We start from the raw sequence: 288,358 nt of genomic DNA on the forward strand, positions 1-288,358 counted from the left end.
TGGATTCTTTAAAGTGGACTAAAAGGGATAAGGGTCTAAATGTTTACATTATCCTGATTTTTTTTTCTTTTTTCTCTTCCTAAATTTACCATTTCCATGTTCATTGCATTCTATGACCATAACATTCATTACAAAAATATACCATCTACTGGTATCATCCCCTTTGCTAACATACCATGCCCTCTACTGATAAAAATATACCATTGCTAGCAAAAATGTTTAATAATATGCCAGTAGAATAGATTATTATAATTTATGCATCAAATAAATGATAATAGAACATTGATATTTATTTATTTTTAAAAGATTTTATTTATGCATGAGAGACACAGACAGAGGCAGAGACACAGGCAGAGGGACCTTATAGGGAGCCTGATGTGGGACTTGATCCCAGGACCCCAGGATCATAATCTGAGCCAAAGGAAGATGCTCAACCACTGAGCCACCCAGGTGCCCTAGGGGATTGATATTTAAGTGATAAATAAAATATTTAAAATGTTGATGAAATAAAAATAATAAAAGAGCACACAGTCATTTTAGGAAATGTTTGAACTCAGAAATATAACTGGAATGTGGAATAAATTTATGTCTTGAGGAATTTGGAAAAATACACATTAGTTCTTAGGTTTCAAAGAATCAGAGGGTATCCCAAGGCCCCCACAGATTGGGGACTCTTAGAGGGGATTTTGGACATATTAAGCTAGAACTTTCCAAAAAAATTCCTTTCCTTCAGATTAAGGATCAAGTAGAAGTAAATCTGTCATCCTTTTTTCCAGACCAAAGGAATTGTATAATAACAGTTTCCTTTGATATTCAGCAAATTAGAAGGAATTAAAAAGAAAGTAAAACAAGGTCCTTGAGATATTATGGCCATAAATGTATTCACTATAGATTTGCATTCTGCCTATGCAAAGCCTGGTAGGCTACAGAACCTTAGCTGAACTTAGTGTAAAACTGTTCTCTAATGGTAGTGCCTCTCCAGTCTCCCAACAGAGAGACTGTTGCATTTTGCAAATGCAAACAAAGCCCCTGGAGGAAGGTCCATTCATTTTAGGCCATGGAGAACTCCTGCAGGTATTTTACCAAGGACAATGACCAGCAAGCAATCAAAGTTAATAAGACATACAAGAAAGCATGCCAACATGAGCTGAAAAACAAGCATCAGAGGCAGATCGCCACTGATTTCTGGTAGTAAAATTATCAGATACAGTTTATAAAATAACCATGTTTACTTACCATATTTAAAGGGAAAAAAAGGAGCAAGAATGAGAGAGAGATAACAATGAAAAGTATATTTGTAGAGAACAGGAAGTTCTAAAAAGAGAAAAGAAGATTTCAATGAAAAGAATACTCTAAATTGAAAAATAAGAAAAAAAAGTTATCGTTTCATCTTTCCCAAAATATTTTTAAGAAACAAGGATTAAATTATGTCTTCATTTTTAATTCACACCTGGAACTCCAACTTGGAAAGAAAAACAAAATATATGCACCCTGGAAAAATACTGATCAACCTAATAATAAATGGCTAACAATTTTGTTAAGTGCTATACATTTGAACTTTTAGAGACCTAGCAAATTAGTTTTTAAAAAATATTCACAAAGCTTAGCTCTCCTATTTACCAATGCTAGCTATTATTGTTTAAAACTCTTTATTTCATATTCCTGATGTTTTGGAGACTATTGGGAAAGAACTATATTTTGTCTTAGTAATTTTCAAATACACATGGACTCAAAGCTCAATCCAAAATATGGTTAGCATTGGACACCTGTTATTTCTTGATTCCTTTCTGAAACAAACATTAGGAATCCCTACTATGATGATGGTGTATTTTGTATACTTCTGGAATAAATAATGTACAGGAATCATTCAAATGCATATTCAGTGGGAAGCCATCTGGCTCTATGTGAATTTATGAATATTTTAGCTTGCTCAGCTAGTCAAAAGTAAAATCTGGCACTTGGGATTATCATGTAGATTTGTGACATATATTATAAAAAATTTGCTTCTATAAATAAATGATTGACACATTTACTAAAGCATAGTTTCTTTCTTTCATCATGGATTGAGTCCACTCAAACTATGTATGATATTGCATGCTTGGAAGTTTGGAAGTCATCATAATTCAACTTGAATTAGAACATGAAATGTTTTATTAAAATAGTTGCATATAAAAAGCAAATCTTGGCACTGGATTAGACTTCATAGTTTATTGTAGTGAACACTATGATGTGGCACCCAAATTTTTTTCCAATAAAGGGCTTTTTACCCCAGCTACTGGGAATGCTGTCAGGAGAGAGCTTTCAGCTGTCAGCACCATTCACAGATTGCCTCAGCCACAGAGAGCTATCTTGCCCAAGATATTCCTTTCCAAGATGCCCATATCCAATCATGATTGATGTGCAGTATAAATTGTGGCTACTCAGGGCCAAATTAGGATAGCACTAAAGTGTCATTCTAGCACCAGAACTCCTCTTGGGATCAGCCTGTCAAGACTGTCACTAAGCCTGTATCACAACTTCACTTCTCCCTTCTGCTCAATTGTGCTCTGTTTTTGTACAATTATTAGCCCCAAACTCACTTAAGACACATATTGCACTCTAAATTCCATCTCAGATCCTGCTTTCCAAGAAACTCGATCAGCTATCATTATTTAATCCTATCCTTACACTTACCAAAACTTCTTGGAAAAACTCTTGGTAAATTGTCTTCTAGTCTCTTTTCCTTAAACACTTCTGGTATCAGGCATCTTATTTTCTCAGAAGGCAACCAACTGTATTATTGGACAAAGTTATTTCTAACATTGTATAAACATTTTCTTCTCTGTAACATCTAGAACAATATAAAATCTACTTAATCAGTCTGCTGATTTACTCATTAATAGATTAAATGACATTCTGATGTATGTTCACAACTTATAGAATTGTATTTTTACATTTTTGGAAATTATACTTCAATAATTAGAAATATAGATTTGAGAGTTGATAGAACATAGATGATAGGAGAATGGATGATATCCCAAAAGAGTATATGTGGATGGAGAAAACTAAACACAAAGACTTGTGCCTTTCAGTTGTATGAGGTAAGAATGATGATAAAGAATGACATAAGGAGATTTGAAGAAAAGTGACAAATAAGTTAGGAAAAATAAACAGTAGTGTGGAGTTCCTGGAAGTCAAAGAATGCATTTCAAAGAAGGAATGATCAATTGAGACAAATGTTGCTAAAGGGGAATGAAGATGAGAACTATGAGGTGTATTGGATTTATCAAAATGGAGAGCACTGCAAATTCTCAGAAGGACAAGTTCTGTGAAGTGGGAATAGGGGGATAAAGACTAACTGAACTGAATTGAAGATTGAATGGGAGAAAAGACATTAGAGAATGGACAATTTATTGTAAAATTTTTATTGTATAGGGGAATGAAGAAATGAATAGCTGAAGGAACTAGAGTTGAGAAATAATTTTTTTAAAGGTCTTATTAATCTATTCATGAGAGACACAGAGAGAGGCAGAGACCTAGGCAGAGGGAGAAGCAGGCTCCTCGCAGGGAGCCCGATGTGGGACTCGATCCCTGAACCCCGAGATCACGACCTGAGCCAAAGGCAGACGCTCAACCACTGAGCCACCCAGGCATCCTGATAAAAAAGACATCTTTAATTAGAAAAATAACAGTATATTTGTGTGCTGATGAAAATAATCCAAAAGAGAAGGAAACTTGTTGAAACTAGAGAGAGAAGAGATAATTACTGGAGTAGTATCCTGTTCATAAGAATGAAATGTTACAAAGAAATCATCACATTTCAGTGTGGTTTGCTAAACTAAATGCTGGTGTTTTTAGAAACAAAATATATGCTCATATGAGAGTAGGAAACTTTAGAAATAACACAGTGTACTCACAGAACCCATTTCAAAGGTTGTAGCTTCCCCGGAGTATTGCAGCAAGGACAGAGACAAGATTACAGAGCCTTATAGAGGAGCGTGCTGGCATCATGAGTAGGCAGTAAAACTGCTTCAATGAGCTCATTGATAAGAGTAAGCCACCTTAGTTTCTACAAAAACTCTTCAGACTCTGTTCAGTGTTAAGTCCAGCCTCCTCACATACCACGGGAATTGTCACCCAGTAATACTCAGCAGAGGCTCTTACGGAGAAAAGGATTATAGTAATGATATGTGGCCAGTCACTAATGGTAGGGATACTTTTGGATGTACTAGTTTCCTTTATGCCCAAATTTCAAAGTTAAAGAAAGCATCTGTACAGGGAGAAGTATATATTTATATCTGTAAAGTTCTAATGAAAGTGGATCTTGGTTACAAAAGGCCCTCAGGTTCTGTGGAGTTTCTTGATGTGTCTAGCTATGTAAACATAAGCCTAGGGTTGGAAATATGGTCTGGTGTTCTTAAACCATGTTATTTCTGAAGTTGCTTACCCTCAAATGAGCATGTTTTGTTTTCAAAAACACCATCATTTAGCAGAACTGAGCAGGCTCTCAAAATGAGATACTCTAGGAGACTTATGTATATACATAGTGAAGGACATGGGGGAGGGAGGGTTGTCAGACATAATTCTAGATTCAATAACATAACCAGTGAAGAAATTCTTGGTAATGAGGTTGCTAAAGGATGTCTATGAACAAGAGTACTTATTATTTAATTTGTTCTTTTCATTGGTTTAATATATATCTTTCTTTCTCTCACTACCATTGCTGTAATTATTCAGAGAAATTTGTGTGAGAAGGGATTTTTTTTTTCTTGGAGTGTTATGAAGTGGTTGGTATAGGAAAAGATGAAAAGTCTGAGACTCACAATGATTCCAATAGTGAAAAACAGTCAGTTAACTCATCAAATTGTGAGAAAATCAGATGCAAGCCGAAACAGAACTAAATCACCCGAAGTTGAAGCTTAAAGCCAAAAGTGATTGGAAAAATATACGCTTCCCAGGAATTCATAGGTATTTGGGAGATTTTTAGACTTCTATGGGGCTTAGAATGGAGGTTGAGTTAATGTTGCCTATATCTAATGGGGTAGAAATTCCAGCTGATACTTAGTTACATATAGTAAATATGGAAATGGTAAAAAAAAAAAAAAAAAAAAAAAAAAAAAAAAAGCGTGTGGTGATGTGCCTGCAGACCATCACCCTGCAAAACTCCACAGAAAAAGAAATGCAGAATGTTAAGAAGTAGCATGATTTGCCATCCTAAACAGCAATCTTCAGGAAAGCAAGGTGGGATGTAAATACAGATCACGTCAGTGAAGCAATGTGGACATGGTCATAGTATTCCTTTTCCTCTCAATGCCCAGTATAACTAAATGCCAATCTTTATCTTTTAAAATCTTTTTTTTTTTTACAGTCTCTCTGCACCTTCACCTTTATGTACAATTATAAAAGTCAGATGATAGTTTCTGATTATTGCACATGGAAAGGTGTTGTACTGCATTAGCCTAGGTTAATAGGAGATGGTGGTCTGCAGAAGGGCTGGGAGAGGCGGATGCATTTTGGTTATGTTTCCAATGTGTAGACTTCACGTAATGAAGAACTCGAAAAGGATGAAGGGAAGTATTTGAGGAGCCATGGATGACTTCTAGGTTTTTGCCTTGAGCAATTTGGTGGATGACTAGAACATTTATCTAAATGGAAAAGACCACCAGGATTGACAGAGGAAGACAACTCTCTAAACAGAGATGCCTATTGGATTGTTTTCAGTGAGAGAGAAGAGAGGAGGAGGCAGGTATGTATACAAATCTAGAAAACTCAGTGTTGGGTATATTATCATGGCCAGTAGAGACAAATTTAAACATACAAAATAGACTGTATCCTGATAAAATGATATGGCTAAAATAAGTTTACTTTGTTGTTGCTTATTTCTTTATTTTTATGTTTTGGGAAATTACAGTATGTTTGTAGTCTAGAGATATGGAGAGAAATAGATGGCAGATACAGGAAGCACAGATAATTTTGTAAATTGCTCCTTCTCTACTGAATTCCTGGTAAATGTTTTTATTGTATTTAAACATCAGCAGTTGTAACAACTAAAAGAGAATTTCTATAAAACTCTATACTTTCTTCCACCTTCTCATAAGATAGCTTCCATAGAAAGCTTTTGATTTGACTGGATAATAGTTAATTAGAAACTCTATTAACTTTAACCAATTATAATGAGTGATGATCTTTCTTATTAAATTTCATTAAAAATTGATTCAAGTGATATATAAGCAGTGAATTTTATACGTTAATTTATGACCTTGTCAATGTGCTTGCACATTTGAAATGTGCGTTTGAACCACTTGTTATATCATAATTATTTCTTTGTATAGTAGAAGTTTTCCAGTTCTAGATTTTATTAAAAACCTTTGAAACTTTTCTGAAGAACAGGATATTGGTGGATATAATTTACTTTCTCAAACCCCAAGGCTAAAAATAATAGGAAAGAAACCAATCATGTAAAACTTCATTGAGTAGTTACAACATTTCTCAACCTGCAAATGAAATGAACACTTACTTGATTTCCAGAGTTGTGTTTTAAAAGATTTTTGCCTCCAGATGTAAATGCTTTAATTCTTTTCTGGGCAATGTGATACTCTCCTACAGTGAAGTGGTAAATGAAAACTAACTTGAACCATCTGAATGTTCTGCAGAGAGAGGAAAAAAAAAAGGATACTAGTGAGAAAAAAAGTGATTTTTAAAATCATTCATATTACCACAAAGTGTTGGTTGGAGCAAAGATTTTAAGAGCCTTCAAGGAGGTTGAAGATTCAACAAGCAGATCAGTAACACACCATAAAACAGTGCCTAGATATAGACATTAGATTGTTTTAGCAGTGCATTTAAGCACAATTGAAGGAATATTATTTAGGCACAGAGAGCTGGTAAATGACAGTAGCAGATGGATTGTACCCATCTGCAGTGATCAGAGATGAATTGCTCTGTTTGAATAGTTGAATTTTATACTTTGGAAGCCTACTAGGTTCCTGCAGCCAGAGGCTTCAAAAGATGGACTATTTTGTCCTAACCAGCCCAGAAGGAAATATTAAGTCTGTTAGTGTCAATCATTTACTTGCATGGACAATAATGCCCTTGGGATGAACATCTTTAGACACAAAAGTCAATAATCAAGCTGCTTTACAGGTAGATGATAACAGTGACTAACTTACAGGCATTTTTCCCCTTCACTTCCTGTTCTTGAAAATATCAGTGTGGCTGGGAATTGGCAAGTTTTATTATCCTCTTACTCCATTTTTGGGGCATTTTTGGTACTGAGGCATCACTGACATATTAGTTTCAGGTATACAACAAGATAATTTTAGATTTGTATATATTACAAAATATCACCATGATAAGTCTAGTTAACCTGTTACCATACAGAGTTACAGAATTTGTGTGTAATGAGAACTTTAAGATCTACTATCTTACCAATTTTCAAGTATATAATACAGTACTATTAACTAGAGTTGCCATGCTGCCCATTACATCCCCATGACTTATTTATTTTATAATAGGAAGCTTGTGCTTTTTGAATCCCTTCACCCATTTGGCTCACACTCTACCCCCCATCTCTGGCAACTATCAATTTGTTCCTGTTCTCTGTATCTATGAGGGGTTTTTTGGTTTTGTCTTTAAGATTCCATACATAAGTGAGATCACAATTTAGTCTTTCTCACACACACACACACACATTTGAGTTAGTGTTTGCATTTTCTTTAGATAAATACCTAAAAGTAGAATTGCTGAATCATATTATGTGTTTTGTTTTTTTTTTTAACTTTTTCAGGAAACTTCATAGTGTTTTCCATGTGGTTGCACTAATTGACATCTCCACAAACAATGGCCAAGGGCTGTATTTTCTCTATATCCTTGCTAATGCTTGTTATTTTCTTTTTGATTACAGCCATTCTAATGGGTGTGAGCTGATACTGCATTGTGGTTTTGATTTGCATTTCATTGATAATTACTGATGAGCATCTTTAAATGAATCTGTTGACCATAGTATGTCTTCTTTGGAAAAATATCTATTCAAATCCTCTTTGCTCATTTTTAAATTGGATTGTTTTTCTGGGTTTGTATGAGTTCTCTATGTATTTTGGATAGGGCACCTGGTTGGCTGAATTGGTAGATCATATGACTCTTTATCTTGGGGTTGTGAATTCGAGCCCCACATTGGGTGTAGAGATTACTTAAAAAAATTAAAAATCTTCAAAAACCTGAAGGGAAGTTATATATTTTGTATATAAGTGTCTTACTAAATATATGATTGGCAAGTATTTTCTCTCATTTAGTAGGCTGTCTTTTCATGTTGTCAAGAGTTTCCTTTACTATGCAGAAGCTTTATATTTTATTATAGTCCTACTTTTTATTCTGTTGCTTTTCCTTTAGGTGTCAGATTAAAAAATCACTACTATTTATTATCTATGTTTTCTTCGAGGATTTTTATGGTTTTAGATTTTAGGTTCAATTCTTTAATCTATTTTGAGTTAATTTTCATGTAAGATAGTGGTCCAGTTTTCCAACATCATTTATTGAAGAGACTATTCTTTCCCCATTGTATCTTCTTGGCTCCTTTGTCATAAATTAATTGACCAAATATGCATGATTATATTTCGGGGCTCTCTATTCTGTTGCATTGACTATGTGTTTGCTCTTATACCAATATCATATGGTTTTGATTACTACAGTTTGATATCAGGAAGCATGATGCCTCCAACTTTCTACTTTCTCCAGATTGCTTTAGTTACTCAGGGTCCTCTGCGGTTCTACACAAATTTTAGGATTATTTATCATTTTTCTGTAAAAACTGCCATTGGAATTTTGAGTTGCACTGGATATGTAGATTGCTTTGGGTAGTATGGGCATTTAACAATGTTCATTCTTACTATCCACAAAGATAGCTTTCCATTTATTTATGTCTTCTTAGATTTTTTTTTCCAGTGTCTTACAATTTTCAATACACAAGTCTTTCACCTCCTTGGTTAAATTCATTCCTAGGTATTTTATCCTTTTTGATGGAATTGTAAATGGGATTGCTTTCTTAATTACCCTTTCTGATCATCTGTTATCAATGTATAGAAACATAAAAAGATTTTTTGTATATTGACCTTGTATCCTGCAACTTTACTGAATTCATTTATTAGTTCTAACATTTTTTTCTTTTGGGATTTTCCATAGATAGTATTGTGTCCTCTACAAATAGTGGCAGTTTTATTTCTTCCATTCCAATTTGTAAGCCCTTTTTTCTTTCTTTCTCTTTTTTCTCTTTCTTTCTTTCTTTCTTTCTTTCTTTCTTTCTTTCTTTCTTTCTTCTTCTCTTTCTTTTTCTCTTTCCTTTTTCTTTCTTTCTTCTTTTTCTCTTTTCTTTCTTTTTCTTTCTTCTTTTTTTTTTTTTTTTTTCCCGAATTGCTCTGTCTAGGACTTCTAATACTATGTTAAATAAAAGTGACAAGAGTGGATATACTTTTCCTGTTCCTGATTTTAGAGGAAAAGCTTTCAGCTGTTTACCATTGAGTATGATGTTAGCTCTGGTCATAAATGGCCTTTATTATGTGCTAAGGTACATTCTCTCACTACCTCAATCACTGTCCACAAATCCTGAGATTGTATTATGAAGTGATACTGAATTTTGTCAAAAACATTTTCTATGGCTCCTGAGATAATCATAGGATTTTTATCCTTCATTTTGATATGATGTACTAGTTATTTTTATTGCTTTTGTCTATTAAGCTTCAAACTAGCTTTATAAGTGATTAGTCCACTATCTTTACTATATATTTACCATCCCAGTGAAATTTATTCTTTCATGTGTTGTTAATAACTAGGACCTTTTTCAGTTTAAGGAAGTCCCTTCACCATTTCTTGTAAGGCCAATTCAATGGTGATGATCTCCTTTAGTTTTTGTTTATCTAGAAAACTCTTTCTCCTTCAATTCTGAGTGATAACTTTGCTGGGTAGAGTATTTTTGGTTGGATTTTTTTTTTCTTTTAGCACTTTAAATATATTGTGCCACTGACTTCTGGCATGTAAAGGTTCTGTTGAAAAATATGCTTATAGTCTTATGGGGGTTCTCTTGTATGTAACAAATTATTTTTTTCCTGCTACTTTTCAAATTCTTTCCTATTTTTAACTTTTGACATTTTAATTATAATATCTCTTGGCATGGATCTCTTTTGGTTCATCTTATTTGGAACTCTCTAGGCTTCCTGGATCTGGATGTCTGTTTTTTCTCCAGCTTAGGAAAATTTTCAGCCATTTTCTTCAAATAACATTTCTCCCCCTTTCCCTTACTCTTCTCCTTCTGAGAGCCCTATAAAGTGAATGTTAGTCCATTTGGTACTGTTCTGTAAGTCCCTTAATCTATCTTCATTTTTCCCCATTCTTTTTGTTGTTCTGATTGTGTTCCATTGCACTGTCTTTCCATTAACTGGTGCTCTCTCCTGCTTCATCTAGTCTGCTGTTGAACCCTTCTGGTTCATTTTTCAGTTATTCTTCTTCAGTTCTGTGACTTCTGTTTGATACTTTCTTATACTTTCCATCTCTCTTTTGAACTTTCCACTGTGTTCACCTATTCTTCCCTCTAGTTCAGTGAGCAAGCTATCTTTATGACCATTATTTTGAACTCTTTATCCAGTAAGTTACTCATCTCTGTTTCATTATTCCTATCCCCAAAATTCTATATTGTTCTTTCATTTGGAACAGATCTATCTCTTCATTTTGTTGACTGTGTTGATTTTTGTGCAGTAGAAGAAACAAACACCTTTTAGTCTTAAAGAAATGGCCTAATGTAGGATATGAAGCATGCTGTTCTCAACCGTGCCTCAGCTCGTTTTTTTCTCAACCTTTTGTGCTTGTCCAAGTAGCCTATTATATTTTTAATAACTCCTAGTAGTTAAGGATGTGCCTATCCTGTCAGTGTCCCAAAAGGGAGAATCTAAATGCCTAGATTCATGCTGATTAGAAGCCACTCTCAGGCTGCAGCTTTTAATAGTATGCAAATGTATAGGCCTTTTGGACTCCAGCATAAACTCCACAGCCAGCAGAGCCAGGAAATCTGGAGGTGTCCCTTGGGTATGAATTGCAAGACTGGGACTCCAGACAAGTTTATAAGCTCTTTTCTGTGAGATATTGGTGAGGTGGAGCAAGGCAGGCAGGGGATGTCAAGATGGCATCTATACTTTACATTCCTTGAGAGCAGGTTGGTGGGCCACTAGATGTGTACCAAACTTGAAGCCTGCCCCTGAGACTGAAGATTCAGGAGAAGAAAAGAAATATGTTTATTCAGACTCTTTGCCATTTTTAATGGATTTTATTCATTGAGAGCGAGAGAGAGCACAAGCAGAGGGGAGCAGCAGAGAGAGAGGTGGGGGAAAATCTCAAGCAGACTCTGTGTTGAGCATGGAGCATGAGGAAGGGCTTGATCTCAAGACACTGAGAGCATGACCTGAGCTGAAACCAAGAGCCAGATGTTCAACCAACTGAGCCATCCTGGCACGTGTTTTCAATTTTTTTTACTTCAGTTTTTAACCTGACTCAAAATTTTGACCTACCTGACTGTAGCCAACTGGCAGGTTGAATGATGTGCCAAGTTTGGCTTGTTATGGCTCATGTAGATAGCTCTGCTAAGGGCAGGAACTGGTTCTTTCTGAGATGAGACTGATGTTTTGTCCCTCACTAAAAACAAAGTCAGAAATTTCTGTAAATTTCAACAAATAAGAGCATGTAACTATGTTATATAGTGTATTGCACATTGGTATTGGCGGGAAGAATAATATGTAATAACCTCTAACAAAGTTCAATACAAGAAGGAATACAATTTTACTAAGTATAAACATATAAAAGTTGTGTTGAAAATTAATAAAAATTATTATTGTCCAAACAAAATTTTAGACACTCAGATTTGTTTAACTAATCAGTTAAATTAATTCAATCTTTTCTTTTGTACCAAGTGAATTTAGGAAAGTAAAATTTATCTTTCAAGTAAATTTATAAAGGTCTTTTCTTCAATAATTTAGTTCTTGATATAGCCGAAAACTTGTTTTATATATTTAAAAAGCAAAGAAAGCATCTGAAATCCTTTAGAGTTTTGAGAAAATTAAAAATATTTTTAAACCTTTTTCTTTCCATCTTAATTCTGCTAGACTACATCAAAATGCCTAAACTCTGGGCCTTTCTAGTTTCTCAAGTCCAAAGGACATCACAGTGTATGTAAATGGGATCCCTATTTTGTGTAGCAAACCAGTTATTAACTATCTGTGACAGTCCTATATCCATTCTGGAACAGGCATTTTTATCATCACTGGTTATGGGAATTCTGGATTAATACTATCAAATTTTTGCGATTTTCAGCATATCATTTGGATATTGGAAGCTTTACTTCAACTTCATATACAATGATGCTTTATTTTTGTTTTGCTTAGTTTGTAGAAAAAAATAACTGAAGTTGATTCCAAATGTTGGATATTTTCCCCCCATGCCCTCCTTGATCTTTTTGTTCATTATTAACTCCATTAAGTTTATGGACTCTATTTAGTTATAAATAACAGCCATCCTTTATAAACCTTGAGAGTAAATGAAATTTAAAGCTTGTGATTTTGTAAAATAAAAATAAGTCAAGAGGAAATGTTCAACTTTTTTACTTTTGTATGCATGAGACTATCAATTTGGTCGAGTTAGGTATCCTGTTCATGGAATATGTGTGGTACTACACCCCAAGTGATGCATCTGAAAGCAAGACAAAATGCCAAATTCTTTAGAATAGATAACATTCCAAAGCAACTAGAATCCATACGTTGTGCAGAATTATGATTAAAATAGTGACCACCAATCTGTCAGAAACCTCCCATTGACTTTGAATAGAACCCACCTATCTTCCACAGATGTGATTATACTGAGGCAAAAATAACACTGAATTTTATGAAATAGTAAATCATCAAATCAAAACTTATAGGACAGATATCTGATGTTGAGTTTTGAGTAAATCCAGACAGCAGTGTGGTGGTGGCACTCTAAGGACATCCAGCTTTACCAAGACAAAGGTTTTGGACAGAAGATGGTACTGAGTGGGAGCACATGGATATCAACAACTCCTGAACTGAAAAGTGTTTCAGAAAAGTTTGATCCTGAATGAAAGAAAGCATTGTGTCATATTTCATTGTAGTGTTTTCTTTCTAGTGGAACATAATTCTTAATAATTGATGGCATTTAGGTGAAATACAGTATTAAATATTTAACCAGTAACACACATAACATCTTCTGAAAGCTCGGCAAGTAAATCAGTCAATGCTAAACAACAGCTACCACATATTTTTATTTTTTCCTTGGAAAGAACCTTAAAAGGAACAAACAACGAAACAAAACACATAAATAGCCTCATTGAAGTTTGTAGACAAGCCACTTCTGGTTTACCAATTATTTTTATATTGATGTTAATGTATACATAAAGACATTTCACATCCATGTGTACAGAAAAATAGTAATATATAACTTGAGATTTCAGCAAATTTTTATTTTCTTGAGGCTGTTCACCATATTTAAATTTTCTCATTTTCTCTTCTTCTGGCTCCTTCCTGCTGCCTATCTTTGGTCAATTATTGCTTCTCAGTACCATCACCAAGGACAAAAAAAAAAAAAAAAAATGAAATAGTAAAATCAGTCCATCTAGTAATTTAAGTCTATTAAAGGGATTAATAAAAAGGATCTAAGTAATGTCAAAATGAATTTATAGGATTATCAATGAATCCCAATTATTTCTACCATCTTCCCCACACAGGTATTTGAGTTTTGTGTATGCTTTTGTATGGAATGGAACTTTAGGGGAAAATTTTAAGATACAGAAACATATATTCAAGTTTATATGGTAAAATAATACATATACACTTTTAGCTTCATTTTGGTAATAAATGGGATGCATTTTTATCTTCAATTTCAGAGCTGTTTGTAATTATTTATTAATTAATCACAATATTTTAAGCATTGATTTCATCTAAATTTGTGATTGATTGATTTCTTTCCAAAAAAAGTATTCCCACAGTATTCTTACAGTGCTGAAGACCTTGTAGCATGCCATTTTTATTAGTTCATCAGAATGGGACTACTGTGCTCAGAGACTTAGAACTGTACTGAAACCAAAGCCCCAAAATAAGATGGAAAAATTCTAAAGGTATGTTTAGAAAATTATTTAAAATTACTATAGTACCATATGAGCACAATGCTCTACAAATCCATCTTTAATAAAAAGGAAAATTAAAAGTGTTAAATATCAAAAAGTCCCTTTTCTGAACTTACATAGCTTTGAAATAACCTTTCATTACAAATGGATTACTTGTATTTATGTTTTAATATTATGCTATAGCAATTATGTTAATATTAATTTTCATTAATTCACTTCAGTGAAACAAACAAAAGTCTACAGAAAACTCTATTTACAATCTTGCTCGATCAAGAAAGGCAAAGTATATGATATTTAAGATGTCTTTACATCCAACTGTTTTCTATTTAAAGTAATTTCTTGAAAAATTTGCTCCCTATAAGTTATCATGTCTTCTACATCTTTGTAGACAAGCATTTCTTCAATGGACAACAGTTGATAGTTATTCAGGCTGAATGCTGACTTGTTCTGTATACCATTCAACATTTTTAGGGATGTTGTAACTGAATCACTCAAAGAAGAACACACTGGGAAAATACGAGCGTTCCACAAACTCAAACATGTCTTGTTCCCAGAGAACAGTTCTTCTGTAACTTTCAGATTCCAAATATCCAAGCATGACAGGAAAGAGACTCCAAAGAACTGAAGTAATTTTATATCTGACAAGGTTTTAACGTTCTTTTTCAAGTTGTCTTGCACTCCAAATGCCATAGTTGAATACTTTAAGTATCCATTCATCTTCAAACTTAAGGAACACACAAAAGAATATGCAGGCAGGACAGCTGCTGTTATGATAGAACAACCACTAATGATGCAGTTTTCCCCAACTGAAACATCAGGCCCCAGTCTGGAATATTCCACAACTGAGCCAGTTGCCACAGAGCATCCTGAATCCAGTATACTTTGAATGACACAAGATGTGTTACCATGGCATTTTGGTATTCCAGAAAAGATGCTAAACGCTATGGACTGTAAGCCAAGCTCTGACTTTAAATTGCTATCTGAAGTAAAATGAAACAAATATTCTTCAGTTGTTCCAATGTGATAAAATTTGGAATTATTAAGAACAACAACATTTAATGAGGTTCCTTTAAGAAGATGAAATATTCTCTGCCTAATGTCTACCAACTCTGCATCTTCTTTAGTGACATTTGATGTATTTCTGGTGTATTCCACAGTTGCTCCAGGTCCCAAAGCCTGCAGAAAGTCTCCATAGGCATCTATTTCACACTTCAATGTGCCTATTTCTTCATAAAAAGCAAGTAACTTTTTTGCTGATTTATGATCCATATAAAACAAGCTGTCCGTGTAGACATACTCAGAGTCTAATTTAAGAGAAGGAGTGTCACCCTTAGCAAATTCTTGTTGAGAAAAATTGCCAGGTCTGTACACAGCATCAAATTGATGCATCTTTTCTATGCTGGGCTTATGAAGGAAACGATGGCAACACTTGTATTCAAGGTCTCTGTATTCTAAAGCACTAAAAGGTTCTAAGACAAATACTCCATGTGTGGTACCAACAGTCAAACTGGAAGGATGAGCTAAAGCAGTAAAGCCAGGTTTGTCAAATCTAATAAACTCACATTCTCCAATGCTATAAAGTTCAATATCATCTGCACAGGTAACCAGAATCCCAGGATTCATGTGTGAGGGGAAATCAATATACATGGCTAGTTTTAATTCTAACATCTGATAAATGGGGTTACCAAAAGGTAATGCAGTGAAAATTTTGCCCAGAGCACTTGCATTTGGAAGGCGTTGGCTGTAACCACCTATATAAAATTAAACAAAATAACAGTTTTAAAATGTTTACAAGACTGTAAGATTTTAAAAACCCAGGGGCATCAGTTACAACTCAAAATATCTCTGAAGATATTTAATATAGATATAATACATTACTGTAACTCAGGAAAGAATAGTAAATTCTAGGTTACAAATTCAAAGAGCAATTCTCCTGTAGTGAATTGATATAATGCAATGTTACATTAGGAAAGAATTCCATTATATTTTAGAGGCTGTGAATTGTTTTGAATAAATTGTACACTTTGTAAAAAGGACCATAGGGCTAAAACATGATCTTATACCTATATTTTAAACAATAAATTGAAATCGCAACAATGTTTAAACTCTTACATTAAGAATCCACCTCATAGAGGGGAAAAAGTCACAAAAACCTAACATACCAATTCCGAGATATAATTATTAAAGAGTAATTTCCAGATGCAGTGTCTTTCCTCAAATTATTACATACACTCAGAGGAAGTAAAGGTGCATTTACTTGAAAGCATTTAAAACTTATTTTTAATTTAAACAAGCTTTTCCCTCTAGGATGAGTTTTACAACTTTTCAATTCCTTGAAAAGCATGCTCTCTTAACTACATTAAAAAGCTTACAACATTTTTATGTAACTGGTTAGAGTGAGAAGCAGCATTACATAGAAGAAAGGGTCAAACAAAAACAGGTTCAAACTCTGGTTCACCACTTTTTAGTTGTTTATTTTTGGATTTACTCCATATCAGCAAGTGTAGAATAATACTTGCTTTATCATGTTTTATGTAAAGCACCTGGCACACAGTATGTTGTTCAACAAATGAGAGTTAATACTTCCTGCTTTTCTCCTTTTCCAAAGACTAGCCAACTTAATTTAGCATTCTAAGAATTACCTCTTTCTAACTATGTATTTTCAAGTATCTAACTTTTTACTAATTTGGTAATAATACTGGTTCTGGAATAAACCTATAAAGTAAAATTTTGTTTCTATTTTTTTTAGAGTTAGTCTTAAAATTATAACTTGGATGCTTTTTAGATATCATCTTCACAAAAAACCATTGTTCTGTATATAAATCACAAGGAATAACAAGTGCCTTGAAAGCCATGTAGATGAGTAGTTCTGAAATACCTGTCCCTAGACTGGTACCAGTCCATAATGATGCTTTCATCAGCTCCCAGTACATACAGCAAAGTAACAGAGATTTTCATATAACCAAAATTTTCATACGACTAAGTTTATTGAATTTAAAAAAAACTCTTTTATTCTGAGATTCTTTCCTACTTTTCTGCTTTAAAGTGTCTTCTTTTGTGTGTAATTCTCCCTCTTAAAAACTTTCTTGTTCTCTTCATGTTTTGTTATCACCCTTTCTTTTGTTTTTAAGGATTTAGACTTTCATCACCAATAATCACATGAAAAAATGCATGATCGAGGGTTTTGGCAAAAATCTGGTAATCACATTGCTAAGCCAGCCTCTCCCCTACAACCATAATCCCTTTTAAAGCATTATCAAGAAATGTTCATATTTTGATGAGTTCTATCTTAGGAAAATAATTTTCTAGGAAAGTAATTTTCTATATACATACTAAAAATAATATCCCAGAAAAGTTGATCATGTATGTGATCTATAATTTTAAAGAAACATTTGTGAAAAAAAATCATGCTGCTTACAACTTTAAAATATCAAGAAAAACATGAAATGTTTTCAAAGCAGAATAACTTTAAAAAAGAAAATAAAAATAGGAGAGGAACGTATTTGCAAAGGTAGAAAAAAGTCCCTAAGATATCAAAGGTAAAATGTAAATTACTGAAAAGAAAATGTATAACTTTACCAGAATGAATTAATAGGATGACAAAGGAATTCCATTTATCTCCATATAGCTTTTCCAAACATCGAAGAGCACAAAGTGTGGATCCTCCATTTCCTTAAAAATTAAAGTTAAAAAACACAATTAATAGAAACCTACTGAAAATTTGTAATTATGGTAAAATTAGGTGTTTTAACTTTGAAGATATGGCCTTTGGCTACAATTAACTAGGCAGAGAGCAAAGGTACGGGCAAAAGTATCAAATTAAATACACATTTCACAGCAGTTATATAAATATTTAGCAATGAAACCTAGAGATCAGCACTTGATAATAAATGATGAACATTATTATCTCTGAAAATAGTAATAAGAATAAAGAAGAAATGATAAATTAGGCAATATGCAACACAAGAAGACTGTAAGTATACACATGTGGAATTACAAACTGAAAAACCCATTAAAATAATTCTCTCACATGACAAAACCAAATATTCAAGTTAAACATCCTTTCTAAAGTTTCTTAGAACCTGATGTTTTAAAAAAACATCTTAAACTATACTTAGTAGTTACCTTGGGCAAGTTATTTAACTCTCTGTGCTTCAGATTCTCATCTATAGGAATCATAAAAGTACTGACTGCACCATTATGAGGACTGAAACACTGGTTAATTAGTACAATGCCAATGTCAGATATAGGAACCCTGTCTGGTAGCAAGGGGCTTCAGCTTTAAGTCTCACATAGAAAATGGCCCCCAGAAAAATAGCACGTATTTTTATTTGCAATGGAAAGTCAAAGGCAAAGTTGACTTAAACTGGGTTTTTAAAGTTAGTATCTATGATACTTAGGCCATTAGGCTGTACTCTTTTGCTTTCTGCATTGTGGCTCCAAGAGGCCAAGTATATGTATGTATTTTTTTCCCCTGATTTGCAATCTTCATCTTCAAATTTCTGAATTCTGGAGTTGGGAGGGAACTTATGACTCTGTCGATAAAGTCCAAATGAATATTCACCGTCTAAGTAAATTTATTGGAATTAATGAATTCTCTTTTAAATAACATTCCTGCAACTTTTTCATGGTAAGTCAAATGTGTAAGAACGGTTGTCATGCCTTTTATCTTTCTCAAAAAATAGTAAATTACATTAAATTTTTAAAGTATGGAAAGACTATAGGTAGAAAGATACAGAGCTCATAAACTGTGAGCCATAGGAAAGCTTTTCTTCAGTGATCATTATGCCCAAAACCCACAATTTAAATCTGACCATATAGAGAGTACCTATTTTGGCTCCGGCAGGATCAACAAAAACATGGTATTGAACTCCAAGGGGTAACTCCTTTCTTTTCAGCTTTTCTGATAGCTGTTGCTTATAAGCAAGTTCCTGCTTTTCGTCAGCTGCTGTTATTGCAACGATGTCCCAGAATTCTCCAGGTGCCACAGGTTTGCCTGTATGGAAAAAGCAAGGACCTCCGTATCAGAAATCTCCAGCTGTTACAGATTTACCTATTTGGAAAGAAACAAAGATTATCTTCCTAAATCTGTCGTCGTCATCTTCGAATTAGAGAATAATTAGTGGCTAGGTAGTCTAATTCAAACTAGTTCTATTGAAGATTGTTCACAAATCTTGCAATTTTTTTTCCTCTTTGATATTACTGGCTCCTTTGATGGTTTCTAGTTCATTTATTTAAATATTCTGAAAGTTGTTATGTTTCTTAAGAGAAGTACTTTTGCCTTGCTAAAATCCACCTCCATTCAACCCAACGATCCATTCCTACGGGTGTTGCTCTTTATAAATTTAGGTACTTTGTTTTTTACTACCTTAAGGGGAGCCATGCAAGTTTACAAAGGCTTTGAAGTATGACCTAAAATTCTGGATAACAGAAAAGCTCCCAACTCCCTGATGAACACACTAAAAAAAAAAAAAAAAAAAAAAAAAGGATTTTTAAAATTTATTTTTTTTTAATTTTTGATAAGACAGTTGGAAGCTCTTATTGCTAAACAGGATGAATAAGGATTCTTATTAGTCAACAAACAGGATTTATCAGCCAAAATCTAACAGTCTTGAACATTTTACTGTCTTTCAAGTATTACTTCCTGTATTTCTAATGTAGTAATTTCATCAAAAGTACAACTGATTTTATCAGGATTTATCAGCCAAAAATCTAATAGTCCTGAACATTTTACTGTCTTTCAAGTATTATTTCCTGTATTTCTAAGGTAGTAATTTCATCAAAAGCACAACTGATTTTATCAGACAGCTGTACAAGGAATGACAAATGGCACAGTCTTTAATTCTTTTTTTCTTTTCTTTCCTTTTTTTTTTTTCTTTTGCTACAAACTTCCTCTTATGAGTTCTAACCCATAGTTCCTCCATGTGTTTTGCTTTTTACCCAGTATGCATTCACAGCAGGGAGCGAACCGGTAAAGTAGGTATGGGGGTTGGCTGGAAAGGGCTAAAATCGGATAAATCATGGTCAAAACATTACTTTAGCTCACTTTTGATTTACTTAAAGTAACTGTGAGTGAGCCAACCCATTGCATAAGTCGGATTAGTTGCACCCCCCGTTCGATCTACAGTTTCCTTCTTATTTTGACATCTTATGTTAGTAGGAATAAAGTCAAGGAAACAAAGTACCAACATAACCTATAGGAAGGACAGTGACAGAATTAAAAGAAGAAAAAAAAACAAAAACCCAACAACCCAGAGGAGGACGAGCTGCGGCTGGGTGCACCCTGAACCCCAGAGCGCGCAGCACCCCGGCGGCGGCAGCGCACAGCCTCCCGGGGCGCGGGCACCCGTTCCTCCGCCGGGCATCCGTGGGGCGCCCCGTCTGCTACCTCGCAGCTCGGAAAACCTCCGCAACTTCCGCTGGGCGGCTTCTCGCAGAGCCGCGCCGGCCCCCGCACCCGCGGCGGCCATAGCGACACCCCGCCGGGCCCAGGCGGCCGCCGAGCCTCCACCAACGCCGCGCAGCGCGCATGCGCCCCCGGCTCCGGGTCGCCTCGGCCCCGCCCCCTAACGCGCGTCCCGCACGTGACCACGTCCCCGAGCGAGTCCGGCGTCGTTTCCCTGGCAACGGCGTCGGCAGCCGATGGCCGCCGAGGGATTTGCCCGACGGGGCGGGGTCTGGGCCGCCTGTTCCCACCTCGAAAGGTTTGCAGCCCAGCTGACCCGGTGAGTGGCTCGGGTTGGGCGACGAATTGCCCGAAGCGACCCGCGGAGCGGACGACCCCACGGCCCAGCCCCCGGCTTCCCCTGGAAGGTGACTGCGTCCCTGCGGATGCGCGGCCCGCGGAGGCCTGCGGACCCTGAATCCCCCCGCCCTGGGGCGTCACCCGAAGAGATCTGGGCCACCAGCCCGCGTCCGGATGCACAGTCCGCGCACTCAAGATGTGGCCCCTCTCCGGGGGCCGTAGCTCTGCGGCGCCCGCCCTCAGTTTTGAGTTCAATTCATAGGGTTTTGTGAATTGTTATGTGATGCACCTGCCACCGGGCCCTAGGTCCCTAGGCGTCTGCGGTATTTGGTGTGTTCCCTGGCCTTTTCCGTAGGCGCAGACTGACCAGGAACTTTACGTGACCTTATTGGGCATAAGCCTTGTTAGATGTGGTTCTGGTAGATGTCTACAGGGACCTGTATTGGGTGGGTGTCTGTGAGTAGGAGTCCCAGCATCTACGGGTCTTTACATGTAAGAAAGTTACCGACCAGGTGATGACTTAGCGCCCAGGTTTGGGATGAGTCGCACCATCTACTCATCTTTACATGTAATAAAGTTGTGGACCAGGTGATGACTTAGTGCCCAGGTTTGGGATGAGTCACACCATCTACTCATCTTTACATGTAAGAAAGTTACAGACCAGGATGATGACTTAGTGTCCAGGTTTGGGATGAGTCGCACCATCTACTCATCTTACATGTAAGAAAATTGTGGACCAGATGATGACTTAGTGAGGGTCTCACAATCAGTAGTAGAGAAGTTCAAAGCTCCATTTTTTTCAATCCCAAACCCAGAAATCATCTACCAATTTATTTTAGAAATCTAGTCTTCATGAAACTCTTCATCAGTAACATAGACAGGCATTCAGAGCTCTACAAGTTCTTGCCATGAACTTAACTTGCCATCAACTTAGGGTCCTCCCCACCGCCAGAGCCCTGGCTTTGCATTTAATTGTGCATTTGTAGAGGAATAATTGGAGTGAAAAGGGAGATTAGGGCAGCCCCAGTGGCGCAGCGGTTTAGTGCCGCCTGCAGCCTAGGGCATGATCCTGGAGACCCTTGATCAAGTCCCATGTCAGGCTCTCTGATGGTGCCTGCTTCTCCCTCTGCTTGTGTCTCTGCCTCTCTCTCTGTGTGTGTGTGTCTCTATGAATTAATAAATAAAAAATCTTTTAAAAAAAGGGAGATTATTCTTCCATAGTTTTATGCTTTAACAGTTTTCTGTTATTGTTAATAAAAACAAAACATTAAGAACATTCAGAAAACACAGAAGTCTTGAGTGAGGTGAGAGGGAGCGAAAGGGAGTGAGCAATACAGATACAGATCTGAGAGGTGATGAAGCCTTACAGAAAGGTTTTTTGTTTGTTTGTTTGTTTTGTTTTGTTTTTCTCACTGAGTGAAACAAAGTGTTGCAGATTTTTGGTGCCACTTGCTCGTGTCTAAAAAGGTCAGTCCAGGGCAGCCCGGTGGCTCAGCAGTTTAGTGCTGCCTTCAGTCCAGGGCCTGATCTTGGAGACCAGGGATCGAGTCCTGCTTTTTCCATAATGTCATATAGTTGGAATTTTATATCCTACAGCCTTTTCAGATTGGTCTCTTTCACTTGGTAATATGCATTTAACGTACACCATGTCTTTTCGTGGCTTGATAACCAATTTCTTTTTAATGCTGAGTAATAGTCCATTGTCTAGATGTGCCACACTTTATTCACCTGCTGAAGGACATCTTGGTTGCTCCAAAATTTTGGCAATTATGATGAAAGTTGTAGTGAACATCCATGTGCAGATTCTTCTGTGGAAATAAGTATTCAACTCCTTTGGATAAACGCCAAGGAGTGCAATTACTGGATCTTATGATAAGAGTGTGTTTTGTTTTATAAGATATAGCCAAACCATCTTCCAAGCTTGCTGCACTATATTGCATTCCTACCAGCAATGAATGACAATTTCTGTGGCTCCACATCCTTGCCAGCAGTTGGTGGTGTCAGTGTTCAAGATTTCGGTCATTCTAGTAGGAATGTAATGATATCTCGTTTTAATATGACATCTGAATATCTTCTTTGGTGAAATCTTAATTAAGGTCTTTGACCCATTTTAAAATCTGGTTGTTCATTTTAAGTGTTTTAAGTGTTCTTTTGTATATTTTTGGATAAAAGTTATTTATTTAAACTTATTTATCATATCTGTCTTTTGTACATACTATCTCCCAGTCTGTGGCTTGCTTTCTCATTCATTTGACATTACCTTTTGCAAATTATATGTCTTTAATTTTAATGAAGTATAGGTTATAAAATATTTCTGTCATGGGTTATGATTTTTTATTATACCAAAGGTCATCTGGATTTTCTTCAAGGTTATCTTCTAGGAGTTTTATTTATAGTTTTCTGTTTTAGATTGGGGTCATAGATCCACTTTGAATGAATTTTTCTGAAGGTGTAAAATCTGTGTCTAGATTCTTTTGTTTTGTTTTGTTTTGTTTTTCATATGGATGCCCAGTTCTTTCAGCACCATTTGTTGAAAGTCTATCTTAGCTCCATTGTATTGACTTTGCTTCTTTGTCAGAGATTTTGAGTATATTTGTCTATTTCTGGACTCTGTTCTGTTCCATTGGTCTATATTTTTGTTATTTTGACAGTACTATGCTGTCTTGACAATTAATAGATTTATAGTAAGTCTTAAGGTCGGCGGTGTCATTCCTCCAACTTTGTTCTTCAATAGTGTGTTAGATATTGTGGGTTTTTGCCTTTTTAAAATAAACTTTAGAATTTAGTTTGTTGATACTGAGATTTTGAATGGAATTGCATTAAATTTATAGATCAAGCTGGGAAGAACTGGTATCTCAAAACTGAGTTTTCCTGTTCAAGCTATCAATGCACATGGAGTCTCTCTCCATTTATTTAGTTCTTTGATTTTGTTTATCAGCAAAATGGAACAGCAGTTTTCTGTTTCCTCCTATTTTGTTACATATATATCTAAATATTTCATTTTTTGGGGTGGTAATATAAACAGCATTGTGTTTTAACTTGTTCATTACTGGTATATTGGAGACTGATTGGCTTTTGTGTATGGACCTTATATCTGCAACCTGTTAAAATTTCTTATTTGCTCCAGGGTTTGGTGGGATTTTTATTTGTTTTCTGTTTTGTTTTGTTTTGTTGATTCTTTTGGATTTTTTTCTTTCCAAATAAAGATTTTGGATTTTTTTCCTTCCAAATTATCTTCTAAATAAAGATCTTATTTATTTATTTGAGAGAGAGAGAGAGCACGTGCATGATCATGAGTGGGAGAGAGGGGCAAAGGGAGAAGGAGAAGCAGACTCCTCACTGAGCAGGGAGCCCGATGCTGGGTTCATGACCTGAGCTGAAGGCAGATGCTTAATGAACTGAGCCACCTTGGCACCCCCTTTTGAATTTTCTACATAGGTGATCATGTCATTTGTGAACACACACAGTTTTGTTCCCTTCTTCCCAATCTGTATATTTTTTAATTTCCCTGATCTGTCTTACTGAATTAGCTAAGGCTTTCAGCACGATGTTAAAAAGCAGTGATGAATTGGGACATCCTTGCCTTGGACCTGATCTTAGCGGGGAAGCTTCTAATTTCTTACCATGAAGTATGATGTTAGCTGCAGAATTTTTATAGATATTTTTATCAAGTTTTGGAAGTTCTCTATCCCTGAGAAATATTTTCATGAAAAGGGTTGGATTTGATCAAATTATTTTTCTGTATCTATTGAAATGATCATATGATTTTTTTCCCTGTTAATGTGATTGATTACATTAATTGAATGTTTAACAGACTTGCATACCTGAGAAAAATCCCACTTAGTAGATTATTTTTATACATTGTTGGATTCAATTTACTAAAATTTTTTTCAAGATTTTTGCATCTGTTTTCAGGAGAAATATTGATCTGTTGTTTTCTATTCTTGTAATGTCTTCGGCAGTAGCATTAGGATAATGCTGGCCTCATAGAATGAGTTAGGTTTTGCTTCTGTCCTCTGAAAGGGATTGTAGAGAATTGGTATAATTTCTTCCTTAAATTTGGTAGCATTCCTCAGTGAACTCATATGGGTCTGATGCTTTCTGTTTTGAAAGACTATTAATTATTGATTCAATATATTTCATACATATCTGCCTACTCAAATTGTCTATTTGTTCTTGTGTGCACTTGGCAGATTGTGTCTTTCAAGTAATTGGTCCATTTTTATCTAGGATATCCAATTTTTGTGCATGGAACTATTCCTAGTAATTCTTTATTATACTTCCAATGTCCATGGAGTCTGTAGTAGTGTCCTCTCTTTAATTTCTGATATTAATAATTTGTGTTCACTCTCACTTTTTTCTTTGCCTGGTTTATCGATGTTGATTTTTCCAGAAAACCTGATTTGGCTTTTTGGATTTTCTCTATTGATTTTCTGTTTTCAATTGCATTGATTTCTCCTGTAATTTTTATTATTTCTTTACTTCTGCTTACTTTGGATTTGACTTGCTCTTTTTCTTTTTTCTAGTTTCCTAAGGTAGAGTTTAGATTATTGCTTTTGGATTTTTCTTCTTTTGTGATATATGCATTTATGGTAAATTTCCCTATAAGTACTGCTTTTGCTACATCCCATGAATTTTGGTAAGTTGTATTTTTATTTTCATTTAATTTAAAATATTTTCAAATTTCTCTTGAGATCTTCTTTGGCCCATGTGTTATTTAGAAATGCATTGTTTAATCTCCACATATTTGGAGATTTTCCAGCCATCTTTCTGTTATTGTTGTGTAGTTTAATTCCATTGTGATCTGGGGAAGACATTGTATAATTTCTATTCTTTTAAATTTGTTAAATTTTTTTAGGCCCAGAGTGTGGCCTATCTTGGTAAATGTTTATGTGGGCTTTTAATGAATATACATTCAATTGTTGTTGGATGAATTAGTCTGTAGATGTCAATTATATCCAGTTGATTGATGGTGTTGTTGTGTCTAACTATGTTCTTACTGATTTTCTGTCTGCTAGATCTATTCATTTCTGATAGTGGGGTTGAAGTTGCCAACTGTGATAGTGGATTCATCTGTTTCTTGCAATTCTATCAGTTTTGCTTCACTTTTGTTAGGTTCATAAACTTTATCAGTTGGTATGTCTTTTTAGAAAAATGACCCCATTATTATTATGTGATGCCATTCTTTATCCTGATAACTTCCCTAGCTTTGAAGAATGCTCTGTTTAAAGTTACTATAGTTACTCCTGCTTTCTTTGATTGATGTCTGCACGATATATCTTTATCACTTTATGTCTTTACCTTTAAAGTGGGTTTCTTGTGGACAGCATATACTTTTTTTAAAAGATTTCATTTATTTATTTATTCATGAGAGACACATACACACAGAGAGAGAGAGAGAGAGAGAGAGAGAGAGGTAGAGAGGGAGGGAGGCACAGACAAGGCAGAGGGAGAAGCAGGCTCCATGGAGGGAGCCTGATGTGGGACTCGATCCTGGGACTCCAGGATCATGCCCTGAGCCAATGGCAGGCACTAAACCACTGAGCCACCCAGGGATCCCCTTGTTTTGTTTTTTAATCTCATCTGATAATCTCTTTAACTTGGTTCATTGGACCTTTGACATTCATAATGAGTATTGACATATTTAGACTAATATATCCATTGTTGTTTTCTATTTGTTGCCATTACTCTTTGTTTTTATCATCTTTCACTCTTTTTATGGCTTTTGTGGTTTTAAATGAGCATTGTATATGATTCCATTTTCTCTCCTTTCATGCCATATTGGTTATAGTTCTTATTTTACCATTTTTAGTGGTTGCCCTGAACTTTGCAATCCATATTATTAACTAATTCAGTTCTATTTTCAAATAACATTGCCCCTTCCCAGGTAGTGTAAGTACCTTATAATTAGAAAATGAACCTAATATTCCTTTTCTCTAAAGAACTTCTTTTAACATTTGTTGTAAGATAGGTCTACTGGCAGCAGAGTTCCTCAATGTTTGTTTGTCTATGAAAGTTTTTGTTTCTCCTTCAGTTTGAAAGATAATTTCACAGGGTACAGAATTGTAGGTTTTTTTTTTTTTCCTTAATACTTTAAATATTTTACTTCATTCTTTCTTGCCCAATGATTTCTTAAGAGGTGTTGATTTCTATACAGATATTTTTCTAGATTTTTTTTATTAGCTTTTATTGTTTTATATCCATCTTCTGGCTCATCACCTTTTATAGAGTTTTTTCACGCTTATAGTTTTACAGTCTATAAGCAAGGAATAAAATAAAAGTTGAAAACTGGTGTTTTCACAAAAGCTTTTTTAAAATTTTTGAACAGAAATCTACAGCCCTCTTAATTTTAGAAAGCAAATACATTTAAAGGACAGAAAATAAGTTGTATTGATTATAAGCGCATCTTTGATTCATTTTTCCAGATGACTTTTTATGTCATTGGACACATGTGGAATATACCACAAAAATGCAATGTTTTAAGGAATCAATGTTCTTTATATAAACTTGCAAACCAACTAGATTCCATTTTCATTTGTCAGGAGATATTAAATTCTAGCTCTTCTGCTATAACTCCTCTCCTTAATTTTTAAAGTGCATTTTGCATGTGAGGTAAAATCATGGCAAGTCCTCATCAAAACAGTATTGACTCGATGAATTGTTTGGCCAAATAAAAAGTATTCATTAAAAAATAATTGCTATGTTTATGATGGGCCTAAATATACTGCAGACATTCTAAACTACAAGTAGTTTACAACCACAACAGATATAAAATATTACTAGTTCTATTTCTAACAGTTAGATTTTTGAAAAAAATAAACCTTTATTTTCCTCCCCTTTTCATTATTTTATTTTATTTGCAGAATCTTAGTAAATTTTATTGTAATTCTGGAGTCTAATGTCCAGAATTCAACTTATAATAATGTCATAACTACTGCTTAAAAAAATAAGTTACTGTAACATAGATCACCAAACTAATATTATGTTTTAATACACTCTTTACTTAAAATAGTAATGCATTTGTATACCTGTCATCTAAAATTCCAGTGACTGAGTGTGATGCCCAGAGGTCATTGACACAGCAAAACATTTTTTTTTAATTTCTTTAAAATATTTATTAAAATTTTCTTTAAAAGATTTATCCATTTGAAAAGGAGATAAACATACAGAATAAAGCATTTTTACCTTTCAATATTTAATTTAGATATTCATTTATTATAACCTCATATAGTTATTTTTCAATGTTTATTGCCAATTTTTTAAATGAAAAAGGAATAAAGAGACTTACAAATGATGTACATTTTATAAAGACATAGTTTTTACAGCGTGATTAAAAATGTATGATAATTTTTAAATTAGTGCTTTAGTTGATATAAACTAGGTTTACTGACAATGGTACTGATTTCTTTTTAACTACAGGACTTCTTTGAAACTGTAATTGGAGTCCTGATGCTTTCCATAATATGTTGCTACACTTAAATTTGCCTCTTGAGCATTATATTAATTGAACTTGATGTTACACACATTTATATGTGCATTTTACAAAGTAATTGTGAAATTATCAAAAATATAAAAGGAACACAAGTGCCTGGATTCCTCTTTAATTGTCATATTTAAAATTGGTAGTACTTCGTACACAGGCTTTTAAGTAGGTATAAGAGGAGTTCTCAATTGCAGTGGTTTTCAGCTTCCCTTGGTGGGCAGTATAATCATCTGGGTCCATAGATGCAGAGATAAGATTCAAGAGGTAGACTAATGGGGCCTGAGAATTTCTGTTATTTTAGTTATACTGATGTGCAATAAAGAATAAGAAATAAAATTAAATGTTCCATGAGAATCCTCACTTCTTCAAACTGATTGGGCTATGTGACAGACTATTTTATTGAATAGTCTGAATAACTGAAAAATGCCTTATACTCAATATAGAATGCTGGTTCTTAAAAAATGGAAATACAGAGGACTACATTTAATCTTATAATTTACTAATTTCATATTCTTTTCTTTGAATAGCATAACTTGATCTCATCCAATAATGTTCTATTCTAGAATTTTGTTTATATAAAGGTTGTTTATATGTTGGCAAATAAATACTATCAATAGAGATGAATAATGATGCAGTAGAAAACACAAATATAAATGATCCTGTATTTAAGATGATTTTAGAATTCATATTACCAACTAAAAAAATAGTTGAGAATGGCTTAAAAATTAAACTGTATAAAACAAAGATCAGTTAATAGGAACCAAAAATATGTTTACAAGCACTTGGGGTGAGATTCAGTATTTAAGAATTTCATTAACTTTGAATGACTGGCAGATAATGAAGAAATATCTTTGTAGGAACCACGGTATTTGGAGACACTTTTTTCCTGAGTTAAGATATGGAAAACAAGTAAAAAGTTGGTTGTTTTTCATTGTACAAGACCCTTCAGGGGACCCTGGGTGGATCAGTGTTGAGCTTCTCCCTTTGGCTCAGGTCATGATCTCAGGTTCCTGGGATCCAGTGCTGTGTTAGGCTGCTTCTCCCTCTGCATATGTCTCTGCCCCTCTCCGTGTCTCTCGTGAATAAATAGATAAAATCTTAAAAAAAAAAAAAAAAACCCTTCATATGATCTGGTTAAAGTTAACATTTCTAGAATTTCTAGAGACATATGGAATGAAATAATGACAAAATACTCCCATCCTCAAATATTTGAGAATATAATCAAGGATTATAATAATTTTTCATAGATATGTTTACTGAAAATATATTACTGATTTATTTTTCTTATGCTTACTTTGGATTTAATTTGCTCCTCTTTAGTTTCCTAAGGTGGAAACTGAAATGATTGATTTTAGATCTTCTTTTCTAATATGTAAATTCAATGCTATAAATTACTCTCTAAACGCTGCATTTATTGCATCCCACAAATTTTGATAAGGGGTATTTTCATTTAGTTCAAAATATTTAAAAAATTATCTTTGAGCCATATGTTGCTTAGAAATGCATTGTTTAATCTCAATGTATTTTGATATTTTCCAGCTATCTTTATTTTATTGATATCTAGTTTAATTCCACTATGTTCTGAGACAGATACACGCTTTCTGTTCTTTTAAATTTGTTGAGGTTTGTTTTGTGGCCCAGATTATGTTCTATCTATGGCTTAATTAATTAATTAATTTCAGTGTACAGGTCTTTTACTCATTGCTAAATTTATTCTTAGGTATTTTATTCTTTTTGATGTAACTGTAAATAGCATTGTATTCTTAAATTCTCTTTCTGATAGTTGATTATTGGTGTATAGGATCACAAAGATTTTGGTTGGTTTTGTTTCTTGCAGTTATACTGAATTCCTTTATTTAATGTGTTTTTTAGTGGAGTCTTTAAGGTTTTCTATGTACAATATGTTCTCTACAAATAGTGACAGTTTTACTTCCTCCTTTCCAACTTGGATGCTTTTTATTTCTTTTTGTTTCCTAATTGCTGTCTGGACTTCTAATACTATGTCGAATAAAAATGGTGAGAGTGGGCATCCTTGTCTTGTTCCTGATCATAAAGGAAAAGCTTTTAGCTGTTACTGTTGTGTATGATGTTATCTGTGGGTTTGTCATATATGGCCTTTATTGTGTTCCACCCATACCCTTTGTTGAAATACTCATCATAAATGGATGTTGAATTTTGTCAAGTGCTTCTCTGAAGCTGTCAAGATGATCATATGGTTTTTATCCTTCATTTTGTTAATGTGGTATATCATCACATGTATCCAATTGTGCATGCTGATCTATCCTTTCAACCCAGGCATAAATCCCACTGCATTAGGGTGTGTGATCCTTTTAATGCATTGTTGAGCTTGGTTTGCAAATACCTTGTTGAGGTGTTTGGTGTTTTTGTGTCTACATTCATCAGGAATTCTGGCTCATGACTCTCTCTTTTTTTCCATAAGGTCCTCTAGTTTTGGTACCAAGATAATGCTGAGCACATAAAATGAGTTTGGAAATGTTTTCTCCTCTCCTTTTTTAGAAGAATATGAGAAGACTTGGTATTAACTGTTTGAATGTTTGGTAGAATTAACCTCCATCACTTTAATTATTATATGTCTGTACATTTAAAGTATGATTCCCAGACAACATATAGTTGATGTGATTTTTTGATCTACTCTAACTTTGACCCATGATATCTTTATGTTAGTGCTTTGATCATTGATGTTTAAATAAATTATTTCTGTAGTTGGATTAATAGCTACTATATTTGTTACTGTTTTCTGTTTGTTACTCTTGCTTTTGTTCCAATTTTAGCCTTCAACTCTTTCCTGCCTTTTTGGCTTAATTGAGCACTGTATATGATTTCGTTTTCTATCTTATCTCAGCATAACTTATTTTTTTTAATTTTTTTTATTAGTTGCCTTTGAGATTGCAATAACAAGTACATTCTCAGATAACATATACTACTTCACATTGGTGTGAATACCTTTTAATAACATGATATTTCTATTTCTTCCCTCCTATTCTACATCATTGCTGCCATTCATTTTATTTATACATATGCATACATACATATAATATATATACATAGATAATAAAATACATCTTGCTATTAGTATTTGAGCAAATTTTTACCTGTTTCCCACTACTCTTCCTTTCTTTATGTAGATCTGAGTTTCTGAAGTATATTATTTTCTTTCTCTCTAACAAACTGCTTTTGACATTTCTTGCAAATCAATTCTATTGGTAACAAATTCCTTCAATTTTTGTTTGTCTGAGAGTCTTTATTTTTCATCTGCTTTCAAAAGACAATTTCACAGGGCATAGATTTTTATATTAATGAGTTATTTTTTTCTTGACAGTAAATATTTCACTCTATCCTCTCTGTGCTTGCATGGTTTCTTAGGAGAAGTTGGATATAATTCTGATTTTTGCTCCTCTATGGATAAGGTATCTCTCTCCCCATTGGTGTTTTGTTTATTTGTTTTGTTTTTATTTTGTTTTTGCCTTAACCCTGTTTGGTGTTTTCTGAGCTTCTTATATTGGTGGGTTGGTGTCTGACATTAACTTGCATAAATTCTCCCATCATTACTATTTCAAATATTTATTCTTTTTTTAAAATATCACTTTCTTCTCATTCTGGTATTCCTATTATGTATATGTTACACTTTTTGTAGTTGTTTCACAGTTCTGGAATATCCTGTTCAGCTTTTTTTCAGTGTTTTTTTTTTTTTTTTTCTCTTTGATTTTTGGTGTTGAAATTGCTATTGACATGTTCCCAAGCTCAAAGATTGTTTCCTTTAGGCATATCCAGTCAACTAAAGAGGCCATCAAAGATATTAATCACTTATGTTACAATGATTTGGATCTCTAACATTTCTTTTGATTATTTTTAAAATTTGTTATCTTTTTACACTGTCTCTTCTTGTTTGTTGTCTGTTTTTTCCTTTAGAGTCATTAGCATATTAGATATAGTTGTTTTAAAATCTCAGTCTGATCTTTCCAACATTCCTGTAGTATCTGAATCTGGTTCTTATGCTTGCTGTATGTTGTCTTTTAGTATGCCTTGTAATTTTTTTATTGAAAGCCAGACATCATTTACTGGTGAAAAGAATCCTAGTAAAATAGTGTGTGGTGTGGTGGTAGGTGTGGATAGGTCTCAGTCTAGTTAGGCTGTGCTTCCTAGGCTGTGAATTTCACACATGCTTCTCAGCCTTCCTACACCTTAGGGGGGGACGAGATGGCTACAGTGGGCTGGAATTGTGCACTTCCTTTCCCCCAAATGGAAGGCTTGACAGAGATATAGTTCGACATTTCCCTACTTGCATGTTAGTTAGGCTTTGGCAAGACCTCAGTTGTTTATTGTGTGTTAAATATTTTCTCTTGGGGGCAGGTCTTGTTAAGAAGAACAGGGTTGGTCTGGTATATTTCCGAATTATTCCTTTCCTCTCTCCTTGTCAGAAGCCTGAGCAAATTTTTCTCTAATATTCACTCCAAGGACTTGGTAGAGCTCCTGGATGTTAGTCTCACAAAAGGATGAGGGCTGGAGTTTCTAAATCTGAGTTGTCAACACCTAGCCTCTAGTTGCTTGTCAGTCATTGTTTCCTGCCCTGGCACTGGTTCCTACAGAAGTTTCTTGAGTTGTGTTCTGCTGGTGAGTTTCTATTCCAGTCACTTATGAATCTTTGAATCCACCTGTCTGTTTCTCTGATTTTTAATTCAGTGATTTTCATTGTAACTGCACTTTTCTGATTAAGAATTGCTGATTTTTCATTTTGTTTATCTTTTTATTTTTTAGACTGTTATGACAACTTCTAAGCTCCTTATATGCTGGACCAGAAACCAGAAGTGCCCTAATTACTTTTTGAAGACCACATTCTATGTTGAGTTGTTAATTGAGCCAGATTTATTTTAGTAACAATTATTTATAGTGCTAGTTATGTGCCAGACACTATCTAAAGTCTCTATGCCAACTCGTTTAGTCTTCATAACAATTCTATCCATTTAGTACTATTGTGATCCTGATTTTATAGGTGAGGAAATTGAGGCATATAACTTGGATACATTACAAACTGAGGGTGTATAACTTGTTTGAGGTCACCAAGCTCAGAGAAACTTATATTTGTTTCTTGTTTTTCTAACTTTATAAGCTTAAAAATAAGTTCAAAAATAACAATGGCTTCCTTTAACCAATAGAATGTGGTTGGGGTAGAGCTGTGCCAGTTGGGTTTACCCTTCAGAAAGCCCGACAGGGTCTACTTTTGTACTTTTTTGGTCCTGAGACAACAATGGAGAAAGTCTTGCTACCCTACTATGGAGACACACAAATAGACATGTGAAGTAATAACATAGCAAAGGCTGGTGTAGGTGGAGAGAACCTGGGACAGTATGGTGAGAGAGACCATACATCCTAGCACACTAGCTGAACCTACCCTCTAGTGTTCTTGCTAATGTATCACACATGTATATTAGCCATCTTGGAGGTGTCAGTTCAGATGAGCCCTACAAGACTGAATCTCTAATATCACTTGGAAAAAAAACTACCTGGTTGAATCAAGTCAACCTACAGATCCTGAGATATAAAAAATGGTAGTTTTAAACCAATAGATTTTGGGATACATGGTTATTTATGCAGAACAAAAATTTGGATATTGGTTGTAGAGAATTCAAAGGGAAAGATTTCACAATTAAGAACAGATCAAATCTGGGATCCCTGGGTGGCGCAGCGGTTTGGCGCCTGCCTTTGGCCCAGGGCGCGATCCTGGAGACCCGGGATCGAATCCCACGTTGGGCTCCCGGTGCATGGAACCTGCTTCTCCCTCTGCCTGTGTCTCTGCCTCTCTCTCTCTCTGTGACTATCATAAATAAATAAAAATTAAAAAAAAAAAAAAGAACAGATCAAATCTAAATCAGAGATACTTTGCCATTTGTACTTAAAAGTCTTTTTTTTTTTTTTTTTTTTTTTTTTTTTTTTTTTGTACTTAAAAGTCTTTTTTCAAGATTTATTGAGATATAACTGACATATAATATAGTGTAAGCTTCATGTGTACATTATGATGATTTGATACACATGTATATTGCAGAATGATAATCATGATAAGCTTAGTTAATACATATGTCACCTCATATAATTAATTAATTAATTAATTAATTAATGATGGGAATATTTAGGATATACTCCTCCCTTAGCAACTCTCAAGTATTTAATATACAATATAGTATTTAACTATAGTTACCATGTTGTATGTTCTATTGCTATATATATTAGCTGTTGACTTACCATTTATGGCCTTTGTTATGTTGAATTGTAATCCTTTTATACACCCTTTTTTTAGAGTTTTCATCATGTAAGAATTTGATCTATCAAATGCTTTTTCTACATCTGTTGAGATAATCTTATAATTTTTGTCTTTGTTCCATCAATGAGATATATTGCACTGATTGATTTGCGTTGTTGAATCATTCTTGCATTCCAGGGATAAATTCCAATCGATCATGGTGTATAATTTTTTTAATGCTGATTTTTGAATAATATTTCCAAGAATTTTGTTCAGGACTTTTGCATGTATATTCATTAGGGATATTGGCTTATAATTTTCTTTTCTTTAGTATCCTTATCTTGCTTTGGTATCAGGGTAATGATGATTTTGTAAAGTGAATTGGGAAGTGTTTTCTCCTGTTCACCTTTTTGGAAGAGTTTGAGAAGGATTGGCACTCATTCTTTAAATGTTTGACAGATTTTGCCAATTCAGTCCTCCACGGCTGAACTTTTCTTTGTTGAGAGGTTTTTGATATTGATTCATTCCCTTACTGGAGTTAGTCTGTGCAGATGTCCTATTTCTTCATGAATAAGTCTTAGTAGATTTTATGTTTCTAGGAATTATCCATTTCTCCTAGATTGTTCACTTTGTTGTATAATTATTCATAGTATTCTCATGATTCTTTATGTTTATTTGATATCAGTTACAATGTCTTCTCTTTTATTTTGACTTTATTTGAGTCTTCTCAGGTTTTTTTGTTGTTTTGTTGTTGTTATTGTTAAGTCTAGCAAAGCTGGCCAATTTTATTTATTCTTTCAAAACCCAACCCTTAGTTTTGTTAATCTTGTTTTATTTCATTTATTTCTGTTCTTTTTTATTTCCTTACTTCGGCTAACTTGGGTATAATTTGTTGTTTTTTCTTTAATTCTTAGAGGTAAGAAGTTAGCTTTTTTATTTGAGGTATTTTTTTAATGTATGCATTTATCACCATAAAATTCCCTATTAGAATTACTTTTACTGCATTCTGTAAATGTTATGTTGTGTTTCTATTTTTTTTTTTTTTAAGTTTTACTTTGATTTCTGAGGTCAAAGGACACCTGGGTGACTCAGCAGTTGAGTGTCTGCCTTAGGCTCAGGGTATGATCCCAGGGTCTGGGTATTGAGTCTCACATCAGGTTCCCTGTGAGGAGGAGCCTGCTTCTCCCTCTGCCTGTTTCTGCCTCCTCTCTCTCTCTCTCTCTCTCTCTCTCTGTGTCTCTCATGAATGAATAAACAAAATCTTAAAAAACATTTTTCTGAGATTGATAAAGGAAAGAGACAAAATTCTACTTTTGAATAATACCAGTGGTAGATTATTGACAATATGTTCAAGTGACATGTGAATTCTATTATTGCAGAAAAGCTTAAAATAAAAATCTTTCATTGATTGTGATAAGTTTATAGACAATCACTATACTTAGTAACAATATTTAGAATTCCTAAAAATAAATGCTAGGGAGATTATATCTTCTATAAGAAATAAACCACAAAAAAAAATAAAAAAAAAAAAAAAAAGAAATAAACCACAAAATAAACTATTAGAGATAGAATAATCTGTGTGAACAATGGATGTTTAAAATAATAGTTTATCTATGTATCTTTGTTTATAGATATACATACACACATGTGTACCAGTGCATTGAAAAAGATGTAAAGTCACCTTCAGCTTTATGTGAAGAAAAGGGATCTCTCTGCTCTTCCAAGTTGATGTGTTTTGTTTATCCAGAGATTTTGCTATGAGTTATAATCTAAAAAACTTTACCTTTAGTTAATAAGAATGCATTAAGATTGGATCATTGGGCAGCCCAGGTGGCTCAGCGGTTTAGCGCTGCCTTCAGTCTGGGGCGTGATTCCAGAGATCGGGGATCGAGTCCCACGTCCGGCTCCCTGCATGGAGCCTGCTTCTCCCTCTCCCTGTGTCTCTGCCCTCCCCCCTCCCTGTGTCTCTGCCCTCCCCCTCTGTCTCTATGAATAAATAAATAAATCTTTAAAAAATGGAAAAACAATTGGATCATTAATTGTAACCAATATACAACACTAATACAAGATACTAATAGGGGGAACTGACAATGAGGGTGTATATGTGATCTCTGTGTACCTAAAACAGCTCTAAAAAATAAAGTCTATTTAATACTTTTTAAAAAAATATCATTTGGCTAAAAAACAAAAGGAAAAAATTAGTTTGGTATATGATCCTCACTTTGCAGATTTCTTACAGAGTTGCTTTTGACTCAAAAATTGGATTCTATAGCTGAAACTGTTGAGCACCCCATTGTCTTGAAACGTCCTGATTTATGCCTGAGATATGGTCTCTCATAAATCCCAGTTATAAACTGGAGTTTGCCTGTATTAGGTCAAAATTAAAAAATGGGTTTTTGAAAAGAGAGTCTGAGGAAAGACTGAGAATTTTTTCTAAATAGGGAGTCCAAATGATGGGATATATTTTGTACATTGCCTTTCATTTCAGGACCTATGGAGCTTGATAAGTTTGTAAAGATTCATTCATATCTGTTTATTTTATATCAGGGTCTTTATATTTGGAGGACTGTTATACTTGTGGCTTAGGCTAGTGTTGCTCAAGGTGCCCATGACTTACCCAGGTGCATGTTCAATTACAGATTCCTTGGCTCTCAGCCCAGAGATATGTAGAAATGATATGGGGCCTAGGAATCTGCTTTCTGTTTAATTCCTTAGGTGGTACTTAAGACTTTGAGCATTACAGTTCATGGCCTTGGCTAGGATATAAGAAGTAGCTAATCTCTTGAAAGAGTGTGAGGTTTTATCTGGGTTTCCACATTTATTTTCATTTGGATTATGCTAACCTAGTTTATTTCCACATGGGAAAGATTCTTCCAATAGGGAAGGTAGTTAATCTTACTAAATGCTCTCAGGCCACTTGAGTTCAAATATTCTCTTCTAAACTATCGCTGGTGACTGTTTTGTGAAAGCTAAAATAACCCACAGTAAGGGAAATTTCAAATATATAAGAAATACTATGTAAAATTATATTAAAAAGCTTTGACCCAGATTTTACATGGACTTAAATTAGTCAGATTTTAAAACTGTTAGGATTCTAGATCTTAGTTACCTAGTTGAATTTAACATGGAAATAAATAATGTGATTGCAAATTGTATCTTTAAGAAGCTTATAACAGTTGAAACCCTATATTGCCTCTTTAGCTACATTTTTCAGCCTCTTACACAAAGGTTAGCACTATCCTGACTTGGAAGTTTATCATTCGATGCATTTCTTTATTTAGCAGAATATTTTAACTAAAATTATTATGCAAAGTATAGTAAGGTGTGATTTTCTTGTTTCAGTTTTCTTGCCTAGAAGTGATGATTTTCTCTCAACTGTTTCACCATGTTCCATGTTCTCTAAGTTCTAGGAAAAAGGAAATTTTTTTTTACCCTTTTACTGATTAGTTGATTTGTAAAGGCAGTGATAACATTTTTGGTTTCTAGTTATATAAATTTCCTACTTTTAAAATGTTTTGAATTAGAAGGTTTTATGGGAACTATTTTTTCCTGAAGTTTTTAAATTTGAATATAGTTGATACACAATGTTACATTAGTTTCAGTTATACAACTTAGTGATTTGACAATTTTATGCATTATGCTGTGTTCACCACATATGTAGCTACCATCTGTCCCATTACATCACTATTATAATATCATTGACTGTATTCTTTATGCGGTGCCTCTTATTCCTGTGACTTCTTCATTCTGTAACTGGAGGCCTGTATCTCCTTCTCCTTTCACCCATTTTGCCCAACTCCCTTTTGTCTGACAACTGTCAGTTCATTCTCTCCACGTATAGGTCTGATTCTGTTTTTTGATTCTTTTTTTAAGTTTTTAAAAATATTTTATTTATTCATGAGAGACACACACATACACAGAGAGAGAGAGGAGAGAGAGGCAGAGATATAGGCAGAGGGAGAAGCAGGCTCCCTGCAGGGAGCCCGATGTGAGACTTGATCCTGGGACTCCAGGATCATGCCCTGGGCCGAAGGCAGGTGCTCAACTGCTGAGCCACCCAGGTGTCCCTGCCTTTTTTTTTTTTTTTGATTCCACTTAAATTCTTTTACTATTATAGTCTCACTAGCTATTTGCAAATTATTTGTTTGTTTATTTTTTCAGATTTATTTTTGGAAGTCAAAAAACCATTTCTAAGCAATTCCCCATTTTTCCTAGATGTTTCATGGAACAATAACAGAAGAGCTAACCAGTCATGAAGAATGGAGTCACTATAATGAAAACATAATAGAAGATCAAAAAGATTTTGTTTATGTGAAGTTCAATGGCCTTCATTTAAAATCTATGGAGAATTTGCAATCCTGTATCTCTCTTAGAGTATGCATCTTATCAAACAATTTTATTACAGATATCCATCCACTTCAGAGTTGTATAAAATTAGTCAAACTTGATCTCCATGGAAATCAGGTAAGTAAAAGACACTTTAAATATTTGCATATAAATGAAGTTGATATTTAAAAACACTTATGCTATCTATCCCAATGTTTCCTACATTTTTTATATAAAATATAAACAAAAATTTAAAAGCAAGTAGAATACATATATAAATACAGAATTTAAAACTTAAGGGGTACCTGGCTGGCTTAGTCGGTAGAGCAAGTAACTCTTGATCTTTGGGTCATGAGTTTGAGCACCATGTTGGATGTAGAGGTCACTTTTAAAAAACTTTAAACAAAAATTTAAGGTAGAAATACATAAACACAGTAATTTGGTATATTTTACTTCTAATATATTTACTTCATAAATACAGTAATTTGGTATATTTTACTTCTTAAATTAATAGTCTAGATTAAAAATGCTCTGGAATTTTTAATATTTTTAATGACATAATTGACATATGACATTGTATTAAGTTCATCTGTACAACATGATGATTGGATATATGTATATGTCACATATTCTTTATCTGTTTATCTCCCAGGGGACCCTTAGACTGCTTCCAGGTCTTGGCTATTGTAAATAATGCTAGAATGAATATAGGGGGTCCATGTATCTTTTTGAGTTAGTGTTTTCCTTATCTTCAGATAGATACTGAGAAGTAGAATTGTTGGACCATATGGTAGTTGTATTTTTAATTTTGAGGAACCTCCCTGTTGTTTTCCACAGTGGTGGTACATCCCCATTAGCAGTGCATGAGGGCTCCCTTTTCTCCACGTCCTTGCTAACACTTGTTATTTCCTGTCCTTTGGACAATAGCCATTCTAGCAGTTGTGAAGTGATACTTCATTGTGGTTTTGATTTGTATTTCCCTGATGATTATTGATAGCGGCATCTCTTCATGTACCACGTTGGCCATCTGGATGTCTTCTTTAGGAAATCAGAGTCACTGCCCAGTTTTTAATTGGGTTTTATTTTCATATTGAGTTATATGAGTTCTTTATATATTTTGAGTATTATCCCCTTATTACATATGTGATTGATTTACAAATGTTTTCTTCTAATTGTTAGCTTGTCTTTTCGTTTTATTGATGGTTTCCTTTGCTGTGTGCAAGTGTCTTAGTTTGATGTATTTTTACCTGATGTATTTTTGCTTTTGTGTCCTTTGCTTCTTGTGTCAAAACCAATTATCATCACCAGTGCTGTTGTGAAGGAGTACACTGCTTATGTTTTCTTCTAGGAGTTTTAGGTCTTAAGTTCAAGTCTAATCTATTTTGAGTTAATTATATGTAGAGTAAAAGATAGTGGTCCAGTTTTATTCTTTGGATGTGGCTGTCCAGTTTTCCCAGTACTGTTTACTGAAGAGACTAACCCGTGCTTGCTTTGGCAGCATATATAATAAAAATGAATGATTCAGACTAGGTTAGCATTGTCACTGTTTAAGGCTCTTATGCAAGTTTGTGAAGAGACTGCCCTTTCCCCATTGTATATTTTTAACTCCATTAAATCAACTACCATCTATGCATAGGTTTATTTCTGGTCTCTGTTCTGTGACATTGATCTTTGTGTCTATTTTTATGCTAATACCACACTGTTTTGATTATGATAGGTTTGTAATATAGTTTAAAATCAGGATGCATGATGCCTCTAGCTTTATTCTTTTTCAAGATTGCTTTGGCTTTTCAGTGTCTTGCGCTTACACATATATTTTGGGATTCTTTTTTCTCTTTCTGTGAAAAATGCCTTTGGAATTTAGACAAAATTATACTGAATATATAGATTGTTTTGAGTAATAGTATTCTAACAACATTTATTATCTCAGTCCATAAGCATTTGTTTATCTCTTACTCAATTTCTTTCATCCATGTCTTATGATTTTCAGTGTGCAGATATTTCACCTCCTTGGTTAAATTAATTGTAGGTATTTTACTCTTTGATGCAATTATAAATGGGACTGTGTTCTTAATTTCTCTTATCACTTATTATTAGTATATAGAAATGCAACAAATATTTGTATATTGATTTTATATCCCACAACTTTACTGAATTGATTCATTAGTCATAAGAATTTTTTGGTGAAGTCTTTAGAATTTTCTGTATGTAATATGTCATCTAAAAATGCTGACAGTTTTGTTTCTTCCTTCCTGATTTGCATGCCTTTTTTTTCTTTTCCTTGATTAATTATTTTGGCTGGTACTTTTAATACTGTATTGAATAAAAGTTGCAAAAGTGGACATCCTTGCCTTGTTCCTGGTCATAAAGGAAAAGCTTTTAATTTTCACCATTGAATATGTTAGCTGTAGGCTTGTCGTATATGGCCTTTATAATGCTGAGGTACATTCCCTCTGTACGTATTTTGTTAAGAGTTTTTATCATGAATAAATATTGAATTTTGTCAAATGCTATTTATCTATTGAGATGATCATATAATTTTTATCCTCCATTTTTGTTAATATGGTGTTTCACATTGATTGATATGGTTCCTTAATTCTTTATGTTTAGAAAAGTTGAGAGTCTATTACAAAGAAATTTTTACTGAACAAAGTATATATTTCTATTCATTTAATTATACTAATAATGATAACCTATTCCAGATGAGCAGTGTCTCATGTTTTACTCCACTCACTATTGGATAGAGATTCTTTTTTGGTTTATTAATGAGAAATTTGCCATTTAGGAAAATATTGAAATTTAGAAGATGTTTAATGTTTTTGTATTTTCCATGCAATTCATAGAAAATTAATATTTGTATTTAGGATGTTATTATTAATAATAATTTCAGATAAAGAGTCTACCAGATACCAAATTTTGGAGTGGATTGAAGAAACTAAAACTCCTCTATCTTCATGACAATGGATTTGTAAAGTTAAAGAATATATGTATGTTATCTGCTTGTCCAAGTCTCATTGCGCTCACCATGTTCGATTGTCCAGTGAGCCTTAAAAAAGGATACAGACATGTTCTTGTCAACAGTATATGGCCTCTTAAAGCACTGGATTATCATGTGATTTCTGATGAAGAAATAATTCAGAACTGGCATCTTCCCGAAAGATTCAAAGCATATAATCACCGGCTTTTCTTCAACTTCTGCCCTGCTTTGAAAAAGGTAATTAGATTCATTAGAGTTCCATTTTAGATAAACGTGTTATATGAACTAATATATACTGTATCATTTATCTAAAATTTCATACACTAGTAAATACATTAGTAATACCTTATATCTGAGAATTTATAGACATTTATATGCCTACTGCATAGAAATTGCTGAGCCTAAACATATAAAATTGGAGAGAAACAAATATATTTTTGGTCTATATTATGTTTTAATTACTTTAACGAGATATAGCTTATATAAAATTCACTCATTTTTTATGTATGATTTAATAATTTTAGTAAATTTTAGTGCCGTATAACCATCTCCACATTTCAGTGTTAGAAATTTCCACTACTCCAAAAGTTTCCCTCTTTACCTTTATTCCCTCTTCCCTCTTTGCAATTATTCTCGACTCCCACCCACAGTCTTAAGTACTATTGGCCTGGTTTCTGTTTCTACAAATTTGCTTTCATAAACATTTTGTATGAATCAAATCATGCAACACACAGGCTTATGTGGCTGTGTGTGTTGTGTTTGAGGCTTATTTATGTTGTAGCATGTATCAAGAGTTAGTTACTTTTGATTGCTGAGTAATTTTCCATTACATGAATATACCACATTTTTTTTGCCTATTCATCAGTCGGTGGATATTTAGATTATTGTCAGTTTTTGCTATTATGAATGATGCTGTAAGAACACCTACTTACATGATTTTGTGTTGACATATGTTTTCAGTTTTCTTAGGTAGATTCTTAGGAGTACAATTGGTATGTATAGTAAGTTTGTGCTTAATTTTGAAAGAAACTAAATTGTTCTGTAAATAATAGAAACCACAAATGCATGAGGATTCTAGTTTCTGTATGTCCTTGCAAACACTTAGTATTTTTTCTGTTTTACACTATAGACATTCTAGTAGGTAGAGAGTGGTATTTTATTTTGGTTTTAACTTTATTTCCCTAATGAGTATGATGATAAGCATTTCTAATCTTCTTATTATGTATACGTGTATTTTTGTCAACTGTCTATATAAATTTTTTGCTTATTTTGAAAGTGGGTTATTGTCTTATTATTGACTTGTGAGAGTAGATATATGGATATAGTCTTTTAACAATACATGCATTGCAAATATTTTTTTCTCAACCTCTAACTTATCTTTTCACTTTCTTTATGGCCTCTTTTAGAGCAGGAAGATTTTGAGTTTTAAAGACATCCAGGTTATGAATTTTTTCTTTTATGGATCATGCTTTTTATATTGTTTCTAAGAACTCTGCCTAAGGTCAGAAGACTCTTTCTGTGTTTTTTCCCAGGAGATTCTTTCTGAGTTTTTTCCTAGGAGTTTCATAATTTTAGCTGAAATATAGACCTATGTTTTATTTTGAGTGAATTTTTATATGTGGTATGAAGTAAGGATCTAACCTCATTTTTTTTTGCAGTAGATATTCAATTATACCACCCCCATTTATTGAAAAGGTTATTCTTTCTCAGGTTAATTGTATGGGTATCTTTGTCAGAAATCAAGTTGCCATAAGATGTAATCTTAATTTCTGGACTCTCAGTTTTATTCCAGTGGTCTATATATTTATCCTGATGCCAGTAGCATGCAGTCTGATTATTGTAGGCAGCTTTGTAGTTAAGTTTTGAAATGGGGAAGTGTGAGTCTTTCAACTTTGCTCTTTTTTTTCAATATTGCTTTGGCTATTCAGATTCCCTTGCATTTACAAATGAATTTTAGGATCAGCTTGTAAATTTCTGCAATGATTCTTGCTGGGATAGTAATAAAGAATCCATTGAACTTATAAATCAGTTTGTGGAGATTGCCATCTTTACAATAGTTAATATTCTTATTCTTGAATTTGAACTGTCTCTGTATTTAGATATTCTTTAATTTTCTCAGCATTGTTTTATGGTTTTCTTCTTTTTTAAGATTTTATTTATTTATTTATGAGAGAAATAGAGAGAGAGAGGCAGGATTCATGCAGAAAGCCCGATGTGGGACTGGATCCTGGAACCCCAGGATCATACCCTGAGCCAAAGGCAGATGCTCAACCACTGAGTGTCCCTTTTTTTATGGTTTTTATCGTGCAAGTTTTGTACTTATTTGTTAAAATTTATTTCTGTGTATTTTATTCATTTTGATACTGTGAATGGAATTATTTTCTTAAATTCATTTTTGGATTCTTTGTTACTAATGTATAGAAATACAATTGATATTTTAATTTAATCTTCTATTCTTCCAACTTGCTATTTTCATTTTGTAGCTCTTGAAGTTTTTTGTTGATTCAAAATATTTGTTTTTTTAATAGATAGTGGATCTCTAAATGTTTTCAGATTTTCCATGTTTCAGGGATTCCATTGGGAAGTAGTTCAGTGCCTTAAAGGACAATTTAGAATATTAATTGAAGTGAATAAAGATATTAAATTATTAAATGATTAATTTGGTGATATGGCATGTTGAAATCATCATGTTGATTTTGTTGATTTTTTTAAATGCTGAAAGAAGTGATTGAGATCTAGTTGAATGTTATGAAAGACTTAAATGGATAGATAAAAATAAAAAAAATGCTTTATGACATGAGTTTTAGAGCAAATAAATGACATAAGAGTTTAAAAGAGGTGATGAGCTCTGCTGGTGTTAGAAAACTCCATTACAAGATATTGGAAGTAAAAAATGTATGTTGCAGAACAGTACTTATAATATTCTAAATATTTATAAATATATTTACATATTTTATATATGCATTGACATTGATGAAAAATTGAAAATCAGTTGAACAGTGATCATATTTGAAAGGATATATAAATATACACAGTGATTATGCATGGAGATTAGGAAGTTAGAAAACTTTATAGCTGCATACAATTACTTATAAAAAGTTATGAGCGCATTAGTAATTTTGAAATAATAGTTACCAATTTTAGAGAAATAAAAAAATGAAGTAGTATTTAATTCTGAATGTCTTAACCGGGGCCCTAAAACAAAAATTTCATTTACATATTCTACTTGGGTATTATGGTATGATCAAAAGTAGGAAGATCTTTGACTTTTTTTTTTTTTTAACATACTTGACTTTTTTAAGGACAATCAAAATGACTGATGTTCATTTAAGGAATTAATAGGAAGTTAGTGGGGGTATGAAAAGAAACTTAGATGACATACTAAGGAGTTTAGACTTCTTAATGAATGCAATGAAGATCTATTGTAGTTATTTGGGAAGGAAATTAGGGTGTTTCTATTATAGTTGGTGCTCTATGGATAAATTTTATTGACAAAGTTTTTTAAAGGAGATTAATCCAGTATTTTGCTAGCAAATTAAAAGGGGTTAGGAGACAGATTAGAGCAGAGAGATCAATTATCTGTAGGCCAGAATGATGCTATTAGAGCTGATACAGGCAGACCATAGTGGCAAAGAAGAAGACAGTGTAGAAGACAGTCAGAGTCATTGTGGTAGGCACTTTATGTATTTTATTCCTTCATTTCTTTACCATGTATGTATATTGGTCACCTAATCTGTGAACTAGATTATCCTGTACTCAGTGGTAAATAATACTGACAAAGGTTCTACTCTCTTAAAGTTCAGTGGGAAGGCACAGTAAGAAAACATGTAAGCAGAAAACAAAACAAAACAAAACAAAAAACCCCAGTCTAATGCCAGATTGTCTTAAATTCTAAAGAAAAGAAACTGAAGTAGTAACATATGACAAAAGAGATGAAGGCTTGGGCCAGATAGGGAAGGACTTTCTGACAAAATATGCCTTCTTCACCATGTTGTTTGATATAAAAAGATCTTATTTCACAGAAGAAAATAAAATATAGTAAGGTTGAAGATTTTACCCACTATCTGACATATAGTCAGTCATGAAGCTGGGATTTCAAGCCCACTTTGGTTTCACAGTCCTACAATCAACACTGTATCTCAAAGGACAAATGTTGCAGAGATTTGACAGGATTTTTTAACTGATCAGATATGAATAATTATGAATATGAAATATGAAAAAAAATAATATGTGAGAAAATACTCTTGGCATTTCGAACTTGGGGAACTGGAACAAAAAGTAGTTTAGCTTATGGAAATGGAAGCATTTGAAGAGTTTTGATAGAAAGTTAAATTTGATCATGTTTATTTGAGGCAGGGTATTGATATAGAGATATCAATCAAGTGTTGGAAATGAAGAGCTAAAATTCAGAAATAATGTTGTAGGTCTAAGATGTAAATTCAGTAGTTACTGGTCTGAGGTTATGGTTGAAGCCAAGCCGTCACAAGAATATATGGGAAATAGTATGAGACCTAAGGACAAAGCCTAAGAGCAGTTTAATTTTGGATAGAAAGCAGTGGGACCAATGAGGATAACAGAGAATTAATTCCAGGAGTAGAAGGAAAAACAGAGACAGCTTTGTATCACTTAGTTTAAGGGAAAATAATCGTTTAAAAAAAATGAAAGATGTATTTAAAAGTCAAGGACAATTATCATGGAAACAAAACTATTTTGAAAACTTCTGTTGGAGAGGTTGTTGTTTCTTTGGAATTTCAGTAAGTTTCAGGAACTATAGAGGGTTAATATGTAATTACCAAGTATAGAAACTTTCTGAGAAAATTTTGGACAGAGGAAAGACAATGCCTTGACTGCCAGAAATAAGATTAATGGATGATTTTTTTTTTTTTAAAGTGAGATGATATTAACTTCAGTATATTTTTAAGCCAAGAGAGATAAATTTTAATTTAAAATAAAAGGTTGAAAATAGAGACGCCTGGGTGGCTCAGCGGTTTGGTGCCTGCCTTCGGCCTAGGGTGTGATCCTGGAGACCCAGGTTCGAGACCCAAGTCAGGCTCCCTGGAAGGAGCCTGCTTCTCTCTCTCTGCCTCTCTCTCTGCCTGTGTTTCTGCCTCTCTATCTGTATCTCTCATGAATAAAAAAATAAAATCTTAAAAAAAAAGGTTGAAAATATCAGAAATAGGATAATTGAAGAAAAAAATTGTGTGAAAAATATGAATGGAAGGCATCACAGATGACGTAAGCCTTAAAGAGCTTTTGGCAAAATTTTGGTAGAATTTTGTGGCACAAATTAAAAAGAATCTATTTGAAAAATAATTTTTCAGCTTACTTATAAGTTTTTGGTTATTATTTCTGCTATAAATAATATTATTTTGGTTATTCTTTGATTATTGAAACATTTCATTTGTAGCATTAAACACTTGAATAAATGACAACATATAGGGATATAAATTTATTTAGTAATATTTGAAATATCTATTTCAAAAGATTTATTTACACTTAATATTGAGTGTAAGAATACTATGAAAATTGGGGAGGAAGAGTTAAGATGGCAGGGTAGTAGGGGAACCCTGGGCATCATCCCTTGAACACAGCTAGGTCAACATCAAATCATTTTGAACAACCTGGAAATCAATCTGGGATTAAGTAAACAATTTGCAGAATTGGAAGGAGAGAATGTGGCAGTTGTGAGATTCAGAGATGTAAACTGGGGGAGAGAAAAGCCAGATGCCGCAGATGGGAGGGAGCACTTTTCGTGGAAAAAAGTTAGGGAGAGAGGGAAAGTATGGGAGAGAAAGCAGCCTGTAGGGTTCCTGCAAGACCCTATGGTGTGGGGATCCCCTGGGTTGCTCTGGGAGAGAACGTTCCCCTTAGGCCCAAAGTATACTATATGGACAAGGGTATATTGACTTTTCAAGCTAAAAAGGCCCTCTGGGCACCATTGAGCGGCCATTCAACAGCAGGAGACAGAGAGGCTCACAGAGGGCAGATAACATGGTCACACTTTTTCTTCTGTGTACACGTGCATGGGTGCCCAGAGTCTCTGGTGAAGCACAGCACCATTCGTTAAAGAGCACCATTTTTTTTTTTTTTCCCATTGAATGTTCTTTCAGCTTTGTTGAAGATTAGTTGACCATACAGTTGTGGGTCCATTTCTGGATTTTTTATTCTATTCCACTCATCTATGTGTCTGTTTTTGTGCCAGTACCATATGTCTTGATCACTCCAGCTTTGTAATATTATCGGAAGTCTGAAATTGTGATTCTTCCAGCTTTGGCTTTCTTTTTCAAGATTGCTTTGGCTATTTGGAGTCTTTTGTGATTCTACACAAATTTTAGGATTGTTTGTTCTAGCTCTGTGAAAATGCTGTGTTATTTTGATAGGGATTGCATTAAATGTGTAGATTGCTTTGGGTAGTATAGACAATTTAGCAATATTTGTTTTTCCAATCCATGAGCATGGGATGTTTTTCCATTTCTTTGTGTCATCTTCAATGTCTTTCATAAGAGTTTCATAGTTTTCAGAGTACAAATCTTACCTCTTTGTCTAAGTTTATTCCTAGGTGTTTTATGGGTTTTGATGCAATTGTGAATGGGATTGATTCCTTGATTTCTCTTTCTGCTGCTTCATTATTGGTGTATAGAAATGAAACAGATTACTATATATTGACTTTATTGAATTTTATTGAATTTGAGTATCAGTTCTAGCAATTTTTTGGTGGAGTGTTTAAGATTTTCTAAATAGAGTACCATGTCGTCTGAATAATAGTGAAAGTTTGACTTCTTCCTTGCTGATTTGGATGACTTTTATTTCTTTTGTTGTCTGGTTGCTAAGGCTGAGACTTCCAATACTATGTTAAATAACAGTGGTGAGAGTGGACATCTTTGTCTTATTCCTGACTAGAGAGAAAAAGCTTTTGGTTTTTTCCCCATTGAGGATGATATTAGCTGTTGGTCTTTAAAGTATAGACTTTATGAGTTGAAATTTGTTTCTCTGTCCTTACTTTGTTGAGGGTTTCTATCAAGAATGGGTGCTGTGACTTGTCAAATGCTTTTTCTATGTCTGTTGAGAGGATCATATGGTTCTTATTCTTTCTTTTATTAATGTGGTGTTTCACATTGATAAAAATTCAAGTAGAAATAAATTCTACTTGATCATGGTGAATGATTCTTTTAATGTTCTGTTGGATTGAATTTGCTAGTATTTTGTTGAGAATTTCTATATCCATGTTCATCAGAGATTGGCCTGTAGTTCTCGTATTTATCCGTGTCTCTGGCTGAATTCAGAATCAAGATAATGATAATGAACAAGATAATGATAATGATAATGATAATTCGTAGAATGAGTTTGGAAGTTTTCCTTCCACTTCTTTTTTCTTTCTCTTTTTTTCTCTTTTCTTTTTTGGAAGAGTTTGAGAAGAATAGATATTAACTCTTTAAATGTTTGATAGAATTCCCCTGGGAAGCCATTCAGTCCTGGACTTTAGTTTTTCGGGAGATTTTTGATGACTGATTCAATATCTTTGCTGGTTATCAGTCTGTTAAAGTTTTCTACATCTTTCTCTTTTAATTAAACAAGTTTATATGCTAACAATAGATAAGAATTTATGTATTTCTTCCAGGTTGTCCAATTTGTTGGCATATAATTTTTTATAATATTCTTATGATTGTTTCTATTTCTGTGGTGTGATTTTGATTTCTTCTCTCTCATTAGTGATTTTGTTTATTTAAGTTCTTTCTCTTTTTGATAAGCATCGCTTGGGATTAATCAATTTTATCAATTCTTTCAAAGAATTATCCCCTGATTTCATAATATATTCTACTTTTTAATTTGTTTGTTTCTGTATCATTTTTCTACTCTAATGTTTTTGTTTCCCTTCTGTTGGCTTTAGGCTTCATTTGTTGTTCTTTTACTAGCTCTTTTAGGTGTAATGTTAGGTTGCATATTTGGGATTTTTCTTGCTTCCTTGAGTAGGCCTTTTGCTATATACTTCTCTCTTATGACTACTTTTGCTACATCCCAAAGGCTTTTAGATTCTTACATTTTCACTTTCATTTTTTTCCATGTATTTTTTAAGTTCTTTTTAAATCTCTTGATTGACTCATTCATTCTGCAGTAGGATATTCTTTAGCCTCCATGTATTTGTGGTCTTTCCAAATTTTTTGTGATTGACTTGAAGTTGTATAGTGTTGTGATCAGAAAGTATGCATGATGTGATCTTAATCTTTTTGTACTTGTTGAGGTCTTATTTTTGACCTAGTATGTCATCTTTTCTGGAGAATGTAACTATATGCACTTGAAAAGACTGCGTATTCCCTTGCTTTGGGTTGAAATGTTCTGAATATATCTGTGAAGTCCATTTGGTCCAGTGTGTCATTCAAAGCCACTGTTTCCTTGTTGATTTTCTGCTTAATTTGTCCATTGCTGTAAGTGGGATGTCAAAGTCCTCTATTACTATTGCATTTTTATCAGAGTTCCTTTTTGTTTGTTTTTTGTTGATTTATATATTTGGATGTTCCCAAATTGGTGCATAAATATTTATAATTGTTAGATGTTCTTTTTTTTTAAAGATTTTATTTATTTATTCATGAGAGACACACAGAGAGAGGCAGAGACATAGGCAGAAGGATGTGGAACTTGATCCCTGGACCCAGGATCACACCCTGAGCCAAAGGCAGACACTCAACCATTGAGCCACCCAGGCATCCCTACAGTTGTTAGAGGTTCTTATTGGATAGACTACTTTATTATGATATAGTGCCCTTCTTCATCTCTTGTTATAGTCTTTGGCTTAAAATCTAGTTTGTTTGAAATAAATATTGCTACTCCAGCTGTCTTTTAACATCCATTTGCATGGTAAATATTTCTCCATCCCCTCACTTTCAATAGGCACATTAAAAAAAAACAAAACTACAGGTGTCTTTAGATCTAAAATGAGTCTCTTATATGCAGCATATAGATGGTCCTTGTTTTTTTTTTTTCCCATTCTGATACCGTATGTCTTTTGATTGAAGCATTTAGTCCATTTACATTCAGAAAAATTATTGATAAATATGAATTTAGTGTCATCTTATTACTTGTTTTTTGTTTCTGGGGATTTTCTCTATTCCTTTCTAGTCCTTATCACTTTTTATCTGTCTTTCTTACTCAAAGAGTCCCCTTTACTATTTCTTGCAGGGCTAGTTTAGTGGTCACAAACTTTAGTTTTTGTTGTTTGGGAAACTCTGTCCTTCTCTTCTGAGTTATAGCCTGAAGCCTTGCTAGATAGTCTTCTTGGCTGTAGATTTTTTCCCATTCAGTGTTGATATATCATACTACTTTCTTCTGGTCTGCCAAGTTTCTGTGGAGAAATCTGCTGTTAACCTTATTTGTCTTCCTTTGTAAGTCAGGGACTTCACTTCTTGCTGCTTTTAGGATTTTTTCTTTATCTCTATATTTTGCAAATTTAGATATGATATGTCTTGATGTTAGCCTGCTTTTGTTAATTTTGATGGAAATTCTCTGTGTCTCCTCAATTTGGATCTGTTTCCTTCCCAGATTGAGGAAATTTTTAGCTATAAATTCCTCAAATAAATCTCTTCTCCCTTTCCTCTTCTTATTCTGGGACTCATATGATACAAATTTTATTACACTTTACGGAGTCACTGAGTTCCTTAAGTCTACATTTGTGATCCAATATTTTTCTTTCCCTCTTCTTTTAGCTTCATTATTTTCCATAATTTTATCTTCTGTATCACTTATTTGTTCCTTTGCTTCTTCCATCTTTGTGATCATTACATCTAGCTGTTGTACATTTCAGTTGTAGTTTTTTTTTTTTTATTCTTTAAGCAGCCTAATTTTTTAGATCTTTTATTTCTGCATTATGAGACTTGCTGGTATCTTCTATATTTTCCTAAAGCCTGGCTAGTATCATTATGATTGTTGCTTTAAATTCTGGATTAGGTGTTTAACTTACATCTTTTTAAATTAGATCCCTGGTCATGACCTTTTCTTGTTCTTTCTTTTGGGATGAATTGGTTGGTGTTGGTATTTTGTCTAGGTCTTTGTCTTCTTCTGTATGTTAGGAAAATCTATTATGTTTCATGCTCCTGAGAGTAATGGCTTTATATAGAAGAGGTCATATATGTCCAGGGCCTGATGCTTCAGGAAGTGTCTCTGGTATATGTTGTGTGCACTTTATTGCTGTGTTGTGGCTGCTATTTCCCTCAGGTCATCCCTCTGCAGTTTCCTCTTGCCTGAAGTGGGGAGTATTTAAACCTTGACCAGAGAATACGGTGAATTTTAACTATATATGCTCTGTTCTGCTTGTTAAAAGAGACCTGATGCTATTAAAAATTTATAATGATAATAATATAAGAGTATAGAAGTTTCAGAAAAGAAGAAAAGCACATACTAGAAAAAAAACTGTACTGAAATTTCTACCACTCATAATTATTACCATTTTTAAAATATTCATTTCCAAATACTTTCCCAACTCTGTAACTTATCTTTTCATTCACTGAACACGGTCTTTTCCAGAGAGATAAAATTTTTAATTTTGATGAAGTTCAACTTATCATTTTTTTTCTTTTAAAGGTTATGCTTTTGGTGTCAGGTCTAAGAATGTTTTTTCCTACTCCTACATCCCGAAAATTTCCTTCAATTTTTTTCTTTCTAAAAGTTTTATACTTTTAAGTTGTACATTTAACTTCCTGATCCATTTTGAGTTAATTTTTGTATGAGGTGTGAAACAGGTTCAGGCTCATTTGTGTGTGTATGTGTATGTCTGTGTCTGTGTATACCCAATTACTCCAGTAACATTTATAGAAAAGGCTATATTTTCTCCATCAAATTACTTACATCTTTATCAAAATTCAGTTGAACATATTGTAGGAACCCATTTTTAGGTTTTCTGGTCTGTTTCATTGATCTATGCTCACCAATATCACATAGTCGAAATTACTATAGCTATGTAAGTATCAAAATCAGGTAAACTGATTCCTATCACTTGTTTTTCAAAGTTGTTTTAGTCATTCTAATTCCTTTACCTTTCCATAAAAAGTTTAGAATGCTTTTTCTGCTTATACCTACAGAAAATTCTGCAAGATTCTGATAGGAATTGCATTAGCCCTCTATATTAATTTGGAGAGAACTGAAATGTTATTATGCTGAATATCCTAATTCATGAATGTGCTATGTCTTTCCATTTATTTCGATCTTTGATTTTTTTCATCAGTGTTTTACAGTATTCAGCATACAAGCTCTGTGCAAGTATTGTTAGACATACCTAATTATTTCATCTTTTTAAGTGATTAAAAATAGTATATTTTTAAATTTTGGTGTCCATGGGTTCACTGTGGTATATAGAAATTTGATTGATTTTTGCATGTTTATCTAACATACTATGGCCTTACTAACCTCACTTTTTACTTCTAAGAGATTTTTTTGTGGATTCTTTGGGATTGCCTACAGAGGTAAAATACAGAGTTTTATTTCTTATTTTTTCATCTATATGTCTTTTGTTTCCTTTTTTCACCTTATTGCACTAGCTACACTGCCCAGCACTACGTTGGCATGAAAAGAGATGGTGGGCATCCTTGTGTCATTCCCTCTCTTGGGGAGAAATTATTCAGTTTTTCACCATTAAGCATAAAGATAGCTGTTAGTTTTTATTTGATTTTCTTTATAAATAATGGAAGTTCTCTATGCCTATTTTGCTGAGGTGGTTTGTTTTGTTTTGTTTTGATCATGAATGGATGTTGAACTTGGCCAAACTTGGCCTAATATTTTTTCCCCATTAACTGATATATAATAGTTGATATATTTTTCTTTTGTCTTTTGATATGGTAAACTACATTAAATGATTTTCAAATATTGAGCAAGCCTTGTATCCCTGGAATAAGCACCATTTGCTCATGGTATATAGTTATTTTCACATACTGAATTCTATCTACTAACATTCTGTTAAGGATTATTATGCGTATATTCATGAGGGATACTGGTGGTCAGTTTTCTTTTTTGGTACTGTCTTTGCTTTTGGTATCAAGGTACTTTAACTTTATGAAATAAATGGGGAGGTGTTCCTTTTATTTTCTAGAAGAAACAATAAAATTGTAAATGTTTGGGAGAAGGAATGTTTCCTTCTTTCTGCTTACTTTAGGTTTATTTTGCTCTTGTTTTTCTTGGATCTTGAGAGGGGGAATCTCAGACTGTCGATTTGAGGATTTTCCTTTTTTCCTATATAAGCATTTAGTACTAAAAATTTCGCTCTCAGCATTGCTTTAGCTGTGTCCCACAAAATTTTGGTAGGTTCTACTTTTATTTTAATTCACTTTTTTCCCCCTTGATACTATATATCTTTGTAGATTTCCTAGAAGCTTGTTGCTTAGTTTTCAAGTTTTGGGGATTGTAGTCTTATTTTTCTGTAGTCAAAGAATATACCCTGTATGATTCAAATTGTTTTAAATTTGTTGAAATTTGTTCTATGAAACAGGAAATGACGTACATATGATTGGACATTTGAATGTCTATTCTGATGTTGCTGGTGGAGTTAGGTTCTGTTGGTTGATAGGGTTGTAGAGTTTTCCTTTGATTACTTTTGATATGATAATTCTTTGCCCATCCTTTTATTTTCAACGTGCCTATATCATTGTGTTTGAAGTTTCAGGTAGACAACATATACTTGGGCTATATTTTTAAATCCTCTTTGCCATATCTATCTTTCAATTGGTATATTTAAACCATCTAAGTTTAATATAAATTTTAATGTAATTACTGATAGAAAAGGACAACTGCCATTTTATATTATGTTTTCTATTTGTTTTCTCTGCTTTTTGTTTTCATATTCTTACTTTCCTACTACTTAAAGAATTTGAGAACTCCATTTATATTCTATAGTGTTTTTTGTGCATTCTATCTTTTAGAACTTTCTTACACACACATAGTCAAATGATGTCACCAATTTACTCATTAAAATGAAGTATAAAAAATAAATAAATAAAAAATAAAAAAATAAAATGAAGTGTAAAAGACTTACCTTTCTTTATAGCTCTGCCTTTTTAATAATTTTAAGTATTTTATACATATATTTAGATCAGTGTTATGATTTATCAGATATATTATTCACCAATATCTTCTGTAATTTTGTTAGCTGCCTTTCATTTTGTTGATAGTTTCCTTTGCTGCACAGAAGCTATTTAGTTTAATTAATATTTGCTTTACATACTTAAGGGCTTCTATGTCAAATGTATAAATATTTACAAATGCTACATACTCTTGCTGGATTGACCCTTTTATCATTATAATGACTTTTGACTTAAAGTCTATTTTTGTATATATATACCTACCCCATTTTTCTTTTGGTCTCTATTTGGATGAAATACCTGTTTCCATTTGCCTGGAATATCTATTCTTTTCATTTTTCAGTATATTTTCTGTTGTTCACATCAATTAATTTATATTATTCTATCTTCTCTTTTCCCTCATTCTTTAATCTTCATCCACCATTCTGCTGTTAAGTTCATCTACAGAGCTTCTTATTTTGGTTATTTTATCTTTCTCAAATGACCATGTTTCTTTTTCTCTATTACATAGTTGAAGCTTTCTATTTGTACATGTTTCAAGTATGTTTATAATTAATCATTGAAGCATTTTAATGATAGCTGCATCAAAAAAAAATTATCAGAAAGGGCAGCCCGGGTGGCTCAGTGGTTTAACACTGCCTTCAGCCCAGGGTGTGATCCTGGAGACCTGGGATCGAGTCCCACATCAGGCTCCCAGCATGGAGCCTGCTTCTCCCTCTGTTTGTGTCTCTGCATCTTTCTTTCTCTCTCTCATAAATAAATAAATTAAATATTTTTTAAAAAATGTGGTGAGGGGGCGCCTGGGTGGCTCAATCCAGTTAAGTGTGTGCCTTATTTTAAGCTATTCAGTGGTTCTTAGGTGAATTTTTTAAACTTGAAAATAGACTGTAGTGTTCCCAAAATGTTTACCAAGTAATCTTAAGAAATACTGATTTAAAATAATACAAAATCTTAATGTGGGGAATTTCACATAGATTTCTACGGTTTCATGTGATTATTAAGTGAGTAGGTCATTCATTAATGTGCTTTCTGATGGAATAAAAAGATAAAAACTGTGGGTTTGCTTTATTTGAAATAGATACTTATGGGGCTAGCACGATTTACATTTTTAAAATATGTTGGGAAAGTATATGCCAAATTAGGAAATTCTGATGGGAAAAGTCACAAATGGAATAGAAAAAGATAGACATTATGGACCAGATACATGTAGAAGAAATATAAACATGAGACTAGTGTAAAAAAAACAAATTTAGTATGACTAAAGTCATAAGTATGACTATATTAAGAATATTAAAATAATTGAGAATCTTTTTTACATAATTATATACACTTTGAATAGAATATAATTTTGGAATTTGTATTTCAAACTACTCTTACTGATAGAACACAAAGTACCCCTTTCCATGTTAGTTATAAAAGTCCTTGCTATTCTTTTGAAATAATTCATTATGTTTTATACCAGGGTTAGCAACAGCCACATTTTCATCCCGGGATTACAATAGCAAGCTATACAGTACAGATATTACAGTATTGTACCATCTGTTTTCTTGATTTTTGTAATTTTTTGCTTAAGCATATGTTGTTCATTGCCAAACGTTTACTGTAATACTTTAATTCCCTTTTGGACTGAAAATATTAGTACTAATTATCTTTCAGAGTTAATTTATTGATTTCATAATTTTGATTTGTGTTGGTGAATGAATTAGTAAATTCCTTTAGACTATTTTTTTGCATATCAAATAAGGTGTATAAAAATGCTTTGTAAACTCTAAAACTGTATCAGTGTTAAGTATGACTATAAAACTGTTGGCAAATAACATTGTTTGGATGCTTGAAATGTTTGAGCCTCTGTTCTAAGTGCTTTACAAATATTCCTTCACAACTCAATGAGAGTACCATTGTTATCTCTATTTTATAGATGATAAGCAGGGGACAGATAGGTTACTTACCCTGGGTTACAGAGCTAGTAAGTGCTAGAACTGGGATTTAAACCAGGAAATGCATTACTTTCCCTCACAAATAGGATATGTCCGTCTGTCCTCAGATACCAAATGGTTTATGGCATTTGTACAAGTTTGCAGAGATATCTTTATTGGCATTTTCCAAGGTAACTGTTTCAGGACATCAGAAAGCTTATTGTCTAGAGATTGCTTGTTCTCTGGCAAGGACACTAACCCTGCCCACAGCTGATGATTATTGTTTCTGTCTTTAAGGAGAAGAAATTCTTCATGCTTTGGTACAAAATGGGACTCTATGCTGTAAACTTAAGTATGAGCTTGATGTTCTCTGCTGGTGACTACTGTAGCATCTGACCAGGACCACCTTTAAGCCCAGTCATCTAAATTCCCTATTGTATTCTCCCCTCACTTCTTATCTATGCACTCAATCTACTGTGGTCCTGAGCTACTTACATAGGGGAGGAAAAATTATTTTCCCTCTACTGTCTCGAATTCTTGGCTGAGACCTTTGTAATAAAATGCAAATTAACAATAGACAAACAGAAGTAGACTAAAAAGTATATCTCTCATTTATACATGAGAGGTAGCCAGGGGGAAAATGAGGAACTCCCTGAGATATCTTAGGATACATGCTTAACTAGCTTTAATAGGGAAAGTAGAGGGAGAATGTAGACTTCTAATGAGAAAGGAAATGCGTTTTAGGGAAGATAAATGGGTCCTTAGAAGAATATGGGAATTTGTGACAAAGATCTTCTGGATGTGGTACCCACTCCTACTCTTCTTCTAACCTCTTTAGTGATAAAAGCTATCTCCTCTGATGTTGAAACACCTGGGGAATGGATTTATGGGAACTTAATGCCTTTTGAAGGATCTGTCTTTAGGTAGATAAAGGATGTTTGGCATAAGCCTCTCCCTGACTCTGCTATGTTTAAGTACCTACTGCTCAGAATAATCCATATACCACAGGGGCACATTTTGGGGAGGCACATCTTGAACTTTTACAGTGATATTTTGGTGGCATATTTTACTACCTTGAACACACACACACACCATGAGCCCAAATGCAATGAACAAAGAAACATAAAAATTAGAGGAAATCACATCTTTTCCAGAAACCAATAAAGGATAACATTTAAATAAAAGATTATTTCATAAAAGTGCTTTTAATCATAGTGAAGATTGTTTTTCAGGCACAGTGAAGATGGGACTGAGGCAAAGGCAGAAACTAGCTCTACCTGACTTAATGCCATTATTCCTGATATGTATAAGAAAATAGTAGGAACTAGAGGAGATTCTGCAAATCCTTTTATTTGTCAAGAGTAATAGTTGAACAGTGGCAGATAGAGTCCATTGTTAAAAGTCACAGAATAAGTTCCGTGGAAAGGCTTGTTAAAAAACAAAATTCAACTGAGTATATTTGAGAATATAATTGACTTTACATTATTCTTCAATCAGTCAGCATCCCATTTAACAAATAGACAGGAGCTCCAAGGAGGAGTTATACAAAATGGAAGGTTTTTATAGGAAATAGGGTGGAGCAAAGAAGTTCTTAGCAAAAAGAAAGAAAGAATTGTTCCAGGCCAGTTCACCTTTCCATAGGTAGAAGGGCAGGCAAGGGGTCTTACTAAGTAGATTTACCTCATCTTCCTCTGGAGTATGAAGAGGTCTCATGTGACAGATTACCTTATTGGTTCTGATTAGTAATTCCTGACTGGTTAATCTGCATTTCTGGGGGAGGTTGGAACTATAGGTTAGGTATTAAGTAAGTCCCAGTTTGGTGACTTGGCCTAGCAGAAGCAACTCCATCTTGGGTCTGTGATTTTCTTTTTAATGTGTACAGTATAGGCAGGATTACAATGAATAGCAAACTAGTATGAGACAGGACTTCTCTGTGATAGGACAGTCAGGAACTTCAGAAAGGAGCTTAGTGTCAGCCACATAGCTTAGCCAGAGTAGTTGAAAAGGTAATAGAAAACTCAAATGAGAAAGCTGGCCTTTGACAGAATGGCTTTAACAAATTGAGAATATACATGAAAATGATGAAGAAAAACATATAAAACATGGAAGTGAGTTCCAGGATATCTACCACACATGAATAGGAATTTTTTTAATAGAGAAAGCAAAGTCAGGAGAAACAATAAAGAAGTATATTTTTTCCAATGTTATGGATCTTAGTATAGAGCAAAATCTGTGAAAGAACTGAATATATTTTCCTTAAACATCTTTAAAGTTCAAGTCTCTGGTCATGGAAGAAGGAAAAAAGCAAAGTACATTTCAGATGAGATTTTTAAATATAAATCATTAGGCAAGGTGAGATGTTGGCGAGTGTATAGTATGTGAGGCAGAGTGAAGAACATTTGCAAAGGCACAGAGGTAATGCTAGAGCTTGGCGCAATCAACTGGCAACAAGTAATTTAGTGTTACAGTTTAGAAGACATGGTTGGGCATGTCAAATGATGCTGGAGACAAAAATAGGATTATTATGGCAAAGGGTATTATATGTGATACTAGGGAGATAGGGCTTTATCTTGCAAGATCTTGGGGAAATATTTAACAATTTACCATGATCCAATTTTCATACTAGAAAAATTATCATATATTCTGTAATTTTGGAGTGAAGGGAAATTTAAAGAAATCATGATGGGTGGGCTCTGGTTTATAACAACTGATTTGTAAACTGGTAGGGCATATAGATTATAGGGAACAGATTGAAGAGTTATGTATTTGATGGAAATCTGAATTTATTGGATGGTAAAGGGAAGGGGGAGAAGGAATGTGGGTTTATTACTTAGATGACAAGGTGAAGAATAGTGTTAATGACTGTGTATGTAATGCAGTATGAGGTATGGGTTGCAGATGTTTTCAAATGGGGGAGATAATTCAGTTTTATTTTTTAAATATTTTATTTATTTATTTTGAGAGAGAGCATGAGCATGGGGAGGGGCAACCAAAGAGGGAGTGAAGGAATATCAAGCAGACTTCACATTGAGTGTGGAGCCCAGTGCAGGGCTGGAATTCAGCCCTGAGATAAAGACCTGCCCTGAACCAAAAGTCAGAGGCTCAACCAACTGAACCACCCAGGCATTCCACCCCCACACCTTTTAAGATAAGATTTATTTACTTATTTTAGAGAGAGCATGGAGGGGAGGGGTAGAGGGAGTGAGAGCCTTAAACAGAGTCTGCAATGAGTATGGAGCCAGACTGCAGTGCTCAATCTCACAACCTGAACTGAAACCAAGTTCGTTTTAGTTAACCAGTTGGATGATTAACCAACTACACCACCCAGATGCCCCAATTATTTCAGTTTTTGACCTGTAGGTAGAGAAAGAGAATTGGAATTTTATTTTGTAGATTGTAATTTAAGAGGTAATTCCTAATAGGAGATACAGCTATGTGAATAAGCAGCATATGTGAGATAGTAAGATGTAGCTAAGAAGGTGATCATTTGAGCAGAAAGATGAAAAATAAAGCCTAAATTTTGCCGTTTATTTATGTAGTTTGAAGAAGAAAAAGAACCAGTAAAGCAGATCGAGAAATAAAAATTTAAAAGGTAGAAAAATTAAGAATATGATCTTAATGCCCCCAAGGAAGAGTTGAATTACAAAAATAGGTTGACGGTGCCAAATCAAGCTTGGAAACCAAATATGAAATGTATAAGTTACTATTATGAAATGTATAAGTTACTATTACTTAGTGATATAATAGTCAACTAAAAGTTGAATACCAGTTACAGGGAGTTGTCTATTTAGTCCTAGAGATATAGGATTAAAAAAAAAAAAAGATTAGTGAGTTTATGTTACAAGTGGGAAAGATAGACCAATAATTGTGTCATAGCAGAAACTTGTCAAATAAAAGACAAATGAAAACAGGAGAGATTTTTTTCAAAAGGATTATTAAAATGGAGGGAAAGGGGCTATTGAAATAGGGGGAATGCTCTAACTGATCAGTCATCTTCAAACATCTTTAAGATCAGTCTACAAAGGTTTTTTTCTCTTATTGGGAGGAGTAAATAAGACTGGAAAGAACTGGTGTGGGGAAGCAGGATGAAGGGGAGTGGCATGACTTGATCATAGATCAGAGAACGTTTTATTCTGGGAGTTGCTTATCTCGGAAAGTGCTGTTAAGGGAAGGTTATAAGGTGGCTCAGGCTGATGTTGGGCCAAAGTTCAGGGGCCTAGGGGAAGGAGAGGATCTTAACCAAAGTTTGGTTAACAAGCATTTTGTTCTGATCGATCAGTGGGACAAAGGAGTTTAATCGTTAAAAGGGCAAGTGGGAATTTAGAGGGTCTGTGTCTGGGCCTTGTCAGGTGAACTAGAGGGGCGTCCATAGGTATTATCTAAGTAATATAGCAGAGGGTGCTTCTTTGGATGATACCATTTTCTGAAACGAAGGGGTGAGGAGATTTCTTACCTTTCCTGTTTTCTAGGACCACAGGGTTCAGGTAAAACTCAAGATTGTCAAGTATGACAAATGAATGCTGCGCAGGATAATATTGTAGAGGAATATTGAACTCAGAACAATGTCCGGAAAGGCTTCTTGGAGGAAAGAATTGAATCTCCAAAAGACTAAGTAGTGAGATAAGTAATTGAGAAAGGCAGTCAAGAAACTGGAGTGGAATCTGTGGAAAGAATTGAGGTTTGATTATCAGATAATTTTCAGGGTTATAAGTGGTTGGATATTGCCATTGTGGAAGGTATCTTATGTAGGGTGAAGGGAGATGAGATGGAGGTAAAAAGTGACTAGATCAAGAATTTTGTGTGCCAAGTCAAAAAATGTGTATTTGATCTTTCAGTGACGTGCCTGTGAAATATAATAAGCAGGTGTATGCCATGTGATCAGATTTGCATATTGGGAAGTTCACTCTAGCAATAGTGCACATTATGCTTCGAAGGGAGTCGGGGAGTGGGGATGATTTCAGTTATCGGGACCATTTTTAGCAAATTAAGGAAGTGTTAAAGACATGCAGTAAAGCAATGGCAGAGATTAGAAGAAAAGGGAGAAGTCAGATATTGGGATGTTGAATATCCAGGATCTAGCAACATTTGGGTATAAAGAAGCATAAGAAAAAAGAGAGCTTAGGATTTCTGAGTCAGGTAATTATGGGCACTAGTATCATTTACTTACAGCATATGAGAAAGCAGTTTAAGATAGAAGATTCTTGTTTGGGAAAGTTGAATTTAACTGAATATCAGTGTGAGCACATTGTTCTTTAGTTCAATAGTGAGTTCAGGCTGAAAGCTAGAAATCTGAGAGTCATCAGCACATAGGTAAGTACTGAAGCTATGAATTAGATACAATAATCTGGAGAGCATATTCAAATCAAGAAGTGACAAATAGAGAAAAATCCTTTCCATGTGGCACTAGGCAGGGTATGGATAGGACTTTAAGAAGTCCAGAAGTAAACAAGAGTTATAGGAAAACTACAAGGAGTGGTTTACAGAACCCAAGGGAGGTATTTGAAGGAGGAATATCCAATGTAGAAGTATCTGATATGTTGGTAGGTGTAAAATCCAGTGGATTGAGATAAAGGAAAGGAGAAGGTAGGGACAGATATGAAATTCTGTCTCAGGAATTTGGGTTCTTAATAAAAGTTAAATAGAAAGGTTAGAGGGTTGGGTTAGATATGATTGTTTATATGGGTGTATTAATGGGTAGAGGAATAGTGACAGTAGAAGATAAGTAATAGTGAAACAGAGTGAAGTGGGACTTAATAGCAATGGAGTGCCTCTCTTGGACAGGAAGGGAAATACTTCTTGTTTTTAAGATAGAATAGAAGGCATTTCCTTTTTTTTTTTAAGATTTTATTTATTTATTATGAGACAGAGAGAGAAAGAGAGAGAGAGAGAGATAGGCAGAGGGAGAAGTAGGCTCCATGCAGGGTGCCCGATGCCGGACTCTATCCCGGGACTCTAGGATCACACCCATGATATGAGGCAGGAGGCAGATGCTTAACTGCTGAGCCCCCCAGACGTTCCTAGAAGGCATTTCTACTTAGAATAGAGAGGAATATAGTTAAATGGGAGTATAGTTAAATTTAGGGAATGGAAGAGAGTTAGTTGATGGAGTTCCTACTTGATGGCCCTGTTTCCTCCATGAAAAGATGTTTAGGGAGTTCTGGGGAAAAGGCTTAAAGAGTGTTGAGAACAGTACTGAACTGAATGTTTGCAATAGCTCCTGTTGGAAATGGAAGCAAGCCAGGGCCAAGTAAAGCATTTGCTAATTAGCAATGAATGTTTGTAAATATAAATCTGAAGTAGCACTAATTTGCAAGACTTTGTGATTTTTGTTTCCTGGCATTACTTAGCTGATTGAGTGTACAGGCAGAAAAGGGGACATGATATGATGGAGTTGGTAATTTTCAGGTAGATGCGTCACAAACAATATAAATTTTAAGTTCTTAATGTATCATCCTTACTTTCAAAACATAAGTAGGGTAGCTTTATTTCTAACCAGTCAGATGACCAGTGGACTAGAGAGAATCTATGATCCCAAATCTAAAATTTTGCAGGAACACAGGATCCCTGGATGGCTCAGTGGTTTAGCACCTGCCTTTGGCCCAGGGTGCGATCCTGCAGTCCCGGGATCGAGTCCCACGTCAGGCTCCCGGCATGGAGCCTGCTTCTCCCTCCTCCTGTGTCTCTGCCTCTCTCTCTCTCTCCCTCTATGTCTATCATAAATAAATAAATCTTTAAAAAAAATAAAAAAAAATAAAAATAAAATTTTGCAGGAACAGAGATCTTGGAGATAATTTCTTTAAAGGCACTATAGAATATTTTATTCCAGAGGAATGAGCTGTATCCTATAAAAGTGTCCAACATTTCTAGTTAAGCTACAACAAAATTTTGGACTACTATAAGTTATTCTGTGACCCAACATATGTCAGTTTCCTATGGTAACCCACAGGATACTTTTAGAGTTTTGTTGGATACCTATTCCTTCCACACTTTTTAAAGATCAACATGATTATGTTCAAAATTTTATATTTATGATACTAGACTGGGAAAAGAAGGTAAGAGGAAGAAATTTATCATCATTGGTCTTGAATTTTGTGTCGAAAATTGAAATTATTCTTTGCTACTAATTCTTGACACTATGATCTAATGAAATCAATGAGAATGTATTTATTATTTAACTATTATACCTACAAGATACTTGTAAGCATTTTAATAGTTTATTAGACTAGCAATTTTAAAATGTCCCTTGGAAATACTTTCATGAAAGATAAATGTTAACATATATTTTCTTTATACAGGGATCAACCTATGATGATGAAATTAATAATATCAAACATATTATTTCAAAAATTAATGAAATTCTGGCTCATAATTCACCAGTTTTGATTGTTCAAAGATGGATACGTGGTTTCTTAGTTAGGAAAAACATGAGGTATGTTTTCTTTTCTTTACTACTGTAATATTAAAATAAAATAAATCAGTGATGAAAAGGCAATTTTTCAATAATATACATTTTATATTCTCTATCAAAATGACATTTGACTATTTGAACTAGTTTTAAGGAAAATATCACATACTCTATGGCAATATAATATTTAGCATGATCTGAATTGATACTTTTATTTTTTATTTTAAATTCACCATAAAAATAGCTAGTTAATAAATTTATCATTATTTGAGTAATTCAGATAGTTTTCTTATATTAAACTTAAAAATATCAATGACAACATATTGAATTTCTCTCATATAATGGGATGTAATAGAAATTTAAGCTGTATGTTATGGGATACAATAGAAATATAAATCATGAATCATATGTGAAGATTTCACAGTTTGGGGGGATGTGAAGATAATTTTGCTGAAATATCTGTTACCACATCAATCTAGTCATCCTTTGGTTAGTGGTCTTTTCCTCCCTCCATTTCCTGTATTCCTTTCCAATGGCTGGCATTTGTAAATAGAAGAAGACTTTTCTTGCAAGAATCGCTCAACATTGTAATGTGGGAGATAAGACAGGACACTCTGCAATCAACCTCTTTGTATTAGGTGTGCCAAACATCAAACATATGAAATGAGTAAATGAACATTCTTGTATAGTTTAATCTCCAGATGCTAAATGGCAGAGTTCAGACGATAAAAAATGAGATTCAGCCCTGAAATACAGGTAGAATTAAATAGATCTAAAGTTGGGCAATGGGCATTCCTGAGAAAGTAAGATTAGGAAGTTTTACTGAAATGTTATTCAACATTCAGTGGTGAGGCCGAGAGAATGTTCTCTTGCATTAGCTTGCATGTGTTGAACCACAGATGGCAATAGCCCTGAAAAAGAGAAATAGGTATGAGGGACAAGCAGCAAAACTGACAATAATATAGTACCTGAAACTTCTGAGGAAGAGGTTCATTATAGTTTTCAAACCAAGATCAAATTGCAAGAGAGAGTGGGCTCACAAGTTAGGGCGCATACAATGATTCGGAATAAAAGATAGGGGAAAGTTTCAGGCACGGACTGACAGGTGTCTATTTATTTAAAGTATTATTTCTATCTCCTATGTTCCATTTATATGTAGTATGCACTTTACATGAAATAAACATCTAAAGGGACTAGTCTTTAGTTTATTCCCCCAAGATTGAGTTCTTCTGTCTTAGAATCAAGATTTCCTCTAATACTCGTGTAACATGAGATCAAAACCTTATGCATGGAAATAATTTCAGAATATTTAGCATGCGTGAACAGAATTTCAATGAGCTTTGTGGAAGTAATAATAACAGATCACAGTGGTGTAAGGCAGACTGATTTGAATTATTTTTCTCTTTAAAATGCAGTTCCATTAGACCCCTAGCTTAACTGTTCTGAACCTGACTTTCCTCATATGTCGAATGGTAGAGAGCAGGGGCTAAAAGCAGGACTGAACTCACTCACTCTTTGCTTGTGGTAATTAAAATCATGAATCTAAAGCATAGCACCTTCTTATTAGCTGCTATTTTAAGTATCATTGCTATTGTTATTATAACTTGTGCTTTTTGCATTATTTGACTCCATGGGAAACCTACTCTTTTGTTTGTTTCTTTTTTGATTCTTGCCCCCTTCTAATTACATTTATGACGGCATATAATATACCTAGTAATCTTTCAAAAATGTAAATCTAAGTTTATTCAACAGCTTAAAACCCTCCAATTGCTCCCAGTTTGATTAAGGCACATGGCTGAGATTTTGGCCCTACAGTGTTCATGACATACTGTCGTTACCACAAGCACTTACCGTGCTGTATTGCTGTTGTCTGTATCATTATCTGTATCTCCAGATGTACCGTACATTCTCTGTATGTAGCACATAACAGAGTGCTTGACATATGTTAGGTGCTGCAAATGTAGTTTGCTCAGTTAGTAAATACATAAATAGATGGTGCAAGCTAGAGTCAGAGAAGTATGTCTGGATTCATCAATGGGAAAGTGAAAACAAAAAGCAAGTGGGCAACATACAAAGCCGCTCTGAGAGGTGCCTATGTATTTCCCCAACCTAAAGGTACAAATGATTAGTCCTCTCAAATGTCTCTCTCTAGCCATGAGAAACATCTCCCCACGCCCAAATACTTCACACTATGCTTGAAAATTGTTCATTTAAACTGCTTGAAATGTTATATACCGCCTTAAAATATCATATACTGCCTAAATTTAGAAAATTGTTATGGCTAATGCTATCATCTTTTAAAGTAATGGTACTTCTAATGTGGATGATATAGTGCAAGGGAAATATGCCTTTTAAGTTTTTTTAAATTTTAATTCTAGTGTAATTAGTGGTGTTAAGTCAGTTTCAGGTGCTCAACCCACTGATTCACCCTTCTACAAACTACTCAGTGCTTATCATAAATGTACTCTTAATCCTCTTCACTTATTTCATCCCCTCTGGTGACCATCAGTTTAGTTTGTTCTCTGTAGTTAAGAGTGTGTTTCTTCATTTGTCTCTTTTTTGTTTTGTTTTGTTTCTTAAGGTACACATGCTAGTGAAACTATATGATATTTGTCTTCGTCTGACTGGCTTATTTCACTTAGCATTATGTGCTCTAGATCCATCCATGTTGTTGCAGATGGCAAGATTTCATTCTTATGAGGGGCTGGTGTTTATACACACACCACTTTTACGCTATCCATTCATTTGCCAATAGACACTTGTGTTGCCTTCATAATTTGGCTACTGTAAATAATGCTATAGTAAACATAGGGGTACATACGTCTTTTCAAATTAGTGCTTTCATTCTTTTTAGATAAATACCCAGTAGTGTGATTACAGATCCCATGGTAATTCTAATTTTAATTTTTTAAAGAAAACTCGATACTGTTTTTCGCAGTGGCTGCGCTAGTTTACATTCCTGCCAACAGTGCAGGAGAGTTCCTTTTTCTTCATGTCTTTGCCGACACTTGTGTTTTTAATTTTAGCCACTTTGACAGGTTTGAGGTGACATTTCATCATGATTTTGATTTACATTTCCCTGATGATAAGTGATGTTGAGCAACCTTTCATATGTCTGTTGGCCATCTGTATGTCTTCTTCAGAGAAATGTCTGTTCATATCTTCTGCTCATTTTTAATTGGATTACTTGTTTCTTGGTGTTGAGTTTTATAAGTTCTTTATATATTTTGGAGAGTGAATATTTACTGCAGTGCTATGTCTCCTGTTCACTAGAACTTGGCACTTCAAGGGTGTCTCTTGTGTGTGTGTGTGTGGCATGCACTATGCTGTTGTGCCTGACTGTTGGATTTGTCTTCCATTAAGTCATCTGCAATGACTCTCTTTACCTATTTGGGGCTGGATTTGGTCCCTATGTTGTTTGGGCCAGTCTGGGGCTATCTTGGGCTTGAGTTGACTCAGACCAGGGATTTGCCAGAACTGCAGGAACACTGCACTGCAGGACACTTCCCTGTGTTGTTCCCTGAGAAACTTCCATTGATGAATGGAGCATGTAGTCAGACCAGATGTCTGCCCCCAGCATACTGCTAAGGCTCTAGTCAAACTGGTGTGTAGGGTTTTCTTCCCTTCTCCTTGGAGCAGGTGTCACTTTAATGAGGTGCTCACCACTGTCATGTTTGCTTGCACAGTGCCACAATTATGGAACTGCTTCGAATGCATTTCTGCAAAGGGTGTGTTGGATATAGAAGGTCTGCAAGAGAGTACGGGGGGTGAAATATGCAGTGTTAGCAAAGTACCAATTAGTTGGCTGTGGGAGGGGACCTACACCACTTCAGAAAATTCCTGGAGCGGTGGATCTACAGAAGGGCTCAGGGATGGAACATACTGTTCCCAAACTAGGTGAAAAGTGTTCAGGCTGCCCTGGTTCCCACAAGTGTCCCTGTATCTAGGGTGTAGAGTGGGAAAGGGAAATGGTGACATTTCTCCCTTTCATGGACTGTCCCACTGGTCAGTTTGGCTCTCAAGCACATCCCTTCCCTTCCACCCTCTTCTGTGTGGCCACTTCTCTACATTTAGCTGTGGAGCTTGTTCTGCTAGTGTTTAGGTTGTTTTCTGGGTAATTTATACTACTGTAGATATCCATGGGATGAGGTAAAACTAGGATCCTCCTACTTCACCATCTTCCCCAGAAGTCTCAGGGAGATACATTTTTATTCTTAGAGTGAAATATGATGATGTTGGAGCCTACTAAACCTAAGTAAGTGGAGCTATATTGAGGTAATAGGGAGGATTATTGGCTGTATCAGTGGGATGTAAAAAAGATTAAAAAAAGGAAAAAGTAGGAAACAAACATTTATTGAATGTGCAGCATATGTAAAGTACTATATTACATACTTTAGTCCACTTTATATCTTTAATACAGCAGAACTTTTAAATTTGTCCTGGATTTTCTGCTTTATAGATGAAATATTAAGAATTTAAACTTGGTTGAGAGGTTAAGATATGAATCTAATGTCAGACAGCTGTCAAGTTCTATTGTGCAGCCTATCCAAAATTCTGTGCTCTTTTTACTTTTTTCTATATATATACTTTTTCTTAAGAGCCCTGGTCTTTTTAGTAAGGAATTGTGTTTGGAGACTAGTATCTGGGAATTGGATGTGTTCATTGCTACTAGAGTGTCAGAGTTCCTAGGCCATTTTGGCAGACTGGATAGAAAATGGTTTATTTTTTTACATCATGATTTCATGTTGATACCTTCATTGCGAATCCAATACAGGTGATTCTGCACTGCCTTTCTTCATTCTACATTATACTTTCCTTCTTCTACCTTTGAATTTTGGTTGCCAACATTCTCAATAATTTTACTCATTAGCTTAATTCTAACAGACACAAAATATTTCAGAATTGCTATATGTAAACTACTATCAATTACAAGCATATTTAATAAAGTTAAAATTTGTTGTAGGTTTGTTTTGCTTTTAGCTTGGAGATATATATTTAAAATAATTGTTGAATAGATAGTGTTATCATAGTATATTATTAATTCCTTTTCTAATGACTTTATTTCTTTTTAATTTTTAAAATATCTAATTTCCTCTTCTCTTTCTCTTAGGAGATTTTCTATTCTGTTCATTATGTTCCTTATAGTTTAGTATTTATTTCTAAAATGAGTTTTAAAATTCTAGTTCTTTTCTGAGTCCCATCATTGCATTTATAAACTTGTATACTTCTAATTTATGTGGTCTTGTATGCCTTTTATCATTTTCTTGATACCTTTTGGTTCATTTTTTAAAATAAGTATATTTTATTCTAAAGCAGTTTGAGTTATTCATCAATATTAAACAGTATAGATATTTCTAATTTATTTCCAGCCTCTACCCTTTATAACCTCTCCCATTACAAACATCCTCCACTGGAGTGGTATCTTTGATAAAATTGATGAACTTACATTGACACATAGTGATTATCCAAAGTCCATGGCTGACATTATAATATACTCCTGGTGTTACATATTCTATAGGTTGGACACATGTATAATAGAATGTATTATCATTATTGACTTCTATCCTTTGCCTTCAAAATTCTTCTGTACTCTGCCTATTTATTCCTTTTCCCACTGCTAACCTCTGCCAACCACTGATTTTTTTTACTGTCTCCATAGTTTTACCTATTCCAGAATATCATATAGTTGCAATAATACAGTCTGTAGACATTTCAAATTGACTTCTTTCACTTGGTGACATGCATTTAAGGTTTCTACATATATTTTCATGGCTTGATAAAGTCATTTGTTTTTAGAGCTGAATGACATTACATTGTCTGTATGTACCTGTTTCTTTATCCATTCCCCTTCTGGAGAACATCTTGGTTGTTCCATCTTGGTTACTTCCAATTTAGATAACTATGAATAAAGCTGCTACAACATCCACGTACAGGTTTTTGTGTGGACCTAAGTTTTCAACACCTTTGGATAAATACCAAGTTACTCTCTATTCTGTTCCATTGATCTATTTATTTTTTATTTTTAAAAAAATTTTTGCTAATACCATCCTGTCTTGATTACTGTAGCATTACAGTAATCTTGAAGTTGAGTAGTGTCAGTTCTTTAATTTTGTTCTTTAATATTGTGAGTCTGGATTTTTGCCTTTCAGTTGAAACTTTAGAATTAGTTTGTTGATATCCATAAAATAATCTTCAGGGATTTTGGTTGAGTTTGTATTGAATCTATAGATAAGTTAGGATAAACTGAAATCTTGACAATTGTGAATTTTCCTATCTATGAAACATTAAATTCTCTCATTTATTTAATTCTTCTTTGATTTTGTTCATCAGAGGTTTGTATGTAGTTTTCCTCAAATATACCTAATACATTTGTTAGACTCCACCTAAATATTTTCATTTGCAGGGGTGCTAATGTATGGTATTTTGTTTTCCATTTTGATTATTGGTATATCAGAAGGTGACTGAGTTTTGTGCATTAACCTTTTATCTTTCAACTTGCTCTAATTGCTTGTTAGTGCCAGGAGGGTCTTTTTTGTTTATGTTTATGTCAATTCTTTCAGATTTTCTATATAAACCATCACTTGAAAACAAAGTGATTTTTTCCCCTTTTTTCTCAATCTGTATACCTTCAATTTCTTTTCTTGTTTTGTTGAATTAGCTAGAATTTCCAATACAAATGTTGAGGAGGAGTGTGAGAGGACATCCTTGCCTTGGACCTTATCTTAGTGGGAAATCTTCTAGTTTTGCCCTTTTAAGTATGATATTAACTGTAAAGATTTTGGGTAATTATTATTTACCAAGTTGAGGGAGATCTCCTTTCTTCCTAGCTTTCGGAGCATTTCTATCATGAATAGGTGTTGAATTTTGTTAAATGTTCTTTCTGCATCTATTGATTAGGGTCATGGGATTCTTTTTCCTTCCTTCCTTCCTTCCTTCCTTCCTTCCTTCCTTCCTTCCTTCCTTCCTTCCTTCCTTCCTTCCTGTTAATTTGATGATAAAAATGAAAAAGAGGACATTGCTGCAGGCCTACAGACATTAGAGAATACAGTGAACAACTTTATGCCAAATAATTTGTATGAAATGGGCAAATTTCTTGATGAAATATAACTTTCATACTGATACAAGAAAAAATGAAAATGCTGCACAATCCTATATACATTAAGAAATTGAATCCATGATTAAAGAAGCTTTAGTTCTAGATAATTTTACTAGTGAATTACTCCATATATTTAATTTAAGGAATATTTTTTTTAATTTATTTTTTATTGGTGTTCAATTTACTAACATACAGAATAACCCCCAGTGCCCGTCACCCATTCACTCCCACCCCCCGCCCTCCTCCCCTTCTACCACCCCTAGTTTGTTTCCCAGAGTTAGCAGTCTTTACGTTCTGTCTCCCTTTCTGATATTTCCCACACATTTCTTCTCCCTTCCCTTATATTCCCTTTCACTATTATTTATATTCCCCAAATGAATGAGAACATATAATGTTTGTCCTTCTCCGACTGGCTTACTTCACTCAGCATAATACCCTCCAGTTCCATCCACGTTGAAGCAAATGGTGGGTATTTGTCATTTCTAATAGCTGAGTAATATTCCATTGTATACATAAACCACATCTTCTTTATCCATTCATCTATCGTTGGACACCGAGGCTCCTTCCACAGTTTGGCTATCGTGGCCATTGCTGCTATAAACATCGGGGTGCAGGTGTCCCGGCGTTTCATTGCATTTGTATCTTTGGGGTAAATCCCCAACAGTGCAATTGCTGGGTCGTAGGGCAGGTCTATTTTTAACTGTTTGAGGAACCTCCACACAGTTTTCCAGAGTGGCTGCACCAGTTCACATTCCCACCAACAGTGTATGAGGGTTCCCTTTTCTCCGCATCCTCTCCAACATTTGTTGTTTCCTGCCTTGTTAATTTTCCCCATTCTCACTGGTGTGAGGTGGTATCTCATTGTGGTTTTGATTTGTATTTCCCTGATGGCAAGTGATGCAGAGCATTTTCTCATATGCATGTTGGCCATGTCTATGTCTTCCTCTGTGAGATTTCTGTTCATGTCTTTTGCCCATTTCATGATTGGATTGTTTGTTTCTTTGGTGTTGAGTTTAATAAGTTCTTTATAGATCTTGGAAACTAGCCCTTTATCTGATATGTCATTTGCAAATATCTTCTCCCATTCTGTAGGTTGTTTTTGAGTTTTGTTGACTGTATCCTTTGCTGTGCAAAAGCTTCTTATCTTGATGAAGTCCCAATAGTTCATTTTTGCTTTTGTTTCATTTGCCTTCGTGGATGTATCTTGCAAGAAGTTACTATGGCCGAGTTCAAAAAGGGTGTTGCCTGTGTTCTTCTCTAGGATTTTGATGGAATCTTGTCTCACATTTAGATCTTTCATCCATTTTGAGTTTATCTTTGTGTATGGTGAAAGAGAGTGGTCTAGTTTCATTCTTCTGCATGTGGATGTCCAATTTTCCCAGCACCATTTATTGAAGAGTGCTAGAACTCATACAGCAATTCGGTAGCGTGGCAGGATACAAAATCAATGCCCAGAAGTCAGTGGCATTTCTATACACTAACAATGAGACTGAAGAAAGAGAAATTAAGGAGTCAATCCCATTTACAATTGCACCCAAAAGCATAAGATACCTAGGAATAAACCTAACCAAAGATGTAAAGGATCTATACCCTCAAAACTATAGAACACTTCTGAAAGAAATTGAGGAAGACACAAAGAGATGGAAAAATATTCCATGCTCATGGATTGGCAGAATTAATATTGTGAAAATGTCAATGTTACCCAGGGCAATATACACGTTTAATGCAATCCCTATCAAAATACCATGGACTTTCTTCAGAGAGTTAGAACAAATTATTTTAAGATTTGTGTGGAATCAGAAAAGACCCCGAATAGCCAGGGGAATTTTAAAAAAGAAAACCATATCTGGGGGCATCACAATGCCAGATTTCAGGTTGTACTACAAAGCTGTGGTCATCAAGACAGTGTGTCCTGGCACAAAAACAGACACATAGATCAGTGGAACAGAATAGAGAATCCAGAAGTGGACCCTGAACTTTATGGGCAACTAATATTCGATAAAGGAGGAAAGACTATCCATTGGAAGAAAGACAGTCTCTTTAATTTAAGGAATATTATATACCATCTTATGCAAATTTTCCAGAGAGTAAGATGCAGTACTTTCCATGTTGTTTTGAGAAGTCAGTATAGCATTAATGCCATAACCTGACAAGGACATTATAGGAAAGATAATTGTAGGTTATTTTTATGAATATACATGTAAAAATATTAAAGAAAGTTGTAGAAAATCATATCTAGTGATATATAGAGGATGGTGATCTGTAGCCAACATAGGTTTATTACTAGAATGCAAAATTAGTTTAACATTGGAAAAATAATCACATTGACAGAATATGGGGAAACACCTCAGGCATTCCTTACTTTGCCCAGTATCAGGCTGACTGAAATTTGTACATATTTTAAACAAATATCCTTATTTGAACAAATTATTTATTTTGCAAGATTCCAAGGTAACTGAGATTTGGTTTCATTTGATCTCATCTCACTTGTGATAGGCTGAATTCCAAGATGGCTTATATGACATTTGTTCCCTGGTGTTACTTCCATGATTATGTTATATTATCAAGCAAAAGGTAGTTTACAAATGTCCTTTAGATTACTCACTAATCAGTTGGCTTTAAGATAGATTATATGTGAGTCTAACCTAATCAAATGAGCACTGTAGAAACAGTTTTCTCTGGCTGGTAGTAGAACCAGCGTATCAGAAAAAATTGAAACACAATAAGGATTTGATGTACTGTTGCTAGTTTGAACACTGAGAAGATCATATGCAGAGGACTGGGGAGTGACCTTTAACAAGCTAGGAGCAGCCCTTCACCAATAACCAGCAAGAAAATGGTGACTTCAGCCCTACATAAGAAATTGGATTCCACCAACTACCTGAATGAGCTTAGAAATTCAGATTGTGGGGATCCCTGGGTAGCTCAGCGGTTTAGCGCAGGCCTTTGGCCCGGGGCGTGATCCTGGAGTCCTGGGATCGAGTCCCACATGGGGCTCCCTGCATGGAGCCTGCTTCTCCCTCTGCCTGTGTCTCTGCCTCTCTCTGTCTCTCATGAATAAATAAATAAAATCTTAAAAAAAAAAAGAAAGAAAGAAATTCAGATTGTTTCCTCCTGAGTGTCCAGAAAAAAGTCCAGACCAGCAACTAAATTTGTGGGATTTATTACTCTGCAATATAAAATAATATATGATAAAACTGTATAAAGTGAGGCTATAGCTCTGGTATGCATAAGGTTTCATTTACATAGTGCCTTCTAAAGTAAGGATTGTCTATATACAAATCTTCCCAATATTTGTACAAGAATCAGTTGATCGAATTCATTTAAGGATTGGAAGGAAACTTTCTTAATCTAATAATAGGTATCTTTTAACACATTTTTAGCACTTGATAGTGAAATACTGGAATTATTTCCTCTAAGATCAGGAACAAAAAAAGGTGTCAGCTATTAGCATTTTCATTCAACATGTAATGGTAAAACAAAGTGACAAAAAAGGAAGTTAAAAGATTAGGAAAGAACAAATAACATTTTAATTTCCTACAGATGTCATGATTATGAATATGCAAGCTAGTAAAGTCCTAATACAAAAACCAATGGTATTTATATAAACACAATGAAACATTTGAAAATGAAATTGAAGATACCATTTATAATACTATAGAAAGGCACCATTTGTTCATTTGGTCTTCAAGAGGCAGACACAAAAATAAGATAGGTACAAGAAATTTCTTTGCAGAAATATTTTAAAAGGAGTAGGATTAGATAGAAAGCTATGAACCTGACACCTGGGAAGGGAGAGAGAGAAGGAGCTGGGTGGGAAGCAACTCAGCTGAATACAACTGAAAAAAATCTAAGCCAGACCAGTGGGAAATTTCTGAACAGAGGGTAAAGGTTAGAGGAATCCTGCATCAGGCAGAAATTGGCCAGCACTATTACAATACCCTGATATTATTAAGCATTGACTGGGATAGCCTGAAGAAAATGTACTACGGGATCCAAAGAAGTGGAGCCTTGGGCTGTCAGTTGTGCTCTCCTTAGTGCATTATCTTCAAGGAGATGTGAGCGCTGTACTTCCATGGGTATCCTTTTTTTTCTTCTTCTTCTTCCATGGCTATCTTATATAACATACTAAGGATATATGATATGAATTACCTCTAAAAAGAAAACTACCAAGAATTACTGAAAGAACAAGATCAAAATAAATATAAAGATATATTATTTTTATAGTATTAGATGAATCAATATAGTAAAGATGTCAGTTCTTCTCTAATCTATATCTACAATGTATTCCTAATAAAAATTCTAGTTTTTCTTCTTGAATTGTATTTTGAAAATAGTATTATGTTGGCACTTCAGTTTTCCTCTACTCATTCTTAAAATTTCACTATACTAATATAAAGAAGACTTAGAAAGGTAGAAGATAAGAGAAAGGCAAGGAGAAAGAAAGCAACAAAGTTTTGGAAACTAGAAAGCAGGTGGGTGTCTTTAATGACTTTGCAGACCTTAGAAACCTTTAGTCTAGAAATCTGCAAGCTATGGCCTGCAGGGTGACTATCTGTTTTTGTAAATAAATTTTATTGGAGCCCAGGGACACCCATTCCTTTATTCATTGTCTATTATCATTTTGATACTACAATGATAGAGCTAAGTAGTTGTGAAGGAGATCATAGTGCTCAGGAACCTAAAATATTTACTATCTGTCTCTTTAAGAAAAACTTTGCCAACCTCTGCTATATAGTCTATCCCGATAGGAGCCCAAGAATAAGGCTGATTCATACTGCAGAACCCAGGAATTAGTGTGAATTGAAGATAATAAGAATCTCTATAGAAGCATAAGTGATGCTACAAATAAGAACATTTCTTGAATCTCAGTTTTAGAATCAGTTAAACTCTTACCCAGTCCTGAACTTGTGGGCAGCTGACAGTCTATTCTCCATTTAGTCCCTCTTCTCCACTCTTTTCTAAAGATTTAAACATGCTTCTATTAGGGGCCAGGGATAATTTATGGTAGGGCTGTATTATAACAAAATCGTAAGAATCTGTTGAAATTTTGTGCGATTTCCAGTTGCCTTCTCTACCAAATAGCAATAAGGCTTTTAAAAATCTCCAGTAAGAGATTAGATACTCCTTTCTGGAGAAACTGCCATCTTGAGAAAAGTCTGACAGTTGGGAATCACCCAGGTAAAGCAATCAGATCCCGCACATAAAATGTTAGTCGAGAGCTTGTTTGGAGGTTATAGCAGGGGGCACAGCTATCATGTACCTTTGACCAAAGAATGGTCCTCCTTTATCAGAGAGGGTCATCCTCTTCCACCAATTATAAGCTTTGAGAAGGATGCACATAGAGCAGTGAGCGAAGAGGGGACACATGCCTAACCCACCAGATCAGCTGAATCAACCCTGGTGCTCAAAGAAGTGCAGATGCCACAGCCAGATCAAACCACAAAAGACTTAAAAAAGTAAAAACAATCCTAAAAGACAGAGCTGGAAGTATTACAACTCAGATCTTAAGTTTTACTACAAAGCTGTGGTGATCAAAACAGTATGGTATTGACACAAAAACAGACACTTAGATCAATGGCACAGAATAGAAAGTCAAGAAACGAACCCGTGATTAGAGGGTCAATTAATCTTCGACAGAAGAGGCCAGAATATGCAATGGGATAAAGACAGTCTCTTCAACAAATGGTGTTGGGAAAACTGGACAGCTACATGCAAAAGAATGAAACCGGACCACTTTCTTACACTAGACACAAAAATAAACTGAAAGGGATTAAAGATCTAAATGTGAGCCCTCCAACCAGAAAAATCCTAAAGGAGAACACAGGCAGTAACCTCTGTGACATCAGCTATAGCAATTTCTTATTCGATATGTCTCCCGAGGCAAGGGAAACAAAAGCAAAAATCAACTATTGGGGCTTCATCAAAATAAAAATCTTCTACAAAGCAAAAGAAACAATCAACAAAACTAAAAGGTGCTATACTGAATGGGAGAGGATATTTGTCAGTGACATATCCAGTAAAGGTTCACTATCCAAAGTATATAAAGAACTTGTAAAACTCAACATCCCAAAAAACAAATAACCCAATTAAAAAAAAATGGGTGGAAGACAGAAACAGACATTTCTCCAAAGAGAACAAACAGATGGCCAACAGATGCACGAAAAGTGCTCAACATCACTTATCAGGGAAATGCAAATCAAATGTATACAGTGAGATATCACTTCAACCCGTCAGAATGGCTCAATTCAAATAGAAGTGATATTGGTGAGGATGTGAAAAAAAATGGCACTGTTGGTGGAAAGGCAAACTTGAAAACGGTGTGGTATAGAGGTTCCTCAAACATTTAAAAGTAAAAGTATCCTACGATCCAGCAATTTCATTAATAGTATTTGCCCAGTGAATACAAGAATACTAATTCACAGGGATATATGCACCCTGATATTTATAGCAGCACATCTACCATGGCCACATTATGGAAACAGCCTAAGTGTCCATCCACAGATGAATGGATAAGCAAGATACGGTGTGTGTTCTATATATGCACACACACAATGGAATATTATTCAGATGTAGAAATGAATCAGATCTTGCCATTTTTAATGACATGGATAGAGCTAGAGAGCATTAATGCTAAGTGAAATAATTTCACTCTTAATGTGGAATCTGAGAAACAAAACAAAAAAGCAAAGGGGAGAAAAGAGAGACAAACCAAGAAACAGATTCTTTACTATAGACAGCAAACCAATAGTTAACAGAAGGATAACAGTCTGGCTGGGAGAAATAGGTGATGGGGATAAGAGCACACTTATCTTGATGAGCACCGAACAATGTGTAGAATTGGTGAAATACTGTACTGTACACCTGAAACTAATGCAGTGCTGTATGTTAAATATACTGGAATTAAATTTAAAAACTTAAAAAAAATTTAGTTGATAACTCTTCAAATATACAGAAATATTTACTGTTTTACATAGAGATGAAAGGGCAGCCAAGGATCACTAGATATTGGCTAATGCTTCTGCAACTGGAGACTAGAACAAATAAAATAAAGGAATGCTGGTTAAGAGACAGCTTAGGGAGCTTTTTTCCTCTCTCGTTCTGGCAGTACACTTTTGTTGGGCCTGAATTTTAGGCTGATAGAAATTTTCTACTGGTTCATTGGATATATTGTTCATTCTTTTTGTGGCTTTCATTGCTGTTGTTGAAAAGTAAACTATCAGGTTAATTGTTCCTTTATAGTTATCCTTATTTTTTTTTCTTTTATTACTTGGATCTTCTTTTATTACCTAGGATCTTTCTGTTTTCTGAAGATGTTTACTTTGACAATTCTCAGAATCAATTTCTTTTTATTATCCAACTTGAAGTTTGCTGAGCTTTATGTATCCAGGGATTGGTTTCTCTTTTATCAATTCTGGAGGATCTCCACTCATTTTATTATTGACAATCTCTCCAAAACATTCTTCTTATAAGAAATTATCTCTTTGCAATGGCAGTATCTAAATATATTAACAGTTCAGTATAGCAGAGGTCCTGCTCACAGGCTGGTATGTCTGTATTTGGAAACACTCTTGCCTTGAGGTTCCTTTCAATTGATTCCAAGCTCTTACTGGGGAGGATAAACAGACTTCTATTGAGTTTTAGTCTGGATTTATTTTCTTTTGTTTATCTTTTCCTTTAGATTATGGGTACATTTTAGTAGTTCTCTTAGTTTGAGGCTCTCAATATTGCTTTCATTTTAAAGACAACTTATGAAGCATGATCTTTCTACTCATAATTCATTTAGGATGATATTTTCTTTTTTAAGTTTTTATTTAAATTCCAGTTAGTTAACATACAGAATAACATTAGTTTCAGGGGTATAATATAGTGATCAACACTTCCATACAACAGCTCATGCTCATCACAAGTGCATTCCTTAAACTCCAGCACCTATTTCACCCATTCCCTCTACCCACCTTCCCTCTGATAACTATTGGTTTGCTGTCTATAGTAAAGAATCTGTTTCTTGGTTTGTCTCTCTTTTCTCCCCTTTGCTTTTTTGTTTTGTTTCTCAGATTCCACATTAAGAGTGAAATTATATTTGTCTTTCTTTGACTTATTTCACTTAGCATTAATGCTCTCTAGCTCCATCCATGTCATTAAAAATGGCAAGATCTGATTCATTTCTACATCTGAATAATATTCCATTGTGTGTGTGCATATATAGAACACACACCGTATCTTGCTTATCCATTCATCTGTGGATGGGCACTTAGGCTGTTTCCATAATGTGGCCATGGTAGATGTGCTGCTATAAATATCAGGGTGCATATATCCCTGTGAATTAGTATTCTTGTATTCACTGGGCAAATACTATTAATGAAATTGCTGGATCGTAGGATACTTCTACTTTTAAATTTTTGAGGAACCTCCATACCACAACTGTTTTCCAGTTTGCACTTCCACCAACAGTGCATGAGGGTGCCATTTTTTTTCACATCCTCACCAATATCACTTCTATTTGAATTGAGCCATTCTGACGGGTTGAAGTGATATCTCACTGTATACATTTTTTTTTCACTGTATACATTTGATTTGCATTTCCCTGATAAGTGATGTTGAGCACTTTTCGTGCGTCTGTTGGCCATCTGTTTGTCTTCTTTGGAGAAATGTCTGTTTCTGTCTTCCACCCATTTTTTTTTAATTGGGTTATTTGTTTTTTGGGATGTTGAGTTTTACAAGTTCTTTATATACTTTGGATAGTGAACCTTTACTGGATATGTCACTGACAAATATCCTCTCCCATTCAGTATACCACCTTTTCGTTTTGTTGATTGTTTCTTTTGCTTTGTAGAAGATTTTTATTTTGATGAAGCCCCAATAGTTGATTTTTGCTTTTGTTTCCCTTGCCTCGGGAGACATATCGAATAAGAAATTGCTATAGCTGATGTCATAGAGGTTACTGCCTGTGTTCTCCTTTAGGATTTTTCTGGTTGGAGGGCTCACATTTAGATCTTTAATCCCTTTCAGTTTATTTTTGTGTCTAGTGTAAGAAAGTGGTCCGGTTTCATTCTTTTGCATGTAGCTGTCCAGTTTTCCCAACACCATTTGTTGAAGAGACTGTCTTTATCCCATTGCATATTCTGGTCTCTTCTGTCGAAGATTAATTGACCCTCTAATCACGGGTTCGTTTCTTGACTTTCTATTCTGTGCCATTGATCTAAGTGTCTGTTTTTGTGTCAATACCATACTGTTCATCACCACAGCTTTGTAATGTAATTTCCAGTCTGGACTTCTGACACGTACAGCTTTGCTTTGCTTTTTCAAGATTGCTTTGTTTCTTCAGGGCTTCTTGTGGTCTTACACACATTTTAGGATTGTTTATTCTAGCTCTCTGAAAAATGCTGTTGGTATGTTGATAGAGATTATGTTAAACGTGTAGATACTTTGGATGGTATAGACATTTTAACAATATTTGTTCTTTCAGTCCATGAGCTTGGAATGTCTTTCCATTTGTTTGTGTCATTTTCAGTTACTTTCATCAGTACTTTATGGTTTTCAGAGTATAGGTCTTTCTTCCCTTTGGTTAGTTTATTCCTGGATATCTTATGGTTTTTTGGTGCAAATGTAAAAGGGGATAATTCCTTAACTTCTCTTTCTGCTGTTTCATTATCGGTGTTTGAAAATGCGATAGATTTCAGTATGTTGATTTCGTATCCTGAACTTTACTAAGTTTATTTACCAGTTCTGGCAGTTTTTGGTGGTCTTTCAGGTTTTCTATATAAAGTATCATGTCATCTGCAAATAGTGAAAGTTTGATGTCTTTACTAATTTAGATGCCTTTAATTTCTTTTGTTGTGTTATTGCTGTGGCTAAGACTTCCAATACTATGTTAAATAACAGTGGTGAGAGTCAACATCCCTGTCTTGTTCCTGACTAGAGAGGAGAAGCTTTCAGTTTTTCCCTATTGAGGATGACATTAGCTGCAGGTTTTCAAATATGGCCTTTAATATATTGAGGTATGCTCCCTCTAAATCAACTTGTTGAGGGTTTTTATCATAAATCAATGTTGTACTTTGTCAAATGCTTTTCTGTATTTATTGAAATGATCATATGGTTTTTATCCTTTCTTTTCTTAATGTGGTGTATTACGTTGATTGATTTGCAAGTATTGAACCACCCTTGCAACTCAGAAATAAATCCCATTTGTTCATGGTGATTTTTTAAAAATGTATTGTTGGATTCAGTTTGCTAGTATTTTGTTGAGAATTTTTGCACACTTAATATGACTTTTAATATATGCATTCCATTTTCATCAACCAGCTGTAATGTTGGGAAATTATCTAGATGCTATGATAGCCTCTAGGTAACCTACCATGCATGCTTTTTCATAGGTCATAAAATACAAAGCCTCTCAGATAAAATTATTATGCTTGAATCATACTTTATTTATTTTGTTTAAAACATACAGCAAGAAAAAAAGGAGTAGACTTAGGTAAATGTGGGATGAAATCACTGTACTATCTGAATCCTGTGTTGTGCAAAACTTCATGTTTTATCTGTCACCATGTTTCATCAGGCCTCTCTGCCGATGATTGGGTTATAAGGGCCAGAATTAAGGGTGAGTGAGAGTATTCAACACATAGAAAGCATTCTGGAGCCAACACACTCTTGATTTATTAGAGAGATACAAGAACAAGTATGCCTCACCACAGCAAAAGTAACCGATAACCTTCTAAAGAGTTATGAATTTTACTTGCATGTTTTGAACAGAGAAAGCTTGGGGTCATATTAGGTTGCTGATAGGTTGGTGGGAGACGCAATTGCCCATCTAAAGATGATGTGATCAGTGATCTATGAAATTTTAAGGTGATATTTCATTTTCCCATACCTTTCTGTCTGTGAATAATACTCTGATTTCATCCTTTATATCAGCCAGTGTCTGTATACACCTGTTACATCTCTTCTGTGTAGTGAGTTTTCCAGGATACTAGCTTATTTACTATCTATACTTAATACATCTTATGAATTTTACCTATATCTTACTCTTGCTTATTCAGTATCTATATTTGGCATCTTATGAGCTTTCTTTCATCCAAGGACAAAGTAAGTCCAAGAAAGCAATTTTCTTTCTCTGACAATCTGTAGAGTGAGGAGAGTAGTGATGTTGGTGGTTTTTATAACTCACCTTTACAATGGAGTTCCATTCCACTTGATCCTAGATTTTGGGAAGGTTTCCCTGTGTAATCTCCATCCTGATCAGACCTGACATCCTCCTCTACTTATATACTCAGGGCTGTCTGTAATCCAAAGGTTAAGATTATCTGAGAGAAATAATTATCCTGAAGTTGAGAGCTGGATTCAGAGACCCTGCTTATCTCTTTGAATTGTTGCTTTAATTGGGTTTAGATTCTAAGGAATATATATATTTTCCTTACCCATGCATTATATTTTATCTATATTTTTTCATGTTTTTAGCAAGAAGATTTGTCAGAGTATTTAGTCAGTCATTTTAGGCAATTAAACTTTTACCTTGGGTTCTCAAGATGTGGAAAATGATTAAAATTGATTAAATAAATTGATCTAGGTATCTGAATTAAGGATAGCTTATGAGAAAAAGAATTGCCACATTTTTTTTACCTCTTTACACTCTAATTAAAATAAAAAGTCTCTTAGCAGACATCCATTATTATCTATTCTATATTCTTAAATTTGAACAAAATGTTTCTTAATATTAAAAAAAACACACAAATAACCAACTATAGATCATTCTATAGTGCTAATCAGATATTATGAAATATTATATAGTTGCTAAGATTCAAGAATAAGAAATTATATAGGGGTACCTGAGTGGCTCTAGTTGGTTAAACATCTGACTTGATTTCAGCTCATGATTTCATGATTTCAGGGTTGTGAGATTGAGCCTCATGTCAGGCTCCGTGCTGAGCATGGGGTGTGTTTAAGATTCTCTCTCACCCTCTCCTCCTCCCCCCTGAAAAAGAATACAAAATTATATAAATAAAACCAATGGTCCTTTGTATCATCAGCAGTTTGCTTGCCTCTATACATTTAACTGTTCCTCATTATGTGCAATGTTATTTGGGTTGGTTGACCACATACTTCATACCCACATGAATGTTTTGTTTTCTGATATAAGGCTGAATGTTTTATTAGGATTATTTTGATTATCTTACTAAAAGAAGTAGAAGAAATAAAAGAATACCCAAGGTAAACTAATATAAACAATAAAAGGGATATATTGATTTACAGGACTGAAAAGTCCTAAAGAAATTGTTACAGAATCCTGAATAACCCCTGAATCCTACCCTAACTTGAACTTACTCTTTTGATATTTAAAGCAGTTTGAACTTGTCGCCATTGTGTGTAAAAAGAGGTGAATACTATAAGGAATAGACTTTAAATTGTGAAATTAATAAACTGAGCTAGAGAAGAGAGAGCCATGAGGAAGAACCTTTTATTCTGGGCTTGGCTGTTGGTAATCATTTTATACAGTTAAGAAATAGTTGGCTAAACTGTTTATATTATACTTTGGCTTTTGCCTGAAGAAGCATGAAGTTAGGGAGATTAGTAGGAAAAATGCCAGATGTTGATGTATTTTGATTATTTCACTTATGGTCTGTAGTATATTATTTTAGGAAGGACATATAATTAGTTTGAAATGGGTATAAATGAAATCAGTGAGAGAAGGAAATATGGCTTTGCTAAAAAGGGCAAATCTATAATGATTTATAGATTTATAACTGATCTATAATTCAGTTTGATGAAATGTTTATAATTTAGGAGTCTATCAAGTAGGAAAGATGATATATATACCCCGATCTACAGTTAGGATTTTGAAAGATGTAAAGATGAAAATAATACCACCTGTTAAGTATTCTCTGCCTGATTTAAGGAATAGAAAACACCACTAGGAAGATAAAGCCTCTGTTTCAGTGATAGGGCCATAATGAAATATTAGCGGAAGCCCAGTCTGAGGCCAAATGAAGATACAAGTCCCTAAACTTGAGTTGCGCAGGGAGGGCAGAGCATAAAGTCTTCATACTGGGAGAAGGAATTTTTCTTCCTTCCTTCCTTCCTTCCTTCCTTCCTTCCTTCCTTCCTTCCTTCCTTCCTTCCTTCCTTCCTTCCTTCCTTCCTTCCTTCCTTTCTTTCTTTCTTTTTTTTTTTTTTTTTACTTTCAAAAGGTTTGCCTCTTTTGGAGGGGTGGCCAGTAAAAATGCTAATTGCTACTAAGTGCTTAGGGGAATTGAATGGCCAGATAAATCTAAACTTCTCTAAAGATGCTGATTTTCTTAAGTCCTTTGGCACATTCATTCAGCCCTATTCCAAATTCTCAGGACATAGTCGTCTGCTACAGAAACATCTCACAGACAGGCATATCCCTACAACTGTTCAGCTCAGGGAGGGAATAGTACACAGGAAGTGCCTCACTGTGAGGTACTCACAGGTTCACTGACCAGATAACTCACTCTGCTGCCCAGATGGAAAGTCCTACCTATTTTTGTTTGGCATGATGTAACATGTGTTGTGCTCTAGTGTACACTTTGTATATCTCTGTAGTCATTCTGCTTTTTTAATCTACATTTATATGTGCATAGGTAGGTTGGGGACGGATAACCCATATTTATCCAGGTTTCTTGAACCAGGAATTACCATACATTTTGAACTTAAACCGGAATTCAGGTGTGTTTTTGGATTCTATTCTTTGAAATAGGGCACATATGCTTCATCTAGAAATTGCAATTTTGCAGCTATATGTATGAGAAGGAAAGTGATACTGATTTTGATATCCAAAGAGATAGATTTTAACAGACATTTTTGTTGTACAGTAATATATACTTTACCCCTCATTGTTGTGAGGAGTAGGATAAATCAAACACTCATATTTAGGGGTTGGACCAGATTGTTGTGAGCCAATCAGAAAAAATTATGTCTCTCAATCAGAGGAATTGGTAGGTTTACACTAGCCAGTCTATACCAGTTCTGTGGTCATGGAGATTAATCTGGGTTTGGCTCCAGTGAGCTTGAGGAACAGGGTTTGATTTGGTAATCATGTATCATCTGTTCTCTTTCACTTGGATTATTGCTATACTCATTTTTTTATACCCTTTTTGCAATATAAGAGATGCCTGCTTGGGGGAAGAATTGACCTATGGGAAAAGAGTGAGCCAAGAGAACCTCTGAGTAATGGGACTTAGCCCCAAACAAACCATGTGTGGAATCCTACCCCTGGATTTTTCAGTTTTGGAAACCAATAACTTCTCATCTGTATTTAAGCTACCTTAAATTTGAGATTTTCTTTCTTTTTTTTTTTTTTGCAGGTAAAAACTATTGATAAATATGTTTATTGGGAATGCATTTGTTAAATTATTGATTAGTAAACAAATTATGTGCAGGGGCTTAATTGAATTATAACTGCTATAAAATTAGCAAAATATTTCAAGTACAGATATCATATATAATTTCATTTTTTAACTTTTTTTTTTTAAAGACTTATTATTTAAGAGACAGCGTGGCTCACAAATCGCGGGGGGAGGGGCAAAGGGAGAGGGAGAAGCAGACTCTTCCCTGAGCGTGGAACCCCCCAGGACACTGAGATTATTACCTGAGCCAAAGTTAGACACTTAACTGATTGAGCCACCCATGAGCCCTTTTACTTTATTTTTAAGGATTGTAATTTATAATAAACATTTGCTACTTGCATAGTGTTTTAACTAGTGATTATAGACATTGTCACATTTTTTCAATGTTGAAATTACCAAAACACTACAAATAAAATGAAGTTAATTGCTGTTGCCCAATTTTTAGCAAGTTTTTCTTGAGGAAGGCATTTTGTTATTTTAATTCATTTGAAAGTAGAATGCTTATTTTATTAAATTTGTATCATGTATATTTTATTTGTATATCAAATATGTATATATTTTTATTAAATTTTTAAGGTTCTTGATACTTTTACTTTATTTTCTGGACATTATGTTGGATATTGGAAAGCTCTTCTGAAATGACTAGCATTTTGACATAAAATCATTATTTCTACTGTGATGGTCATGTAACAATATATGTTATCAAATATCAAATTATCTAGGTTTAACGAATATCTTAAACTTTTATTTATCATCAATTATTTTAGAATTTTTGATGATTGAGCAAAGAAAATGAGTATATCAAAAAGTAAAAAGTCTGACATAGAGAGTTTAAATTTTTTTTTCTTTTTGTTTATCCTGTAAGAAACATAGAGGGGTGCCTGGGTGTCTCCATCTGTTGAGCCTGGGACTCATGGTTTCTGCTCAGGTCATAATATTACAAGTCATAGGTTCAAGCCCATCATTGGGCTCCCCCCTTAGGGGGATCTGTTTGAAGATTCTCTCTTCAAATCTTCCCCCCAGTCACACTCTCTCTTTCTCTAAAATAAATTAACCTTTTAAAAAAGGAAACATGGAATGCTTAGAGATTTAATATACCAAATCAAATTTGTTTTTTAATATTTATTAGTTATTAAGTAATTCTTATGAAAAACTTCCTCCTACCCTCTTTTTCAGTTATTAGAAAATAATATAAAATTGTTTGGGTGTAAGCAAATATCACGAACTACCATGAATTTTTTGATGTTATCCAAAGTTGGCAGGGGGTGAAAGCAAACATGGATTCAAGTTTTGGTTTGGCGTACTGTAATAAACATTTTATATAAATGTTATATGTTTATATTTATATTTTTATAAATCTACCTATTTAATCCTATAAACAATCCTATAGATAATTTGCCTAAGATTACAAAGCTAGCTATAGATACAGGACTCAAGTCCATTTCTTATGGATCAGAGCTAAATAAGGTATTTTTATTATTTTGCTACCACTTGCAATAATCCTGGGGAAATAATCCTCCTTTCATTTGCAATCAAGGTTGTGTATATATTTATGTGCATGTGGGTGTGTGTATCCAGATATGTGTATATGCGCTTCTTTTCCGTTCTCCCCCAGAAGTCTCTAAGGCAGAATGGGAATGTGTGTGTGTGTGTTTATATGGACATATATGTATGTTTTACAATGTAATGATGACCAGGGTTTGGCAAAATGCAATCTTCAGGAAAAATCAAATCTGGCTTGTTTGTAAGTCAAGAAGAATGGTTTTTACATTTTATATATATATATATATATATATGCTTATTTTAGTGTTCAGTGACTTATCAATTCTGTATAACACCCAGTGCTCATTGCATCACATACTCTCCTTAATGCCCATCACCAAATTACCCCATCCCCCAACCCACCTTCCTTCCTTTAAACCCTCAGTTTGTTTCCTACAATTAAGAGTCTCTTATGGTTTTTCTCCATCCCTGATGACTTCCCATTCAGTTTTCCTTCCCTTCCCCTATGATCCTCTCATGGTTTCTTATATTCCACAGATGAGTGAAATTGTATGAAAATTGTCTTTCTCTGATTTAATTATTTCACTTAACATAATATCCTCCCGTTCTGTTCATGTTGATTTAATGATAAGTATTTGTCCTTTCTGATGGCTGAGTAATATTCCATCATATAACTATATACCACACCTTCTTTATCCATTCATCTGTGGTTGACATCTTGGCTCTTTCCACAGTTTAGCTATTGTGGACTTTGCTGGTATGAACATTGGAGTGTACATTCCCCTTTGAGTCACTACATTTGTATCTTTGGGGTAAATACCTAGTAGTCCAATGGCTGAATTACAGGTAGTTCTATTTTTAACTTCTTGAGAAACTTCCATACCAGAAAATGAGGTATATTGAAGATATCAGTAGCCCAAGTATTTTTCAAGGTAAATCTTATTTTTAATGATAAATTTAGGTCAAAATTCTTTGAAAAAAAAATTTGATAAGGTTAATTTAGCAAATATAGAAACTTAAATAATATCTAACTTTATATAAGGTAGGGATCATTAATTATAATCTGTAAAGACAAAATACATATTCAAGCCAATGCATTCTAAAGTTTGCAGCTTTAAAATTAACTTTACTTAGTTTCAAGCTATCTTGTAACACAAATGTACTTTTTTATACTATTTGCTAACCAGAAATCATCTTTGTTAGAATATTAAAGATGTACTTAAAGTACATTTTATGATTAAGTAAACAATTTTAGTAATTTAATATCAATAGATTGTGTCTGGTCTCATGTTCATCTTACTGAATTGAATAATAGCTCTACTTAAATTGTCAGAATTAGACTGAATTACTTTTCGTCTTTATTTCAAGTTTATGCAGAATAACTTTAATTGTACTAATGCTTTACAAGATGTCTTAATTACACTGGCACTCATGATAGAAAAATAAACTGCTATATTAGTCTTTTTAGAAATGACTTCAATTTTCAGAAGTAGTGTGAGAAACAAAATATTTTGTGTATTTGTTTTCTCTTCAAATGAGTGGGATTCTACATGTACACACAAGTGAGTTTTATTGTCTTCTTTTTATATTCATTAGCCTCAGTAGTAGACTAATGGCATAGACAGGTAGTTAGGTTCATTCTAACATAGTGTGAGTGGGTCTTCCTACATGTGGGGCAGGAACAGTGTGTCCATCAGCAGGATTCAAGAAACATGAGCATGGCCTTGCTGCATGTTCTGATGGTTTAAGCTACTGTAGCAAGATGACCATTGTCTGCCTCCTCTTACGTATTCAGATAAGTACACTTCTGACTCCTGTGAGCAAGCATTTGTGGCCATTCCAGCAACAATTATATTTAAAAATATGTAATTAAAAACATGCAACACATGCTACTCTAACAGCCAACTTTGTATCTGTGACCTATAGGTTTTGACTACTTAATGTGGAAGATCAGAGTATACTTGAAGGAGATAATGCTTAAACTAAAGCTTTAACAATTTCTGAGGAATATGTGGGTCTCATCATCTCATTTAATACTATGACTAGAACTTGAGAAGAAGTATTTTTTAATAGTACTAACTTCTTATTTTTGATAATAATTCTCAGTTTACTCTTTCCAGGATTAAATAATAAAGTCACTATTGAGTTTGCATGCTCCTTATCTTTAATAGTGAAAAACAGTAGTCGACTAGGCACATTTTTTTTAAAGAAAAAAAATTTGCCCTACATTTTGCCAAAGTAATTTAATATTATATATATATAATACTAGATATGTTTGAGGAAAGAATCTCTGAGATTAATCATATCTTAATAGAAACCTCAAAACTGAAAAGCAAAATAAGACCGAAAAAGACTACAATGTAATATACAAGAACTGTGGGACATCTAGAAAGGTATAACACATATGTAGTGAAAGTCCTAGAAGGGGAAGAAAGAAAGACAGGAACAGAGAAACATTTGAAACCAGAAGAATGGATAACTTCTTCCAAGTAATGTCAAACACCAAACTTAGATCCAGGAATATCAGAATACCAAGCAAGTTAATGCCAAAAAACCTATACTTGAGCAAATCATATTCAAACTACAGAAATATCAAAACAAAGAAAAATCCATAGAAAGGCCAAAAAATACAGACACTTTACTATATAGGAGCAAAGATAAGAATTAAATGTGACTTCTCCTTAGAAACCATGCAAGCAAGAGGAGAATGGAGGGGAGTATTCCAAGTGTTGAAAGAGAAAACCACCAGCCTTGAATTCTGTATGCTGCAGAATTATTATTAAAAGGTAAAGGAAAATAAAGACTTTCTCAGACAAACAAAAACTGGGGGAATTTGTTGCCATTAGATGTGACTTGCAAGAAATGTTAAGCTTTCTGAAAGGAAAATCATTTAGGTTAGAAACATCTACATAAGAAAGGAAGAGCATTGAGAAAAGAATAAGTGAAAGTAAAATAACATTTTTTATTAATTGATCTAACAGATAATGTTTATTTAAAATAATGTATTCTATTATGTGTATACATCTAGCAGTATGGTAGTATTTGATATTAGACTTAGATTAATTATATTGCAAACTCTAGGGTAATTACTAAAACAAGCAAAAAGAAAAAAGCATAACCAGTTTTCTAAGAAAAGAGAAAAATGGTGTTATGAAATGCAAATTCAAAGAAGAGAGGGACGCCTGTTTGGCTCAGCGGTTTAGTGCTTGCCTTCATCCCAGGGTGTGATCCTGGATTCCTGGAGTCGAATCCCAGGTCAGGATCCCTGCATGGAGCCTGCTTCTCCCTCTGCCTGTGTCTCTGCCTCTCTCTGTGTGTCTCTCATGAATGAGTAAATAAAATCTTAAAAAAAAAAATCAAAGAAGAGGAAAATGAATGGAAGACAAAAGTAGCAACAAGAACAAGGGCAATAAATACAGAGAAGAAATATAGCAAATATTAATCCCAGTATACCAATAGTTACTTTGATTACCAGTGATCTCAATATACCAATGAAAAGAAAGATTGCCAGAGTGGCTTGAAAAACAACCCAACTATATATTGTCTACAAAAAAATCACTCTGAGGATAAAGATGCATATAGATTAACAGTAATTGGATGGAGGAAAATATACTACACTAACACTAATCAAAGGAATGCTAGAGTATCTATATTAATTTTCTACAGAGAATATTTCATACTAGGTAAAGTTATCAAGGCTAAAGAGGCATTACAAAACAAAAAAGGATAAATTCTTCAAGAAGACATAACTATCTTTAATGTGTATGCAACCAATGACAAAGCATCAAAATATGTGATAGAACTACAAAGGAGAAATAGATGAAGATGACACCTGCCTATCAGAAATAGATTAAGCGGGCAGAAAATCATTAAGGGCATAGTTGTATTCAACGATATCATCAACTGGATATAATGATCATTTATATACTACGTTATGCAACAACAGCAGAATCCACATTCATTTCAAGCTCATTATGGGACATTCAGCAAAATAGTTGGATTCTGCGCTGTAAAACATAACCTGAGCAATCTTAAAAGATAAGAATCATGTAATAACTACTGTCAAACACAGTGAAATAAAATTCTCTATATAAATTGCATTAATCACAGAATTACAGCTGGAAAATCCCAAATTACTTAGAGATTAAACAATGTCTAACACTTCTAAACAACCATGGATCAAAGAAGAAATTTCAAGGCAAATCTATAGTATTTTGAAGTAAATGAAAATGAAAGCAACTTACCAAAATCTATGGGATGCAGTGAAAGCAGAGCTTAGAGAGACATTTATAGCACTAGATAGATATATTAGAAAAGAAGAAGGCCCCAAAAAACAATCATTTAAGTTTCTACTTTAGGAAATTAGAAAAAAGAAGACCAAATTAAATCTAAAGTGAGCATAAATAATACAAATTAGAGCATGTATTAGTGAAACTCAACACTAACATATTCTTGCCTTATGATACAGCAATCATACTCCTTGTATTTACCCAAAGCAGTTGTAATTTTATGCCTACACAAAAACCTTACATGGGTATTGATAGCAACTTTATTCATAATTGTAAAAAACTGGAAGCAACCATGATATTTTTGAGTAGGTGAATGGATGAATAAACATGGTGCATTCAGAAAATGGAATAATCCCATCAGCAAGAAGAAGTGAGCTATCATGCCATGAGAATACATGGAGGAAACATAAATGTGTATTTCTAAGGGAAAGAATTGAAAAGGATACATACTATATGATTCCAACTATATGACATTTTAAGAAAGGCAAAACTATGGAGATAGTAAAAATATAGTGTTGTCAGGGTTGGGGGGATGAACAGGCAGGGCATAAAAGATTTTTAGGGCAATGAAATACTAGTTATCTTACATGATGGATTTATGTCATTATACATTTGTCCAACTCATAGAATGTACGAGTTGACCATAATAGAAACAATGGTGTTTGAGTGATAATGATATGACAGTGTTGGTTCATCAGTTGTAACAATATATCTGTCATTCTGGTGGGGGACGTTGCCAGAGGCTATGCATACATAGGAGTCAGAGGCATATAGGAAATCTCTAGATCTTCCTCTCAGTTTTGCTGTGAACCTAATACTGGTGTAAAATATAAAATCTATTGTAAATAATTTTAAAAATTTATTGAAAAAAAGTAGCACACAGTGGATGTCATTAAAGAGGTGGGTTTAGGGACGCCTGGGTGGCTCAGCGGTTGAGCACCTGCCCCTGGCTCAGGGCATGATCCACAGTCTCAGGATTGAGTCCCACATCAGGCTCCCTGCCTCTGCCTATGTCTCTGCCTTTCTCTCTCTGTGTCTTTCATGAATAAATAAAATCTTAAAGAAAAAAAGATGTTGGTTTAAGGGATTACATGAATAGTAGTTAAACCTTACTCATTCATAATTACTCCATTTTCCTTTTCCCCCCCTCCCTCCCTTCCATCCTTGACAGGTTGAAGTTCTAATTTTTAATAGCAATCACAATTGCACACTTGTTAAGATGTATTTTTATAGTTGATTCAAAATTGTTGATTATGTGAAATCCACTGTAGCAAATTGTACATGAAGTTTTGTGCTTTGTTGTTTGATTATTTAATTAAAAGAAAGTATATAAATCAGATAGGCGTGAATAAACAAATTTAAACAGGATTTTTTGAAGTTGTGATAATTTTTCTCCTCTAAGAATGCTAGATAAATGGTCTATTAAATGTGTCATTTTCATGCAGAAAATTATAAAGGCCACCTAGTCTTTGGGTGCTGACAGTTGAAAACAAAAGCAATCATAAATGAAAAATGCAGATAAAAAGTTCTATTTAAAATTTTTTGAGATATTTCTCACAATGACAGAGAAACGATAAATTTAGTATTTTAGTATAAAATTATAAGGAAAATAAGACTCTAAAAGTTTCCTTTTCTGGAATGCCTGGGTGGCTCAGTGGTTGAGCAACTGTCTTTGGCTCAGGTTTGATCCTGGGGTCCTGGGATCAAGTCCCACATCAAGCTCCCTGCAGGGAGCCTGCTTCTCTCTCTGCCTGTGTCTCTGCCTCTCTCTGTGTGTCTCTCACGAATAAATAAATAAATAAAATCTTTAAAAAAAATAAAAGTTTCCTTTTCTGTTTCATACTGTTGCAGTATGAAAATGAACTAAAGTGGTTTTCTCAACTTCAGCCTTAGCTTCTGCTGAATGTTGGTGAAGAGAAGAGAACAAAAGAAAAAAGGATAAGGGAACTTTGTACTTAGAGCTAAGAAAATAATGACCAATAACACTCTTTCTAGCATGTCTCTATAGAAAAAGACTAAAATAATCAAAGTAAAAACGAAAATTGTGACTGGTGAGTGAGAAGGTAGATAGAACTCACTAATCCTCAAAATAAGAAATAATGCCAACCACATAACCAAAAATCCTGAGGGATTTTTATCATTTCTGATCCATTTTGAATTAGCTATTTCTTCTTTTCAGATGCCTATGCAATTCTTTATTCTTGAAATTGCTGATACACTGCCCCATAGAGTGTCAACATGGGGAAGATGCCTACTGATGTGCTAATAAACCCCTCATTGAAAGCAAAAGTACTGCGACCTAGGTGTAGGGAGACCTGTGTGCTCAGGCCCCAGCCCTCGGCCTTTGGGTGAGTTGACTCTCCTTTGAAGCTCACAAAGTAGGGGCAGTTGTGAGGACGGACTGAGAGCATATCTGTTAGGAGCTCAGCTACTGCTAAGTAGAGTCAGCACTCTACAGATGTTCTTAGAATTATTGATTCCTATGATTCCATAGTTTACTATTTTCTATTAAAATCACTATCATTCCAATAACACACTTAGTTGGCAAGGGAGCTAGATCTTACAGTTTTAAGACGTGATCTTTCTTCCTTCTAGGATAATTCTGTTAAAGGAAATGCCTTCACCATGGAAACCTCCAGATTACAAAGTATTTTACATTCCTTAAAAAAAAAAAAAAGCTGCCATCTGGCATGCTGGCCAAACTACTTAGAATTATAAAATATAGGGGGAAGTGTTCCCTCTCCATTTTTTTTTTTAATAGAGTTTGTGAAGGATTTTATTTCTTCTTTAAATGTTTGGTAGGATCCACCCATGAAGCTGAGCCATCTTGGTCTGGACTTTCCTTCATGGAAATATTTTAAATGACAGATTTAGTTTGCTTTTTATTTGGGGTGGTGGTGGTTTGTTTTCAAGGGTCTTTTTTGTTTGTTTTTGTTGTTGTTTGTTTTTTGCTTGCTAGGGTTCTATTTAGATTTTCTATTTATTTTTAGATTAGTTTTGTTAATTTGTGTCTTTTGGGGAATCTTTCCATTTCATCTAAATTGTCTAATTTTTAGTGTAATGCCATTCCTAGTATTCATTCTTTTATGATACTTTTAATTTCTGTAAGGTCACTAAATATATAGATCCTTTTTTATTATAGTAATTTAGGACTTCTCTTTTTTTCTTAGCCTAGCCAAATGTTTGCCGCCCCCCCCCCCCTTTTTTTTTCCTGGTATCTACAAAGGCTCGAGTATTAGTTTAATTGATTTCTGTATTGTTTTTCTGATTTTCCATAGCACTGATTTCCTCTCTAATCTTTATTTCTTTTCAGTCTGCCTGTTGTGGGTTTACTTCACTCTTTTATTCTCCATGTTTCTTAAAATGGAAGCTTTCTTGCATTAATATAGCCCCATGTTTTTCCCCTTCTTTGTGCTTTTCACTTTATATATTTATATATGGATATATTATTTTTATATATTGTGTATTGTGTATTTAAATATTATATTGTGTATTGTATTTATTCTGTATACACAGAAACATCTTTAAGAAGAAAAAAGAAGAAAATGCATTTTTACTTTGTTTTACAATTACTTAGGTAGTTGGTATTATCATTGCTCTTCATTTCTTTTGATAGCATTCTAAAAGTATGTATGTTCTTTATCATGGAAAAACTACTGTGATCAACAGTGCCTCTGAATTTTAATGCTTACTTCCCAATATTTTTCTATTGAACCCAGATAATTAATAGCAAACTTTGATAAATAAAACTTAACTTTTAAGTAATCATTCTATAATTTTATTAATAATGCTTGTATGTTGAAGAAAATTAATAATTAATTCAACAATTTATGTTGTTATTTAACCCCACAGAGAAATCTCAGTTTTTTTTCTAAAATGGCTGAAAGTTACTAGCTGGCCCTTTGTTCAGTGGGGAGGAGCATTTGATCTTGTGAATATATGTCTTCATCTTAGAAACAATTTGTGGACCCTTATATTAATATGGTTTCTTTCTAGTCTTCAATTTTGAGCCATTATAGTATTATTTAATATTTGATCCTACTTTTCTGATTATAAGAGGGCAGGATGAACCATACAAGTGATATCATGCAGTATTTGTCTTCCTGTGACTGATGTATTTACTTAACATAATGTCAAGGCTCATCCATGTTGTATCTTGCAGAATTTGTTTTTAAATGGCCAATTGATATTCTTTTGTGAGTGTATATCACATTTTATTTATCCATTCATCTGTCAATGGACATTTGTTTCCATAGCTTGGCTGATTTCAGTAGTGCCACAGTGAATATGGAAGTGATACTTCTCAAGTTCCTTTTGAGGTCCTGATTTCAGTTCTTTTCGATACTCAGATGTGAGATTGCTGGGCCTCTGGTAGATCTATTTTTCATTAAAAAAAAAAAAAAAAAAAAACTTCCATACCATTTTCTGTGGTGGCTGCTGCACTATTTTTGTATTCTCATCAGTGGTGTGCAGGATTTCAGTTATGCCACTTGCCCCTACTGGTTTTCATTTTTGTTTTGCTTTGCTTAATAATAGCTATCTCATTGTGGTTTTTATTTGCATTTACCTGATCCTTAGAGATGTTGAGAAATTTTTCATATATCTATTGGCCATTTGTATGTCTTCTTTGGGAAATCTCTGTTCCAGTCCTTAGCCGATTTTTAATAAATGGTTGTTAGTTTTTGCTGTTGTTGTTATTCTGCTTTTTGTGGTTTAGTATTGAGTTATAGGAGTTCCTCATATATTTTGGAAATTAACTCCTTATCAGAGAGATGTTCACAAACATTTTTCCCATACAGGAGGTTGCCTTTTCACTCACTTAGCTGTTTCCTTTGTTGTGCAGAAGCTTTTTAATTTAATGTATTCCCATTTGTCTATTTTTTGCTTCTGTTTCCTGTGCTTTTGGTCTCATATACGTGAAATCATTGGCAGGACTAATGTCATGAAAGTTTTTCCTATATTTTCTTTTAGTAATTTTACGTTTTCAGGTTTCACATTGAAATCTTTAAAACACTTTGAGTTGATTTTTTATATATTGTGTGGCATAAGATTCCAATTTCATCCTTTCACATGCAGATATTCACTTTTCCCAACATCATTTTTTGAAGAAACTGTTCTTTCCCCTTTGTGTATTCTTAGAATCCTTGTCAAAGAAAATTGACTGTGTACATGTAGGTTTGCTTCTAGTCTCTCTGTAGGGTTCCTTTGTTCTTTTTGTCAGTCATAGTCAAGTACTATACTATTTTGATGGGTATAACTTTATAGTGTATTTCTGTTATTCTTTTTCAAGACTGATGTGGCTATTTGTGGTCTTTTATGGTTCCATATAGTGGTTTTTTTTTTTTGTATTTCTGTAAAAAAATCCATTGGTGCATTGATAAGGACTGTATTGAATCTATAAGCACGCTGGATAGTGTGGACATTTTGATATTAATCTTACAGCCCATAAACACAAGTTGGCTCTCCATTTGTTTGTGTCTTCTTTAATTTCTTTCAATGTTTCTTTTTTTTACTTATCATTGTATTTCTTTTAAATTCTAGTTAGTTAATGTGCAATGTAATATTAGTTTCAGGTGTATAACATAGTGATTCAATACTTCCATTTGACATCCAGTGCTCATCACAAGTATACTCCCCATTAACTATTTAACCTACCTCCCCACCCACCTCCCCTCTGGTAACCCATTAAATTGTTTTCTATACTTAAGAGTCTATTTCTTGGTTTGTCTCTCTCTTTTGTTCTCCCTTTGCTTCTTTTGTTTCGTAAATTCTACATATTAGTGAAATCGTACAGTATTTGTCTTTCATCCATGTTTTAAGTTTTTGATATACAAGTATTTCACCTCCTCCATTAAGCTTATTTCTGGATTTTACTTTTTGTTGTAATTGTAAATGGGGTTGTGTTGCAATTTAATTTTCAGATAGTTTGTCATTAGTGTATGAAAACATTGATTTTTTTGTATGTTGATTTTGTGTTTTGCAACTTTGCTGAATGTGTTTATTCTAAATTTTTGCTGTAAGAGTCTTTAAGATGTGTTTATATCTAAGATCATATTATCTGAGAAGAGAGATAGTTTTACTTCAATTCTAATTAGGTTTCTTGGTTTCAGATACTCATTTTCTTCCCTAGATTTAGAAAGTGTTCAGCCATTATTTCTTTGAACACACTTTCTGATATGTTTTCTCTCTCTTCTCTTTCTGGGACCTCTATAATGCATATTTTAGTCTGTATTTTGGTATTCCATGAGTCCCTGAATCTTTCTTCACCCTTTTTCATTCTTTTTGTTGTTGTTGTTTCTCTTACTAAATTACTTTCAATGAGTTGTCTTTGAGTTTGCTGATCTTGTCTTTTGCTGAATGTGGTCTATTTTTTAACCACTCTAGTGAATTTTTTTTTATTTAGTGTTTGTGTTCTTGATCTCCATGATTTTTGTTTGCTGTTTTATTTCCTTTTCCCTCCTACCTTTATGTTGAAATTCTTATTCTGCTCCAGCATTGTTCTTTTGCTCTCGGTGAACATCTTTATGACATTTATCCTGAATTCTGCATCAGGTAATTCTTTTCATTAAGGTCAGTTTCTGAAGGTACATCTTGTTCCTTTGTTTGAAGCATCTTTACCTGATTCTTCATTTTCCTTGACTCTGTGTTGCTTTCTGCACCTTTGACACAACAAGTACATCTCCCAGTTACTATGGAGTAGCCTCATACAGGAGAATACCCCCACCAGTCAGCCTGCCAGAGTTTCTGGTGGCCTCTCAAACCTTCAAAATTATTAACCTGCTTTCTGTGTTCTCCCCTAGGTGTCTAGGATGTGTCAGGTCCCATTAGTATACAAATGCAAAAAAAAAAAAAAAACAAATGCAACTTAAGTCAGTTCCCCAGCCATAGACAAGTTGTATGATCAGATGTCCAACTCTTTCCCACTCCAAAAAGAAGCTGAGAGTAGAGATTTTATTTACTTGCTTTGTGTAGAACTGGGATGGGATATATGGTGACTGCCAGCCCAGACCTTTGTCTCTGTTCTCACATTCCCCAGGCAGCAAGGTTATGACAAGTCTTGTCAGCACTTGAATATAGGCAAGTCAGAAGCCAGTTGTTTGGGCGGCCCCAAGAAAAACTGTGGCAGTGTTAGGCAACTCTGATTTCCCTCTGCTTCCTCTGTACTGAGCCAGGGAGGTGAAATGATGGTTTACCAGCCCAAGCCAGTATCTCCATTCTCCTCCAAGTGGCTCGACTCCTAGACAGGCAAAACAGAAGCCAGTCCTCTGAAGAGTCCTATCTGAAAAGTTGAGAGCACTGGACATGTGAACTGACCCTTTCCTTTGTCTGGGAGAAGCTGGGAGCTGTGGTCCTCCTGCTGATCATACTGTGCTGTGCCATGAGTAGTTTTACAAAAGAGACTGTATTAAAAATGAAAATTATATATAAAATAAGCATATATATTTCATAATCTAAACTATCAAGAACAAAAAAATACCAACATAAGATTATTTGAAATAAACCTAAATATTAACAGGGTACACGAATATATCTCATATCATTTTATTCTTCACCCTCTCTGTTACTACTTTTTTGCATTAAGTGAATATTTTATAGTGTAACATTTACATTCCCTTTAATGATGTTTTAATTGTATACATTTAGTTATTGTTTCTTTTACCATTCCTTTAATGATGTTTTAATTGTATATATTTAGTTATTGCTTCCCCCCCCCCGGACTTAAAATATACCTTAATTTATTTACTTCCTATATATACAGACTTGTCCAGTGAGATATAAAATGTTACTTCTATGGATGTATTTTTTTTTCCTCCTTTTCATACTATTATACATTTTTGTATGTTACAAACCCAACAGTACATTATTACAATCATCCCTTTATAATATGTCTTGCACTTTAAAGGAACTGAGTGAAGAAAGAACGTCACATATATATTCATTGAATTTGTTATATTAATAGTCCTGTTTATCACATTTCTGGTTCTCTTCATTTTTTTCCCTATGGATTCAAGTTCGTATCTGGTTTGAGAAGAATTGGTGTTGATTCTTCTTTAAATGTTTGATGAAATCCACCTGGGTTGACATTTGATCGTGGTCTTTTCCTCCTTAGGAGATTTTTTGATACTGACTGTATCTTGTTATTAGTAATTGGTCTATTCAGACTTTCTGTATGTTCCTGATTCAGTCTTGGTAGTTTGTAGATTTCTAAAATTTTCTCCATTTCTTCCAGGTTGTCCACTTAGTTGGCAAATAGTTGTTCTTAGTAATCTTTTATGATCCTTTTAGTATTTCTGTGGTATTAATTGTAATATCCTTTTTTACAGTTATAATTTTGTTGATTTGGGTCTTCTCTATCACATGGTTTTTCTAAGTAAAAAATCGTCAATTTTATTTATCTTTAAAAAAAAAAACTCTAAGTTTGGTTATCTTTTCTATTGTTTTCCTGTTCTCTATTTCATTTATTTCTGCTCTGATGTTTATTATTTTTACCCTTCTGCTAACTGTGTGCTCAGTTTGCTCTTTTTTTTTTTTTTTTGGTAGTACCTTAAGATAAAGAAGTAATTTATTAGAGACATTTCTTTGCTTCTTAATATAGGCATTTATTGCTATGCACTACACTCTTAATACTGCTTTTGCTGCATCCCATAAATTTTGGTATGTTGTGTTTCTATTTTGATTTATCTTAAAAAACTTTTTAAAATTTTCCTTTTAACTTTTTCCTTGGAACAATTGTTGTTTGGGAGAGTGTTATTAATTTCCATATACTTATGAATTTTCTAGTTGTCCTTTTGTTACTGATTTTTAGTTACACCATTGTGATGAAAGTAGTTACTTGTTATAATTTCAATTTTCTTCAACTACTAAGATTTATTCTGTAGCCTAACATATGATCTATCCTAGAAAATGTTTTATGTGCACAAAAGAAGAATGTGTATTCCACTGTTGTCAAATAGAACATTTTGTATTTGTCTGTTAATTCTATTTGGTCTCTAACATTCAAATCCACTGCTTCCTTACTGATTCTTTATTTGAATTGATCTATCTATCCATTGTTGAGAGTGGAGCATTAAAGCTCCCAACTATTGCTGTATTGCTGTTTATCTTTTCTTTTAACTGTTATTTTTTGCTTTATGTATTTAGGTGCTCCACTTTGGGGCAGTACTTATAATTGATATATCTTTTTGTTGTATTGATTTCTTTATCATTATACAATGACCTTCTTTGTCGTTTCATACCATTTTAAGTTTAAAGACTATTTTGTCTGATATAGGTATAGCTATCCTTTTTTGTTATTGTTCCCATTTGCTTGAAATATCTTCTTATCCATTTGCTCTCAAGCTGTTTGTCTCTTACAAAAGAATCCATTCTGCTATTCTATGTCTTTTGGATAATTTACATTTAAATTAATTATTGATACTCATGTACTTACTGACATTTTGTTAATTATTTTATTTATTTATTTATTTTATTTTTTGTTAATTGTCTTGGTAGGGGTTTTTTGTTTTGTTTTATTTTGTTTTGTAGTTTTGTTTCTTCTCTTGCTCTTTTCCTTTTTGGTGTGATGTGATGACTTTGTTTTGTGATATGCTTAGATTTGTTTCTCATTAGTTATTTGCTTGGTGGTTACCATGAGGCTTAAATATAACAACTTAAAATAATTTAAGTTGATAATTTAAGTTTCAAGGAATTTTAAATCCTACATTTTACTCTTCTCCTCCCCAACACTTTGTTTTTATTGTCACATTTTGCATTTTTATTTTGTTCATTCCGTAAATAATTAGTACGGTTACCCCTATTTTTACCCTTTTGTCTTTTAACCCATACTAGCTGTATAAGTGATTAATCTACTACCTTTACTTCACATTTACCTTTACAACTGAGAGCTGTCCTTTTATGTTTTTGTTGTAGTTTTGATGTTGCTAATTAATTTCCATTATTTTCAGCATATAGAAGTACCTTTAAGAATTTTTTGTAAGGCAACTTTAGTGGTGATAGATTCCTTTAGTCTTTGTTTCTCTAGAAAATTCTCTATTTCTCTTTTAATTCTGAATGATATATGTTTCTCTTTTAATTCTGGATGATATATGTTGGGTAGAGTATTTCAGTTAAGAATTTTCTACTTTTAGCACTTTGAATATATCATACCACTCTCTTCTGGCTTGTAAAGTTTCTGCTGAAAAATCTGCTGATAGTGTTATGAGGATTCCCTTATATACATGCCAAGTTGCTTCTCTTTTACTGCTTTTAAAATGTCTTGTTTTTAACCTTGACAGTTTTATTATGATATGTGTCTTGGTAGAGGTCTCTGATTTTATCTTAGTTGGAGTTCTTGTGAGTCCTGGATCTGGAAATATGTTTCTTTCTCCAGATTAGGGAAGTTTCAACCATTATGTCTTCAAAAATCATTTTACCCCTTCCTTTTTCCCTTCCTGTGAGATTTCTGTAATGCAAAAGTTTGTCTGTTTGACATTGTCCCATATATTCATCAGTCTGTATTTACTTTTTTTATTTTTTATTTTTGCTGTTCTTATTGGATGAGTTCCTCTACACTGTGTTTGGATTCATTGATTCTTTCTTCTGCTTCATCTAGTCTGTTATGGAATCTCTCTAGTATATTTTTCAGTGTAGTTCTTTATTTCTCCTGATTGGAACTTTCTTATATTTTCTATTTGTTGAAGCTGTCATTGTGTTAATCATTTCTCTCCTGAGTTTAATGAGCATCTTTGTGACAAACTCTCTGAACTCTGTTAGGTAAATTACTTATCTCCATTTTATTAAAGTTTCTTCCCCTTATTCTCACCCAGATGTTTTCTCTTATTCTTTCATTTGTAATGTATTCCTCTGTTTCTACCTTTTGCTTGACTCTCAGTGTTGCTTTCTATGTATTAGATGAAATAGCTACCTCTCCTACTCTTGAAGGGCTGATCTTGTGTGGGAGATTAATCATACTTTCCAACATTGTCCTAGCTCTTGATTGTCTTTCAAACCTTTATGATTGTCCAAAGAATCTATTTTATTTTTAATAGCTCCTAATAATTGAGTGTGTTCCAAGACCAGTCAGTGTCCCAAAGGGGAGAATTTCATTCAGCACCTAGATTAAGGCTGATTGGAAGCTAGACCCTCAGACAGTAGCTTTTAGAGTGCAAAAATATGCTGTACTATGGGACTGCAATCATAAGCTCTGCTGGGCCCTTGAAACAGGCGATCTGGATATGTCCCTGGGTAGCATTGACAATAATATTGCCTCCAGATGAGTGTACAAGTTCCTTTCTGGGAGATATCTGTGAGTCAGAGGAAGAATGCAAAGATGGCATAACTCAGCCTATATTCCCTAAGAGTACTTCCATGGCCTTTAGATGTGTGTGTGTGTGTGTGTGTGTGTGTGCACGTGTGCCAAAACTGTAGTCTGCCCTTATGTCTGAAACTCCAGGACTAGCAAGTAGGTCTCATTCATAGAAAGTCTGGGGATGTGTTTCTGTCTATTGTCCATTTAGTGTCCTGTGAGTGGTAATCTGCCAAGAATGGTCTTTGATTGTTACAGTCTTGTGGGACCCAGGAACACAAGCTCCTTTCCCACCCCTCTCCACCCTCAGCCACTAGAGCCTGGTGATCAAGGAGTATCCCCTGAACAGCAGCCATAAAAACCAGGATGCTAGCAGGTAAGAGCTTTCTTTGAGAGATGCCAGTGCTGTAGGAGAGCATGGTAGAGGGAAAATGCATGAAATTAGTGCCCATCCTCCAATGTTTCAGGAAATGTTTACAGTTAGTCCTTAGATGTATGTTTAAATAGAAGCCTGGCTCTCAGGCAGAAGCTGTAGCCTGAAGCTAATAGGTCTCTTTAACAGAAAGATTGAACTCCTGTATCTATTGCTCTGTGCTATATCCTGGGTATGGTAGCGGTTTAAGAACTTTTTCTCCATTAGTTACATTTCTGTGGGAGCCATAGGTATAAGCTCTATTTGTTACCAGAACCCGTCAATATAGAGCTGTCCCCTGCTAGCAGCTGCAAAAATTTGGGCATAAATGTGTTATTAGAAGATATTTAGCTAGGTGGACTGAAGCAGAGGAAGAGTGCAACACTTATATCCATTGGCCTTATTTCTTTGAGAACACCTCCATAGGTCCCTATAAATGTGCCAAACTAAAAACTTGCCCCTCAGGCCAAATCTCTTGGGGGAGGAAATGGCCTCTCTCAGAGAGAAGGGCAGTATGTTTCAATGTGCTATCTGTTCAGTGCCCTGGGATTTGTAGTCTGCCAAGAATTTTCTCTCCAATTGTAATAGTCCAATGGGACCCAAGAACTAAAGTCTGCCTTTGTCTCCATAGCCAGGTGATTAAGGGCAGCTATAAAAACCAGGTCACTAGATATAAAAACTGGGGCACCAGATATATGTAGAAGCTCTCCTCTGGAATATACTGGTATTCTGGAGTGCCATAGAAGGAAATACAAAGATGTCATCCAGCAAAATAGGAAAGAAATAGAAAGAAGAAAAGAAATGTAATAAAAAGAAACATAATAAAAAGAAAGGAGAAAAGGTAATAAAAAGAAAGGGAAAAAAAAAAGACGTCACCTGCTGGCTTTGGTAAGGCAGAAGGAGAGCACGCACGAAACTGTCCATTAGCTGGAGCATAATGGGGGCACTCACAGGAGAGGGGGGAACAAAAAGATGGTACCCTCCAGCTTCTGCAAGATGGAGACAGCAGGAACATGTCACCCACTCCTCTGACTCTGTAGTGTAATCCAAGAGTTCCTGCTTCCTAGACCAATGCTGTACAATTCAGAAATGAGTCTTTCACCCAAAGTCTTGGTGGTTCTCAAAGGATTACTTCTGCACCAGGCCACAGGTTGGTGAGTGTGCATTGTAGGCCCTTTAATGGCTGCATTGTTTGTCTGACACTTCATAGATCTCTATTTCTTTAGGGCCAGTTATTGGAAGCTTTATTAGTTTCCATTGGTGGTGTTATATTTACTTGATTTTTGTCATCTTTCATTCTTTACATTGGTATCTGCATATTTGGTTAAACAATCTCCTTTTCCAGACTTTATAGGTTCATTTTGACAGAGACACTTCTCCAGACAGCTCAGTTTGGGTGTCTAGTTGTGTCTGCTGATAATATCCTTGGGCAGGTTGTTCCCCCAGTTAGAGTCTATTTTTGGTGAGGCAGCTATTCAAGCTCTGAGGGTGTACCCCTGGCTAAGAAGAGCTAGATAGGACTGCTGGCTTGGTTTCTCACTTGGTTTGCCCAGGTGATTGTAGTGTGGGCTCTGTGGTTGCCTGGATTAGACTCTGGTTAGATTTATTAGATGCTTGGGATTTGGGAGTATATTAAATAGTAGATGAAGCTTTGATTTAGTTTCTTTACCCTAGCAGGACAGCAGGACGGGAATCAAGGCCTGCACATCTCATTATTTCTGTGACTGAATGTCCTAGTCTGGTGTGGCCACCAGTCTTGCTCTGCAGACAGGGAGAGCTGTGGACTGTACTCTCTGTTCAAGTGCCACTATGAGCATAGCTATTGGATGGGCTACAGAGCTTCCTGTGTGCTCTGGTAAGACTCTGGCTCGACAGGCTGACACCAATATTCAGCAATGAGTACAGATTAGTTTCCTTGCCTAGGTGCAGTAGGAGAAGCAGTTCCCAGGCTAGTAAGGCTCGTGGTTTGTGGCCTTGACTCAAACTGCCCCATGCTGCAAGTTCCCTGGCTGAACAGGACCCTTGGCTTTCCCCTGGGGGAATCAGCTCTACCTGCCTGCCACTCATTTTTGCTGGTTTACACAGCAGCTCCTGGCTATTCTTCCCAGCCCTTCTTGTCAAAGGGGGCCAGGGATCATGCTTGGCAGCAGATGGGACTATGACTCAGCTTTCCTGTGGGTAGACCATTTTAGGTAACTCCCAAATTTTCCTAAATAAGCTTCCCCATTGGGAGGGACCAGAAGCTATAGTACAGTGGTAAAGCTATGAATTAAGTCCCTTGACTGGACAAAGCAGAGGGACCCTCTATACCTGGTGCTATGTTTGCTTTGGGGGTGATCAGCTCTGTCTACCTACCTCTCAGGTTGAGCATTGCTGTTCTCCCCTTCCTGTCAGGTGATGCTAGGAGCCATGCCCTAAAGGGATAGGGTGATAACTCAGCTCCTGGATAGTGGCCTACCAGGCTCCAGGGCCAGCAGATCTCCTTGTTTGACTACCTGAACCAGGGAGACCTGCAGCCTTCCATGTTCCTTGATCACATTCTTCCACTGATTAAGTTCCACAGATAAACAGAAACACTGAGACTACTGCTTGGGCTTTGCAGGGAGGACTTCAGTCTACTGAGATCCCGGTGCTGGTCCCATTCTGCTTTGTTACAGTCAGATTCCCTGTGGTTGAGCATCACAGATTCCTCTGTAGTCCCCACAGAGTGAGACCAGAGTATGAGCTTCCACAAAATGACCCACAGCTCTGTGGGAGCTGGATGTCACCCCTGGGTTCTCTTTTCCCACTGGAAGAGCTGTAGGCTCAGGGGACATCTCTCAGTGTGGTGCTGCAGTGGCCTGAAGGAGGAGGGTTGCTGTCCATGTGTGACATTCCTTTTACCTTCTACTGCATTAGGTCTTGGTCTCTGTGGTGCCTTGAGGGATGTGCTTCAGCTTTATTCTAGGATTTTCTCAATGGTGTTTTTTCCACAAATGGTGTTGAATTGTTCCTGTGTGGGAGAGCAAGGTCAGGAATGACATATGTCATCATCTTAGTGATGTTACCTCTTTTCACTTTCCATTTTGAAAGATAGTTTTGATGAATATAAAATTCTTGTTTGAAAGATTTTTCTCTTCTTTTTTAGTACTTTGAGTATGACATACTATTGCCTGATGACCTCCATTGTTTCTTGTAATAAGTCTGCAGTTTATCTTATTTGGGTTCCCTTGTGCATGACTAGGCTTTTTCTTCTGCTGTTTCAGATTTTTCCCTTTGATTTTGGATTTCAACTATTTTACTATGATGTGTCTTGATGTGTTATGTGTTTATTCTACTTAAACTTTTTTTTTGAGCTCTTGGATGTGTAAATTAATATTTTTCATCAGATAGCAGAATGTTTTAACACTTTTAATATTTTTTCTCTTTTCTTTCTCTCCTCTGCTCTGGTAAGTCCCATGATTCATATGTTGGTTGACTTAATTGGACCCCACATTTTTTGTGCATCTGTACTTTTGCCTTAATTATTTTCTGTTTATAAGCATAATCTTTATCAATCTCTTCAAATTTTCTGATTTTTTTCTTCTTTCAATTCAAATGTATTATTGAACTACTATGGCATAATTTTTATTTTGGTTACTATACTTTTCAACTGAAGAATTTCCATTTGGTTTAGTTTTATGATTTCTATGTCTTTATTGATAATCTTTATTTGAAAAGACTCTGCCATTATACCTTTCTTTATTTATTTGAGGTTTATTTCCTTTAAACGTATTTGCAGTAGTTGCCTTGAGTATTTATCTGTTGTATCTGTGATTTATGCCCTTTCAAAGGCAGTTTCAAAGGGCTACTCTTTGGTTATACTCTTGTGTTTCTTTGTCTCATGATTTTTTGGCTGAAAATTGGACATTTTATTTTTTTTATTTTATTTTTTTTTAAAGATTTATTTATTTATTTATTTTTTTAATTTATGATAGGCACACAGTGAGAGAGAGAGAGTCAGAGACACAGGCAGAGGGAGAAGCAGGCTCCATGCACCGGGAGCCCAACGTGGGATTCGATCCTGGGTCTCCAGGATCACGCCCTGGGCCAAAGGCAGGCGCTAAACCGCTGCGCCACCCAGGGATCCCGAAAATTGGACATTTTAAATGGTGTATTGTAACCACCCTTGATATAATATCCTTAACCAGGATTTATTTATTTGTTTAATAAGTTGGATAGACTATTTTACTAAACTTTATTTCCTCTGTATTGAATAGATTCTGATATTGCTCCTTAGAGGGCAAACCTTTAGCCAAGTGCAGTCACCCTTGGAATAATAGTGATTTAACAGTATTCTCTTTGCGTTTCTCTTTTTCTGACTTCTCTATTAAGTTGCTCTGAACTCCTTTGATATCACAACTATTATTAGCTTTCACTAATTGCCAGCTGACTATTGTTGTCAACCATTCCCTGGGAAATTAATTGCTCCATAGTGTGATCTTTTAGAATTGAGCTCCTTACAAAAATAATCTTTGAGACCAGTTTTTGGAGTTTGTTCAGATCTCAGAAGGACTCTTCTTAGCTATCTCTTCTCCATGTTCTCTCTGGTAAAATTCAAGATGGTTTATGATTTAGCTCTCTATTTTTCTAGAGCTACGTTTTTAATTGCTTATCACTTGTTGAGGCCAAGGGCCATGAGAGTTAAATTAATCTCTACCTATTGCACCTGGGCTGGAGTTTCTGGCTCATAAGTGGGTTCTGAGAGGAGGGAGAGAACCCAAGATCTCTCAGATATTCTTGCTTGAAATAGATTATCTAAAACATGGATCCAGGCTAAGGTATTTCTTGGAACTATACTGTGGCCCTCAACTGATACCAAGCAGGGAAGGGATCCTGTGTTTTATTGTCTTTGCCTTTTTGGAGTGGAACTTCTGTTAGGTTAAATTTGGGTTGAGGAGGGGAAAAGAAAGGAGAGGGTAAGTTGTTTAAATTCATCATTGTCGGGATCCCTGGGTGGCGCAGAGGTTTGGTGCCTGCCTTTGGCCCAGGGTGCGATCCTGGAGACCCGGGATCGAATCCCACGTCAGGCTCCCGGTGCATGGAGCCTGCTTCTCCCTCTGCCTGTGTCTCTGCCTCTCTCTCTCTCTCTCTCTCTCTGTGACTATCATAAATAAAAAAAAATAAATAAAAAAAATAAAAAAAATTCATCATTGTCTCACTATTCTTACTGAGATTTAATATATTTTATTGAATAAATGTTTACTTATTTATTTGCTGTATTCCCATAGGACAATTTACAGACATTTTAAATGGTTGTTTCACTGGGGAAAGGATCCAAAGAACCCCTGATAACTGTATTCTAGAAATTATATCCCCAATATGATTCTATTCAAAGCTACTACTTTTCTCAAAACTCAGCCATGAGTGTCCATCCCAGTGACCTGCTCCCTGTTTTCCAAACATGTCAAGTATATTCTTACCTTCTTGAGCATACTCCTGCCTGGCCTTTTGTACCTGCTGTTTGCTTTTCTAGAATTTTTGTTTGTTTTTTTCCCGAGATTCCCATGGTATTTTCTCAGTAATACTATCCCAATCTAGCCTACATGAAAAGCAGTTCATTCATGTCTCTAGTGTTTTAGTTCTGTATTATCTATCTCTACTTATAAAAGAATATAAGCTTCATGGAATTAGGGACTTTCTTCTCTTCACAGAGCACACATTGGTCACTTCAGAATAATACTTTTTTTTTTAAATTTTTTTTTTTTATTTATTTATGATAGTCACAGAGAGAGAGAGAGAGAGAGGCAGAGACATAGGCAGAGGGAGAAGCAGGCTCCATGCACCGGGAGCCCGACGTGGGATTCGATCCTGGGTCTCCAGGATCGCGCCCTGGGCCAAAGGCAGGCGCCAAACCGCTGCGCCACCCAGGGATCCCCTACTTTTTTTAATCTCTTATTATTTTCTTCTTTTGGCAGTTGGATGATCACTAGAGATTTTATTAACCTGTTTTATTTGCAGCTATGTGTGTTCCTATGACTATATTTTTGTTATATTTTTAAGTGATCAAAAGTAATAAGTACAACTGAAGCTTGAAGTGCTTAAATGATAATTACATTCCCTTAGTTTTCACATTTTTCCATTCCCAAGGGCTGGAATGCCTCAGTTATATGCATGGCTGACAGTGTATCTGAAAATGGTGAGGCAAGATTTAATGATTTTTATAGAGCAAATCTGCCCCACCAGCTAACACTGGTCATCATGGGAGAAAAGTAAACTTCTCTCTTATTGAAGTCATTATAAGTTTAATCTCTTACTGTATCTTACTTACCCTAATTTGTAGAACATCAATGAAAATATTTTGAATGAAGAAATGAATAGATAAAGCCAACTTTAAAAATCTGAAAAATGGAAAAAAAATGCTTTCTTTTATTAATTTTATTTTAGATCTGCTAGTTAATAACAAGGACAACTGTAATCCTCCTACTTGGTTCCTCATTTTAATTCAAATGACTTTACTATTTCATCACACAAATGAATGTTACTGACTCCTCTGTTAAGCAGTCTCCACTCTCAACATGCAGCCCAACAACAGGCTTGATCTCACAACCCTGGGATCATGACCTGAGCTGAAATCAAGAATTACATGCTTAACTGACTGAGCCACCCAGGCGACCCATATTTAGTGTTTTGTAATTAAGTTTGATACTAGTTTGTTGATGCCATTTACAGATAATATTTTGGATATATTGGGTTAAATGGAACTATTAAAATTAATCTCATCTATTTCTTTTACATCTTTTAGTGTGGCTAGTAGACAATTTACAATTATTTTATGGCATATGTTATATTACATTGGATAGTACTGCTCTAAGGTAATTTTTCTAGGTTAATATAAAAAGTTACTTCTTCACTGGAGCAGAAAAATCAAGAGCTCATCCTGGCCACCTTATGTTTCTGTAGATAATTTAGTCATGTTCTCCTTGCCATTATATTATAAAACACATAGCCAGACATAAATGCAGAATTGTTTATGGATTCATATCACCAGAGATATCTCAGTACTCATTCATCCCTTGATGAATGATGATGAGCAAATCTTAGTGCCTAAGAAGTTTTATATAGTAGTAATATGGAAACTAATATTACATTAAATTTACTATGTTTTCAGAAGTATAAGTGAATTCATGAGTCATTTTTTCTTTTCTTTATGGCAAAAAACTAAATGACAATTCCCCCCTCCTTTTCTTCAGCCCCTTGTTGTTGTGTAAAAAACCTCAGGAGAAATTTATTAGTGAATGTGAAACAAAATGGATTTATATACAGAAAGGATATGAAGACAGGCTCTTTAAGGATCTCTTTTTTCAGCCTGAAACTAATAAAACAGGAATGCTTACACATTGGAAACATGTAAGTATAATTATTTTATTACTTTAATTTTTTTTAAATTTAAGATACTCTAATTACAATTTATGTAGCTTTAGTAAAAGTTTCTTCATTCTCTTTTAAATATTTTCCATTACATTGTTAATATTCTGAGATTTTCTCAATGAAAGAAAAGTTATAAAAGTACAAATATAATTTATGTGGTATATTATTCTTTTTTGGTATATTATTCTCATAACCATTTTATAATTTATGCTTTGTATATATTTTTTCTTATATCAATTATTACAAGTAGCTTTTAATTGTAATATAAAAGTCTCTTTGTAGTAGCTGAAAACATAAAAAAACTAGTTTACTAAAGACTGATAATACTATATATAGCATAGTATTCATTCAATATCTTATGCTAAAGTATGTATTGTTTTGAGGACACATAAAAAATAAAACTTTTATTAATTGAATGCCTACTATGTATAAGGCACTGTGCTAGATATTTTGCATGTGTTCTGTAATTTATTTTCCACAACACTACAAGATAGGTATTTCTCATTTTTATAAATAAGGAAAACTAATGTTCTGATGGGTTAACTGACTTACCAAAAGTCACACAGTTGAGGGGCATTGCTAAGACTTAACTCCAGATATTCTGACTCCAGAGTTTGTGCTTTTTTTATCCTTAGAGTTGTTTTTTTTTTTTTTTTTAATTTGGATGTTAGATCCTGGTAGAAGTGAAGACTTGATTATGCAGTATAATTAACTAGAGAAAACTTATAATAATATGTGAAACAGTTTGTGATAAATAAACTTTCACACGTGGACCTGTTTCTAAATACCTTGCACTGCAAGTCTTTCCATTATATTAACACAGTTAGAAAGGAGTGTAGTAGGTCCAGACTGTCATTAGTCTGATTTCAATGTTATTGAGGACATGTATTCTAGAAATAGTACAGGAATATATTCAAGCCCTCAAAATCCACAAAAATTATCCATTGGATAAAAAAACAACAACATAGGTTTAAAAGGCAGAGGTATCCTATTAAAAACTTCTTCATTAGCATGCAGTACCAACTGTATTAATTTTATCTAGATGATATTATGTTCTATAAAATTATAAAGTCCATGTGAAGTATCTTTAGGCCCTCTATGTGGAATATAAATGCACTGATTTAGGCATGTTACTTGCTTTTTAAATGTGCTTTATGCAGTGCAGACTTTCACTGAATATTGTATATGGTACATATCCAATTGATAACTAATTTGGATATATATATTTATATATTTATAAAATACTTGCACTCTCATATACAGATATATGTACATATACATAGCTATATATCCATATGCAAAATCTTATATACATATATGGATATATGTTGTATTATGGCAAGTGACTACTATAAACAGGAATAAAATATTCATATTATGGAGGTATTTTATTTGTTATCTATGAAGTTACATAGAATATATCATTGTCAAATCTTTGAAAATTTTTTGAAAGTTAAGAAATTTTGGAAAATATATTTGGTATAAGGAGTTTTCTAAAGCTCTTTAATATTATTGATAACTCTACTAACCACATCACTATGTTAACTATTCTTTCATATTCTATAAATTTGTACATTTTTCTATGCTTCTTCACTGTTTATAGCTACTATTCATAAAGCATTATAGAAGGTGTCTTGAGCTCAGTTTCTTAGAGTAATTGAAATGATCCTTAATTGTAAAATTCACCTTTGAATCTTTACTTCTTCTGTATTAAATTGTTGTTCCATCTTCTAGTGGTTTCATTTGGAGTCTCCTATTTAGTTCACTAACTTGGTGTACTATTCATTTGTTATGTTTGTGACTTACATATCTAGTCATTAGAAACTTGGTGCTTGGTTATTTAGAAACTATGGTGAGAACAAGTGATGCCATAGAGTGCCTAAGAGAACCTAGGATCAAAAAATGTTTTAAAAGTTTAAGAGTAGGGTAAAGGGGGGAGATAATAAAGTATCAGTATTTAATACTAGGAGTTCATTTTAAAAACAGCTATGAGTAAAGTAATGGAGAGGATTAGTCAAGAGTAGAATCAAAATTTTAGTAATTAGGTAAATAATTAGTGTCTGTCTTTTCCTGTTTGGAGATTAAATGCACTTAGTCTAAAAGGCATAATATTTTCCATATTCATGGTAACCTAAAATGGAAAGAGCCAGAGGACTGAGTTCAAGTTACATTTATGTAAGAAAGGCTGAGCAGTAAAGCCAGAGGTCCATATAAATGTCCAGAAATTACAGTGCACACTTAAGCTTTTAAAGGGGATACAGAACCAAAAGTCAGAATTCATGAGTAAGGAATCTGATGAAAAAAAAAAATGAATCAGAGGAAGTTGAGGATCTGGAATAATTGCAAGGGACATTATTTATCCATGGTTTACATGGTCAGATGGTGATTGTTCCTCTTGCAAAGGAGGAAAATAGATACAGAATCATGGTGGTCAATTAGATCAAGTTTTAGGGAGACATATATTATTATAATGGATTTTAGGGAAGTTTTGATACTATTAGATGAATTTTGCTGGGACACCGAAGAATATTTGAAATTTTCTTTGACATAATCAACCCTTTTCCTCCAAGGTTATTGTGGAAGATGTATATACAGGGAGTAATAGCAAACAAAGCAGTTTCTAACTGGGGTGTTGGCCTGAAAGTCCATTGCAAAATTTTAGTAACCTGGGCTAGACTATGAGATATTCTTCATTATTTATGTTTTGTTGACTTTGTATTATTGTTTCACTTATTTCCTATCTTGCAAACATGAATTTTAGAGGAGATATAGTATGAGAGAAAGTCACACCCATTGTAGTGAAAAGGAAAAAACGATTTGCAGGAGGAGAAAGCAATTTGCAATATATTTATCTCAGAGGCAGTCTAGCTGCTCTTTTCCCTCCTCACACCTTTACATCTGAAGCTTCCATAAGCTGGTTTAGTCATATGTTGTTAGGAAGGAGAGAAAGCATCTAAGAGGTTAAAAATAAATGATGGCTGGGAACCTTAACTGTTTCAACCTCTTGGAAAGAAAGAACAAATGTATCTTGTAGATCTCAATCTTTGACAACTTACCTCCTAAAATTGTGATCTTTTTTTTTTCTTAGAACTTGAGCAACACTTTCCCTTCTTGAAGCATGAAATTTGGCATTACATACCTTTTATCTTGACTCATTTTCTGGAGAGGGTCCATATGTTTTCCCTAGTTAGCAACAAAATGAGGAGGGGGGTCAATAAAGCAATCCAATTCAATTTCTCTGGAAGGGATTTCTTACTTGGAACCACTTTTAATACTTTGAATGTTCATATCTTCCTTTATGTCCCTGTATGATTCCTAGAAACATTGGACATAATCTAATATGACAGTCATCTCTTCTAAAGTAAGATTTGCTTTAAAATGCTGATTTGTTTGAATTTTTGAATATTTTTAAATTTTTTTCCTTGCTTCCAAATTTTATTTTTCTCATAACTAAGGTGGATGATATATACATGCCATATTGAATGCCATTTTTTGTAAAACAAAATAGAAACAGTCTTCAAATACAGTCCTATTAATGGTCTCCATTATTATTAAATGTATTTTCTTAAAGATATATAGAGACTTTTCATATTGCCTTCTTTCACTTAGTAATATGCATTTAAGTTTTGTCCATCTCTTCATGGCTTAATAACTCATTTCCTCTTAACACTAAACACTATTTCATTGCCTGGATATATTACAGTTTATCCATTTATCTATTGAAGGACATCTTGGTTACTTCCAAGTTTTGGAAATTATGAACATAATTGCTATAATCGTCCATGTGCAGGATTTTGTGTGGACATAAATTTTCAGATTGTTTAGGTAAATACAGTGGAGCATGATTGCTGTATTATATGATAAGAATATATCTAGTTGTTTTTTTTTTTAAGATTTATTCATTCATGAGAGACACAGAGAGAGGTTGAGACACAGCAGAGGGAGAAGCAGGCTCCTCACAGGATCCAGATGTGGGACTCAATCCCTGAACTGGGATTACACCCTGAGCCCAAGACAGACACCCAACTGCTGAGCCACCCAGGTGTCCTGAATATATATAGTTTTGTAAGAAAGCTGCAAACTGTCTTAAAAAGTGGCTGTACCAGCAGTGGATGAGAGATCCTGTTGCCCCATAACTTTGCTAGCTGGTGTTCTAGACTTTGGCTATTCTAATAGATATTTAATAATATATTGTTGCTTTAACTTGCAGTTCCCTAATGCCATGTGGTGCTAAACATATTTTCATGTTTACCTGCCACCTGTATATCTTTGGTGAGCTGTAGTTGTCTTTTGACAATTAAAGAAGTGAGATGATTTATCACATGGCCTATGTGAGTAAGAGGAAGGAAAAGGGCTCCACTTAATCAAGGTTACTCTGCAGTGTACAAGTGTATTTACTCACAGTCTATGTAGATGATATTCCCTGGGGTTGTGCAGAACACACCGCACGTGGAAAGACAGAAATATGAGTTTGCCCTAATTTTATAAATCCAAATAACTAATCATGTTTGAGGACTTGTGGTGTATGTGTGCGCCTACTTTAAACTTAGGTAAATATGGGAGTAAGGGGAGAGAATAATCAGAATATTAATCATATTACAAGCCAAGAAATATTGAATTCACTTTTGCTCTCTGTCTAGTTTAACAGTAGATGACACCATATAGAAAATATAAGGAGAAAAAAAAAGGAAAATATAGGGAGGGTTGATCTTAGATTCAGGAGATGTGGATTTGGTTACCTCATTTTAACTATGTGGGATGTTAAAAAGAAACTTAGGGATAGGTATTTTATTTTTAAATTTCGCTGTTTTGTGAAATAAGATTGCTTTCTTATACTGGAAATGGACCTTTATTCTCAGTGTGTTCCTGTCATGTTGTTACAGCTTATATATTCCCCCCAAAAAAAGCTTTGTGAACATTCTTTTAAAATTGTCCTTTGTCATTATCTGTCATTTTGGGGCCCATTCAGCAATTCAGTTCATTTCAAATGAGTATTTTTTGAATATTTACAATGTCCTTAGCACTGAAACAAATTCTAAAGCCTTAAAACATTATAATCAAACAGGTTCTATGCTGGAACTTTTAGGGAGAAAGGAAAGAGAGCTAGAAAAACTCCCTGAATAGGGACTGATTATATAAAGTGTGTAACTGCCGGGAATATACAAATTCAAATCTATTTTAGTCAGTTGCATATATCTCATGGGTCTGACTGAAGGAGATGGAGTTGTCCTGAGTATTAAGACTTCTTGGAAATAGTGGCTTTTAGTGGTAGGTGGAAGTATGATATATTAGAAGGATGTATAAAGACAGATACTAGGGCTGCCCATGGCTAAGGGTAATTTAATTTAAGCTTCATTCAGCCCTCTTTTGGGGTCCAAAGAAGCAATAATAATGCTTCAAAAGTGAAACTATAGCTTAATGGCTTTGTTAGCACTTAGGAGGCTAAATTTAGTCATTTAATAAAGTTTTACAGGTATTTATGTATGCTTTTTAGATATCATTTTCTCTGCTCATCATTGACAGTAAAAATAAAATAAATAAAGCATGTCCCCTTTAATCAAAGATTTTACTGAGAATAAAGAGAGAAGATTTGGAACCAGATGAATAAGGACAGAAACATGCAAGGATAATTGTGGTTGCTCAGATGCAAGGAGTGTCATTAGCTGAGAGCTCCAGCTTTTAGGTTTTTTTCAGGGTTCAGATCTGCTTTCAAGCAGAGGTCACACTATTTTCTCTAGGAAAATTCCAGCCAATTATTGAGTACGGCAATGTTGCAAGGACCTGGCCATTTCTGCTCAGTGTAGGATTTTCAGACAGACAGACTTTGCTTCAGAGTTCAAGGGTGATTGGCAGAAAGTTTGGCTTTCTCCGATTAATCCACTTCCTCCATTTTCCTTTAACAGATGTTGCCCAGTAAACCTCTTGAATACTTAACTCTGTCTCGGTATCTCCTTTCTAGAAAAATCAACCTATGACTGTTTATTGCGCTTAGCACCATAAGATGAAGATAGGAAAGATTTGAAACCTAGCAATTTCAGGATTAATTTTGAAAAGCAGCAAGTGGACACTAGTTTAATATATAATCTGAGGTGAAAACTTTGGGAGTTGCTAAGGTCAGTAGGAAAAAGAGAATTGAGCAGAGGATTCACCTAATAGCATAACACATCTGGAAAAGGTAAAGAGATAGGAACAATAAAGTACTGATAATATTGCTCAACAAACACTTTGGTGCATTGAAGTGAATAAAGGAAAATTAAATGACTTAAACCTGAGACAGATAGAAATCTAGGAAAAAATTATTAAATTTTTTAAATTTTAAATTATTGCAGATGATAACTGTATTGGCATCTTTTAACACACACTTAAAAATGTCAGTTCTGTTGGTCCCATTCCCATACATAAAAGCCTTAATATAAATAATATACAATAATTTTATCTCCTAGGAGTCACAAGACAAATATGAATACGCATATAAATACAAATTACTTTATTAATATTTCTCAATGAAGTATCCATCCTTTTTATTACTGAGAATTATGTTTTTCATAATCATAGCTCCAGCTCAACTTTCACATAGAACATTCACAAATCGGCAGGCTATCCTGACCTTCTAGAGCCAGTTAGAGAACTATATGCTACCCTGCCTGACCTTTTAGAACCAGCTGGGGAACAAATGACAATTACTGAATTTTAACAGAAAATGCAATTGTGTTTGTGTACATATCCATAGACTTCCTTTTGTTAAAATATATAATTTGGATATAATCTTTTGCTCTGCGTAAAAAAGACATTTCCATGCACTACAATGAGTGTTTCTGCCTGAAGCATTTTCTGGAGAGGCAAGAAATCTATGCAGTACACTTAAGCTTGGCTCTCTCTCTTCATTATTCAGTTTCTCCATCTTTTTGGGCAACTGACTCATAGGGGAAGCCTAATTTTATAAAAAGCAAAAAACTGGCTGGCGTTTATGTTCTTCAAGTATTTTCATTTGATGTCACCAGGCACTAAGGATTGCCATCAATATTGGGCCACCTGAAAGTTCAAAACTGGAGATTTTATGGATTATCCAAGTTTTGTTACATGTTAGGACTGTTCACCTATATCCCACGGTATAGCCTTTGAGTTTGAATGTGGGCAGTACCTCTCCTTGGGTGGACATGGGCTTTGATTTTTGACTCCTGACCTCCTGAGCCATCAAATGTATAGTTTAGCTTATAAGTTGTTTCTTCCTGATCTACAGATATTAGAGTAAAAGCAGTTTTGAGTGTTGAGCTTACCACTCTAGGATCTTGCCTTCTCTTAAATTTCGACTTGAACAATCCAAATTTTATTGATAAATATTTCCTGTTTTTCAAAGACTTTAAAAAAATATTTCATCTGGCTTTCTTGAACTTCAGAATTGGCCCAAGTTTATATCCTACTGATGCTGGACATGGATGTTTTGACTCCATATTTTCTATTATTAAGTAACTTGTACATTTTCCTTTGACCTGATAACCATCTTTTTTAAAATATATTTTAAATATCAAGTCTGTTTTACTTTATATTGATTTTAAAATATAATTTTAAGTGTAACATTATTATACAGTGCTTCTTCTTACCACTACCATGAGCAGTCTCTATGTTTTTTATTACTTTCTGAGATTTGGCAGTAATTAATCTGTATTTTCAGGAATATTAATTGTCTAATAATTATCAGTCCTTTTTTTTACAAGTTCTAATAGCATTTTATTTCAGTTTTTTAAATATATTTTTTGTAGGTTCCTGTTTGTTCTAAGTAATCTAACTTGAAACTTGATTTGTTATGACTCCATAGATGATGCTAAACAGTTCATATTTATGATGCAAAAAAGAGAGAAAATATATTAAAATCTTGTTAATTTCAAATGAAAGTTCCAAGTGCTATAGTTAATGATAAATTTATTGTTTTACACACATTTTGTTATTTTTCTGCTTCAGTTTTCAAATGCTAAAAAATAATCTGCATATTTAATTGGCTTTTTTGCTTACATTGTGAAATTATCATAAACACTAAAATTGTTACAGTTTTTTTTTTTTTAAACTTGAATCCTAAAATCACCTGAAAAAATTTTAATGATTTTTCTCAGGTCTCTTTTAATTATATTAATTATTTGGTGTACTTCAAATATTTGACATTTCATTATAACTCTGACAAGCACTACTGAAACTGCACTGTCAACTCTACAATATTTTTTATAACATCTCCACTGAGATATAATTCGTATAACCCAAAGTTCATCCTTTTGAAGTATTCGATTCAATGGTTTTTAGTATATTCACAGACTGTTGCAATCATTACCATTATCTAATTCCAGAACATTTTCATTACCCCAAAATGAAATCCCATACCATTAGCAGTTGTCCTTATGGACCCTGGCAACCATTAATCTATCTTTTATATCTATGACTTTGCTTATTCCAGGCATTTAGTATAAATGGAATAATAAAATGTGTAGTCTTTTGTGTCTGGCTTCTTTCACTTAGCATAATGTTTCCATCATCTATGAGGAAACATGTATCAATATTTCATTAATTTTATGGCTGAATAATATTTTATTGTGTGACTGTGCCACATTTAGTAATCTATTCATTAATTGGGTTCTTCCAATATATGGATATTACTAATAATGCAACTGTGAGCATCCATATACCAATATTTGTCTGGACATATTTTTCAGTTTTCTTGGCTAGATAACCTGGTGGAGTTACAGGGGGATAATAAGGTAATTCTACATTTAATTTTTTGAGAAAGTACCAAACAGTTTTCCATAGCAATTGTATCATTTTATATTCATATCATCTATGTATGAGAGTTCTACTTTCTCCAAATCCTCATCAACACTTGTTATTATTTGTATTTTTGATTAGAACCAGCCTGGTGGGTATGAGGTGGTACATCACTGTGGTTTAAATTTGTATTTCCCAATAACTAATTATAATGAGGACCTTTTTATGTATTTATTGGCCATTTGTATATCTTTTCTGGAGTACTATCTATTCAAATACTTTCATCATTTTATATGGTTCTTTTTATTGTTGAGTTATAAGAATTCCTTATATATTATATTTTCCCTTATATATTCTTGATAAAAGTCTCTTATATATGATTTGAAAATATTTTTTCCCATTATTAGATTGTCTTTGACATTTTTAATGATATCCTTTGAAACACAAAAGCTTTTAATTTTGATAAAATTGATCTCTTTTTTCCTTTATCACTTATATTTTCCGTGCAAATAAGAAACAATTATTTGAACCAAGATCTTAAATATTTCTGTGTGTTTTTCTAAGAGCTTTATAATTTTATCTCTTCTATTTAAGCCTACAATTAATCTTAAGTTATTCATTATATTGTATGAATTAGGAATCGCACATCATTATTTTATATGTGTATATGCAGTTGTACAGCACCATTCTTTGAAAAAAAAAAAAACAACCTCGTCCTTCTATTGAATTATATTGGTATCCTTGTCAGAACTCAATTGACCATACGCAAGGGATTATTTCTGGACTCTAAGTTCTATTCTATTGATCTATATGTCTACCCCCACACAATCACTTGGCATTGCAAAGTTCTTGTTATTTAAATAAAATGTTACTGAAGAAAAAAGTCCAGTATCCTAAGAATCTTCAATAATATAGTTTGAATAATGTTACAATTAAGGTTAAAATCTATTACCCTAAAATTTGTGTTTTATATCATTAGACTCAAAAACTAATCAACATGCAAACTCCTCCCATGTGTACAAATGTTATATTGTTTACTTCCAAGCATTTTGAAAGTCTGCAATTTTAATATTCATGCATAGATAGAAAATCAGATATGGAGTGCTGATACGGAGAGCACGTTTCTGAGAGTTGACAAATGGAAAGAATCTTCAAAGCCCTTAGAAACAATTGCTGTTTTTTCATACTAAGGACACTGATTTATCCCACTGATAAACTATATGGTTTAGTGCAGATTTCATGACCTTTATAATCATAAAATCAGCTTTGCCTCCATACTTTAAGGCAATAGATACATACATAAGTTTATATATACAAATAAGTATCAATATAGATACCTTTTAGGAGTGTTAAAACTTGTTTCAAATTTCAAATTTTTATGTTCTTTAATGCTTTTATTTTCCACCTTAGCATGCCTTAGGGAAATGAAGAATGGAGTTTCTTTTGTTCATTAAGAATTTGTTATTTAGATGAGGTAATAGAATAATGACCAACATGTCTATATAATTAAGCATCCGGTGTGTGGTGGACCATATAAAAAACTGAATGTCAAAAAAGATCAAGGAAAACATTTAGAAAATATATTGTCAAAGCTGTGGAGGTAAGAATCAGCTCGGCAGGTATGTGAATAGAAAGGAAGCTATCCTCACTATATATACTAAGAGATTTATGAGAGGATTCGTGGAAAGTAAAGTTGGGTAGGGCTGTTGATGAACATTTTAATTTTCACTTGAGTGCTGACAATGATTATTTGGCAAGCAGTAGTCTCTCTGTGCCTTTTAATATCATTTGTGCCTTTATACCTGTGAAGTTACTTAGAATTAGTAAGTTACATTTGTTATTCAAACTTTTGTATAGGATAGTGGGTGACCACATGTTATGATGGTTATTTAATTGCTTTATTTATGATATAAAGAAGAGCGTAAATAGTGAATCTTATAGCCACCAGACTAAACTTGTTCTGATAGTGAAATATCATAGACAGATGACAAGAAAATGTAGGAAGGTTTCCAGATGAAAAATGAAAGAGCATAATAGAGGCTGTAGATTTCAGTAATTGATGAGCCTTTTAGCATTTTATTTCATTTTATCTTTTCAATGTGTTTTGCTCATTATTCTGTTATAAACAGTATGCTTCAGCTGGTTTAGTCTCCAGTCTCCTTGTTCATTCTTACCTGTTTGCTCCATGTTTTCCTTACGTAAATTAAGTATCATCTATGTTTTTGCATCTGTCCAATTTTGTTCCCAGTTTTTTCAAGATGCTTTACAATGAGCTCGAACTTCTGATGATACTTACCATTTTCACAATATCATTCAAATTGGAACTTTTACATTTTATCTTGCTATTCACAGGACAAGATACATTATTAAATAAAGTAAAATTGGTTAGGTTAAGAAAGAATTTGAGCTTGACCACTGGATTAGTACAGGTGACACAGAGTGGTTATGGTTCTAGGAACAAGCAAAGGAGGGTCAGTTTGGTAAGTAGCTCCACATCTAATGAGTACCGTGAGCTCTATTCACTGTCACATGACTAGCAACAATTGATGAACTACTGTGAAAAGCTTAGCAGCATTGAAATCAGGTCAGGTTAAAATAGCTGGTATTAATGAGGTCTATCCTCAGGTATCAAAGCTTAGACACTATGTTAAAGGATTATCTTAAGAAGAAAACTGGTATTAAAGATTGCATTTCTAGAACGAGGGCTTGGGAAATGGCCCAAGGCAGATGTCGAGTTAGAACTGGGAAACATTTCAAAGGCAGATAAAGTGATGTGGGCTCACGAAAGAGATAAAAATATAATAATTACCAGAATTATGTGTCAGGCTTTGTGCAAAGGTAAATTAATAGGGAACTCTAAGTATTGGTCCAGAGAGGCTAATTGTCTCTTATCTAAGGCCCTAGAATTGAAAAGAGAGTGGAGTGTGTATGTTGGGGATTTAGTAGCTCCAAAGGAGGGAGTGATTACAGAAACAGAATGTATCTCACCAACAGATTTTTCTTCAAGACAAAACTATTGCTGTGTATTGTGAGAGATTCCAGTATTAAAATTAACTATATTTGATCTTGCTATGAATTAGCTATTGAAAGCAAAGCCTCCTCTTTTTTATAGATAGAACTAATATATAAAAGCATTGTTTTGTGTCCTCCCTCCAATTCACCTCCATTCCAGCACATTGCCTTCTTTCTACAATATACCATCAGATGGTCTGTACACAAAGTAAGCACTAAAATGCCTTCATTCATTCACCTTAAGTTCGTGGCACCAAGGCCAAAACCTCCTTCCCAGAATATCCTTCTTTTTTTGTTTGTTTGTTTAAGAATAAGATTATTCCCAGAATTGTACCTCTTTAACTGTCTCTGTCTTCATTCACTTTAGCTTGCAGCATCAAAAAAAAAAAAAAAAAAAAAAAAAGTCCTTGGGACACCTGTGTGGTTCAGCAGTTGAGCATCTGCCTTCTGCTCAGGGCGTGATCCTGGGGTCCAGGGATCCAGTCCAATATCAGGTTCCTTGCAGGAAAGCCTGCTTCTCCCTCTACCTGTGTCTCTGCATCTCTCAGTCTGTCTCTCATGAATAAATAAATAGAATCTTTAAAGAAAAAGTCCTTGATAATATCCCAGAACCAAGATTTGGTCTTTATCAATATCAGGAAAAACTGATTCTCTGATTTAACTGCAATATCATTACTATAATTTTTCTTGTGTATGTTTCTATTTAAATTTATTTACACACTGCTTCCTTTGAAAGTGACTTTTATGGTAATGTCTCTACACAGAAAATAAATCCTTTATGGCAAGTTGTATTTTATTTTGTTTTTGCCACCCTTTATCTAGCACAGTGATATGTACATAGAAGGCACTTAACAAATATTAACTGATTTAAAATGCTGTGTTGCATTTAAAAGAAGTAAAAACTCTACTTATATTATTTTCAGTTATAACTCATGGAGTAATTTTAATATATTTTCTTAAATACTATTTCACTGTGCTACTATGAAAAAAGTAGCTAATGGAAGTCTGCTTATCATTGAGTTCTTTCTATGTGGGAGAAAGAAATAAAGTTATCATTGAAAGAAGACAGATGAAAATAAGATGCAAGTCAAAAATAAAACAGCACAAGAAGACCTTAGGTTATGGACTATGTAAATAAAACGATTTCTTGCCAATGCTGTTTTGCTAGAACTTAGAATACTTTTCAAAGATAAAGAAGATAAAGGGGTTACTCCATACTGTGGTCATAATAATAAAATTCATTATTCCAGAAATAATACAAGCTGATTATATAAACAAAATGAAATAAAATATATAGATAAAATAATGGATATTTTTAATGGATAATTAAAGAAAATGAAAATGGAGAGCCTTAACTTTTCACAGCATGTTTCTTTTTGATACTGTTAGAGGTAGGGTACTTCGTATAGGGGCAATTGATCTGACTCACTGTGCCAGGTAATTTTTTACCCCAGATCTTAACAGTGTTGATAAATCTTGAAAATACTAGTTCAGAAACAACATTCAAGTCTTATGCAAGATCTATATTTTTTTGAAATTGGGGCATAGTCCTTCTGTGGGAAATAGTGTATATTCTCAACTACTAAATATGTAGGAAATGCACATACTACACATTTCTTAAACATCTTAATGGAGAGTAGAGGTAGGAGAAAATATATAAAGAATGTCTTTCCTTTTCAGTTTTAACTTAAAAAACTATCATTCATACTTTTAGGTTTCTTGCTATCACAGGGAGCCATGATTATTAGGATTTGTGAGTACTTAAAAGGTTATCGAGCTCACTGTCCTCAAGGGAAAGTATAATGTTTGCTCACTATCATTAACTAATGGTATATACCTCAAGAGTTTACCTATTTTTCTTCCCATCTTTAAATTTTATCACTGTATTTTTCTTCAGGGTAAAAAAAAATTATGGGTCAATTTTCACTGAAGTGGGCTGGATTTATGTATTCACCTCTCATCAGTGTCAAAAGGAGTTGTGCACATCATTCCCTGGACAACAGGATGAAAACCTGTCTCTCATTGGACACTAGGGATATCAGCTGTACACACAAGATAAGTGTAAAGTTGAAAAGAGAAATGCACTTAGTAATTCATCCAAGCCAGCATATTTTAGCAGTTTGAAACTTGCATAAAAATGATCATGAAATTATTTCCTCATACAAGAAAGCTAATATTGCTGTTTTTAAATCCAGTGAAATGTACCGTCATAAAAATTTTGCTTTACAGAGGCTGATAATTCAAAACTTTTCCAGCTGTCCACCCTTTTCTAATAAAAAAAGATAACAAAACCAATAAAATGATCATTCTTTACCACTTACTTAGAATGAATTTTTATTTGTTCAAGGTAAGAGAGAGTAGCTATTTCAATGTATTTCAATGTTGGTCTGTGCCTTGAAGGACAAAAATTAGTAAAGTTTTAGGAGTCATCTAGAAGTTGACATGCAATTTTCTTAAAACTGATTTAGGTACCATGACTTGGAAAATATTAACTATTGAATCACACTGATGCTCTCCGGTCTATTTAAGATAGTTTTAGAGATATTTCATCTAAGCACAGTGTTTAATGACAATATTCGCCTGTAAAGCCTGGAGGGACTCATCATAAACTGCAGGCATTTCTTTATATTTCAGTTGTTGTTTAATGAAATACAAGGATTTTGGCAATACCTCTTCTAATAGTTTATGAACCTAAAATAAACCTGTTTGTATCTTTCAAAGTTTTGGTGACTACAGTTTTGATCCTTTTATTCAGCCACAGAAATATTGGACCTTATGTAAATAGTAAACTCTGGACCATGGCTGAAATATTTCCAATAAGAGAGTGGGGCTGAGGTTGTTAAAGAAGCTGTGCAGAATACTCTGAAGTCAGACGGACAGATTTGTGCTGGGGCTAAGGAACTTTGGGGCTGGCCACCCAGATCAGTGATTGCACTTACTGGGTCTGTCTGTCTGTCTGTCTCTCTCCCCTGCAGTCCTTAGCACATATGTAGCATTCAGGAGGAAGGAGCATAATTATACTGCATTTGAAACAGCCATTTTAGTCCTCAGGATTGTAATAAAAGCTTATATAAGGAACATTTACTAATGCTGTAAAGTCCCAAATGAGATTACTCCCAGTTGCAGGTGGCTGAAACCTCAGTTTTAGAAAATATTACCCAAGTAATTGTTACTGAATCAATTTGATAGTTTACCAATATGTATGTATAAAGCATATTTAAGTTGATTATAATATGCTTTACTTAGAAACATAATTGTGTATATAGTTAATCTGTTAATTTATTGAGGGGTGCATGTGTATATGTGTGTGTGTGTGTGATAAATATAACCCCTTCTTCAGATTCTAAACACTAATTTAAAGCACAGGCCTTCTAAACTGGTGGATTTGTTTAAGGTGTTTAGGGTAAAGAAGAGCAACATAAACATTAGTAAAATATTGGCAGTCCCTATCCCTTCCTTTTTCTCTTTAGATAAATGTGGGCATTGTTAAGTACACATAGAAACATAGACTCTTGAGCTTGTGTGTTACTAGTAAGGAACAGTTGTTGGGTTTTTTGTTTTGTTTTTTTGTTTTTCGTTGGTTTTTCCTTTAGAAAATTCTCTTTGTTGTCCATCATTAAATTTTATATCACCATATGTACTTGTCTCGTCTGGTGATTACTTAAGCAGTATTAACTTATATTGCTAATATCAGTTCAAAATGATTAGATTTACTAATTAAAATATCATAATCAATTAACACATGAGGTTTAATAAAGTGCAGATTTTTATTAGGAATATATTTAGCATTAAGGATCTCAATTCTCTCTCTCTCCTTCTCTGTCTCTTTCTGTCTCTCTCTGTAGATATCCTCAGTTTCAGTTTAATCAAATCATTAATTAGAAACAAAGTTTTTCTCACTTCAGATGTCTTTATCTTGCTTTTTATGTTTTCCACATCTACATAGAATATTAGATTATGAAATATTTCATTAAATTACGAAATATTTTGAGAAGTCTAGAATTTAAATATTCACAAAATAATAACTTTGTACTGATATCTAACATGGTGCCATGGATATAGTTGGCACTCAATACATATTTGTTGAATAAACTAATCAAATTTCTCAATCCTTTTTTGTTATTTGTGAGTTGATACTGCAACAGAGGTTGAAGAATCCAATCAAAGTGGTGCAGGGATACCAAGATAAGTAAACCACAGACCCAGTCCTCAGAGAGAATAATTTCTTCTAGGGGTGAGAAATGTACTTAACTATGATATAAGGTAGAGTGCAATAAATGCTTTGAAAGTTATAAACAAAATAATATTTGTAGAGGTATACACTTTTAAAAATGTGGTCTTTAGGTGAACCAGATATGGAATTATTCTTAATTATTGCTATATAATACATTGGCTATTAGTGTAATCAATATATTAGTGAAAAATAGGACTTTGAATAGAATTGCATTGTCATCTAAATAATAATTAAGGAAATAAACTTTTGGAATATTTTTAAAGAAACAGGGATCCCTGGGTGGCGCAGCGGTTTAGCGCCTGCCTTTGGCCCAGGGCACGATCCTGGAGACCCAGGATCGAATCCCACGTCCGGCTCCCGGTGCATGGAGCCTGCTTCTCCCTCTGCCTGTGTCTCTGCCTCTCTCTCTCTCTGTGTGTGACTATCATAAATAAATAAAAATTTAAAAAAATAAAGAAAGAAACATAAAACTGTATACCGTGAAATTTTTCATGTCCTTTATTTACTTTACCTAATACCGATTAATGCTAATGAACTAGCCCTCTCTTCTCTCAACTTGAAATTATACCCTATTCTAAAATCTTTTTTTTTTCTTTTTTCTCTTTTTTTTTTCTATTCTAAAATCTTTATGGAAGTTTGCAGCATCTTTTTTACTGGGTTTGACAACTGCTACTAGCAAGTATCCACAGCAATGTAGCAGACAAAGAGTGGACTTCAGTAATTTATACATTGGCACCTCTAATCTTGGTAATAATGGACCTCAGACCTTAAGCATTTTTCAGCTGGGGGAGCATACCTTTCTATTATGCTTTTTTCCCCATGTGTTCTTTAAATGGATATTTGCAGCAAAATATAATATTCAGTCACCTTCATTTCCCATGGCTGCTTTTTGTATAGAAGAGAAATGTCACACTTCTTTCTATATCTACTATGTGTCCTGTATTTGTTTATCCAGGTCATCTTTTGTGAATTCTCTTCCTCATGTATCCAGTGTATTATCATTTCTAGTCTTCTTTGTTAAGATAAAGTAAGAATGGGAGCAAATATAATATAGTAGAAGTTTTTCAAAAAAACAGTTAAACCTGCCAGTTGCTTCTAGGGGAATATCTTAAAAAGTATTTTTTCTCACAAAACTTTATTTTAAATCATTCCCCTTTCTCTATGTTTTTTCTTCTGTTAACCAGCACTTAGTCTTAAAAGCAGAGTTGAAGTGGTGCCTGCCATACGTGCATCTCTATATATTAGCCTCTCTTATGTTGAAGGAATTGCATGCCAAATTGTTGTAGCCAAACACTAGAGTTAAAGTTTTCATTCAGACAGAAAAGAGCAACTTTTTTAGTTTGGGTTTTAGCATATTACTAAAGTTATTCCTTTGAGTATTATATGGAAACCTAAGATTTGGATTAGCACTTCTAAAGATGTAGGAAAGAGAACAAAAACAGCAGAAACCAGGTGGTAAGATGCCAAAGGACCAGTGACTTCATTGTGATTCTTAAAAGGTTTGAGATTACCCTTGAAATGGAGCCTATTTAGAATGACCATATATAGTGTAGACAAAGCAAATCTTTGATCAGTTACAGTATAAGTGGTATAGGAATACATAGATAATATAACAATGAGTCTTGGTTAACAATCTATTTTGGTTAAAGGCTTATAATTTCCTTTAAAGTTAAAGGGCTCTGATTTGCATAATATATAATGTGAAAACAAAACTACAGTCCAACTGTAATATTTATTTCTATTGTACTTCATCTGTTTAATTGATCACTCCAGTCAATTGATAATATTTAAAATTTCAGTCTTGTGTTAACTGATTTTGTTCTTTTCCACCTCACCTAAAAATGTCATAAACATTTCCTTTATATTATTAAATAATTTGTATAAATACTGATCATGATAGAGCTAAGAACAAGTCTGCTTATGACATTAGAGATCCCACTTCAAGTTGCATCATTTTATTAATCCTTACTCTTTTTCATATGATGACTCAACATCTCTGATCTCCATCTAATCATGTTGTCTTTCAAAGTTGTGAAACCATTTATCTGAACATATCGCTGAACATATCACTGAAATGCAGATTTATCATATCCAGGATGTTTGGACCTGAATTAATTTTGACCCTCTTAAAAATGAAATTATATCTAATGTATTCACTTGTCAACTCACACTGCTCCCTAGTGATTATTCCTCTTTTAAGTGCTAACAAACATCCTTAAAACTATTTTCTAAAATTCTTGAGGACCAGTGTTAGGCTTACGGGACGTAAGGTACAATTAATAGAATATACTTTCTGTTTTTGAAAACAAGGTATTTATTAGATTATCCTCAGTCTTCTGATAACTTTTCCTTCTCCATGATTTTGAATATTTTTGATTTTTTAAAATTTTTTATTTATTTATGATAGTCACACACACGGAGAGAGAGAGAGGCAGAGACACAGGCAGAGGGAGAAGCAGGCTCCATGCAGGGAGCCCGACGTGGGATTCGATCCCGGGTCTCCAGGAACGCGCCCTGGGCCAAAGGCAGGCGCTAAACCGCTGCGCCACCCAGGGATCCCAATATTTTTGATTTTGAATATTAAGTGGGCACATCCTTTTTTTCCCTTATTGTACTATGTACACAGAGAAGCCCAGTTTCTTTACCTTGGTAGCTCCTGTAAGCCTCAGTTCACTTAGGGCTTTCGATGCTCATCTTCTTAGATTTGTTTCACTGTCTGTCACATATGCAAACTTTGTCATGGATTCTTTTATAAAAGCCAAGGAAGGGTAAGTTATTTTAAATGATGAAAAGCAATGGCATGTGGATATATGGAAAAGGATAAGTGGAAAAACTAAAGAAAATGTATTTTTGAAGGAAACTAACTAGCTATGCATTTAATTTTTAAATTGAATAAAAATATTAAAAATTTCAACATATAATTTTTGAATTTTATGATTCTAATAATTTTATTTGTGCTAGAGATTGAATACTCAGACTTGACAGATATACATTTATTTTGCACATTTCTTTTATTCATTCAGGGGAAGGCAAAGGGATTTGTTTTAGTAGAAACAGATTGCTCAACATATCCTTACATTCTGAAGGGTCTATGTCTATGGTTGAAATAGAATTTGGGGTTATTTTAATGTATAATGAATTGCATTGTTAGTAAAGAAAGACAGCAGTTATAAAAATAGAGCAAAATTTATAGAAGTAAGAAACAAGAATGATGATGCAGAGGACTAATTGAAGAGGACTGATGGAGGAATTTAAGGTTGAAAAATCATTTAGAGTTGGTTGTTACATGTTTGATTGCAAAACAGTGGTCTATATTACTTTTGTAATACTTTGTTTAATAGAAAGAATTAGCCCAAATGAAAATAGAGGCAACATTACTTGAAATAATGTTATATTTAGATATAACATTGATGTGTGATAATGTGTTTATATAATTATTCTTGACAAACTTAGGAAAATCAATATAAGGAGAGTATATAAGCTCAGAAGTAACTGCTTATTTGTCTTTCTAGCAAAAACTAATATTTTTGTAATGTGAAGACTGGAAGGAAATAATGTGTAACAGTTGACTAGTGGATTATTAGTGACGAATAATAACAGATTCATTCCGGGACCACATAACACCTACCACCTATCATGAGCATTAAAAAATCCTTGTGGGCAGCCCCAGTGGCGCAGCGGTTTAGCGCCACCTGCAGCCCAGGGCATGATTCTGGAGTCCCTGGATCGAGTCCCACATCAGGCTCTCTGCATGGAGCCTGCTTCTCCCTCTGCCTGTGTCTCTGACTTCTCTCTCTCTCTCTCTCTCTGCATCTCTACGAATAAATAAAATCTTAAAAAAAATAAAAAAATAAATAAAAAATAAATAAAAAATCCTTGCACAATGAGTCATTACATAAAAACAAATTGTCTTCAATAAATTAGAAAAAAATCACATATAAAATTTAAAAGATAGAAATTCAAGGATATTAAGTTAAAAATATCTGTTCTATACAGTATTGGAATTGGGTAGAGAGACAGGGCACCAGTGTCTCTCCTGAATAGTAGGATAAAGGAGGTTTGGGCAAGTGGGCAGGTCAAGGTAGGGGAAATATGGCAATAAGTTTTTTGTTTCAAAATTCTATCTGCTGTTATATATTAGAGTTTATGTGACTCTCCTCTTGGATGAAGGCAGTGCTATTTACCAAAACCAGAAATAACTTATAATATATTTGGAGGAAAGACAGGACTTAAATTCTATGGAGTATGAGATGTCTGTGAGATTTTCCTGGGTGAAAACATAGCTCATAGTAATTAATGAGTGCTATGTAAAAAGTAGGAATACTATCTGAAGATACATATTTGTGAGTCTTCAGAATTTAGGCCAGTGGCATTCATCAAAGGAGCATAATATCCTGGGAACATTTCTCAGAATACAAATGTATATCCCCTCCTCAAACTCTGATTTTTTTTTCTCTGTGGCAGACTGTGGTTGCCTACCAATATCTGTCCCTTTCTTCTTTCTTGGTGAGAAACCTCAAATTTTACTCCAGGAGAAAAGTACCTACAAAAAAGGTTGTATTGCTTACACTCTCCTTTGTCACCACCATGAGTAGCCAAGAAGATGTAAAGAGAAGTTATTGGAAGGACCTCTGGGAACGTACCTTAAGATACACAGCCTGTACACCTTTGCCATTTTCCCCTTTTCCTCCATCTCGGTGACTGAAACACGGACATGGTGTGTAGAGCTCTGCTAGCTATCTTTACTCACGAGTAAGCCGTGAGGATAGAAGCCTTGGAGGGTAAGAGAGAGGTGATAAATTTTGAAAGAGCCTGGGTTCCTGATGGCCTGGTGGATCCTCTGAACCAGTGGTGAAGACACAGACAGATAACACAGTATTAATTATTCAGATATTTCCAGCCAATTTACAGACATTGTATAGCTTACATCTGATAGTGCCCCCAACTCTCCATGAAGCTCCTTTGAATATTCTACTTGTTATTCCTTCCATACATATCAGATCCACTTGTATTTTTAAGACTTGTGATCATTCTGGTGCCATTTCTCTTTCTTTCTATGTTCCTATCTTTTTTAGTATTCTGTGAAATAGTATCGTCTTGCAGTTCCTTAACCTAAATCTTTCTTCAGGCTTTCTGGGCAACACCATCTTGCTTCTCTTCCCCACTGGTTTTTGGCTTGCTTGTTTGTTTAGTTTTGTCATGGAACCTTCCTGACAAGCCCCTTTTTCCCTTCGAGCATGCTCCAAAGTATATCATTGACTCTTTTTTTTATATCATAAACTCTTAATAGAAAGACAATTTATCAAAATTATCCACAGTGCAGCTCTTTTCATCTTTTCCTAAGTCTGCCTAATCTCAAAGATTTTTTTTTAATAAAATCAACCATGGTACTGTATAATAAATGTGAGAGTTCTTTGAGAATTCTAAAACATATAGAACAGACGTTATCATGGTCGTCATTGCTTTTATTTTGTTTCCACAGAGTTTATATTCTCCTGTTGACTTAAAAAATCCTAGAGAACAGAGAAAACATGTTTCCTCTATTATCTATGAATTAAAAACACAAGATATTGGTATAAAATCAAAAAAGTCAAGACATCTCATTCAAAAAGGTTAGTTATATGGATTTTTAAATTATATGTATGAATATATTTTGATGAAGAGTAAATTCATTAAAAATGGGGCATGTAGGGCAGCCCGGGTGGCTCAGCAGTTCAGCGCCACCTTCAGCCCAGGGTATGATCCTGGAGACCCAGGATCGAGTCCCACGTTGGGCTCCCTGAATGGAGCCTGCTTCTCCCTCTGCCTGTGTCTCTGCCTCTCTCTCTCTCTCTCTCTCTCTCTCTCTCTGTGACTCTCATGAATAAGTAAACAAAATCTTAAAAAAAAATGGCATGTTAATTTTGAATTACAAATATAAGATTCCATGAAATATATGTTGAAACTTCTAGATAAAATATCCATATCTCATTTAATATTTTATAAATGTAAATATTCAGAAGGTTGTTTCCTGGATATCAACTGGATTTTCAGTATTAGGTAATTAAGAGAAATAGTTGTTAGCAGCATACTGAATTGATAGCTTTGTTGCTGTATGGCTGTGTCAGCATGGTTCCTCTTTAAGGAAATCTGTCAAGTATCAGATTGATTAATATAAATAATTTCAATTAAATGATATTAAATTTCCTTCAGGCTTTGGACATAATTGTTTTGTCAATAAAAATACATTTTATCCTATGTTAATAAGATTTTGGTTATCAAATGTGTACTTTTTTTCTGTTGTTTATGCAGAATTTTTTGATAAAATTTTATGTATGGCCAATGGCATTCTTTGCCTCTGTCTTTCACAGAAGAATCATATAATCATTTTTATAAAATTATTTGAAATAATTGTCAATTTTCTAATACCTTTTAAAATTCTTGTGATAAAACCACTTCTATGAGACCTACCCTTTTAACAGACTTTTTAAACACGTAATACAATAATTTTAACCATAGTCATAATGTTGCACAGCAGATCTCTAGAACATTTTTTATCTTGTATGACTGAAACTTTATACCTATTGAATATCTCCTCATTTCTCTCTTGCTCTGACCTTTTAATTCTTAATATTCACATCTTTCTCTTTTTAAAAACTCAGTGGTGTCTTTATCCCCTTTTGTTTTCTTTGTGTATCTTTGTCTGTCTCTGCGGTTCCTTATTTGTCAGTGCCTTTGTTATTTCATCAGTTACCTATAAGTTTTATATACCGTACATATTTTATAAAGCTCTACATTGTTATTTAAAAATAATTTTATTTATATCCAGTTATTTAACTCCTAGAGTTATAAACAAAAATGAAATGATGGAAAAATAGTAGTTCCAAGCATCATACCTCTATACTTAGTCTTCCTGATACCCCAACACCTATCAGTTAATAATTTTAGCTAACTCTTCTGTGTTTTACTTTTACATTTCAAATAACATGCTTATTCTGCTGAACTTTCTTTTCTTAGTTTTAGATGTTATTTACAAATATCCACTATAAAAGATGAAGATTTAATTTTCTTATAAATCCTCCATAATAAACCCAACATACACATCCCCTCCTCTATTCCCCCTTAGAATTATATCATCACTATTTGCGGGTTAATTAATATTTACTATTCTAATTATTATGGTTGTATTATTAATATTAATTATTATGACATATTACTCGCAGCTGAACCAAACAATATATTAGGATATGTTTGCTTATTTACACCATTTTTTTGAAAACTTGTTTGAAAATCTCATATCATTCAAACCACCATCGTCCCTAATCACCCACACACGGTTTGTTTGTTTTTTTTCCATGATATTTCTGCTTGAGCCTATTTGCTGATTTAATCAGGACTGCTTACTCTCTAAACCTACTCTTACATCAACCATTTTGGTGTACATCTCTTAAGCTGGGATCCTGCGAATTCCTTTGTCTCCATGCTAGTACTCTGTATCTTGGTCTTTCTTGGTTTATTTTCTTATTTTAAAACAGCGCCTTCTCTGTTAGTGTACTGAGAAATTATATATAGGAGGTACATTTGTTAAAACCTTGAAAGCCTACATAAGTCATTATGCTACACACCTATATTTGGTTGATGATTTGATTACGTAGAGCTTTGAGAAATTTTTCAGAATTACTTTATCGTCTCCTAACTTCCATTGTTTCCTTTGAGTCCATTGCCTTTTAGTTCTCAATCTGTTGTATATGAATGTCTATTTATTGTTTTTCCCTTCTGACTGGAAACTTTTAGCATTTTCTTTTTATACCAGGTGTTCTGCAATTTCATAGTGATTTATCTCAGAAATATTTGTTTGCTTGCTTGGCCAGATTATTTTTCTATTTAATTTATCATAGTTTTTCAATCTGAAAATTTATATCCATCAGTTCTGGGTATTTCTCTCATATATTTTTGGTGATATATATAACATAAAACTTAACTATCTTAAGCATTTTAAACTGTACATTAAGTATGTTTACATTGTGCAACCATCATGACCAATACATCTGCGGAACCTTTCCATCTTCCTTCTTCAATTGAAACTATGTGCCCATTGCACACTACCTCCCATTCCTCACCCATCCCCAACCTCTGAAACCACTATTCCACTTCTGCATCTAGAATTTGATTACTCTAGATATCTCATATAAGTGGAATCATACAATATTTATCCTTTTGTGACTGGTTTATTTTATTTAGCATAATGTCTTTAAAGTTGATTTATGTGGAAGCATGTCACATATTTTTTTTTTTCCTTTTTAAGGTTAAATAATAAATATTCCATTGTAACCTTTGAACAGTATAGGCTTGAACTCTACAGGATCACTTACACAGATTTACTTTTTATAAATATTAGTACTGTAAATATATCTTTTCTTATGATTTTCTTAATTTTTTTCTAGCTTACTTTATTGGAAGAATATACTATATAATACATATAACATACAAAACATATGTTAATTGACTGTTTATGTTATCAGTAAGACTTTTGGTCTTTGATAAGCTATTAGTAGTTAAGTTTTTGGTGATCCAAAAGTTTCCATGGAGTTCAACTGTTTGGGGAGATGGTGCCCCTAATCCCTGCATTGTCCAAGGGTCAACTGTGTTTTGCTTATCCTTTCATCTGTTAATTGACACTTGGATTTCTTCCATAGTTTAGCTATTGTGAATAATGTTGCTATGAACATGGGTGTACAGATAACTCTTTGAGACCATGCTTTTTGTTGTTTTGAGTATATGGCCAGAAGTGGAATTGCTGGATCATATGATATTTTAATGTTTTAAAGAACCATCATACTGTTTGCTACAGCAGATGTACCATTCTACATTCCCAGCAACAGTGTATGAAGGCTCTAATTTTTTCACATCCTACACTTGTTCTTTTCTCTTCTTTTCCTTCTTTTTTTTTTTTTTTCCTTATGGTAACCATCCTAATGGATGTGAGGCCGTATCTCATTGTGCTTTTGTTTTGCATTTCCTTAATGATTAGTGATGCTGAGCACCTTTTCATGTGCTTATTGGCCATGTGTATACCCTCTTTGTAGAAATGTTTATTCAAGTCATTTGTCTGTTTTCTAAGTATACTGTTAGCTTTTTTCATTGCTATTGAATTGCAGGATTTCTTTACATATTCTAGATATCAATCTCTTATCAGTATATGATTTGCAAATATTCTCCTATTCTATGGAGAATTAAAAAGAATTCCATTTTACTTATTTAATAGTACTCTCTGATGCACAAAAGTTTTTGATCCATAAAAGTATACTATTGCAAAGTAAGAGAGTCCAACTTTACCTTTTTGCACATGGAATTCCATTTTCTGAGCATGACTTTTTTGTTGTTGTTTTTTTATTTTTTAAGACAGAGAGAGAGAGAGGGCATAAGTCTGGGGGCCAGAGGATCAGAGGGAGAGGGAGAGAGAAAGCTTAAGCAGGCTTCTTGCCCAGTGCAGAGCCAGATGCGGGGCTCAGTCTCACAATCCTGAGGTCATCACCTGAGCCAAAACCAAGAATCGTATTCCTAACCTACTCAGCCACCCAGGCATCCTCAAGTATCATTTGGTGAAAAGACTGTCCTTTCCCTATTGAGTCATATTGTTATCCATTTTGAAAATCATTTGATCCTATATACAAGCATTTACTTCTGAGCTTCTATTCTATTCCATTGACTGTCTTTCTATCAGAACCACACTGTTGTGATTACTATAGTTTTGTAGTAAGTTTCAAAATGATGAGGTGTGAAAACTACAATTTTCTTCTTCTTTTTCAGGATTGTTTTAGCTCTTTGGGGTCACTTGAAATTTTATATGAATTTAGGATGGATTTTTCTATTTCTGCTAAAATACTATTCAGATTTTGATAAGGAGTACATTGAATTTGTAGATTACTACAAATTGAGTAGTAGTTTAGTTATACTAAGGCTTCCGGTCCACAAACATAGGATGTTTTTCCATTTTTTTTGTGTGTCTTCTTTACTTTCTTTCAGCAACATATTGTAGGTTTCAGTGTACAAGTCTTTCATCCTAGACAATGTTCTATGTGCACATGAGAAAAATATATATTCTGCTGTTGTTTGTAGTATTTTATATATGTCTATTAGGTCCAATTTGTTTAAAATGTTGTTTAAGTCCTCTGCTTACTTTGATCTCTTGTTCTATCTGATGTTGAAAGTGAGGTATTGAAGTCTCCTACTATTATTGTAGAGATGTTTATTTCCGACTCAAACTGTAAATGGTTGTATTATTTATTTTGTTTCTCTGATGCTTGGTAGGTGTGTGTTTATAATTATTATATCTTCTTAGTGAATTGACCTTTTTATTGTATAGTGCCCTTATTTGTCTCTAGTCAAGGTCTTTTGGTTTAAATGCTAATCTCTTCTAAAATATAACTTTACAGAAACATCTAGAATAATGTTTGGCCAGATATCTGGGTTCCATGGTTTAACTATGTTACCATATAAAATTAATTATCACAGAGATATACTAAATATAGAATTCTCAGTCAATAGGTTTTTGTTTTAATTTTAGTACTTTAAATATATCCTCCTACTGCCTCCTAGGCATGCAGAGTTTCTGCTGATATATCTGCTAATTATTGAAAATCCTTTGTATTTAATGAATCAATTTTCTCTCGTAGCTTTCAAGATTCTTTTTATGTGTTTGTCTTTTGGTAATGTCTCCCATTATGGGTCTCATTTTGCTTATCCTCCTTGACATTTATAGAACTTCTCTGATTTGTAAATGCATGTGTTTCCATAAATTTGGGAGGTTCTGCTATTATTTCTTCAAATAACATATCTATTCCTTACTCTTTTTGCCTTCTGGTATTCCCATAATGCATATTTTGAACCATTTGACAGTATCCCATAAATTCCTTATTCCTGTTCATTTTTCTTCATTTGCTTTTATTTTGTTCTATAGACTTTATTATTTCAAGAGATGTCTTTAATTTTGTTATTTTTCCATTTTTTTACATCTACTGTTGAACTGCTAGTGAATTTTTCAATTCAGTGATTTTATTTTTCTGCTCCAAAATTTCTGTTTAATTTTTCTTAATAATTTCTATCTCTTTATTGATATTCTTATTTTGTTTATATATTATTTCCTTTCATTATTTACCTATGTTTTCTTTTGTCTTTTTGAGCATATTTAAAACTGTTGTTTTAAATTTTTTTGTCTAACATGAAAAAAATATTCAACGTCACTAATCATCAAGGAAATGAAAATCAAAACCACAATGAGATAACACTTCACACCTGTTAGAATGACTAACATCAACAACACAAGAAACAAAAAAATGTTAGTTAGGATGTGGAGAAAAAGGAACCCTCATGCACTGTTGGTAGAAATACAAACTGGTGCAGCCACTGTAGAAGAGTATGGAAGTTCCTCAAAAAATTAAAGATAGAACTATCATATGATCCAATAATTCCACTACTGGGCATTTACCCAAAGAATATGAAAGCACTAATTTTAATATATGTACCCCTATATTTATTGCAGCATTATTTCCAATAACCAAATTATGGAAGCAGCCCAATTGTCCATTGATAGATAAAATGGATAAAGGAGATATGTACATATACACACATACATACAGTGGAACATTACTTAGCCATCAAAAAGAATGAAATCTTGCCATTTCCAATAACATGGATGGAACTAGAGAGAATAATGTCAAGCAAAATAAGTCAGAGAAAGGGTTATATCATTTGATTTCACTCATTTGTGGAATTTAAGAAACAAAACACAAGTGCAAATTTTAAAAAGAGAGAGAAACCAAAAAAAACAAACTCTTATCTATAGAGAACAAACTGATGGTTAGCAGCAGAGAGGTGGGTAGGAGGATGGATGGAATAGATGAAGGGGATTAATAATACTTATTTTGGGACACCTGGGTAGCCGAGTTGATTAAAGTATCCAACATTTAGGTTCAGCTCAGATCTTGATCTTAGAGTTGTGAGAGAGAGTCCTGCATTGGGCTCAGTGCTCACTATGGAATCTGCTTCAATATTAATATTAATATTAAATATAATTCTCCCCTTCTGCCCCTCCCCCCTTCTCTCTGTCTCTCTCTCTCTAAAATAAATAAGTAAATCATTTAAAAAGAAAAAAGAGTACTTATCTTGATGAGCACTAAGTAATGTATAAAATTGTTGAATCCTTATATTGTACACCTGAAACTAATATAACACTGTATGTTAACTCTACTGGAATTAAAATAAAATTTATAAGTAATAAGTAAAATTTTTATCTAGTAATTCTGATATGTGTGTTTAGGGACAGTTACTGTGGATTTATTTTGTTTCTTTAAATGGACCTTGCTTCCGTATTTTTTCCCCTGTTTTCTGATTGTTGAAAATTGAGCATTTGTAAAATAGCTACTTCTTTCAATATTTGCTGATCTCATGGAAGACTTTCACTATTTAGCAAACCCCTAAGCCTTGAGATCAACTCAGGGTAAAGGCTTAAGATCTTCAAAGGTCTTTTCTGGGCAGGCATACCGTCTCGGTCAGTGTGTGTATGGTTTTCCTTTGTTTTGATTTTCCCCAAGTTCCTTTAAATGTCTTAATTTCTCAAAGTCTCTCCCTGGATTCATTTTGGGGACATAAATTTTGTTTTGCATTTCTCTACTTTCTTCTCCCTGCCTGAGCCTCAATGTGTCCATGTGGGTGATGGAGGGTTGGAAGGCTGTATGATTTTTTTTGGGGGGGTGGGGGCGTTGTATGATTTTTAAGGGCTCGGCCAGTCTGCGGTTCTGACACTGCCTTATGGAGGTGGTGCTCTGTACCTGAAGGGTGACTTGCTCCAGGAAAAGCACTGGTGCAGCACCTCTTTTCCTTCCATTCTGAAATATCTGGCTTACAAACTCTTTCTTCTTGGCAAAGGTGTGGAGTGGGGTCAGAGGCAGATTCCTGCCCCCAAATGGGCTCTCTGGTATCCCCTCTACTCCTACTGCCCCATGCCCTGACCTCTTCTGGTTGTACATTTTATTTTGAAGGAAAATATTTTTTTTTCTTTTTTGAAAAAAAAAAAAAAAACAACAACTATTTTATCCTAGGACTCTGTGGATCTGCAATTCCCCTGCAGTTTTATGTATCATTACTGCCTTCAGTAGATTTCAGTCTGATACCTATGTTGCCATTCCTCTCCTGAGGATTTGAGTCTGGTTAGAAACAAACCAGTCCTCTAGGCAGTCCAGACACAGGCTAGAACATTCCAAACAAGTTTTATTCTGCTCTTTCCATCCTAAGGGAGAAAAATGAAAAGTGGGCTGCTTCTTCCTGACTGTGCTACATCACACTGGGGAGAGGGGAGGAAAGGGCAAGTAAAAATGTCACAAATGTCTTACTGTTTTGAAAATGACTTTTCCTTGGTTGGGGTTTACCTAGTTATTGTAAATCTTTGATTCATTTCTAGAGCTCATTTAAAGTTATGTTAGTCATTCTGTAGTTATTTATTTGATGTTTCTGAGGGAGAATAAGAATATGAGACTTTCTAGTCTGCTATTTTGCTGACACATTATTCTTTTATTTATTTCATCATTTTCTCCATTGTGTATTCTCTTCCTATGACTCCTGTTATTCAGGTGGACCTCTTGGACTGATCCTCTAACTTTCTTACTTTTTATCTCATATTTCCCCACCTCTTTTTATATTTGTTCTCTTTTCTGGGGTATTTACTCATTTTATCCTCTACTTATATTTTTAAATTTTATAATCAAATTTTTAAATATACTGCTGTGTTGGGTTCATAGATACAATATCTTCTCTGCAACTTAAAGGATATTAATACCGTGTATTTTTGTATGTGTGTGTGTGGATGGTTTTTCTCCAAGTTACTTTCTTCTTAGCTTTTGTGACAATGCTGCTAATCTTTGCTTGTTCATTCACTTAAAATTAAGGTTCTGAAATGCTGCTTGGAAACTCTTCCTATATGTGGTATGATTTTATTGACTTGTAGGTGTTAATGTAGGATAATTAAATGGTGTCCAGGCTCTTTATTCAGGAACCTATAATATGGGGTTTCTTCAGAAGACTCTTCCAATATTTTACCTATGATACAAGAGTGACTGCTGTTGTTCTCAGCTTGGTATGAGGACTATCATTTCATCTTCCAGTTTTCAGTCATCCCCCATCTTTAGCTGTACTTGGTGCCCTCAAGTCTATAATTTTTCTAGTTTAACTTTTCCAAAGAGTGAATCTTTAGTCTCCTTTAAGGGCAAATGGATGAAAGAGTCACCTGGTTTGTGTGTAGTTGTCAAAGAGTCATTTGATCTAATTATGCCTTTCAAACGATTTTTTAAACCATGTTTCAAATTTCCTACCTTTTTTAGTGTTCTGCATTGTGAATCAGCTTTATTCTTTTATTTATTTATTCTTTAATTCAACTTCATAGTGGTTAGTTGTCAGTTACCCTTCATCAATGTGCTTCTAGCTTCCAAATAATTTTTGGTGTCACCCATGTTTTCTTTCTCATTGTACTGGGGTTCGAGAGAAAGCAAAAATGTGTTATTTAAAGCTTCCTGTTTAATCTAAAGTCTATATTAATATTTTAAATTGAGCTGACTTTAAATTGAGCCATATTTTATATCAAATATGTAGAAGGAAGGAAAAGTAGGAACAAGAGGAGGAAGTAGAGAGTTTTGGGATACCTATTCCAAAGCAAGGGATGACTGAACCCTTAGAAAACATTCATAAATCGTACTTCCCTCTCAATGGAGTGTGTTTTGCAACCACAACCAATGTATAGTGAAAATTAAAATGTCTTAGCCATACCAGTGCTAGATGATGTCACATTGTAACAATTAATTTTTTTTTCCATGAGGAAACGGAATTTAAATAGCTAAGATAATTTATCCAAGGTCACATGATCCAAAGTGTCACAGCTAGTACTAATTCTAGGTTCTGTTTCCTCATTCAAAATCTAGTGTCCTTTCTGTTTCATAGTGATGCCTCTTGAGAACTATAAATGTTTCACTATGTAATAATTAAATTATGTGCATGGGAATATGGTTGTATTAGATTAAGCTATCTGAATATGAAATCTAATAAAATCTGTCATCCCTTTTGTCATTCAACATATTGTGGAACCACCCATTTTATATGAAATTCTATTGTTTCCCATTAATTTTTAATATTTCTCATGTTTAAAAAGCTATTGAAATAGAAGAGTATATTATTTATCTAAAATCATTATAATTAGAAGTAGAGCAAAAATAACATTTTCCCATATTTCTTTTATTTAAATCATAACAAATTACTTTATACTTGCTTTAATAAAATGGTTAATTTTAAAAGCAGTCAGAAATTGTATTTATGTTCTTGAAAAGATTTTGGGGGCACATGAATTTTTATCAATTCAGGACAAAAAACTGCTTTCTTTCTGTTTTTTTTTTATTGAGTGATATTTTTCTCCACCTTAAGTGCATCCGTTTTTGCCTTTTGAAACCCACTTATCTGCAATACTGTAATTACATTTATTTTATCCAGTAAGCTTTTGTTCTCCCTAACAATCACAATTAATGCCTTGGTCTTATGCATCCCATAACCCTCTATTTGTCTCTACTTTTTGTTATGGTTGTTTTGGGCAAACTTCCTCTTGCCAAAATATGAATTCCTTAAAAACAATGACTATTTATTTATTTATTTATTTATTTATTTCTGTCTTCTGTAACATCTGGCAATATATTTTGCCCACAGGGAGTATTCTTAAGTGATCTTGAATCAATATATAAATGATTTATAGCTTTATCCGAAAGAGGTAAATTGTATTGCAACAAGTAAACAAATGGATAGTAGTAATTCCTTGTTACCCTCTCTTAAACATAACATTCATGCTTTGCTGTAGAGCCAACAAGGATACAATAGAATCTCCTGATACCCTATATGTCTAATTATGTAGTTTATCCTTTTATTCATTAATTTCTCAACAAGTATTAAGTAGCTATGTGAACTTGAGGTATAATAGTGAACAGTTATTCTGCAAACTTACAAAGCAGTATTTCTCAGCCTTACTTGAATCATACATAGCACACGTTGAAAATGATAAAATATTTATGGCACACTGAGGCAAAATGGATGGTTTAGGGAGAATCCACCTGGAGCTTGGTAAAAATATTTTCTTTACAGTATTTTTTCTTTATAATATGTTTTCTTGATAGTATATTTCTTCATATTATATAATTATGATAAAATATAACATAGTAAGGAATATACATATGTATCTGTATATATATGTGTGAAATGAATATGAAATACATATGCATATAAATTTCATATATATATAAAATCTCTCAAGTAAGATATCTCAAATATTTTTAATAAGAACATGTAGCTTCTTTCTGTAAATGTGAATTGCCAAATCAAGTTCTGTGCTTTAAATAACTATGTACTATTTCTGATCAAGACTTATTATTGATGTCTTATTTTTGTTGTCTTTAGTAGTGAGAATTTTTTAAAATGTTAGGCTTTATAATACTTCTTGACCTAAAAAACGTATACATATACTAATCTGATAAAACTAATTTAAAATAAAAAGAGACTATTCAACTGAATTGAATACTAGCTGAAAAGTCTTGGAATAAAAGAACAAAGAGTATTTATTGAATTTGAACATAGGGAGTTGATTGTGAAATTGACAAAGACCAACTTCAACAACGTGGCAGACAGAAACAATGCTTGCAAAAGTTCAAAGTGAATGGAAATAAAGAAGTGAAGACAATGTCAAATTTAATTTTTTGAAGAGTTTTATAATCTGTGGTCTTCATATTCATAATAAACTCAAGACACTGAAAGAAAGAAATCAACCTTCTGAATAACAGAATTTTTAAATTATGATCCAAAGACATTTTTGGTGTTATGAATCTTTTTTTAATTTAAATTCAATTAGCCAACATATAGTACATCATTAGTTTCAGATGGTAGTGTTCAATAATTTATCAGTTCCATATAACACCCACTGCTCATCACATCATGTGTTATGAATATCTTGTTTATAATTTGAAAATTGATCGATATATGATATACAAAAGAACATTATAATTAGAATATTTGAATAATCAAAATGTTATTCCCAAAGTTAATCCTAGATATCAGAAGGTTTACAAAATATAGGTTGTTAAGTAGGGGAGAGAGAGTTTAGTAAAAAGCAGTTAGGCAATTACTCCTCTCTCCTTTTAAGATAAAGAGAATTTGAATGAATGGCTACAGGTTAATATTTTTCAAAATGGTACAGTCTGCTAATAGGTATCAAGCTCCTACTATGCCAGAAATGCCTTCATTAACCATAGCATGAATGTGAGCAATTATTGTCTCATAATATAGGACATCATGAAGAGGGCCTATCCCCTAGACAGAGTTTCTGTGATTCTTAATATTCTTTTTCCTTTTTTCACAAATCCAAATCTGAGGAAATTTAAGAATGTGATAAAATAATTAGCCTCTCTTTGTTCCTCAAAATGCAGATATGAACCCTCATTTATTTTATTTATAATTTCACGGGGCACATGGATCCACTAAGCCCTGTTCATGGTCCTTAAATTAGTTTATAAAAACAAGAATCACATAATTTAGTTTATAACTAAGTTTTTATGCTGCCTCCAAAATCTCCAAAAAAGTCTGCCCTGGTAGGTAATGGTTCTAATATCATCAATTATACATTTTGTATATTTTTATATCTTCATACCTTGAGTAATTCCTAAGCCTTAGGCACTGCATAAGATTCCTTTGAGATGTACGTAATGTGCAATGATTCTGAAAGTATATAAATTATTCTGAATGCTATTCTTATCATCTGTTACCATAATTCCAACTTTAAGATGTCATTCTTAAATGTTAATATTCATGCAGATAAATATAATGTGGGTAAACAAACTGTCCGTAAGTAGTACTATATAATTTTTAAATGTTTAATTAAATATAACATACAATTATGTCATGATATGGTTTTTCTAATCTTTATATTGTTATTATAAGGTCAGCCAGAATAATTCATATATTACTGAATATTGCAGCTCCTACAAGGGTCCATATTTCCCCATCTACTTTCTCAGCAAGACATTTCAAATTGACAAAACTTTAAAGTATTTTGCAGGAAAACAAAAACACTAATGAATGAAGGAACCAGGGCTATTTGTACCATGACTGTATGTCTCAGTTTTGCCCTTGAAAGTCTCAATTAGTACCTGTTTCTTGGTGTAATTATTAATAATAATGTCTCTCAGTCTTAAACATGTCCCAATTTGAGTGATTTTATGATTACGTAAGTTATATGTTATCCTCACTTTCTTTCATCCACAAGCCAATTTAACATGAATAAATTCTCAAATTAGACTCACATAAAACATAGATTTTATCCCAGTGTCAAACTTTACTAATAATTTCAAGGATACAAATAATCAAGAAGCTTAAATAAAACAGGGAGAGATCTGGAACATCAAGGGTGGCTTTACAGGTTCTTTCTTCCCTTGAAAAACAAGTACCTATGGCCCAGCAAAATAGATGAAATCTTTAGTGAGATTTATTTATTTATTTATTTTTCTTTAGTGAGATTTAATGGGTTTACCTCACACTGAGAGGCAAGTGTTTACATTATGAAATATTTCTGTTTTTTTATTTCAGATAGTTGTATAGTTTATATGACATTCTCTGGAGAGTGCAACCTCATAGATTCTTGGTTTATTTAATATAAGCAGTGCTTTCGCCAGGCACCATCCTGCTAAAGGCATTCAATAGTTGAAGTCTCTTCCTCCTAGAAATTATCATTTGACTCTTTTTTCTGGAGTTTCTGTTGACATGGGGATTAAGTTAGATTGCCTGCCTTCTTTCCTTTCCTGTGGGCATCCACTTTATAAACAATGAGTGGATCATTGTTCCGATGCTTTACCTCTTTCCTCTCACCCTTACAACAGGTTCTGAAATTGAGAGAGTATTTTGTTATACTATTTTTTTTACTACATTTTAGGTTATTAGTACATTTTATTTTTATCAGTTCTAGGCATTCAAAATCCAACAATAAACAAGGCATATAAAACCCTACCCTAATGGAGCTAGTATATTAAGTGGTAAGGTTGATAGTACATGTTTCAGTGGAACTTCTATAAGACTATGTAGATAAAGGCCCTATCTGAAACTTGAGAATGGGGGTAAGTATTACATTGTTTCATTTATATTGTCAAATAAATCAATCAAATTATATATGACAGCTTAACTGCTAAGTGCTTTAGTGGTTAATATTATACAAAATTTATGTCTTATTAATTTTTAGCTTATTATAAATAGTTACTTTACCTTTAACATAAGATAAACCTAAAATTATCCCTTCCAGTTTCTATTTTATAATGCCGAACCAAATATTTTTTCTTTATGAAAATGATATATTGCTGTAGGTCAGATAGTTTAAAGGTATATATCATAATTAATGAATGTCTTTTCTGTCTTATATTTTAAGAGATTTTTTTCAGTGTTGGAAATTAAACATGTAAATTTCTTGATTGATACAGAAAAGGTATGGAATACCAGAAGGACATTGTAATTCTAAAATTATGTATTATGTTAGTGTTTTTTTTTTAACTCTTTGTAGGAAGTATAGCTGGAAGATGGGCCAGTCCTACAGTTATTTCAGAACAACATTTATATTTCAGATACAGTTATGAAGAAGTAAATTCAGATCTTTCATAAAAAGTGCCAGCTGTTATATATAAAAGATATTTCTGAGAACAAAAATGCTATTTCCTATTCAGAATATAAGGTCAAAGGGTTAATTATTTGAGGGTCATTATATCAAAGTGCCTGTGATCAGATTTATACAATCTTTAGTTATTTTATCTCATTACATACTTTGTCTTGCTCTAAATCCACTTATGACTCTGAAATGAAGACTCTAAAGCAGATTTTATGGTTTCCATTGAAACACATTACATTTTCTGCCTCCAACATTTTTCTTTCAAATTCATCCAATTTATCATATCTTGCTGATTTCAATCCACTTGTGCTTTAGGCAATTTTAACAGTGCTTTTTTTTTTTTTTTTTTTTTTTTTTTTTTTCCTTTTCTCCTAAATTGTTTGCTAGAATGACTGGATTTTAGTCCAGGATATAAAATAGTATCAACTAAATTACTTCAGATGAGCAATTAGAGCATACTCATGCATATAAAACTAGAAATCTTTCTTGCCAGATTTAAAATTAAAAGCAAACAAACAAAAATGTACTTTTATATCAGTATAATAGTTCAGATTTCTTTTAAAATATTTTTATGTCCTTACTACCAAGAACAGAGAGGGAGAATGTTAAATTCAATAAAAGTAAGGATAAATTGATGGAAAGAAAAAAGAGGCTTTTGAGTTAGTTATATTTGGATTTAATTTCTGATTCTAAGCAACAATGCCATATATTCTGTATACCACCCTGCATTGCCCAGCTTCCCATACAGTAAGGTAGTAATTATGTGATTATTTCTATCCTTTTGACTGTGAGCAAAAGTAAAATATCACTTCAGAGTGAAAGCAATTAAGAGCATCATTATCTTGCTCTGCCAAGTACATCTTGGAAGCCATTTATTCCATTAGCATATCTGCAAGTTCTACTGACACATGTTGGTTCTTAGGTAAGAATTAGTAAATCTTTACTGTGCTAAGATACTGAGATTTCAGGGCTTATATGTGATAGAAGTTAAGATTAATTATGCTGATAAATACAGAAATTAGTACCAAACAAAAACCTTAAATATGGTCTCATCTTAGTGATCAGATGAGAAAATTAATGTCCATTTCCAGTCCAAATGTCAGTCCAGTTTTTTTAATAGCAAAGCATTTCTCAGTGATAACTTTGGAGGCAAACAATGTGTATGGCTAGTGGCTCTAGGGGAAGATGTTGAAAAACGGGAGTATTCTGTGTGTTGGTTGTACTGGACTGTTTGGCAAGTAACCCTAAAGAAAAGATCTCAGCAAAGTAGCTGAATTTCAAGGCCAAATAAAAGAGAATTGAGAGTTAAGAAACTTAGAGCTCTTCACCTTCAGAAAAGTTGTATACTTTATAATCCCAAATACTTAAACATGAAATTTAATGAGGCTTTGAGACAAAGGTCTAAACCTGTTGGTTGAAAATAGATGATTTAGGACAGAGTTTAGATTAGGTGTGTGGACTTCCCACCTATTGTTTTAGATACCCTCATGGTAACTTCCATTAAATTGCCAGAGCAAGAGAGACTGAAAGGAAGCAAGGGGGAAAAAAATAGATCTAAGCACTACATTATGACTTTTGTGAGGGGTCATAAAAAGCAGAATGAGGGACTAATCCAGGACTAATCCAGGAATCCACACCTGACGTAGAACTTCACAGAGTGAACCTGTGATTAGTATGTGCCTCCTATTGTTTCCATTTGTAGCTTGGTCTTTCCCCATTCCAACTTTGTATATTCAATTTGTATATTGATGGGTGGAGCAGGACACAGATGACTTGTCTTTGATTCCATTGTCTTTAGACTAAAACCTTATCCATAGCCGATTAACAAACTATTGTACAAATTAAAAGACTTTGGACTTGATGGCGCTTTCCATTGTCTCCAAGTTTCCATCAAAGTTTGATTGGGGCTGCATAATTTAGTTCTGGTCAACAGATTGTGATTTGAAATGAGTGTGTCACTTTGGGGCTAAGGTAGTTTAAACACACCATTCCCTCACTTATTTGCTTCAGTCTTTGGAGAGCTTATGTTTCAGTAAGTTAGCTAGACTATGAAGGAGGGATGCCCTTTCCACTTTAGATTTATAAAAGGAAGAGATCAACCTTTGTTTTGTTAATTATTATGGTTATAAGTTTTGTGTGTTGTGACAGTGTTAATTATATTAACTATAGTGATTGCTTTTTCTTTGGTCAAAGGGCATAATAAAAGGATATTCCTCAAGTCTATAAAAATTAAATGAAAATGCGTATATAGCACTTGGCATAAGGTTCAGCACAGGCATATACACAGTCATGGAGTAAAATGTCTAGGATATAGTACCTATACAATAAATGTTAGCTGCTATAATTTGTGTAGTTGTTGTCAGATCTCATACACCTATAGGCCTGAAATTTATCTATGAAGTTTTGCTGTGCAGTTTTACTGAGAAATTTACAAAGAGAAGTAGTAAGCATCAAAGAAATATAATTCCATTACTATTCATATTAAAATAATTAGGTAATATTTGTACATCTGTCTTGATTTCTGGAATATTTTTTAATTTAAGAGATTCTTATAACTTTTTGGATAAAATTTAGACATGGGTATAGTTTTTGTTTTTCTCTTTAACACTTAAAAGTTATAGAATGAATCAGTGTTAACTTGGAGTTAAGATTCTAGTGGAATATTTTGGTATTACTCTCTTCATTTCAATATTTTCAGGAAAGATCTAGAATAAAATATAAACAGCATGATCTTATATTTCATGAGTCTGGGGGAGTTAGCTAACATACAATGAAAGAATAGGATTATAAATATTGAGACAGAAACAATGAGCTCAGTCTAAGAAGATAACATTTTATAATAATAAGAAATAGCTATGTAAAATGATGAAGGTTTTAATTATCTTGATCTTGATCATCATTGTACAATGAATGTGTAAATCAAATCATCATGTTGTACACTTTAAATATATACAATTATATCTGTCAATTATCCTACGATAAATTAAAAAAAAACTCTATATAAGCACATGAATAAGAGATGTTTCTAGGGGTGCTTGGGTGGGTCAGTCAGTTAAGCATCCACCTTTTGGTTTCAGCTCAGATCATGATATCGGGGCTGTAGGATTGATCCCTGCATCGGGCCTTGTGCTCAGCAGGAGCCTGCTTGAGATCCTCTCTCTCTCCCAATGTTGCTTCCCCTCTGCTTACACTCTTCCTCTCTCCCCCTCTCTCTCTTTTCTCTCTCTCTATCTCTCAAATAAACAAATCTCTTTAAAAAGAGAGGAACTTCTAATCAAACAGGAATAAGTATAAATCAGCCGCTTACAAAAAAAACTGACTTTAAACAGACTGAAGGATACATGAATTAAATCAAGTCCACATGAAATAGTCTTTCAGTAGACCTCAGGTTTATTATAACATAACAATGTATTTTGTGCCTTTTCATTTGCAGGTAGAAATTTAGTTTTATGAATTATGACATCTAGAATGAAACAAAAATCTATTGTTTTACTATAATGGCAGGCCTCTTAGTACTTGGTAATCAGATTATGATTCACCCTTTAAAAAAATCCTAACCAATTAAAGTCATATAATTATTTGTGTAAATATAATTATGATGCTAAGGGGGGGTTGGAATCAAGCAAGGGAAGACTATTCTTTAATATAACAACTTTTTAAAATGTTTTTAAATTAGAGAAGCTCAAAATTAAAATGAGCTACTTCAAGAATTAGTTACATCTTTAAGTAAAGGTATGCAAACAGAAGCTGGGCTAACATTTGCCGAGATTATTACATAAAGACAATAGAATTCATTGCTGGGCTATATTGAAAATCCTCTGTAGTACCAAATATCTTGTAGTTTGTAATTCTTTGAATGTAAACATATTGTCTTTTTGTTGTTAGTATTTTATCAGATACTATAGGTTCGTAGTTCTTCCAAGAGGTTGTAAAGTTTAAATTATTTTCCTAATAATAATAGCATTATTTGTGTTTTATGCTTTTATTCTTTTCCAGGTATAAAGTGGAATTTTCCAGAGGTTACATATTTTGTGATGATGGGATCACTGATTTTAACATGTAATAAGTTTATCATTTTATTCTTAAATGAATAAATAATTTTAAAATTCTGTTTTAGCTTATAGTATTGTAAAATCCATAAATATAATTCACCTCTCCCCCCTAAAAATCTCTTCAAGGTTCTCAATAATTTTTAAAGGTATAAAAGCATTCTATGAACAAGAAATTGATGAGTGCTCTGACTACAGAATCTAAACTCTCTGATTTCATGGGGTTTACAAAGCCGCCATATAAGCAACAAACAAATGAATAAACAAAGTTGTTTTATTTTATTTTATCCTTAAGATTTTATTTATTTGAGAGAGAGAGACAGAGTGCAAGAACAGGGAGAGTAACAGAGAAAGAGGGATAAGCAGACTTCCCACTGACCATGGAGCCGCCCAAGTACCCCAACAAAATAATTTTAGATGGTGGTAAGTAGTAGGAGTAAAACAGAAAAATGGAAGGGTGATGGATTACATTAGGTAACACAGCCTTTTTTTTTTTTTTTTTTTTTTTTATAAAAGGAAATCTACTTTAGATAAATAAGGTCACTTAAAAAAAAATATTTATTAGAGAAGGAGAAAGCACAAGGGGAGGAAGGGCAGAGGGAGAGGCAGACTCTCTGCTGAGCAGGGAGCCCAACGTGATACCCATCCCAGGATCCTGAGTTTATGACCTGAGCTGAAGGCAGACACTTAACGAACTGAGCCACCCAGGCACTCTGATAAGGTCACTTCTTTAAAAAAAAAAAAAAAAAAGATTTTATTTGTTTATTCATGACAGACACAGGGAGAGAGAGAGAGAGAGAGAGGCAGAGACACAAGCAGAGAGAGAAGCAGGCTCCACACAGGGAACCTGACGTGGGACTTGATCCTGGGTCTCCAGGATCATGCCCTGGGCTCAAGGCGACGTTAAACCACTGAGCCACCAGGGCTGCCCTGATAAGGTCACTTCTGAAGAGAGATTGTTTTATGATAAAAAGGAATGATCCATGTTAAGATTGTAGGAAAGAATATGCCAAAGCAAAGCCATAAATTGGAAATATCTTCACATGTTTGAGTATCCAAACATACATAGGTGAAGACCTATGAACCTGGCGTGCAGTGAGTGAAGAATAATAAGGTTGGATAAACAGAGCCTTGTAAGCCAAAGTAGCCCAAGTATCAGAATTCAGGCTACCCTGGTTCCATTATGTTAGTAGCAACAAGTGAAATAACAGAATGACCAGAAGTTTAAGAGAGATACCAGAAGAGGTGACAGCAAAGTGCCCTCCAGCGATCACAGTTAACCTTGAGGCTCAAAAAAGCATTTCTAATTCCCACACAGATATATTAACATTGAATAGAAAAGTCACTGGCACAAGGGATTTAAGCAAAACTTCTGAGCAAACACTGGCTGTATAGCAAGCACCTTTGACTCAGAGTCAACTTCTAAGAAGCCAGGATTAAGAATACATTCATACAGATCTCTGCTAATTTAGAAGACTGTGCATGCTTAAGGTTACATCATCTCAAAATTGATTAGACGGGGACACCTTGGTGGCTTAGTTAAGTGCTGAACTCTTTTGATTTTGCTCAGGACATGATCTTAGGGTCCTGAGATTGAGCCAGAGTAAGGCTCTGTGCAAAGTGTGGAGTCTGCTTGAAGTTCTCTCTCTCTCCCTCTCCCTTTGTACCCTCCCCTCATAAATAAGTAAATAAATAATAAATAAATAAATAAACAAAATATTTTTTAAAATCATCGGACAGATGACTTCTAAGCTACTAATCCCTGGCTTAACATGGGGCAAAAATATTTAATTTCTGAGTTGTGATGACAGACAAATACATGCTCACACACACATAAAACAGTAAAAGGTGGAAACCCTAACTGGGTAAGGGGATTTAGCACAATCTTTAACCAATACATGGTTTATGCTGAACCATGGGCTGAACTTGGCTAGGTAGCCAAACTAAAAGATTATAAAAAAAGGGGGCAGGATCTGAGCAGGGACATCATGTGGCTTTACATTGAGGGGGAAAGAGACTTCAAAGAGTTACTTCAGTCACCAAATAAATTAGCAAGTGACTAAGCAAACAACATCAGTCCGCTGGTGGAAATAGGTGGGAATCATATCCTGAGTTACTACCACATATTATATGAAATGTCCAAGTTTCGACATAAAATTATGGGACATGCAAATAGTAGGAAACTGTGACTCCTATACAAGAGGGAGGAAGCAGGCAATAGAAGCTACCTTGGAGAGGTCTGTTTTAGTTTCATTTACTAGTGTAACAAGTTATGAAACAGTGGCTTAAAACAAAAGAAATATATTCTCTCACAGTTCTAGAAGTTGGAAGTCCAAAATAGACCTTAAAGTCTAAAATTAGCATCTGGAAGCTCTAGAGGATAAATCTTTGTTGCCTTTTCCAACTTCTAGTGGCTGACAGTGTTTCTGGGCTACTGGCCTTATAACTCCAATTTCTTCCTTATATCATTACATTTCCTTCTCTGCTGGTGCTGACTCATCCTACATCCGTCTTTTAAGGGCTATTGTTGATTATATCAGGCCCTCTTGGATAATCCAAGTTAATTAGCTCATCACACAGTTTTTAACTTTTATCTGCAAAGTCCTTTCTTTACATATAAGGTAATTTTTACAGATTCTGGGAATTAGATGTGGACATATCTGGGGACATTTATAGAAAGTATCAATGAGGAGATAGATATGAAATAAAAATAATTGGAAATTCTTACTTCAAAAATGCAATATTTAAAATAAAAGGTTCACTAGACATACCAACAGTAGATCATAGCTGGCAGAAGAATGAATCATTAAACTTGAAGATGAATCTATAGAGATTATTTAACCTAAAACTAAAACATGATAAAAATGAACAAGAAATTCATCCTGGCATGTAAGAAGATTAGAAATCAATACACCATCCTAACAAATGAAAGCTGAAAAAAAAAAAAAAAAAACAAAACTTAAAAATCAACAACTCTTCTAGTACCCATTGGAGAATTGAGGTCACAGAATAAACTGCTGGCCCCCAAATTGAAGAGCCCAGCAGGCAAATACAGAGAATGACACCTTATCAGAGCAGAAGCCCATCAATGGAAACCTCCACAGGGACCAGTGCCGGAGTAGGAAAGCCTGAATATGAATGACAAATGGCTAGCGGCTCAGTGTGGGCAAGTCTAAGAGAGAAAACTTATAAGAGGACCTGGTCATCAGGGAATGGGTGGACACACTTTTGAGTTTTGCCTCCTAGAACTTTACTAGTTTCTCACAGTGAATAGTAGAGAAATACAGTCTCATGCTTCTGACAAAGGGAGAGTAAAAGGAATCATTTTGAAATATGCAAGAGCATTTTATTCTTCGTAACAAGGTCTGCATTCAGGAGAAGATATATAACCAGAGTCCAGACTACTGAGTTTCTACCAGGGCCTAACTGCCTTGGGAGAAGAAAAACGCCTAACCAAAGACAGTTTTAGCCTTTCACATGGAAGGAGGGAAATGCCATGTTTCATCTAGCATTCCCATCCCACTAAGGTGGGAAGTAACTGAGAGCATGTGTGACGTTCACACTGAAAGGCTGAGACCTACTCATAGGGCCGTGGAATGCTTCCCACTCCCCACCTCTTACCACCACATTACTGAGGCCTATTTACAGCAATATGTTTCCCCCTCTACATCATGACACTATTAAGAAAAAATTATAAGACATACTAAAAGGAAAAAAAAAAGAACCAAACAACACACAACTTGAAGAGACAGGCAAACACCAGAACCAAACTCAGGTATGGCATGTGTGTTGCAATTATTAGACCAGGAATTTAAAACAACTATGATTTATATGCTAAGGATTCTAATGGAAAAAGTAGACAGCATGAAAGAACAGATGGCCAATGTAAGCAGACATGGAAACTCCAAGAAAGACCCAAAAACAAATACTGGAGAGAAAAAAAAAATTACTGTACATAAATTAAGAATACCTTTCATGGGCTTATGAGAAGACAGAGCAGACTTCAGACCACAGAAAATTTATGAGTATAAAGAGGGGCATTACATAATGACAAAGAGTCACTTCTCCAATAACACATAACAGCTCTTAACGTTTATGTTCCTAACAACAGGGCATCAAAACATATCGTGAAAAATTGAGAGAACAGCAAGGAAAAATAGATTAATTTACTATAATATATGGAAACTTCAACACCTCTTCACCAGAAAAGAACAGATCCAGCAGGCAGAAAATTTGTAAGGACACAGTTGAGCCCCAAATACTATCAAACATCTGGGTATAATGAACATCTATAGACTACTTCCTGTAACAACAGCAGAATACACATTCTTCTAGCTCATATGGAACATTCACCAAGATAGATCACATTATGGGTCATTAAACACACTGTAATAAATTTAAAGAATAACAGTCACACAATGTCCACTTTAGGCCACAAAGGAATGAAACTAAATACCAACAAGAGAAGGATAGCTGGAAAATCACAAAATTCTTAGAAATTAAACAAAACACATCTAAATAACACATGAGCCAATGAAGAAATCTCAAGAGAAATGTTCAAATATTTAAATGAAAATAAAAACACAACTTATAAAAATTGTTGAATTCAGGAAAAGCAGAGCTTAGAGAGAAATTTATAGTAATAAATGTGTATTTTAGAAAAAGAGAAAGATCTAAGAGTGTAATCTAGGTTTCCACCTTAAGATAGGAAAATAAGACAAAATCCAAAGCAGAAGAAAAGAGCAGAAATCAATGAAATTAAAAACAGAAAATGGAGAAAATCATCAAAAATGGTTCTTTTGGAAATACATATATAAAAGTGATAAACCTCAAGGAAGTCTAATTAAGAAAAAGGATGACATGGTTTACTAATCTCAGAAACTGAAGAGGGTGTATCACTTCAGATGCCATGGACATTAAAAGGATAATAAATGAATACTTTGAACTACTCTATGACCAAAAATTTGATAACCAAGCTGAAAGTAATTCCTGAAAGACATAATCTGTCAAAATTCACATAAGAGGTAGACAATCTATCAGCTTATATCTAAAGAAATTGAATCCATAATTAATAAACTTCCAAATCAGAAAGCATCAGGCCTAGGTAGGTATATTGGTCGATTCTACCAATTATTTAAGGAAGAAATCATACCAATTCTCTATAGTCTCTTTCAGAAGATAGAAGCAAGGGAATACTTCCAAACTCTTTATATGATGACAAAATTTAATAAGAGAATTGGAAAAAAGAAAAGGAAATAAAACCACAGAGCAACATATCTCATGAACATAGATGTAAAAATTCTCAACAAAATCTTACCAAAAATAATCCAAATTTGTATTAAAAGAAATATAACCATGACCATGTGGGATTTATGCCAGGTATGCAAACCCAGCTTAATATTCAAAAATCAGTTTACATAATCCATTACATCAACAGGCTAAGAAAGAAAAATTACATGATTATATCAATAGCTACAGAAAAGGCATTTGACAAAATTCAACACATATTCAGGATAAACACTTTAGTAATAGAGGGGAACTTTCTCAACTTGGGAGAATACAAACTAGCTATCTTCATACTTAATGAGAAACTGGAAACTTTCCTACAAATATCAGATTTAAGGCAAGAATTTCCCCTCCCCCCACTGCTTTTCAACATCATACTGGAAGTCCTAGCTGATGCAATAATGTAAGAAAATGAGATAAGAGGTAGACAGATTTGAAAAGAAGGAATAAAACTTTGCAGATAACAGTCAGATGTGGGAAACAAACAAACAAACAAACAAACAAACAAACATCATGCTGAAAGTCCTAGCTAACACAATAAAAAAAGTCAAAGAAGAATGAAATAAATGGAGAAAAATACCATGTTCATTGATAGGAAGACACATCATCAAGATCCCAAAAGTCACTTTATGCATATTGAACAAACTGATTCTAAATTTTATATTGGGAAGCAAAAGACCCAGAATAGCCAACACAGTATTGGAGAAGTATAGAATTGGAGGACTGTGAAAGACAATGTTAAAAGAATGAAGTACAAGCCATAGACTGGGAGAAAATATTTGCAAAGACAAATCTTTTTTTTTTTTTTTTTTGCAAAGACAATTCTAATAAGGGGTTGGTATCCAAAATATTAAAAAAAAAAAACTTAAAACTTAACAATAAAAGACAAACTATTTAAAAAAATAGTCCAAAGGCTTAACACTCTACCAAAGAAGACATGCAGATGGTAAATAAGCAGATCAAAACATGATTCACAAAAAAAAAACAAAAAACAAAAAAACATGATTCACATCATATGGTCCTGTAGAAATGCAAATTAAAATGAAATACCTCTATACACCTATTAGAATAACCAAAATCTGAAACACTGATAACATCAAATGCTGGGGACTATGTGGAGCAATATGAACTCTCATTGTTGGCATAAATGTAAAATGATACAGCCAACTTGGAAAACAGTTTGACAGTTTCACGCAAAACAAAACAGTCCTACCACAGGATCCTGTAATAATGCTCTGCTATTTATTCAAGGAAGTTGGAAAGTTATGTTCACGGAAAAACTTGCATATGTATGGATTCTTCTAGCAGTTTTATTCACAATTGCCAAAACTTGGAAATCCATACATCTATATAATGGAATATTATTCAACAGTAAATATTAATGAGCCATCCAGCCATGAAAAGAAATGGAGGACATCTAAATGCATATTATTATTAAGTGTAAGAAGTCAATCTGAAAAGGCAACATACTGTATAATTCCAACTATATACATACTGGAAAAGGCAAAACTATGGGGACAGTTAAAAAAATCAGTGTTTGCCAAGTGGTAAGGAGGAGGGAGAGATAAACAGGTGAAGCACAGAAGATTTGGGGGGCATTGAAACTGTTTTCTATGATACTCTAATGACTGATACATTTCATTACCTATTTGTCCAAACCCAAAAATGTGCAACATCAAAGGTTATAGTATGGACTTCAAGTGTAGTATTCACTGATTGTGACAAATTTACCACTCTGGTGGGAGACGTCAAGAGTGGGGAAAGGAGTGCATATGTTGGGATGGGGAAAATATGGGAAATTTCTACTTTCCACTCAAGTTTTGCTGTGAACCTAGAATTACTCTAAAAAATGAGATTTATTAATTAAACACACACCAAAAAATGTTTAAAATTCAGTGCTTTTTAGTCACTCTTAATCACAGAGCAATGCAACCACATGACTACATGATTCAGGATCGTTTTCATCTCCACTAAAAGAAAATTGGTACTAACTAGCAGTAACTTTCTGTTCCTTCCTCTTCTTAACCCCTGGTAACCACAAACCTACCTGTGTTTCTATCAGTTTGCCCATTCTGGACACTCATATAAATGTAATCTAAAGTACAAGGTCTTGGGATCCCTGGGTGGCGCAGTGGTTTGGCGCCTGCCTTTGGCCCAGGGCGCGATCCTAGAGACCTGAGATTGAATCCCACGTCGGTCTCCAGGTGCATGGAGCCTGCTTCTCCCTCTGCCTGTGTCTCTGCCTCTCTCTCTCTCTCTCTCTCTCTGTGTGACTGTCATAAATAAATAAAAATTAAAAAAAATAAAATAAAGTACAAGGTCTTTTGTGTCTGTCTTCTTTCATTAGCATAAAGTTGACAAAGATCATGTACGCTGCAATATGTTTCAGTATTTCATTCCTCTCTATAGATGAATAAAATTTATTACATGGACATAACACAGTTTATCTATCAGTGGCTGGACATTTTCTTGACTGTTAGAAATAGTACTTTTTTCATGTACAAGTTATGTGGATATATGTTTTTAATTCTCTTAGATATCTAGCTAGGAGTAGAATTAATGGATAGCTTGGTCACTCCTCTGTGTTTAACATTTTGATAACCTACCAAATTGTTTTTAAAAGTGACTATATCATTTTATAGCCAGCAGTGTATGAAAATCAGCAATATATGAGGGTTCCAATTTCTCCTAATTTTCACCAACACTTGGTACTATGTGTCTTTTTTATTATAGCCAAACAAGTTGGTGTGCAATGGAATCTCACTAAGTTTTTATTTGCATTCCCTTTACCCTCTACACAGGCATTATTTTTATGTACTTATGGCTATTTACATATTTTCTTTTGATTAATTTATATTCAGATACTTAGCCATTTTATTACTGAGATATTTTTCTTTTTTTATTATTGACTTGTAAATGGTTTATGTGTTCTGGATACAAGCCTCTTGGCAGATATGTGATTTGAATATATTTTCTCTCATTCTGTGAGTTGTCTTTTCTGTTTCTTGATGGTATTGTTTGAAGCACAAATATTTTTATCTGTTTTTAATTTTGATGTAATCCAGACTTTCCCTTCCTTATTCCTCTCTTTTCTCTCCTTCCCACTTACTTTTAGCATTGTTGGCTTGTACTTTTGATATCATATCTAAGAAATCATTGCCTAAGCCAAAGTTATGAATTACTCCTATGTTTTCTTTTAAGAGATATATAGATTTAATTTATAAATTTAGGTTTATGGTCCATTTGAGTTTATTTTGCATTTAGTGTGACAGAGGGGATAAGATAGTTTTTTTGAATAAGATATTTTGAATAAGACATTTACTTCATCTAGCACCATTTATTGAAAAGGCTATTTTTTTCCTCATGAATTTTTTTGGCACTCTTGTCAGAAATCTATTGACCATAAATGGACTTATTTCTGGACTCTCAATTCTATTACATTAATGCAAATGTCTATCTCCATGCCAGTATCACTCTGTATTAGTTATTATAGCTTGTAGAAAGTTTTCAAATGAGGAAATGCGAGTCCTCCAACTTTTCTTTTTCAAGATTGTTTTGGCTATTTGGAATCTCCTGTAATTCCATATGGATTTTAAGATCAGCTTTTCCATTTGTCGAAAAAAAAAGTCATTGGCATTTTAATAGGAATTGTTTGAATCTATAGATTTATTTGGGTAGCATTTGCCATTCTAACCATTTTAAGTCTCACAATCCAAGAATATAATGTTCTTTCGATTTATTTAGGTATTTATTTCAACAGTGTTTTTTGTTTTTTGTTTGTTTCAGTATAAAAGTCTTGTATTTCTTTTTCTAAACTTATTCCTAAATATTTTATTCTTTTTGATGCTATTATAAATGAAATTGTTTTCTTAAATTATTTTTGAATTGTTCATTGCTAATGTGTAGAAATACAGTTGATTTTTAAATTAATATTTATCATGTGTCCTACAATTCTTGTTGAACTTATAAGTTCTTTTTTTTTTTTAAGATTTTATCTATTGATTGATGAGAGACACAGAGAGAGAGAGGCAGAGACATAGGAAGAGGGAGAAGCAGGCTCCATGCAGGGAGCCCCATGCAGGACTCAATCCTAAAACCCTGGGATCACGACCTGAGCCAAAGGCAGATGTGTAACCACTGAGCCACCCAGGTGTCTCTGAACTTATAAGTTCTAATAGTTATTGTATTACTTAGATTTTCTATGGCGAACATCACCTCATCTACAAATGGACACATTTTACTTCTTCCTTAGTAATATAATGCTTTTTATTTCTTTTTTTTAAGACTTTATTTATTTATTCATGAGAGACATAGAGAGAGAGGCAGAGACACAGGCAGAGGGAGAAGCAGGCTCCTTGCAGGGAGCCCGACATGGGACTTGATCCTGGGACTCCAGGATCATGCTTTGGGCCAAAGGCAGGCGCTAAACTGCTGAGCCAACCAGGCATCCCAGCTTTCTATTTCTTTTTCAAGAACTTCTTGGCTAGAACCTCCAGCACAACTTTGAATAGAAGTGGCAAGAAAAGACATCATTGCCTTGTTCCTAATCTAGGGAGAAAGCATTCACTGTTAAGTCTGATGTTAGGTGTGGGATTTTTGGACATACTCCTTATCAGATTGAAGCAGTTCTTTCTATTCTGAACTTGCTGAATCATGACTGGATTTTGGAATTTGTCAACTACTCTTTTCTCCTTCTATTGAGATGATCAGGGAGTTTTTGTCCTTTATTGATTTGGTATATTATATTAATTTTTGGGTGTTATCCATGCATTCCTGAGATAAATTCAACTTGGCCATGATATATACTTTATTATATGGCTAGATTCAGGTCATTAATATTTTGTTAAGCAGTTTTGTATTTATATTCACAAGGGATGTTGGTCTGTAGATTTATTTTGTCATCTTTGGTTTTGGTGTCAGGATAATACTAGCCTCATAGAATGAGTTGGAGTGTTTCTTGCAATTTTAGAGGAGGAGGTGGGAGAAGAGTTTGTGAAGAATTGGTATTAATTCCTTAAATAAACATTTGGTATAATTAGCCAGTGAAACCATCTGTAGTTGCTTGAATGATGTTCTCAAATATGTCAGGATCTAATCACTAGAATCTGTAAATATTACTTTATTTGGCAAAAGAGTCTTTTCAGATACAATGAAGTTAGGAACCTTGAGATGAAATAATCCTGCATTATCTGTAAGGTCTCTAAATGCCATCATCAGTGTCCTTATAAAAAAGAGATAGAGGGAGATTCTACATATACACACATAGAAAAGAGAAAGGTAATGAAGATGAAGGCAGGTAGAAATGATGTGGCCTCAAGCAAAGGAATGCTGGTGACTATCAGAAGCTGAAAAACACAACAAACAGGTTCTCTGTCAGAGCTTCTGAATGGAGTACAGTCCCACTGAAATCTTAATTTCAGCTCAGTGAAAGTAATGTTGAATTGATGGCCTCCAGAACTAAGAGAATATTCTTTTATTGTCTGAAGCCAGCAAGTTTGTGGTAAGTCTTATAATAGTACAGGAAACTAATATACCATTTGGACCTAAGGGTTTATTTGTGGAAAAATTAATTATTAATTCAATGTTTTTATTTGTTATAGGATTATTCAGAATTTCTATTTCTTCTTGGGTCAGTAGGGCAGTTTGTTCTTTTAGGAATCTGTTCATCTAAGTTATCTTATTTGTTGGCATATTATTGTTTATTGTATTCCTTATGGTCCTTTTTATTTCTATAAATTTGGTAGTCGTGAGCACTCTTTCATTTCTGATTCCAGCAATTCAAGTCTTCTCTTTTTCTCTCCTTTTTATTGGGAAGTTCATCTAAAGATTTCTAAATTTTGTCAATCTGTTCAAAAGAAAACAACTGATTTTGTTGATTTTTCTCTATTTTTTTATTTCCACTTTCATTTATTTCTAATTTAATCTTTATTTTTATCTTCTTCTGTTTATGTTGGGTTTATTATCTTTTACTAGTTTCTTAAGGTGGAAGGTGAGTTTATCTGAGATTTTCATTTTAAATATGTGTTCATAGATACAAATTTCCTTCTGAGCACTGCTTTAGCTAAACCTCATAATTTCTTTTTGTTTTCATTAATCTTATAGTATTTTTAACATCATTTGTGATATGCTCTTTGATCCATTGGTTATTTAGGAATTAGATACTTAAATTCCAAAACATGAGAATTTCTACAAATGAGAACTTGTAGAATTCAAAATGAAATGGATAGCCAAACTAATAAAATCTAGATTTTAAAAATTTCTTACTATATGTTACTTATTTTTCACTCAATTCTCACAGCTAATCTATAAGGTAAGCATTTTCATTCTTCCATTTCATAGATAAAGAAATTGCAGCCTTGTGGAGTTAAATAATTTACCTACAGTTACTATCTGAAATGCTAGAATATGACATTTCAGAAATCCAATGGGTTTTGCTCATGGTTTTATACTTCTAACCACTATCCAACAGTGGCTTTTGCTGTATAATAGCTCAAAATCAACAGAATGGTAGAGGCAAAGCATTGTTTCAGTAGACATTGGAATAACATATTCTGCATAGCCAGGGTGGTCTAAGTTGAACACACACATTTAACCCTAGAATATCAGGTTGAGAAGTTTAGATCTCCAAATTAAGATCCTGATGTTAGAGCAGAAAAAGACTGAAGAGGGATCCCTGGGTGGCGCAGCGGTTTGGCGCCTGCCTTTGGCCCAGGGCACGATCCTGGAGACGCGGGATCAAATCCCACGTTGGGCTCCCGGTGCGTGGAGCCTGCTTCTCCCTCTGCCTGTGTCTCTGCCTCTCTCTCTCTCTCTCTCTCTCTCTCTCTCTGTGAACTGGAGGAGAACAAATCAAAACCACAATGAGATACCACCCCACACCATTCAGAATGGCTAAAATTAACAACACAGGAAATAGCAGATACCATCAAGGATGCAGACAAAGGAGAATCCTCTTACACTGTTGGTGGGAAAGCAAACTGGTACAGCCACTCTGGAAAACAGTATGGAGGTTCCTCAAAAAGTTAAAATAGAACTACCCTATGACCCAGCAATTGTGCTACTTGGTATTTGTCTAAAGGATGCAAAAATTCAAAGGGGCGTCTGTACCCCAGTGTTTATAGCAGTAATGTACACAATAGCCAAACTATAGAGAGAGACCAGATATCTATCAATTGATGAATGGATAAAGAAGAAGTGGTTGGTTATACACACATACACACTCAGGAATATTACTCAGCCATCAAAAATAATGAAATCTTGCCATTTGCAACAATGTGGATGGAACTAGAGGTTATTATGTTAAGCAAAATAAGTCAGAGAAAGACAAATACCATATGATTTCACTCACATGTGAAATTTAAGAAACAATATTAAGATAAACACATAGAGGGAGGCAAGTCATAGGGGACTCTTAACTATAGGGAACAAAGAAAGGGTTGCTGGAGCTCCCAGGAGGTTGGTGGAAGGATAGGCTAAATGGGTGATGGGCATTAAGGAGGGCACTTGATGTAACAAGCACCGGGTGTTATATCCAAATAATGAATCACTAAATTCTACCCTGAAATTAATGATACCGTTTATGCTAACTTGAATTTAAATAAAACAACAACAACAAAAAGGCAGGCTTAAAAGAGAAGAAATCATAAAGCTAGAATTGGGTTCTTTAAAGTAATGGAATCATTACCAAAGACCACATATTGTATGATTCCATTTACTTATTTATTTATTTATTTATTTTTGATTCCATTCATAATAAATGTTCAGAATGCATAAATCTGTAGAAATGGAAGGCCGATTAGCAGTTGTATAGGGTTAGGGAGATGGTGGAGGTTGGAGAATGGAGAGTGACTATAATGGTTATAGGATTTCTTTTTGGTGGAATGAAAAATTTGAAAACATAGGTTGTAGTGATGGTTGCACAACTTTGAATATTTTAGAACCACTGCACTGTGCATTTTAATGGTTTGATAGTTAAATATTTCTCAATAAAGATCTTGAAAAAAATTACATGTAGACATTTTTAAAGCATGATGGATGTCAGCAATGACATGTTCATCTGAGATGTTGCTGCCAACAGCCATTTCATTGCAATTGAAACAACTATTTGTAAACAACCTCACTAGCTGATTATCAAGTGACAATGCTTTAAGTGTCTTACATATTCACATGAAAGGTACTTATAAATATCAGTTTTATTGCTTTTGTTTTTACTTTTTAGTTTTGGAAATTATAGGGTTTTGGTTAACATGTAATGCATTACAATTTTTTCCATGTAACTATAGAGAAATAGGTTCCTGGATAGCATTTTCACACAAAATATCTAATTATATTAAGTGAGGAACTAATTTCTCTGCTTCTCTGTAACTTTCTCTCCCGTTGGAATCAATCCACAGGATAGCTTTGTTTCATGTGAATGTGTGATTTTTTTTTTTAAGATTTATTTATTTATTATGAGAGAGAGAGCACTTGTGGGAGCAAGCAGGGTCACGATCCGAGTGGAAACCAAGAGTTCACAGGTCAACCACCTGTGCCACCCACGTACCCCTGAATGTGTGATTTTTATAAACTTTACTTTTTCTTGTGGTAAGCTTGGCTCCTATCTCAGGCCGTTTATACTATATTATGTGTGTATACGTAAATGGTATGGCTTAGAGGAAGACTTCAGACCTTTTTCTATTGTTACTAAGAAAATCTCAAAAGAAGAAACGGCCCCTGTGTGATCAAATTTCAATAACATTCATGTGCGTAACAAATCCGGGAAAACTCAATGTGGGACAGAAGTTGATGTCACTGCTCTTTGATTTTGTATTTACTTTATTTTTCTTTTTTCCTCTCATCTCCTTTACTTTACCTGAACTCAAAGCTGTCTCAAAGCCTATTTACCACACAAGGCCATCTGCTAGTGCTAAGGTGTCAGACAGTTTTGCTGAAGAGAGCAACTGCTTCAGACCCATTTGTGAACATTCAGATCATATCTGTACTGATTTTAAAATAGACCTTTTATTTCCTCACAGATGGCTCATAAATCTGTAATACATTTAGGAGAACCAAACAAGATCTGTTGACCACAAATGGTATTGCCCTCTGTGTTCCTTGCCTTCTAAAAGTTTCATGTGACAGTTAAATCTGTCTGTTGAGATAATTTAAAATAAATGGGTTATTATATAGCCTAGTTATTTTGCTCTTCAATAGAGAAGTTTATATAACGTACAGATATAAGGATTTCTTTTTTTTGCAAACATTATTCTTTAATAGAGTTAACTCTATCTGAGAGAAATAATTGTGTTGCCTTGGTATTGAAGACTTCAGTTTGTAGAAATTATGACTGTGCCTCAAAATTATATGATATTATTAATGAAAAATATATAAAGGTAGCATTCTCCTCAATTTTTACTTATTATTACTAATAATGTTAAGCGAAACAAATAGTTCAAAATGATTTTCTTATTTTTAGGAAAAATATTTTAAAATGACATTGTATTGATGAAAAATTAATCATCTTTTATGACACAGAATTTAAATATGACGTATTAGTGAAATGTTAACTTGTGTTTGAATATGAAAGCTATGAATTTCAAAATCATTTCATTTAATCTAGTTGCCTTGTATTCCCTACTGCTTATTCTTTCTTATCTTTCAGATTTGAGATGAAGTTGATTAAAAAATAATTCTTACCTATCCAGTACAATTACTTAGACTCATTGTCATTTTACCCTGATTGATTTTCATCAGAGAACCTATTCCTGTTTGATATTTTTGTATTTATGAGTTTGTGGTCTATCTTTTCCCACTAGAATGAAAGTTCCATGAGACCTGGGATCATGCCTTTCATACTACCCTTCTGTACAAAGTGCATCGCACATAGCAAATGTTCAATGTTATGGATGCACTTTGCACATGTATTGTATCTGTTATATATGCTATAGTAAGCAAATAAAAGATTTTTTTAATTAAAGAGAAATTGCTGATATCCATAGAAACCAAGTAATTCTCAAATAAAAAGGAAAATAAAATTTAGAGAAAAAAATTAAGAAGGAGTTTTAATAAGAAATTTCATAGTTGTGATTCCTAAATTTCAATTGAATTTGCAAGCCACTAAAATATGAATGAGTGGATGGAAGGATGGATAGATGAATTAATAGATGAATAAATCAAAATGATTCTAGGAAGCTAGAAGCTATTAAGTTCTTCACTGAGACCATATGTAATTTTAAGTAGCTGCCATTGGGGGAAATTGGTGTCTATTACATTAATAAAACACTGAAATTGAGATTTGAGATCTGAGACTGGATAAATGCTCACAGAATCTTAGACTGCGAGGTACATTATCTAAAAAGAAATTAAAATAGAAGAATCATTAACATACAAGGATGAATTACAATTGAAATGAAATAGAAATCCATAATTTAGGAATGAGGAAAAGAGAAAAATGAACTCTAATATGACCACAAGTAGCAATTAAAAATCCCAAATATCTATTTTATAGTAGACTATATATAGTCTCTGAAGGTTCCATGAGACTTCTGACATTTCTACTTACTGATTTCTACTTTGAAGCTTGTATCATTGGAAATAATCATAAAATTGTGTCCTTTAGAGGTTGATATTCTAAGAATATAAGGGCTTATATTTAAGAAATACTTAAGGTCTGCCTTTTCTGGCTATTCTAATCACTGAACTGAAATTTGGCAATATCTTTTGGTCTCTGCATCTCTCAACTGAAGACAAAAAATGTAAAAAAGTTAGTGTGAAAGCAGGACATGAGGAAATATATCTATCATCATTATTTACTTTGTAGTCTCTTGCCAAATTCAAGGGAGGAGGCATGCATTTTGTGGGTTAGGCCTAACTGTGTACTTTTATTTTTATTTTTATTTTATTGTGGTAAGAATCCCTAATATGAGATCTAACCTTGTAACAAACTTTAAGTGTACAATACAATATTGTTGACTACAGGTACAATGGTGTACTCTACAAGCAGCTCTCCAGAGCTCCTTCATCTTGCTTACCTGGAATGATGCCAGTTAATTAGTAGCTCCCCAGTTCCACCTCCCACAGACCTTGGCAACAATATTTCACTCTGGTTCTATGTATTTGAGATACTTCATGAAAATGGAATCATTTGGCATTTGTCTTTCTATGACTGGCTTATTTCACTTTGCATGATGTCCTCAAAACTCATTATATTGTCTCATTATCTCAGAATTTCCTTCTTTCTTAATGCTAAGTATATTCCATTATGTGTATATGTGACATTTTCTTTTTGCATTCACCTCTTGATAGACATTTAGGTTGTTTCCATACCTCGGCTATTGTGTATAGTGCTGCAATAAACATTGCAGTTCTAATAATGTCTCTTCTAGATCCTGATTTCAGTTATTTTTGATAAAAATTCAGAAATGGGATTACTAGATCATATTGTATTTCTATTATTAATATTTTGAGAAATCTTCAGGCTATCTTCCATAGCGTCTGCACCATTTTTGTATTGCCACCAACAGTGTGCAAGGGTTCCAATTTCTCCACATTCTTACCAACATTTGTCAACTTTTATTTTTTAAATACCCATCCTGACGTGTGTAAGGGGAGATCTAATTGTGGTCTTAACACATTCTCCTGATGATTAGTGACTTTGAACACTTTTTTTTTTAATGTATTGTTAGCCATTTGTATGTCTTCTTTGGAGAAATGTCTATTAAAGTCTTTAGTCCATTTACACAATTTTAAAAACCAATATTATGAGTTTTATTCATTTAATTATAGGAGTGTCTTACACATTTTGGAGATCAACCCCTTATCAAATATGCGGTTTGCAAATATTTTCTCCTTCTGTAGACTTTTTCCTTTGTTGATTGCTTTGCTATGCAGAAGCCTTTTAGTTTGGTATAATTCAATTTGTCTATTTTTGCTTTGTTTCCTCTGTTTTTGTTGTCATATCCATGAAATCATTGTCAAAACCAATATCATGAAGCCCTTCCCCTACATTTTCTTCTAGGAGTTTTATAGTTTCAGGTCATACTTTAAGGTTTTAATCCATTTTGAGTGATTTTTTTGTGTGTGTATAGTGTGAAATAAGGTTCCAATTTCGTTCTTTTCCACGTAGACATCCAGTTTTCCCAGCACCACTTGTTGAAGGACACTATCCTTTCCTCACTGTGTATTCTTGGCACCCTTGTCAAAGGTCAGTTGACTGTATGTGTGTAGATTTATTTCTGGGCTCTCTATTCTGTTCTACTAGTCAATGTGTCTACCTTTATGCTACTATCTTCTCTTGATTACTGTAACTTTGTAATATATTTTGCCTCTAGTCTTGTTCTTCCTCAAGATTGACTTGACTATTTGTAGTCTTTTGTGTTTCCAAATGAATTGTAGAATTGTTTTTTCTATTTCTATAAAAAAAATTCCATTGGTATTCTGATAGGGAGTTACACTGAATTTGTAGATTGCTTTGGGTAGTATAAGCATTTTAACAATATTAATTCTTCCGATTCACTGAACACAAGATAATCTACTTATTTGTGTCTTCATTGTTTTCCTTTTTTCATTAGCATGTTAATGTTTTAAGTGTATAGATCTCTCACCTTAGTTTAATTTATTCCTACACATTTTAACTGTTTTGATGCTATTGTAAATGGGATTGTTTTCTTGATTTCTTTTTCAGATAGTCTGTTGTTAACATATAGAAAAGCAACTGTAGGGAAGGAGAGGAAAAAATAAAACAAGATGAGATCAAGACAGGGAGACAAACCATAGGAGACTCTTAATCCTAGGAAATAAACTGAGCATTGATGGAGGGGAGAGGAATGGGGAGATGGGTTAACTGGGTGATGGAGGGCACATGATGTCATGAGCACTGGGTATTATATAAGGCTGATGAATCACTGACCTCTACCTCTGAAACTAATAATACATTATATGTTAGTTAATTGAATTTAAGTTTAAAAAATAGAATAAATTTATGTGTAGCAATTTTACTGAATTAATTAATTCTAACCCAGTTGGTGGGGGGATTCTTCACAGTTTTCTAGATATAAGATCATGTCCTCTGGAAACAGGAATAGTTTTACTTCTTTCTGATTTAAATGCCTTTTGTTTCTTTTTCTTGTCTGATTCTTTTAGGATTTCCAGTACTATGTGTTTTTTTTTTTAATTTTTAAAGATCTTATTTATTTATTCATGATAGAGAGAGAGAGAGAGGCAGAGACACAGGCAAAGGGAGGAGCAGGCTCCATGCAGGGAGCCTGATGCGGGACTCGATCCCGGGACTCCAGGATCACACTCTGGGCCAAAGGCAGGTGCTAAACTGCTGAGCCACCCAGGGATCCCCTCCAGTACTATGTTAAACAGGAATGACTTCCTTGTTTTATTCCTGATATTAGAGCAAAAGCTTTCAGTTTTTCACCATTGAGTATGATGTTGGCTGTAGTTCATTGCCACTAGGCATGCCTAATAAGAAATGCTAAAAAGAATTCTTCAATTTGAAAGAAAGTAATACAAAACAGCAATGTTACAGACTATGTACTATTAATATAAGTACTACCTTAGACACTTTAAGACACCAAGACAGAGACCTACCAACAGATTATTTTTATGCCCCTTTATTATCTACCAAACAGTATTAAACAGCATTTCATCATTTTGTGTTTATGTATGCTCTTGTCAACCCTCTGCTTAAGAAACAAAAAAAAAAGAAACAAACAAACAAAAAAAACAAGTACCAGAAAAACTCTGAACATATTTGGATTCTGAGCAGTTTTTAGGGAGAGAGGAATGTGTTAGATACTAAGGAGTTCCTTGCTGTGAATCTTCTAAGTATGGAAATCTTCAGGTCATTTTACAATATATTTTGGTACAGAAATTATTGGCAGGCATGATTTATAATCGCGGCTCCATTATTTTACACAAGGCTTGTGTAGTGGACAGATCCCTTTCTGGTTTTTAGTGGCAACATTTTTTTTAAAAGCTAGTATGAATTTTGCATGGGAGATATTTTAGATTTTCATGTTATTTGCTTACTAGTTTCGATTTGTTTAACATCTTTTTTTATAGGCAAGAGACAAAAAGAATCGTAAATTTTACAGTGAGAGTTAAAGGGCTTCTGATCTATTAAGAATTCAACCAAGGATTTCTGAGAACACCTATGTGCATATCCAATTTTCAGTCATAACTTTGATACCCTGCTCTGCTTTTTCAGACTAAGTGTGCAACTAGAATCTACTTTAATACCTTGTTTTTTGCATTGTTTTGACTTCTCCTTAAACCAGTGGCCAAATAAGTGTTATTTCTAACTCTGCAATTCAACTAGGCAGTTCTAAATTTTTTCCCTGAAAAGAAAAAAAAAAAAAGCTATAGTAAAGGAGAATGTAAAATAGAACTGTATAAGCTATTTTCTTATTTGACTCAGTAATTTAAGTAAAGGGCTAATTCCATAGTAGTGCCAAGAAATGTTTGAAAAATATGTATTAATCTGTCTCTAGGCATTTTCCTTTAATAAGCTTGGATAAGAGATACAGTAACCAAACTTCCTAATGTCATATTTTTCCTTTTCTATGTCAACTGTTTTTTGACAGTTTGTTTGCATTACCTTATGTCGGTGCCCTTCATATCCAGCAGTAGTATTACATTATTGCTTGCCTTGTGTGTATAGACAGATGACCTTTAGCCCTTTTGGGTTATGTTTATTGTCGGTTCCCTAATTCACAAGTGTGAGTACCATTTTGTGGCCTATTGTTACTGAAAAGTTTTTACTGGATATTGAGCCACTGCACATTGGATAGAAGGTGCTTATGAATCAGATCACCAGTCTACCTCACAGATGTGAACTGGCATGTGTATGGCTTTCATGATTATTTTTCTTGTCCTATGATAATGCAAGAGTAGCAAGAAAAATGTAGCTGATACAAAGATGTTACACATGTAGACCTTATACTTGCTTGTATAGAAAGTTCACTTTTAAAGCTCCTACCTTAATATAGTCATTGTTTTGGCCCTTATTGCTGTCAGCTGGATCTAATAAAGACTCTTGATGCCACTCTCAGATAAGAGATAGGAAAGGCAAAACAAACAAACAAAAAAGGCTATAGAACAGTAAGTAGATGAAAAGTGTCAGAATAAGTGAAAAAGGAAGGAAAACTAAATCAATGAGGTGAGGAAAGAAGTACTATCAGATATTTCAAACGGGTTATCCCTCTGCTATACCTAACTCTCATAACGGGACTTTCTTCTTTTAACTGAAGTATAGTTGACACACAAGGTTACATTAGTTTCAGTGAGACTCTCGAATTCCTTGTAAAACACAAACTGTCGGGCAGCCCCAGTGGCGCAGCGGTTTAGTGCCGCCTGCAGCCCGGGATATGATCCTGGAGTCCTGGGATCGAGTCCCACATCGGGCTACCTGCATGGAGCCTGCTTCTCCCTCTGCCTGTGTCTCTGCCTCTCTGTCTTGCTCTGTCTCATGAATTAAACAAAAAAAACAAACTGTCTTTTAGAAAAAGTAATATAGTTAGAAGTACAATATGTATTTTTAAAATTCATCTTGAGGGCCCCCTAAGTGATGTAGTTAAGTGTCTGATTCTTGGTGTTCAGCTCAGGTCAAGGACGTCAGGCAGGGTTGCAGTAGTCCAAAGCTTAACTAGAATTGGAAGACTTCATTCCAAGATGGCAAATTCGTATGACTCTTCTTCACAGGTGTATGTTCCTTAATGACTATTAGCAGAAGCCCCTTGCCCTATGGGCCTTTCAAAAGAACTGCTTAGACTTTCCCCATATCAGGTCATCTGCCAGAAAGAACCCAGAGCAGGACACAGTACCTTTTATGAGTCTTGTGAGACACACACTATTTCTTTTGCCATATTGTATTCATTATCAGTAAATCAGTAAACCCACCACATTTGGTTCCATACTTTGAAAGGAAGTGTGCAAAGGATTTGTGAGTCTATTTTTACCATCACTGTATCCGATATAAAGATTTTGTAGGGCAGCCCCGGTGGCGCAGCGGTTTAGCCCCGCCTGCAGCCCGGGGTGTGATCCTGGAGACCCTGGATCGAGTCCCACATCGGGCTCCCTGCATGGAGCCTGCTTCTCCCTCTGCCTGTGTCTCTGCCTCTCTGAATGAATAAATAAATAAATCTTTAAAAAAAAAAAAAAAGATTTTGTACTCATGGAATGGAAATCAAGCTCAAGTTCATCAAATAGTTAACAGCTGTTTTGTCTTTACAAAGACATCACTTCAAAGTTTTATATATAAATTCAGTATTTGATATCTCATTTAATAATTTATATCCTATTTTATCACCATAAGAATATAAATGGAATATAATTACATGTCTTTTTCTCCAGATTACAAACCCCTCTCTTTTTTTTTTTTTTTAACCAGCATACTTTACAAATATTAGTATTCTGATTTCTTCCATGGCTAGAAAAATTTGGAAGCGCTGTTCCTTAAGAGTGGGATAAAACCTGTTCATAGAGTTTATAGAGAAGTCTGTTTATAAGATGGGCAGTAGCTGCCCATCTTAGCACCTTGGGTAAATTTTAGTTTTTGGAGAATAAGGAACACGTCTTACATATCCTTGCATCCTATACTACAGCTAGCATACTGTTTTGTATTTTTGGCATTCAGTTAAAAAAATTCAGCTATTTGTTGAATATGAGTATTTATACTCCAAACAAATTTTATTTATTAAAGTTGTATTTACTTATTTGAGAGTGAGCTAGCACATGGTGGGGAAGGGCAAAGGGAGAGGGAGTGAGAATCTAAGCAGACTTCATGCTGAGTTCAGACCCGTCATAGGGCTTGATCTCACAACCCTGAGCTCATGACTTGAAGGAAACCAAGAGTCAGATGCTTAACCGACTGAGCCACCAAGGAGTCCCAAAAAGTATAAAACAATTTTTATAGTCATTCAGACATTTCCAATAGTTGAAAGATTCTGTGCAGGAATTTTCTCCATTTCTTTCATTGACAAATGTAACATTGTGTATGTGTGTGTGTGTGTGTGTAAATGTGAATGGACTCAATCTAATTGAATCATTCTATATCATTCTGTATTTTAAAATAAGAATCATTCTATATTTTAAAATCATTCTATATTATATAATGATAATCATTCTATAATTTAATATCATTCTATATTACATATAATATAGAATATTTTAAAATAATAATGAAATTCTGTATTTTAAAATAATAATGAAATTCTAAGTTACAGAAGAGCACTCACTGTGCTTATAGGAAGAATATCATCAAAAATGTACATCAACCGGGCAGCCCCGGTGGCTCAGCAGTTTAGCGCCGCCTTCAGCCCAGGACCTGATCCTGGAGACCTGGGATCGAGTCCCACATCGGGCTCCCTACATGGAGCCTGCTTCTCCCTCAGCCTGTGTCTCTACCTCTCTGTCTCTGTGTCTCTCATGAATGAATGAATAAATAAATAAATAAATAAATAAATAAATAAAAACTGTATATCAACCAAAAATGGATTGAAGTATCTGATATATGCGTACCAGGATTTGAGAGTTTCCCACCCCAGGTTGGCTGTGCTTTGGGCTATGTGCCATGCTTTTTAAGCACCTATTTCATGAGTCTCTTGTTAATGGTAAACACCACTACACATAGTAACTCACTGCCTAAGTGCATTTTTCAAGTGATAGAAAACCTCCTGAGCCCCCATTGCTATGACTGTAGAACAATATGTCAGACCCCACTTAAATTCCAGTCTCTAGTTGAAATTTATGCCAAATGGAGCCTAAAGGCTGTAGCAGTCCACCCCCCACCAGAGTGATCAATGTCACTGAGCATTCCCATTATTCACTAAGAGCACGCTAGTGTGCACAGCATACCATCTAAGGAATGGTGCTTAGAAACTCCGAAGAGAGGGTGCTCCTTTTTTTTGTATTAGCTGCTCAGGCTTTCATAACCAAATACCACACACTGGGTGGCTTAAACAGAGATTTATTTTCTCACAGCTAGGAAGGCTGGAAGTCTAAGGTCAGGGTACCAGCATGGTCATTTCCAAGTGAGACCCCTTTCTAGCTTGTAGATGGCAACCATCTTCTGTGTGTTCACATCACCTTTTTTTTTTTTTTAATTTATTTTTTTATTTTTTTAGTGCATGTGTGCAAGGAGAGAGAAAGAAAGCGAGCTTTTTGGTGTCTCCTCTTTTAAGGACACTAATCATATTAGATCAGTATCATTCTATTATTTGTTTTCTGTCCTTAGTTTTTTGTTCCCCTGTCTTCTTTTTGTGTATTCAGATATTTTTGTAATCTATTTTAATTTATCATTTGGATTTTTAGTTGACCCTCTTTGCATTATGTATTTACTTTCTGTAGGGATTTTAATATAAATCCTTAACTCCGCACAATCTATTTAATATTGTACCACTTCACATAAAATACACAGAGGATGAATGTAAATGGCTTATCTGGTTGCATGATTGTTGTATTTTATATGAAGTAATATACTTCATGATATAATTTTCATTCGTATTATGTGTTTTAGGTTATTTTGTGGGCATCATAAATGTTGTATACTCTGGATTCTGTTATAAGAGTATTAATGTTTATAACAAGTCATTGTTTTTGTTTATTCTCCAGAGTTCTCAGATATTTGTTCTTTGTTTTATTGTTTTATTTTCTAGATGTTAGCCATATGTGAGCATCTTACCCCAACATATTTGCTATTTCTTTTAAAGATTTTATTTATTTATTCATGAGACACACAGAGAGAGGCAGAGACACAGGTAGAGGGAGAAGCAGGCTCCTCACAGGAAGCTCGATGTGGGACTCGATCCTGGAACTCCGGGATCACTCCCTGCGCCGAAGACAGGTTCTCAACCACTGAGCCCCCCAGGCGTCCCTTTGGCTATTTCTTTAAGCCTCAGTTCTTTTTTTTTGAAAAAATAGGGATAAAAATAATACAGTACTTACCTCATAAGATTGTTGAAACTGAATTATGTTATTTATTTAAAGGATGTGTAACAAGTGACATATAGCAAACATTTAGTATATATTAGCTGTATCATTATGATTAGTGGTCAATACCATCTACCTAATAAGGTTATCAATATTAAAATAAATGATAAATATATATGTAAAGAAGTAACCCTAGTAGCTACCACATGGTAAGGGTTCAGAATATGACACTATTTATGTTATTCAAAATGAGTAATCATTTTATAGATGGTGATGCAAATGGGGCCTTTCAAATAAGTAGGAATAGCATGGACCAAAGATAAAAAGTAGAAGTGTCTAAGTCCTATTCAGGAGTTGTGACTATTATATTTGAAGTGTAAGGTTCTTAAAGGGAATAACAAGAGATATGGGAAGTACAGAAACTGAGGGTGCAAAAGATGGGAGGAAAGCATCAATTTATTTATTTTTTTATTTTTTTTAAAGATTTTATTTATTTGTTCATGAGAGACACACACAGAGAGAGAGGCAGAGACCCAGGCAGAGGGAGAAGCAGGCTCCATGCAAGGAGCCTGATGTGGGACTCGATCCTGGGCCTCCAGGACCACGCCCTGGGTCAAAGGTAGGCGCTCAACCGCTGAGCCCCCCAGGTGTCCCGAAAGTATCAATTTAAAATCAGCAGCCCACTACCCAAACTGAAGAGTATTCCTGAATTGGCCTAGCTGTCTGTAAGAACAATATTCATTAGGCACATGTTTATTGAAATCCTGTCACGCACCAGAGATTCTTCTAAGTGCTTTTAGTTTAAAGTAGTGAACAAAACAAATGTGGTCTCAACTTTCATAGAACCTTGGGGGACTTGTAACCTATGTTTTAACAAAATAATTTATTATATATCTACCAAGTCCTGGGCACTGAACTAAGATATTAAGTAACTTAAAACAATGCAGACAGTACAGTGTTACTCTCCTACTTCCTGTCTGTTATTGGGCAACGTCCCTCTAGCAAATGTGACCATATAATCGATCTTCCAAACTGGGTTGCTTCTGAGACTGAAAGCGGTCACTGTTAGTAAACTTCACCAGGATAGTAGGAAAAGCGGGCACTTTCCTTTGCAAACTGGGTGTATGCATATGCCAAATCTCTTCACATATAGTGGCATCCAGTTAAGATTTTTTTTGTTTTTTTTTTTAAGACTATAAGATTTTTGAGCCAGCACTGTTTTCAGTTTTGAAGACTCTAGCTTATAGTAGGTGGTGCCATATATTTATTAATCTAGGTCAAATTAGTTTTCACTTGTAAACCTGTAATGGACGAAGCTGAATTTCTTTTTATCATTTAAAGTTCTGGCACTCTAAATCGTGCCTGGGAATTAACCTACAAGTCATTTATGTCTTGACAAAGCATTATAAATGTGGTTAGAAGTAATTGGTAGGTGGTATTGAATAAGTACACAAGTGTAAAAGCATGTAAGTTTTTATAGGCTATGGCAAAGGATTTGAATTTTATCATGAGGTCATATGTAAACTCTAGGCCTTTAAAGACAGTTTTAAGAGATCACTCTGGCTGATCGCTCTGTGGGCAGTGAAGTGTGTGTGTGTTGGGAAATACAGAGACTAAAGTGATTGCAGTTAGTCAAAGTAAGAATTGATAGAAACTTGAAGTAGCCTCATGGTGGGAAATGGAGAAAAAATCAGTTAATTTGAGCTACATTTTTGTAGGTTTTACCTACATACTAATTGATAAAATTGATGTGGGAAGAGTAAACTAGTAGGTAGCATTTGCTGAAATAGGACTGATTTTAGAGGGGATTGGTTTCTAGTAGCAAAAAAATTGAATGCATGAACTTTGAAAAATACTCTGGGACTTCCAAGTGGAGATGATAAATATGAGAGTTATCAGTGCAGAGATTGATATTTAAAGCCATGAGAATGATTCATTTAAGGAGAGAGGTGGAGATGGGAAGGAGACCGAGTATCAAGTCCTCAAGTACTTTGAAGATTCTGTGGAGAAAGAAGAAGTGCAAACTGAGAACAACCAGAAAGCTAGAAGAAAATTCAAGGGAGCTTCAGAGAATCTAGGAAAAATAAAAAAATATATATCTCTAAGATATCCGGATGGTTTCAGAGACTATGGAAATCAGAGAACTTGAACAGCAACAACAACAAAAAGATTTTAACAAGAAGAAACAATTAACTGTTAAGTGCTAGTGAGAGTTAAGAAAGATTAGAACAGAAAAAAAAATTCTTTTATTTATCACCATAAAATCCTGTGGTAGGAAGAGTTTCAACATTTGAGTGGGAACAGTAGTATAAGAACCGTATCTAAATGAGTTGAAAAAATATATACGGTGAAGAAAAGAAGGTAGCACAGGGAGACAAGTCAATAAATTTTATTTTAATATTGAACGGGAAGGTGAAATTGTATCCAGAGGGCCGTGGATTGAGAATGTGGTAGTGCTGGCACTGGTGACAATGGTGGTTATAGTGGTTTGGTGGGAATGACCCAGTAGTGAGGCAATGACAAAGGAGAAGTTAGGATCATTGCAGAAGTGAAAGTAAAGGCTGATGGGGCCAAAGTACATGTGAAAAATTTGACCACTGCTCAAGGAAGGGATGCTTCCTTTACTGTATCAGGGTAGAAGAAGAAAGTGCATGAACATCAGATAGGTTTATAAATTTGGTTGTAAAAAGATGAGAACACTTCCATCAGTTGGCTTCTATTTTTACAATAACTGGTGAGATTAATTATAAAGTCTTGAAACAAAATATGCATATAAAGAAGGCTTCCTGTGTATTCTGTACTTCACTATGTGGATGTTGAGGGGAGCAATAAAAGTGCTTTGCTGTATTTTCCCCACTCGTTATTAGATTATCTGACTATTTGAACTATACTATTGATGGAATTGAGGAGATAAGCTCTAAGTTTTCCATATAAAATATAATGAAAAAGTAATAATAACATGTGGTTCTTACTCCTTATAAGGCATCGTTCTATTACAAACTCAACCTCTGGGAAGGGAAGAGAGGATGGAGACCAAATTGAATCCCTTAATGGCCAATGATATAATCAATCATGTCTGTGTAATGAAACCTCGATAAAAACCCATAAATTCTGGGTTCTGAGAGCTTCTGTGTTGGTGAACACGTGGAGGTTTGTGCGGAGTGATGTGCTTGGAGAGAGCATGGAAGCTTTGTGTCCTTTTCCCATACTTTGCCCTAGTCATCTCTCTGGCTGTTCATGAGTTATAGCCTTGTATAACAAACCAGTAATCTATTCAGTAATTTGTTTCTCTGAGCTCTGTGAGCCACTCTAGCAAACTGAACCCAAGTTAAGGTTCGTGGAACCTCTAATATGTAGCCAGTTTGTCAGAAGCACAGGTGATAATCTGGACTTGTGATTGGCATCTGAAGAGGGTAGGGATGGTCTTGTAGGACAGAACCTTTAACCTGTGAGATATGACCCTGTCTCCAGGTAGATAGTGTCAGATTTGAGTTGAATTGAAGAACAGTCAGCTGGTTTTGGAGCATTGCTTGGTGGTATGAAAAAAAAAAAATCCCAGTCTCCCATATGAATTGAACTGATGACCAACCTTTCATGACTTATTAGTTGTGTTTTCTATTCTTGATCTTTCATTCTTGGCCAGCTTTCTCATGCCAAGATTCACACATAAAACCAAAGAATACAAAAGAATAACTTTTCTAGGTAGTTGCCCTAGACCACAACCTACTTACTCTAGATTTTGTCCCACTGTGTCTAGTGCCTTGCTTTGGTCCCAAACTCTTAATAGTTATTTCTGGACACTTCGGCTTTGTTTCATGGTAGATTACCTTTTATACTTGGTAGCCGTGATTTTTCTACTTTGCTTTAGACTTTGTTCCCTTTCTCATTTAACATTCCTGTGGCCTCTAGTGAAAATCATGCCTAGTTGCCTCTTTCCTACTGCCTGCCTAGACCGGTCCTACCCTTCTTCATGGTCACCTTAACTTCCATAAAATTTTCACCATCAGATTTGCATTTGACGTATAAAGATTTTAAGAGAATTTTTCTATTAAAAATATAGTTATTGTAGACTATAGTTAGTAGAGATGTAATTTTAATAGATAGAGGGAATTAATCAAACATATTTTCCTAAGACTAATAAGCATACATTTTTTAAACTGTATTTGCCACCTGATCCTAAATTTATGGCTAGATTGTTAGAAAGTAAATATATGAACAATGATGTGATTCAAGTTATTAGTCAGGTCTATATGTTATTATAATAACAAATAGACCCAGAAATATATATTGACTCAAATATAATTGCCATTTATTTCTGGCTTGTATAAGAGCTTGGGCTGATTAATCCTGGTGAATGAGTAGTTTTTCACAAAGTAATTCAGGGAGCCAGGGTCCTTCCACAATTGTGGATTCACCATCTTCTAGGGCCTTATCATCGTCTCTATCTAGTGAGTCAGAAGAATAAGGAAAATATAGAGAAGACATATTTGTTTCCTAATAGACTTGGTCCAGAAATGACACATATCACTTCTGCCCACACTTTACTGGAGAGGACTTAGTCTTATCACCACACATAGTAGCAAAAGAAGCTGAAGGATTTGTGTCTCCCATAAAGAAAGAGAAAAAAAAAATTTGACAGCAGCTATTAATTCCTACCAGAGTTAAGACAAATAAAGTAAAATGGATTACAAAGTCCTTTGCAAATATGAGATAATAATAACCATATGTAAAAATAGTATGTGCGATTAAATACTAAGTGAAATGTTAAGATACTGCTATTGAGTCATTGCAAGTTAAATGACTATGAGAGAGAATGCAGGAAATACAGGTATTGGTGCATTTTTGTGTTAAGCAGTTTCAATAGTGATTTCCCTCTCCAAAATCACTATTAAAACACAAGTTTAAAAGGAACATCAGTTGGGAAAAATTCTTCTTAATAAAGTCAATAAGACACTGTCAACTTTATTAATGTAGCTATCAAAACAAGAAGGGCAGAAAATAAACTGTGCTTAGCCCTTGTGTCATGTAGTATATTTGTCTTCCATGTGATGTAGGTCAGAAGGAGTCTGAAGATGAAACTGAGGGTGAAGAATTGGATGCCAGTTTTAGGATATCAGTGTTCAAACTACCCATACTTACTTCCGATTCACTGAAGTATGCTGCATTACTGAAAGGAAAAGAGCATGATTATTTTCCTACCTGTGTCCAGCCGTTTTCTACTACTCATCAAAAACCAGCAATTAAAAAAAAAGACATGCTGTTGAAAAGTAATGTAAGAAAAGAGTTTTTTATAGCACACAGAACTGGTATAAAACTCCGAAAACTTTGTGATATTGACAAATATTACTCAGAACAAAAGAAGCTAGAAAGCCATAAAAAAAAATTAGCAGCTATCACCATGCCACGAGGTGTCCAAGAAAGAGTTAGCTCAATTATTCAAGAAAACCTAAATAAGAAAAAAAATGCGGCACAAAAACGAATTGCAAAAGATAATGAGACAATTCAGAATGGTTTACAACAACGTTGGCAGGACAGACATGATTATCTAGAAAAAGTCAGAGAGAGGAGAGCTCTGTTTCTAGCAGAAAAAAACCAAAAGGCTGAAGACCGTTTGTTAATTCAAAACATAAGTAATGAGCGCACTCTTTTGTCCAAAGGAATGATTAAAATGGACAGATTGAGGAAGAACCAGGCTGTCTTACAACAGAAAAGTCTGATTGTTCAACAAAGAGTAGAAACGGAAAAACATCAAAAGAATTTATTGAAACAAATGAAGGAAATCAGGTAGGTAGAGTTTTGATATCATAAAAACTTTTAAGTCAATTATAGGTAAATATTGCATACTAAGTATTGAGATCCAATAAACAGTACTTTGTTTATAACATTCTCTTTGAAAAATAGAAACAATTACCAAAGATGAGACAATAAAGCAACTCCATCTCATGCCACCTCCACCTTCATCCAAGAAAACCTACTTCTTAATTAGTGGCTGTTCTTATCCTAAATGTCGTCATCGTCAGCCCCTTGACCAGTGCTAGAAACCGCCATGTCTTTTACAACTCAGTCTTTCTCATCGGCCAACAGCTAATGTTTCCTTATTCGTTTTACTTCTACAAAGAGTCTCAGGCTGATCCTTTTCAATCTCACTTCTCTCATTCTAATACAGACGCTCATAATCATTCTAAGAATTCACCTTTTATCCGTCCCCTCGAGAATACCATCTCCATCCTCAAGACATCCTTTCTTCAACCCCTATCTGTTCTCCAGCCTACAAGCCTCAACTGTCTTTTAAAATTAGGTTCTGATCACATCACTTCCTACTGAAGTATATTGATGCCTTGCAGTTGTCCACAGAATAAAATCTAATCTGAGTGGCATTTCAGGCATCAAGCTTTGTTCTAGTTTGTCTAGACTCATCTCACTGAAATTTCTGCTATAGCGTGCTCCCTCTTCCACAACAGCACTCTTTGCTCCAGACAGACAAAATTATTCCTAATTCCCTACCCAGATTTGTAGTTTCTTTTTCCAGTGACCTTACTAATTCTTTCCCCTTTTTCTTCAAGTACATACCCTGAGGGACGCCTGGGTGGCTCAGTGCTTGAGCATCTGCCTTTGGCTCAGGGTGTGATCCCGGGTCCAGGATTCAAGTCCCGCATTGGGGTCCCTGTGAGGGGCCTGCTTCTCCCTCTGCCTGTGTCTCTGCCTCTTTCTCTTTCTCATGAATAAATAAATAAATAAATAAAATATCTTAAAAAACAACAACAGTAACAACAAATATGCACTCTGAATGGGTCCTGCAAGCCCACAGTTAGTGCCATTGACATATTATTATGCAACACAAGCCTCTGTTGTTATTGTGCAAATTAGGAAGATTTCAGATTGGTGAGGGGGAAGGACAAGCACTTACTTCTCCAGGGAGGCATCCCTAGTGGCTGATGCTTGGCTGAGTGTGACTGTGTCTCTGTTTGTCCCCTATTTGCCTCTATCCAGCAGTGTATGAACTGGACAACCACTGATAAAATTCATCCTTTTATTATTTATCCTTTAGTAACCGACTGAAATGCTCTCTGTATTCTTTACCTTTCCCCAACTGCTTTTCTAGTCTGAATTAATCCTTTTCATTTGGTAGTTCTCCCATAGCACTTGATTTAAATCTCAGTTGTAGCAGTTATCCCAAGATGACCTATATCAGGTCAGCTTGTGAAGTCCTCTATAGGATAATTTGGTCTGTCTTTCCATTTCAGTATCTAGTACAGTACTTAGTTTCTGAAATCTGTTAAGTAATTATTGGGGAAAGTAGGACAAAAAGAGTTTTTGAATTAGTAATAGTTGCATGTAAGTCCAATTAAGTTATATACTAGAGCCTGCGGGGCAGGCAAATTTTATATATATATAACATATATAAATATATATATATATCAGTACTGATATAATATCAGTATATATATTAGTGTACTTAATACATATATAAATGTACTTAATAATTTATTGAAATGATAAATGCATATTTTTTAGCTGTTTATGTAGTAAAGATATATAACCAGAATTATTAAATACACACTAAAAATATGATTAACCAAGTTTTGAAAATAGCTTCAGTAGTTATTAGAATAGGTATCCATCTTAAAACAAGTCCATATTTCATTACAGTAGATTTTTTTCTACACATTTTTTTTCTATCTTTCAGTAATTATTGGCATTTCTACTGAGGAATACTTTCAGTTCAAATCATTCGAACAGTAATTTACCTTCAGCTATTGAAAATGTCAGATGATACAGGGACATAAAGATTATTTGGCCTCAAGAAACTGAAAATCTAGGTGGGAGATAAGTCATCAGGCAATAAGGCCACCAGAGTTACATAATAATACAAACATAATGCAAGAACTATCAAGGGACAAAATTAAAATATCCACTTAAATGGTGGGTAATGAATAGATGAGAGCAATCTAGGACACCTTCAAAGAGAAGGCATAACTAAACATCAAAGTGTTAATTCATTTCAATTCTCCTCAACATCCCCATACAAAAATTAATAACATATTCTTGATCCTCTAAGAACTCACAGTCCAGTGGCAAATATAAGCATATATTTGAATTATCACAAAAAACAGAAATAGGAAAATTATAGTTGTCATTTTGAATTTGGAAAAACAGAGGGCTGACGGTAAATCATTATTGGCAGAATGGATGAGCAAAACTGGAGAGTTCAGAATAGGTAACATAGGAGAGGAAGGGGGTCATGACTATTGCTTTACTCATAGTGGAGATTTATAAAGAATAGTTGAAAGTACAATTGCTTAAGAAACACTAAGTAGGCTTAGAAAGGAACTATAAATCTCAGTAGACAGTCACATGGCAAAGACCATTAGGAATCTTACTAAAAAAATAAAACATTCTTTAAACATGCATCTTACCACAGAAATTTCATTTCAAGAAACATCTAAGAACACTAATCCTCAGAATACACTTGGGACCAAGCTATCTCAAACAAATGCAACATTTTTAAAAATTGTTTCATGATGATTTTTAAATCTTAGACTAAAAGTGCAAAGGCTCTGAAAATTAGTATTGACTTAAAATATATTAAACTATATTTAATTTAAACTCTATTAGTTGTCAAAGGATTTTTTAATGGAGAGTATAATTGACATATAACATTATATTAGTTTCGGGTATACAACATAATGTTTTAATAGTGTATAGATAACAAAATGATTACAGTAAGTCTGGTTAACATTTGTCACCAAGCATAATTACAATTGTTTTCCTTGTGATGAGAATTTTTGCTCTTTCAGCAAATTTTAATATGCAGTACAATGCTATTAACTCTAGTAACCATGCTATATATTACATCATATGACTTTCTTATTCTGTAACTGGAACTTTGTACCTTTTGACCTTCCTAACCCATTTTATTTACTCCTTACCTCCTACTTCAGGCAAACACCAACCTGTTCTCTGTATCGGTGAGCTTGGTTTGTTTAGATATAGCGGCCTCAAGGTCCATCCATGTTGTTGCAAATAGTGAGATTTCCTTCTCTTTATGTCTAAATAATATGCCATTGAATATAAACTACAACTTCTTTACAAAGAATATGTTTTAGAACATTAAACCATAACTCATACAAACATAAATGAACACATCAAAGGGTTTATTTAATTCATTAAGGAACCAGTAAGATGTTGCAACCGGTTCAAATGACAATTCTAAGAGCATGTACATATAAAGACAATCAGGAATGCCAGAATAAATGTAGTCATTATCCACCAATAATAATCAGTTACAATTCCATTGGACAAAATTTACTTACAGTCTTGTAGACAAGAATCATTTGTATTGCTCATAGTTTTCTTCAACTTCTGGAGTTGTAGAATAGATCAAAGAGATTAAAAGACACAGATAACTCTGAAGGGTGCACTAGGCAAGATTCCCAGTAATTGCTTCTTACTCTTTCAAAGTCTTTCACACAAAGTTTTCTGATATTATATTGAAGCTTATCAGTCACAGCTTTATCCTGATGACATTTTGACCATCTAAACAATGTAAATACATGTGTTCAAGGCTTGTGCAGAAATACTTAGAGGTCCATATTGCTGCCTTTTTCATCTACATTTAAAAAAAGTATTGGTTTTTTTTTAAGATTTTATTTATTTATTCATGAGAGACACAGAGAGAGAGGCAGAGACACAGGCAGAAGGAGAAGCAGGCTCCATGCAGGGAGCCTGATGTGGGACTCGATCCCGGATCCTGGGATCATGCCCTGAGCCAAAGGCAGACGCTCAACCGCTGAGCCACCCAGGCATCCCTAAAAAAATTATTGTTGAAGTATAGTTTACATATAATATTTTATTAGTTTCAGGTATACAACATAATGATTTGACAGTTCTGTACATCACCAGTGCTCACCACCTTAAGTGTAGTTACTATTTGTCACGATACAACACTATTACAATAGTATTAACGATACTCCTGATGCTGTACTTTTCATCTCTGTATTGCCAGAGGGGAACTGGGTAAGGTGAGAGGTGAAATAGGTGAAAGGGATTAAAAAATACAATTTTGAGTTACAAAATAAATAAATCATTTACATTTTTAAAAGCTATAATGAAAAAATAGCTTTGATTAGAAGAGAGTATAAAATAATAAAAAGAAAGCATTTACCTTTTCCTAGTTAACAAGCAATTTTTAAACTAGTAATGAGGCTCTTTATATAATATCTTTCTAGGTATGAAAAATATTTTATATTTTTCTCCTCCAAAATTGAAAAACATTTTCCTTAATGTATACTCTGTGTGTATATGTGGGTGTGTGATTTTTGGAAATAATTTTTCTATAATTTAATAAAAATATATTTTGAAAAAGAGAAGGAAAGCTAGTCTAATATATCAAAATACAAATCTAGTGCAAATCAATGTTAGAGAAATTCCATCAGCTTAGTTTTATCACAGCAAATTGAATGTCTGGCCATCATTAATTTGTAGAGGATACAGAGTCAAATGAGCTTCCTAATGTATCTTAACCGAATTATCTTCTCTTGCAAGCTGCTGCAAAGATATTATCCATATCCTTGAAAACACACAGGAATAAAGCAATGTTCTGGCTATGTAGGTAATATGTCCTAAAAGGCATTACTGAGTTTTATTATAAATGATCTCAAATAAAGATTTTGTATCAACATGCAGAAAAGAGCTGTGAGTCAAAAAAGTAAAGTCTGTCTAGAGACCTCAGCAGTTTTTCAGTTCTTTCTCTCCCTGTTGATTCTTCATTAATGTATCAAACACTTGACCTAGAAGCATTCTGCTGAATCTCAATAGCTGGTGAAGTCGTTAATGAGAATGTAGTTCCTGATCCTAATGTGGAATGAGGAAGAGTAATAAAAGAAAGGGGAACCATAAAGCTCTAGTTTAGGAAGTAGATAAACCACCCACAAGGGTATTAACGATTGAATAAAAAAGAGACTTTGAAGTGAAAAAAAAATTATATATCAGGTAAAAACCAGTCATGAATTTTCCAAAATGTATCTTGTTTATACTCTGAAAAAGTGATGGAACTTCTCAGGGCAGAGGGCAGGGTGTCCATTTTGCAGTAGAGTGAGTATCAATTAGCCTGGATGATCCGGTACATAAAGTACATTATCTAATTACCTCACTTTCTACTTGCCGGTAGTTTGGTCATCAGTTTACCTCCTAGACTACTCTCTTCATTCACTGTGGTGTTTATATTCTGATTTATAAAGCTTTTCTCCATCCAACTTCAGCTGTAATCACAGTGAACCTCCAAATTCGTAAGAACAGCCGTTCCGACTGCCTAGTATTTTTGGATCTCCACAACCTTTAAACTCATTCTCATAGACATGTAAAAGCCTCCTCGTCACTTGGAACTGCCCTACCTCTTAAGTCTTAAATCCTTGTATACTTACTTATGGATAAAATCTTCTATCTTTTCAATTATTTTCTTCTTTTATTTTCCCCACATGAATTATTCAACTGTATTGTGATACTCAGCCCTCAAATAAACTTCCTTACAGGCTTCTTTTCATTTCTAGTGTGTTCTCTCACCTTGGAATAACCCAGCTATCTTTATGTCTTGCACTCAAGTTAAAATGGCTAAAAGAGATTACTAATTTGTAATTTTATGATTGTGCGGCCTTCAATTTTAGCTGCTTCCTTAGTTGCTTACTCTTTTTCCTCCTACCCACAAAAGTACATACGTGGTAACAGAACTCTGCACATGTAATTAAGGGTACTACTTCATTCATCTTAAAATAGAGAAATTATCCTGGATTATCAGATGGGCCCAATGCATCACAGGAGCCTGTATATGCAGCTACAGAAAAAGTCAGAGAGATTCAGAGTAGGAGGAGGATTTGATATGACGTTGTTGACTTGAGGATGGAGGGGGCTATGTGGAAAGAGTGAGAATGAGATGAATTCTGACAACAACCAACAATCTGGGAAAGAGGACCTCGTGTCCCAGGTGAGAATCACAGCCCTGGGGCCATTGGGTGGCACAGTGCATTGAGTGACCAACTCTTGGTTTTGGGTCAGGTCATGATTTCTAGGCCCCGAGATTGAACCCCACATTAGGCTCCCAGCTCACTGAGGAGCCCACTAAAGTTTCTTTCTGCTCCTCCCTCTGCATTCTCTCTCTTTCTCTCTAAAGTGAGTAAATAAATACTTAAAAAAATAGATAAAAAAGGAACCACAGCCTTGGCTGACACCTTGATTTCATCCTTGTGAGAACCAAAGAGGTAACCCAGCTGATCCGTAATGTGACTAGACTCTTGATCCATGAAAACTATGAGATAATAAAGTGGTTGTTGTTGTAAGCCAATTTACGGTAATGTGTTACACAGTAAAAGGAAAACACAAACTCTAACTTTGTTCTTCTTTCCCCAGGATTGCTTTGGTTAGCGTAGGACCTTTGCATTGCCATAGAATTCAAATGCTAATAAATTCAAAATACCTAAATTTCATACATTTAAAATAAATCAATCTAAATTTAATCTATATGTTTAAAACAAATTTAAATGTTAATTTCTACCAAAAATACTCTTGGCACATTATTTGGAATTGCATTGACTATATAGGTGAGTTTGAGAAGAATTGAAATCTTGATGATATTGTCCCCCAGTCCATGAAATGGTAGAGCTTTCTATATTTAAATCTTCTTTAATTTTTCAGCAATATTTTATTATTTTCATTCATAAGCCTTGTATAGCTTTTGTTAAACTTACATCTTTGTTTTTGTTTTTTTATTGCTATTATAAATAGAATTTTTTCTTAATTTTGTTTTCCAATTGTTTGATCCTAGTCTATATAATAGATAATTGTTTCTCACTCCCCAAACTTTTTAATAGTTTGGTTTCTTGTTATGTGGTTTTTGTTTTTGTTTTACATTTTGTCCACAGTTTATAATTGTTATCTATAGGACTATTTTCATACATTTCTTAGGAATGTATAGACTTAATTAATACTATTAGTTAGTACTTAGACTTAATTAATATTATTAATTACATGTGCAAAGTCCCTTTTGCCATGATTTCTGTTTTGCTACATGTCCAGACATGGCTACTCTCCAGAGATTCAGACTCAAAATAGTTATAGCTAATTTTCATTGAGTGACCATTAAACGCCCAGCATTCCTCTAAGGATTTTAAATATATGAGCTCATTAGTCCTCACTAAACCCTATGAGTTAGATTGTCCCTTTTTAAAGATGAAGAAAATAATTTAGACAGAGTTTAAATAACTTGTCCCAAATCACAAGTTGATCGTCCCAACCAGTAAGTCGCAGATCTGCATCTCATCCCTAGGCAGAATGGCTTTACTACCTTTTCTCTTAACCATAAGCCATTGCTTCTCTTTAGTCAACTCCCTGGGCATTACCACATGGACAGCCAGGCTCCTTAAAAACAATATTACTTAAAAAGATTTACAGTATTTCCCTTCATCTGGATGCTCTTCCTCTATTTTCTATCCTGATGAATACCACTATTATTCATCCAGTAAGCAGAATTATTAAATGTCAGGCATTATTCTAAGGATTTTAAATGTATTAACTCATTTAATCTTTTACTAAACCCCAGGAGTTGGATTATATCCCTATTAAAAATGAAGAAAATGATGTAAAAAGAGCTGAAATAACTTGTCCAAAATCACATAGTTAATAAATTGCAGACTTCTAAGATTTTGGCCTTTCTTCTGTTCCTCAAGTCCAGATTTCTGAGTATATGTGAATATAAATCAGGGGTTCTGTGCTCTGCTGTCAGTCTGTTTCTCCAGGGTTATCTGTTCTACTGTCCCAGAAATTAGAGTGTTGTCACTTTTCAGAGCATGCCAAGCCATGCTGTCATCTTTGCCTTTTGCCTTTATTTTAGCTGTTCATGCGATTTAAACAAACATACATAAACAAAATGTTCTTTCCCCTCCACTTTCTGCCTGAAAAATATGTATCTTTCAAGACTAAGTGCAAGGATTATTTCAAATCTGAAACCTTTCTTGCCTTTCCTTACCCTCTTCTTCAGGTGTTATTTACTAACTTTTTTTTATTATGCCCTTCTCATGTTGTTAGATAGTGTTTTCATTATGGCACTATAATATTTTATTTATATATTCATTATTTTTCTTTACTTTCTATAAGCCTCTCATAGTTATGCCATAATTATCTTCATGGTTCCAGCATCTAGGGCATTTTAATACATACCTGTTAAATGAATGCAGATGAATAATGATTGAAGTCTTATAAGGCCCATGACATTTTCTAGATTTGACAGGGTAACCTGGTTCACCTTTCTCTAATTTAAAGTTCATTTAGTGTGTGGGGGGTCCATAACACAATACCACAGATTGGGTGGTTTAAACAACATAAATTTATTTTCTTCTGATTTTGGAGGCTAGAAGTCCAAGATCAAGGTAAGTCAGATTTGGCTTCTCAGGTTTGGGGTTTTCCCTTGCTGCCTTCTCACTCTGTCCTCACACGGCCTTTATTCTGTGTGTTCATATCCTTAGTATCTCTTCATCTTCTTATAAGGACACCACTAACAATGGATTAGGGCCCATCTGTACAATATCATTGAAGCTTAATTACCTCTGAAAGACCCTATCTCCAAATATAGTAACATTCTAAGATACTGGAGTTTAGGACTTCAACATGAACTTGGGGGTTGGAGGTAGGCACACAGTTCAATCCGTAACAGAATCCTAGAAGAAACTTGAATTTTGTGAGACTTAAGTTCTGCAAATCTTTTTTTTTTTTTTTTTTAAGATTTTATTTATTTAAAAGAAAGGGAGAGAGAAAACAAGCTGGAGGAGGAACAGAGAGAGAGAAGCAGGCTCCCTGCTGAACAGGGAGACCCAGTGCAGGGCTGGATTCTAGGCCCTCTGGGATCATGAGCTGAGTCAATGGCAGGCACCTAACCAACTGAGCCACCCAAGGGTCCCCCAAAATTCTGAAACATTTTAGCATAGCCTAGCTTTGAGGCCTCTTTGGGACTCTCAAGCAGGGTTTATGAGAATTCTGTTACAGCCAATAGAAATCTTAGAAGTATTAGCCCAATTGGAATATCATTGAAAATATTATGGACATTATTGATATAATAAAATTTTTGCCATAGGTGGAATTCTAATTTTTTCTCAATTGTATGTCTGTTTTAAAAGCATCTATTTAACTAATGGTAATTGTTAAAACTATCTGAGTAATTGTTCCACTTTTAGTCATTTTAAAAGTATCTCACCCTATTACTTTCCTTTTTTTCTTTTTAGGGCTCAAGAAACATATAAAAAACACTGTGAAGAAAAATTTGTTACTGACATGATCGCCTTTCAAAAAGCTTGTGAACAATTTCAAGATGCTAAAACAAAAGTTGCAATTATGAAAAAGAATTAGTCTTTCAAGTTCCCTGAAGAGTGACAAAATGAACCAATGCCACGTTACATCCGTGGTCATTTTGAATTATGGCTAATACGCTTAGTTAAAGGACTTTGAAATAATACTATGAAAGAAGAAATACTCCATGTAACTGGATGGATTTGTATATAAAGCTTCTGAAATATAGAGAATAATTAAAGTGTTTCTTTTGTTGTTCATAACGTAAATCAAGTTAACTTGGCACCCCCAAAGGTTCCTTATATATCCAGATGTCCAAAGAACAATTAAAACTTATTTCATTTATTGCAGGAAATAATGCAAAGGCATTATTTATATTGTTTAATATCCCAAGGATGGCAATCCTAAAGCAATTTTCAGTTTCTCTGGCAATCTTAGTGTAGTAATATCTGCCCCAGCTGCTGACTTTTATTAAGACACTGTGTACTTTGATTAGTTTCATTGCCTACTTTCATGTATTTAATTATATTTCTGTTTATTTTGTTAAAACAATTTCTGAATTTCTTATTTCAAAATAAGAGTTTTAACATTATATCAGTGATTCATATTCTTATAAGAATTCAGAAAATGTGAAATATAAAAGAGAAATTAAATATTCCTTTTGACTTCCTTGGAGATTGTTAGATTTTCATATATTTACTATTGATGTATTTGCCTTTTGCATACATTTGAGGGAAGAGAGGAGAGACAGAAAGAAGACACACAATTGTATAATTGTTATTATAAAGTATACAGAAATAGTATATATATTGATTTTTTCTCTTTAATACATATTCATAGTTTAAAATTAGGAAAATAGAGATAAAAAAGATATAAAATTCCTTTGTAAAGTGTAAGTTTATTTTCAGTAGTCTTTTCATTTATCTAGAGAAATAAATGCCTATGATTATGACATGCTCACTTGATACAGTGTAACTAATGCCATTCAAAATCTTTAATACTCATAAGTTATATATGGGCTAGTTTTTAAGTGTTTTTAAAATTCTATGATTATTAGTCTGTGGCAAATTTTCAAAAAGTAAGTATTTTACAATAGCAATTATTCAGTTGTGCTTCTATGCTGGATCGCTAAAAGAATGCTTATAGTGTTTTCCTAATTTTGGTAAAATAATAGCTGTCTATTTAATTCCATGGCATCAGCTCTGATAGCTGAGTGAGTCATATTGGTATTTCTAATTATTCTTCAAAAAGAGCAAAGGGAGATACTGTGAGGTGCTAAAAAGCATGACAGATAAAGGTTCCTATAACAAGTTAGATAATCTCTATGCTACTTCATTTTTCCATTCTGTATTTGGAAATAATATATATTTTTGGAGGATTTAATGAGAAGAATAATACATGTCATATAGTATTATTATGAGACTTAACCGAGAAAACAGCACTAAGGCAGATATTATATCACACACAATGCTTTTTTGTTTATAACTTTCTTTTTCTATTTAAGTTCTGTCCCACATTGATCTAATGACCTTACTACCACTTACTGTCTCTTTAGACCTGAATATGTCTCCTGTATTTCCAAATGTGTGCTAGACCTTGAAGTCCTAAAATATTTTAAAAATCATATGTTAAAATGGAATTCACGGTTTTGTTCACTATTTCCTCCCTCCTCAATCTTGTTTCTCCTATTTCCAAACTCTCATAGATTTATAACCATCTAAATGTTTTTCCATATTAAAAGTTTAGAAGATATTTTTTATTTCTTCCTTTTACCCCACGACATCTTATTAAATATGAAGCCCTATGAATTCTATATGTTGAAGGTCTCTGTGTCAGAAACTGGTTGGCTCTTCACCAAACCTATTTCCTCTTTCTCCAGGACACAATGAGTCTATATTTTCCAGCCTCCCTTACACAGTTGATTGGGGCATAGGACTAAATTTTGACCAATGAAATCTGAGTAAAAGTGATTACCAACTCTTCAGATACGTTCCAGGCACTATCCTCTAAGATTTTTCTCTTCTTTTGCCACCTTGAAAAAGATATGCTGAAAATGGCTGAGCCACAAGATGAAAAAGCATGGGTTCCTGAATCACTGTTTCTACTGTGATTAAGAATACCTGCTTTGTTCTGTACTTGATCCAAAGGAAAATTCATTTATGTCAAGGGCATTGTAACCCAATCAACTATATCAGGTCAGCAATTAGTAGTGATTTAACCAACAGGGAACTTGGTACCCAAAGTAAAAAAAAAAAAAATTACAAAATTCCATTACAAAATTCCAACATAAGAACTGTTGGCTTTCCTGGATAGTGAGGAAAGTAACATTGAGAATGAAAATATGGAAATTCAGGTCTACTGCTAGTTTATCCCAGGGGTTGGCAAACTTTCACTAAGTAACAGTTAGTAAAATGTTAGGTTTTGTGTTGCAACTACTCACTCAGTACTGCTGTCACACAAGAGAGCCATAGATAAGATATAAACAAACTGTGACTGTGTTGCAATAAAACTATTTGCAAAAACAGGAGGCTGGCCAGATTTGACCCATGGACCATAGTTTACCAATCCCTGGTATAAGTAACTGAGCTTGCAATGTTTTAGACCTTATACATGCAAGGATACTAGGTCTTCTCTTGTAATAACATACATATCTTTTAAAAAAAAAATTATTCATGAGAGACACACAGAGAGAGAGAGAGAGAGAGAGGCAGAGACATAGGCAGAGGGAGAATCAGGCTCCCTTGCGGGGAGCCCAATGTAGAACTGCATCCCTGGACTCAGGGATCATGCCAAGAGCCAAAGGCAGAGAAGCTCAACCACTGAGCCACCCAGGCGTCCCTAACATTATACAGATCTTAAGCACAGCACATTTCTGAAATAAAAAACTAATTATAATCTCCTTATGCCACTTCCTTAAAGCCACTCTAAGGTGTCGTTGCAGATTAAATTTGTTTACACACGCTAATAATACATATTTCTAAATAAATCACCATTAAAATCAATATAAAAATACCAGGACAGAATTTGCTTAATAAAGAAAGTGCTATACTGAAGCCAAAGTTAATAGGAAGAAATAAGAGCAGGTTACTAAAAGGGGGCGATGGGACACAAGGGTATTAGAGCCAAAGAGATGACATCTTTTGAGCCCTTTATTTGAATAGTGACATACTGATTGAAGAAAAGCTTTCTTTTCATTTCTTCCTAGTTTCCTTGGGAGAAGCAATGACCACTATAGGCTTGAAGCAGTATCTAGGGATTGCAGCAGCAGCAGCAGCAGCATCTCATCTTAGAACACTGAAAGAAGTTCATTATCAATGTGTTTTTTTGTTCTGTTTTGAACCAAGAGTAAATTTGTATTTTGTCTTCGATGTTCAATCTACTAGTTCAGATTATATGATTATAGAGTGTAATGATTTTTTTTTATAGAGTGTAATGATTAAGAGCATAGGTTTTAGAACCAAAAAGAGTAGGGTTTAAATTCTTTGTCAATTTATTATTTTTTTGACTCAGAGAAAGTTATTGAAGCCCAATAGGAATTTCAGTTTCCTTATTCATGAGTGAAATAATATATGTAAAGCATTTATATATGTAAAACATTACTGTGTCACAATAAAGCACTCAGTTCATGGTAATGATATTTATGTACAAAGGCAGTGGAGATTCATGAACTTAGGAGAAATGACTCATTCTCTTGAGATTTACCCGTTGTCTTTTTGATAACTTTGCATTGTATTTTGAAGAAAATGTTTCCTAAAGTTGCATATTAGTCTGTCAGCAGGAGTGAGTCTTAGAATTGCTATCAAGCCTGATCCAAAGTCATTTGTTGGGGGTGGGGGGTAGAAATGGGAGATGGACAGGATGACATTAGGAGAAATGAGGCCTTATTGCATATATACATTCATTCATGTAATCACATAAAGAGAAGCTTAGAGAGACTAAAAAGTTTCTCAGATAATTTTTCTGCTTATTACTTGAGTATTATATTATTTTGACTATTATTAACTACAGTAACATTATTATATATACAATATAAAAGAGATATAAATTATAATATCAATAACCTAAAATGTGAGTGGAAAGAGAAGTAAAAGTGTAGAGTTCTGTATGCTATTAAAGATAGGTTGTTATCAGCTTAAAATAGGAAATAATAAGGATGTTTTATGAAAATCTCATGGTAATCACAAAGGAAAAAACTGTAGTAGATATAAAAAAGGTTAAGATAAAGGGATCAAAGTATACCACCCCAAGAAGTCAACAAGGAAGACAGAAAGAAGGGAAGTAAGGAACTGCAAAACAGTAAATAAATAATTAACAAAATGGCAATAGCAAGGCCTTACCTATCCATAATTACTTTAAATATATATGTATTAAATTCTGTAATCAAGAAATAGAATACCTGAATGAATTTAAAACAATATACAATGATATTACTGCCTATAAGAGATTCCCTTTAGCCTTGAGAATACACATAGGCTCAAAGTGAATAGTTGGGAAAAGACATTGCAAACAAATGGTAATCAGAGAGAGCAGTGTAGATAGGCTAAAATTGGTCACAAGAGACAACTATGTTGTCATATAACAATAAAAGGGCGAATCCATCAAGAAGATATCATGGTTGTAAATATTTATGCACCTAACATTGGAGCATCTAAATTTGTAAAGTAAATACTAACAGAACTGAAAGAATAAATGAATAACAATAATAGTTGAGGACTTTAATACTGAATTCACAACAATGGGAAAATCACCAGACAGAAAATCAATAAAGGAACAGCAGATTTGAACAACACTACAGATGAATAGGCCTAGCCTACTTATACAGAACATTCCATTGAACAGCAGCTGAATACACATTCTTTTCTGGTGCACACAGAACATTGCCCAGGATAGGTCATATGAAAGGCCACAATGCATGTCTCAAAAATTCAAGAAGACAGAAACCATATCATGTATCTTTTCCAAACACAATGGCATGAAATTAGAAATCAGTAACAGGAGTAAAATTGGAGTAAAAAATGAATAAAATTCACAAAACATGGAAAACCTGAAGAACCAATGGGTCAAAAAGGAAATGAAAAGGAAAATCAGAAAAAGATCCTGAGACAACTGAAAATGAAAATATAGTACATCAAACTATAACAAACCAAAGCTGCTCTAAGAGGAAAGGTTATAGCTATATATCCCTACTTTAAGAAAAAAAAAAGATCTCAAACAATATATATCAAAGAACTAGAAAAATAAGAATGAACGAAGCCCAAAGTTAGCTGAAGAAAGGAACTAACAGAGATTAGAGCAAAATAAATGAAATAGAGAATAGGAAAGCAATAGGAAATATGAATGAAACTAGAAGAGTTGATTCTTTGAGAAGGCAAAATTGACAAATCTTTAGCTAGGCTTACTGAGAACAAAATAGAAAGGTCTCCAATAAAGTTACAAATAGACATTACAATTGACAGGACAGAAATACAAAGGCTAAAAACAGTATTGTGGGTAATAATCAACAAATTGGACAACCTAGAAGAAATGAATATATTCCTAGGAACACACAACTTATCAAGACTGAATCATGAAGCAGAAAATCCAAACAGACCAATAATGAAATGTAAATCTTTTGTAAAAGCCAAGGGGCATAATACAAACTTTTGGAAAGCAGGGGATACATGTAATCTGATTAAAATGGGCAAAGGACCTAACTAGATATTTTTCCAAAAACAAAACGAAACACATACAAATGGCCAACAAACACATGAAGAGGTGCTTAACATCACTAATCAGCAAGGAAATGCAAATAAACTACAATGAGATAGTGCCTCGTACCTGATAGAATATTATAAAAACAAAGATAAGAGATAACAGGTGCTGCCAACCAGTGAGGAAAAGGAAACCCTTGTGCAGCGTTGGTGAGAATGGAAATCGGTAGGAGTGGAGGATATGGAGGTGCCTCAAAAAATCATAGAACCACCACGTGATCCAGAAATTCCACTTCTAGGTTTATTTAAATTAGTAAATAAAAGAAATCATTATCTCAAAGAGATAGCTACACCTCCATGTTTTTTGTGGCATTATTCACAAGAGCCAAGACCTGGAAATAACGTAAATGTGTAAGACAGAGATGGTTGGTACCCTCTCTGGCAGCATCAACATTCCAGAAGAGGCAGCTACCAGTTTCCTATGGCAGCAGCACCACAAGTTCTCACCGGAGTTTTCCTGTGGTGTGACCTCCTTTTATTTCACGCTGCCTAGATTCTCTGGGTGCCTGGCCACATGTTAAGCTGTGAATTGCCAAACTTCCTTTTCTTAATAAGTCTCCATCAAGGGGAAATAGAGCATGAGAGAGTGTGGATAGAGCTCCAGCCATCTGAGCTCTATGTGGAGGGCTCAAGTTAGCAGAAGACCACGGCAACACTGCACAAGCAAGAGCATATCTCTTGGGAATGAATTTCGGGTAAACCTACCAGGTAAAATCTCCTATTGTAGTGAAGTGTCGACTGAAGGTGATAGGTCGTACAAGAGATAGTCCCACATTCTAACCCTGCCTCATAAATATAGTTGACCCTTGAACAACATGGTTTTCAACTGTGTGGGTCCACTTATACCCAGAATTTTAACAGTCCTGCAAATGTATTTTCTCTAATTTTCTAACATTTTTGTTTCTCTAGCTTAATCATAAGAATACAATACATAATGCCTATTGCATTAAAATACATATTAATCAACTGTTTATGTTGTCAACCGTTTATGTTATCAGCAAGGTTTCCAGTTGATAGTAAGTAATATTATTATAATATTATAATTTGTTTTGGGGAGTAGAAAGTTATACATGGATTTTTTTTTTATACATGGATTTTTGACTGTGTTGGGGAGTTAGTACCTCTAAGCCCCCATGTTGTTCAAGGGTCAACGGTGCACGCAAAAATAAAGATCATTTTCATTATTGCGTCATAAATATATTTGCATAGTTTAATTAATATGGCTTTTCCTTCCTCCCCATTTCCCTTAGTCCTTCTATGTATAGTAATAGTGTAATATCATAATAGAACTAAAGGGTAATGGACATTGTACGGTGGTCCGAGGCTCCAAGTAGGATGTAGTAACTAATGAGACTTTGAATTATTTCCCTTAGAGGTTTGGATATATACTTTTTTTTGGTTGAATAAAGAAGACTTACATTAGAATTGAGCCACTTTGGGGAGGAATAAGTGTTGGTATCAGAAGAAGGATGTAGGTAGACATTTGTCAAGTTCTTTTGTTTGTTTTAGTCTCTAAATCATCTGAATGGCCTTTTTGAGGAAATAATCTTTGGCCAAGTCAAGCTTTGAAATATGGACCTGTGTCTCAACACAAAATTTAGAGGAATCAAGTAGCTTCACCCAGCTTCTGGCATATAGATGGCCGTTTGATACTCATGCTTGCACTTTTAATCCTGAAAGAGTGATAGAATTACGAAGTCATTCATGATGGCATCTGTGGTCCAATAGTGGCAGCAGGAAATTTCCAGTGTTAGCAACCTAAAAGATAATCATTTCTGTGACATTGCCCAGCCTAGAGTCTTGCTACCCAGCCTGCTTTGGTTTCTACCCATTTTCTGAACTTGATCCCCCGTGGTCTCCTGTAGTAGATTTGTAACTTACCTAATATCCTTCCAGTGAGTATCGTTAGTGCCCTTTCTAGCAATGTTCTCAGTTGCATGTGAGAATAAAAAGAATTCTTACACCTTTAGTTCATCTCAATAAACCTTAATTTTCAAATGTAAATAATCGCTTCTGAAATTGACACAATAGGCTTTTTGTCTTAATCACTCAGAACAGTGCCAGAACCATAAGAAGGGCTAGATTATTATAATGATTGTTTTTATCAATTATTTTTATTATTAATAAATGATTACTATTAATCATTTTCAGTGCTGTGATTTTCAACCTCTTGGGAAAATTGGAAGGGGATACATCAGAGGCTGATAATCCAAAGGCACAAATTAAAAGTAAGTCATGGTAGTTTGAGTGTACAGCCCCGTGACACTCATCTTACCTTGTATTCTGGTCATTGTTTAATTTCCCCAGTTAGTTTATAAAATCCTTGGGGTCAGGAATGTGTGTCACCATCTTTCTGTTCCCAGCTGTCTCTGGCAGAGTCCTGTACACCGTATGTGGTCCTCAGTGATCATTCACCGATGTCTTACTCAGCTGTGATTTAGTGAGGGGTGTTCCCTGGGGTAACTAAGTTGAAAGACCTCTTGTAAAGCCTACATCCAAAAAAAGAACAGAAAAACTAGTTATATTTAAAAAAATATTGTAAATGTGTATATTGAAATGACTGAATAATTATTCCCTCTTTGCTCTAGTTTTCCATATGCTCCTTTTGTCACCTTTACTGATTCCTTGTCTTCTAAATATACATCTTATGCAATCCAAGTCATTTAAATGCATAAACATTCTCTCCTGTGTTTAACATATCAATCCTGTAAAATCAAACTTTCATACCCTCCTATGATGCGTCAATGTAAACACCTTCACCGAAATCACTAACAATCTCCTATTGGCTGAATCAAATCAGCATCTTTATTTATTTATTTTTTTATTCATGGAAGCATTGGATACTATTATTCATCTTTCCTTCTTTAACACCTATATTTCACCTTAACTCCCATGACACCATGTGCTACTTTTCATATTCTTTCTTACTCTTCTGACCTACCTGGGAGGAGTTCCTATTGCTTGTTCCTTAAATGTTGGTGTTACACTTCCACCTACAATCTTCTCAGTCTTTATGTGTTTCCTGATTGACAATAGTCAGGGCTATAAGTCATGACATCATCTATATTCGAATAAGACCTATCAGCCTCTCTCCTGAGCTCCAGATACGTTTCTAATCATTTGCTGCACAGGCCCCCGCACAGCGCTCAGAGTCAACATGCTGTGAACTCAAACCACTGCCTTTCCTCTCAGAACCTACCCCGTGGGTCGACCCTAACATCTATTTTTACTTTACATCGTATATAATCAAATCGTGTCCATCTTTTTATCTCTGCTCTGAACCTCTCCTCTGGAATCTCCAACTGCACTGTTTACTTTAGTTCTTACTATTTCTTTCCTCAAATCTATCTTGCATATTTTTCTAAAATGCAAATCTCCTGTTTGGTTCGGTCTCCATTCCTATGGGATAAAGTCAAAACACTTCTCCCTTAGCGGAGAAAAGGTCCTTAATGATTTTATTGGTTCTTACCCTTCTAGCTCTCTCCTGCCTTCATAACTCCCAATTCCAATATTCCAATATTAGACTAGTCACAATTCTCAAATTTCTCTGCCTGATGTGCTCTTATTCCCTTTTCTGCTTTCAGAATTTCTGAATGGCCTTCTAGAGTCAAGGTGCATTCTCTGTAGGAGTTTTCTCACATCGGTTCTGCGCATGCCTCCATTATAATACTCATTATGTAGCATTACAACAAATTGATTACAAACTATTCAATCTATTTGACTGTAGATTTCCCTGTATTTTATTTATTTATTTTATCTCCAATGCTAATAAAGTCAAGAAAGAAGGATAACTTTTAATTTTCTGTGTATACTATTTAGTCTTTGGCACAGTTTCAAGAACAAAGGATTACCTCTTAAAATGTTTGCTTTTATGAAATATTCTGACCTGTGTAGGGTCAACATGTTAATGAATATATTTTATAGACTAATAAAGCTGAGATAAAAGCATTTAGTAGCACTAAAATTTCCAAAAGAAAACACTCTTCTGCTTTATTCTTTGAATTAACTATCTCAACTGTTCTGCTGAGGAATCAACTTTTAGGTTAAAAGCCCCATTTATAGTAATTTCAAAAACCTCCTACTCTCCCTTTTCCCCACATTTAGTTGAGGGGGGGGAAACAAACTTGAAAGCTGACTTTTTTTTTTTTTTTTTTTTAGAATTTGGCTTCTTCTAAAAATGTGGTTCTTTAGATAAAGAAGAAGAGTGATTATGAGAGTTTAAATAAAGAATGAAGTACTTTATCACAGCTTTGGAAAGAGTTCCTAACACACTACCTGCATGCATAATTATTAACTATACTTTTCCTGGCCTCATCTCTCCCCTCCTGCTGTTCTTCCGTCAGCCAGAATACAGATTACAGTCGGGCCCCCTAGGAAAATGTCAGCCACTATCATGCCACAACTCTCACGATTCACAAAGTAAAATACTTAGGGAAAGAGGAAAGCCAGCTTATCACACAGACATTGTTTTTTGTTTTTTTGTTTTCTATTTGAAGGGCCAGGGACTTTGAGCTCCCAAACCCATCAGAACAGGTTTTTAGTTATTTAGCTAATTTGCCTCGGATTACAGCATGTGGCCTGTGCCATGAGCTGGACCTCCTGAAAATGGCTGACTTGTGTGTGAGAAACCTGTGGGTATTGGCCTCAATTCTCCTCGTATTGACATGTAATAAAGGTCTCTATTACAAAGTCATCTTAATACAGGGAAAAAAAACACAACCCATCATGAAATGTACTTTCTGTGTGTGCTCATGAGCGAGCCTGTGAGTGTGTGCAGGTGTTTCCATGTGTGGGTAAATACAACGAGGCCAGTCTGTATGTGTCAATGAGAACTACTAAAAATGACCAAAAATAGAAAAAGTAGTGGCTCAGGCACTCAGCTAAAGGAGACATCTCTTGGGTTTAATTTGCCTAAAGAGGGAAAAAATACATGATTTCCCAGGCCTTGAGGAAAGAAGGACTTTGTATCTAGTTTGCTTTTGGAGAGTGTGATAACGAGGTAGTGAAAAAAAGATAATGCCTAGTTCCAGGTAAGAGGCCATAATATGAAACCAGGAAGGGCTGGATTCAGATTTTTGTAGGACTGAAGGCTTATTCATCTTGGGAGGGTCCTTCCTCAGAAAAACTATCTGAAATTACAGATATGAAGTTAGGCAGAAAACCTCAGAAAAGGCCTATAACCCAAGGGGTACCGACCTTAAGCTTCATTATCTTCGCTAGAGATTTTTCTGCAGCCTGGAAAACAAGAAATCTCTTGAAGGGGAAGGAAAGAATTCATGAGAAAATGTCACTGTTGGAGCTGCAGAACCTTCATTTATCTCACGAATAGCGGTGGTCACCAATCAGGCAAGAACTGAATGTTAAATTTGTATAATTCGCAGTACTTCAAAATTGATATGCATGGTTCCCAGAAATCAAGAAATGTTTGAACTGATGTTTAATAACCTAATAACCTCTATATTTCATACCAACACCTCTTTTATCATTTCAGGATAATCTCTGATTAACAGCCAGAAATAGGCTAAGGTAACAGATGCTCAAATCTCAGCATCTTAGCCCAACCCAGTTCATTTCTCACTGAAACTACATGTCCAGTGGGACTGAGGAAGATGCCACCATTTTATAGCTTCAGCATCTGTTACACATCGCCTCCAAGTCTATTATAGCAAGAAAGAGAGCGTCGTGGAAAGAAGGTAGTCCAACAGCTCTTGAGGGCCTTGGCTCCGAAACTGATACATGTCACATCTGCTTACAGCATTTTTCCCCCAGAACTTTTCACATGGATTTGCCTAACACAGGGGCTTTGGGAAATGCTGGGGAGCAGATAAAATGTTCTGAGTACTCACATGGCCACTCTGTGCTTTTCTTTGCCTTCTGTACCTTTTTTTCAGGTCTGGTCTGATTATGACTTTTCCTAACTCAAATCATTTGTGATTCAAAAATCTTATATTGTGCCCAGTCAGCCAAGTTTAATAAAAAACTTGAACTCAGAATCCTTACTAGAATTGATGTAATATTTAAAAAAATTGATCTTGAGAAATTTAATGTAAAGAAGAGTAATGTTGGGCCCATGTCAACTATACATCTACATGGCATTTGCCTCAGAAAGAGCTAAGCAAATAGTTTTCATTAGAGAAATTTATTTAGAAAGGAATTTTCTAATTCTAATGAATATGATTGCATGACTACTTTATTAATGATATTTATTTGGATTGATATGTAGATTTATTCATCTCTTATGACTATTATTTAAATGCTTTTTCTCATGCCATGTTTTCTCATTTGTAATATTATCAATATCATTTATTTATCAAATGATTTTACAAGTTACTGCCATCTTAAATGAATTGATTTCTTCTAGAATATATTTTGTATGATTATTTACATTACATAGCTTATTGCATTACAAACTGTTTGAGGGACATTTTCTCTCTTACCTACCACTGGCTGAGGTCTGGTGCTATCCTAAAATATTGTGTATGGAAAATCCCTCCCACATCACCATTTTTACTACTGCTTTCCAAAGAATTATAAAATCCAGCAGGGTTCACCTGATTTTTGCCTTTTCCTTCCTCCTATAAATTACAGACAATATCCTTGTTCCGAAGTACTAGCTTCCCTTTGAGAAAACTAGCTTACACCCTTATTTCATGGTGTCTGAGCCCATCACCAACTAAGAGCCTTGGGGATCCATTTCCACTAATGGACTCTGTACTCCCCAGTGTAGTTAATTTCACCCTTCTGGTCAGAAAGAGTTAATGTCCTTTGCTACCAGGGTGTAACATATACAATGGGAAGAAGATGATACCCTGTGTTTTTCCAAAATGGACATCTTTACAAGTCATTAACAATTTTATCTTCCAGAAGTTTCCTCTATTTTTTTTTTCTTCCAGAAACTTTAAACTTATACAATATGAAACCATCACTCTTTGGAAAGGGCATTTCAACAGATTTGATTTTCTTATATATTTTTGCCTTTCGCACAACTTGATGAGTTGCTTCATTAATCTCTTGGTCTCCCTGCCTCTCCTCCATCTGGCATCACTAGCAGATGGAAGCAGAATTGCTCAGATATAAAGGGACAGACTCCAACTACAAATATATCACAAAGATAGCAAACAAAGATACTTTGTGATTATTGGATGGTAAAAATTACATAAACTCCATCTATTATTTAATATAAGTGTTATTAAATGTGGGCTTTTGCAATCTACACTTGTGGTATATAAACTGTGTACATAACTGCTTATATAAACTATAACCTAGTGATCGTGATACATAAACTATGACTTAGTGATTGTAATTTGTATATTTATTCACCAAATATTTGTTAAATACTTACTATAGGCCATGAAATTAACTAGGGATAAAATGAAGTACAAAATAAGATACTCTCTGTTCTCAAAAATATATAAACAATAGTTTCCAGGATACCAAGAGTATTCAGTATACACATAAAAAATACTTAGGGTAGAAGGTTTACATACATGTGCTGTGCTGCTGTTGCCTAACCTTCCCACATAAAACCTCCATAAAAGCTTGAAGGCAAACTTTACCCAACTTTACTTAGTATGTATTAGAGCCAACCCATAGCAATCAGTCGGTCAACCCATTTTTCAAGAAACAAATCTTTACCGAGCTCCCACTATACACAATATATTGTGCTTGGCCTCTGATCAATGCAAAGAATTGTAAGGCAGTTCCTCTTTTTCACTCAAGGAATTAAACAGAACATGGTACCAGAGGGGAGGTGCATGGGACAATGTGTAAATAGTTAATGAGAACCAAGGAGTGCATTTGTGACGAGCACTGGGTGATGTATGGGACAGGTGAATCACTCTATTATATACCCGAGACTAATATAACACTGTATGTTGACTATCTTGGAATTAAAATTAAAAAAAAAAAAAAGAAATAAGAAAAAAAAATTTGGTCAGATACAAAATGCACATGAGATGGTAAATACAATACTAGAGAACATGTGCTGCATCCATCCCAACTGATTCATACAGAAATGTATACGGGCCATCCCTATTTGGAAGTTCGGTAAGGACCTCACTCTACCACAAAATGCACACTCATCTCATCCTCCATCCCACCAAGGCTACTCTTCCCTATTCCTTCTGTGTAAGGCAGACACCAAGGCATCATTCCGGATCCCACTACTCCACTGTCCCCCTTTTTCCCCTTCATCTAAAAATCAATAAACTCCACTTGAAATAAATTCCACTTGAAATATTTAAAATCTATTTCTTAAACCGAAGTCCTTCTCGCTGTCATGAGTTCAAACTCTTGTCATCTTTCACCTGGATATATTGCAATGAGGCTGCTTCAGGCCTCCTTCCAGCCTTTCTGTCTCCACCCCTAAAGCACACTGAACTTTCGAAATATGAACCCAGACCCGTTTCGCTAAAAAATCAACCCTAATGCCTCCCTGCTGCCTTCAGATGAAAATCCAAGCAACTTCACGTGGCACAGAAAGCCCCTTAAGTGTAGTTTCTCCTCCTGCCCCCAACCTCATCCCCATCTGGCATTTACTACTCTGTGTTCCAGCCACACACGGCCGTTCTGAAGATGGTGCCACTTTTGCCTACAACGCTCTGCCTGCCCCCCCCCCCAACACCTACTGCTTTGGTTTACTCATATTCATAATTAAGAGACTGCATACATATACCTTCTTTGGAAAACCGTGTTTCTCACTCCACCCTTCTAATTCCCTTCTGAATGTGGTGTCCCTCCCATATGTGCGTCTGGCCCTATACATAGCTGTCATTATTTCTTAGTACATAGTGATCTATTTGCCTATTGACTTTCTTCCATAGGCTCTAAGTTTCATGAGGTTAGAGACCTACCCTTTCATCATTTTCTAATCAGCAACCCACACAGTGCACTTGGTAGACATTCGTTAAATTGAATCAATACGTAGCATAAATAGGAGAGAACGCAATTAGCTTAAAAGATCTATTGGAAATAAAACCAGGTAAGAAGCAAATGACCCAGCAAACGTTGTCCATCAGACACAGAAGCTGCTCAATTAATGCTAGCTCCCTTTCTCTGGAATTGTCTTTTGAAAATTGATTGCAATCACCATAAGTAAAGGGAGGAAAAGGAGTTTTCTAAATTGGGGGTCGTATCAGCTTCAGCTTCAAAAAAATATTTGGGGAGTAAAGGGAGTTTAGTACTTAAAGAATGTGAGTTGTGGAGGAAGGGAAGACCTGCATGGAACAGCTGGGTGACTGGGCAACCAGTCATCGACTCCTGCAGCCAGAAGCACAGGTGGGGATGCGGGGCCGTGGCCAAGTGCAGGGAGCTGCAGCAGCTGGGGGCCCTGGGGGTTAGTTGATAACATGCACTTCAGCACAGGGAGAAAGATTAGAAGAAAAAGGGAGAAGATAATAATAATTGGCTGAGGTCAGACAGCAGATACAGGCAATGCAGCAAGGAGACAGGTTCAGAAAACCGGATTGAACAGGTGAAGTAGGCTTGGGAGACTGGGTGTGGAAACAGGAAAAGTTTGGAGTCGGGAGTTAGAACATTTAGTTTTAAAAGTTCAGTTCTGCCTTTAGTAGCTATATGACCTGATTAAGTGCTTAATTTTCTAAGCCTCAGTCACTTCATGTGGAAAATGGGGATAAATCCTGCAGGTAGCGTCCTAAGGATCAAATGAAATAATGTGTATAAATAACGTTCCAGGGCTTATTAAGCCTTCTGTAAAATTTAAGTACAATGTTATCATTATAGATGGTTGGGTCTCTCAGGACCCCTTTGGTATCTGTTGTTCTTAGGTTATTAGGCACGGAATCACAGTGAACTTTTTTTTGAGAGAGAAAGAGAGCGAGCACAAGCAGGGGGTGGAGGCACCCCCTCCTCCAAGAGGGGGAGAGAGAGAATCTTAAGCAGGCTTCACACCTGCCGATCGAAGTCGATGCAGGGCTTGATCTCATGACCCTGAGATAATGACTTGAGCTGAAATCAAGGGTCCGGCACTAACCAACTGAGCTCCCCCCGCCCTGGGAGGCCCCGCAATGAACATATTTTTGAACAAAGGAATGGAGGCTTCTCTCTATGTATCAGTCTAGCATGTAAGTATATTGCCCTTTAAATATCTGTAATCTGCTCCTCTGGTGTATCTTATGCTGAGAGAAGTGTGTTATATGATTTTCATTAGATTGTATTTTCACTGAAGACCGAAATAGTATCCATCGTCCTACTTTCCAGGGTACCTGATGTAATCTAATGCTGTGCACACAGTTGACAACTGACCAATGTCGTCAACAGCAGCAACTGTATCAGCTTGTCTCATACAACCTATAAGTCTCTCAAACTGCAAATGAACAGAGAGAGAGAAAGAGAGAGAGAGAAAGGCATTTTCTGTCTGAAATGAATTGACCAACCATGAAAAATAGCTAAAACAGGTAAGCAAAATGAAATAAATTATATCAATTCATGTGTGAAAAGGCAGCACTTGAATAAACATAAAAATAACTTGTATTGTTCACTTTTAACTTTAAATGGCGAGGCTAGAAATTATCATAAGAACATTTTTCAGGGGATCCCTGGGTGGCTCAGCAGTTTAGTGCCTGCCTTGGGCCCAGGGCGTGATCCTGGGGTCCCGGGATCAAGTCCTGTATTGGGCTCCCCGCATGGAGCCTGCTTCTCCCTCTGCCTGTGTCTCTGCCTCTCTCTGTGTCGCTCATGAATAAATAAGTAGTCTTTAATTAAAAAAAAAAAAACAACATTTTTCAGATGACCTTATCCTACTTGAAATCATAAAAAAAAATCTATGGAAATTTTCATTTTCAGATCACAGTGCATTTTTCAAATAGTTAAGAAAATCAACAATGTTATTGCTAAATCTTCAAGTTTCAGATAATGACCAGTTTTCTGACCAATTGTTTTCTCTCCATTGTGTGCAAAACTAGATCATAAAGAGAGGCTTTATTTGTCTTGAACTTTCAGTATCATTGGCCAAATATCCAAGAGGCTTTAACCCAGAATTCCAAGTATTTCCAAATGAAAATGTGTAGGCATATTTAAAATGGAAACCAACAGCACAGTGGCATATAGATTTAATTTTTTTTCCCTCAGTATCAATGTCGTGAAAAAAGTTTTCTGTAAGTACAGAATTGATTTGTTTGAACGTCGCGCAAAAATAGAGAAAGGAGAGGTGGGACTCTCAAGCTATCAATCATGAGAGCAACTAAAAATCAGATTAGTCACTAGCAGAACTACTGCATCATACACATTTTATCTATTTGTTCCTTCATTAAGTGAGTAAATATGAGCATATAACTATGATTCTTTTTTGTTCATTTCTGGTCTTAATTGTAGTCAACGGATTTTAACCCCGGTATGTCATCATTGAACCAATAGACTAGCAGCTCTTATAGATTTAATTTACCTATTTAGGGGATGGGACCATCTATATTGGAGGCAAGTAAATAAAGAGGGAATGAAATTACTTTCCAGGAAAGCACCAAAAAGGAGATATACCAGGACTATATTATTAAGTGTCTACTGAATCAGATGAATGGGTTAAAAGAAAAAAAAAAAAAGCTAGCTAAAACAGGTAAGCAAAATGAAATAAATTATATCAATTCATGTGTGAAAAGGCAGCACAAACAAAAAATGTTTTTAAACTGAATCTTAGTATCTAACCACTTTAAAAATACTTTTAAAATTAAAATAAAGCAACGCATGTAGGCCATAGCTTTCATGGCATGCTCTCTCCACAGCAGGTGATGGGGGCCTGACACTACAGGTGAGGCTCTCTAATAACTGTAAGGAATGTGACTTCCAACAAACATATTTCTGCTCATCAGACCTCTTATCTCCCTTTGTCTCTGAAAATTGCAACTCAGAATTGAATTAAAAGTGAAATTTCATAAAAGTTTTGAAGATTAACCACCATTAAGAATGGGAGCATAATAGAATCGTTGATAAGATTATGGGTTCAAATCCTGAGCCCAGCCTCCAGCACCTCACAAAAAGGTCTCATGTGTCTTCCCAGAGTTTAAAAATGTACCAGTATAAAACCTATCTTTGAATGACAATAATTGAACTAGCATCCTCATTTATAAGATAATTAGAGTGTTCTTCATAGAATCATTAGGAGACGTCAATGCTCTACTCAGGGTCTGCTACACAGTAAGCACTTAATTAATGGGAGTTGTTATTGTTATGCTGAGGGTGGTGGATCTTCTAATCATGGCACCCAGATTTCTAATTTTTTAAAAAATATATTTTATTTATTTATTCATGAGACACACAGAGAGAGGGGTGGTGGGGCAGAGACACAGGCAGAGGGAGAAGCAGGCCCCATGCAGGGATCCCAACGTGGCACTCGATCCCAGGTCCTCAGGATCATGCCCTGGGCTGAGCCACCCGGGCTGCCTCCAGATTTTTCTTAAAGAAAGGAGCAAACAAAAAAAAAAAAAAAAGAAAGAAAGGAGCAAACAGTACTGTTCCCTGAGATTCACTTGACTAATTGTCACTACTACTTCGCATGTATACTCATTACCAGTGGGCTCATTTGTTGAAGTATGATTCATACATGTAATACTGTTCCATTTACCGGGCTCAGGATTCCTACTGATACAAAGGCTAATCAGAAGAGTGGCAGGTTTCTATCATTTATCATAAACAAAACCTCATGTCCTGAGGGTAGTATTGATTCAGCCTATTGAACAAGGAGATATAAAATGGAAGCTTTTGAAATCAGTAGAATTTGAACTTCATGTCCCCAAAGTAATAGCCCTATAACCACCGTGATCCACTAGAGAAAGCCCAGCTCTAGAGGCTCCTTGGGACCATTGTTTTCATGTCATTATAGGACCTGCTCCTGGAAGGTGTGTTGAGAGGACTTTCTTCAGGGCAAGGACATTATTGTAGGCACGAGGCAAGCTGTTCACTCAGCCGTTGCTGTCCGTTCCTGGTCCCGGGAAGTCATCTGGAGGTATGCCTTTCACCGCAGTAATTCAGATAATGTGCTATCTTCAATGTCTTTGACCTAACCTTCTGTTTGTTAGTTATTATTTTTTATTGTTATTTATTTTAATTTCAGTATAGTTAACATACAGTTTTATCTTCATTTCAGGTGAAACTAATCACTACACTATAGTGATTCAACAATGATATACATTACTCAGAGCTCATCATGATGAGTGTGCTCTTTAATCCCCAACACTTATTTGCCCCCCCCAACACCCCCCCACCCCCGACCGCTGATAACCATTAGTTTGTTCTCTATGGTTAGGAGTTTGTTCCTTGGTTTGTTTCTCTCTTTCCTTTTATTTGTTTTGTTTCTTAAAGTCCACATATAAGTGAAATTATATGGTATTTGTCTTTCTCTAGCTCACTTTTTTGGCCTAGCATTATACTCTCTAGTTCCATACGTGTTGCAAATGGCAATATTTCATTCCTTTTAATGACTGGATAATGATCTGTGGTAAACGTATACCATATCATCTTCATCCATTCATCTGTTGATGGACACTTTGCTTCCATAATTTGGCTTTTGAAAATAATGCTACCATCAACAGGGGTGTGTGTATCCCTTTGAATTAGGGTTTCTTTATTCTTTGAGTAAATACCCAATAGTGTGATTACTGGATTGTAGGGTAATTCTATTTTTAATTTTTTTGAGGAGAATCCATACTGTTTTCCACAGTGGCTGCACCAGTTTGTATTCCCACCAACAGTGCACAAGGGTTCCTTTTTCTCCACATCCTCAGCAACACCTATTATTTCTTGTGTTTTTGATTTTAGTCATTCTAACAGGTGTGAGGTGATACCTCATTATAGTTTTGATTTACATTTCCCTGATGATGAGTGATGTTGAGCATCTTTTTATGTGTCTGTTGACCATCTGGATGTTTTTCTCTGGAGAAATAAATGTCTATGTCTTCTGCCCATTTTTAACTAGATTATTATTATTATTTTATTCTTTAATTGTATCAGTTCTTTTTACATTTTGGGCACTAACTCTTTATCAGATATGTCATTTGCAAATATCTTATCCCATTCTGAAGGTTGCCTTTTAGTTTTGTTGATTGTTTCTGTCACTGTGAAGAAGCTTTTTATTTTGATATAGTTCCAGTAGTTTATTTTTGCTTTTGTTTTCCTTGCCTCAGGAGACATATCCAGAAAAATGTTGTTATGGCCCATGTCAAAGAGGTTATTGCCTGTGTTCTCCTAGGATTCTAATAGTTTTGGTCCCATATTTAGGTCTTTAATCCATTTTGTTTATTTTTGTGTCTGGTATAAGAAATTGGTGCAGTTTCATTCTTTTGCATGTTGCTGTCCAGTTTTCCCAACACCATTTGTTGAAAAGATTGTCTTTTCCCCATTGCATATTCTTCCATCTTTCATTGAAGATTAATTGACCATTATGATTATGGGTTTGTTTCCAGGCTTTTAATTCCATTTTATTGACGTATGTGTTTATTGTTGTGCCAGTACCATACTGTTTTGATGACTAAAGCTTTGTAATATAACTTGAAGCCCAGAATTGTGATGGCTCCATCATTTTTTTCTTTTTCAAGTCTGCTGTGGCTGTTCAGGGTCTTTTGTGGTTCCACACACATTTTAGGATTCTTTGGTCTAGCTCTGTGAAAAATGCTGTTGGTATTTTGATAGGGTTTGTATTAAATCTGTAGATCACTTTGGATAGTAGAGACATTTGAACAATAGTCGTTCTTCCAATCCATAAGCATGGGATGTCTTTCCCCCTTTAATCTTATACGAAAATGAAATAGCAGAAATTTATTCTCTGATATTCCTAAAACTTATCAGTACCACTCTTTGGCGGCAACACTTTCTCCTTGTTATTATAGTTATTTGTAAACGACTTGACATCCCTTTATTGTATGACCACATTTTATCATCACAAAGTATACTACACACACAAAAGTATATGTGAAGTGTGTTAGCTTACACACAGCATATACTCAATAAATTTTATTTCCTCAGAGGATACTTCCTTCTCTGTCAGGTCCTCATTTTCTGTTTTCATTTCATGCTTTATTTCCTGACGGACTTTTTACAATGTTAACTAATCAACTAACTAATTAATTATAGCAATTTATTTAATATATATTTTCCTAATAGATTCATGAGGACAGTTATTGTACCTGCATTACGGACCACTATTTTTGCACCCAGCATAGCGTCAATAGGCATCAGAGGCTAGTTTCTACATGGATGAAAGATGCTGAACCAATTTCTTCCTCCTTTCACAGTTACAAAACTCATATTTTATTCTGTTGTCCCATAAGGCTAGTTTGTTTATCCTCTGTTTATGTCTCATAATACGTTAGACCTCTGTGTGGGTACATTACTTACACCCAACAGGACAAATCTGGGCCTGCATTTTCTCCAATGGAACAATCCTCTTATTGCCCTCTCTGTCTCATAAAGGAGTATTTTGAGAGTTAATCATGCAGTTAACACATTTTCCAGAGTCCTTGTTTCTGTTTTTCTCGCTCAATACTCACCTTTTGGTCATTTTCCTGATCATTAATACTAGAAGTGTACTTGCTTTGTGAAATGTGTTGGTAGAGGTTTAGCAAGGGAGTGATTTATGTTATCTCTGCTATTTCCTACACTCTGCTATGTTAGTCAAGAATTGAGTATGTATCTGAGAGAATGATCCCAAATGATATTTATATCATGAGTTTTCCTCGTGGCAAACTCAGGCTAAATTAAAAAGCAACTAAACGCAACCATAAGAGATGTTTAATTCATCTAGTTAGATTAGTATTTTTCTGGCTGTTATTGTCATAGCTCTATTGGAAACCGAAATCTGAGGAACGGTACCAGACCATTCCAACTGGTCTTAAGGGTTAACTTGCTTCAAACTTATGAACAACTTGCTTGCTGACCTAGTTCCCTCAGCCTGCAGCAGAACTAACATACTTTCCATGAGATTTACAGAACATGGGCCTTGAGAAGAGAGGGACCAAACTTTCCCAGAAAATTAGGGGGTGACTGTATTTGAAAATAGCTGCCATGGATGTCGGCAAGTATGTTGAGAAGCATGTCAACACGTGACTAACCGCCTGGGCACCTGCTTCTCTTACACACAGCCCCCTTCCCTTTTTCCATTCCTTCCCCTTTAAAACTCTCTGGCTTTGCCTGGAAGGGGAAGAGATGGCCTTTGAGACATTAGCCCATCATCTTGCCAGCTTCCCGAATAAAGCACTTCCCTTTCTCATCATCACTTCTCTTTTGAGTATTGATTTTTAAGCGGTGAGCTGCTAAACTGAGGTCAGAATCAGTTTTGTTTCAGGTAACAAACTATATATTTTGAGGAACAAATATTTAACTTTAGTTAAGCGTATAAAGTGATATTAGATAGCAAGTTGTCCAGAATTCTTCAGAAGTTTACAGTTTATAAATAGAACGGAAATGTGTATATTATTGATATTATAAGTCACCTTAAATGAAATCAGCCTCCTCTCCATCCCACCAAAAATTGAAAAACAGGCTTTCTATTTACTGTGGAGAGTCAAAACCAGAAATGTATCCCCATAGAAACTTTAGTTTCTCCAAATAAGAGTTTCGTTATCTTTGTTATCTTTCTACATGATGCAGACAACTGGCTTGTCCCTAAGCAATCATGTTGTAATCAGTCAATAGAGACAGTAAACAAGGGTCCCACTGTCTCTCCAATATTTCACTCCTCCAATAAAATGATTTGCAGAGTTAGTTTAATGGAGTGCTGTCACCAGATTAATGGCCTGGCTTTGAAACCATGTCACTCCTTGACTGGACATGTTTTTGATAGGTGTCCTGGCATATATAGTTCCAAGAAAGAACCCATTAGCCCGCAACAATGTTGTATTTCTCCGAAGCATTCAAAATTTGCACTTTGTGGTAATAAGCCAAATTATCATATTTGTGCTTCTTTATTTTACAAAAAAAAATGTATTAGCTTTTTGCTTTGTTTTGCTTTTATTCTTGCAAGGTGACCTAATGGGTTGTGGAAAGCTATGCAGCTTTATGATTCCTGTTTGACAAGGTAGAGTCATAAGATCCTTTAAAGTGCAGTATTTTTCTCTCCTCTTTTTTATTTTTATTTTTTTTATTTTTCACACTTTCCTTTCCAATAAGGGGCATCCGTGTGTGTGTGTGTGTGTGAGAGAGAGAGAGAGAGAGAGAGAGAGAGAGAGAGAGAATTAACTTGATGTGCAAAACAAAGGAGCTTATTTTATGCACAAAGACCTACTTCACTTCTGTACCTTCCTTAGTATCTCAGAATACCTGTCGCCTTTTACATGTTTTCTTTGTGTGTCAAACATTTCTATGTTCTGAAGCAAAGCAGAGAAGTATTTCTGGTGCCCGGAAGCTTTGCCCTTCAAGGGAGACATCTGCTTTAGTCATGCATCTTTAGTGTCCAAGCCTTTTAAGTCTGGCCACCTTATAATGAGGTGCTTTGGGGGCATCAGCAGCTAACTGTATTGGGATGGAATCCAACATAAATTTACCTTACATAAAATGTTACTTGTTTTGTAACTGATAAGAACAATATTCTAGCGTATTAAGATTTGTGAAACTTATTTCCTAAAATGAGTTTAGGGTGATGCCTGGGTGGCTCAGATGGTTAAGCATCTGCCTCCAGCTCTGGTCATGATCTCCAGGTCCTGGGATCAGGTCCCCTGCTCAGCGGGGAGTCTGCTTCTCCCTCTCCCTCTGCCTTTGCCCCCCACCCGTGTTCTCTCTCTCTCTCTTTCTCAAATAAACAAAACCTTTAAACAAAGTAAAGCAAAATAAAAAAAAATAAAATGGACTTGGGGGACAGTTCCATTCACAGAAATTCAGTATCAGGAGTAACCAAACAAGTATCTTTCTCTGAATAATTTGATTTTACTAACTTAGCCATTCAGAAAAATCTTGCCAAGTACTTACTGTATGCGAGGAGGGCATTCCTGGGTGCTAAGAGTAGAACAGTGAACAAGACAATATATGATGCTGGCCCTGAAGGAATTTAAAGAGTAGTAGAGTCTCTCATGTTCTGTCTCCCTTTCTGATACTTCCCACTCATTTTTTCTCCTTTCCCCTTTATTCCTTTTCACTATTTTTTATATTCCCCAAAAGAACATGAGAGACTTCTAACTTTGGGAAACGAACTAGGGGTGGTAGAAAGGGAGGTGGGCGGGGGGGTAGGGGGTGACTGGGTGATGGGCACTTGATGGGATGGACTGAGGGGGGCACTTGATGGGATGAGCACTGGGTGTTATTCTATATGTTGGCAAATTGAACACCAATAAAAAATAAATTTATAAAAAAATAAAGAGTAGTGGAGGAGACAGGGATACACGGGTAATTACAATAGAGTGCTAAGTGCTATCGGAAGAGTTAAGTACTGAATGCTGTGGCAATACTTGATGGTGGTGGAGGGCAGCACCTAATCTAGCCTTTGGAAATTCAGGAAAGTTTTATACTAGGATTAAGGGCTCAGTTGAGTTAGCCACAGGAAGTAAGGGATGATATAGAAAGCATATTCTGGGCAGAAACAAAAGTAAGAGCGATGACCTAAATAAAAGGCAGAGAAAACAGGGCAAATTCAAAGAATTGAAATTCATTTAATTAAGGGCCTGAAAGGCATTATCAGAACATGAGACCTTATCCTGAGAGAGCAGTTGCAGGACAATATAGGGCTTTAAGGAGAGAAGGGACACAATTAAATGGGGGATTTAGAAAGATTATCTTGGGTCTAAAGTGGAGAATGGGTTTGAGTGGGATAAGATTGGAGGCAAGAAGCCCATTAGGAGGTTGTTGAAACAATGCAGGCAGAAGATAGTGAGGCTGGGTGTTAGGTAACGGAATAGGGCATGACTAGGGTGGACAGTTGAAGAGATATTGTGTCAACTTAATTTTGGGATTTCTGGGCTCCACTACTATGAAACAAAACAACTCAGTTTTTTGGGCCTCCCCATTTGTGATCCTTTGTCACGGCAGTCCCAGAAAGCCAATACAAGTAGGAAAAGGAAGATTCCAGCCAGACACAGATGCAAATTTGCTAGCTAGTGGAGCTGTTCAGAAGGGAAAGGCCACGCTGGTCTTGCACAGGCAAATGTTTCCCATTAACTGGACCATCCTACCACATGAAGTGAGTCCAACGTTTCAGTGTCCTGTCTGTCCCTGTTTACTGTTTTTTTTTTTTTTTTTTTTTTTCATTGATTTATGGGAATGAAGCTGAGTTAAATAGCTGGACCTTGATTCCAAAGCAGAGCACTGATTGGCTAGCTCTCCTAACTCTCCAACACAGGACTCTTGCATTTGATACTGCCTCCTCCACTCATGCCTTATCTTTTTCCTTATCCCCTTTGCTCAACCTAAGCTCTGAGATGTTTTTGCTTACCTGTATTAACTTAGATCGGTAATGTCAGTATCTTTCCTTTTGTTTTGGGTTTATTTTCCCTCCACCAAATGCTCTGTATTCTTCTGTCAATGAATTGAAGCCATCTGAAAGCAGATTGGTGAGTGAAACTGGAAGGTGAGGCTACCTTGGAAGCAACTCTTCTTTCTTTCTTTCTTTCTTTCTTTCTTTCTTTCTTTCTTTCTTTCTTTCTTTCTTTCTTTCTTTCTTTCTTTCTTTCTTTTCTTTCTTTCCTTTTTTTAATTGAAGAGGTCTTGCCATCTGTTTGAAGCCAATAACAAAAGGAGTTACTATTACCTGATAATTGCAAATATCTTTCTATATCCTTATACTTTAGAAATTATTTTGAGGTATGAAGTATACAAAAGATGCATACATCCTAAGTCTACAGCTTGATAATCTTTGCGTGTATACTCACATATGTGCTTCCATGTAACCACAGCTCAGATAAAGATGGAGAGCATTTTTTTTTTTTGTAATTCAGAAGGCTTCCTCATGCCCCTTCTCAAATGCTATTCCCTTTAAGAATAATGATTATTTTAATTTCTATCTTCATAAATCTATTTTGCCTTTTGTTGAATTTGCATATTAATTTTAATCATACAAGTTTTATTCTTTCAAGTCTGACTTCATTCCTACAGAATTATTTTATAAAATTTATCAATATTCTTGTTATATTACTATTTTGTCCTTTCCTGTTGCTGTGAGATATTCCTTTGACTATGAACATTGGGTTTTCAGATTTTTTTGCTATAATGAATAGAGCTGCTATGAACATTCTTTTTTTTTTTTATGAACATTCTTATACATGTATTTTGTGAAACATTTCTGTTGGGTATAGACCCACAGAAGTAGAATTTTGGGCCATAAAATACACATACATCTAGATTATTTATATATTACCAGACACTTTCTTAAATTGCTCCAATTATAGTTTCCCAACAATGTAGAAGAGTTCTAGTTGTGCCATAAAACTAACACTGTAGGTATTATCAGTCTTTTAAATTTTGCCCATTCTGGTGGCTGTGTAGTGATTTAACTGCGGTTTTAATTTGCATCCATCTGATGATATGTCCATATAATTTAGGTTTGTCTCTTGCAAATACCTAAATTATTTCATTCCAATATAACACATTTTATTTACTACTTTCATCCACTTACATTTATTGTGATTATTGAAATATATAGATATTTCTACTGTCTTATTTTATTCCTTGCAGGCAAATGGTAACCCCTCCCCCCCAAAAAAAAAGTTAAGGTAGCCATATTAATATTTGTACAGTGAAGAATTAATTTATCTAAAGAGAAGACTGGCTTTTGTTCTGGCTCCTGGGATGTAGCTTCCAAACCTTTGGAGTTTCTCAAGTAATTAGAATGTCTTCGATATACTCATGGGCCCTCTAGACCACATGTGATAGTTTATGCTAATGAGGTGACTTAGGAAAGAGCTAATTATGCTGGAAAGGCCAATCATGAGACTTAAAGATGGAAGCTCTGAGCTAAATGATATCAGCCTGACCTCAAGAGGGAAGGAGTAGCTGGAGATTGAATCACAATTGCCTACAAAGTTAAACACTAATAAAAACTCGGGACACTGAAACTCAGTGAGCTTCCCTTATTGGTAGTACTCTGAGTATTGTCATACTTTGATGATGAAAGGTGGACGGACACCTCATGTTTGGAAATCTCTTCGATTTTGCCCTATGCATCTTTTAACTTATATCCTATTGCTATAATAAAATGTAATTTTATTTTACTTATTTATTTTTATTTTATTTTATTTTATTTTATTTTATTTTATTTTATTTTATTTTATTTTTAGAGAGGGAGAGGGAAGAGGGAGAGAGAATCTTAAGCAGGCTCCATACCCAGGGTGGAGCCAGATTTTTGGCTCAATCTTACAATGCTGGGATCATGACTTGATAAGAGTCAGACATGACTGACTTACTCACCCAGGTGCCTGAAAACTGTAACTTTAACTATAGCACATTCAAAGAGTCCTGTGAGTCTGATGAGAAATGGAACTTGAGGGTGATATGAGAATACTCAAACCAGTCAGGTGGCCAGAGTGAAAGTAGCCCTCAGGACTCCTGAATTTATGGCTAGTGTCTGAAGTAAGGGCAAAGCTGTCTTGTGGGAAGGCTGTGCCTTTAACCTGTGAACTTTGGCTACTTCAGGTAGTATCAAATCATACACTTTCTTAAAGTATAAACAGTATAGTAAAAATGGCCTAAAATATAGGAAACAAAAACTGCCAAAATAAGATAAGTTTTTAAGTCATTATTATATTGGGAAATATTAATGTACCTCTACTAACTGATGGATCAGAGAAAAAAAATTGCGATATAGAAAATATGAACAACTATTAACTATTTTGATTCATCTATCTATTTAGCATCCAATAACTAGAAAATGCACATTTTCAAGCATACAAGAAACCATAAAAATGGACCATGAAGAAAGTCTCAACAAATTTCAAAGACAATGGTATTATAACATGAAAAACAGACTGTGCCCTTTATTCTGTAGAATGTACATTTTTATCTGAGTTCCTTTCTCAAGTAGGAGGCATGTGGTACACTAAATGAAACTGCTTGAGGCAATGGCATCTCCTTCTAATACAGGTAATTGTGGGAGCTGTGAAGAGTCAGGAAGCTGTTGAAGTTTGGCTCATGTGGCCTGTCAGCTTAATACTGGGAGTTCATCATCAGTGTGCACATGTATGTGCGTGTGTGATTGTGTGTCTGTGCATGTGACTTGCTGTCCAAAGTGTTCTTACTCTCAGCTCCAATGCCTCAGTTTGTCTATATCTTTTCCTTGACTCTCTATCTCTTAACCTTCTTGCGAGGCTGCTGGCATAGCTGTGTCAGTAATTAATCATGGAAAGTCTCATCAATGATGCTGAACAGAATAATGAATCTCAATATGCACAAATGTATAATATTAACATATAGCTTGAGGGTATTGTTCTTTAATTGTCTTTCTTTAACAGAGGTATAATTTGTTTCAAGACTGCTTCAACCGGTCTTAGAGTGATTCAAAAAATTTAATTGCAGGATGAAATCCATTTGAAGATTGAAAAATGAAAAATGATTCTAGGACCATGACAAAAATCTTGAGAACCTCACTTTTATTTAAAAAAAAAAAAAAAAAAAAAAAAAAGGCCTCCGACTAGGATTTGCTGTTGTTTTTTTAACCTATAAATTCTATATAATACTTCATACCAGTATTTCTAAAAATTTAACCTATATACGTGTTACCCAACAATCTTGTTAAAATGCAGATTATCTTTAAGTGGGTCTGGGGGAAGCTTCAGATTTTGCACTTCTTACAAGCTCCTACCTGTACCTGGGACTGCTGGCTTGCAGACCACACTTTGTGTATTAAAGCTCTATACTAGAGTGAACTGTGCTCTCCTATTCAATTTATGCAGTGTTAGGCTCCCTTAGGTGTTTAACCCTGAATCATTTAAAAATATTTTGGTAACTAAATTTCTTTTGAGGAAATCTGAGACAAATGAATATTTAAACTTGGTGCGTCAATAAATAATGCTTATGGAACATAAATATTTGCTTTTAGGTCTTCTACATATGAGAAGACCATCTTCTCAACGAATATATTCACATACTTCTGTAGAACGAAAGAGCCATTTGTCTTAACTTGATTTTGCAGTGCCTACCAGTAGATGGCAGTACGTATTCAATATTTTGGGAAAAGCATTAAAAAGAGTAGCCCTAACATCCAGGAAGTCTTTCTTTTAGTGCTCCCCAAACCCCAAGACAGAATCCAGAACTCTTATTTGCAAAATCATCTTTATTTGATATTGGTTCTAAATATTTGCCTTTATTCCACGTGAATGTTAACAAATATTTTCTTTTCAGGGCATCAGAAAACCACACCTATCAGGTCAGATGAGAAAAATAAAGTTAGGAATCTCGTCTGTAGAGATTTATTTCACATTTGTGTATTGAGTGTATAGGGGGGAGTAATTCTCTTTTAAAGCAAGGTATCAAATAAAAAAGAACAAATCTGGAAGTAAGTAAGAAGAGATTCTTGGAAACACTATTATAATAAGAAAAAAAAAAAAAAAGGTCTGTTTTAATAGAGGCACAGAGACCATTGCAATTGACCTAAGATCTATAAGCATTCCGAGATGAGACAGAAAGTGTTGCTCTTTCACAGGGAGGAGTAAACAAGGTTGAAAAGAAACAAATGTGGGGAAGTGGGGTGAAAGGGTGGGATTGGAGAGTAGATCAGAGTGTTTTACCTCGAGGCTCCTATTTTCAGGCAGAACTGTTGAGCTTTATGCTGGCTCCGGGAAGGGAAAGCCAAAGTTCAGGTGCTGAGGGGAAGGAGGGAAGTTTAACCTTATTTTGATTTATAAACATTCTGTTCCGATTGATCAGTGAAGACAAGCAGTTCAGCTAATCATTAATACACCAAAAAAAAAAAGAAAAAAAAGAAATTTGGAGGGTTTTTTGTCTGGCTCTGTCAAGGAGAGCATCTATGAGTCTTTACCTAACTCATATGGGGGACGTTGTTTGTGTTCACTAAAGCCCAGAAAGCAAGATAATGGGTTTCAGGTTTTTTTCAGTTGCTTTTTTGTTATTACTGTTTTGTTTTGTTTTGTTTTGTTTTTGTAATTGCTCTTTTCCAGGACCACTAAGTTTTGGTGAAGTTCACCATTGTCATAGATAAAAATCTTATAAAAGACTGGAAAAAATGGGCAAAGGATTTATGTTGATAGTAATTTAGTCTATAAATATTTATTGGGAATTCAAGCAAGGGTAGGTGTGGGCTCTTGTCATGAAAGAGCCACAAGCTATAATTTTAAAAAGCTCCCCATGGACCTTGAAGGGCATTTGATAATTATCCAGGCGATTTGGAAAAATGGTATGATATATTTCCTAAATAATCTAGGTTAATAAAGGTTTGTTGGATAAATGAATGAATTCTACATTAAACATATCATTACATATTTACATATTTGGTCTAGATTAAATAAGACTTGACCTAAGAGTTAATTTTCCCAAATATTTCACCGTTCCTTAGAAAATCTTCTCAGGCATTGTCACTAATGTGTAAATGTCTTTCAGGGTGCACATACTTTAAAGTTTATATACTCTAATTATTCTCTCTCTAGAGGCACTATGATGATTTATACCTTTTTCTTTTCCCTTTTTAAGAAAAAAAAATATTTATTTATTTTAGAGAGAGATGGTGGGGAGAGAGGAGAGAGGAGAATTTCAAGCTGACTCTGGGCTGAGTGCAGAGCCCCATGTAGAGCTCGATCTCACAACTCTGAGGTCATAATTTGAGCCAAAACCAAGAGTCGGTTGCTTACCTGAGTCACCCAGGCACCCCTGATTTATACATTTTTCACTTAAAAACCCAAGGCTTATGTACATAAACTGAAATAACGACAGAATATTTAAAGTCCTGTCCCTAATATCAGAATATTGAAAAGAACCTTCCCTGCCATCTACTTATGAAGGAGTAGAATGGAGAGAAGAATGGAGGTCTGGGAATTGTCATTTATATCTAGACACTTGGTATATGTTTCTTCATAACAAACACTGAGCAATTTTGTAGGATAACTGGGTTCTGGTAAAGTTCTATAACAAAATTCTTAAATACTTAAGTTAGTGTCCCAAGCTCATCTAACTATGGGAAAACAAACAAACAAACCCCACAAGGGTGGCCGAGGGAGCTTTGAGTAAATTCATTTAATCAAAATTTGTTATTGAATAATTGCTCTGCTCCTGGAATAGGGCTATGTGCTAGGAAGTGGAAAGCTGAACAAAAAGCGGTCCCTGCCCTTGAATATTTGCCACCTAAAGGAACCAAGTGATGAAAGTACCATAATGGCATTTTGAGTACAGGATGAGCAACAGAGAGGAGTGGTCAGTTCTACAGAGGAGGGAAGTGGCTGTCTAGAAAGACTGTGGCAGAGATGACTAGCTGTTCTCCAAAATATTGAATCCCTACTTTCATAGCATGAAGTTGGTCCTGGGAGAGGAGTCTTCAGGCAACAACTGCTTTTTTCCATCCTTTTTGTGCCCAGATGAGGCCATGTGTTCTCACCAATAAGTTTGCCCTTATTAACAGTGAACAGAAGTAATGTGTGCCACTTCTGGACTGGGTTTCTCCACTTTTCTTGCTTTTACTGACTAGAAGCAGGGAACTCTATGGCCCCACTGGGTAATGAAGTCACTAGATGGATGAAACCTAGGTCCCTGAATTATAGTGTGGAAAAAAGGCACCTGCCAATAGGAATATTGTTATATAGGTAAAAAATAGTATAATATTATTTTAAGCCATCGAAACTTGGAGATATACTTGCTTTTGCAGTTACTATGACCCTAATGACTCCTGAATTGTGTCATGACAAGTTTATTTAAATGGGCCAAATAATTTTAAATCACAATGAATCTTATATATCTCTCCATGTTTTTAAATTTTACATAGCAAGACATATATATATATATATATATATATACCGACAAGAGACCCAGGGACACATAGCTAAATAGTGATGAACTTAGGTCTAGAATCCTAGGCTTTCCCATTATAATGTCCTTCAGTGTGTGTGTGTGTGTGTGTGTGTGTGTGTGTGTGTGAGAGAGAGAGAGAGAGAGAGAGAGAGAGAGAGAGAGGGAGAGAGAGAGAGATGACTTTTTTATATAACACTTACAAAAATCACTCAATTTAACTGTTTAAAATGGATTTCAAGCCTATTTATCTGTATTGAATGCTCGGAAAACAAGTGGTACTAGTCATGTTTTTTCCTATAATCACCTTATTATAGTTGAAGACAGCTATTTTTCATTCATATCTTGATTTCAAGCTAAGATGTGTAATTCCTTGAATTACTTCACATTTATCTTATCTGAATCCTCTTAAAATATATCCCGTGTCTCCTGTGTCTTTTCTGAAAGGAGGAGGTCCCAGAACCTGCTTAGTATAGAGAATATTAGGCTAGAAATAAAAGTTATACTCAAACCTCTGAGGAATACCTTTTACCTGTGAGTCTCTGTAATAGTCTTAACCAATTTGCATTTCCAGAAACACGGTAGAATGGCACATCATGATCTCCTTGTTGATGGTAGGGACTGTAGGACTAGTTTTATTCACTGGCTTGTAAGTGAAGCAACATGTGTTACTTCCAGGCCATAGCTATTATTTTCCCAGAACACTTTTTTCCTCTAGCCTGGAGATAAGCAATGTTCAAGACTGTGGCTATTCCATCACCCATCGTCTTTAAATGAAGATGTGGATTCCCTCCCACCCCAGCTTTTGTTGTTTTAGGTCTTTTGATTTTGAGGTTATTACTGCAGCATAACCTAACCTATCCTGACTGAAATGACACCAACATTATCAGTGTGACCTTAAAAAATGCATTAAATCTCTTAGATTTCAAGCCTATAACTGGGAAATTAACTATTATTGGAGACTAAATTAGATAATGATTGTGAAAAATAATAGACTATGAGTCAGAAAGTCTGAGTTTGCTATTTACTCTGTCATTAATGTGTATAATTTGAGGAATATATCTCTTGTCTCATTTAATCACAAAATGTGTATTAAGCTTCTACTGTGACCAATGGCTAGAAGACAAAAATGGATTAAACATAGTTTAATAGTTCTTGCCCTCATAAGAGCTCACAGGATGCATAGAACAGACAGATGTAAAAATATATAGAAATATGTTAAGAGCTATAGTAGAAATAAGTGCAGGTTATTATTAGAAGCCTAGAGTAGACTATTAGCTAAATCTACAGGGGAGTAAGGAAAACCATCACAGAGAAGACATTTCAAGTTGAACCTTTTTATTTAAAAAGGTGGCATTTTTAGCAGGAGAATTGGCATTTGAAAAAATATGAAAATATTTTACATAAAAGGACAATCCTTTTTATTCCTTCTCTAACGTTGACATGTTCAACTCCTATTCTCTTTTCTTTTCTTTTCTGGACAGGAGCATGCAGTGATGCTTCCAATGTTTGTCAAGGTATCATAATGGCCCACTTTTTAAAAATCCAAGAAGCCTTTGGGCATTATCTGGGACTTAGACAAAGAAGGTAAAAAGAAGGTAAATTTGCTCTTTATTAAAATATTCGGCTCTACATACATTCTAGCCAGAGACTATATTGCAGGCTTTTTATATTACATGTAGAAAAAATTCTGCCTTCATTTCTAATGTTCTTATAAAAGGCATCTGTGTGCATATGTATGCATGCTATCTCTTTAATTATTCTAGTTATCAATACTGCAAGAAGCCGGTTACATATATAAGACTTTTTGTAGTGATTCTTGTGTAGAATTAAGGGGTGAGCCCATAAATACTATCCTCATATCATTTTTCAATGCAGATAGTACTGCAGTGGCAACACTATATAAGGGTTCAGGGTGTCCTGGAGTATCAGGTGGTACCTAGACATAGAATGAATGATGACCAGAGTTAGAGCTGGGAACCGTAGGGAAGCCCTTATCTCATGAAGCAGCAACAATCAATGGCATGACTCAGGATTAGGGCAAGGCCTTCTCACTGTCTCCAAATATACTAGAGGAAAAGAGGCTAATGTTCTGTTTATGATATGAAACTGCCTGTCATATTTGGGTAAAAACTAATATTTCTTTTTTTAAAAAAGATTTATCTATTTATTTCTCAGAGAAAGAGAGAGAGAGAGAGAGAAAGAATGAACACCCCAAGCAGGACCACACCCAGCACAGAGCCAGACATGGGGCTCGAGCTCATAAGCCAGACATCACAACCTGAACTGAAACCAATAATTGAACACTTAACCAATTGCTCTACCCAGGTGTCCCAGAAACTAATATTTCTGTGTGGCTATAGCACAGGATGGTAGACCAAAAACCTATATATAAAGCAGGAAAGGGAGCTGAAACATAAGAAAGGATGACACTGAAGAAAGCTAATGGGTTTGATGTTAATCCCACATGGTGGTGGGATGCTACTGAGAATTTTAAGTAAGGGAAATCATAATAAGATTTGCGTTTTGTAAAACAATCTCTAGCAAATGTGTTGAAAATGGATCAAAATCAAGAGTACATGACGGCCTAATGCAGATATAAACAAAATTTTTCTGTTGTAGCATCGGGAGTAGTATGTGTCTGCAGAGGTTGCACAGAAATATTTGTAGCATGAAAGAGTGAAGACAATGATGAGGACCTGAACTATGTCACTGGCTATGAGTTAGTGAGATGCTTAAGATGCAAAAATAAATGGCACTTGGATCACTGATTGGATATAGGATGAAAAGAAGAGGAATTGTAATATGACCTGGATTTCTGGTTTAGATGAATTCTGATGCCTTTAACTAAAAAGAGAAATCGTAGGGAAAATAATTTTGCCTAATTAGAGCTTAACTTCACCTAATTGGAGCTTCACTTCCTTATTTTTTAAATAAGGGAGATAAATAGGAAGTCTCTGAGTTGTCAAGTATCTCCAACAGTTTATGATTTGATGATTCTAAAACAATTGGTAAAAGAAAATAAACTGCTATGAAGGACGATATTATTGATGGAAATACTGGCTTCCAACAATGCAGTATCATAACAGGGGCCCAGTTAGTGCTGAATAAAGAAAGATGATTATTTGCAGGCCCTTGCTTGACCTTTTCTTTTTTAATACAGTCTAGTGTCTTGCCCAGTGTTTGTTTGTTTTCAGAGAGCATTATACAGCTTATACTTCTGCTTAGCTTTTGAGCTACTGTGAGCTCAGTCCATTTTGTCTTCTTTTCTTTATCCTGTAATGTCTTTCCTCATACTCTTTTTTTTTTAAATCATTCAGTGCATACTTGTGTTTTGATCCTAATTTTTTTCCCATCTACTTTTTGTTAACTTTAAATTCTTTGCCTATTCTTAAGATGTTAGCGATTCTACATGACTTGGCGTCATCTGGAAATACAGTAGTTTTATTTTTAAATATGGCTTTGAAGACATTTATAAACGGTACAATATTCACCACTTCTGCAGTAACAATAAACAGAAACTAAAATAATAATGATAAAAAAATTTCCATTTACGGTAACGACTAATGTAAAACACATAGACTAACTTAAATAAGAAATGCATGTGATATTTTACTGAGAGGCATGAAAAAATTCTTGAATAAATGAAGCAATGTACCATATTTCTAGAGGATAAGTCTGAGTATTGTCAAAATGCCAGCTTGTCTAACCTTATATTGTAGGTTTAATGTAATTAAAATCAAGCTCCAACTAGAATTTATCCTGACAAAATTATCTAAAAATTCCTGTAGAACAATGCTCAAAAATAAAAAAGACAAAAGAAAAACATGAAACTTCTATTACAGTCATTAAAAAATATGTAATTTAAAAATATGTAACTAAACAAGAACATAAGGTGTCTTCCTTCGGGATCTCTAGAGGTGAGCATTCATGTACAAATGACCTATGAAGGGAATGTCTCTGGAGAAACCTGTAAGGAGAAGGGAAACGGGATAGAGAAAGGAGAGAAATAATGCAAGGATGTAGTTTAGATTATGTACTTTAGTGAGACAGTATTGCCTGACTCTAAGATGCAAAGTATTTCCTTTCAAAATGAGTTAATGGAATATGGCAGGAGGAGTTCTGTAATGGCTTCCAAGACCTCCACCAACTGATATACATTTCCTATATAATTCTCTCCCCTTGAGTGTGGGTGGTACCTGAGACTATGACGGGGCGAGTACTCTCTTGTTATAAAGATTCTGCTTGTTTTGAAGAAGTAAAGATCAGTTTTGTGGCAGCTTAACCAGGACCTGACAGTGGCCCCCAGTTACTGAGAGTAGCCCGCAGCCAACAACCATCAAGAGATGGAGGTCTCAGTCCAGAAATTTCAGGAAACTGAATTCTTCCAACAACCTGGAAGAGGATTGCAAATTACAGATGAGAACACAGCTCCAGAGGATACTTTGCTGCTAGCCTGGTAAGACCCTAAGCTGAGGACCCATCCAACCATACTCAGACCTCTGACAAATGGAAACTGTGAAATAACAAATTTGTGTTGTTTTAACCCACTAAACTTATGCAGCAAGAGGAAATTAATATGTGATGTAAACTTAGGTATAACATCCTCCTTTAAGAAAGAGAACTATTAACTCAGAGTAGACTGGCTACTCGTACTAGTCCTCTCTATATCTGCAGTTTCAGATAGCAGAGGCTGCTAATGAATTTGTACCCAGAGAATATTTCATTCTTTAAATATTTTCCTTTCCAGAGTCTCCTCTCTCAGGGCTGGGAGTATATGGAAGTAGCCAACTAAATTTCAAGAACTATGGATATATGCTTTCTCTCTGTTTTTCATTTTATCTTCAAATACGCATGGAGAGAGAGGTCCTAGGTTCCCAGGTATTAGATGAGGAAACATTTGCAGAGATATTTAGTAATTTTGGAGAAGACAATGTAGGTAACAAGGGGCCCATGTCCCAGGGCCCTGCTGACTTTTATTGTCTCCTGTCTGTGTGTAATGTCACTTTTACCTTCCCTAGGCCTCCTCCTTAAATTCCTCAGCTGTCAGTAGAGCTTTATTTTTAACAAATATCTGTGTGTGACAGGTAAACTGGCAACCCAGTTTGCCCATGATAATTTTATACGTTTTGAGAATAGAGTTAAAAATAGCATGTTTATTAACATATAGGGGAAAACTGCATATAATTATGCAGCTTGAAATGTCTAAGAATATTTTTCAGGGTAGAAACTATACTGTGTGTCACACTGTTAGTTGGTTCAAAAAGTGCTTCCAAGTGTTAAGGGAAAGCCTGATATAAAAGTACTGAGCACAATGCAGAGTGAGCTCCCAGCCAACATCTGCATTCCCAGTTGCCTTGGGATCTTGTACTCTGCAAGTTGTCTTAGACAGTACTCTGTGAGCTTACATGTTTTCTGAGGATTAATTTTTTTAAAAATAGAAATAATGCCTAAAAATCATTGGTAACATCTCAGGGAGGCTCAGAGCCATAGAAGCAATTGGAGTCAAGATGAAAGATATCAGCCAGAATGAAAAGGACTAAGGGATCACAGACATTGGCTGAATTCTCTCCTTAGAGAAGGCTTCATCCAGAACAATACCCACACTGCTGCCAAGATTAATGAAATTGCTAAATCTGGAATATGACAAAGACTTTGAATGCCATTTAATGAAGAAGGTGGAGAAAAATAGATCTATTGGATATAGACAAATGCTATCTAATGCTTGATTAGGCATTGTCAGTAACTTTTTTTTTATTTTATGAATGCATGATTTTAGATACCTGCTTTTTGCTATAAATTAGTTAGGTTTCATATTGATGTTGTATGAAAAACAGACATGCTGACTTTTTTTTCTACTTACTAGAACAACCATTGCTTTCCCTTTATTATGATACATTTTATTTTGTGCTAGAATTATTCATCACTTTTTGGGAATTTGTATAAATGATGAAACTCAGTTTTTACTCCAAGACTTCCTGTAAAGGAACTTGGGGTGTTACATAAGCCAGCTTCACCCAACTAAGTCACTTACCTGCATTATTACTGACCATAACCATTGCCTTTTCAAACTCCTTCCAGACCTGTCATCTCTCCCTGGGATCAGATTCTTACAGAATTTTTGGAGAGCCCAAGAAGATAATAATGGACTGGAGACCAAAGGATGTAGGACCTACCATGTGGGAAGCACCTGAAATAGTGAAGTCTGTGGTTAGTGGCAATATTTAGAACTAAACACATACATGAATATGTAAAGAACATATGGCAATTAAAAGTCCTGACTAGGAATTAGATGGCCTGGATTTTAATCCTGATTTTGCAACCCATTAGCAAGCTAAACTCTACAACAAAGAAACCATAAAATAGATTGACTTAAACACGGTAAAATTGTTTTCCCTTTTTACTTAATGGGTTACACAGATCAGTAGTTCAGGAATGACAAGATGGCTCTACCATTTTTAATATGCAACTTCCTAGATTGCTCATGTTATTGCCATTTTCAGGTTAACAGAAAGGGAGAAGGACAAAAAACCGGGCAAGAGACTTTGTGTTTAAAATAATCACAAGTCAGACACACCATATCCACTTACATCCCATTAGCTAAGACCTAGTTATATAGTGTACTTCTCCCACATTGTGTACCTCAAAGTGCCATCGATGGTAGTGGGTTTTACATGGATGCATCCTGGAATCATGCAGAGTAGTGGCCCTGGAAGGTCTGCTTCTACTGCAAGAGAAGTATAGTAGCAGAATTTTGCCATCCATGACCTTTCCCCCTAATGTTACTCAAATGAATATGCTTCATTATATACCCAAAGGGGTATAAGTAAGGTTACTCATGAGCTAACCTCAATGTAGGTAGAGTATCCTCTATTATGTGCTTGGGCCTACTGTACCTACAGGAAACTCTTAAAAGCAGAGCTCTTTCTCTGGTGGTAGTGGGAAAAATCAGAGACTCAAAACATATTCAATTTGCCATTGTTCACTTGAGTATGAAAGCCTATGTTTTAAGCAAACAGGGACCTCAACTTTAAAAATAGCAAGGAGCTGGATTCTGTCAATAATTTGACTGAGATTAGAAGCAGATTTCATCCTTGAAATCTCCAGATAAGAGCCCAGTCCAGCCACCACCTTGATTTTGGCCTGTGTGGCCCCAGGCTGATAATTCAGTGGGATCCTCTGGCACTTCTTGTCTACAGAACTGTGAGATATTAAGGGGTGTTATTTTAAGCTGGCAAATTTTGATAATTTGTTACGGCAGCAATAGAAAACTAATTCAGGAAGTTTCAAAATATAGTCTCTAGCTATGAAGCGAAAACGTACTGCTAAAAGGAAGGAGAAGAGAATGTGTATTGGGAATAATCAGTGAACTCTACAACAGCCACTGTTTGCGAGATTGTGTCCTCAGGTTACTTATCTGTGGAGGTTTGACCTAACCAGAGGATTTATGGTTCCTTTGCTGTGATACAATATTATAGCTACATTAAGGATATAGTAAAGTCTATCTTTCTATGTCAGCTGCCCCAGGTAGAGTATCAGAGCAGTCATCTCACATTCTGTTTGTCCATCAAGAAGCCTGCTCACTCTGGCCAATTTGATTCCCCTCCTCCTTTTGTTTAGACACTCTACAAATCTGCTTCAGTGGAAAGGAATAAAGAAAACTGAGCAAAGATAAAAGTAACAGCATTGACATCAACTATAATAACCAATAGGATGCCTTTCCTGAGCTGAGAGAGTTGGCTAAATTTTTTATGGACTTAAGGGTGCTACATTTCCAAAAATGAAGGTAGAATTTAGGGTGATTTTCTAAATATGGAAGTGATTCAAATAAGCACAGTCTCCATTGCTGGTTGTTAGCACCTATGGAAACACCACTAGGTATAATAGTGGAAGAAGAGAGCAAAGCTTGAAGGAGAAGCGGGAGAGAAAGGAGAAAGAGAAAAGGCTATTTTAGGCTTTTAACCAATTATTCTTTCACAAATATAAGGGAAAACAAATATATTTTACGTGCATACAGAAGAGTAGAATTGCAGCTTCCAAGAGGAAATAAATGGAATTTATATCAACTTCATTCTTTCTTTCCACTCCTCCCTCAAACCTTGACTACCATGTCCATCACTATTGGATTTGCACACACATGCACACACACACACACACAAGGAGATTAAAATAAGAATGTCCGAGTATAGCTAATGGTACCCATACAACCATTGTTTTCATTTTCAGTACAGAATTCAATAAATTACACAAGATGCTCAACACTTTCGTATAACATAGGCTTTGTGATAATCTTACCAACTGTAGGCTAATGTTAGTGCTCTGAGCACATTTAAGGTAGGTGAGGCTAAGCTATGATGGTCAGTAGGTTAGGTGCCTTGGGTGCATTTTTGAGGTAGGATACTTTCAACTTATGATGGTTTATCCAAATGTAACCCCATTTTAAGTCAAGGAAGATCTATGTAGTAAATGTCCCATGAGAGCTGATCTAGGCTAATATTTGACTTCCAGGCATGCAAGTCATTGTTTATTTTCAGACTCGGGTTAAGTCTGCTCTCAAAGGCTGCAAGCTGAGGTATAATGGATTTCCAACATATGGTAACAAATGATTAAGTGATTGTGTCTAAGGTTACAACCTTCCCTACCACTAGCTTTTGATTTAACTTTCATTCCATTTAAGACCTTGTAAGATCTTAATTTCCTCCAATAAAAGTTTACTTAAGAAATAAAACTCATTAAATTCTGAGATGACTCATAAAAATTCAGGTCTACCTTTCCTTTCCATTTCCTTCTGAAATGCTAACTAAATTTCAAGTAATGCTATAAAGTAAAATTAAGCTTTTTATTTCAAATATCTTGGTAGTTGACAGGTTTGGAGTTTGTTTGTTTTTTTCTCCTCCAGAATCTAATGAAGCAGAAATTTCTTTAAAAAACATGGCCCTTGATAGTTTTAAGTTGAACTCATCATTTAAGAATTATGAAGTCTCAGGTTTAGGAGAGCTTAACATTTTATTATTTTTACAATCATTAAAAAAAAATCACAAGTTACTTAGTTACAAGGTGGCAGAGCTAGAAAAGGTTTTAAAAATTCACTCTCCAAGATTTTATTAGAATTGAGACTGGATATTTTCAGTAGAACCACTAAAGTCACCCACTGTGGGTTGAAAGGTGTGCCCCCAAAAGATGTGGAAGTCCTAACTCCCAGTGCCTGTGACTGTGGCCTTATTGGGAAATAGGGTATTTGGAGATGATTACGTTAAGATGAGGTCTAGTGTGGGTGCTATCAAATGGCTATGTCCTTATAAAAAGGGGAAATTTGGGTCTAGCAACAGGCATACATACAAGGAAGACACAGGGAGAATGCTGTCTGTAAACAAAGAAATGCCTGAAACTACCAGAAACAGGTATGGAACAAATTTACCCTCACAGCCCTCAGGAGAAACCAACATTGCTCATACCTTGATTTTGGCCTTCTACCCTCCAGAACCACGCGAGAATAAATGTCTATTGTTTAAGCCACCCAATTTATGGCACTTTGTTATAACAGCCCTCAGAAACTACTGGAAAGCCCAAGTTAAAAACACCTATTTAACATGGGTGAAAGACACCTATGTTAAGTAACAGGGAATCCAACTTACCTCAATGAGTATTTTCCTCTGTTTAGTAAAAGTAGACATAAAAGGTAGAGAGAATTAAGAGGTCCTAAACTATAAATGTTTAAGATTTAAAAAAAAAAAATGCTTAAAATAAGATGTCCGTTGTCCCTAAGTTAATTCAGCAGTGTATACCGTTGATTTTACTTTTCTGAAACTGTGAAACTGATTCTAAAAAATTTGTATGGAAAAGAAGTAATCAAGCAATCATAGCCAGGGGAAACTCTGATAAAGAAGAGCCATGCAACAAATCGCCACAAACAGAAAGGGTTAAAACACCACAAATTTACTACCTCACGAGTTTCTATAGGTCAGAAGGCAGCCAAAGGCATAACTGGGTTCTCAGTTCAGGGTGTCACAGGTTGAAGTCAAGGTGTTGACTTGGCTGCATTATCATCTGGAGCTTGGAGTCCTCTTCCCAGCTCCTTCAGGTTGTGCAGTTACGGCGCTGAGGCCTCCATTTTCTTACTGGGTGTGGGCTAGGGGTTGCTCTGAACAACAGAAGATTGCCCACCTTTGTCATGTTCCTCCCTTGATCTTCAAAACCAGCCTTCAAGAATGTTTTCTTGCTTTGAATAACTTTTTTCAGGAAGAGCCCAGTCCCTTTTAAGGATTAATTAGATCAGGTCCATCTAGGGTAATCTCCTTTTTTATTTTTAAGATTTTATTTATTTATTTGAGGGAGAGAGAGAAAGAGAGAGAGAGAGAGAGAGAGAGAACACAAGCAAGGAGGAGAGGAAGAAGCAGGCTCTCTGCTGAGCAATATGGGGCTTGATCCCAAGATCCCAGAATCATGACCTAAGCTGAAGGCAGCCACTTCCAGGGGGGCTCCTCTTTCTTAAGGTCACCATGCCAGGTAAGTAACCTTATCATGGGAGTGATACTCCATCATCTTCACAGGTCCCTCCCACAATCAAAGGCTGGGGGGTTTATACCAGAGTGGGGGTCACGGATCATCGTCTTAGAATTGTACCTACTATAAAGCACAGAGTTATTAATGGCCACGCAGTTTAGGGCAGTGGAAATGCAGCCACACAATGAAATACTATGACGGTATAACATGTATAAAGACCTTCTGATATAGAAAGGCACATTATTAAATTAGAAAAAACTTGTTAGAAGCCAAACAGTGTAGGGCTATGTTTATCTTTGTGTAAGAACTGAAAGTAATAAAGGTTTAAGGTCAGAAGCCCAGCCAGGAACTCATTGTTTAGTCATTGGGACAATGATCAAAGCACAGTTCCTGTTCTAAAGCAGCAGACAGTGTGGTAGGGATCAAAAACCAGATCCAAAACTGAATATTATTCAAATAAGAGAAATAGAATGGAAAAAGAAGCAAATTATTTTGTGGGTTTTAAAGAAGGAAGTGATTTCACCAAGTGCCTGCAAAGCCGAGTATTTTTAGTTGGCGATACCCGCCTGTCTGCCAGATAGGGCAGTTTAGATCATTGTCTATTGATCTGTGTAATTCAGACTTTCGCATTTAAAAAACTAGAAGAAGTATTACATTCCTCAAATCTCATTAGGTATCATTGGATCATTGATTTCCACATATTGATTCGAAGGCAATATACAGTTTCCATGATTTAAAAAAAAAATTTCTTATAAAGCATTAGCCTGTGCGAGTCAGAAAATTGAATATGAATTTCCTTCATTTTTGTTAAGATTGCAACACAAAGAAAGGTTGTTGGTAAAATATAAACTTGATGTGCTTATCAGATAATTAGACTATGCAAACTCTCCTTTTCTACTTTGGACTATCATTACCATTACCTGCATTTCTTCTTTAGTTATTTATATATATATTTTAATAAATTTGGTCTTTATTTTGAGGTATGAAATGATGATGATAATAAATGGAGATTTACATTTATTTTTTTAAGTGTATTTACTTGGAAAGAGAAAAGACAGAACTTGTGTGAGTCTCTCGTATGAAAAAAAAGTCCTTAAGATCCAAATGTCTAAGAAATAAAGCTCTACATCCTCTCTTGTTAATGAGAATTATTTATATTTTACATAGACTCTCCAAACATCTTATCCATACCCTTACAAACATCTTAGTGTTCCTATTTGGCCAGTTCACACTTTCCCACAAAAACCCCGTCACAATTAAATTATTGTCTGTTTAGTGCCTGCTTCAGGGGAGCTAAACTTTGCTGGGAAAAAAAAAAAAGACAAACATTTTACCTTTTTAAAAAAACTAATTTATTTTTGACATACAGAAAGCTGTACATAATGTCTACAACTTGAGGAGTTTGGAGATAAGTATACACCCCTGAAACCATCCCTACTACCATCCATGCCATAAATTTGTCCTTTATCTCCAAAAGTTTCTTCCTATTTTTAGTGTTATTATTACTATGGGATAAGGACTTTTTATTTTTTTTTATTTATTTTTTATTTATTTTTTATTTTTTTAAATTTTATTTATTTATGATAGTCACATAGAGAGAGAGAGAGAGAGAGAGAGGCAGAGACATAGGCAGAGGGAGAAGCAGGCTCCATGCACCGGGAGCCTGACGTGGGATTCGATCCGGGGTCTCCAGGATCGCGCCCTGGGCCAAAGGCAGGCGCCAAACCGCTGCACCACCCAGGGATCCCAAGGGATAAGGACTTTTTAACACAAGATCTACTCTCAGCATATTTTTAAGTATGCATACAATATTGTTAACTATGGGCACTATGCTATACAGTAGGTCTTTCGCTCACTCTCTACAGACACACACACACACTCAGAGACACACTATGTTTTCTTTATTGATTCATCCATAGATGGACATTTAGATTGCTTCAATATCTTGGCTATTGTGAATAATGCTGTAGAGAACATGGGAGTGCAAATATGTCTTGGAGATCCTGATTTAAATTTCTTTGGATATATATACCCTGAAGTAGGACTGTTGGATTGTGCGGCAGTTCCATTTTTAATATTTTGAGGAACCTGCATACCATTTTCCATGGTGACTGCACCAATTGACATTCTCACAATGGCCTTCAAGGATTCCTTTTCTCCACATCCTTGCCAACATTTGTTAGTTTGCTGTTTTTGTTTTGTTTTTTTCAGCCATCCTGACCTGTGTGAGGTGATACCTTATTGTAATTTTGGTTTGCATTTCCCTGAGATTAGGGATGTTGAACACCTTTTTATATCTATCTGTTGACTATTTGTATCTCTACCTTGCAGAAACATACATTCCTTTGCCCATTTTTAATTGAGTTATTTAGTTTTTTTCTTTACTATTGCTTTATGGGAGTGTCTCATATGCTTCAGATATATATTTTTTTAATATTTACTTATTTATTTTAGAGAGAGAGTGTGTGTGTGCAAGTGGGGGGTAGGGGCAAGAGCAGAGCGAGAGGGAAAGTGGACTCCCAAAAACAAAAAAAAAAAACAAAAAAAAAAACAAAAACAAACAAACAAAAAAAAACAAAAAAAAAAGAAAGTGGACTCCCTGGTTAGCGTGGAGCCGAGCTCCGGGCTTCAGGATCCTGAAATCACCACCTGAGCCAAAGCCGAGAGTATGAGGCTTAACCCATGAGCCACCCAGGCACCTCAACATAAGCTTTGGATATTAGCCCTTTATTGAATATATAGTTTAGAAACATTTATGCCATTTTATTAGTTGCATTTTTTATTTTGTTGGTTGCTTCCTCTGCTGTGCAGAAACTTTTTAGTTTGACATTATCCCACTTGTTTATTTTTGCTTTATTTCCTGTGCTTTTAGTAGCACATTCAAAAAATCATTGCAACTTTACTGAATTCACTCATTAGTTGTTTGTTGGGGAAGTCTTTAGGGTTTTGACATATAAGATGAAGTTTTCTGCAGAGACACCTTTACTTCTTCCTTTCTTATCTGAATGCCTTTTATTTCCTTTTCTTCCCTCAGCGCTCTGGGTAGGACTTCCAGGGTTATGCTGAATAGAACTGGCAAGACTGGGCATCCTGGTCTTATTCTAGATCTTAGAGAAAAAGCTTTCATTTACTCAATATTAGCTGTGGGTTTTTCATATATGGTCTTTATTGTTTTGACGTAAGTTCCTTCTATACTTAACTGGTTAAGAGTTTTTATCATGAAAAAGTGTGAATTTCAAGTGCTTTTTGTACACTAACTGTGATGATCATGTGCTTTTTATCCTTCATTCTGTTAATGTGGTGTAGCACATGGATTGATTTATGTGTGTGGAACCATTCTTGCATCCCAGGGATAAATTCCACTTGGTCATGATGTATGATCCTTTTAATGTGCTGCTGAATTTGGTTTGCTAGTATTTTGTTAAACTTTTGCATCTATGCTCATCTGGGTTATTGACTTATAGTTTTCTTGTGCTGTTTTTGTCTACCTTTGGTATCAGGATAATGCTGGCCTCGAAAACTGAGTTTCCTCTTCTACTTTTTAAGAAGAGTTTGAGAAGAATTGGTATTTGTTAGGATTTACCTGTGACATCATTTGATTCTGCTTTTGGCGGGGAGGTTTTTTGATTACTGATTCGATCTCCTTATTATTGGTCTGTTCAGGCTCTCTATTTCTTCTTGATACAGTCTTGGTAGGTTGAATGTTTTGGGGAATTTATCTCTTTCTTCTAGATTTTCTAATTTATTGGCATATAATTGTTCCTAACAGTCCCTTATGATCTTTTTCATTTTTGTGGCATCGATTGTAACATTTCATCTTAAATTCATGTTTACAAAAAAACAAATAGACCCCAAATATGGCTTGGTAGCCCTAATGCATTCTCTTTTTGTCTCTTTGCATGACCATTTTATAGCTTTAGTTGTTTCCTCAAACATCCCACACCCTTCCTCCAGTCGTAAGAAATGATTCTGCCTATGGAGTGCCTACGTGGCTCAGTGGGTTAAACATCTGGCTTCAGCTCCTGTCATGATCTCAAGGTCCTGGAATCAAGCTGTGTGTTGGGTTCCCTCTCGCGGGGAAACTGCTTCTCCCTCCTCCCTGCTTTTGCTCTCTTGCTATCTCTCTTTCTCTCAAACAAACAAATAAATAAATAACCTCTTTTTTAAAAAAAAGAGGTTATTTTTTAATTGTTTAAATAAATAACATCTTTAAAAAAATGATTTTATTTTTATTTATTTGTTTGTTTGTTTGTTTATTTATTTATTTATTTATTTATTTATTCATGACAGACACACACACACACACAGAGAGAGAGAGGCAGAGACACAGGCAGAGGGAGAAGCAGGCTCCATGCAGGGAGCCCAAAGTGGGACTCAATCCCGGGTCTCCAGGATCATGCCCTGAGCCAAAGGCAGACACCCGACTGCTGAGCCACCCAGGCGTCCCAATAACATCTTTAAAATAAAAAATAGTTCTACTTCATACTTCATAAAAAAACATAATAAAAAAACAATCAGAAAGGAACTCCTTTTTCTCTATGTCTTACCACCTTATCTGTGTCTGCTTCATACCCTTTCCTTCCCTTCTATACCAATGTGTGAGGTGTCCCTGCTGTAACCTAAGACTACTGCTTTCACATGTGCTCTGGATAGTCTCTTCTTTTCAGGAATTCAAGTCTTTAAGTTAATTCCTTTCTCCTGTATTATCAGTGCTTGTCTTTAACTGCAGCATTACCATTGGCATTCAAACATGCCTTAACTTCACCAGTCTTAAAACAATCCTTGTTTGAGGTCATGCCCCATTTCAACTATATCTTCATCTTGTTGCTCCCTTTTCTACAACAAAATTTCAAAAGTCATCCATTTAGATACTCTGTCTTTCTCCACTTTCATCTTTCACTGAATTTATGTTAATTGGATTTCCATGACTACTATTCTACTAAAAACTGTTTATCATATTGTCTCTAATAACCAAAATTTTGCCAAAGTTAGTGGCCCTCCTTTCTTACTTTATTTTACTAGATTTCAATAACGTTTGATATAGATGAATCCTTCCTCTTGAAACATTTTTCTCTTTTGACTTCTATGGTACTAAATTTTGTTGCTTTTCTTTTTCCCTAAGTAATTACTAGCACTTCTCTTTTGTTGTCTTCAACACCTTTGCACAACTTTTAAACATTGGTGTGGCATATATTTTGTTTGTGGAAGCTTGCTTGGTTGCTTTTTTTTTTTTTTTTTTAATCTCTACTCTTAGATGATTTCATCCAGTTTTATGGCTTTAAATTCATCCTCTTTGTTAGTGAATCCTGAGTCTGTTATTTTCACCTCCATTTCTTCTCTGAAATCTAGGCTCATGGACCAACTCTCTGTACCTTATTCATTTGGATATTTAATAAAGTATCCCACTTATTAAGTGCTCAAAGTAAAGGTCTTGATCTTCTATCCCAATTTATTTGTTCCCAGTATTTCCCATCTGAGTGAATGTCATTACCATTTAGTATCTCAACCCCAAAACATAAGAGTCAATCTTTGTTCCTTTCTTTCCTTCACTTCTGATGAATATCTTAAAGTTCTATAGATTCTTCATTAAAAATGTCCTAAAATCGTCCACTCTTTTCTGTCTCCAATACTACTATTTTGTCTCGTGTTGACAACTGAAATGGCTTCTTAACTGATTTCAGTGTTTCCATTCTGTTCCCCTCCTCCCAACCTGTGCTTCTGCTAAACCAATCTCTATATAGTATGCACAAAACCTTTGCAATCACATTCTATCTCTCATCTCCTTAAAAATCTCCAGTGACACACAATTACTCTTATAATAAAATCTACACTCTTAGTTTATAAAGCCCTACATGATCCAATCCCTGCTAACTCTCTGATCTTATCTCATTTTATGCTCCTCTCTACTTACTCTCCAGGACCTTGGGCTAGCTATTTTCTCTGTCTGTAATGCTTTTTCTAAATATTTGGATGGTTGGCTTCTCCTTAATACTCAGTCTTAGTTTAAATATCTCCTCAGAAAAATGTTTTCTGATTATTCAATTTGAAATAACTGCATATCACATCACAATCCTATTTTCATCATAGAGCACTTGTCTCTTCTTCATTTTGCCCTGTTTATTTGTTTATTTTCTGTGTCTCCAGGGGCATGTAAACTCCATAAAAAGATGAATCATATCTATTTATCACAGTGTTTAGAAAAGAACTTGGAAAATGATATACTCAATAAATGCTCATTGGCTAAATAAATAAATGACTAGATAAATTATTATCACTTATATGTATTTTAGAAAAAAGATTGAGAGCTTCTTGAAATAGATAGAAGGATAGTTTGGATTGATTAAAAGATAACATTATGCTTTTTAAATGAAATTCATTACTTTTAGGTACCTAATTTAGGTTAAAAAAAATCTCATAAAAAGCCCACTAAAGAAACAGCTTTAAAGAGCAGAAGACAATGAATTGCAATTATACTATTGATTTACTTTTATGCAGATAAATGCTTCTAATGAGCTTTAAGTAATTCTTTTAAATTAGATAAATATTTCCCCAATGCAATTCTTTTTCATACTCTTCTTTGGCTTTGAAACTTGATTTTTTTTTTATCCTTGAAATTTATGAGGTAAATTTTACCCTAGTCTATGACTGAATAATTATACATTTTAAATTAGTAGAGTCTGAAATAATATGACTCATGCAGTGAAATTGAAATTTTAAAATACTGAGTATATAAAAGCTGTTCTCTGAGTGTCTTAGCTTATTTTTCAACGTGTTTCTGTTAAGATTTTCAATGTATTAATATTAGAATGATAAAAATAGATTTTTAAAATGTGAACACCGTTGATCTTGAAAGACAGCAAATCTTTAAGATCAGGTCATGAATATCTACCACTATATTTTGTTACCAGCCTGGCATTCTTGTAGCTCATAATCTGATGGTGACACTGACTTTCTGGTCTTTCGAAAAGATTAGTTAAAATCCCCTTAGAGTGTCTTCTTTTCTGATTTCCTTCTGCAAATATGTACCGATCATCAATTATGTGCTAGGCACTAGGTTTGGTACTATATATCAATGATGAACTATACAGAGAGCTTGAGCTTAAAGAACATGTACTGTAGTTGAGATAGGAAACTGGTATGATGAAAGGCATAAAAGACCTAAATAAAAGTGCTGTGTAAATAGGGGCTTCTAATTCTGAGGGAGAGGGAAGGCACTGAGGTCAACTTAGAAGAAATGACACCAATTTGGAGACTTTAAGGCTGTCAAATAAATGTGTGCCAGGTAATATGGGAAAGGAAGAATCTTTTTGACAAGTAGTTCAAAGTTCAAAGGCTTAGAAGTCAGAGTGGGAGTAATAGAACATAGAGGATTGGGAAACTCAAGGCAATTTATCATGGCTACAGTTTAAGATATGAGTGGGGTGCTGGCAAAAGATGGGTTGGCAGATATGAGCAGAGGTCAAATCATCAAGAACTTAAGATTTGGCTGATTATAGATTCAGTAAAATCCAGGACTATGTGGATGGAACTAGAGGGTGTTATGTTAAGTGAAATAAGTCAGTCAGAGAAAGACAAAAACCATATGATTTCACTCATGGAATTTAAGAGACAAAACAGATGAACATAGGGGAAGGGAAGGAGAAATAAGATGAAAGAGAGAGGGAGGCAAATCATAAGACTCTTAACACTAGGGAATAAACAGGGTTGCTGGAGGGGAGGGAGCTGGACGGATGGGGTAACTGGGTGACGGGCATTAAGGATTGCTCTTGATATAATGAGCACTGGGTGTTGTATGCACCTGAAGAATCACTTAATTGTACCTCTGAAACTAATAATACAGTATATATTAATTGAATTGAACTTAAATTAAAAAAAAAACTAGGGACTAAGGTTTCAATCCATCTCTTGGCTGTGATTTTTTATTTTTATTTTTTGCAACTTATGTAAGAGCTGATTCATTTTCATCACTCTGTAATGTTAATAATACAGTAGAGGCTTTCTTAAAAAAGATAATCATAAAAAATGATGTATACAAATCTTAAGCCTTTAATGAAAATTTAAATAAATAACTCATTCGCCAGTAGTTTGTTGAAGAGTGAAAAACATTTATTTTAGTATAAGTCTGTTGATGATGGGGCTTTGGTGTGGTCTTGTGTAAACCACACCATTATGTTTCTTCTATGATTTTCTTTCACGTAGTTTCTTTGAAATGAGCAAGAACTTAATACCTGAAGAAATCTGTCTGCACAATATTTCTCAATTTTTATTGTTCCCAGTGCTTTACTGAGATTGTACAAACATAGTTTAATAGATGTCCTTTTTACTGACTCATCTTTATTTGGCTTCCAAAATATTCTATTTAATGTTTATAGAAAATATAGAAAACAACTTTCTTTCTTTAGGAATTTCTATATTTTTGGTTCACAAGTCATTTAAATAACATAATTTCAGAATAATGACAACTAATCTTAAAAATGTCAGGATCCAACTCAATTGATTCTTAGTAGCACAGGACTCAAACTTTGGACAAAGAAATGAGCACTCTGTAGTACTCTTTAGTATTAAAGAATAGCCTCGTGGATATAAGTGTTCAGTGTATGATGAGCACTGCTCAGGATGTTTATTTGAGGGGGTGATTAATGTCAATTAATCTAGGGAGTACTTTTTTAAAAAATATTTATCCATTTATTTTTAGAGAGAGAGAAAGAGTGAGCACATACGCAGGGGGAGGGACAGAGAAAGAGAGGGAGAAAGAATCTCAATGGACCCCAGCTGATAACAGAGGGGCTCCATCTCACAACCTTGAGATGAGGATCTGAGCAGAAGCCAAGAGCTGGAGGCTTAGCTGACTGTGCCATCCAGGAGCCCCTTAATCTAGTGAGTCCTGTAGGTAAAAGATGTTTAGTAGGGTTCTTTGAATAAGCGTCTACCTTACAAAGTTTGTGAAACTGTTTAATGAGCTTACATAAAAACAACTAGCGGAGTGCCAGGTGTATAGTAAATGGTTAAGATGTTATATTATTTCCACTTCATATTTAGTATAATTTATCCCTTACTAGGAATAAATTATCCCCTACATAACTTTTCTTTGGTATATGTTTCCAGGCCAATGCTAGGCCATATCCTGCCTCCTTGGGAATTAGGGATAGCACTCCATCAGAGTGGGTGAAGTCCTTCAAGGCCATGGTTTATGAGAGGAGAATGCTTTTGTGTGAAATAGGAAAATATGTTATTTTTTCCAGAAGCATGGCCTGGCACCTGCCCTGTAGACGGAATGTCGGTCCCCTCTTGTCCTCTGAACTGGATGCCCCTTGTGTAGTTAAAAATGGCAAAATCCTACACTGCAGGTCTAGATCACAGCCACAGTCTTGCTGAAACAAATGTATTCATTTTCCAGGGTGTGCAAGATTTGTGAGCTGAGCTGCAGAGTTAAGGATGATCTGGCCTCTTCTCGTGCCATGAAAAGAAATCTTTGCTCCCATTAAGTGATCAAATTTACTCTTCCATTTTCATATCTGTGTAACTAGTTCATGTATTTCCATCAGTATATTTACTGAAAGTTCATGTTGCAGAAGGAGGCTTTTTTATACTTCTGCCTTGAATGAAAACTATGAGGATTGAGTGTTGATGAGGGAAGACTCTACAGCTAACAAAAAAGTGCATCCACAAAGGATGATGATGCTCCTTCAAACAGGATTACAGAAGAAAAGAAAAATGTGGATTAAATATCAGTTTTTTTTTATTTCTCTTACTTGGATAGAAAATTGAATAGCTTATCTATTGCATGAGTTTACATATAAATCAAGAGAATTTGTTTTTGTATGCAGGGAACACCATCCTTTGGTCCCTCAAATGTTGATTTTGCAAGGCAGACGATGTGTAATTTCATGTATCTTAAACTTGAGGATTCACCCATTCTCTTTCTTATATTTTCTGCAAGTATTCGGTTTAGACTTATAAAATATTGAGTGAGATATTTTATCATTTGAAAATGACATGCACATGAAATGCTGGGTTAGTTGAATTCTTACTTGAGATTAAAAGATTCCCCCCAATACTTGGGTATAAACAAATATCTTCGTTGGAAGGCATGCCTCTCTTCCATGGGCCTTTCTTTTGATAAATACATTTTGATTCATAATGGGTTCTATTCACTGGGACTTATTCATAGCAAGGACATACGAAGGACAGGCAGCTGCTTGCTCTGCAAAATTTTTAAGGAACTTGAAGACCTGGCAAAAGGTTCTACAAACCCTGGTAAAGGGAAGTATTGATTCTAAAGGGGCTGCTTTGCCCCATGACTATGGGAAGACTTTTGATTACATCAGACAAGGCCATGAGTGAAGGTGAAAATAACATGGGATTTACTTGCTGCAGGATTGTTAAAAGAACTGAAGCAATCAGTAAAAACTAAAAGAAAAAAATCTATAAACACATATATATACATAGTAATATAAATATTTAAAATCCAAATATTTCTGGATTTAAAAGAAAATACTTATTTTAATTTTTAAAGTGTCAATAAAATAAATCTCTATAAACCTCTTTTTCCGGTTTTTCCCTTGTCTTGTTTCCAATTTTATCTTTTCTCAATTTCTCATATTTCCAATTGTATTCTTTCACAAAATGTTTTCTAATCTACTAATCCAAAAGTGATACTATCTTGATTTCTAAACGTTCTCCCTTATTTTTTTAAATTTAAATTCAATTAGCCAACATATAGCACATAATTAGTTTCAGATGTAGTGTTCAATGATTTGTCTGTCAGTTAATACCCAGGGCTCATATCATATCACTAGCTCTCCTTAATGTCCATCAACCAATTACTCATGCCCCCACTCACCTCGCCTCCAGCAACCCCTCAGTTTGTTGCCCAGTGTTAAGAGTCTTTTATGGTTTGTGTCCTTCTCTGATTTCTTTCCATTCAGGTTTCCCTCCCTTCCCCTATGATCCTCCGTGCTGTTTGTTATGTTCCATTCAGGTCAATGTAAATGGTAACTATTCTCTTAAGCTACTTATATTTTCTAGCTTCATCGGGTTAACTTGTGTTTATAGGTCTTAGCATTCTCTATGTTGTAAGAGTCTTGAAGGCAGGGCCAGAGTCTCACAAAGACATTGCCTTTGGTGAATGTTCCTCAAAATTCAGAATATAAATGAAAAAATGAATACCCCTGTTGTGGAACATGATTAGTTAGCATTTTAGATGCCAGCTCCTGAGTGCTAAGAAGGTAAAATGCTCAGGGCAAGTGTGTCATATCTGACATGAAATTTTAGAAAACCTTAAAAGTGTCATTTCAAAAAAAAAAAAAAAAAGGTGCCATGATAAGTAGAACATAAGGTTTGTGTTTTAACAAAACATGATGATAAGTGAAACTCTTTAAGTTCAACGTCAGTGTGAAATTATAGAACTTGGGATGGAACTATTAAACTAGTTCTTTGTTAAAAGTTTTAAAGTATTCTAGCCCCTGGGAGGAGGTAAAAAGTTGGTGGACTGTAGAAATGTATCCTAGGCACATGGGAATCAGTTCTAATTGCACTGTACTAAAAGGAAAGGTTAACTATAAATTTATTAATCCTCTTGTACAAGGAGTATATTTCATTAAAAATGAATAGGAGACAAGTCCCTATACCAGTTTGATCATTTATGGTCAAGAATAATTTCATTTCTCATGTGATAAAATATTTCAGTTCAGTTACTTATATATTACCATTGCTGGTCAGATAACTTTTATTGGAGATTTAAAGAATTCTCACTTGCCAGTCTCATGTTAATAGCTCAACTGTCCTGTCCAGGAGACCAATAAGTGGTAGTAAGGTCTAAAGGAGTTACATTTTAATGAAGGCTACTTAATTGCAAAAGCAGAAATAAACTAGTGAAAAAAGGAGGAGGAATTGCTTGTTATCTATATATAGATGTGTTTCATAGAACACATGACAGAAAGTGCAATTTAGACTCCAACAGGATGGAAATATGAATTGGCAGGCTCCAAAGCAGCCACTGTCTTTTTTTTTTTTTTCTTCAAGTTTTTATTTTAATTCCAGTTAGTTAACATACAGTGCGATACTAGGAGTAGCCACTGTCTTGACCTTTTTGTTGAATTCGTGGGCTCTTATCTTGGCTTCTCCTTTCATGTCTGTTTGATTTTTCACTTTCTGGTTCTCTGGGGGATATAATGGAAGATCATTTCCTTACAGCTGCCAAATTTAGCTGTTCTCAATTTAACTAACTAGCAGAAACCAGCATCTATCTCTCATTAAAACAAACTTCTGGGACAGATAATGTTAATGGTCCAGCTTAGTGCACACCTTGTCCAATAAAATATGGTCAAGGAGTGTCAGTTACTGCAAATTTGGCTGTCAAGACTTGTTCCTTTGGAGAGAAGCGGAGTTCTTAGTGAAGTGGATAATTCACATGTCGAAAAGACACTCTAACAAATATTTTCTACTCCTATTCACCTTCTGATGAGGGCACCATCAAATAAGACAAACAATTTTCAAGTGGGACAATGGAGCAGGAAGTTTGCTGTCACTGTAAACTAGTACTGAATGTATAATACTTTGAAATGTACGAGGAGAGTATAATGCCTCCTGCCTGTCTCTACAGTCACCACAGAAATTTGATAAAATATGCCCCAGCTTGCCAAAAATATACCAGCCTCACTGGCCTCCTTCACTCAGGTGGAAACCGCTCCAAAGGAAGATTATCAGAGATGCAGAGACACAGACACATGTGGGGGAAATGCCATTCGATGATGGAGGCAGAGGTTGATGTGCTGAAGCTGCAACTGGCCAAAGAATGACAAAGATTGCTGGCAAACCAACAAAAGCTAGAAAAATGCAAAGAAAGATTCTTTTCCCCAGGTTTCAAAGAGAGCATGGCCTTGCCAACACCTTGATTGTGGACCTCTAGACTCCAGAACTGTGAGGCATAAATCTGTGTTGTTCTAAGCCACCTAGCTTGTGGTAGTTTGTTACATCAGCCCTGGCAAACTAATACAATATGTTATAGGAAAGTCTGTAATTGCAGACTCATTGTTGACTCCGTGTAATCATTTGTTAGATGTATGTCTGGAAGGATAGATTTGGACGTACCACTTCTCATGGTAGAATGAGTTCCCCACTTTTGATATAAATCTAGGGGAACTGGATGAGAAAATAAGTTGGGAGATCTTGAAGGGAGTGAAAGAAGTCAGGAAGACATAAGAGGTTGAGGCAGTTACAGATGGGGGTGGGGGGAAAGCCAGCAAGAGAGTGCCGGGGGCCATTTTAGTGAGAAAGTGCCTAATACAGTTGGTATTAATTATTTGGGGATTCTGCGTTTGTGAATTTGCCTACTTGATAAAACTTATTTGTAAGCTCCAAATCAATACTTGTGGTGCTTCTGCAGTTATTCCCAGACGTGCCAGGGTAGCAAAAAATTTGAATCATTGGACTAGCTCATTCCCAGCTGAGGTCGACGAACAAGAAGATGCTCAGCTGCCTTATTTCAGTTCTCATACTGTACACAAGTGGGGTTTTTGTGCAGTATATTTAGTGCCACATTCTTTGCAATTTTGTTGGTAATTTTGCTGTTTAAAATGGGCCCCGAGCATAGTGCTGAAGTGCTGTCTGGTGTTCCTAAGTGCAAAAAGGCTGTGATAATGCCTTGTGGAAAAAATACATGTGCTAGATAAGCTTTCAGGCAGGAGTCCTAGAGTTGTCAGTTGTGAGCTCCATGCTAATGAATCGGCAATGTAGTATTTAAAAAAAAGGTGACTTTCAACACAACACACATAATAAAGGATTAATTGGTTGATGAAAATGTTAGACTCATTTTCAAAGGCTAACCTAGGACCAAATGAAGACTCTTAGGACCCTAACCCTGTTATCCCCTAAAAACAGCGGTCCAGTATTTGCCAACTCAGTGTTTGCGGAGACTCGGAGACTTTGTAGAATACAACCAACTCCTGCAGATAACGAGAACCAACTGCATATGATTTAAATTTACTTGCTCTGTAGTGTGATGGAATGACCTCTGTACTGTGACTCACAAAACTTCAGTGAACATTCAATGACAGACTTGTCTCTACGGTTATTTTTGTGCCACTGGGTGGAAGAGGAGGGTGGGGACAAGTCAGAGGCTTAGATTTTGGCAGGTGGCAGCGCTAAGGTAAAGGGATGGGCTCAAGAAAAGAGGTAGAGAATTAAGGAGAGCAGAAATTCTGAGCTGGAGGTTGACCATTTAAGGCTTCCAGAAGTTCACAGATATTTTGAAGAGCATATGGTCTTTGGCAAGATGTCTAATGGGAATTTGAAATATTTGTTGTTAGATGTTAATTAGCTGACATTTGGAGTAGCATTGATCTTATTCCGTGTGGCTGGGCTCTTAACCACTGTGAAACTGGTTCAAGTTGTAAGATAGATTTACCCTGAAAATTTAGCACAGGCATTAATTATGCCAAAAAACTTTTTAACCCGCATTACTATAATTTGGCCTGTAGCATTTTAGCATTATCACAACATGTACCATGCTGTAAACTACTTCTTGTGCATAGGCTTGATTCTTTATTTAAATCATAAATAACTTAAGGCAAGGACCATGACAATTCATCATTTTATTTCCATTACCTAGTCCACTGGTGAACGTAATGAAGGAACTCAATTAAATAAAACCTTATTTTTTTTATTTTTTTGCATCAGATTCTTCTTCAAATAATTCTTTAAGAATGTATTTATTGCTATGAAGGGAATAAACATAGTAATTACGAGTCAGGAAGACCTGGATTTGAACCTTAATTTATGTGACCTCAGACAGATTACTTAAATCTCAGAGTCTCAGTTTCCTCATCTATAAAATATGGACAACACTATCTTTTAAAGTTGTATTAAATAAAACGTGTGCCTTGATGCTCCTTGCGTAGTGTCCAGCACAAAATAGCATATTCCCCAATAAATAATGACAATAGTGATAATGTTATTTGCACAAACATGTAAGAAGAGAGGATTAGTTAGGCTTGTGGTATACTCTGCACAATAGAGCAAGCCTTATGGAGACTATAAATCCATCTATAACCTAAGGTATCCTTGGGATCCTTTGTGGTGGTTGCCCTCAATAACTACTTCTTTGTCCCTTAAAAGAGCCTCTTCACCTTGATACCCCAGACCATATTGTTGACTCTTAGGCTTCCATGAAGTCTTCATGATTGCTGAGAGCCCCGTCAATCATACAAGATACGGCAAGGAGAGAGACTGCAGCAACAGTTCTATTTTTTTTTATAATAAATTTATTTTTTTATTGGTGTTCAATTTGCCAACATACAGAATAACACCCAGTGCTCATCCTGTCAAGTGCCCCCCTCAGTGCCCGTCACCCATTCACCCCCACCCTCCGCCCTCCTCCCCTTCCACCACCCCTAGTTCGTTTCCCAGAGTTAGGAGTCTTTATGTTCTGTCTCCCTTTCTGATATTTCCCACACATTTCTTCTCCCTTCCCTTCTATTCCCTTTCACTATTATTTATATTCCCCAAATGAATGAGACCATATAATGTTTGTCCTTTTCCGATTGACTTCCTTCACTCAACATAATACCCTCTAGTTCCATCCACGTTGAAGAAAATGGTGGGTATTTGTCGTTTCTAATGGCTGAGGAATATTCCATTGTATACATAAACCACATCTTCTTTATCCATTCATCTTTCGATGGACACCGAGGCTCCTTCCACAGTTTGGCTATCGTGGCCATTTCTGCTATAAACATCGGGGTGCAGGTGTCCCGGCGTTTCATTGCATCTGTATCTTTGGGGTAAATCCCCAACAGTGCAATTGCTGGGTCATAGGGCAGGTTTATTTTTTACTCTTTGAGGAACCTCCACACAGTTTCCAGAGTGGCTGCACCAGTTCACATTCCCACCAACAGTGCAAGAGGGTTCCCTTTTCTCCACATCCTCTCCAACATTTGTGGTTTCCTGCCTTGTTAATTTGCCCCATTCTCACTGGTGTGAGGTGGTACCTCATTGTGGTTTTGATTTGTATTTCCCTGATGGCAAGTGATGCAGAGCATTTTCTCATGTGCGTGTTGGCCATGTCTATGTCTTCCTCTGTGAGATTTCTGTTCATGTCTTTTGCCCATTTCATGATTGGATTGTTTGTTTCTTTGCTGTAGAGTTTAATAAGTTCTTTATAGATCTTGGAAACTAGCCCTTTATCTGATATGTCATTTGCAAATATCTTCTCCCATTCTGTAGGTTGTCTTTTAGTTTTGTTGACTGTATCCTTTGCTGTGCAAAAGCTTCTTATCTTGATGAAGTCCCAATAGTTCATTTTTGCTTTTGTTTCATTTGCCTTCGTGGATGTATCTTGCAGGAAGTTACTGTGGCCGAGTTCAAAAAGGGTGTTGCCTGTGTTCTCCTCTAGGATTTTGATGGAATCTTGTCTCACATTTAGATCTTTCATCCATTTTGAGTTTATCTTTGTGTATAGTGAAAGAGAGTGGTCTAGTTTCCTTCTTCTGCATGTGGATGTCCAATTTTCCCAGCACCATCTATTGAAGAGACTGTCTTTCTTCCAGTGGATATTCTTTCCTCCTTTGTCGAATATTAGTTGACCATAAAGTTCAGGGTCCACTTCTGGATTCTCTATTCTGTTCCATTGATCTATATGTCTGTTTTTGTGCCAGGACCACACTGTCTTGATGACCACAGCTTTGTAGTACAACCTGAAATCTGGCATTGTGATGCCCCCAGATGTGGTTTTCTTTTTTAAAATTCCCCTGGCTATTCGGGGTCTTTTCGGATTCCACACAAATCTTAAAATTGTTCTAACTCTCTGAAGAAAGTCTGTGGTATTTTGATAGGGATGGCATTAAATGTGTATATTGCCCTGGGTAACATTGACATTTTCACAATATTAATTCTGCCAATCCATGAGCATGGAATATTTTTCCATCTCTTTGTGTCTTCCTCAATTTCTTTCAGAAGTGTTCTATAGTTTTTAGTGTATAGATCCTTTACCTCTTTGGTTAGGCTTATTCCTAGGTCTCTTATGCTTTTGGGTGCAATTGTAAATGGGATTGACTCCTTAATTTCTCTTTCTTCAGTCTCATTGTTAGTGTATAGAAATGCCACTGATTTCTGGGCATTGATTTTGTATCCTGCCATGCTGAGAAATTGCTGTATGAGCTCTAACAATCTTGGGGTGGAGACTTTTGGGTTTTCTATGTAGAGTATCATGTCATCGGCGAAGAGGGAGACTTTGACTTCTTCTTTGCCAATTTGAATGCCTTTAATGTCTTTTTGTTGTCTGATTGCTGAGGCTAGGACTTCCAGTACTGTGTTGAATAGCAGTGGTGAGAGTGGACATCCTTGTCTTGTTCCTGATCTTAGGGGAAAGGCTCCCAATGCTTCCCCACTGAGAATGATATTTGTGCAGCAACGGTTCTATTAGGAGGTCATGGCTACTATAGAATTCCCATAGTTGCAAGATTTGACTAAGGTGAGTTTCAGTTCAAGTGGCATTTTTTCATTCATTCATCTACCTAAGAAATACTTTTTAAGTATGCCTACCTTTGTCAATCACCATTTGAAATACAGCAGTGCATGAGCTGACGAGATTGCTGTACGCATGGAGCTTCCATTCCAATTGACAAGTCTGAAAATAAAACATATAGACAAGATAATAAGGTAATAGAGTTGGGTAGAGACAGATGTGGCGAGGATCAGAGAAGGCCTCTCGGAGGAAATGAGTTTGACCTTGAACAAGAAAATGAGAAGGCAGTCACAGGGAGACCTGCACGCAAGAGCAATTCAGGCAGAGGGATCAACAGGGGCAAACGCCTTGCAGGAGAATTGATTTGGTACAAGAGACGAAGTAAAGGCCAGTGTAACTAGAGTATAGTGAGCAAGGGAGACAGTGTAGGAGTTTAATTCAAAGAAAAAGCAGGAGTTTAGGATATTCTAGGCTACGAAAATGAGTTTTGTTTTACTCTAATTGCAATAGGAAGGCATTGAGAGAAAGTGAAGAGATAGGATATAAAAACTGTAGTTTTGTTTAACTCTAATTGTAATAGGAAACCGTTGGAAAAAAAAAAAGTGAAGACATGGGACATAAAAACTCCATTTGGTTTGTTTTGTGGAGAATGGTGTTGGAGGAGGTCATCCAGAGGAGGTGACTACTGGTTGACCTTTAAACTGGATCTGGGCAATGAGAGGCTTCCCGGAGTGTACTGGTCTTTGGAATGTCCTTCTGGCCACCATTTGTCCACTTGTCCTCACAGGACCCTAACCCTGTTTTCTCCTAGGAACAGTGGTTCAGTATTTGCTAATTCAGTTTTTGTGATGCTTTGTCCTTGGAATGTAGTTTCTGGCCACCATTCCCACAGCTGGAGCCATTTTAAAAACACAACCTTGAGAGAGCAATGTGCTGTTGAGATTGTCTGGATGGTATATGTGACTGAACCCAGTTAAAGCTTCTATAAAAACTTTAAAACTTCTGGCAGGTAGAGATCTACTCATCCTGAGGCTACCCAAGTCAGACCTCCTAAATTCCCTTTGTTAAGAGCAAAAGGGAAAAATTCAACCAAGTAATTGTAAAGATCAAATTGACTTTTTTTAGCAATTCGTGAATCTGCTGGCATCCCATCCAGCAAGTAGAGAAGTGTTCCAAGACATTGCACAGGAGTGGAAGGTTTTTATGGGAAGGGAGGTGGGAGGGGGGGTGGCAAGTTTATTAGCAAAAGAAAACAAGGGATTGTTTCAGAGGAGGACAACTTCTTGGGGAAAAGAGGAAGTCAGGGCTCTTATTGCAGATTACCTCACTAATGCTAATTAGGAAATTTCAGATTGACTGTTAAAAATTCACATTCCTGAGAGAGGTGGAAACTGTGATTAACTGAACTTGATTTGCTGTCATGGGAAGCAAATCACTCCATTTTGGACTTGTTTCTTCTTTTTCCTTCCTTCCTTCCTTCCTTCCTTCCTTCCTTCCTTCCTTCCTTCCTCCCTTCCTCCCTCCTTCCCTCCCTCCCTTCTTCCCCTTTTTTCTTTCTTTCTTTCTTTCTTTCTTTCTTTCTTTCTTTCTTTCTTTCTTTCTTTCTTTCTTCTTTTTTCTTTCTTTCTTTCTTTCTTTCTTTCTTTCTTTCTTTCTTTCTTTCTTTCTTTCTGTTTTTTAGTGGATTTTTTGTTTTGTTTTTAAGAAAGGTAGACTGCCACATACAGCACCTCATTTAGCTGTGTCTAGAGTCTTGGAAGCTTGAGTACTCTACATTGTACTACAAATGGTCCTTAAGAGCTTGTTTGGAGATTTTAGTATGGGAGCACAGCTACTCCTATACTCTTGACAGAAGAATTGTCCTCTCCTGTTCGGGAAGGTCATCGTCTGAGCACAGAGCTTCTGGAGGGACACACACATGGAGCCGTGATGGAGGAAGGCTCGCCTAGCCAGCCAGATCACTCAAATCAATGGAGTAACAGATGTAGCAGCCAGATTGCCCTTGCATCCTTGTTGGTTCATTTTTAACAACCTATTTATTAAGCCTTACACCTACCAATCTGGAATGGTCTGCTCTTTCTTGGGTCTCTCTTTGTCCTGTGTATACAGGGGCTAGTTTGTGAATGAACAAATGGACTATGAGGATAAGAGTGGTGGAAAATCTGAGAGAAATCAGTGGAAGTTATGTAGATGTCCAGGACACCGATGATAGTGGCTTGAACTAGAGTCATAACAGTGGGAATGGTAGGAAGCAGTTGGATGTTATATTTATATATATTAAGATTTATTTATTTATTTGAGAGAGAGAGAGGGGCAGGGAGGGGAGGAGCACAGAGAGAAGGAGAGAAAATCTTAAGCAGACCCTGCTGAGCTGGGTGTCTGATGTCAGGCTCCATCTTAAAACCCTGAGATCACGACCTGAGCTGAAACCAAGAGTTGGATGCTTAAATGACTGCACCACCTAGGTGCCCCTGGATATATAATATATTTTAAAGGTAAAACTAATAGAAACTGCTGATAGATTGAATCATGAACTGAGAGACATTATGGCTATAATAAAGTGTATCACTAGGAAAAAGACATATTTGTAGGTGCTGTCAGTGTGAGCATAAGGGGATCTAATTCCTCGTGGCCTTGTGTCTGGGGAACTGCCATGCAATCAGCTCTAAGTCCCTAAAGTGGAGGCTCAGTACCTTGAATGAAAGGAGCACAATGTAAGCCACAACAGAAATCACTTCTCAGATTGTATGCTCCAAAAAATATCCTTTTGTTTCTGATAGCATGTGGCCTGTGGGAGTGAGCAAGATTCTATTTGGCTCTAAGCGATTTAGAACAGTCGTCTAATATTTTGGTGTCACTCACATCTATATGGGACTCTGTAGATGGGCAACCCACACAAGTCTGCACAGAACTTGTTAGGAATGTATAACTGACTAAAAGCCTTCTTCAAGCTATCATTGTTGTTAGTCTGATCCCTCCTGTAAATTAACCTTCTTCTTGGGTAATTATCACTGCAGGGTAGAAATGTTTCCTTCAGCCTCAATAGAGTTCCCAAGCCTCCATAATGTTAATGAACTTCAGGACTGAATCTCCCAGGGCGAAAGAACCCATAACTCTCTTAGTTCTGGAGAATGAAACCTTTCTCTCTCTCTCTCTCTCCCCTTAACGTCCCAAATGCTCAATTGCCAAAACATGTACTCTTCTAAATTCAAACTGATAAAAGTTTCTCATTAGGTTCTTTTGAATGATCTTTTCCTTTTCTCCTCAACTCCTTTTTAAAAATCTCTTTCTTATTTCCCTTTTCTCTTTTGTTTCTTTTTTCCTTTTTCCCTTCCTCCTCTTCATTCTTTTTCTAAATTATGCTCGTGTGCTAGATGGGTCCTAACTGTGGAGTACAGTACTTAAGATGATCATACATCCAATTGGTCTCTTCTATTTTCCCAAGGAGCAAATCATCTATTTCTGCTCTGGTGTGGGCTTGCTGGCTCCATGGGCATTCTGTATCTGTCGCGCTGAGAAATCCTGTTGAAACTATTTAGCTTCACCAGTAACTACACCTGGTCAACTGAGATTTTGCTCATCTTTAAGTCACGATATGCTAACAGGCCTGGTGTGATGGGAGCAGAGGGAGTCATATTCATGACAATAGCTCTAAAAGGTAACTCACTGATAATCAGATACTAAATGTTTTCAAGAGACAGCACCACCTGTGTGCTCTCCAGTAGGCACTCCCAGTCCTCCATAGTGGCATTTTCCAAAGGATACATTATGTTCTTCAGGATGTGTTTTTTAAGAAACCATTCCATAGTCAACACATTTGGAAAAGGCTGGGTTAAATGAGTTTCTTTACTGTATGACTTATTTCTTTAAAAAATTTATTTATTTATTTATTTCAGAGAGATAGAGAGAGAGAGCAGAGAGAAGGGCAGAAGGGGAGGAAGAGGGAGAGAATCTCAAGCAAACTCTGTGCTGAGCATGGAACCTAATGCAGGCCTCAGTCTCACGACCCTGAGATCATAACTTGAGCCAAATCCAAAAGTCAGACACTTAGTTAACTGAGCCCACCTGGGTGCCTCTTTTACTGTATGACTTATTAAGGCTTTTAATAGTCAAAGCTTTTATTCAATTTTTAAGTTTTTAGAATTCTCATATTATAAAGGAGATGACCATAAAACCCCTTTAAGAAATATCTCATGGGGGAAATATTCTATTTCCTGCTGTTCCACAATTATCTAGTCACCCATGCCTTTTGGGAGAGCTGACTTTGAGAGCACTCAAAAGAGCAGTAGGGAGGACATGAAAGCAACTTAACCAATTGACCAATTGATTACTATCTTCCCTCTGGTAGGCACCATGGGTTCAAAATGAAAGAGTCTTTCCCCAGAGGTACATTATGTTGCTTAAGTCAATTTTTGAAAGTAGTTTAACTAGAAGGGATTCCCCAAATGGAAAAACTTGACCTTGGATGAGAACAAGGTTTATGTGCAGTTGGTAATTGCTCAAGCATTGAGCTCTTACTATGACTCCCTTTGATTTTGGTGCTCTTATTCTTTTATAGCAGAAAAGTGGTTTAATTTCTTTAACCTCTTTGTATCCCTAACAAATTTGCTGTGAAGATAGTGAGGATTGTTCTCTATTTAGGATATGTTTAAGATTTAAACTGTGGCATTGCAAGAGGTTGTCCAGAAGGAAAAATTTGATGTTTATTAAGTTTTTTTTTCTGGCAATGCCCGATAGGCCCTGGCTTATTCTGGTCACTACTTATTTTGTTATGCTACACAAGTTCTCGTGCCTGAGGGCCAGCTGCCGATAAAGTACAGGAACAAAGCCAAATATGTACTACAGCCATGTAAAGGATCTAAATAGAACTAATAATCTTATTGAACTTTCAAAAAAAAATGATTCTAGAATAAAGCCCTAGGCAAAGGGAAATATAATAATAAGGGATAAAACTGTCATGCAATTGACTTTACAATGATAGCTTGCTCTGCAGAGCAGTATCTTAGCCTATGACTTAGGGGTTCTATTGGATCTTGGAAGATATCCTGGCTTCCTCTTGGTTGATTTGCTTTCTCACCCAGGAACACTTAGACCCCTGTAGACAATCATAAGCTCTATTTGACTGTTTGCCAGCTATTGCAAGGTTGTCTTGAGATAGTTGTATTCACTGCCAATAATGTCCAGTTAAAAAGCTGCTGTGTTCTAGAATTCTCTGAAAATTGTAAGTTATCAGAGAAAGCATTTCTTTATATTTTGAAGTTATCCAACAAATATTAAGTGCCTTTCTGTGCAGGTACTATTCTAGGTACTTGAAATCCAAAAAAGACAGATATCCCTCAATGCCATTTTCTGACTTCATAATGCTACTGCAGATATAACTTGAACTTATTCTATAGACTGGCTTTTTTTAAGAGAGTAATTAAAACAAACACTGACCTCAAAAAGGCAGAGAGAGAAGGGGAATCTACTGGCTTAACTTCAGTCATCTGAGAGGTTCTGTGCTCTTTGATAGTTACTCCATTTGCTTGGTTTTATGCTTGAATGTGGCTTCTCTCTAACAAAATGTCATTTTCACATCTGTATCTAGTCACTATGAGAAAATATGGTAGCCACATTTTGCAGTGATTTAGCCCACATCCATTTCTCCTTTTAGATTACATGACTCTGATCTACTGGCTATAGTTTTCTGACCCATGAAGCTGTATCAAGGTGATGGTAGAGCTCTAGACTCTATAATACAAGTTCATGAATCCTTTCTGTCATGGTGCCTGGACCTACCTGCTGCCTTTTTATCGTGAATCTTAGTTATCCAGTTCTTCCTTTGATTGTAATGCTATTATAATAGTTATATATATTTATAACTATTTATAAATTTATATTTATAAATATATTTTTCAATATAAAGCATATATTGAAACCTACAGGATATTAATGAAAGAAATTGTGAAGAAGACACAAACAGATGGAAAGATATACCATAGTCATGGATTAGAATAATTAACCTTTTTAAAATGTCCATACTACCCAAAACAGTATATGGATTCAATGCAATCTCTTCTCAGTTCCATTGACATTTTTTCACAAAAATAGAACAAACTCCTAAAACATTTATGGAACCACAAGTAACCCTAAATAACCAAGCAGTCTTGAAAAAGTACAAGTCTAGTAACATCACAGTCCCCGATTTTAAAAACATATTACAAAGCTATAGTAATTAAAACAGTATGGTCTTGGGATGCCTGGGTGGTTCAGCAATTGAGTGCCTGCCTTCGGCCCAGGGCCTGATCTTGGAGTCCCAGGATTGAGTCCCACATCAGGCTCCCTGTATGGAGCCTGCTTCTCCTTCTGCTGGTGTCTCTGCCTCTCTCTCTCTCTCTGTCTCTCATGAATAAATAAAAATAAAATATTTAAAAAAAAACAGTATGGTATTGATACATAGATCAAAGAAACAATACAAAGTTCAGATATAAGCCCACATATACATGATCAATTGATTTATGACAATGGAGGCAAGAATATCCAATGGGAAAAGAACAGTCTATTCAATGAATGTTATCTGGAAGATTGGACAACCACATGCAAAAGAGCACAACTAGACCACTATCTTACATGGTATGCAAAAATCAACTCAAAGTTGATTAAAGACTTGAACATAAGATCTGAAACCATAAAATTCCTAGGAGAAAATATAGGCAATAAGCTCTTTGACATAGGTCGTGGCAATGATTTTTTTGAATCTGACACCAAAAGCAACAAAGTCAAAGATAAATATGTGGGACTATATTAAACTTAAAAGATTTTGTAGAGCAAAGGACACCATCAACAAAATGAAAAGGCAACCTACTGAGTTGGAGAAAATATTTGCAAATTATATATTTGACAAGGAGCTAATACCCAAAATATATAGAGAACTCATATAACTTAATAGAAAAAAATCTTATTGAAAAATATGGTGAAGATCTGAATAGATGTTTTTCCAAAAAAGACATACAGTTGGCCGACAGATACCTTAATAAGTGCTCGATATCATTAATCATCAGGGAAATAAAATCAAAAGCACAATGAGATATCATCTTATACTTGTTAGAATAATTATTATCAAAAAATAAGAAATGACAAGTGTTGATGAGGTTGTGAATAAAAGGGAACGCTTCTGCACTGCTGCTGGGAATATAAATTGGTGCAGCCCCTCAAAAAAATTAAAACTTCTAAATGTTTCTACTGCTAAATGTTTATCAAAAAATCCTTCCATAAACAGTAATTTGAAAAGATATCTCTACCCCTGTGTTCACTGCAGCATTATTTACAACAGTCAAGATACGGAAACAACTTAAGTGTTCATTGGTGGATAAATAAAGAAATTGTGGTATACATGTATAGTGGAATATTATTCATCCATAAAGAAGAATGAGCAACAACGTAGATGGACTTCAAGGGCATTCCAAATGAAATAAGTCTGACAGAGAAAGACAAACATTGTATATTCTCACTTATATGTGAAATCTTAAAAAAAAAGAAAAGTAAAGAAAAAGCAAAATACCCAGTTCACGGAGATCATATCGGTGGATACAAAAGGAGGCGGTTGGGAAAATGGGTAAACTTTTATTTTTAAGTTTAAATAAATTGAATAAAAATAAATTAAAATAGATTTTAAAAAATCTTTGCGAGTGCTTACTATGTGCCAGGTGTAGAGAAAACGCCATGTAATTTGGTTCTCATGGATTTACAGTCTTGTGAGAGAACACAGAAAATTACAAAACAAAAATAAGTGTGTAATATGGCAGGCGATGAGTACTAAGAAAAAGTAAGGCAGGATAAGGGAGAGAGACATGGGGTTTATTTATGCAGCATGGTCAGGAAAGTGCATTGTTGGTGCTCATTAAGTGTGTGTTGTGTAAGTGAATGAGCACAACTACACACAGCCCTGTGTTTATTCAGTTAGTTGGTCTTTCAGGAAGTGATGAACTGTACTTAATTCTTTTACTTCTCCCAGGTGTTTTCTTGTGTGTCAAATAATTATTTATTTATTATTCATTCATTTATTTATTTATTTGGCAAAGAGAAAGAGCACAAGCAGGCAGAGAGAGGGAGAAGCAGATTCCCTGCTGAGCAGAGATCCCTGGGGGGCTTAATCCCAGAACCCTGGGATTATGACCTGAGCTGTGGGCAGACATGACTGAGTGAGCCACCTATGTGCCCCAGAAACTTTAAATAACAATCATAATCATGGGATGCCTGGGTGGCTCAGCAGTTGAGCATCTGCCTGCAGCTCAGGGCGTGATCCCGGGGTCCTGGGATCGAGTCCCACATCAGGCTCCTGCAGGGAGCCTGCTTCTCCCTCTGCCTATGTCTCTGCCTCTCACTCTGTGTCTCTCATGAATAAATAAATACAATCTTTTTTTAAAAAAAACAATCATAATCATAATTGATTTTACTGAGTGCTTACTGTGATATTGTGATAAATAAATGAGTCGTGCTAATTCTTCATTAAAAACAACAGCAGCGGCAAATGGATAGAGCACCTACTGTATGTCAGACAGCAAACAGGAATAGGGGGATTCTCTATATCTTTTGCTGATCAAAGCCTAGAATCACAATAACAACACAAAACCAAAAAAAACATTCAGCTACTTTAGCATTCTTCTAATAAATGCTGTTTTTGTTTACTTCATATGCCACAGTTCTTTTGTTTTAAAGTCAAAAGGATCCTTACTAGGTCAACCAATGTTACAGGAAGTTGTCCGATCCAGTGTTAAACCAGTTCAAGACACTCTTAACAATAAGCACAATGTTGATGACATTTCAGTTCCTTTTAAGACAGTCCAAAACAACTGGCAATTTACTACTATCTTTTTAAGGATTTTGTTTATGTATCCATGAGAGACACAAAGAGAGGCAGAGAGACACAGGCAGAGGTAGAAGAGGCTCCTCGCAGGGAGCCCAACGTGGGACTCGATTCCGGGTCTCCAGGATCATGCATTGGGCTGAAGGCAGCGCCAAGGGCTGCCCTTACTATTACTTTGGTATATCGTTTTTTCCCCCTGACCCTGTCCTTTGGACTTGTTGACTGACCCTGGTTTTCTGGTTTGCCCTTTAGATCACACTCCCCCCTTGACTCTTTCCATGCTTGGCCATCTCCCATAGGACCAATTAGTTTAGCCTTAACCCTCTAGAATCTAAACTCTGGCTTTGGTCGGCTTGGCCAGGGCAATAAATGGACCCACAACAGTTCTCCACACATAAGATCTGGGCAAATATTTCGACTGGTAATAAAGGATCAACAATTAAATATCATGGTTTGTGGTTTGAAATTTTGATGTCACTCTTGCAGTTTTTTCCAAAAGTCAAACCAGTTTAAGTTATGAATCTGTATGTTTTAAACTTCTAAGTGTGTCTTCTGAACATCACAAAGTAATCGAATTTGAAATATGGGATAGTGAAATATCCAGAAGTAGAAATTTTAATTAAATTCCATTTTAATGAAACAAGCCAAATGCACACAATTAGCTCTATGGAACAGGACAATTAGTAGTCCTATTTCCCCGAGAGTTTGAAGTTTTCAAAGTATGAACACCTGATAATCTTTTAGGACTGTTCTTTGTGTTGTCTTTCAATGAAACTTTTTCTAACCGCTCAGCTAGCATTGGCCAGTCCATCTCTGGCCCCACTGCTCCGTACCTGAAGTGCTTCTCCACCTCGTGATCTCCGATACTCTCTGATCATATTTATTAACGTGCCTGCTACTCATTCCAAGATATTCTTTGAAGCAGTGGTCATCTCTGGTGTTTTTCTCTATCCCGAGGATGTGATAAAGAAGAAAGCACTTAATACATTTTGGAAAAATCAGTTTTTAAGGCAGGAAACAACAAATGTTGGAGAGGATGCGGAGAAAAGGGAACCCTCTTACACTGTTGGTGGGAATGTGAACTGGTGCAGCCACTCTGGAAAACTGTGTGGAGGTTCCTCAAACAGTTAAAAATATACCTGCCCTACGACCCAGCAATTGCACTGTTGGGGATTTACCCCAAAGATACAAATGCAATGAAACGCCGGGACACCTGCACCCCGATGTTTCTAGCAGCAATGGCCACGATAGCCAAACTGTGGAAGGAGCCTCGGTGTCCAACGAAAGATGAGTGGATAAAGAAGATGTGGTTTATGTATACAGTGGAATATTACTCAGCTATTAGAAATGACAAATACCCACCATTTGCTTCAACGTGGATGGAACTGGAGGGTATTATGCTGAGTGAAGTAAGTCAGTCGGAGAAGGACAAACATTATATGTTCTCATTCATTTGGGGAATATAAATAATAGTGAAAGGGAATATAAGGGAAGGGGGAAGAAATGTGTGGGAAATATCAGAAAGGGAGACAGAACGTAAAGACTGCTAACTCTGGGAAACGAACTAGGGGTGGTAGAAGGGGAGGAGGGCGGGGGGTGGGAGTGAATGGGTGACGGGCACTGGGTGTTATTCTGTATGTTAGTAAATTGAACACCAATAAAAAAAAAAAAAGAAAAAGAAAAATCAGTTTTTGAGTGTGTTGGGAGACCATTCAGAAAAATATTTTCAGATCAAATTGACCTTTTACTACCCATCAAACCACACCCTCGTGGGCCTTAACTCAGCTCACCATTATAAAATTTCTGATTTTACTATTGTTTTTTTTTTTTCCCCCATTCCTCTTAGTTCTAGAACTTTGCTTATTTTGCTATGGCACCAATCAGAATCTATATTAAATCTCTTAAGTACAGGTTACTCTTGAACAACATGGGTGTTTCCATTACATGCAGATTTTTTTTTTTTTTTTTTTTTTTGCAACAACAAAAATCTTTTTTGTTTCCATTTGGTCCACCCCTTGGGAGAGGTCTCCTGAGTGGTTACAGGGCTGCCTGGTCCTGTAGTAGTTGCAGGGAGAGGCTCAGGTGAAGCCCTGACGCTGGGGGAGGACAGAGGGGCCCCTCAAAGGCCTCTGTGCTTTGGAGGCTCCAGCTGTGCTTGAGAGTGAGCCTTTTGAACAGATGCGTGCCCAGCCCAGCACGGGGGGCCAGCCAGCCTGTGGAGATTAGTCAAGTGATGACCTAACTTGATAAATTTCACTTGCTCAGCTGGGAAGTGGTTCTCCAGGAAGTCACAGAGCTGTGGGGAAGGGGGGTGGTGTTTGCGCGGCCATAACCGAGGGCCTGCAGACAGAAAAAGGCTCCGCTCAAGTTTTTCTGCTAGGGCCTGCTTCTGCACATCCTGAAGGAAAGCGTGGCTGCCCCACTGGTTTTGGATCTTCAAGAGGACATTGGTTGCCCTCTGCCCTCTCTACTTCAGGAAAGAAGCAGCCCACGCCTCCAGAGCCGTATCCTTATGTGAAGATAGAAGCCCAGAGAGCAGTAGGTGTAGGAGGCCCCCAGATGCATGTTGATCAGGTGATTGGGACTTGCACTTTGGTGGAATAATTCTGACGTATCTGGAGCTCATGGGTGGTCGGTAATCAGGAGCCAAACTTAAAAATGATGTTGGGTGGTCCTGGAGGCAGAGGATGGCTGATAAGGTGGTTCTGAAGTTTGCCACTACGAAAGAGGTGTTGACGGTTACTGGTAAGGCTTTCTGTCAACGGGTTATTAGTAGTTAAGGTTTTGGGGAGTCAAAAGTTGGACTCTGTGGAGGGTTGGCTCCCCTCATCCCTGTATTGTTCAAGAGCCAACTATATCTACATTTAATATGTGAAGAAAAATTCAAGGTTTAGATATTTATACACTGAGTGTTTTTATAAAACTTATGAGACTTATGAGGAAGATAGTTATGTGGGTTAGAACTGAGGTTAAAAGTGGTTGAAGTATTGGCTTTTATGCTTTGACTACATTTCAAGAGATTTGATTCAGAAGAATCATCTCCTCTCTGGCAAACTTTAAGAACTATAATCCTTGTATACAAACGAACACACTTAAGAACATAGCCCAGCGCTAAAAATACATGTTTGGAGGGTAAAACCACTGATGCAGAAAAAGAAAAAAAAAAAAAAAAGACTTCAGGAATAAATAGAGTCTTAAAATTTTCCCTAATACAGTTTGGAGAAGAAATGATTTTACGTCAGTCTATTTAAAAATCTGAAAATTTGTAGTAATATAAAATGGTAACAAGACTGATAAACTATGATATGACCCTAAGGTGGACTTTGGTAACAAAATGTGTTTTAAATTCAGGGCTAAGCATTTAACTGCCAAGAAAGACTGTCTATATCTTTCTTTCTGGCTCTGCAGTGACCAGTCATATTCCAAATAGTGGTTGCTATGGTAGCCTGTCCAGCAGTGAGGACAATGTGGACACATAGTTGGGGGTTTGTTCCTGCAGTGTCGTTCATCCTGACTGATGCTGCAAGAATGTGGCAGAGGCAGGTTTTAAGGTAGAATGAGTAGTTTCGAATAACTTAAATTGAAATTACCTATGGATGGAGGTCTGGTCAAATCATATATCTTTAATAAAAGAGACATTGATTTTAAATACAATGGGATTCGCCCATTTTTGGATTTAGAGAGTTGGACTAAACTAGGTTTACCGGGAGAAGTCTGAAGTTGCTTGTCAATATAAATGTAAGGTGGGAACATTCTACAAACTATTAGGTATTGATAATCATCTCAATTTTACATTCCAGCCGCACGTCTCTATTGTAGAATTTCAGCGTGCACATGATATCCCATACATGTGTATAGACACACTGCCTGCCCAGAAAATTTCCAAGGACTTTGTCAATGCTGTTAGGCAATAAGCTTTTGGAAATTGTTTTCAAGTTCAGTTCTTTCACATTCTCTTCACAAGTAATATTTTTGGTTGATACTTATTTGTTTTGTTGGATGACAGAGCTTGAAGGGAACCTTTTATTGAGCTCAGTGGCAGTTTGATGAAAGTAATATCTAATTTGGATGCATTGGCTCTGAACATTTTCGAAGAAGTGGGGAGGTGCCAGACATCCCCAGAGCTGTCAGAAATAGAGTTCAATCAACAGGATTTCACGTAGAAAGACTGGACTCTAGAATTCAAATATCTGAAGCAAAGTATTGGTATTTTGCTTGTCTGATTAGCAAGTGCACCAAGGAAGCACCTAGGAGCCTCTGATCTCACCCCAATGTGATGAATTTCTCCAAGGTCTCGCCATTCTCTTTGTCACCCTTCCCGGGTGCTCTCCACTCTCGTTTCTATCTCTGTGCTTATGCTGTTACTTTATCTAGTATGATTGTTCCCTCTGTTCTTTCTCTACTTCTCCAACTCTTATTCATCCTTCAGACTCTGCTCCAAAATTCTGCTTTTCCATGCTAATGGAAAAGAGAATTTACTTGCCCCTTTCCAGATCCACAGTGTCTCTCTCACTTTGTTTTCAAGCTTCTTTGAATGCAGGCATCTGGCTAATCACCTTTGTATTCTCTGTTCCTCGTATAAGTCACCGAATGTTCTATATGTATATGTATAGGTGCTCATACATGCTTATTAAATTTAAGAGGAGTTATAACAAAACTATAGATCTTTTATCCCTCAAAAAAATCTTTTATCTGAAGTACAGGAGCTCAGCTGCTCTTGCGCATCCTCTGACCTCAAAGCCATTCACTGATTCGTATGAGGGGATACAAAGTCATGCTTTTTGTATCCTAGCACTATTTTACACTTTTTGACATGTTCTCATGTCTATGACCACCTGTTGAGGCTCTGAGCAGCACTTGAGATGGGAAGGGCAAGTGTAAGGTGAGAAAACTGAGAAAAATAATCTGCTCCTCTTCTCAGCACTGGTCAGTAGTCCTATCAGGACCCCCCAGTTCTGGTCTCCTGACTGCTGGAGTATTGTATTTTCTCTCCTCTGTCACACTTCATACCCCAATAGGAATTCCTTGCAGTTCCAGCCTGTTCCCAATCTAGGAAGGGCCCCTCTCTATAGCCCATACAGATTTACTGAGCAGAGTGATTTATCCCATAACTTGTGGCTGCAGAGGGAGGCTCTCTTACTGCTCTGCTGGGGAAGCATGTTTCTTTAAAAAGTGTGGCTGTGTTGCTTGGTTTTACGTGGCAATTCATAGGGCTGCCACATGGATAGTTTTACTTGATCAACAGCTCACATGAGTGAAGCGACTTCATTTCACTCCACAATCACTTGAATCTTTTTAAGCAAATGACCACTTGTTTGACTCAGCTGGCCCAAACGAATGAAGAATTTGTTGAACGACCTGCTAAGCTTGGAGTACTATGTGCAGTAGTATCTGGAGAAGAGCAGCATAACTCTTGGTAAATTCAGATATGAATGCTTTATTTTCAAAAGAGAGAGGTAGAAATAGATTGAGAGCAGAAATGTAGCTAACAAAATAATAAGGCCCTGGTGTATCCTGAGAATTAGTACACATAAGTAAAATCTATAATAACTTTATACTTATAAAATGAGATCTTTAATCCAAAAAAGTTAAAATTATTTTCAGCAAAACTTATTAACTAGTAGATTATATTTACTCCATTATCTAGAATCATAGAGGGCCCCATCCATTTTGTCAACATTTTCATTAATTATATATATATTATATATAATATATTATATATATAATTTAAATATATTATATATAACTAGTAGCTATATATATAGTGCATGTATGTATACACACACACACACACACACACACACACACCAGTAGCTTTAATCAGAGCTAGCTAAGCCTGCATAACTTCTTTGATGAAAATTTCAGTTTTATTACTGGAAAGCAAGTGCTCAATTATCTAAACTTTGTTCTAGTCCTCGTAATATTTTTTAGGTACACCATTCCTATCAATTTGTTTTGAATGGGTGGGATAAGGGGAATCATAGATGTACTATATAAATTGTGCATAATAGGATACCAGCTTTGTGGGATAAATTATGTATGAATCAGTGTATACCTCTGTGTATTACATATGACTAATCTACTGAACATCTAAAGAAGCATAAAAGTTGAAGAAAGGATTGACCTAGGATTATGCCACAAACTGCAGAATGAACACAGCCAGATGGCCAGATGGAGGACGAACTATTCCACTATTAAAAAAGAAAGCATTAACGATATATCCAAGAATATTTAAAAATATCATTAACTTATAAAATTCACGATGATTTATACACTTATTCATACATTGCTGCATTAGATTCTTAGAACCGAGTAGCATAGTTTGTATATTTTTCCCATTCACACATGTGGAAACTCAACTTTTGCAAGTTTGGCAAATACCTCAACTCACACATCTAGCACAGAATATAGGCTTTATGGTTCCCTGTCCTGTCCAAGGTTCTTTGCACCGTTTTATATCCTCTTAAGTGAGTGCCCATTATTTAATGTATTTGGGATACCAAGTATATTATTGTTCATATGACTGAAGAATTTATAATGTAACTAAGTTGACAGGAAAAAGAGCAAACATATATGTTTACAAACTTCCTGATATACTGGAGATAGTCACTAAATGTGTGGCCAAAGGAAGGAGCTAAATGCCAAAGTAACAGAAGGCAATAAATATTATATGGATTCAGGGTAAAGAATAATCATTTTGGCAAGGCTATCAGAATAATTGTGAGGGATAAGAATTAGAAAATAGAATATAAATAATTTGAATGTCTGTGAGAGGAGGGTAGGAGGTTTCTCTAGGCATGAGTCTGGTCTGACCAAAGCACAGAGATCTCCTTTAGATATGGAGAATGACTAGTGGAATAGCTTGGCTGTATACAACAGAAAGTTTATGCAGGAGAGTAATGGGGGAAAGAAAGAAGGAGTGGAGAAGGATGGGAGGGTTGGAGTTGTACCAAAAAAAGTAATGTGGGACTAAATATAAAGAAAATTTAAGTTTTTTTATTTTTATTTTCTTAAGTAGGAAACACATTTAAGTTTAAATTTAATGCTATAGAAGTTCCAGAACTTTAAAAGTGTTTTAACTTTGCTTCATTTTTGGTAAACTCCAAGATAGAATAGACTTTAATCCAAACAGCTTCAGATTAAGGTTAAGAAACATGCATGTGTTTTTGAAAATGGAATTCATTGAAATATAATTTATGTTCAATAGAGTGCATCCATTTAAAGAATACAATGTGATGAGTTTTGACAGATCTCTACACTTGTGAAACTAGCACACTGATAAAGATATGGAACATTTCCATCACACTGCCATGCCCACAAAATAAACCATGAATTCTATTTGACTCCCTCACTACTTAGCTATTTGATCCATTTGTCACTTAAGATTTCTAAAATTCACTAAACCATATACTATTTTAAGATTGTTAAGTGGCAACAATTAGACAATGGAAGTATAAATTATTTGATAATTGTCAGGAGTAAAGCCATCTTCTTCTTTTTTAAATTTTATTTATTCATGAGAGAGGCAGAGACACAGGCAGAGGGAGAACCAGGCTCCCTGCAGGAGCCCGATGTGGGACTTGATCCCGGGACTCTGGGACCGTGCCCTAAGTCGAAGGCAGACACTCAACCACTGAGCCACCCAGGCATCCCAAGCCTTATTGTTCCAAATTAAATAGAGTTGCAGGAAGACTAATAGGACTGCGGAGTATAGGATGGGCTCAGAGCAATGGGGACCAGGAAAAACACCAGCAAAAGTACTGTTTTACAGGTGTGGCACGATTTCAGTATTTTCTAAGTATGTGTAAGTATGTTCTACATGTTTGGGGGTGTAGATCCTTGAGGATAGAGGGTGGGACCAGATTTACTCAAATACTCTAGACTTTCTTATTGGTCACTTCCATTTCAGCCTCATATGATACCGGATTTCAGCTCATGCTTAGCAAAATCCTGTTATATCAGGTCAGGAATCATTGGGCTTGCTCGAACAGCAAGTGCCTAATCCACAGTTTATTACAATCCCTGGCATCCAGCAGATACTTGACAAATGGCAGTAATCACTATTGTTGATAGCCATCGAATTGTGAGCACTTCCTGAAATTTGATTTTGCTTCCTATATATCTTTTCACATTTTAACCTTTTTGCCTACAATGCTCTCCTCTACTTGTCTATCTCCTGTATTCATAAATTTTCAACTGGTCCTTAGAGATCTAAAGCACCTTTACTTCATTGGAATTGATCAGTTTCTCCTTTGCCCCACCACATTTTCTTACATATTCTGCTCTTACTCAGCATTACTATGATTCTGCAACCACGAATACCAGCCTTGCTCAACTACATGCAATGCTTGTGGCCATTATGGGAAGAACAGCCTCTAATCGGTTGACCCTTTTAACGTCTCATGTTCCTTTGTGCACTAACAAGACTCTCTCTGGCTGATTTTCCTATGTGTACAGATATCTGTATTCTGATAGCCTTGGGTCCATGAGAGCTGAGCCCTGGGAGCTATTAGCATCCTAACCTTTCAAAGTTTCCTAGGGCTCCCTTCCAGGACCCATGGCTAATCTCTGGCCTGCAGAGGGTGATAGGAGTAACAGAACTCCACCACAACTCCATAGATCCAAACACTTAGTGTTTGTGGGTAATTCTTGGGCAGAGGGTAAGGAAGTCAATGCAACAGAGAATCTGGCAGCTAGGACAGGCCAAATAGCCAGAGACCTGAGCCTGAGGCAACAGATTAGTCTTGACTCTTTGGCTAGCATGATTTTAGATAATTAAGTTGCCTTTTGATTTTCCTCTGGCCAGCTAAAGGATGGTCTTGCTCCCTGGCCAAAATGCATATAGAGGCAGAGTGAAAATGCATTCTTTTCTTTTTCCTGGAACAGTGAGGTTTATACCTGTTGAACAGGAGTGCAATTCTGAATAAGCACTTTCTTTGACTCTTAAATGTGACATGGTTTGGACAATGCATTATATAGTCACCATATAAATAGGTCAATACCAGTGATAAGGAACATCCATCTCTCACCCATTTTTGGTGGAATGATTGTCTAGGTGCCCCAATAAGCACCTGGGATCTCTTCTGTTGTCTTGGTCCAGGCTCCCTTGGCCTCTGGGTTAGTGGAGAATCACAGATGTTATTCACATTCTTCCTTTTCTTATTCACTGGCTTGTCTGTCTTCAAAAATCTCCTAAGCAAGATCAGGGAGTAGCATCATAGGCCTAGTTGACAAAAATGGTGTCAGTAGCTGAGAGAATGTGGTATAATACATGAGTGCAGCCTGAAAGGGTGGGGTGACTTTGTATAGGACTGATCTTCCTTAATCTGGCCTCCTGTAGAGGAAAACCGAAACCAAACGGTAAAGTAACCAATGCTCTCTTGGTGGAGGTGGCTGAGCAGAGCTGGAAGCCACTGGAATGCCATGTAGTTTTCTCTAAAAGAAATCATCTTAAATCCCTTGGTAGTACAGGGGAGGGGCTGATACTCATGCAACAATTAATGTTAGTTAGCAGGGGAGAGTAGAAAATCAAGATTCTGCTGGCATATATATTCCACCTACAAGGGTTGGATCCCACCTCCTGATCATGACAAAAGAGGAACTGGTTATCCCCAGTTATGAAACCTAAAAGCCCCCGGAGCCAGGATCCCTTTAATGGTGTCTGCTGCCTGGATTATTGATCCCCACCCTTCAAGAATGTCTGATATGCCTGATAGACGGCCTTTCTGTTTGAGTTAGCACAAGACTGAGTCTGTCATCCTCCATCTTCCTCTAGACTCCAATCTCGAAGACTGTACATTCACATTTTCTGAGGTCACTCTTTTCCAACTCCTGAAACCATCATGGTTTGCCCTCTGTAACTGACAGTGATCTTTAGAGAAATTTTTTCTGTCTTCACTCTTTTGTTCTGTCAAAAAATTAACTTTAACCTGAAGGCACTACTTCTCTTGAAGCCATTTCAGGTGGTAGCCGTTTTCTTTCCTACTCTCCTTCACTGCTTAGGCTGAAAGAGTGCAAAGAGGATGGCTATCCTCCTTTTTCCCCTAGCTGCTTTGGGTTTATTACCCCCTTTCTCTTGCCTCAGTCCTCCAGCATTCAAAATCTCATGTCATAAAACTATACCAACCCAAACACTTTCTGGTAGATATCTTCTAATCTTCTTCCTTGAAGACATTATCTAGACTCACAGTTACTTGCTTTAATAACACCATTATCATAATTTTAGAGGGTATCGTCATCATCCATGTAGATTATCCTTCCAGCACTTTGGATTTTCATTTCTTTGAACTTTTCTCCTCTAAGCGGAGCTTATCTTAATTTCCACTTACCTTGGCTACTCACTCCCATGGGGCAGAACTTAGACCTTGTCATCACAGGACCTCAATTTCAAGTATTTGATTCTCTGTTCATTATCTTATCCTTTCAACTAATTCTTCCTAGTACCCTAACTCCAGCAATAATTTTATATTACAAAGACATACAATTCACTGATTTTTGTTATCTTTTTTTCTGCCCCTATCCCCTCATGTCTTGACTAGTCTCTGTTTTGAGTTTAAATACCGTGATCAATTACTGTCATCATTCTCATGCATGTACTCCTAAATCTCTTTCCCCTTTCTTGCTCCATCATAGTCACTTATCAAAATTATAACCTCCCTTAATGGCAAATTGCTATCCTATAACTGAATGTTGCTGGAGAAAAACACACAACCATGCCGAATGATTTCACTTTAAATTCAGGATTACTCACCTAAAGCAAACTCTTAATGCTGTCTACCAATTATACTAGATTTTTCTAGTTTATTCACCCTTTAGTTCTCTTATATATTCGTATAATCTCTTCTCAAACCATTAACACAAGCTCTTTTATCTTTAATCTCAGTTTAAGATCTTGATTCCTGTTTCACTGAGAAGATTGATTCAACCAGAAGAGAATTTCAACTCCTACCACCACATCAACTATCCATCTGCATCAACCTTCTATTACTTGAAGTGCCTGTGCTCTGAGAAAAGGCCAACCCCTATAAGGTAGGTTTTCTTTTATCCTTATTGGTATAAGTAAAGATATTGCTCCAGTATTTTCTCTCTTTTGAATATTCTTATCTCCTCGCTTTCTCTTAGCCCCAGCTTTATCAGATCTTTCTTCTATGCACAAATAATCTGTTATTTCTCCAGACTTTCTCTTCTAACCCATTTTAATTTCCAGCTACTTCTCCAGTTCTCTGTTTCGTTTTATAGCAGAATCATTCATAAGAGTTGTGTGTAGTCACTCTCTCCAATTCCATTATTACTTAATCTCACTTCAGCAAGGCTTTTACTTCTTTTTTAAAAAAGATTTTATTTATTTATTCATGAGAGACGGGAGGCAGGGGGAAGGCAGAGACACAGGCAGAAGGAGAAGCAGGCTCCTCGCAGGGAGCCCAATGAGGGACTGGATCCCAGACCAGGATCATGCCTGGACCCAAAGGCAGATGGTCAACCACTGAGCCACCCAGGCGTCCCAATGCTTTTACTTTTGTCCCTCTATTGAAACTACTCTTGTCAAGTCACAAATGGCATCTACATTTCTAAATCCAGTGGTCAGTTAGTCCTCACCCAACTGAACTCATCAGCAGTATTTGGCACAGCAGATTCTCCCTCGTCCATTAAATATTCACTTGGCTTCTAGGATCACGTAACTACTGCCTTTCCTTTTACTTCATTGGTTATCTTCTTAGTCTTCTTTGCTATCTACTTTCATCTCTGATCTCTTTACATTAGAATATTCAGTCCTTTAATCTTTTTTTTTCTATCTATACTCAGTGTTTCAGTGATATCGTGGCTCTAGGTGTCCATTATGTGTTGATTATATGCTTTATTGGCATCATAAGGCATTTTAATTAATTTTTAATTAACTTACCTTCCTTCAGGTCTTTATTAAAATTTGCCTCTGTACTGTGGTAACCTCCTCAACACTTCTCATTCTTCTTCCTATATAACACACTACATATTTTACCAATTTTTATTATTCATTGTAATATTTTTCTTCTACTAAAACAAAGAATTAAGAATCCAGGGGTATTTGTTTTCTCACAGATGTATTCCCAGCACCTCTATCAATGTTTGATGAAAACATGAACAAATGGGCTTTATATAAAATAGAGTTCAGAGCCTAAATAAGATTACTCTTGAGATTCTCACTGAGATTTTACTCTTGGTTTTGGTTCGAGGTAAACTGGACAATTACATATAATCCTTCTATATTGAGATAAACTCGTTTTAGATTTAGAGAGGAGCTTGTTATTCTTCAGGATGATGAAGATTTTATAATTGCTAAGTCGTTAATGTTACTAAATATTATTAGTTGTATTAACTGGAGAGTTCAGAGTAGAGGGATTTGAAAAACACCTGGAAGTTTCTGTGGAAGTCAATAGGGAAGAAACATTCAAAGACTCTTTATAGCTTTTTTTTTTTTTTTTAAGATTTTATTTATTTATTCATGAGAGACACAGAGAGAGAGAGGCACAGACACTGGCAGAGGGAAAAGCAGGCTCCACGCAGGGAGCCCGACGTGGGACTCCATCCCGGGTCCCCAGGATCACACCCTGGGAGGAAGGTGGTGCTAAACCGCTGAGCTACCCGGGATGCCCAACTCTTTATAGCTTGAAGTATGAATGGTTACAGGACATATCTGGAAGAAGTTTCTGGGTCTGTTCTTGTTACAACCTTTCCAAAACTGTCCCAAGAAACTTTGGCACATAATTTGATTTGTGTGTTTGTGATCTATGGTTATAAAACCTGTGCAAAATATATATTTTTATCATACAACATAACATTTTAATGAAAAAATAATGTAATTTTAACTTTAATCTTTTATTCTACATGTATATATGTCTGTGTGGGTGCAGAAAGGATGAAAGATAAGGGGCCATTTTCTGTAAATGTATGTGTTTTAGAAGTAAGAGTGATAATTGAATGCTAAACTTCTAGTATTTGAATAGTGAATTCCAGTAGAAAGTGTACTACCAGACTAGGTCCAAATAACTAGTAAGAAAATAAATATATTTCATAAAATAAGAGGAGAATTTCTTCAATACTATCTAAGCTACTATAAACCTTGAATCAAGAATAAACAGCTAATAATAAGGGGTCTGCCACTGATAGAAGAAACAGAGATAAAGCCCATTTAGACATTGCAGCAAAGTTAATACATTCCAAAACCACCCAAAAGTTTACACAGGATGAATGGGGCTTATTGGAACCACGGAGTTAAGGAGCAGATTAAAAGTACAACCTCTTAAAAGGACAATGGGCACCATAAAAACTTCATGGTAATGAGTGATATTTAGGGCACCATGAATGTTTAAAGACATTTTTTGTAGCTGTTACCTTGGAGTATTGTTAATAAGTTTGCATTTTTTTCATTATTGCCTTATAATAAAGAGCTACTCCTTCCCCCTGACACTCTTTAAGGTGAGAGGAAATTTGGTGAGGCTCAGAAAAAAGCACAAAGCTCTCTCACTTGTATGGTTTCCAAGGAATTCTTTTGCAAGATTCAGGAGGGAAGGCAGGGTCTGCCCTCTGTTCTTGAAGGGAGAAGTTATGCAAGGAAATCTGTTAATGCCTATGCCTTAGTTTATCAGGGACTTATGAATAAAGGAGGGATCCTTGGGACACACTGGATTACATGGGTCCTTTTTCTCTCTTTTATTTTAAATAATACTCCTCATTTAAATAGTCTAAACAAATCCTCCCCACATTTCGGAAATCTATTTAGATATCCCCTGTCACCTTCCTTTTTTCCAGACTGGAATTTTTTCACTTGTCTGTATTCCCACAGAAACCTGTTTTTTCCCTCATCACTTGTCACACTCATTATTAGTGTGTTTTCCTTTTTGTGTCTCACCAGACTATGCACTTTTTGAAGCACCTTGTTAACTTTTAGATTCCCAGAAAGAAGTATAGCACCTCAATCATTTGAAAACTTACCCGTAAACGTGCATTCTCTTCTTCCCGTGTGTCTGGCACTGGGCCAAGTCCTTCATATGTATTAATTCATTTGATTCTCACAATAAACTTGGAAAGAAATTACTATTATGTCCATTTTAAAGATAAGATGCCTGAGGCTTAAAGAGTTTGAGTGATTCGCCCAATGTCATACACACAGGGTGACAAAATAAGCACTAGATTTCAAATCTTTCAGAAAGTCTTAGTCTATTCTCAACCACTTTGCTATATTCAAATGATTATTGAATGAATAATTCAACTCTGAGTGTCAGAGCTGGGACCTATGGACTATAGATCTCATTTCCATATATCCTTATGTCTAAGATTACCACTTCCCAAGAGTGTATTAAAGCTGTGCATTTAATGAGGAATATTGGAAAGGTTCTTAGTAATGAAAGAGCCTTCCTCTTGCTGTGACCTGAGGACTGAAGTCAGGTAGAGAGGACTCCTAGTAAAATTAACTCATCTGAAGTTGCAGAAGAAAAACCTGTTATTTAGGCCACCTGGGTGGCTCAGTCGGTTAAGGGTCCAACTCTTGATTTTTGGCTCAAGTCATGATCTTAGGGTTGTAAGATCAAGCCTTGTGTGGGGCCCCATGCTGAGATGCTGAGGGTGGAGCCTGTTTAGGATTCTGTGTGGCCCTCTGCCCCTTCCCACCCCATGACTGCATGTACTCTATCTCTTAAAAAAAAAAAAAAAAATTCTGTTTTCCCTTTTGGAATGAAACTATCAGTTCCAAAGCTTAAAGGGACAAGAATATCTACAAGAATTTGAACTTCAGCTTCTAAACTCTAATTTCTTGATGGATAAAAAAGAATGAAAGATAAAGTTACATATCATGTTTTCAAGTCTTATGTTTAATAAACATCAAATGAAACTCTGCCAAATGGGTGAGTGGGAGTCAGATGTATAATTAAATCTCCTTCTGGAATATATGCCACTCAGAGATCAAATGGCTAGCATCAAATTGGTCCTTCCAAATGTGATCTACTGCCTCATGGAAAGCTGTCAATAGTTTTTCACCATGGAAATTTAAAGGAATAGAATTTTTTAAGTAAATGTTCTAACTTATTTGAGAATCTAAGCACAGATTTAGAGAAAGAAAAATGAATGACGAATTGTAAATTAGGATAAGTAGTATCTCTTACTTTATGCAGATTGCATGTTGAGTATCTTTTAGACTTAATGTCACATATGAGCTATTCCCAAGGTTTTTCTTCTTAGACCTCTCTCAATAATGATTTACAGTAAATGGATGGGTATAACCATGTGATGAGTGACATTTCTTATGAAAACACTGAATATTTGAGTTTGTCCTTTCATGACATCTAAGAAAAAAAGAAGGGGTGGGGGGGCATCAGGAGATATTCACAGCCAGAATAGGGCAAATGAAAATCCAGCAGTACCTTTAAATATCACTCTATATGGACAGTTCACTCTATTAGGAAGAGGTAAATAACATTTCAATTATAAGAAACAAAATCTTTGTACAAACACTCCCTTCTATTCCGGAGCCCAAAACAGATGCTATTTTATAAGATTATATCTATAGTAATGATTGCGATTCATTAGATATCATTAAATAGCTATTCTCAAAATCAATGTACTAAAAATAAATACAGTATTTCAAATGCCATGCTGGTGTGTGGTATTTTCTATTCAGAATTTTTAAAAAGGAGAAACTTGCTTTAGTAAAATGAACAGTTATTTTTTCTATCAAGGTGACAGGTTGTAATTGATCTTTTCCAGCGTGGTTAATGAGCAAAAACAGTTCCCATGGGTACCATGAGGGAGAAGCAGTTCTATTGTTTGAAATCATATTTGGATGCTTGGAATTTTCTGTTTTTCTTCATACTTAACAAAGCTCATAGACACTATTTTGTTCTGAATCTGATTACTGACCTTTATTGTTTATTCTTTTCTCTAGATGAAATCTGTGATCTTGTACCCTAAGTAAATATAGCCTGCCTCAGTAGGTGGTACTAATCTAAAGAAATGGTAAATGGATCCCCCTACCCTGAAGGGAACAACTCTTAGCAAGTTTATTGTTTCTTAGGAGTGAGAATGAACCAGGTTTTTATGTTTCTGGGAAACTTTCTCTCTCCTCTTTTTCAGTGAATGGTGCTACCCCATCCTAGTGCTCTTGCTGTTCTAATGTAACAAGATTTGGCTTCCCTTTGAGTTTTCAACTGGGAGAAGGGTTATTTCTCCTGTTGCATGACCAGTGCTGGATTACTGCATGCCGAGCACACTTGTTATGGTTCTCCCCCTGGAGGTCAATAGTGGTTGAAGGGTTCTTCGGGCAGAACTGAAAGCTCAATTAGGGTATGGAGTCTTTGGGTGTCTTCAGGTTAATGAGTTTTGTGTAAGGAAAGAGTTGTTCTCGCTGCTAAGCAATGGTCATGACTGCTATCATGGGGACCTTGGTAGGCTCTGCTCCCTGAGTGTTGTCTCTGGATAAAGGAAAGGTACAGAGTACAATTAAAAGGTTGGAATGCGGGGGCTGGGAAATCATGTACTTCATTTCTGTCATTACCCTGCTTAAGTCATCTGCTGAACTTAATTACACTGTAGATAGATATTCAGAGTTTCTTAAGAAAGGGAATCCATATTATTTAAAATATTTTGTGATTGTGCCTTTATAGGCACAACCTTCCTATTTTTTTATGTTAATGTTCATATGGGAGTAGTATAGGATAGAGTTTAAAAAGTTATTGTTGCAACATTGATTTCATGCAAGAGCCACAAGAGTAGTTTTGGAAATGTGGATTATCTTTTGTAGGCAGAGGGCATGTGTTTGGTTCACATTTAGTAATAAAAAGAACAATAGTGACAGCAATAATAAAGGCAACAGTAGTGATTAGTTGGGAATTCAGTACGAATATTAACTACAAATGGACTGTCCTATCTAGTCAATTTTGAAAAATGGGGATGTTTGGCACAATGTTCGGAGTTGTGACACAGTTGCAAAAAAGTTAATTCCTTTTGACTTCTGCCAGTTAGTATTAAACTTATGAGGCATGAAATCATCTAATTCTCGATAATAGGTTTTCTATAGAGTTCCCAGTAGAAAACATTTATGCTTGAAACATATGTGCCTAGATCTCACAAACCACAGGAACATTTATTTACAAAAACGCAAGCAGTCTTCCCCTTTCAGTGCTCAGAAACGAAATAATTTTTTAGAAAGACGGGGGAAAACGGGCCATAAATTTGCCCATATCTTTTGTGAAAGCTCAACAAATCAATGGAGTTAAAGCCTGGGATGTATTACATTTGCATATTTATATATCCAAACTTTTGGCAATTGCTACTTTTTTCTCCTCTCCATTGTATTCCAGGTTTCTTCACTATTTTTTCTATTGGAGTGGTATGTTTTATTTTTGTCATCGAGTCGAGAGGTACCAGATGCCTGATAAGATCAAACTGAGATGAAAAATTATCCCATTTCATAGTATGAAAAGATCAATTTTAACATATCAAGTTTCGTGAAAGGCAGAGGAGATAAATGTGTCTTGGACACTGAACTGTCACTAACTTATTCTCAATCTTATTTTCACCTGATATTTCAGAGTAGAGTCAGACCCTTATGACAAAAGTTCTGGGTTGAAATCTTGAAATCGTTTAGATTCAGAAGAAGGTATATCACTCATATTAGCCCTCATCATCATCTTTTTTACAACATCCTGACCACATATAGAAAATAGTTGGCTCTGTTTCTTCTTTTCCTTCAAGTTTCCAAAACCCATCATTTCTACCTTCTTTCCAGATTATTGTGTTTTCATGAATCCCTAATATGTTGCAGTTTCTACTCTGGGCATCTACATTAGTCTGAATTTCTATTTACCAGTATTTATTCATTGTCTCCGATTTTAGAAGTAGTACATATCACTGCAGAAAATTTAGAAAATACAAAAAGTAAAGAACATTTACAATCTGCAAATACAGAGATGACTGTGATATCCATGTCCTTCTCACTCCCTTTATTACATACACACAAACACACATTTTGTGCCATATACACATTCATATACATATAATTGGAACTATATTGTAAAGTGATGTGAGGGTTATTTATATTTTTCTTTAATTTCCCTTGAAATGTGGAAAATGTTTACTGATAATCCTCTCTGTGCATTAGAATCACCTGAAGAGCTGTAAAAAAATAAGTAAACAATGTCTGCATTTTAGCCTCAGAAATTTTTATTTAATTGATCTGGTTTCAAACATATAGGTATTTCTAGAAAACTCACCAGACATTTTTATTTCTCTACAAAATTAAGAATCAGTGCTATAGAAAATTCTCATTTTCTTCTAATCTGTGTACTTGGAAATGAGTCCATAACTATATATTAAAATAAACTCTTGTCAGACCAGTTTTTTTTTTCTGATTTAATCTCTGACAATTGATCACATTCTTCAGTCATAGATTAGATTGGGTTGTATTATAGTTTTCAATTCTTTACTTGGTTCATATTGTAGGATTATAAATTCGTGATGCCCTTTTCTAGATGACTTTGAAAAACATCCACTACCCAAGTAGGTGGAGTGTTTTATCTCTGATTCTTTGATATATGTCTTGCTTTGGACAATAGAATGATGGTGGACATGCGATGAGCAAGGACTTCAAATATGCTTGGTTCCTCATACCTTTTCCATATGCTATGAGAATAACATGCTTATTTAATAGTCTGATTAGCAAAATGTACCACTTAAGCCACATGGAGGGCCTCTGAACTGAACCTGTACCTGGAACCAAATGAAAACATAAAACAGAACTGCTCATGCTGACCCATAGATTAATATCCAAGAAACACAGATGTTTTGTTACAAATACTAATATTTGTATGTTGTGTTATGCAGCATCAATGTAGACAAAAAACCTGACTGCTTCACCCTTCTGGTTTTTTTGTTTGTTGTCTCTATGATACTGTATTCTGCTTCTCCTTATATTCCTGACAGTTGCTATTTAAAATATTTTGGTGACCTCTCTACTACTCATCACTTAAATAAAAATGTTGCCCCAGAAGTCCATTCTCAGCCCTTGCCTATTTTTATTCAGTAAATTCTTGCTGGCCACCCTTTTCTATTTCCATCATTTCAACTATATTGATTATGCCTTTATCAATAGCTCCAGAAGTTGAACAGAAAATACTTAGATTTTATGTATCAAGCCTTAAATTCAGTCATGTAGAAATTGAACCCATTACTTTATCTCCCCAATCTGCTGTGGCTCATTAATTACACAAATGGTAAGGCTACCACCCATACTGCCAGCTCAATAAGAAAGAAAGAGCAAGAGAGAGAGAAAAACAGAGAGAGGGAAGAGAAAAGAGAGGGAAGCAACATCATTCTACGCTTCTATACTCTTCAACTTCTATAGCCAGCTCATTACATCAAACTTCTTGAAACACATGCTCATGAGCCATTTTGTGAAGTTTCCCGGTTACTCCCAATCTCCAGAAAATGTGGTTATTCTGAACTCTCGGTTATCACTTTGCTTTAAAAACCTGCATTTGTAATTTTTTCTCCCTTTTTCTCTAAGCTCATTTGTGCCAGGGCCTATATTGTCTTTGTCTGATTCTGTGGTAACCAGTATAGTGCTGACACATGGTAGGTATCTAGTAAATATTGGTTGAGTGAATTGTGTCAGAAGGTATCAGGGGCTGAATTAATAATATGGCCTTTTTAAAACTTGGCAGTATGGCCAAGGTTAAATTACTCTGTTTATTTTCAGTTTTCATGTCTATCAATTGGGAATGTGCTGTATTATTTATCTTCAGCAAAAAAGATGTTGAATGATTAACAAATAGAGTCATTTAAAACAAAAATGAAGTGCCGGAGAAATGATAATGAATTAGATTAGATTATGGAACTTGGCTCATTGTGTTATTAGCATTCTGTCTGTCTATTGAAATCACATTGCCAAACGATGACCTAATTATATCCCATTTGCCAGATGGTTAATTGTGGCAAGTGAAGAAGATTTGCAGTTATTGTAAATATTGTCTTTTGATAGTAAAACATTTTCCAGAATTACTAATTTATCTTTTAAGTGATAATTTTCACCTTGTAATTTTAGAAACCTATTTTTGACTTTAATGAATCATTATAAAAATATGGAGGATAATGATTCAGAAAGACTCGGCTCTAATAAAATCGCCAGCGCAATGCAATTTTGAACAATTTGGTCTTCTTTACAATGGTGGGCCAAATTTTGTTTCAAGGAGCAGGATGATTTAATATGACCCATCAGACATCTTCCAAATTTGTGTCCTATTCTTTACTCCCAACAAAGCCTCTGGCTCTGAAACAAAGGCGGTAGGTGTCCAAACCCCAATAAACACTTCTATCAACCTTGTGAAATTGGAGTTCGTGTTCATAATATGTAATCCAGGTACAATTTCATCATTTTAATGTGTGGAGTTTTATTCTTCAGAGTTCAAGGCGGCTCTTTATTTTCAGCAAAGCGCAGGGCTTTACTGAAACTTTTAAAGCACCAACTAACTTATGTTAACCTCCAGCCCTCACTCAGCCCGGTGTAATTAAAAAATAAAAATCTATACAAAATTATCAAGTAAGTTTACTTGATATGTCTTGTCATAACTAGTTCTATGCCTTTTACAAAATATAAAAAAGTCTTTCCAAAAATAATTTTGGAGCTCTGCTTTGCTCATTCTCTTAGATTTCTGATCTGACCTTAATCTAGATGCAATCCAAAGGTTCTATGGTCTAATTGTTGCTTCTATGAAAATATCTTTTTTCCCCCTTTGCTTTAAAAATTTCTTTCTTTTTGCTTTTACCTGCAAAAAAGGTTTGTCATTATTCATGTGCTTTGTTCTTTTTTTTTTTTTTTTTAAAGATTTTATTTATTTATTCATGATAGTCACACAGAGAGAGAGAGACAGAGAGGCAGAGACACAGGCAGAGGGAGAAGCAGGCTCCATGCAGGGAGCCCGACGTGGGATTCGATCCCGGGTCTCCAGGATCGCGCCCTGGGCCAAAGGCAGGCGCCAAACCGCTGCGCCACCCAGGGATCCCACATGTGCTTTGTTCTTAAATCTGCTAATGATTGTCACTTTGCCACTCTCGCATCACATGTAAAAATAATAGCAGACCTTAAACTTTAAAATGTTTGATGAAATTTATTTTAAAGGGATTACTCATCACACTATTTATTGCTAGAAGGAAAGTTAAGAACAAACAAAAGAGGGATCCCTGGGTGGCGCAGCGGTTTAGCGCCTGCCTTTGGCCCAGGGCGTGATCCTGGAGACCCAGGATCGAATCCCACATCGGGCTCCCAGTGCATGGAGCCTGCTTCTCCCTCTGCCTGTGTCTCTGCCTCTCTCTCTCTCTCTGTGACTATCATAAATAAATAAAAAAAAATTAAAAAACAAACAAACAAACAAACAAAAGAACGAACAAAACCAACTTAAACTTCACATATATTCACTGAATCCATATGGTGTGTCATGTTCTGGACCTCATTCAATTTCACTTTTGGAAAAGTTTTTGCTATACTTCATGTTGTTATTTGTTGGTTTCAGGCAAATGTGTTGGCAATCAAGGCACAGTTTACAAATACTAATGCTCCATGACAGTCGTTTCTTATCCCTATCACAATTCAATACATTAAAACACACACACACAAGTATTTACTACATTGTAGTCAAGAAGGTCCAACGTTGATTTCATCTGTGGTACCACAACGTGCACTACCACTTAACTTAAAATGAATTTCTTACTCACGTATCTCATGAGTAGAATTGGCCTTCATGACCACTTCCCTATTGTTATCAATCAGCCATTTACATAGGCACAGGGGAAAGCATATCATTATTTACTTTGAGACAGAGTAACAAACATCAGATTTAATTGCCCTACTAGGCACTGGAGTCATAATCCTTATACACTTAATGTTTTCATTACTTATCAACTCACTTATAATTATGCTACACTCACAAAAGTTAAGCAGCTAGCAAATAGTAGATCTTTCACTGCTGTTTATACAGAGATAAACAAATAGATGCACAATGTGTTCAAGTGAATATATTAACTTAAATGATTATATAGAATGTCAGTTATTCCAGTTTAGCTTTACTAATATTGCTGGAACAGATTGTGTCAGCTGTGCTTACCTTTTATGGATAAAGGTTTTATATCTTTTTCTTGAGTAACTTTTGTAATGGCTTTTCTTGAGACTTTTCCAGCGTTTGTCATTGTTACCCACTTTTTTCTAAATAAGTTATTCTGAGAGACATGGGATGACTAAGATATACAATATAATTCATGCAGTCATTCATTCACTCTTTACACTTTTTCTTTTTAGACTGTTCTAGGCTCTGAGATTGTAAAGATGATTAAGAGAACAAGTTATGCCATCCCAATGCCTCATGTCTTACAGAGACATAAAAGTAAACTCTGGGTTGGAGTACATACGATGCTTCTGAAATATATCTAATGGAGAGAGAATGGCGATCTGGGAACATAGCCTGAATGCTTTGACATTTGTACTATTTTTTCCTAGTTTTAAAGAGAAGGCATAGTTTGTATTCAATTCCAGCAGCTTTCAGACCTCTTTACACACTCAGTCCTTTTTTTTCAAAAGAAAATTAAATGCAAAGTCAATAGGTAAAACCTTTAAGATGCATGAGAATATGCACCATCACTCCTCCCAGAGAAGTTCTCTGTTGCAAACAGAGGCTCCTTAGAACCTTCTTGATTCCACCCTACCTGTGTTATATATAAAATACATTCCAAATTACTTAGGTGATTGCTTAATCCTTTAAAAAAAATGTCTACCCAAATACTCCTGTAAGTTGGGCCACATTTATTTCTTAGCTCTGTTTACCCACAGGGTATAACTGAATACACTCACAGATGTGTGCCTTGATTGAGAAGCACTGTGGTTCCAGTGTAATAAGCGACAGGATACTGACAGGCACAGAAGAGAAGTATTAAAATCAGAGTAGAAAGAATTAAGGAAAAATTAAGATGTCTTCCCAGAAGAATTTTTGATAAATCAACACACTTATCAAACACTTTGAGTCCTATAATATAATAGTGACCAAAAAAACAGACATAGATCCTACTCTCATGAGGTTTATAATGTATTATGGGAAACGAGATGATGGCTAAGAATTTTCTCAAATTGATGAAAGACATCAAGTCATTAATTCAAGAAATCCTATGAACTCTAAGGAATAAAAATAAATTCTCACTTGGGTAAATCATAGTAAATCAGTTGAAAACAAAGACAAGGTTTTAAAACAGCCAGAAGTAACAATTAGACTGAGAACTAATTTAACAATAGGAACAAAAGAAAGTAGAAAACAGAGGTATATCAATTAAAAAGATAATGACTACTAACCAAAACTTTTAAAACAAGTAGAAATACCTTCTAAGAACAAGGATGAAAAACATTTACAGAAAAGCAAAGACTGAGAAAATTAGTTACTAGCAAACTCATATTTAAAGAAATAATAGAAAATATACTTCCTATAGGCAATTACCTCAATTGTGCATTAGTCAGCTTGAGCTGTCAAAACAAAATACCTTAGACAGGGTGGCTTAAACAACAGAAACTTATTTCTCATAGTTCTTCCATCTTCAGAAGCCTAAGGTCAAAGTGCTGGCCAATCGGCTCCTGCCGAGAGCTTTTTTTCCTGACTTGTATCTGGTGACTTCTTCCTATGGGCTCATATTGTCTTTCCTTAGGGTGTGTGTGGGGAGCAGGAGAGCTCTGTGGGGTCTCCTAGGACAATAATCCCATGATGAGAGCTCCACACTCATGACCTCATCTGACTCTAAAGACCTCCCCAAGGCCCCAACTCCAAATATCATCAGATTGGGGATTAGGGCTTTAACAAGAATTCTGGAGGGACACAAACATTCAATCAATAATAAGATGGAAGACAAAAATATAAGGAAACATGACAAATTATGGAAATTTTAAATATATAGATACCTTATAAATGAATAATAATGGATGAGTCTTCTAAAATATGTAGAATTAAAATACACGATACCAATGGCATAGAAGTTGGGTAAGAAATAGGTAGAATTAAAATGTTCAAAGATCTTTGTGTTATCTAGAAAAATGATAAAAAAGACAACTAGGCTTTGATAATTCAAAATTTATGGTTTGTTTTTTCAGAGTAACCATAGGAGAATAGTAAAGAAATATATAACTTGCAAAAAGTACATGGAGAAATGTGATAAAAAGTAATTCTAAATCAAGCAAAAACTCAGGAAAGAGGAAACTAAAGAATATAGAACACACATAAGTCAAATGGAATACAATGAGATGATGGACTTAAACATATCAGTAATTATGTTAAATTGATTTAAAACTGTAATTTTATTGTAAATTGTACAGTTTTTAGTTTTAAAGATTTTATTTGAGAGTGGGAGAGAGCACATGGGGGGGAATGGGGGAAGGGAAGGAACTGAGGTAGAGGGAGGAGCAGACTCTCCACTGAACAGGGAGCCAGATGCAGGGCTCAGTCCCAGGACCCTGAAATCATGACTTGAGTCGAAGGCAAGATACTCTGCTACCCAGTATTCCACAATTTGTAGTTGTAATTTAAATTGTAAATCACTTAAAAGGCAAAGGTTGACAGACTAAATTTTTTTTAAAATGCTGTTTTTAGGAGGTTCGGAAAAAATTCTATCATTTAACATTTAAACATTACCCAAATGAAAATTGGTATAGCTACATTAACATCAGACCAAATAGACTTTGAAGCAAACAAAATACTAGAGTTAAAGATGAAAACTTAATAAAAGTAAAGGTCCAATTCACCTAAAAATATCCACATACAGGTATTCATATATGCCCTGTAATGTAGTATTAAAATAGGTAACACAGTGATTCATAGAAACACGGAAAAATTAGGTAAATCCACAAATGTGATGGGATGTTTTAACACTGTGTAACTAATAGAATAAATAATGTTGATATAGAAGGTTTTCATGGCATAATTAATAAACTTGACCTAACATACAAAGCACAAAGTATCTCAGGACTACAGAATACACATTATTTTCAAATGTATAAAAAAACCTTTACAAAAATTAACAAGTATCCTTAAATTTCAAAGGATCAAAATTATTCTGAATATATACTCTGTTCAAAACTTAATTAAGCCAGAAATCAATTAAAAAATTGAAACTAGAAATATACCTACAGTCAATGAAGTAATAATAAAAATAAGATATTTTAGCTGAATAAGAAAATTGACACACATTAAAACTTATGAAATTAGACTAATTGAGACTGTTCAAAATCAATGATTTAATAATGTAAACATTTTAGAAAAAGGACAATAATATTGACAGAATTTAGAAAAAATAGTAAAGCAGAGCACAGGAATTAACAGCTTAGGAAATAAACGTTTAATGGATCAACAAATCCCAGAGCTTTTTCTAAAGAACTAATAACATTGACAAGCTCTGGTGAGGCTAATAAAAGGCTAAACACATATACACAAACAATATAAGGGATGAAAAGAGGAACATTATTATAGATCCTAATATTAAAATGATAAAGTTTAGGATGTATGTTTGAAGTTTTAGATAAAATCAAAAACTTCCTACAAAAAGACAACTGACATGGAAGGAAATAGAAAACAAAGCTAAATACTTTCAGAATATGTAGATAGAGAAAAAGACTCCCAATTATTTTATGAGGTCAGAATAACCATAGTACCAATAATGATACAATGACAATGCAACAAAGAAAAATTATAGAACAATAAGATCTATACATATAGATCTTAAATAATCCTAAATAAATTAGTGGCAAACCAACAGTGGTGTTTTTTGTTTCGTTTTTTTTTTTTTTTAAAGATTTTATTTATTTATTCATGATAGTCACACAGAGAGAGACAGAGAGGCAGAGACACAGGCAGAGGGAGAAGCAGGCTCCATGCACCGGGAACCCGATGTGGGATTCGATCCCGGGTCTCCAGGATCACGCCCCGGGCCAAAGGCAGGTGCCAAACCGCTACGCCACCCAGGGATCCCAACAGTGGTGTTATACAAAAAGGATAGCAGGGTCTTTGCCAAATAAAGGGTAGAGATGTAAATTGGCAATATTTGAATATAAATCAATGCAATAGATAATATTAGCAATATAATGGATATAATTAATAAGCTAAATAGTTGAAAAGTAATAAAATGTGATACTTGACTATGATTACATACTAGATACAGAAACTGTTAATCAAAAGAACCCTACAGTAAAGTTATTTGTAATTTTGAATTCTTGAAAGCTTTTTCTTCGAGGTTGGAACAAAATATAGATGTCTATTATTTTTCTTATCTATACAATGTTATATTGGATGTGCTAGCTGTAGCATTAAGTCAGGAAAATAAAAATAGATTTATTGAAAGAAAGAAATTAATTTGTCATTATTACAGGGAACTTTATTGTATATGTGGAAAATTCAAAAGATTCTGCAAAAAACTTTTACAACCAATAACTGAATTTATTAAGGGTCCTAGATACAAGTAAGCACCCCAAGTTAATTATATTTCTGTACTCTAGCAACAAATTAATAGAATATAAAATTTTAAAACAGATATAACCTATAGTAGCATAAAAAAAAAAAAAGACCTAAGAATAACTCTAACCAAAAAACGACCTAGGAATAACTCTAACCAAAAAAAATAAATAAATAAAAATAAAAATAATAATAATAATAATCAAGTTTTCTATACTGAAAACTCTAAGAAATTAGAAAAGATAAATTAAAGAACAGCTAAGTAAGTAGAAGAATAAAACCATATCCATGGATTGGAAAACTCAATATTGTCAAGATGTCAATTCCTCCCAAATTGATCAGTAGATTTAATGGCATTCCAATGACGTGTTTTGTTGTTGTTGTTGGAAACTGAAAATCTGATTCAAACTTATACTGAAGTGCAAGCAACCAGAAATTGTAAAGGCCATTTTGAGTAAGAAGAGGAAAGCTAAGACTTCTGTTATCAGCCATCAAGACACCCGTAATAATAATAATAATTATTGTATGATTCCACTTCTAGGATGCTTAGAAGACAGGCCTATTTGCAGTTTGTGTTTAAAGGTGCGTGCCTCCTTGGATAGGGAATCTTTCATGATCTTTATTAGGTAGGTCTCGCCCTTATTTCCTCTGGAGGAGGCAGGAGCAGAGTCCTTGGATCCCTGCAGGAGTCCTGGGATAAGAAGGGAATTCTACCTCTGGGCTGCTGCGGTGGGTACCTGAGCGATAAGCTGCCCACTTCTGCTGTGCGTGCATTTCTGTGGGGTCTTTCTGTATTTTATGAGAAAAAAAAAACATTTTTAAAACATAGACCAAAGCACATATACCCTAAGATTGGTGCTTTGGAAGAAAGCGGGACTATCCTCTGACACAATTTAACAGCTCAGAGAAGCGAAGCTTGGACGAAGCTTCGGGGGGAGAGGCCAGGGTAAGTGGGACTGGAGGGTGGGGACCCCCCCCCCCCGTGGTGTAGACAGGGTGAGGGTGCATGTGTGTGCAGGGGCCCTCCCAGAGGCGGGGGCGGCCTGGTGTGCCCAGAGCGCGGGGCAGAGGCTTGCGGCCTGAGCAGGCCACAGAGAGGTTCGAGGCCCGGGGTCATCCACTAGGTCACCAGCAGAGGTTGCGAGTGGGGCTTGTTGGAGGTGCCACCGTCAGCCCATCAGCCTGGCATTTGAAAGAAGTCAACTCTGGTCGCAGGACGAAGAGTGGATCACCAGGCTGTGGGGCAGGTTCCGGGGCCCAGGTGAGCGGGCTGATGGAGGAGTCCAGGGCAGCACTGGAGAGGGTGCAGAGTGGATGAACCCCGAGGACTTCTGCGTTTAGAGACAAGCTCCTGAAGATGGCTGGGCCTGGCAACCTAATGCCCGGTGTAATAGTACCCAGTGCTCGTCCTGTTCCTTCAGACGATGACAAGCTGCAGCAAAGGAAGCAGTAACGAGCTAATGGCCGGTTGCATTTCTATGATTAAGGAAAACCAGGATGATATATGCACAAGTCTCTTCTGCTTGGTTCAAATTAGAACACGGAGGCTCCACTTGCTGGTCTCTATCATGCAGATCAGTTTCTTTATTCTTTTTTCAGATGAATTTATTTGAGAGAATGAGACAGAGATCAGTGCAGGGGGGAGGGACAGAGACTGCACACAAATATTTTTTGCTGCAGGACCCAACAGTTAGAAATGCACGTGACCTTATGCATTCAGCTTGCCTGGCTCTCCCCCCCCCCCCACCCTTTGCATTTCCTTCCTCAATCACAACACCTGGCTGCCCGCTGCTGACTCCTGGGGTGGGGGGGTCTGCGTCCCCAGTTACCTCTGGTGCTGCACAGTGGATGATCCCACCTACCCCTTAGCTAGTGAAATTTCATTTGAAAAATTGCTACCTTTGAGTCAAAGCTGGCTCAGCAGTTGCCTGGGGATCAAACTTTGAACCCTAACTGGAGTCCTTCATGTCACTCCTCTTTGACTTAGTTTTTCACTTCTTTCATCATTGACATTGTACGTTGATCAACGTCTCGGAAGGAAGGGTTTTGCAGTGAGTGATGCATCTCATGCTGCAGAAATGTTCCCCGATCATAATCCTTGGTGGCCGCACATCCCAAAGACCTGGGGCAGCTCACTGTCCTGGTGCAAGCGGACTGGGTACCGCAATCCCAATTGTTTCACCAGGCACGTAAAATCTAGTCAGTAAAGGTCTTTACCAGATTTTAACTCCTAATTACAAACTTTTCATCACAGCTTTGTCCTGGTCATTTGCATTAAAAAGCTTCTGTTTGTTGCCCTGTGGTAAAAGGAATAAGATGAAAGTGGTTAAAATGAAAGTAATCTTCCACTGCAAATAGACTCCTCAAGTGGGAACAAAATCCTGCCCGTATCAGACCCACATCTTACAACGTTTTTTTGAACTGAAGTTAGCTATTTGTTCATAAGATGTATATTAATGTGTGAAGCAGCGAACAATTTGTTGGACATTAACTCTTCCTTTTAAGTCATTGCCTAATCATTATTCACTATATGAACACGTAAGGAAAAGTTAAATAATTCAGAAGTAATGCTTTGAGAGACGCATTGTTCAAAAAGAGCAGAACTACTTTTGTCATTTCATGTAAGGGATTTCTGAAGTATATTCCTTAAAGAAAATAAAATATTAACAAGAAATATAGCGGGTTACTGAATACTTCTATTCTAAGTCCTCTGATATTTCTCTCCAGAGCTATTTAAAGGTTACTTTTTCCACTTTGACACCTTTGTTCTTCTACTTTTCTTAACCATTCTCTCTGGGCAATAGTTTTTTTTTTTTTTTTTTTTTTTTCCTGGTCGAATTGAAAAATGTCCTTCTTGCCATCTCTTTCTCCTACCACTAGCTCATTTGTTTTTTGTTTTTTCACCCTTTTCCTCTGTATTCAAGTTGTCATAAATGCACTTTGAGAAATGCTTTGCTGCTTTGGTGACTCCATACAACATGCCGGGTCAAGACAAAGACTCACTTCCAGTGAGAATCATAGAGATTAGCTCTTTCTTTCCTACCCCAGAAATTCACGTCAATAAATTGTCCATTAGTGGCTGCACGGGGCTATATGAGCTCTGTGATCCGGGTGGTACTTGTCACAGGATGGTGTGAAACCCACAGTACATTATGAAGATGTTTCACTTCAAGCCTTTTTACCATTTTTGCCTCATATTTATTGATCTATACTCCTTCGGCCAAAGCACTCTTCAAAGCTGAACATTCCATGTGAGTGTATCTAAACTGTGTTTAGTCTCCACTGTATCTGCATATTTTAATACTGAGTATAACATCAGATTGTCAGTATACTTATGATGCTATAATACCATAACAAATTATCAACCTCATTTACTTTTGTGGTTTTGTCTGTTTTGTGATTATAGAATGAAGGTAGAGCGTGGCTTGTGGGTAACTCATTTCTGCCCTGGGAATTTGAAGTACCATTCACTTAAGATTTAAAATTCAGTTATTCAAAAAAT

At 35.2% G+C, this 288,358-nt stretch overlaps 2 protein-coding genes and 1 long non-coding RNA gene across 5 annotated transcripts in view; 2 read left to right on the forward strand and 1 right to left on the reverse strand.

Moving 5' to 3' along the window:
* Positions 1-14,443: 14,443 nt before the first annotated feature.
* Positions 14,444-20,619, reverse strand: FPGT (fucose-1-phosphate guanylyltransferase). Its single transcript, NM_001204810.1, has 4 exons — positions 20,538-20,619; positions 18,978-19,145; positions 17,729-17,821; positions 14,444-15,900 (listed from the first exon to the last, which is right to left on the reverse strand). The coding sequence occupies exons 1-4, from the start codon at positions 20,617-20,619 to the stop codon at positions 14,444-14,446; spliced, it is 1,800 nt and encodes a 599-aa protein (NP_001191739.1).
* Positions 20,620-20,734: 115 nt separating this feature from the next.
* On the forward strand, positions 20,735-190,598 carry LRRIQ3 (leucine rich repeats and IQ motif containing 3). Of its 3 annotated transcripts, none has more exons than XM_038541655.1 (9): positions 20,735-20,874; positions 38,849-39,097; positions 41,850-42,173; positions 64,206-64,339; positions 110,477-110,633; positions 132,131-132,260; positions 167,789-167,866; positions 179,655-180,384; positions 189,867-190,598. In XM_038541655.1, exons 2-9 carry the CDS (start codon positions 38,849-38,851, stop codon positions 189,988-189,990), a joined length of 1,926 nt encoding a protein of 641 aa, XP_038397583.1. In that variant the 5' UTR covers positions 20,735-20,874; the 3' UTR covers positions 189,991-190,598. The 3 variants fall into 3 exon arrangements, with proteins under 3 accessions (XP_038397583.1, XP_038397585.1, XP_038397584.1); XM_038541656.1 differs by having other exon boundaries at positions 20,826-20,962; positions 189,867-190,166; XM_038541657.1 differs by lacking the exon at positions 167,789-167,866 and having other exon boundaries at positions 189,867-190,166.
* Positions 190,599-201,175: 10,577 nt separating this feature from the next.
* Positions 201,176-288,358, forward strand: part of LOC102155529 — a 116,656-nt gene continuing 29,473 nt past the window's right edge. Inside the window, exons 1-7 of the long non-coding RNA XR_005360474.1 lie at positions 201,176-201,373; positions 205,899-206,095; positions 208,513-208,635; positions 223,037-223,150; positions 225,833-226,011; positions 227,634-227,762; positions 269,247-269,392. This is a non-coding gene — a long non-coding RNA (uncharacterized LOC102155529). The remainder of the gene's footprint in view (positions 201,374-205,898; positions 206,096-208,512; positions 208,636-223,036; positions 223,151-225,832; positions 226,012-227,633; positions 227,763-269,246; positions 269,393-288,358) is intronic.

The sequence above is a fragment of the Canis lupus genome, chromosome 6 (genome assembly GCF_011100685.1).
Source record: "Canis lupus familiaris isolate Mischka breed German Shepherd chromosome 6, alternate assembly UU_Cfam_GSD_1.0, whole genome shotgun sequence".
NCBI classification, from domain to species: domain Eukaryota; kingdom Metazoa; phylum Chordata; class Mammalia; order Carnivora; family Canidae; genus Canis; species Canis lupus.

What these genes read in the sequence shown, in the direction of transcription:
- FPGT (NM_001204810.1), bottom strand. Translation starts at nt 20,619, where the DNA reads ATGGCCGCCGCGGGTGCGGGGGCCGGCGCGGCTCTGCGAGAAGCCGCC. An exon ending in TCCTGCCGGAGCCAAAATAG is followed by an intron (nt 17,822 to 18,977) that starts GTACTCTCTATA and finishes TTAATTTTTAAG; the next exon opens with GAAATGGAGGATCCACACTT. An exon ending in CATCCTATTAATTCATTCTG is followed by an intron (nt 15,901 to 17,728) that starts GTAAAGTTATAC and finishes AATTTTATATAG; the next exon opens with GTGGTTACAGCCAACGCCTT.
- LRRIQ3 (XM_038541655.1), top strand. Translation starts at nt 38,849, where the DNA reads ATGTTTCATGGAACAATAACAGAAGAGCTAACCAGTCATGAAGAATGG. An exon ending in TTGATCTCCATGGAAATCAG is followed by an intron (nt 39,098 to 41,849) that starts GTAAGTAAAAGA and finishes TAATAATTTCAG; the next exon opens with ATAAAGAGTCTACCAGATAC. An exon ending in TCTGCCCTGCTTTGAAAAAG is followed by an intron (nt 42,174 to 64,205) that starts GTAATTAGATTC and finishes TTCTTTATACAG; the next exon opens with GGATCAACCTATGATGATGA.